The following is a 288358-nucleotide window of genomic DNA, read 5'->3' as shown; positions in this document are numbered from 1 at the left end:
CCTCCCCTATACTGGCTTCTCACCGAGTAGCGGTCTAGTGGCTGTGATCGACTCTGCCACTGTCATTGGCCGTCCCACACTTCCGGCGGATTGTGTACTTTTAGCCGACGGACGCCCACGCCGGTGCTTCGGATTCATCCACGGAGCTTCGCCGGATACGCAGGAGCGTAGCGAAGGCTCTAACAGCAACCAGACCTTCCGGCTGGACCGCACATGGGCGCCTACAGCTGCTGTTCACCGAGACTCGGGTAGAGTCTCTATCGCCTTTTCTGTTTCCTCTCCAGCGCAGGAGCGCTATCTTCCTTGCTTTCCCGCGACTCGTGCGACGGCACGGAGTCGCCCTTACTTTGCCCCTCCTTCACTAGCGCCGGCGCGCTTCCCCCTTGAGCACCACGACTTGTGTGACGGCACGGAGTCACCCTTACTTTGCCCCTCCTCACTAGCGCAGGTGCGCTGCCACGCCAGGTCATTCACGAGCTTCCCCCCATGGACCGATTCCTGGTACCCATAGCATACAGCGCAGGAGCGTATGCTTCCGCCACGCTGAGGCCCTCTCTCGCCTCCCACCTTGAAGCGCTTGCCGACTTGTCTCGTCTTTCCTGCGCAGGAGCGCCACCTTCAGGTAACACTTGCAGTGAGCGATAACCAGGGGGTTAGTGTTTACGTACCTGTGCCTCTGTTTTCATGCCCTTTCCTGGAACCGCGCTTACCCCTCTCCTCTCTGTCTAGGTGGGATTCGCGCCCGACCCAAGACCCCGGTTGTTCACGAGAGACGCCCCATCCCGACACACCACCCTCACCTGCTTCGTGGCACCCTCCCCCAGCTCCCTCTCTGTCCTGGTTAGTGCACTCGGTCCTTCCAGGAGGAAAAGGGTCCAGGAGGGGGTTGTCCTTGTCATCCCTGTGGGATTTCTCCACAACAGTAAGGTAAGAATTGTGGGGACCTGACACAAGGGTGACAACACATTCCATTCAGTGTCACACACAGGTGGTCACTGGTCGAAACATGGCTGTAATTGTAATGTATGATGTTAGGTACACATTCATAACAGTTGACGTGTGTAAATGCTCTCAACTATTCCTACTTGATGGCTTTGAAAATCATGTGTTTGATGCATCACTGTCAGATTAAGAGGTATCAAATATGCTTCATGTTGGAGTAAGTTAACAAAATGAGATGGTAAACAAGAGCAATGTAAGCTGTACAAAGTGTGCAATATGTTTAAAAGAAGTGGGGGACATTCAGACTTTGCCCATACAAATGGGGACTTGTGCAGTCTAGATAGGATTGGTACAGTGTTGACTGGACTCATGACGAATATAGGTTCAGTGACAATAGTCTCTACAGACAATGTACCCAGATGTGCCAGTGGAACGGTGTTCCACCTGAAGCATTGTGAAGCTGCAGTCATCAGACTTGGAAGTGTGTAGACCATTTTTCACATCTGAAAAAGGTGAGCTGTTTACAATGTGCACAACATTCTGATTAATCTTCATGACACTGTGCATAGATAACACAAGACAGTGTGCCACATGGCTGTCACCATAGCTATGCCTACTACCTTGGTGTCTCTGCAATAAGAGTCAAATGTGTGACCTGACAGTAAAGTACCTAAGTTACAGGACAAATGTGCACAATCACTGTTATCTGTGTGACATGACTCATGCAATGACTACGCAATGTGAATGTTTGACAAGAAAAACATTTGAGCTGTGACAAATGAGCCAATGGTTCCCAATTTGATGAGTAAGGATTGCAGAATGGATATCATGTCTCAATTCAATTCTGTGAATCCAATTCCCATTGTGATGGCTAAACTCCCTTGCAGGAGAGGAGACAGGTATGTCAGGACACAAGACCGTCAGGAGCAAGATACTATACATCCCCTGCTACATAGTGCTGTAGATGACCATGTGGTTGTGTAATTTGATGTTGATGCACCCAATGTTGCAGATAAAATCATGTGTGAGTGAGCAATGGTTTACTGGCAGACTAACAAGTGCCATGTATTTTAATGTAGCAAGAGGTAATATCACTACTCAATATGATGATTTTTTGGATCTGTGCAGATTTGTGATGTTACCTATGTGTCAAGTAGATACGGATGCCTTATGTGATTCTTTTTCATTCTTGTTCACAGCATCATCGGCAGAGGAGACAGTGCCACGGATGTGGTGGGAGCAGTACGTCAGTCTGGGTCCAGTGATGATTCGGCGGAGGAGGGACCCAGTGATGGAGAGGGTGAGGGGATCCTCACTGGGGGCAGCTCTGCAACTACATCAGCAGGCTCTGAAGCAGATCACAGCTCCAGTGAAGACTACCATGTGGTGGAGACCGTGACTCGATCCTCATCCTTAGAGTTCACTACCACCACCACTCCCATCTCTACCCTCCCAACTGCTCTCAGGCCCAGTGTCCGTGGCCACTACCATGGTAGGGGAGAATGTATCCTTCGGGCTAGGCACCTCACCCACCCCAGCCCCTGTTTCCCCTGCTGCCCTCAGTGTGGAGGCCATTGATATACTGAGTCAGATCTCTGTGGGGCAGACAGCAGTGCTGAATGTCCTCCAGGTGCATACCACTCATCTTACCCAAATGGTATCATTCCTGGAGGGCATTCACTCGGACATGTCTGCCCTACACAGATCGAATCAGGCTCTGGCCTCCACACCGATGGCAGCAATGTCCCAGCTCCAGCATTCCCTCCCCCTCCTACCTCTTCTCCATCCACACTCCCAACTACCCTCCCTGACCCAAGCACAAGCAAACACAAACATGCACACACCTCAACAGCCACACAGACACAAGGACATCCCCCACACACATACACTCAAGAGACAGACCGCACATTCACCACAAGGGACATAACATCAGATGACACACATGCATCCACAGACACTCCACAGACCTCAGAACCCTCTGCCTCAACACCCACTACCCTTTCCTCTCCTGTTCCCCTCTCATCCCAGGCACCCACCTTGTGACAATTGAATTCTTCCCTACCCAAACCTACACCCCCCATATAAGCGAAAATACCTCCCCTCTGACCCGGTATCAACATCTGCCCCCCCCCCCTTCCCCAAGAAGAGACAACATAAAAAAAACAACTTCCACTAGCAAATCCCCCCCAGTCTCAAAAGAAAAAAACTGCTCCAGCAACCCATACTTCACCAGACCTGCCCAGTACCACCGTCCCAAAAACAACCCCCACTAAAAAGACGAGTCCCATCCCTATTCCTGACAAACCTCTCAAACATTTTAAAATCCCCTAAATAGTTAAGACTTCCCCATCACCACCTCCATCTACCCCTACCACTACAGCTGCCTCCCCCTCAATTAGAGCCAAACACTGCAGTGGAGCCAGGCCCCCTCAATCAGAATCTACCACTGCAGTGGACCCAACCACCCCTCCTGATCCCATCTCTCCACAAACCCAACCCAGTCACTATTAATTTGTCCCCTTTGGTGCCTGGCATGCCCCTTAGATGCCCCTCCCAGGGGAGGTGACCCCTTGCAGTTTGAGTGCAGGCAAGAGTCAATGGGCAAGTCGTTTTGGCCCATTGGGCATAAGAACATTTATGGACTGGCCCTTGGCCTTCTATTTATTATGTTTCTGCCTTTTCATGCAGAATAAAGCCGCTTTCAACTGTTTTATTGCAGATCTCTGTGTCCCAGATTTTTTTTGTTTTGTTAACTGTAAACCATGTACAATTAGTAGTGTAAATATACGATGATGTTATTATTGCAGGGATTGCATATGGTCTATGGAGTATGTTCCCTTTGTGTCTAGGTTTTATATGTGTCACCTTTCACATCTGTTTTGGCAATGAGTGTGGCAAGAGGTCACACACCTTTACTCTTTTACAACACAATTGCACATAGGTCATGCTTACATATGTCAACATAGTGTAAGTGTCTCACAGTGCAACAGTTTTGGAGAAGCATGCTGCATATGTTTGTGATGTGCAGAAAGACACCTGTCTCATCAATACACCTGGATACTTATTGAGTTTGCCTATTTGGCAGTGACTTTGGACACATCCATATACTCAAAGTAATGGTACAATACTTGTATGTGTCTTGATAGTGGTGTATCCATGTCTGTGTCTTCTTTAGATCTGGTAGACTAGTGGCAATGTCAACCTTGCCACAGGTGGCATGCCACTGTGTGCAAAATCCCTTCATGGCTCGGTACTCATCTGATGCATTTCCTGAGCCCATGGTGAGTGTAAGGTGAACAGTATTCTCACATCCTTTCAATCCTGTTGCCTCAATAGGACTCCACTTGCTGCAGGGATTCTTGTTAGGCAAGGTGTGTGTTGGCTTAATAGTCCATTGCTTTCTCATTTATAAGTCAGTAATGCCATCCTGCTTTTGTTTGGTAACATTACATGTATGGTGTGTTTTGTCTCTCGATGCTTGGAATTCATATTTACAACTACACACATATGAATTGTGTGTAATTTGTCATTTGTGGATGACTGACAATGGGGTCAATTAAAGCTATCATTGATGCTGTTCCAGGTCACACAGAGCTGAACAATGAGTGCTGTGATGTCTGTTGGATTGCCAAGTGCTACATGTGGTAAGCCAAGTGGACAGTGAGTGCACAGAAAGGATGGGTGTCCGTCTACCGTGTAGATTCTACAGAAAAGAGAGTCCCATCCATGCTCTTAGTTGCCACACAGGGGAGGATGTGTTTGTGGGAATATGCGTCCTAGCTGCAGATGTATTATCAAGGGTTCATGTTGCATGTGCTATGCTGTGCTTGTTTAAACAACAGTAAAGGTGAGAGTGACTAGTCTTTCAAATGTTGGGTTGGAGTGGAGATTCATACGTCATGGTGGCAGGACAAATTTAGTGATTGTCAGAGAGTGTAAGGTATTATTTTGGTTCATAGACAGTTCTTGTGTAAGAGAAATTAGGTATCCACATTCACCCAGTGTTAGTGTTTAAAGATACGAGGGTGTGATTTAGAGTATGCCACTGGTTAAATTCTGTGCAAGGTGTAGTATGAATAGGTAGATGTGATAGGTGTGAGACCACTTAGACAAGGTTTTATTTTGGCAGGAGATGAGAGCTGTAGACTGTACCTCTACAGCGAGGGATGACTAACCGGGCAGTTTCAATGAGTGAAGAAAGTTGTTGATGTGCATAAGTCAATGGTGGTATGGAGCATGGAAGTCATATGTGGATGTGACAGGGCCACAGTGAGACAAGGTTAAACTTAATGACAAAGTGGATTAGTGTATGTAAAGGGTATTAATCAGTTGTGTCATTTAGGGTGCTGAACAGTGACATATGAGGTGTTGTATAGTTGATGTATGTGGTTTTCCAAAATGTGGAAGCATCTGTTTCAGAAATGACAATCTGTAGAACTTAAACAGAGTGTGGTGGGTGTCTATTCATATGTAAATGGCTGAGGACATAATCATGGAGCAATGTAAGTGTCTTGTTGTGAGATGTGGTAATGTGTTAAGTGGGCATGTCAGAGTGGGCTGTGATGCTGCACGTTATGAAAGGAGAGAAGTCTAAGACATTGCTGAGGGTGCAACTGTTTATGAGAGTGGTCCATTTGACATGTTACGTTTGACGTTTGCTGATGAGGTGATGAGTACAGTACATTGTGTACATGTCATGTATGTTAGGTGTTGTGTACATAGTGATGAAGAGTAGTTCTGTGAATGTAGGTGTTGCGGTAAGAAGGGCAGTGCAAGTGTGAGATTGGGAGAATCCGTTTTGAGTACATTGATAGAGCTTATGGGGCAGACATACTTTTCCTTCTAGATGCACCGGCGGTTGCTCATGACATGCTTGTATGTGTATGATAGTTTTAAGAGATGAGCATGTACTTTTAGGTGGATGTGAGAGGGGCCTTTGCCACACAAGTGGATCATGCAGCCCATGAGGTAATGTTTAAATGTATATATGTGTAGATAATGTGTATGTAAGTAGGCATAAACAGTAGCCAGATTAAATATGTAGAAGTGGAATGTGTTTGCTGCAGCTTGCGGTCTGCCACTGAATGTTCATGACTGATTGTTGTAAAGGCCGCCCTAAGTACACTGGCATATGCAAAACCCAGTGTCCTCACAGGACATTTTGCCTCCACCGAGCCTTGCCTTTTCTGAGTTGTGTATGGGCAGCTGTGTGGAGTTACCCTTAGAAGGTAGTTGTAGTCACTGATTGTTCATTCTTGCCCTTGCTTACTGCTTTTTGAGGAAGGTGGTTTGCTTATATTCTAATGTCATGATGCTGAAACAATGGATGACAGTCCATTGTTTAGAGGGCTATAGCCCCCTCAAGAGAGAAGTCAATGATGTGTGTTGTTGTGCTACCTGGCGTCAGACTGCTCCAGATACGCATCCCCACACTTCACAGTAGACTACAGACGCATAGTTGTGATTGACATTCTGACATTTTAAGTTCATGGTATGGGGACACCAAGTGAGATGGGCTCATTGTTATGGTAGATCTGCTGGTGCTTTGGTAAACAAATTGCACTGTATGCAAACACACATGTGACACTGGAACATTACACCCTGTTCCAATGAGCGTTTCCATTGTCAATATTTTGCAACCTCTAATCGCGTTTTGCAAGGGTAGCCCTTGTGTGTGTCCGTGGGTATTCCCATTTTGCAAATTAGATACTGCCCTAGAGCGTGATGTCAATATGTTTTTGTGGAATGTCTCCTTGACATTTTCAAAGATTTTGAGACAGTGTTTCAGTGCCAACTGGGGACATAGCAGGCTTCCTTCTGCACATATCTCATCCTCACAAGATATAGCCATATCCCCTGGCTTGTGGATGGCTCTGTTGATTGTTATTGGGAGGCACAGATTAAGTCACCAGTGCTGGGAGCTTATCTTACACAATAGGCTGTGCACTGGACCTTCTGACACTGTTGGTGGATCCTACTTCATGAGACTCATGCGTACTCCTACTACTCTGCAGGACACAATCTGCACATTCAACACTGGATTTTTTGTTGCGGCACACACCTCAGCCTGAGGAGCTTGATGCAGAATTGCTGTGAGTGACCTGTGTGCACATACAGATTGGGAGTTGTGTGCAGCGCACACAGTTGACACCTGGTGACTGTATCCCATCTTATTGGTAGCCCATGCTTCTTTCAAAACCAAGATGGATTTTGTCTATAAATGATTCAGAGGCGAATGTGACACAATCACTTCTAGGTTGTTATATTGGGAGTCACAGAAATCAGTACAGAGTGGCTGGGTCTGTGGAGTAGTATGTTGTCTTGTCCAGTATCCTCTGTGCTTTGATGTACACAGAGGCATCACAATGTCATACTTTTGTGAGTACATTGGAGTTCAGTTGCCATGCAATGTTCCAGTGTGTGTTGTGGTGGACTCATGCATTACCTTTGTGATACATATGTGTGGTTATGGCAATTGCAGTTCCACTGTCAAAAGTGTGTTTCTACTAGTATTTGGCGGGCTAAGTGTACCTACCTGATGATGACATTCCCTCATTGGAGATGCCTACCATGCTAGGGACCCACAATTGGATTGGGATCAGAGTGATGCTCTGGCACTCTGAAAGTAATTGGCACACATTCTGTGATCATCTCTTTCATTGAAGCCTCTGTGCTTTTACCTGTCAGATGAGGTTTCACAAAGGCACACTGCTTCTGATCAGGAGGGTGGTGTGTAGGTTAGACTGTCCAAATGAGACTTGCCTCCCTGCAAGGCCCCTACTTACAACACAACCTCTTTGCACCTGCCATGGTCTGCAAGTGATGGGCGGGTGGGGGAGATGACACTGCTTCTGTCAACGCAAGCAAGGCAGTGCGTAAAGGTGAGTATTCTCCAAAGGCTGTCCCCCAGCCTCAATTTACAGCACAGCGGGTGAGCAGACAACATACTTGTGCCACACTGCAGTGGTCTGGTGAAGAATTGTGAAGTAATTCAGTCTCTTGGTGTGTTTTACAGGAGTCCAAAAACCGTGGGTCACAGGTGACCCTGGTGCACCAGGGTCACAGGTGACCCTGGTGCACCAGCCCATCAACCAATGTCAAATTTCACACATAGCCACTCTAAGCCTATTCAGAACACTTTCTAATGAAGGTCAACACCCATGGGCTCTATGGGCTTCAGTCCCCCCCGTTGTGTGTGTCAGCCCAGGCGGAGACAGGTTTCCCACACACACATACAGTCCTTGAGCTGCAGTGTGTGGCTGGTCTGTCATGTTTGTGCATCAGCACCTGAGTATGTCACAGGTTTTTTAGGGGCCTTTTACTAGATGAGGAGGCTTAATTTGTTTTTCAACAGTCCCTTGAGCACCAACATCTCCACTCTGCCCATTCCTCAAAGTTGCCAGTTACTTTTGCTACCACAGTGTGTGAATGCATTTCCTGCAAAATGACCTTTGGGTTTAAAAAAAATATTTAAGCAGCAAGTACTCCACCTGTAGGTATTGAGGCACTTTGCATGCGCACCAATTGCATTGATCAGGTACACATTGTTGAGGGTATTTGCCTCCCAACACACAATTTGCCTCAAAATTGTTTCATGTCTTTGCCTCACAACTCCCAAATTGCCTCAACATTGCTGGGGGTATTTTCCCCCACAACCCCCCAATTGGCTTAACATTGCCAGGGGTATTCGAACCACAACACACAATTTCACTATACATTCCAGGGGGTATTTACCCCACAACCCCCCCAATTGCCTCAACATTGCTGGGGTATTTGCCCCACAACCCACAATTTGCCTATACATTGTTGTGGGTATTTGCCCCCCAAAATGGTTGAACATTGCTGGGGGTATTTGACCCTGACCCCCACAATGGTTAGACATTGTTGGGGGTATTTGCTCCCCCAGACTCCAAACTGGTTGAACATTGCTTGGAGTATTTGACCCCCACATTGGTTAGACATTGAAGGGGCATTTGCCTCCCAAACTCCTAACTGATTGAACATTGCTGGGGATATTTGACCCCCCACCCCCAAATTTGTTAGACATTGTTGGAGCTATTTACCACCCCAAACTGTATTTGACCTCCCACCCCACATTGGTTAAACTTTGCTGGGGGTATTTGTCCCCCAACTCTAATTTTGCCTGGATATTGCTGGGAGTATTAGCACCCCAGCCCCCCGTTTGTGTCTGAATTGCTGGAACTATTGGTGCCACCTTCCCTTGCCTCTACATTGCTGCAAGTATTCCCCCAAATGTAACTGTAGTTTCACCCCTGGCTTCTCTTATGTTGCCTTTCGCAGGGTAGTGGTGTTATTGTGTGGGGGTAGGTGTCTGACTTACCGTCTGCGATGACTGTGTCGGTTGGGGTTGTAGTATTGCTCGTAGATGTAGAGTATAGGGATGACATGCGCAATGGGATACATGGCTGCACCGTCTCGTTCGTAAGAATCGGGTTGTGGCGCAAATCGGAGGTGAAATACTCCCCTTCCGGATGCTCTGACATGTTGGTTGCGGCGACTGATTCGGCGCATAGGAAGTACGATTGTACTTGGGCATTTGGAATCGGACTGGGAAAACGCCTCTGGACTACTCCATTCTGAGTATCCGGAGCCTTCTCATTTGGAAAATGAAGCCGGAATCAGAGTGACCGAGTCATCTGGTAAATATAGGATTTTGGGCATCATACTTCGTCGTATGGTAGAACTGGATCCCAGTATAAGTCGGTTGGAAGAGCTGACTCCGGACAGCTCTAGGATGGCCTTCCTAACGACATCGAAATCGGGCCAATAGTGTTTATACTTACCTTTAAAATACTTATATTTACAAACGCAACCTTGATCACTCATATGCCTTTACCGATCAAAATTTGTTGTAAAGGCATATGTGTGGTAAAAGTTTGCGTTGTAATGGTATATGCATTGTGATACCCGCGTTGTAATAGCATGCGATGTAACGTCATACAACTAGACTAATCGGTCTTTTCCTCCCCGTTTTTTCTGCGCAGGCTGGAGCCCAGGGCAAATTGTTGTTATAGACATTCTACTTGTCAAGCATTTTGGTAGTTTCTGCTTTTACAATTTTCCCAGATATGAAAGAACATTTTCTTGAAGTTAGGTAGAATCCAACCACATGGGCTGGTGCCAGCGATGAGGACTCCTTCCTTTGTGTTATCTGAATTCAACTTGGATGGCCTTGGCTTTCGTATTTTACTTTTTATTGCGCTTTAACTTGAATGATTTGGGTCCTGTCTTCTGGGCTGGTCCCATTTCAACAGAAGATGTTACTGACAGTATGCTTTGTATGGTGTGGTTATGGAGGTCATGGGGATGTGGGACTTGATGCTTTTGTTGAGTTCCACATTTTGGGTGATGTGGGTCTTCACATTTTTGTCTTGTTCATACATTCAAGCGTTTCAGAACAGGAAAGTATGAGATTTTGGAGGGACAAAAAACAGAGGAATGTATTTTCCCTATTAACTTCTATTGAAGGAGTGGCAATTTCAGGCGAGAGACAGATAAAATAAGCTTAAAAAAATCTGGAGTCTCTCGCCTGAATTGGGAGTGTTTGCATGATTGCTAGTCGATTCTGGTCTGCCAAAGGTTGTATGACATTACCACACATCCATTACAACGAATGCCTTTACCACACGTATACCTTTATCATGCATGCCTTTACAAGAAAAGTATATACAAGGTAAGTGAAATCCCTACATAGGTTTATTATTTTTTATTGAGGAGTAACCCTCCCCCAAACCGCCCCATTTAAAAACAAAATCTATATTTTGGGAGGAACCCCACCAAAAACCCCCATTTTTTGTAACCTTACCACCCTATTCCCTTACCCGCCCCCAAACCCTAGAATCACCCTAATTGCCCCAAACCCTAAAAACACCCTTACCACCAGATTCCCTTACCCATCCCCCTAAAATAACCCCTACCCTTAAGGTTACAGAGGCGTTATAGCTAGGCTCAGATTTTACTCATACAAAACTATAGAAATTCAGCAGTTATAGTAACCTGAGCTAACTACAACTTGCACTTATTACATCACTCATGGCATCATCCAGTGAGTGTTGTAATGACTTTATGGGTGTTAAACATATATACTAACCTACTACAAAAATGGTACTAGGTGCACTACTACTTAGTGATTCTAACATACTATGTGAGTGGCTGTGTGACTGTATGTATCCTTGTGTATATGGTGCGTGAGTGAGATGCTGTGTGAGTGGTGGTATTGGCGAGTGGGTGTTTCAATGCCTGTATGGGTGAGTGGCGGTATGAGTGCCTCTATAGGCGGGTAAGTGGGTGTGTAGTGACTGTATGGTGAGTGAGTGGGTGTCTGAATGGCTGTATGAGTAAGTGACTCAGTGTGTAAGTGGCTGTATGGGTGACTGAGTGGGTGTTTGGTTAACTGAGTTGGTGTGCGAGTGCCTGCATCAATGGCTGTATGGGTCAGTGAGCAGATGTGTGAGTGCTTGAATGGATGTGTGAATAGGTATGTAAGTGGTTGTGTGGGTCTATGAGTGCTTATGTGGGTGAGTAGCTGTTAAGAGAAGCTGTATGGGTGAGTGGGTGTGTGAGTGACTATAGGTAAATGAGTGGGAGTAGCTGTATGGGTGATTGTGTGGCTAAGTGAGTGGCTGAACATGTGAGTGACTGTGTGAGTGAATGGTTGTGTGAGTGTGTGAGTGGCTGTGTGAGTGGGTGTGTGAGTGCCTCTATGGAAGAGTGGGTATGTGAGTATGAGTGGTTGTGTGGGAGTGGGCAAACAGGTTGTATGGGGGTCTGGGTGGCTCTGTGGATGATGTCATCAGTGGCATCATTTGAGATGTCATCATTGATGTCACTGACCATGTCATGAGTGATATAGTTACCTGAGCTAACGCTTATGCCCACACAATGTACTGCTTATGACCTCACATATTATAACAGGCTGAAATTTTACTCGTACAAAACCATGGAAATTCAGCAAACTATAACGTCCCTGTAACCTTTGGTTTTTTGAGTGAATGCCCAGATTTTTTAACTAGTAGTTGTGTTTGCACAGTGGTGGAGAAAGGGGGCGGGGTCTCTGACCAGCTCTCAGGAATCCTGCAGTGTCAGACTTACTGGAGGAAACAGGAGGGCTTATGGGCCCCCAAGAACCCTCATCATCCAAGAGGAATTCATTCCCCAACCAGCAGCACGCCAGGAGGTGTGTTTGCAGAGTAGTGGAGAAAAAGGGCGTGGCCTCTGAAGACCTCTCAGCATTCATTCTGTGCAAGACTTACTCGAGGTAACAGGAGGGCTTGTTGGCCCCCAAGGACCCTCAGTGTCCAAGGGGACTTCATCCCCCAACCAGTTGTGCACCAGGAGGCGCGTTTGCAGAGTGGTGGTGAAAGGGGGCGGGGCCTTCAGAAACTTGCCAGCCGTTTTTTTCTCCTTTTTTTCCTTTTTATTAGGGGAGGTTCCTTGGGCTGTTTTTGGGCCAGACGACTACATCCCCCAGGGCTCAGTCTCTACTGTGGGTGCCCTGGTCCCACCTAAGGCACCCACTCAGCACTGACGATGACCACAAGCATAGCGCGAAGACCCCCCACGGTCCTTGCCAGCTCCCCGCCTCCTGCGGCGGCTGGCATTGCTTTTACACAGAACGAGCTGCTAAACATGCAGCTCCCTCTGTGTTAAATCAATTGTGTTCCGCTTCTAGCAAGCAACAGCATTTTTTAATGCTCTCGCTTGCTAGAAGTGGAGCACAGTTTGCTATGATTTGGGATTGGTAAAGCTTCTGCCAAACCATAGCAAACAGCTATGTCCCGGATGTCCGAGAAACCCCTACAATAGAGCCCCCACTAAAACTGGTTTTTGGCACCAGGCAGGTGGTGGTCTCCGGGGCCAGGGGTGATCCAAAAGGCCCCCCCATACACTGCATAAGCCCCAGGGAGTTGGTGGTCCCTGGGGCATGGGAGGGGGTCCTCAAAGCCCTCTCAATTTGTTTCTGGTGTATGTCCCCGGGAGGTGGTGGTCCCCAGATGAGGTGGTGGTCCCCAGGGGAGGAGGGGTCCAAGAGGCCCCCCATTAATGATTAATCCAGCCCCAGGGAGGTGGTGGTCCCCAGGATAGTGTGCCCCCCCTCCTTTATTTAAAACAAAATGATCCCGGACCTGGTCCACCTGGGGGTCCATAACTCATGAAGTACGGCAGCTGGTGCTTCATTTATTTTGTCATTTTTGGCCATGTAGTGTCCCTGTGTGTCCCCCTCAAGAGGCCGGGGGGTCATGTTTCTACCCTGCCCACTTTTCTTTTTCTTTTTTCCTGGGACTCGACTCACAGAGTCCCAAAACGGTTGCTAACACTTCCTGGTTTGAAGAGTTGTCAGCCAATCAGATCTCAGCATGAGAACGGGAGGGGACGATCACAGTTCCATCCCGTCCCCAGATACAAATTCAGATTTAGGTTAATAGCCCTAAAACTACTGAACGGATTTACACCAAAATACAAAAAGCACTTCGCTGGACCAACATATACCTTCCCTCCAAATTTGGTGTAATTCCGTTCAGAAGTCCGGGCTATAGCCAGGTCTATATGTACTATGGGAATTAACATGGTAAAACCGTATTTTGAAACCCCCGCCCCCCTTTCTCTCTACCTCGCTTGACGGATCACCCCAAAACTTTTGAAGTGAGCATCGTATTAGTTTTCGTTAAACGGCACCAAAGTTATTGGAAAATGAAAAAACGCTCTTCCTATGGAAACTAGGTCCCAACAATACCTACTGGCAGCTGCCAGTACGTAATTAATAAGTATATATACACATATATATATATATATATATATACACACACACATACACACACAGACCTCATATATACACTTACCATTTCCTTATAAAGGCATTGCGTTGTAATGCCTGCGCAATAATGGGGGTTTTCCCTGCCAAAATGTCCAACATAGAATACAGTTGAACGAGATGAGCAACATGGGCTTGCTGAAACGCCTATGCAGATCAGTTGTTAATATCGCTTTACCCAGCCATTTCCGCAGTACTACACAGTTTGGTGGAAGCAGCTTCAGTTTGACCAGGGCGGCCAACAATGCTCTTTTTCGTGGGCTTGTTCTTCATTTGGGTGTTTTGTCCCATTACCCACAGTGAGTTGGTATGAAATGCTAAATGTCCCACATTTTTGCTGCTTACATGACAAGCAAGAAAAAAGCTCATTGGGATTTCACCTACCTGACGGGAGACCACAAACTGCCGGGCGGTAACCCTTTCTTGTTTCAGCCTTATAGTTGCTGTCAAGCTCTAGTCCCCAGTGTTGCTTCCTTTCCACACCCACCCACTTTTTAATAAATAAAAAATGTAAAGAAAAGCTTTCCTGCATTTTTTTCTTTTGTTAATGATCCAACTGAGATCGGAAACTAAAAAAGAAAAGGATGGGTCATTTTGTAGGAACACATATACATGGTGCAAAAAACCCCACCAAGGTGCAGCCTATGAGTGTGGTGTCCTGAATGAGGTTCCGAGTGGTACTTCAAGTTGTGTACATTGGCGCTGTGCTATGGTTTACCTGAAAGTGTCTCTGCATTCATCAGTCCCCTTAATCTCAGTTTTAAGGAAGTGTTACTACCATAATCCTAATGGCCAGTCCTCATGACCAGTCTTTGTAGAAGTTATCCTGAGAGGTATATTGTTGACAAGGGTGCGCCTTGTACATGCCCTAACCAATGGAGTAAATGGTCCTGGGGTCATCCCTACCCACTTTTGGAATTTCTTAGATGACTAAAGCCTTCGACCACACTAAACCTGGGTGCTGGGAGTGTACTATGGTAATGCCAGTATCTTCCCACATCTAACACCAAAATCCTGTTTGAGGCAGGCGCTGTACCCACAACAAACCCAGACAGAAGTCTGGCATTACAAAAACAGAGTCCTTGAGCAACCAAACAGTGGATTCACAGATCTGTCTTGGTATCCTGTTATCTTCCCTTTCAAGTGTGCCCCCAAGGGTTATGTGCAACTCAACAGAACTATCAAGCAGGATGTGACGGTAAACAACGTTTACCACAACTCTTTTTCCCCGCAGGGAATCACAACGCAGTCATTACAACGACCGCGTTGTGATTCCGCATACCATTACTCCGCAAGTCGGAACAACGACTTGCGGAGGGGGGTTGGGGGGGGGTTAGGGGGGGGGGTGAGGTGTTGGATTTAAAATCCAACACCTTCCCTATTGTCCGCACAGACTGGAGTTGGAATAGTAAATTATACTATTTCAACATCCAGCGCCCCCCCTCCGCAAGTCGTTGTTCCGACTTGTGGAGTAATGTTATGCGTAATCACGACGCGGTCGTTGTAACAACCGCGTTGTGATTCCCTGTGGGGAAAAAGACTGCGGGATAACAACATACATTCTGTCAAAAAGGTTGCCCACCTTCCTTTTTCTGTTCGCTTCAGTGGATTAATCTTGGCCTGTTAAGGTCAGGTTTGTTCCTGAGAGGCAATTCAAATGTGCTCACACCTTGTCAAGACAAATTACTGCCTGGAGAAGCTAGAGAGTCAATATAAATTAGCCTTCAGGAACTTCGGGCAGTGGAAATTTTACTTTCTAACAGTTATTTTTACTTAATATTTATTAACTATCAAATATGACTTCCCCATTCAATTTGATTTCTAATAACAACTAAAACATATCTGTCATTATTTTTGAAGCTGCTGCAATTCCTGAAATAGAGTATTAGTATTTTAATCTAAATTCAGTTGTTTTCAGTTTTTTCTAATTAGGACAACTAGGTCTGCCACTGGCTACTAGTCGCCGTAAAGACATGTTAACTTAATTTTTTACATCTTACTTCTACAATGCAAGTACCTTGTGGGGTACATAGGGGTGATCTATTCATATTTAAAATGGAGGTTTTGACCTGTCAAAAGGATTTAATTTTACAGAGTGAACTGCTGTTTTCACACTCTTGCAATGGTAAGCCTAAAGCCATGTTAGATACTGCAGTCCACTAGTTGCATTTAATTTATAGGCCTTATAGGCAAGTTAAATTAACTAATTAGTTAAATTAACTAATTAGGAGTATGCCAATTCGACCATGTTAAAAGGGGGAGCACAATCACTTTACTACTGGTTAGTAGAGGTGAAGTTCACGGAGTTCTACAGCCAGTAAAAACAGATGGGGAAAAATCTGGGGAACACCACGTAGAAAAGGCAGTGTTCCTACCTTAAGTATAACCCATTTTTCTTGGAACTAAGTGTGGATTTACTTAAAGTCTGAAGTATTATACAACAGGTGATGGTTGTGTGTGTATGCTGGTGTTCTCAACAATGAAACTGCAACACATTCAAATAATGCTATTTCTTTCTAGAGGGTTTGCATGCAGACTCAAAAAGCCTCCACAATATTCCTAAAAACCCTGCATGAAAATGGACTTTGACTTAACACATCCAATTCTCAAGTCTCCCTTCTCCTTCAAATTACTTTTTCCTCTCCATCCTCTGCATGTTTCCTCTCTCTTAGCACAGCCTACTCTACGTCAAATGCATGCCTGCCTCAATCCCTATAAGTGCATCTCTGCAAATTGCCCACATCTCATTTCAGCGATCACAACTTCTACTTTAACCCCTTCGCTGCCAGGCCTTTTCCCCTCCTGTGCCACGCCCTTTTTTGGCTATTTGGGGTAGTGCGCGCTGAGGCCCCTGTAACTTTTTGACCACATAAGGTATCCATGCCAAATCTGCATCCTTTTCTTCCAACATCATGGGGATTCTAAAGGTACTCAGGGTTTGTGGATTCTCCTAGAGGGGTCACAGAAATGAGCCAAAATACAGCAAAGTTTTGTTTTTTTTCGTAAAAATTGGAAAAACGGGCTGCAAATGAAAGCATCTGGGTTTTTCCCGGCAAATGTTATCAAAAAAGGGTTTGTGGGGTTGAAATCACCATTTTCCCAGCTTTTCGGGGATACCAGACTTTTGTCAGAAACCCAACATTTTTTACACAGTTTTGGCATTTTTCTGGGACATGGCCTAATTTTGCTATTTTTTGTGCTTTTGACCTCCTTCCAGTTAAAGGCAGAAATGGGTACAAAAGCAATAATGGATCCTGGAAAGCTATACATTTTCGAGAAGAAGACAAAATTCTGAATTCAGCAAGGGGTCATTTGTTTAGATCCATCAAGGTTTTTTTATAGAAACTAACAGTTAAATATAGGATAAATTGAAAATTAGTTGGAAAAAAAAGCCTTTCGTGTCAACGTTTTCACCTGTAACTTCTTCTAATTATGACAGCTCTTTGAAAGCAATATACCATTACATCCGCTGGACATTACTGGTTGTGGGGATATATAGGACTTGTAGGTTCACCAAGAACCCGACGAACGCAGAGCCAAAAACTGAGCAGCAACTTGCAATGGTTTTTTATTATGTACCGGGTATATAATAATTATTCTGTAAAAATGTGTACATGGAAAAATCGGTATGAAAGACACCTTTGCACATTTCTGAAATTGGGAATACTCATACTAGTATGAGAATTATCAGTCATTTTTTAGAATGACTTCTTTTTTACACAATATCTTCCATTTGGAAGGCAGAAATGCATCGAAAGTCAATAGATAACAGTTCCTTTACAAAACTGAATTACCCTAAGTCTCCCGATAAAAATGGTACCTCACTTGTGTGGGTAGGCATAGTGCCCGCGACAGGAAACGACGCAAAACGCAACGTGCTCACAACTCAATATCGCAGTGAAAATGTACCCTTTTTTGGCAAAGTGTCTAGCTCTAGTTTTTGAACCCTAGCTCTACGGGCGCCTTGGGAAACCTAGCAAACCTATACATTTTTGAAAACTAGACACCCATGGGAATCCAGGATGGGGTGACTTGACTGCCTCCCACCAGGGTCTGTTACCCAGAATCCCTTGCAAACCTAAAAAATTGACAAAAAAACCACATTTTCCCCACATTTCTGTGGTGGAAAGTTCCGGAATCTGCGTGGATCCACAAATTTCCACCCACCCCGCGTTCCCCAAAGTCTTACGAGAAAAACGGTACCTCACTTGTGTGGCTCGGCCTAGTGCCCGTGACAGGAAACGGCGCAAAACGCAACGTGGTCACACCTCAATTTCGCAGTGAAAAATGACCCTTTTTTGGCAAAATGTCTAGCTGTAGTCTTTGAACCCTAGCTCTGCAGGCACCTTGGGAAACCTAGCAAACCTATACATTTTTGAAAACTAGACACCCAGGGAAATCCAGGATGGGGTGACTTGACTGCCTCCCACCAGGGTCTGTTACCCAGAATCCCTTGCAAACCTAAAAAAATTGACAAAAAAACACATTTTCCACACATTTCTGTGGTGGAAAGTTCCGGAATCTGCGTGGATCCACAAATTTCCACCCACCCCGCGTTCCCCAAAGTCTTACGAGAAAAACGGTACCTCACTTGTGTGGGTCGGCCTAGTGCCCGCGACAGGAAACGGCGCAAAACGCAATGTGGTCACACCTCAATTTCGCAGTGAAAAATGACCTTTTTTTGGCAAAATGTCTAGCTGTAGTTTTTGAACCCTAGCTCTGCGGGCACATTGGGAAACCTAGCAAACCTATACATTTTTGAAAACTAGACACCCGTGTGCTTCCAGGGAGGCATGGCTTGCATGGATCCCCCAACATTTCCTTACCCAGAATCCCCTGCAAACCTCAATTTTAGCTGAAAAAAATCACATTTTTCACACATTTTTGTGTGGGAAAGTTGAGGCATCACCGGGCTGACACAAATTTCCTACCACCCAGCGATCCCCCGGGTCTCCCGATAAGAACGGTGCCTCACTCGTGTGGGAGGCCCAAGTACCCGCGACAGGCAAGGCCCCAAAACGTATTGAGGCGACATGAAAATTGCCTACCTCAAAACGACCTGGTTTTGCAAGGGGAGGGTCACCTGGGTTTTTGGCCCCGTGCTCGGCGGCCACCTAGGGGAACCTACCAAACCCACACATTTCTGAAAACTAGATACCCGGGGGATTCCAGGGAGGTATGGCTTGCGTGGATCCCCCAACGTTTCCTTACCCAGAATGCCTTGCAAACCTCAAATTTAGCTGAAAAAAATCACCTTTTTCACACATTTTTGTGTGGGAAAGTTGTGGCATCACCAGGCTGACACAAATTTCCTACCACCCAGCGTTCCCCTGGGTCTCCTGATAAAAACAGTGCCTCAAAAATTTTTTTTTTTAACAATTCCCTGGTGTCTAGTGGGCTTTTTGCCCCCCCCCCCGGGGGGGCATATTGGGGGCCGATGCCCCATCTGCCCCCCAGGGGGGGCAGAAAGGCTGTAATGGTGGCGGGTGGGTGGGGGCATTGGCGTGCCCATTGCGGGCAGCCCCCACCCTAAAAATAAAACTAAAAACGAATCCCTGGTGTTTAGTGGGCTTTCTGCCCCCGGGGGGGGCAGAAAGACTGTAGTAATTGGGGGGGGGGGGGCATGGGCCTGCCCGTTTTGGGAAGCCCCACCCCTATTTTTTTTTTACACAACTTCCCTGGTGTCTAGTGGGCTTTTTACCCCCCGGGGGGGGGGGGGGAGATTGGGGGCTAATGCCCCCATCTGCCCCCCAGGGGGGGCAAAAAGACTAAAATTCCCAAAAATACACAGGGGGGAGCAAAGGCCCTTGCCAGGGATCCAATGGGGAGGGGTACCATTTAGCGGGCTTTCTGCCCCCCCCCGAAGGGGCAGATTAGGGGCCAATGCCCCATCTGCCCCCCGGGGGGGGGGGGGCAGAAAGACTAATAATTGGGGGGTGTGGTGGGGTTGACTGGGGGTATGGGCCTGCCCGTTTTGGGCAGCCCCCACCCCTATTGTTTTTTTTTTTTTTTTAACAATTCCCTGGTGTCTAGTGGGCTTTTTGCCCCCCCGGGGGGGCAGATTGGTGGCCGATGCCCCATATGCCCCCCAGGGGGGGCAGAAAGGCTGTAATGGTGGCGGGTGGGTGGGGGCATTGGCGTGTCCGTTGCGGGCAGCCCCCACCCTAAAAATAAAACTAAAAACGAATCCCTGGTGTTTAGTGGGCTTACTGCCCCCCCGAAGGGGCAGATTAGGGGCCAATGCCCCAGAAAGACTGTAGTAATTGGGGGGGGGTATGGGCCTGCCCGTTTTGGGCAGCCCCCACCCCTAATTTTTTTTTTACACAACTTCCCTGGAGTCTAGTGGGCTTTTTACCCCCCCCCCGGGGGGGCAGATTGGGGGCTAATGCCCCCATCTGCCCCCCAGGGGGGGCAAAATGACTAAAATTCCCATAAATACACAGGGGGGAGCAAAGGCCCTTGCCCAAGGGGCCGCTTCCCCCTCCCTGGTGTCCAGTGGGTGGATCCCTGCTTGGGGATCGCCCTCCTGTGGCGATCCCCAAGCAGGGATCCAATGGGGAGGGGTACCATTGGAAAGGGGAGATTCTCCCCTTTCCAACGATACCTCTCCCGTCTTTCTACGTGCTCAGGGGGCCGAGATAGCCCCCTGAGCACGTACAAAGTGAAACCTGAAATGAGCCTGTTGGCTCATTTCAGTTTCACTTTCACTGTAATGACGTCGGCGCGACGTGCGCGCCGATCGTCATTACAGTGAAAGGGGGGTGGGGGCCTCGGGTGCTGGGGAAGCTCTTCCCCAGCTCCTGAGGCTATTTTTGCAGAAAGGGAATCCCTCTGGTGCACGCACCAGAGGGATTCCCTAGGGTATGCCTCATGACGAGCTGGACTCGTCATGGGCACAGCGCGACTGTGCTCCATGACGAGTCCAGCTCGTCATGGGCATACAAGGGGTTAAAAGCCATACCCCTGCATCCTAACAATACCTAATCTCCTGTAGCTCGTCTTTTAAAACTGCTATCCAATGAATTGACCCCCCCGCCCTCAATCCTACTAAGGAGCACATCTAACTCCTAATAATATAACCAACTACATAGAAACTGGAGTCAATGCATGCATGTTTTGTTTTTTTAAGAGCACAAGACTAATCTTGATAACCAACAATAACCCATCCAAAAAAACATACTAATCTTAGGCTGCGGAGCAGCATGCTGCCTGGACTAAAATGCTACAAAACGTCTTCACAGATAGTAAGTGCTATACAAATGCAATTGCAATAGAATACAATATAAAAACCCTCAAACTAATTAAATTACTCAGCGGTTGGGCAGTCGATTGTAGTTCATACAAACTATATAATAATTTCCTAATACTGCTTGACACACTCACATAAGCCAAAACTGCTATGAGTCTTGTCCATACCTCAGCACTGTACTAGACCACAGCAATAAATCACCCATCACCAACTGAACAGGCATAGAATAGCTAAAGAGATCTACCACACATGAACAGCAATAACCCTATCATCACTAACTGAACAGGCATACAATAACTGAAGATATCAACCACATGCCACTGGACAACGGAGGACATTAATTTAGTCCACCATTGTGGAACCCCAACCAACTACATGCTATGACCGCTTTGATATCTCACAATGGCAGCCAAATATGGGATGTTTAAAAAAACATATCCATCGTAGCAGATCTCTGATCCATGTCTACAACCTATACCTGCTCAGGACCATGAACTTTAAAAAAGATATCTCAGAACGGACAACCCAGAGCAGTAACAAGCTCAGTGGACTAAGAAAATAAATACCATAAGGGACGCGCAGAGCTGCTCAAAGCTGCCAGCTTACTTAAAACCATAATCTGCGCACCTGTCTCCCACACTTCTTTTATGCACACCCTGGAAACACTTTCCACACAGGATCAGAACAAAGGCAATATCCATCCAACCCATGTACGCAAACCTTTCAGTGCCCCACATAGGGGTAGTAAATGCCATATAAATGTTGCAATACTATACATTATAGAGATGAATTCTCAGAATGTCCTGCACTCCCATATATGTGGTAACCAGAATTGTGTGTGACTGAGATGCAGATGCAGCATAGACACTGCACAGCAGCACAGCAGAACAGAGCTCGCAGAATTATCAGCCTCAGCACAGCCCTCATCGGCCCGGCCAGAGTGCGAGTGCAGCAGCCGTAGTCAATCGAAGGGCGGGCCCGGATGCAGCGGAGTAGTCTTGGTCAGACTGGGTGTGGCCTGCGGTCCCCCGGTGCACGCCCACTCACGTCGGGTGTGCTTTTCATGTTGCTCCCTTGAACCGCTAGGAACAGGAGTAGGAGCCCTAGGACCCTGGGATTACTGAAATTGACGACAACCGGCGGTAACCTTCTGAAGTGCATCAAGAGTCCACGGAGGTATTGTAGCGCTGAGCTGGATGGTGGGAGCGCAGGGCAGTGGTGGTGAGGAGCAATCTGTGATTGGGGTGTGGAGCAATCTGCGATTGGGGTGTGGGGCAGTTGCTCGTCTCCCCAGAGAGTTACATCATCCAATGCCTAAACAGGACCTAGAGGCCAGCCGACTCCACACCTCGCAGTCCCACCTTAGCCAGCCACACATCCCCCACACTAACTGGCAGCGATACCCCGCGGCGCTCTGTGGCATCCAGTCCCAGGCAAAAAGTTACGGCCTCCAGGCTCAAACATGGCTTTTATCCCTCAAGCTTGCCAGTCCTCCTCGAACGTTGCCCGTGAGGCAGTTGGAGGGACCGTATCCTCGATGCCTGCTCATCCACCTAACTCCCCCCCTTAGCTACAGGGAGAGTCCAGCTCAGTGGCACACCAAGGGGTCAAACGGGGAGGAAAAAATGAAAAACACAATAAAGGGGGTGAAAGAATCAAGGAGCAAAGGAGCCGAAGATCTAAAGGGGGGAATCAACTCCCCAACAGAAAGAATAGGAAGTGACGCCTATCACACACTGGCTAATTAAGAGGCAGCAAAGAAGAGTGATAATGAAGCCAGCGAATAGTAAGCAATGGGTGGGCTCCAAGCTCTTAATTATAAACAATAGCAGTCACACACAGTGCAAGTGCTGTTATAGGTGAGACCTAAAACTAGTTTATGAGTAGACAACAGTAAAATGGCCCAAACTGTTTTATATTAGAAGACCCCATGGTAGCTAATTAATTTGGCAATGTTTTGCTAACGGCAACCAGAGATCTGTTGCTGGTTACAAAAAATCTGCAAAACAAAGGGTATAGGTTACTATTGTACATTCAAGGGTGTCTCCTCGAGCTAGAATAATGCATCCCATACTGAGGGCCGTTGATCAAATATGTATTAACACAGGTGGTAGGGATAAACTGGCCAAACGTAAGGTCTGTGGAGAACAGAATGAAATGTATTTATCACTAAATGAGTTTAGAGGGCTAAATGCCATAATATTATGTTATCCTACAACAGCTGCAAAAACAACAGTTGATGGACAGAATGCAGAACAATGTCATACATTCACCCCGGTACAGAGATCTGGGCCTAAATCCATTGTTTTTTTGCTCACCATGCCGTTCCAGTTTGAAACCAGCCATATGCAAATCAGTCTTGACCCTGTGCCTCATGGGAACAATCCAGCTCGAACTGCCAAGCCAGGTCCTCCCTGGACTGGAAACAAGCATCCTAGGACCGGTTTCAGGGTTTCACTCCTCTTCAGCCAGGATAGCTTCATTCCAGTGGCATGGCCAGGTCTAAACTGGGGTGGCACGGTGAGCAAAAGAATGATGGCTTTAACCCAGATCTCTTGACTGGGGGTGAATGTTTTGATTTGTTCTGCATTCCGTCCATCAATTGTGTGTCTTTTGCTTTCTCGCCCTAAGTGCGCCAGGTATGCTCAGACGTTGGTCCTGGGCTCACACTGCCACTGGAATCAAGCTATCCTGGCTGAAGAGGGGTGAAACCCCGAAACCGGTCCTAGGATGCTTGTTTCTGGTCCAGGGAGGACCTGGCTTGGCAGTTCGGGCTGGACTGTTCCCATGAGGCACAGGGTCAAGACTGATTTGCATATGGCCAGGTCTAAACTGGAACGGCATGGTGAGCAAAATAATGATGGATTTAACCCAGATCTCTTGACTGGGGGGTGAATGTTTTGATTTGTTCTGCATTCCGTCCATCAATTGTGTGTCTTTTGCATCCTACAACAGCTAGCATTTACCCAGCAGGCGTTTAAAAGTGACAGGGTGATATTTATGTGAAGAGTTTGGCAGAGAATTAGTTTTTGCCCCTTTTTTAGGTCCAGTCTAGAATCAGCGCGCATGCGCTGCGAGATATGCTCTAATTGCTATGTGAGTTAATGCCACAGCCACCACTTTCCATTTGTTGCTTTGTGTGCCTTTCAAAATTGGTTTCTTTTTATTGGTGAAAAGTGGTTCTTTGTCCCGCTTTTTGGTGTGTTTTCACATTTGGGGCTACTGCCCCTGTCACAAGTGCTCTTACTGGCAGGTTTATGTATCCTTTGTTCGGCGCACTCTTTTTCCTTTGGCATTCAGTGGTCCCGCACCGTTTCTCGCTTGCCCGCTGCTGCTCTGATTCCCTTTATGCATATCTACAATCTGTTCCAAGTGGGAGCGCTACCAGTTGTCCGTGTTACCTTTGCTCCCACCCCCTCCCTCGACCCTCCTCCTTTTCGTTTCCTGGGTGCATGATGAGAACAGCGCACTGTTCTCTTCAGGAAACTCAAAATGTCTTCTAGAAGCTTGGCCCATCTATTGGCGTACACCGGCCTCTACCCCCAACCCCCCCCAACTCCCCCACGGCTCTAATTACTTGCAACGTCACCTTACACGGCTCCAGATAAAAGCAGCTCTATACTGGTTTCATTTATGCACTTCTTGCGTTTGCCCATGTAAATAGTGGCTGGGTAATTAGAAATCAAGAGCGCCTAGGCAACGCATACATTTGCCGAATGGTAATTTAAGTGCGTGTAGGCAACACATGAGCTTGCAGAGTTTGATTTAATACATGCACTTCCTGAGTTTTTTTTTAGGTCTCGCCTGACTCAGCGCTTACGCTGGTCTGGCGAGACTTAAAGTAAGGGCTTCAAAAAATGCTACTGCTGGCCACAGCTTGCAGTGCCTGTGCGCGGGCGCGCGCTTGAGCAGAGGCGCCATATGGCGTGATTACTGCTGCACATGCACTGCAAGCTGTGGCCGGCGGTAGCATTTTCCCCCCGCCACGGCAGTCATTTCTCCTTTATTACTTCTATGTAGTAATGGCGGCACCCCTGCTTTAGCTTGAACATCTTAAGCCAAAGTCGGGTGCTGAGATTGATTAAAAGGTAAAGAAATAGACAATTCTTTACTTTTGAAGCAATCTCGGCACCCGACTTTAGCTTAAGATGTTTAAGCTAAAGCACGGGTGCCGCCATTACTACAGATTAGTAATAAACAGAAACAAGCATTGGCATTGCCAATAGGTCTCGCTTTTGGGACCTTATAAGTATTTAGTTATGCAACTGTTGCATGGCTAAACACTTATAAGGTCCCAAAGGTGAGACCTATTGGCTATGCCAATGCTTGTTTTTTTTAAATTGCGTGGGCAGCAGACATGGGAGGCGTGCAGGGATACTGCTCCCCAACCCTCCTAATCCCAACTCCCCCACCCCCCACCACACAATTCAGCAGCGCACCACTCCTCTGTAGAAAACCAGCATCACGCCTACACCAGGACCAGTGCATGCCCAAAGCACTGAGCAAAATATTTTTTAATTGTCACAAAATGCTGTTTGCCCCAGTACACTCCACTTTATTTTAGGAGGTAAAACACCCAAGACGTGCCTGCAAAAAGTAGCAGACAGTTGACAAAATACGGCCCTTTCCTCCCCTCCCCCACGTGTGCTCTACCACCTAGCCTAGCTGAAGAGCCAACTGCTCCACTGTATCAGGGCCCTACCTACATCCATGTGCTGTCATTTTGCATTTCAACATCACGGGACTGCATTATTGTCCCATCTGCCTGCAACTTAATGCTCATGGGTTGTGAGGCATCCATGGGGTTTTCAAAAACGCTGTAGCATACTTTAATATGCTGCTCTACTGTTTATCTGTCTTTCCTGTCTGTTTTATATTTAGCACTGTTCCTTATCTCTCAGATCTATCTCCCTTTACTGGCTCCTCACCTGCTCCCTTCACCCATCCTTTCTCTCCCTCCCACTCTCTCCTCCCACTTTTAAGAACCCATAAAATGTAGTAGTGAACTTTGTCTGGTATATATTTTCGTTCGTTATTATTTCTTAGGATCCCTGCCAATGGTTAATTGCAAACTGAAACAAAGGCACATTGTGGGTAGCTGGCTCTGTATATACTATACCAAAGTGAGGTATAGTGTGCACAGAGTCCAGTGGAACCCAAAAGGTAGGCAGAGGTAAAGTTAGATAGCACCTCACTCTCCATCTGTGGTAGTGTGGTTGAGCAGGAAGGCAGTATCAGAGGACAGTGTTAAGCATTTGTTGTACACACTCAGTCAGCAAATTCATTCACACACTCAAAGACTGAACTTCAGACCAATTGTTTTTGTATAAAAATATTCTTTTAGGTATTTTAAGCTCTAGAACCAAGCAAGCCTGGCACAGGTAAGTGATAAGTACTGTGCAGTAATAATACAGTTGTAATACAGTTTGGATTTGTAATAGTATATGCACTTTGTTGTGACTTATAGTATGGTTTCAGAGAAATGCAATACTTTGTAAATACAGTACATAGACTTGAATGGGCTTTTCAGTAAAATTACAGGTAAGTTACTTTTGAGATTACTTTTCTTTCTCGGAGTAGTATACCTGGATACTACTCTGGGACATTTCCTGCAAACAGGTAAGTAAAATCGTTTTTGTTAGTGCAATTTGAAAGAATTTCTTTAGGTTTTCAAACTCCACACTTTAGAAACTTTTCCAATAAAAACAGTCAATGTTATCCTATGGACGAAAATTGTGTTATCGGTTTTATGGTAAGTATTTGGTAGTGGGAGTTGAGGTTCTGAGGGTAGACTCAGGGGTCCCCCAGGGTCAAGGATGCACTCTTGTTACACCCTTAGCGACACTATGGCGGCCGGGTGCAGAGTGCTGAGGCCCAATGTATCCAATGGGGAAAGGGGGCCTCCAGTTGGTGGCTTCTGGCTAGCAGGCCACTTGGTTGTGGGAGCAAAGCTCCTGGACTTTAGCTCAGGGCAAATGGGGAAACAAAGTAGCACCAAAAGTGCACCCTAAGCGGCACTAGGGTGGCCGAGTGCTGTTTGACACCAGGCGTCCCGTTATTTTCAATGGGGAGCCTCCGGTTTGCAAATGCACTGCAGGCTTGGGGACGAAGGTCTTCTGGGTGTGACCACCACTTTGAGAGGTGTGTTGGGAAGTTAGGGGTTGGTTAGGCACCTTCAGTTTGGGCACACAAGGCCGTGGGGCGTCGGGTGCAGGAGTACCTTTTGGGGTCAGATCTTCTTACCAGCTCCTGGTCGCGGTTGGGAGGACCTTCTGGATTTAGGCTGCAGGTGTTGGCTGGAGGCTTGAGACAGGTCAGAGGCCACCGGATCTCGTGTCAGGATCACCGGGGGACTGCCTTGTGGTGTTTGCCCCCTCGAGCTCGGGCCGTGGACAGCGGGTGCAGACTGGGGCGGATTCGCGGCTTCCAGCCAGGACCAGAGGTTGCAGATGAAGAAATCCGGTGTTCACTGGAGACAAAGTCTTTGGGGTTGAAGGTAGGCAGATCCTCCGGGGTTTTCAAGGTTGCTGGCTGGAGGACACACCAGGATTCGAGGGGCCAAGTCAGTGGGCGTCTTCCTCTTGTTAGATTCTTGTCTGAGGAAGCAAGGTTCGGGGTGCCCCTAAATACTAGATTTAGGGGCATTACAGGTAGGTAAAAGGCAGGGACCAAAAGGTCCCTTCCCTGGGGTGGGTACACTCCCTATTATGCCACTCTCCAGTGGGTGGGCAGCATGAGCCCGTCCCTGGTTTGCTGACTCCCCCCATCTGCAAGATTGCGAGGACTGAGAGTTGTGCTTCACCTCGCCTCCCCCACATGAGGGGTGGAGTTAGCAGAGGTGGGTACACCTCTCTTCCTCACTTGTTTTTCCTGCCGGTTCTCCCGCCCAAAGTGGGGGTAGGAACCAGTGGGGACCAGTTGCTGAAAGCAGCAAGTGGCCTGGGGAAGCTCACAAAGGCGGCAAGCCTTTGATCCTTCCCCTTTGTGAAGCCTGCCAATCCTGGAAGGGGGGGGGGGGATGCTTGGCACCTAGTCCCAGGATGTGCATTGCTTCTGGCCCCAGAGAGCAGCAGGCTCTCGCCCCAGGGCTCCAGAAACATGTCTGGTGGTGGCAGCTGAAAGCAGCCACTCTGCCTGGACACTAGTAGTAGGTTAGCTTTTAAGGAGCATCTCTAAGATGCCCTCTGTGTCATTACATCCCAGACTGGCATCACTGTAGGTTTAATGTGCTGAGAAGTTTGATACTAAACTTCTCAGTTTTCAGTGTAGCCTTTATGGTGCAGTGGAGTTCATAATGACAAACTCCAAGCACCATATACTCTTAATGGCAGGACTGCACTTACAATGTCTAAGAATGGACTTAGACACTGTAGGGGTACAGGGCTCATGCAACTGTACCCTCACCACTGGTTTAGTGCACCCAGCTAGAGGGGTGAATGATCTATGCCAGGGCAGTGGGTTGGAGGCATGGCACACATGTGTGCCATGTCGACTCTTAACTTTGTTCTGCACCAAAACACGCAGCCTGCAAAGGCAGTATGTGAGTGTCAGGGTACAGGGCCTCTAAGGGTCACACAATAAGTGCTGCAGCCCTTAGAGGTCTTTTCTGGTCACAGTGCCCTGGGTACCTGTGGTACCATTTACCAGGGGCTGACCAGTGGGCAGAGATGCCAATTGGGTTAGTTTTGGGGAAGAACACAGGCCCTGGAAACCAGATTGGCAGGGACCCAGGACACATCAAGTGAAAGTGCATCAGTAGTCTGGCTAAAAAGGGGGAGGGGGTTACTGCAACAGAAACCCACTATCCTACACACATTTCATGTGTGCAGGGGAGGGTATCGCCCAAAAAAGATTCTGTGCGCCATAGTAAGTGAAACCAACAAACGGATCATTAAGCACTTGCCCAGCCCCCTCTAAACACAATACCAGTACTGCGGCTTACAAGCCATTATTATTATTCCAGCTCTGAAGGCTGCATGTCAGGAGACTCGCCTTGGCACATGTACAAGACAAACGAAAATACATGATAGTTTTATCTACTTTATTACGCTAGGTAATTATTTGTTAGGCTTCCATAACAAATAAGATAGATCATGACGGTAGACAGCTTTAAGTTCATATGATTTATTTAGGACAGTCTCCTTTGCTTTGTTTCTTTTGTCTGTGTTCTTTTTGTGTGGAGTTACTTTGCATTGATTGTATTCTACGCATAGTATAACCGTGCTTAAAATACTTTGTAAAGAACAAGTAACTTATCTTTGGTAACAATATATCTGTAAGAGACGTATATTAGTTATGGATTCCTGACCATAGAATTACACCCCCAGGCGTCAGACTGGATCCAGATAATTTTTCTTCAGCAGCACCCCTACGTGTTGGTAGGTGGCGTCGGCGACTCCGCGTACGTCGTTGGCATCGTGACCGCCAGAATGATGTCACGGTATCTACTTAGACACCGCCCCTGCATGCTGGAGTCAGTACTTTGCACGACATTCCCCACCAGAAGAGTAGAGCCATGCAAGACACTGACCACTGGTGCACAAAACTAGGGTCCTAAAGGGAAGTCCCTAACCCTAGAAGTCAGTTCGCAGAACGGGGAGGATGGGTGGGGCGGTGAGGAATCCATAAGTAATATAGGTCCCTTACAGATATATCGTTACCGAAGGGAAGTAACTTGTTCATGTGAAAGAGGCTATTAGTTATGGATTCCTCACCTTAAAATAGATACCCAGGCAATACCAACCCCGGAGGTGGGTCTGCGAACTAAGTTCACACCAGAAAGTCCTGGGGATCTGAACAGCCAAAGAAGCTGTCTCTCCGGACTTGGCTGTCCAGGCAGTAATGTTTAATGAACGTGTGCAGGGATGCCCACATGGCTGCCTGGCAGATATCATGGAGGGAGACACCACGTTCCAAAGCAGGGGTGGCTGCAGTCACCCTGGAGGAATGGGCGCGCAGCCCTACTGGAGGGCTCCTTTTTCGCCAATGAATAGCATATCTTAATGCAAAGAAAGACCCATCGAGAGATGGTTCCTTTTTGCACGGCCCGACCTTTCTTGGCGCCCACATAGCTAACAAAGAGTTGATTATTCACCCGGAATTGTCTTGTGCGATCCAGATACAAGGAAAGCGCACGTTTTGGATCCAGACGATGGAGCCTCTCCTCCTCTTTAGAAGGATGCGGGGGCAGGAAGAAGGTGAGCAAAGTGATGGTCTGTCCAATGTGGAAGGAAGAAAGGAAGGCCTAGTGCGAAGGACAACCTTGCCCAGATGAACAGCCAGGAAAGGAGGTTTCGAAGAAAGAGCCTGAAGCTCACTCACTCTGTGAGCAGAGGTGATGGCAACCAAAAAGGCAGTTTTGAGTGTCAAAAGTCTGAGAGGACAGTTATGTAGCAGCTTGAAAGGAGCGCACATAAGGTAACTCAGAACAAGATTCAAGACCCACTGGGGCATTACGAAAGGAATAGGAGGAAACAAGTGATTAATGCCCTTAAAGAAACGATTTACAATTGGGGACTTGAAAAGAGAAGGTTGATCTGAGAGACGAAGAAAGGCCAAAATATAGCCCTTGAGAGTGCCCAGAGAAGAGCCCTGCTAGGCCAATGAAAGAATGAAGAGGAGAACCTCTGAAAGAGGGGCAGAAAGGGGATCCACAGCCTTTGCTGTGCACCATGCCACAAATTTGTTCCATCTGCTGGTGTATACTGTTTTGGTGGAGGGACGCCTGGCTGCCAAGATAACGTTACAGACTTCGGGAGGAAGGTCGAAACTGTCAACTGCCGCCGCTCAATCTCCACGCAATGAGGTGGAGGTTGGACAGGTTCGGGTGGAGGACCGTCCCCTGCTGCTGCAACAGAAGATCCTCCCAAAGGGGCAGTCTGATCGGAGGATCGATGGCCAAGTTCAAGAGCTCAATATACCAGACTCTTTGTGCCCAGTCCGGAGCCACAAGAATGACTTGGGCCGGTTGCGCTTGATCTTCTTCAGCACTCTGGGCAGAAGTGGTATAGGTGGAAAGGCGTATAGAAGACCGCAACTCCATGACGAAAAACGTCTCCTAACGAGTGCTGCCTTGGAAATTCCAACACACAGAACTGCTGACATTGCGCGTTCTCTTCGGTGGCGAATAGATCTGACCAAGGCTCTCCCCACGGCCAAGTCAGTCGTTTAGATAGGGGAAGACTGGAACCCCTGATCTGCGCAGATGAGCTGCGGCCACCACCATCCCGTTCGTGAACACCAGAGGGGCGCTGGTAAGGCCAAAGGTGAGCACGGTTAACTGAAAATGCTTGTGGCCTACCTTGAACCTTAGGTAACGCCTGTGGCCCGTCAGGACGGGGATGTGGAAATAGGCATCCTGCAAGTCCAACGCTACCATCCAGTCTCCAGGGTCGAGGGCAGACAGAACCTGAGCCAATGTCAACATCTTGATCTTCTCCTTCCGGAGGAAGCAGTTGACGTCCCAGTGATCCAAGATAAGATGCAGGTCTTTGTCCTTCTTGGGCACCAGAAAGTTGTGGGAGTAGCAACTACGACCTACTCTGGCACAGGGGCGCGCTTGATGACTCCTTTGGGCAAGAGAGCCGTAACTTCCTGGCGGAGAAGTGCCAAGTGATCCTCCGACACGCAATGGAATGTAGGTGGCATGGATGGCGGGGAGGTCTCGAAGGGGAGGGAGTAGCCCCTTCGGACTATCTGCAAAAACCACCTGTATTGTATTGTATCTTAGATTTATATAGCGCATGCTGTCACCCTACAGGTATCCTGGCGCTGAGACTTACCCAGATGACATTGTGCGTGAAAGTAGCCTGTTTAGCAATATGGGTTGCTCGGTTATCTAGTTCTTAGGGAAGAGCCACGTCTTTAGGCTCTTCCTAAATAGAAGCAGAGATTTTTGATTTGTCTGATGTTCGGGGGAATGGTCATTCCAGAGTCGCGAGGCTGCTGCCCCAAAGGCTCTGCCACCTGTCCTGGTCTTCTTAAATCTAGTGGTGGTTACCAGATTTGCGCTTGATGAGCGTAGGTATTTCCCAGGGATGTACCAGGTGAATTTCTCCTGTATGGATATTGGACCTAGTCCGTGCACTGCTCTGAATACAGTACAGAGAAATTTAAAATGAATTCTCTCATTAATGGGTAACCAATGAAGGTCTTTTGGAGCTAAAGATGTTGAAGACCTACGCTGCCTGTTTAGTGCCAGTTTGGCTGCTATGGACTGGATCCTCTGTAGCTTTCGTAGTGCTGACTGCGGTGCTCCCAAGAATAGGGAGTTACAATAATCCAGCCTACTCAGTATTAGACTCCTTCACACCAGAGGTCTGGAGGTGGCGGGCAGGAGCGGGAGGATCTGGCGCAGTGCTCTTAGCAAGGAGTAACTGGTACCAACCGTTTTGTTGACTTGTGACTCCAGTTGGAGATTGTCATCCATTAGGACCCCCAGATTGCGTACTGTTCTGGTGGGAGTCAGAGGTTTCTCCGTCGGGGTGAGTCTAAACTCGGTGGGATAAGGCGGAGCAATTTTGGCCACAGAGCAGTAGACTCTCGTTTTTTTTCTCCGTTAAATTGTAAAGAGTTTTCCCTGAGCCAACTGGAGGTTCTGAGCATGCATTCCTGGAACTTCTCAAGGGATACTGCCTGACGTAATGTTCTGCCAGTGGGGGAGGTAATGGCGAATCCTGCACCCCACTGGCACTGGTGGCTCTGGAAGGTCGGACTAGGAAGGTTTGGAGGCTGCTGCAGAGGGGGCACTGGTGGACTGGACTGCCCGCTGGCCCCCTGACCCACGATGCTAGGTCCCACGTACCCGGCCGTGCAGAGGCTGAACAGTTTGTGCAGGCCTGTGGCTCTGGGCAGAACGTGGTGGGCCACCCCTTCCATAGCCACGAAGGGGGGGGAAGCGAATACGACTCGTTACAACGCGAGTCATCACAACGCGTGCCATAACAATGCGGTTGTTATAACGAACGCGCTGTTACCACGCAAAGCCATTACTACGCAAGTCATTAAATCGACTTGCAGTAGATGGCGTGCCGACATTAGAAATGTATAATTTACTATTCCAACTCCAGCCTACGTAACAGTAGGGAAGGACTTGGAATAGTAAACTATACTATTTCTAATGTTAGCACGCCACCTACTGCATGTCGATGTAATGACTTGCGTAGCAATAGCAGTGCGTGGTAGCAATGCGGTCGTTATAACGGCCGCGTTGTAAGGGCATCGCGATATGATGCCTGTGTTGTAGTGGTCCTAGACCAATTATTAATACATCAGAGCAATATGCTTCACACTTAGTTAAATGATTTACCTAATCATGAGCTCAAGAACAGAGATCTTTTAAAAAGGGGGCTCACAATATTCAATATACAATTCAATCAAACAAAGAGCAACATCCAAAAATTGAAAATCATTATACATATGTTTATTATTTTCACCAATTTGAAATATTGATAAGCCAGTACGGGGTTGCTCCAGAGGGAACGTGCATCAAACGAAAGTGATTAAAGGGTGAGTGATTGAGGCAAGGAATGGTAGATACATAGTAGTAAGAACATTCAATTGAGTTAAACAATGGGGATCGGTTATAATTCACCGTCCAAAATCCAAAACCTGGTCACATTCATCAATTGCGAAAATATATTGTTATGCTTCAAATAAGCGACCCAAAGAGTGGTCTAGCACAGAGAACTGTTGTGTCCCAGGTGGTAAAGGGAGGGCGTCGACGTTTCGACCCGTCTTGGTGGCCTTAAGGGAATTTAAGCCTTGGCCGTGCGGGTCTTCATCAGGACCAAAGGGGGCAACCTGACTGGATGGTGGTGTTAATCAAGCACCTAGAACATTAAAACAGGGAGGTATAAGGATGTTGTCCTAAATAAAACAATTTATTAAAAAACGAAAGATCAGTCTCATGGATCATGTACCTGATCAGATTCAGAGTCAATTAATTCAAAGGAGGTGTCCCAACTTCCAATAGATGGAGGACTAAGTGTCACGGGTCAAAGACTTCATGATATTCTATTAAAGCTGTTAAGAAAAAGCAATAATGAAACTAAAATCAAAGTTAGCGGGATACAACCTGCGAGTAATTAACTAAAGTAAGGGGATCACCTTGAAGGAATCGTGTCGCCGGGTACACCGTAAAAGGGTGAACGATGACACGTAGGGGTTGCTTGGTCTTAGTATTGGAACTGAGATCGTGGCGTATATTTCAATCCAGGCTGTGAGTTAGAAACAGATTACAATTAGGGAATTAAATTGGATATGAATGACATGATTCATGAAGAATATTGTAAGAGCTGAACATCTTACCGCGTCGGGCGCTAATGTACAAGTTCGCCTGCCGGTGATCCGTCTTCGTTGGATCACCCACTAATTAGATGGGTCGCCGAGACCCGTGATTCAGTCAGGGCTATAACGGGCACGGACATTGTAGAGTTAGAATGAAGTTCGGAAAACGGATCAGGGTATGCGGTTTAGGACTGAAAGGGAGGATATCTTACCGAGAGAGCCACAATTTATGTGCTTAGTTAATGGCCATCCATCTCCATTGAGTCACCAGCTCTGTGTGAGCTCAACCGCGTGTACGTACGATTACCGGGGCAACCGTCTACGTATTAATGACGGTTCCCGAAGCATGGGCAGAGTTGAAAGACTACCGTAACTGCAAGGGTCCCGAGGGACCGCAATTACGTTATCAGATTCAATCATGATTTAAATTATTTGGGACAATATCGGTTAACAATAAATTACGAGGCTCACATACTTAATCTGGACAATTCTGCCAACATAACATACTTAGTAAAAGACACAACGGGGTACATACCACAGTCAAGGAAAACAAATACATCTATTAAATGACAAATTAAATTGACAATACCGTGTTACCTTATAAAATGACACAATGCACAAACATAAAATAACATACATTAATGGACAATTCATATAAAGGTCACATTTGATAGGAACACTTGGGAGTCTATAGAAGCAATTAAGGTAATTATATCTATAGAACAACGCTCAATCCAAGTGTAAGATGACTAAAATCTAAGACATTATGTAAAAACCTATTCGAATAAGACTGAACGGCCGGTCTAATTAACAGCCTTGGCCTAGACGATCTAACTAAGGCCTACTACAGTGAGTGGGGGCTGGGAGGGCCAGTGTGAGAGATTAGCTTTATCTACAGCTCCTGATGGAAACTTGTTTGCTAATTTCCTCAAGTTCGTTCAGACCTCTCGTGACAGTGTCTAAAGAATGGATCCATCTGCACTCCCGCTTATTTAGTATATCAGTAAAATCACCTCCTCTAGGGTTAGGCTTTACCTTTTCCAGAACCCACCACCTCAGGCTATCTGCATTGTGTTCAAAACTGGTGAAATGTTCCACCAAAGGGGCCCCGGGTGTCCTGCAACGAATACGGCTGCAGTGTTGCAGTATCCGGCACTTCACTTTCTGGATAGTTTGGCCCACATATAAAAATTCACATGGGCAGGCGATCACATAAATAACCCCAGATGTATTGCAGTTGCTGTGTTCCTTAAGTGTGTAAGTCTGATTATTGTGTGTGAATTCATTGATAGTTCTAGTCAGAGCACACGCTTTACACGAACCACATTTGTGGTGTCCCATGATGGGGGTACCCCCATAAGGTGGTCTGTCCCGACGTCTGACTGGTAGCTAGTAGGGATTTGATCAAATAATCCCTAATGTTCTTACCTTTTCTAAAAGCGTGTAGTGGAGTTGGTATATTACCTAGTTCGTCAGCCACTAAGTGCCAGTGCTGGTTAATGGCCTTCTTGATGCTGTTACTCTTAGTGTTGAACGTGGTCACACATACCAACCGTTCCTCGTTGTTCTTTTCTTTTGATTTGGGGGTTAACAGGAATTCCCTGTGATTATGCCAGGCACGTTTGCGTGCTTTCTTCAGAAGTCTGATCGGGTAACCGCGATCTATTAGTCTAGCCAGTAAACCTGCTGATTCATCAAAAAAATCTTCTTTTTTTCCGAACAGTTTCTGCGAATCCGCAGAAACTGTCCGAAGGGTAAGTTGTCCCTTAGGTTCCGGGGATGGTGGCTTGAGTAACGTAATAGTGTGTTCCTTTCGCTACTCTTCCTAAACAATGTAGTATATAATTTGCCCGATTCAGAGTCTGATTTAATCGTGATGTCAAGGAAGTCAATGCTTTCTCTACTATAGTTCATAGTGAATTGTAGGTCTGTTGAGCATGTGTTCAACCATAGATGGAATTTTTTGAGATCCTCTTCTTCACCTCGCTAGACAAACACAACATCGTCGATATATCGGCGCCACAGTTCTATACACTCACTATAGGGATTCAATTGGCTGAGGACATATTGGTTTTCAAAATCACTCATGTAGATAATGGCCAGGTTTGGGGCAAAGCTGGCCCCCATCGCCACGCCTTTCGTTTGTACGAAAAATTGACCCAAAAAGGTGAAATAATTTTGAGTCATTGCAATTTTAAGTAAAGCCACAATGAATTCCGTGGGAACTAGATGTGGTGCAGGTCTAGCATTGAGTACTGATTCAATGCACTGGAGGGCTGCCAGTTGTGGAATGTTTGTATAAAGGGCAGTTATGTCCATAGTCACTAGTAGGTGAATATTAGGATCATCGGGATCTACATACTATGTATCTACCATTCCTTGCCTCAATCACTCACCCGTTAATCACTTTCGTTTGATGCACGTTCCCTCTGGAGCAACCCCGTACTGGCTTATCAATATTTCAAATTGGTGAAAATAATAAACATATGTATAATGATTTACAATTTTTGGATGTTGCCCTTTGTTTGATTGAATTGTATATTGAATATTGTGAGTCCCCTTTTTAAAAGATCTCTGTTCTTGAGCTCATGATTAGGTAAATCATTTAACTAAGTGTGAAGCATATTGCTCTGATGTATTAATAATTGGTCTAGGACCACTGTTTTTGGTATCAAGATTACACACAGGTCCTTCAACCATGGGTTACCCCATTTTTGTAATGGCCTGTGTTGTAGTGGCTGTTTCTCACGAAAAGCAGCCTGTGCGGGGCGAGAGGTGATTGCGAGGCCCAAGGATCTGGCCGTAGCCCTAAAATCCGCTCGAGCGCGTTGTCCGCTTTGTCGCCAAACAAGCAACGGCCATCAAAGGGCATGTCCAAAAGAGTCGATTGGACAATGCCTGAAAAGCCAGTGGACCTCAGCCAGGCATAGCGTCTCAGGGCTACTGACGTTGAATTTGTTCTGCCTAGCGAGTCTGGGATGTCCAGCCCACATTATATGGTGAACTTCGCTGCATCTCTACCCTCTACAACTGCATGGCCCAGGCCTCCTCTGGACACTGTGGCAGCACCTGCGCGACTGTATCCCACACAGAGAGGGTGCAACGGGCCAAGAGACATATAGTGTTTACTGACCGTAGTCCTAAGCTGGTGGAATAAAACATTATCTTCCCCAAGTGATCCAGCTTTTTGGATTCCCTATCAGGTGGAGCTGTAGGGAATGCACCCTTGGAAGCAGAGTCTGTGAGGGCCTCATTTAACGACAGCAAGGTCTCCAAAGAGGCCGCTGCCAGTTGAAGCAACTCAGTCAGGAGGTTAGCCCTGACCGCCACCATAGGAAGCTTGAGGTTTAAGTCCTCAGCCACCCTACGCAACACCACTACGTATGGTGTACCCTCCTCCGTAGCCACCTTAAGGGGAGAAACCATGCCAAGGTCTGGAGAAGTGTCCAGACCACTGGCCTCACCCAACTGCTCTCTAGTGCAGTTCCTCCAACTGGTCTGCCAGAGGGTCCACAGACCCCTCCCAGTCCTTCTCAACCTCCTCTGGTTGCCACTCAGGGCGATGGGGAACACCAGGGTAGAACAATGGCACAAAAGTACCGGCCGGCACCGGTTCTGTCGATTGACGTCAGTCCGGCTCTGTGTCCACGTCGAAGGGGAGGATGGGGTCGACATCTGTTGGGGACACAACCGGCATTGGAAGGGGTGGCGGTGTCGACAATGGATTCGACCCCGGAAGAGGTGTCATAAGGTCAACCAGTGCTGATTCGGATCCATGTCTGGATCCCTGAAGGTCCTGCGGCACCAGGGCCGAAGCCGCTGGCATTGAAGGCCTAGAACCCCCAGGCGAGTCCGCGGGGCCCGAAGGTGCGCCGGCAGAGTCTGGCTGCACAAAAATAGAGTGAACGGCTTCGTAAAAGCTACGAAGTAGGGCAGGGGTCGCTTCGGCTACCGGAAAGGGAGGGAGGCTCGGAGTTGGCCCAACAGGCACCGCGAGTGGAGCCGGATGACTACCCAGTATTCTTGTGAGGAAAAATTGTCAGCATGCCCCACGTATCTATGCCGCCTCAACATGTTCTTACCTTCTTGAACTACACAATCAATCTTTACCTCACTTCACGATCCAATAAAACAGTAACTGTGGGACTCCGGAAAGGTGCAAGGCTGTAGAAGGCTTAATTTCTGTCCACAGGTTCTGGAGAGCAAAGATGAGTCCCACAGAGCAACAGTCAGGGCGGGCTTTCGGCATGAGAGAGCTGGGTCCAGGCCCAGGGCACCAATTTTCAGAGAGGCAAAAAGGAAAATGCTACTTACCCAGTATGCATCTGTTCTTGGCATGTACAGCTGTAGATTCACATGCTTTGCATAAGTCTGCCATCTAGTGTTGGGTCCGGATGTTTTTGTTCGAAGAAGTCTTTTCCAGTCATGAGCTAGGTGACTCCTCCTTCCAGTGATAGTACGCATGGGCATCAACTCCATTGTTAGATTGTTTTCCCGCAGAGGGGGAGAATGGAGTTAGCAAGAGTAGAATGTAGATGTCCATGTGTATGTATCTAAGTAAGATAGGACTGGAACAGGTACAGGTACCCGGGGAGGTGGGTTAGCGCATGTGAATCTACAGCTCTACATCCCAAGAACAGATGCATACAGGGTAAGTAGCATTTTCCGTTGGAGGCATGTGAGCTGTAGATCACATGTTTTGCATAGACTATACAGTAGTAATATCCCAAAGCGGTGGCTAACCTGTAGCTGTTGCAGTTGTTTGAAATAGGGTACGTAGTACTGCCTGGGCAAAATTTGCTAGTTGTCTAGCTAACACATCTACAATAGTGTTTTGTAAATGTATGTGGTGTAGACCATGTTGCAGCTTCACTGATGTCATCTGTGGGAATATATCCTAAGAAAGCCATAGTAGCCCCTAGTTTGTGAGTGGAATGCACCCTCGGGGGAATTGGCAAAGTTATTTTTGCTTTTGCATAGCTAGTTTGAATGCATTTAACTATCCATCGTGCAATACCGGATTTAGAAATGGGATTGCCTTTGTGTGGTGGAGCAAAAGCGACAAAGAGTTGGTTAGTTTTACGAAGAGGTTTTGTCCTTCCTATATAATAGAGTAATGCTCTTTTAATATCCAAGGTGTGTAGAACACATTCTGCCACAGAATCTTGTTGAGGATAGAAAACGGGCAACTCAACAGATTGGTTGATGTAGAAGGCAGATATTTAGGGTTAGTGCGAAGAACCACTTTGTTTTGGTGTACTTCTAAAAATGGTTCTTCTATGGTTAATGCCTGAAGCTCACCCACTCTCCTCAGTGATGTGATAGCAATGAGGAAAGCAACTTGCCAAGTTAGAAATTGCAGTTCACATTTATGCAATGGCTCAAAGGGTGGACCGGTTAGTCTGGTAAGAACAATATTAAGATTCCACACTGGGGCAGGTGGAAGTCTTGGTGGAATAACTCTTTTGAGTCCTTCCATAAAGACTTTAATACCAGGTACTCTGAAAATAGACAGATGTTGTCTATTCTGAAGGTATGTGGCTAATGCAGCGAGATGCAAGCATCTAGATGTGTACGCTAAATTGGAGCGTTGTAAATGTAGTATATAGCAAATGATATTTTGAACGGAAGCATCAAGCGGGTTGATATAGTTATCATCACACTAAATAACAAACCACTTCCATTTTGCTGCATAGCAAGCTCTTGTAGTAAGTCTTCTAGCCTCTTTAATGATGTTCATACAGTCTGGTGGAAGATTCAGATTACCAAACTCTATGACTTCAGGTGCCAGATCGCAAGGTTGAGAGGTTTGGGATCTGGATGTCTTATCTTTCCATGGCATTGCGTGAGGAGACTGGATGTGAGATGTAATTTTTGATGAGGAACTACTGAGAGTTCCAACAGGGTAGTGGACCAGGGCTGATGGGACCAAGTAGGAGCTACCAGGATTAGAGTGAGGTATGTTTGTCTGAGCTTCTGAACCACTAGTGGAATGAGTGGGAGAGGCGGAAAAGCGTAGGCAAATATCCCTGACCAATTCATCCACTGAGCATTGTCTTTGGATAATGGGCGTGGATACCTGGAGGAAATGTTTGGGCACTTTGCATTTTGGTGTGTGGCGAACAGATCTATGTCTGGAAAGCCCCACATCTGAAAGAACAGGAGGAGAACTGGAGTGTGAAGTTCCCACTTGTGGATCTGTTGTCTCAGTCTGCTGAGCAGATATCCAATCGGATTGTTTACTCCTGAGAGGTGTTCCACTAGGAGATAAAACAAATTGATGAATGGCCCAACTCCAAATGGCTTGTGCAAGTTGTGACAGTTGGCAAGTGTCCCCCCCCCCCCCCCCGTTTCTGTATGTAATACATGGCTGTCATGTTGTCTGTGCATATTAGGACACCTTTGCCTACAATGTGAGTTTGGAAGGCTTTGAGCGATAGAAAGACTGCTAGCAGCTCTATATGATTTATGTGGAGTTGTTTTTCCTTTTGACTCCACAATCCTTGAATTGTGTGAGTTTGGAGATGAGCTCCCCAACCATTGAGTGATGCGTCTGTTAGCACTGCCTGTGGAACTGGGTCGATGAAAGGCCGCCCTTTGAAAAGGTTCTGTGGATTCCACCACTGCAGAGAGCAATGAGTGCGGCCTTCCACCAACACTAGATCTGTTAATCGACCCTGCGACTGATTACACTGATGTGCTAAACACTCCTGAAGGGGACGCATTTGAAGTCTTGCATACGGAACTATCATGATGCAAGATGCCATCATTCCTAGTAGCTACATGAATACCCGAACTGGTAATGAGTGGCTGGGTTGAAATTTGAAAATGAGAACCTGAATAATTTGGATTCTGGCTGGATTGGGACAGGCTAGAGCTTTTTGTGCATCTATGAGGCCCCCCAAGTACGTTCGTGTCTTGGATGGTTGAAGATAGGACTTCAACAGATTTACTGTGAATCCGAGGTCGTGCAGTAAGTGTAGTGTTCTTGGAGTATGCTGTATGCATTTTGTGAGAGTGCTGGCTTTGATGAGCCAGTCGTCTAGATATGGAAAGACGTGAATATGTCTTCGCAGATGTGCAGCGCCTACTGCCAGGCATTTTCTGAATACTCTGGGAGCAGTGGTGACTCCGAATAGGAGCACTTTGAATTGGTAATGTTGTCCCGCTACCACAAAACTGAGAATTTGCGATGAGCTGGATGTATTGGAATATGGAAGTACGCATCCTTTAAGTCCAGAGAGGACAAAGTCGTCTTGTTGTAAGGGGAAGCACCTGTTGAAGAGTGACCATATGGAAGTGATCTGAATGAATGAATATGTTTAATTCTCTGAGGTCTAATATAGGTCTGAGAGAACCATCCTTTTTGGGAATCAGAAAGTAAAGGGAGTATACACCTGTCCCTTGATATTGAAATGGGACGGGTTCTATAACTCCTTTTTTCCAGTGGAGATTGGACCTCGTTTGAGTAGGTGTATATGTTCTGAAGATAGTTTGTGTTTCCGTGGTGGAATGTTTGGAGGGTTGTTGGCAAGCTCCAGGCAATAACCAAACTGGATAATTTGTAAAACCCATTTGTCTGATGTGATGGTATTCCAGACAGGGAGAAATTGAGTGAGACATCACCTGACAGGTGTTGAATGATGGGGGGAGGGGAAGGGGAGGAAAGTCACTGTTTATTTGTGGCTGGGGAAGTACGGGGTGTGTTATCTCTCCTTCTTCCTTTGCCATTGTTTCCCCGAAATCCACCTCTAAAATACCCTCCGGTAGAGGGGGGTTGACTATTGCCTCTATATGAGGTAGAGGACCAGCCAGTAGGCATGATCTTTGAGCCTCCCCTGTATTAGGAGCGCCGAAAGGAACCACGGTTTGATGGTGTCTGCAGTGCTCCCAATGATTTGGCTACCTCAGTGTCTTTCTTCATTTTTTCTAATGAAGTGTCAACTGTAGGGCCATATAAATGTTCCTTGTTGAATGGTAAATTTAAAATGGAAGCTTGAACTTCCGGTATAAATCCTGATACCCTTAGCCATGCGTGACGTCTAAGTAGGACGTTGGTGTTAATAGCGTGTGAAGCAGTGTCCGCTGCGTCTTGAGCACACCTGATTGAAGTGTTGGAAATGAGCTTCCCTTCCTGGATGAGGTCATGAACTTTAGCTTTATGCTCCTCAGGCAGATGTTGGACGAGCTGCTGTAGCTCATCATAATGAGCTCTGTCAACCTTGTTTTTTTTTGTTGCAACATTTTTTATTGTTTTCCAACACATCGATACAACAATCAACTCTCAATCCCCGCCCATTCAGGAAATACCCCACATTGACCAGCATTTCCACTCAACCGTCCCACCCGGCCCCTTCCCCCCCCCCCCTCCCCCACCCTCTGTCAGTGTGCCCCCATCTGCTACCCCGGTCCCACTCTCGATGCGTCCCCTCCCCTTGGTCAATGCAATACAGGGGCCCCACCTCTCCCTACATCTACAGGACCTTCCCACTAGCCCAATCCAAAGTGTAGGCGGTCTGGGCCCGCCATTCGCCTCAACTACTCCCCACTCCCCACTACCACTTCCTCATCAGACCCACTCCCTTCCTCCCCCGACTCGGACATCAGCCCCTGGAGTTCTACCACCAACGCTTCCCATGCCCGGGCTGTCGCTAGCGCTTTTTCGTCATCTCGCCGGAGGGCCAGTTGCACCCGGAGCGTGCCCTCAGCCCCCGCCCAACGTTCCAGGGCTGATCTCCAACGCAGGAAACTGGGTCCCCCCCGGGATTTCCAGTGCAGTGTCAATTCCCTCTTGGCCATTATCAGCCCTAGATCATAAAATTTGCTTGTGACCTTCGTGCGACGGGTGTGGGGGAACCAAAGCAGCCAGCAGGACCCCATCTCCGGACCAATGGAGCGATCCGTGACCCGGTTCAAGCACTCCACCACCGCTTCCCAGTAGTCCCCCAACTGCCTACAGGCCCAAAACATGTGTCGAAAGTCTGCACCGTCCACCCCGCACCGCGGGCACTGAGAGTGCGCTCCCCCGAAATATTGTAGCACCTTAGCCGGTGTCAGGTACGCTCTGTGTAATGTAAAAAACGGGACTAGCTGGAACCTGGCATTCCTCGTCCCCTTCCATGCCCTCCGCACCAGCGTGGACCATGTAGACTCAGGGATCTCTTTCCCCAGGTCCGCCTCCCACTTTTCCCTCAAGGCGCCCAATGGGAGGAGGTTCTCCGTCGACAGCCTGCGATAAAGGCATGTGATGGCCTTGGCCGTCCCCGCCGCCATCACTACATAGTGGCAACCCGCGGCAGTCGGGGGCTCCGACAGCCCCACGTTCCAATGCCTCTGGAGGCTCGCCACCAAGGCCGCATGAAGCAGGAAGTCTCCCCGCGGAAGCCCATAAGAGTCCTGCAAGTCTTGAAAAGGCAGCAGTACTCCCTCTCGAAATAAGTCCCCTACCATCTGGACCCCCATTTCCTCCCAGACCGCCAATCCCGACCAGTCTCCTCCATGCGGGAACGCCGTACACATCCCCAGGGGGATCTCAGGGGCATAGGGGTGAACTATGGCGGCCTTTCTCTGGCATCTGTTCCAGCATAACCGGAGGGTACGTTCTTCCATGGTAAGCTGGGCGAGGTCCAGCCTCTGGTGAGGAACTATAAAGGCCAGCACGTGGCGCGGGATTAGTCTGCCCTGGGGGCCTTCCGGGCCCCTGTACTCCCTGGCCACCGCCTGCGTGAGCCACTGGAGCTGGGCCGCCAGATAGTACCATTCGAAATCCGGAGCCGCCAAGCCCCCCTCCGCCCGCGGCCGCCGCAAGGTGGTCAGCGCCACTCGACGCCTTCCTGAACCCCAAATGAAACTCGTGGTGAGTACCCGCAGCCTCGCAAAAAACGACGCTGGGATCCATATTGGAAGGGTACGAAAATAGTAAAGGAGCCGCGGCAGCGCCACCATTTTCAGCAGCGCCACCCTCCCAGCACACGAGAGCGGGAGCGTCTTCCAAAATCCCATACTACTCCTTAGGCCTCGAAGCGCTCTACCCACATTCCCTTCCAGCAAATCAGCCTGGGTATGGTAGATGTTAACCCCCAGATAACGGAGACAGCTGCCTTCCCAGCGGATATGGCCCAACGCCTGCGGAGGCTGTCCCCCTCGCGACAGCGGGAACAAACATGTTTTACGCCAATTGACCTTAAGCCCAGACAGCCGACCAAACACCTCCAAAAGGGCAACCGCTCCCTCCAGTGCACCCGCCGCGTCCTCCAAGAACATCAGTAGATCGTCCGCATAGAGGGAGATATAATGCATATCCTCCCGCAAGGACACCCCTACATACGCCCCCCCTCGTCGGGCATGAGCCGCCAATGGTTCAATGGCCAGCGCGAACAGCAAGGGGGAGAGGGAACACCCCTGTCTCGTCCCCCTCCGGACATGGTAGGAGGCCGATATTGTGACCCCCGTCTTCACCCGGGCTGTAGCCTCGCTATAAAGCAACGTGGTCCAGCGCACAAAGTCCTCCCCCAAACCGAACTCCCGCAACACTCGATACAAATAAGGCCATTCCACACTATCGAAGGCCTTTTCTATGTCGACCGACAGCGTACAGGCCTCCGGGAAGACCTCCCGGTCCAGTTCCATCACTCGCAGTAACCTTCTCACGGAAGTGGCAGTGCTGCGTCGAGGAATAAAGCCCGCCTGATCCGGGTGGACTAAGGCGGCCATATGACCCAAGAGGCGCGACGCCAGTACCTTACTGAATATCTTATAGTCCACCGTCAACATGGAGAGCGGCCGATATGCCGTGCGCGCGTCGGCCTTCCCTCCGGGCTTTAATAAGGGTATCACAATCGCCTCCCGAGCAGAGGCGGGTAAGCACCCACGTCGCCAGGCTTCGCTGTAGAGGGCCTGCAGCTGCGGGGCCAACAGATCTGGAAACGCCGCATAGAACTCGACAGGCAACCCATCCGCCCCCGGGGTTTTCCGGCGCGCCATATGTCTAATCGCCGCCCGAATTTCACCCAGCGATATGGCACCGCCAAGTTCTTTCCCAATCTCCGGGTCCAGGCGAGGTAGGCGGGCCTCCAGCAAGAAGTCCGCTAGGCCCTCAGGCTCCCCCTCCATGGTGCTATCGTATAACCCAGCGTAGTATCCGGCGAACTGCTGATTTATCCCCTTCTGGGAATACACCGGGGCACCCCCCGCGTCAGCCAGGGCAAGTATCGGTTCCCCTCGGGCCGCCGGGTTCGCCAACCAAGCCAAAAGGGATCCCACCTTATCGCGCTCCGCGTGCGCTCGCATTAGGTAGCTTTTATGGTCAAAGCAGCGGAGCCTCTCCACCTGCACCGCCACACCCTCGCGTGCCTCAACAACCGCAGCCAGCTCACCGTCTCCCGACTGATGCGCCCGTTCCGCCGCCCACAGCAGAGCCTCCGCCCCCGCCACCTCCTTCAATAGCGACTTCCTCACTCCGGCTGTGGACGAGATACAAACCCCCCGAACAACCGCCTTGAGCGCGTCCCATTCCGTCGCCCGGCTTGCCGTCGTACCCGAGTTTCGCTCGAAATATTGTGTTAAGCAGTCGCTAACCTCAGCCCGGAAGACCGGGTCCTCCAGAAGCAGAGGGTTAAGACGCCACGTGGGAATAGCTTGCCGCTGCCTGGACCACTGCAACACCCCCAGACAGTGCAACACCCCCAGACAGGGGTTATGATCCGAGAGAGTTTTCGCTAGATACTCACTATGTCGCATCAGCGAGTGGACGTCCGAAGAACACAGTATACCATCCAATCTGACATACAGCTCATGGGGGGCAGAATAGAATGAGTAATCCCTGTCCAGCGGGTGATGAGTACGCCAAGTGTCTACCAGACCCCAGGTGTCCTGCCAGCTACTTCGAGTATTGGCCACCCGACGCACCGCCGACTGTGCCAGGGGGGGGGGGTGGGACCTATCCAACTCCACATCCGTTACTGAATTAAAGTCCCCTCCCAGCACCACCGGCCCCGTCAAATACGCCGCCAACTGCCCCGACAGCCTGGAGAAAAACGCCGCCTGGTCCATATTAGGGGCATATACACTACACATGCTCAAATCCCTCCCATCCAGCCGCCCCTGCACTGCCACAAACCTGCCCTCCGGGTCTACCAATGTCATCAGGGGTTGGAAAGGGACACCCGCTCTCACCCAGATCAGAGCCCCCCGGGCAAACCTCGAAAAGGTGGTGTAGTATAATTGGCCCCGCCAGCGTCGCTGCAATGCCTTCCCCTCCTCTCTATCTAAGTGGGTCTCTTGAAGGAAGGCTACCTGAACCCCTCTCCGCACTAAGTATGCATGGATTTTATGTCTCTTCACCATAGAGGTGAGCCCTCTCACATTCCAAGTCACAATTCTCAATTCAAGGGGGGTCCCCATCCCATCGTCGAACCAACCATCCCATCCTACCCCTCCAAGGCACACTGACAACCCCCTGAAACCCTAAAACACCCCAACTCCCCGATTCCCCACCCCTCCCCAGAACAGGCTCTAAACCTCAGTCACCCATACAAATACTCCCCCAAACAGAAACCAAATACTCTGGTAGCCACCAGAGTCTCACTATGTCCGTGAGGTTGAGGTGGTGACTCTACGCCTGACGGGTTGATGGTAATCCTCCCCAAAGCATCCATGCCCAGTCTCCGTCAATGTCACTCCCCCCCCAGCGGTCCATCCCCCGCAGGCTCCCCCACCCCCACCCCCGGGGTCCCCAAGGATCTCCAGACCTTCCATCCATGGGTACCACCTGATATCCGGCCCTCCCTAAGCCCCAGCAAGCTCGAATCAGCGTCCCTCTCCACATGTACCCAGTCCTCCCTGCCCAAGTCCCTTAGTTCAGAGCCCGAGCACTCCCCAAACCTTCAAGCGTCCAACATTCCATCCGCCGTCCCCGGGGTAACATCTGGCAGCACCTCCACTTCGTCGACAGCGCCATCCGAATGGGAGTCCTCCGTGCCCATCCTAGAGCCCGAATCCTCGCTGGGCTGGGAGTCCGTGGCCCCGGAAATCACAGAGACCGCCCGCAGCGCAGCTCGCCTCTCCAGAGCCGTCTGGGACGCACCCGGAGATCGGGCCCCCGCCGTCCTCACCCTGTTGCGTCTGTTGCGACGGGCCTTCGTCGGGGCTCCCCGCGGCCCCTCTCCAGCGGTATGCGCCGCCGCTCGGGGCCTGGCCGATTCCAGCCAACTCCAGGCTGCCGCAGGGTCAGTGAAGAAGAAAGCCGCCCCATCCATCACCACTCGGAGACGGGCCGGGAACAACAAAGAGTATTGCAGCCCCTCTTCCCGCAGTGCCCTCTTCACCGCCAGGAATGAGGTACGTCTGCGCTGAACCTCCATGGGGTAATCCGGGTAAATAGAGACCCGAGCGTTCTCCACCTGGTAGGGTCCCGAAGTTCTGGCCCTCTGAAGGATAATATCCCGGTCCTTGTAATGCAGCAGACGGGCCACCACCGGTCGGGGCGGCCTGCCCGGGTCCGGGGGACGGGCCGGAACCCTATGCGCCCTCTCCAGAGTAAAGAACCGCGTGAGTCCCTCGGGCGCCACCACCTCTTGCAGCCAGGTCTCCAGGTAGGTTATCATATCTCCCCCTTCGATCTTTTCCGGCAGCCCAACTACGCGAATGTTATTGCGGCGGTTGCGCCCTTCAGCATCCTCGGCCCTCTTTTCCAGAGTCACCACCCGCCGTAGGAGATCCGCTGTCTGATCCTCCAATACCTTCTGAGCTGGCTCCACCAGGTCCATCCTGTCCTCCGCGGTCTTGACCCTGTCCACCAGCTTCCTGTGATCCGCCCGGAGCAGCCCCAGGTCCGAGGATACCTGGGCGATATCATTCTGTAGCGCCGTTTTTGTGTCCGCTATGGCCTGTAAGATCTGGTCGAGCTGTCGCTGCTGTAGGCCCGCCGCAGAATCGGCGCCAGTGCAACCCTTGCCGCCATCTGTAGGGTCCCCCGCCGACTCCACCGAATGCCCTCCCGGCTTGAGTCGTGGCTTGACCATGCTCCCGGCCAGGCGGTGCTTCCGAGAGGCCCTCCCCAAGCGGCCTCCAGGCCCGCTCACCAGACCCGCGGGCGGTGCACCCCCTCGTCGGCCCCAGGGGCCTGCTCCACCGTGCCTTCGGTCCGCCGGGGAACCAGCGCCCTCCTGCCTCTCACCGGGCTCCTCGGCGGGGGGGGCCGCCAGCCGTCCCTAGAGCTGCTGTGTCCGGGGCCTTGTCCAGCCCTCTCCACTGTCCTCCGAGAGACGTCGGGATCGTCGCACCACCCAGAAGCCAGGACTGCCCGTCCGCTGCCTGTGGTCAGTCAAGCCGCTACCTCCAAGGGGTCGCTGCACCCACCGCGCTGGCCCACTTAGCACGTGGCGTCTCGCTGCGGGCGCTCCAGTTCCAGGCCCTCCTCCACCGACACAAGCCCAGTGCCGTCCGCCGTGTCGCCGCTGCCCTGCAGCTCAGCCACCGCCGCTAGGTCACTCTACTGCTGGCATCCCAGCTCCGGGCTTCGCTCCGAGGGCGATCCTCGCCGCCACTCTCCAACCAGCAGGGCCAGGCCGGCACTTCCGGTGCCCGCGGCCGATGCAGCCTCACTTCCGGCCCGCTCCGCCAGCACTGTGGGCCGCTGCTTCCCGTCCCCTCAGAGGCCGCCCAAGATGGCCGGCGGCCGCCCGCTTCCGCCGCTTCTCCGTCGCTGCGTCCGCCCACTGCGTCGCGTTCCACCCCGTCCGACTGCTCCAGGGGTCCCGAGGTGGCAGGGGGAGCCCTCCGGGAGCGTCAAACCGCCGGGGTGACACTCGTTTCAGGATCAGTTGCTGGGCTGGATGCGGAGCTCGTCGCTCACGCGTCCATGCCCGTCGGCTGCCAAGCCACGCCCCCCCTCTGTCAACCTTGTTAACAGTGCTTGTGTATTAGCTATGTACCAATAATAGTCTGCTTGCGCTGCTACTCTTTTGCCTGACAAAGCGGTACAAAAGGGGTTTGTTGTAACTCTTTTGCCTGAGGCATCTATTCATTTAGATTCTTTATCAGGAGGCGGGGCATCTCCTGTTTGAGAATTAGCTTGTTTACGAGCATTTGATACCACTAAAAAAATCTAATGGAACCAGACCCCTGATGTAAATTGGGTCTGTAGTTTCAGCTTTATATTTTTTGTCAACTCTAGGTGTGAGGACCCTAGCTCGCACTGGATCTTTGAATACCTCATCTACATGTTTTAACATACCTTTGAGCATAGGTAGTGTATGTGTAGTCTTTTGCGATGCACTTAGAGTCTCGAATAAAAAATCTTCCTCAAGAGGCTCCTTATGGAGCTGTACGCCATGGTATTGTGCGGCTCTATTAAGCAGTTCAATGAACCCCACGATGTCATCTGGAGGAGAAGGCTTAGATGGGTATTGGTCTGGGTCGTTATTATTCGGATCAGCGTTATAGTCACCGCATGGGTCTGGAGCATTGTCTTGTCGCACATCCCCATGTGTGTCCCCATCTTGATCTCAATCATCTTCATAATCTGGAGATTGTGGCTGAGGGGAATTTGTGGGTTATGAGCAAATTAGGATCAATAGGTGGAGAAGGTGAAAGAGGTGGTGGAAAAGTGTTAGTAGCTATACTCTTTCGCTTTAAAGGGATATGATAAGTACCCCCAATTCTGGCTGTCTTTTTGCTGGCAACTTTGCATAAAGGTGTCCTGCTTTTGGATTAACAAGTTCCTTTTGTTTGGAGTCTGTGTTGGCAGGCGGAACATCCAAATAATGCTCCTTTTGGTGCAGATGATTCCAGTGCAGAGGATTTTGGATCCGAAGTGTGTTTCGGTGCCGAAGTGTTTGAGAGATCACTACTGGGTTTGTCTTTCGTTGCTGAAGTTTTGGGTTCGGTCCCCAAAGGAGGTCGACTCGGTCCCAAGCCGGAAGGCTGTGATACATGTTATGGTGTAGGGCCCGAAGGCGGGGCGTTCAAAACTTTATCTCAGTGCCAACTTGGCCCGAAGGCAGAGGAGGGTCCGGAGCCTTTTTAGAGGGTACCTTTTGAGGCAGAGTAGTATCTATACTCACGGTACGCTAACCGGGCGTGATGTCCTCAATGTCGAGTCTTCCTCGGACACGTAGATGTGTTGTTCATCCTCTGCCTCGGCTCCCTGTGCTTCGAAGATCTTTTCATCGACATCTTCTCCGTAGAGATCCAGAGCAGAGTCTCTGTGTTGCTCATATATTTCATGACGTCGAGCCAGACTGTTTCGGAGCGCCTTTTTCGATTGGAATGATCGGCCGGCTTCGCAGTTTTCTTGGTTGTGTTCTGGTGATAAACACAAATTACACACGTCGTGTAGATCAGTGCGGGGGAACTTAGAGTGGCACCCGAGGCAGAATTGGAATGGAGCCCGTTCCATTTACTGCGAACCCGGTCTACGCGGCTAGGCCCGAGGACCTTGCACGAGACTTTTTGATCGAAGTTTTAGAAATTGATACAATACGCAAAGATATATACATGATCGAGAAACAATACCGTCGAGGGTAGAGGATTGCGCACCAAGGGGGACCCGAAACTGTTGAACCAGAGCGCAGCAATTCACATCCGAACCCGTTGGCAGAAAAAAAACTATCTAACAATGGAGTCGATGCCCATGGGCACTATCACCGAAAGGAGGAGTCACCTACCTCATGACTGGAAAAGACTTCTTCGAACAAAAACAAACTGCAAACATCCGGACCCAACACTAGATGGCAGACTTATGCAAAGCATGTGATCTACAGCCCACATGCTTCGAACAAACTATTTACAGAAAGGTCCTGCAAACAGCAACACTGCCTACTTTGGCTCCAGTAATTAGATTTAAAGTGCTTTAAATAATTCTTAACATGCTGCAATGTTTTTTTGAATCCTATCAACCCGCTACCTTGCGCCCCCAGACGTCACACATCAACATCCCTCTCCCCTTCTCAACAAAACTTGGAACACGTCAGAAGGAGCTAAGTTGTGAATGATCAAGGTGAGCTGGGGGGAGGTGTGTAAATGTGTGTTCTGAGGCAAGTTACTGCTTTACTGTAGCCAGCTAAGTACTGAAGTTGCCTCAATTCATTCATCAGCAGTAGCGAGGGCAACACATTTCTTTTTGCCCAGGGTACTATTGGATCAGGGTCCGGCCCTGGTAGAAGGCACAGCAGGATGGAGTCGTCGTGGCCTCCCCCCCCCCCCCCAAAGAGCAAAGAGAGAAAATGGTTTATTCCCCTTGGCATGTCCTTAATGTACCTCCAACAGTAGGTGGAGACTAAGTCCATTTCTCTAAAAGGAGATGTAATGAGGTGTCCTTCGAGACAGAGACCCTGGCCCAATCACGCATCACAGGTTCCAGTAAACAGGAACTGGGAAACACCACTCTGCTTGGCTGACAACACAGAGAAAGCTGGAGGAATTAAATAGACTGTTTTTGCCTTGGCTTTTATGCCGTGACTGGGAGGGTCATGTTTGGGTGGGCCTGGCCCACCCGCTAGAACAGGGCCTGCATGCTAGACTTACCGATGCTGTGAATGCTGATGATATCACTGCAACTTGAATAAGCACAGTTTCGGTTAGATTTGCACAAGCACAGCTGCCTGTTAAGAGTGGAGCTCGGTCCTTACCAGTTCACATATCATCAAAGAGAAACATAGCTTATTCCTGGACTGTGCGTTGTGCATTCTCCCATAGCTGCCAAGGTTTCAGATTGCTTATGTGTGACATTTTCATAATTTCACTGTAATTTGGAGTGACAAGCCAAAGACTGAGTGACACTTTCCCCCGAACAAAATAAAGCAATGAAGATGAGGAAAACATAAGCCCTTAGGAGAGTGAGGTTGAGGCACACATAGGCCACAGCCAGGCTGTATTATTTCTGACGCTGCCCGCCCAGTCCTGCTAATGGGCACCAGATTACACCAGCTGCAGCCTGTCAAAGAGCTACACTACAGGCTCTGCTGGCTTAGTGACCTGTGTGCTCTGGTCCATGTACTATGCAGGTGAGGCCTTAGTGAAACACCCTTCGCCTGATGCACGGTACTTAGCAGGGCTGGTAACACAAGAATCTACACCTCACCACTTTCCTGTCAGTTTTTTTTTGTCTAGAAAGCAAATCAATGTTCCTTTTCTGGGAATTCCCTGAAATGCCTCCATGGACAGTGCAATAGTGACTGTGAATCAAATATAGCACGTTACAACGCGTGCTTTAACTACGTGGTATGTAACAACGCCGTCATTACAAGGACCGCGTTGTTACAACGCAATGCCATTACTATGCAAGTCATTACATCAACTTGCAGTAGATGGCGCCGTAACATTAGGAATGTATAATTTACTATTACAACTCCAGCCTACGCAACAGTAGGGAAGGTGTTAGAATAGTAAATTATACTATTCCTTATGTTAGAGCGCCATCTACTGCAAGTCGATGTAATGACTTGCGTAGTAATGGCACCGCGTTGTAAAGGCATCGCGGTCTAATGACCGCAATGTAAAGGTTGTTTCCCCTGCGAATCCCTGTGAAGACCGTAAACTGTATCCATAAGGGCAGGTAAGAGAAGACGTACTAACATGTTATACAGAATGAAAGGATATAATGGCTGGCTGTCTAGGAGGATAGCCAAAGTTACTTGCGTTTATTTGTTTATATAACACGAAAAGCGTTGCTACATTGCCTCTAAGCACTTTCAGAGAGAGATCAGGGGTGTGAGCGGGTTAAAGTTGCTCTGAATTTTGATGTTGGCTGATGGGGTTACATTTAGCCAGATATTGCATTTCACTTGTATGGTATAGGTAAAGAGCTACCATACATCATAATGACAGTGCCTAGTTTTGGTGTGCAAAGCATTTGCAGCATGTTGGCGGAAGTAACGGTGCTCATTTGGTTCCGGCATGGAGGATCCTTTGTTTGGGTATTCACTACTTGTCTGCTGGGCCTGGGGTAGCCGGCCTACAACACTATGGAGTTCCCTATGTCGAGACTTGGTTGCCTGAAAAGGCGGGTTCTTTGATTTGTCCTGAATAAGCAGGGGCCTTGTGAATGTGCTGGGGGAGATTAGGCCCATCACTGAGAAGTCAGTCTCCTCTTTACTTTTAGTGAGTTCTGAAATGTATATGTGTGTGGTATTTACATCGCGCATGATGAGCCAATGCTGAAATCCGAGAAGTAAAATACAGTCATTAATGAGTCACTGGCTACAATAAGGGAGAGTTCCTCCTTCAATGAGAGGAGCAGCCCTGCAATCCGGCCCACGATCCGAACTCGAAGAAGTTCAATATTTCCACACTAATGCACAGGCAATAGTGCCATGTGTGTACATCAGGTCGACCCACGCTGTCTTTTGAGGCTGTGCATGATATATTCTGCAGGGTAGCGCAATACTGTGCTGCATACTGTGTGGACTAAGCTGCAAACCAACTAGGGCTTAGAATGCTACCTTTTGTAGGGATAGGACAGCCTGGATTAGCCTGAGAACCTTTATCTACTGACATTACAATTGCTACTTAACCACCCTTCGAGTGTCTTTGCCGCTCACTGCACCACACTAGCAACAGGGCTATTAGATTCTGTGGTTAACAGTTTTTTCTTTCTGAAGACGGCTTAGATTTTAAGTTGACCCATTTCTGATGATTTACTTCTTCCAGTTTTGTTATTTGCAACCAACACGAGTAGGCCTTTTTTTCTTATAAAATTGTCCCAACTGGTCCCAGTGTGTTATGTGTTGTTGAAGTGTGTGGGCATGTGAGTGCGGATAATGTGCTGCATGGCTAAACACTTATAAGGTCCCAAAGGCGAGACCTATTGGCTATGCCAATGCTTGGTTTTTTTTAAGGGATGAACGGAGGCCAAAACAATTAATCCTGTCACCAGTGGCTATGAGAAAGCAACAGTATTCAGATGGCACTCCTATAATTTCAACAATGATAGATGTCAATGCTTCAGCACTTCTCATAATCAAATAGGCCAATGCTTCGCCTTTCACTAATAAAGCAAACTTTATTCTCATCCATTCAACATGGTAGAGATTTAACATACTTGCTAAAATTATTAGACAAGACAACATTCGTTTGATGAAAAAAATAGATACATTTTCTTAAAAGAGACCTCTAAAACAAAACAAAAAAAACTGTTTAAACTCGATATTAAAATTTATTTACACAAGAAGGCCAGGCATGCAAAATGAGTGTTTTTGGATTCAAGTGAAACATGTATTCATTGTGTTGTAAACAAAAGGTACACAAGAGACCAAATGGGTGGAACAGTCTTCTATGAAACAAAACGTTTTTACGTGATTCAACTCTAGGAATAAGGCCTTGTAACAACTTTCAGGCACTTGTCTTGTATGCCGTCCTGCTAGTGTGATCCAGACTCTGAAAGTGACTGGAACACTCTTAGCGTAGCCCTTTAACATACAAAAAAGTAAACTATAAAGCCCAGAAAGCTTTGGAACCGAACATAAAATAATAAAATAGAATCTTGGGCACTTCCGAGTAACCCACATGATCAGGTTATCCTTTCTGAGCTTTGTTAAAATGATGGAACCATTCAGTGAAATCACATAATTTATGGCCAGATGTACTATGAAAGTGGTTCGAAAAACTATTTTATTTTGCGAAATGACCTAAGCATCAATAGGGTGGTTCACAAAATAATGAACTGCAGTGCGTCACAAAATGACTCCCAAAGGAGAAGGATTCCAAATGCACCTCTTCCCCTTTGTGAATCAGTTGCCACCCAACTTAGGAGTCTAACTGAACCGGTTGCAAACCATGGATACACAGGTTACCGGATGGCAATCTGGAAGGAATGGCCTCAACAGGCCCCTTCCAAATTCGGATTTGGTAAAGATTCCCAAACCCACTTTGCGATTCAGAAAACTTTTATGACTCACAAAATGGGGCTAGTACATATGTAAAACTGTTTTTGTGGTCGCAAACCATCTATTTGACAGAATCTGAGGGTTTGTAATGCGAAATCCTTCTACATCTGGACCTTAATCTCACTGAACACCGGCATTGACTAAAAATACAACAAAAAAACCTCAACACTGAATGTTGATTATCAAATGGACAAAGAACAACCATGTGGTACAATGTGATAGATAGCAACCACTGAAATTGATGAAACGTTGACCTGAAGAGTTGACTGACACTACCTAAAACACTGGTATTGCTTTAATATTTTTTATGTCATTCACAAGGTCCCCTTTGTAGCATAACAACGTTTTAGGAAGGGTCCTCATCAGCCAGATCCCGCTGGTCAAAATACCTGTAAGATAAACAAAGCACAGTTTAGCCTTACGTTCAGCAAGTAAATATAGTGAAAAGGACCATCAAAATATTTAGTTTCACAAGCTCTGCCTTTATTTCTGTGAATGTATATGAACTGCATCAAGCTGCTAGGCCCGCAAATACATCCAGCCCTTATCATACAAAAGCACAATGCTTGCCTTACATTAAAATAATTGTTCACCCCTTCTATGTGTCGGATGCGCGGGAGCTGTGCGACGCACAAGTGCTCATGTGCGTTGGACGGCTCCCGCGCATCTGACGCCATGTCACAGGGAATCCCTCTGGTGCCGGCAACAGAGGGATTCTCTTTACCCCCCCCCCCCTCCCCCAACAGAGCTTTCCCAGCTCCCGAGACCCCCCCCCCCCCCCCGTTTCCCTGAAATGACGATCAGCGTGCACGTCGCGCTGACGTCATTTCAGTTAAACAGAAACTGAAATGAGCCAAAAGGCTCATTTCAATTTCCCTTTCCATGTCCTCAGGGGGCTCTCTCAGCCCCCCGAGCACGTAGAAAGACTGGAGAGGTATCATTGGAAAGAGAAGAATCCCCAAGCAGGGATCCACCCACTAGACACCAGGGAGGGGGGGGGGGAGAGCCCCCTTGGGCAAGGGCCCCTCTGTTCCCCCCCATGGAAATGCTCCCCCTCAGAGAAATGTCAGCCCCCAATCTGCCCCCCCGGAGGGGGTGGGGGGGGGGGGGCAGAAAGCCCACTAGAAACCAGGGATTTGTTTCTTTTTATTGATGTTGGGGCTGCCCAACATGGGCATGACAATGCCCCCACCCCCAGTGAAATTACAGTCTTTCTACCCCCCGGGGGGCAGTAGTCCCCAATCTCCCCCTCCCCCTCCCCCCCCCGGGCAGAAAGCCCACTGGAAACCAGGGATTTTTATTTATTGATGTAGGGGTGGGGGCTGCCCAAGCTGGGCAGGCCAATGCCCCCCCCAAAAAATAAAACAGTCTCTCTGCTACCCCCAGGGGCAGTAGACCCTGATCTACCTCCCGGGGGGTGGATGGGGGCAGTGGCAAATGTCCTACCACCCAGAGTTCCCCCAGGTCTCCCGATAAAAATGGCACCTCACTTGTGTGGGTAGGCATAGTGGCTGCAACAGGAAATGGCCCAAATCGTACTGTGGATATTTCATAATTTCCTGAGGTACCGTTTTTATTGGGAGACCTGGGGGGAACGCTGGGTGGTAGGAAATTTGTGTCTGCCCAGTGATTCTACTACTTTCCCACACAGAAATGTGCGATTTTTTTTATTTATTTATTCAGTAAAATGTTAGGTTTGCAGGGGATTCTGGGTAGGGAAACATTGGGGGATCCACACAAGCCATACCTTCCTAAACTCCCCCAGGTGTCTAGTTTTCAGAAATGTGTGGGTTTTGTAGGTTTCCCTAGATGGCCGCTGAGCCCAGGGCCAAAAACTCATGGGACCCCCCCTTGCAAAACCAGGTTGTTTTGTGATAGTTCATTTTGATGTTGCCTCAATAGGTTTTGGGCCCTTGCCTGTCGCGGGTACTTGACCCAACCACGCAAGTGAGGTACTAATTTTTATCGGGAGACCTGGGGGAATGCTGGGTGGTACGAAATTTGTGGATCCAAGCAGATTCCAGAACTTTGTACCACAGAAATGCGAGGAAAATGTGTTTTTTTCGACAACTTTTGAGGTTTGCAAGGGATTCTGGGTAACAGAACCTGGTGAGAGCCAGACAAGTCACCCCATCCTGGATTCCCCTTGATGTTTAGTTGTCAAAAATGTATAGGTTTGCTAGGTTTCCCTAGGTGCCGGCAGAGCTAGGGTTCAAAATCTACAGCTAGGCACTTTGCAAAAAAGGGGTCCGTTTTCACTGTGAAAATGTAGTGTGTCCACATTGCGTTTTGGCCAGTTTCCTGTCGTGGGCACTAGGCCTACCCACACAAGTGAAGTACCATTTTTCTCAGAAGACTTTGGGGAATGCGTAGTGGGTGAAATTTTCTGGATCCACGCAGATTCCAGTACTTTCCACCACAGAAATGTGAGGAAAATGTGTATGGGTACTCACAATTTCGGAAACGTGCAAATATCTACTGTTTCTAAACTTGATATTTTGTTCCAATATCAGAAATACATAGGTGTCTTTCATACCTATTTTTACATGTATATATTTCCCCAAATTAATTGCTATATACCCGGTACATAATAAAAGAACAAGTTACTTACCTTCGGTAACGATGTATCTGTAAGAAACATTAGTTAGTTAGATTCCTCACCTTAGAATATCCCCAGGCGTCAGACTGGATCCGGAAGATTTTTGTAGCAATACCCCTTGCGCGTCACTAGGCGTCGTCTGCCGCTCCGCGTCAGTCGTTGGCGTCGTGCGCCGGAATGACGTCGGAGTACTTAGACGCCGCCCTCGCGCGCTGACATCAGTTCTTGTACATAGCTTTCCACCCCAGGAACGCAGAGCCATGCAAGAGACAGACACTGGTGCCAAAAAATCTAGGGCCCTGAAAGGAATAGCCTTAACCCTAGATGTCAGTTCGCAGAACGGGGAGGATGGGTGGGTCGGTGAGGAATCTAACTAACTAGTGTTTCTTACAGATACATCGTTACCGAAGGTAAGTAACTTGTTCATCTGAAATAAACACGTTAGTTAGATTCCTCACCTTAAGAATAGATACCCAAGCAATACCAACCCCGGTGGTGGGTCTGCGAACCAAGATCACACCAGAAAGTCCTGGAGGACAGAACGGCCAAAGAAGCCATCCCTCCGGACTTGGCTGTCTAGGCAATAATGCCTGGCAAACGTGTGCAGCGAAGCCCACGTCGCCGCCTGACAGATGTCCTGCAAAGGGACTCCCCGTTGCAAAGCAGTAGTAGCCGCCGTGGCCCGAGTAGAATGGGCTCGCAGCCCAACAGGAGGGTCCTTTTTTGCCAAGGAATAACAGATTTTTATACACAAAACGACCCACCGGGAGATGGTCCGTTTGTGTACAGCTTTTCCCTTCTTTGCACCCACGTAGCCAACGAAAAGCTGGTCGTCCACCCGGAACTGTTTAGTGCGGTCCAAATAAAAGGAGAGCGCACGTTTTGGGTACAGACGGTGGAGCCGCTCTTCCTCTTTGGATGGATGCGGAGGCGGAAAGAAGGTGGGCAAGGTGACAGATTGCCCAAGATGAAAGGAGGTCACCACTTTCGGTAGAAAGGAAGGACGAGGCCGAAGGACAACCTTGTCCGGATGAACAGATAGAAAAGGAGGCTTTGACGATAGAGCCTGGAGCTCACTCACCCGTCTAGCCGAGGTGATGGCTACCAGGAAAGCAGTCTTAAGAGTTAGAAGACAAAGAGGACAATTGTGAAGAGGCTCAAAGGGAGCGCACATCAGGAATGTTAAGACAAGATTCAAGTCCCACTGAGGCATTACGAAAGGGACAGGAGGGAATGTGTGAGTAATGCCTTTAAGAAAGCGTGACACTACAGGGGACTTGAAAAGAGAGGGCTGATCAGGAAGCCGTAAGAAGGCAGAGATGGCAGCAAGATAACCTTTCAAGGTGCCCAGGGCAGAGCCCTGCCGGGCCAAAGAAAGAAGAAAGAGGAGAACCTCAGAAAGAGGGGCGGAAAGGGGATCCACAGCCTTTGCTGTGCACCATGCCACAAACTTGTTCCACCGGCAGGCGTATACCGTCTTTGTGGAGGGACGCCTGGCTGCCAGAATGACATCACAGACTTCAGGAGGCAAGTCAAATGGCATCAACTGCCGCCGCTCAATCTCCACGCATGGAGGTGGAGGCTGGACAGGTTCGGGTGGAGGACCGTCCCCTGCTGCTGCGACAGAAGATCCTCCCGAAGGGGCAGACGTATCGGAGGATCGGTCAACATACTGAGTAGCTCAGGATACCAGTACCTTCGTGCCCAATCCGGAGCCACCAAGATAACTTGGGCCCGGTCGCGCCTGATCTTCATTAGCACTCTGGGCAGTAGTGGTATAGGCTGAAAGGCGTACAACAGACCACAACTCCACTCGCGACGAAAAGCGTCGCCGAGCGAGTGCCGCCTTGGAAATTCCAATGCGCAGAACTGCTGACATTGCGCGTTCTCGTCGGTGGCGAATAGATCTAACCAAGGCTCTCCCCACTGCTGAAAGAGACCTTGCGCCACCTCGGAGTTCAGACGCCATTCGTGATCCATCATGCACCGGTGGCTGAGTTCGTCTGCTCTGGCGTTCAGAGAGCCCGCCAGATGTTGAACCACCAGGGTGATGCCCTGGTGTTCCAGCCATGTCCAGAGGCGCAGAGCCTCCTGACAAAGGGTCCACGACCCCACCCCGCCCTGTTTGTTGCAATACCACATGGCGGTGGTGTTGTCCGTGAACACCTGCACAACACTTCCCCGGACAGAGGGAAGGAAGGCTTTAAGTGCAAGTCGAATCGCTCTCAGCTCCAACAAGTTGATGTGGAGGCGAGACTCCGCCGGAGACCAGAGGCCTCTGTTCTCCGCCTCTCCCATATGGCCACCCCATCCCAGGAGGTACGCATCCGTCACTATGACATGCTCCGGTAGGGGTAGGGAGAGGCTCTTGCCAATGACCCAATTGCGGTCCATGAGCCACCACTGCAACTGCTGTGCAGTGCCCTCCGAGATCAAGACATGGTCGGACAGGTTGCCGTGATGCTGGGCCCACTGAAACTTCAGGTCCCACTGCAGAGCCCGCATGCGCCGCCTGGCGTGATGCACTAGTAGGATGCAGGAGGCAATCAGCCCCAGAAGCCGCAACACTAGCCTGACCGAAACCCAGGATAGAGGCCGAAAGATGGGAATCAGGGCCTGTATATCCCGGACCCTCTGTTCCGGTGGATGAACCCGGAATTGCGCCGAATCGAGAACCGCTCCGATGAAGAGGAGCTTCTGAGAGGGGCTCAGGTGTGACTTCGGCACATTGATAGAAAACCCCAGCAAATGCAGGAGATCCGCCGTAGTCTGGAGGTGGGAGACGACTGTCTGGGGTGAGCCCGCCTTCAACAACCAGTCGTCGAGATAGGGGAAGACTGGAACCCCTGATCTGCGCAGATGAGCTGCGACCACCGCCACCACTTTCGTGAACACCCAAGGGGCACTGGTAAGGCCGAAGGGGAGCACGGTGAACTGAAAATGCTCCTGACCCACCGTGAACCGTAGGTAACGCCGGTGGGCCGGCAGGACGGGGATATGGAAATATGCGTCCTGCAAGTCCAACGCTACCATCCAGTCTCCAGGGTCTAGGGCAGCTAGAACCTGAGCCAAAGTCAACATTTTGAACCGTTCTTTCCGGAGGAAGGCATTGACGTTCCTGAGGTCCAAGATAGGGCGTAGGCCCCCTTTGCCCTTCTTGGGAACCAGAAAGTAGTGGGAATAACAACCACGACCTACTTCTGGGCTCGGAACGCGCTCGACGGCCTCTTTGGCCAAGAGGGCCGAAACTTCCTCTCGCAGAAGATTCAAATGATCCTCCGAGATACGGTGGTGCTGCGGTGGCATAGCTGGAGGGGTCGTCTCGAAGGGGAGGGAGTAGCCCCTGCGGACGATTTGCAGCACCCACCTGTCCGAAGTAATGGTACGCCAGTGGAGCAGATGATGGCGAACCCGGCCTCCCACTGGCGAGGAATGGGCCTGAAAGCTCGGACTAGGAAGGCTTTGAGGCGGATGCTGCCAGGGTGGATGTGGACTGACCGCGTTGTCCTCCAGTACCGCCTCGGCGGAAACCACGTCCGCGACCGCGTGCAGGCTGGTTCTGCGGCCGGTGGCTAGGCGGACGTGAGGAGGTGCCCCTTCCTTGGCCACGAAAGGAGCGAAAAGCGGAAGTTTGTGGCCGCGGGGCCGAGAGGCCCAAGGACTTGGCCGTAGCCCGGGAGTCCTTGAAGCGAGCCAGCGCACTGTCCGCTTTCTCACCAAAAAGGCGAGTGCCATCAAAAGGCATGTCCATGAGAGTGCGCTGGACATCCCCTGAAAAGGACGTGGACCGCAGCCAGGCGTGACGTCGAAGCGCCACCGTGGTAGAAATCACCCTACTCAGCGAGTCCATAGTGTCGAGTCCACATCGGATTGCATGGCGCGCTGCATCTCTCCCATCGGCCAGAGCTGAGGAAAGCCGTGCCCGGGCCTCCTCCGGGCACAGGGGCAGCACGTCCTCCACCGTATCCCACAGAGAGTGGGAATAAAGGTCCAAGAGACAGGCGGTGTTCAAAGACCGCAGGCCCAAACTGAGCGAGGAGAACAGCTTCTTACCGAACTGTTCCAGTCTCTTGGAATCCCGGTCCGGAGGAGCGGACGGGAAGGAGGATTGGGAGGTAGAGGCCTGGATAACCAGACTCTCGGGGGTGGGGTGTTGGGACAGAAAACTGGGGTCGCCCGGAGCAGGGCGGTGGCGCCTGGCAACGTTCCTATCCACAGGAGGGACTGTGGAGGGCTTGGACCAGGTGCCCTGCAGAACGTCAATGAGGGCCTCATTGAATTGCAGCAGAGGCTCAGTGGAGCATGCGGCAGACTGAAGCACCTCAGTGAGGATGTTAGTCCTCACAGCCACGGCAGGCAGCTCAAGCCCAAGGGCCGCGGCCACAGTCGGAGGAGAGATGAATCCAGTGTCCGGTGGGGTATCCAATCCACTGGCCTCCCCCAGTTCATCTGCCCAGTCCTGAGAATGTTGCCCCTGAAGGGCCATAGGGTCCTCAGACCCCTCCCATTCGCCCCCGTCATCCGATTCCTGGTAAACAGGAGGAATGATCGGAGCCGGTCGATAGACAATGTGCGTCTCTAGCGGCGTCGGATGCGGCGTCGGGCGGCGCCGCATCGGCGTCGGGACCGGACAGGGGATCGACGTCGACCGGAGTCGGGGGTGGTACCGGTGTCGGCGCCGGCGGGGGAAGCGTGACGAGGCTCGGGCCCCTCGGGGACCTGCGGCGTCGGGGCCGGAGCCTCCAACGGCGCCGGGGCCGGAGCCGCCGGCACGCGAGGTCGCCCAGTCGAGTCCGCGGGGCCCGAAGGCGCACCAGCGGGTGTCGACAGCGGGGCCTGGCTCCTCATGGCCGAGAGGAAGGCACTGACCTCCGTCGGCGTCGCGTCAATCCCAGGGACCGGTGGGTATGGGGATTTGCGCGGCTCCTGCGGCTCCAGCGGAGCCGCGGGGGTGGAACCACCCGGACCCTCGGCCGAGTCGCGCGACCGGCGAGGGGAGTCCGAAGAGCGGTGTCGCCTCTTGGACTTCTTAGAGCGCTTCGACTTACCCGAAGACTTCGAGCCAGACGAGCGACGATGTCGAGTGCGGCTCCGCGACCGATCCTTGGACCTCCTCCTGGACCGGGATCGAGAGGGGCGCGGAGCCGAGTGGCGAAGCTCGAGAAGCTTACGGGACCGCTCCCGCCTAGCTTTCGAGGTCAGGGCCATACAGTCGGAGCACGACTCCGCGTCGTGGTCAAAGCCCAAGCAGTACAGGCACCAGCGGTGATGATCGGTCACCGACATCAGTCGGTGACAGTCGTCGCAGGCCTTGAAACCAGGCATCCTACCGGCACCAGAGTTGAAAGTGACCAAAAAGAGTCGAAAAAGTTAGTCAAAAATTGACTAAAGGGGTAGCTCTCCCGGATCGGCGCTTACTGGCGCGGAAAAAAGAAGAACTGACGTCAGCGCGCGAGGGCGGCGTCTAAGTACTCCGACGACGTCATTCCGGCGCACGACGCCAACAACGGACGCGGAGCCGCAGACGACGCCTAGCGACGCGCAAGGGGTATTGCTACAAAAATCTTCCGGATCCAGTTTGACGCCTGGGGGTATTCTAAGGTGAGGAATCTAACGAACGTGTTTCTTTCAGATAAAGCATTGCAAGATGCTGCTCAGTTATTGGCTCTGGGTTTGTCAGATTCTTGGTGAACCTACAAATCCTATATATCCCCACAACCAGAAAGGTCCAGCGGATGTAACGGTATATTGCTTTCAAACAGCTGTCATAATTAGAAGATGTTACAGGTGAAAACGCTGGCACAAATGGCTGTTTTTTTAACTCATTTTCAATTTTCCCTATATTCAACTGTTAGTTTCTATAAAGAAACCTTGAAGGATCTACACAAATGACACCTTGCTGAATTCAGAATGTTGTCTACTTTTCTAAAATGTACATCTTTCCAGGAACCATTATTGCTTTCATACCCATTTCTACCATTAACTGGAAGAAGGATGAAAGCACAAAAAATAGCAAAAATAGGCTATGTCCCTGTAAAATGCCAAAACTGAGTAAAAATCTGTCGTCTTCTGACAAAGATCTCTCCGTTTCTAACAGCTGGGAAAATGGTGAGTTCAGCCCCACAAACCCTTTGTTGATACCATTTGCAGGGGAAAAAAACAGACGCTTTTATTTGCACCACTTTTTTTCCCATTTTTCCCCCCAAAAAACCCACAAAATTTAGCTGTATTTTGGCTAATTTCTGGGTCCCCTCCAGGGGAATCCACAAATCCTGGATACCTTTAGAATGCCCATGATGTTGGAAGAAGAGGACTCAAATTTGGTGTGGATACCTTATGTGGTCAAAAAGTTACAGGAGCCTAAGCACGAACTACCCCAAATAGACACGGGTGAAAAGCATAGCGGCGAAGGGGTTAACGAGACACCGACTTTAGTATATGGTATTATTGAGAGTTATTGCTGCCATTAAGTCGGGCTGTTCTTTACTCTATATTTTCGTCGCTAGAGCTTCTTTTTTTTTATAGTGGGCTAAGATCCTCGATAAAAGGACGATTGGAGAGGATGAACAGATGGCAGAGTAGTTGGCTTTCAGGGTAAATACTTTTATGCAACTGCTCACTACATTAGGTAGTGTTTCTCCTTGTTTTTACATGTTACAACATGTAGTTTGCTAAGGCACTAGCTATATCAAGCTTTATTGCTTTCACGCATGTCGGCTAAATAGCTCAACGCCCCAAGCAGGTGGAAAGAAGTCTATGTGTTGAACATCTCTACAAAAGGTATGCTTCTGCATGCCATCTATATTTGTGGTACATAACTTTGCTGGAATTTGTGCAGTAATGGGTCTGCAGTGAGCATGGCCTTGTAAAGTCACTAGTTGGGGGTGCTTTAGCACACAATTCTGGAGTAGCTAAGGAAAAACCAGTGTACAAGTCACCCTGTTATATAATATGGGCATGGAGTTCTGGTCTATCTTTTATTGGGTGGTGGTGTCATTGTTTATGATAACTAGGTGTGTGAATTTGTGATTTGCCAATCCTAGGCATCATGGGACATGGAAGCCCCAGGCACCTTAGGGTGCTGTTTAGTTCTTCTAACCTTAAAAGACCAGCAGGCTACATTTCCCTCGTTTTTCAGACATGTTAGGCAGCAATCTGATTTACAAGTGCTGCAATGAAGTTTTGAGATTTGTTTTCTTTTTTTAAGTAGTCTTACAATTCAGAAAACCTTACCTAAGGCAGGCTTTGAACGGTGCCTCTCCTAAATGGACATGTTGAACCCTTCACATTCTCTTAAATGTTTGTATGTAATGTTCTGAGGTCCGCATACGCAGCAGGGAATTATGCTAACATTCATAACTATTAAGGAAGACCCGAAACTGTTAACCATTTCTGTAACATGCCCGGATCCCGTGATTAAATAGAATCTGGGTCTGGTGCTGTGATGTGATGTGTCTTGGTAGCAAGTGCTGTTCCAAGCAATGTGACAGTCCATTAAGGACATTGTGGTCTCTGTGTTGAATATAAATGGGATATTGTATCTAATGTGTACTGTTGAGAAGGGGCGCAGGCTGTGGGTGTATGTGCTTTTTCAAAGTGGCAAGTACTATATTTACAACTGGGTTACCCGCATAGCACAAATCAAGCTTGAAGGGCAATGCTAGGCTGTGCATGTTTACAAAAAAAAGAGCATAATCAAATTAAGTCAGGCCCATTAATTTAGACAGTGACACAAGCAAAAAGCACACAATATTTCCAAAGCAGGGATACAGCCTGGTGCAAAGGCAAATGCATATGGCTGAATGAGCAGAACCTCTGCAACCTTTTAAAGGCACCGGTGTCGCTTATTCCCCATTGACTGAGGTGGCAATTTGTGCAGGGGTTTGTGTCCCCATCTCCTCTCATGCAAGGGTCTCCTTGCCAGTTGGATAGGTCCAAATCAGGTCTGGCCAAAACCCCTAGCAAGGCTTGCACCCAGGCTTTCCACAGTAAATGGGTAGCAGACGGTTTACCCGCAATAAGACTGATCAGAACCGCCTGATATCACCCTGCTGCTCTCACCCATCCATGCAAGTCCATACCTATATCTTTATACAGTGTGACATATGGATCGACTAATGAATTTTCAGACTGAAAAGTAATAGGGCAGGCACTGATTTTGGCCAACTCCAGGAATAATGGAACTACCTCTGGGTGGAATCTGAACACAGAAATTGTGTGAAGGCATCCTAGTCACAAAATGTATCAAGGACAGCAAATTAATCGCAAACTAGAATTTGTGAAATTTTTTATAATGCTTTAAAATTTTTTTGCATCTTCATTTCAATTATCGTTAGGTCTTTATGCAGAGAACAATCCACTGCCTTACCTTTCTTCACTCTAAAAAGCCATACAAGGGCTGCTCGCCCACTTGATGTTCCTTGGCACGATCAATATAAAAGATGAATGCTCTCTTAGTGTTCACACATTGGATTTGCTCTTCCTCCTTAAAGGGATGAGGTAGAGCAAATAATGGAGGAAGTGTAATAGCCTGCCTGACATGAAAAGGAGCAACCAATTTTGGTAGAAATGAAGCTCGAGTCAACAGCAACTAATTTGGAAGAAAAGTGGTATAGGGTGGGTTTACACAGAGCCTGGAGCAGAGTCATTAGAAAGTGTTTCAGCGGAAACAAATGTTGCAAACCTTTTAAACATTTCATTACAACAGGTGACGGAAATAACGAAGGCTGATCAGTCAAAAGCGTGGATAAATAGTCCTTGTTAGACCTGCCAGCCCTTTTGCTGTTCCCTCCTTATTTTTTTTTCTTCCTTTACCCACTAATTTTTCTGTCCACTAGTTTTTTATGGTGTTGATTTAGAGGCTCTGGGTGCCCCATTATCACTAATTGATGGTGTGGTGCAAGGTGCTTCCCTAAAATGGAGGGAGGGAGAAAGCTCCTCCACAAAATGGAGGCCTAAACTGTCACCTCAGAACCTGGGCCATAGGCTGTCATGAGGGGTTCCAGAACCTTCTGGGCCACTCTGGCCAGTCAGGGCCCAGGCTATATATAGAGGTTAGGTGCATCGGCCATTTTGTAGAAGGTGTGAAGTGAGGTAGTCAGGAGTAGGGCACCTGAGTGGGGAGGTGGGAGCGCAGAAGGGGGGAAACTGACTGTTCTTAGGGCCTGCTTTTCCCCCCCTTGGTTGACACTACCCCCTACTTCGTGACCTAGCCTTGCCTTCAACCTCTGACCTGGGATCACATTAACTGGTTGTGCTTCCCGCCTAGACAGGACCCCTGAGGGGAACTGAGGGAGAGAGTGGCCATCTCCAACCTTGTCCACCGTTTCCCTGACTGTGCCTGGGTTCCCCCTGTCTTGTTCCGCCACTGGCGTGTGGCCTGCCGCCTTCCAACCAACCTGCCCTGAGCCAGGGCGTCGCTGTGAGGGGAAAAAGGAGCGCTAGGCGCCGAGCACATCGCCACCCCCGAACTGCAGGCCAGCCCTTAATTTGTATCACCATCGCCGGGGCTGCCCCCAAAGAATAGCTCACCGCTGCGGCCCGGGGCCGGAAAGGTCACCCTCATGGTCACTGGGGCCCGCGAAGAGGACCGGGGCCCCGCCGCTGCAGTCTCAGTAACGCAGCACATCTTGTGAGAGGGCCGCCGGAATTCGAAGAAGACTGCGTTAGGCTTGGAAGCCAGCCTCCCGCATCACGTGACGGGGGCGGGCTGCCTGATGCCGCCCCCGCCGACTCCTGAAGCCGTAGAGGCCGCGCCCCCGCAGGCCGCGCTGACAACGGCAGCCGCAGGCGCGCCTCCGATCCCCCACCAACTCGATGGTATCGCGGAAGGAGGAGGCCCTCGACCCGGAGATCGCCGGGAGGCCGGAGAGCCCTCGCCAGGGCCAATGTTGAGCCACAGAGTAAGGTAACCCCCAGGGGAGGAGGGCGGGAGGCCCGAAGCTCGCCCCTCCCCCGGGGGAAGCCCGTTGTCAAGTCTGCTGAGAGTCCCCTCCACCCTTCGCACTGGGATCCCCAGACCAAGTTGGCGCTGAGACGCGCTGGGGGGGAACTGTGCGGAGCCGCGCTCAGGGACCGTATGTTCAGCTCTTCTGGGACTAACCCGATAGGGCTGCCACAACTAACCACGAGTAAGGAGCTGATGTGAGGCCAGAGTTCAGGCAACAAAGTACTCCCAGCTCTGAAGCGCTAGGGCTTGAATAGATGCAGCACTATGCTCGAGGCTCCACTGAAGTGCTATATTTAGTGACCTGATTTCAAGCGCATTGTAATGGCTATGTGAAGCGCTATATTTAATGACCTGATTTCAAGCGCATTGTAATGGCTATGTGAAGCGCTATATTTAATGACCTGATTTCAAGCGCATTGTAATGGCTATGTGAAGCGCTATATTTAGTGACCTGATTTCAAGCGCATTGTAATAGCTATGTGAAGCGCTATAGTTAATGACCTGATTTAAAGTGAATTGTAATGGCTATGTGAAGCACTATATTTAATGACCTGATTTCAAGCGCATTGTAATGGCTACGTGCAGTGCTATATCTAATGACCTGATTTCAAGTGCAATGAAATTACTATGTGCAGGGCTATGTCTATGACCCTAATGAGATGTAAATGAAAACTGATTGATTTCCTCTGAAAGAAAAGAAAACCCGGATAAAAAGAAAGATAAAGCTTTTCTAACTTTTCTAACTCCTTGGTGTAGTGTCGTTTTTAGTGGTGATACGCTGGAGTGCCGAGGTGAGTGGGATGCAAGCAAGACATGTCCTCTGGAATGAGGCCTGTCCACCTGAGCCAAGCTACCATAGGTCTTTAGGTCCAACAGTCCTTAACGGTGCCCAAAGCAGGTCCTTGCTGGGCTAGGGCGAGACATTTCAGAAAACTGCTTACAATAGGTCAAATTTGAAGGCTATTGCACCTATCCACAAATTTGTCCCAATGGCTGGTGTACACAGATTTTGTGGAGGAGTGCCTCACTCCCAGGATGACATGAACAACCTCAGAAAGAGGGTGGAAGGAGGTCAACAGCCACCGCACAATCTACAAGCATGGAGATGCAAATTGTGCAGGCTTGAGTGCAGTACCCTGTTCTGCGACAGACGATCCTCCTAAAGCAGCAGCTTGATCAGAGGATAGATGCTCATACTCAGCAGATGCAGGTACCACACTATCCTGTTCCGTCCAGGTGAAACTCCGATGCACGAAAGTGTTAACATTGTGCGTTCTCAGCTGTGGCCAAAAGATTGAGCCAGAGCTCTCCCCATTGCTGAAGGCGCCTTGTCCCACCACTGGGTGCAACTGCAATTTGTGATCTGCTAAGAGTGCCTACCCTGGCATTTAAAGCCAGGTGGTTTACCACCAGAGACATTCTTTGATGCTCCAGACACTTCCGAGTTGCAGAACCTCCTGACACAGGGCCTAGGACCCCAGCCTGTTCTGCTTGTTGAAGTAACACATAGAGGTTCCGTTATTATCCGCACCTGCACTAGCCTTCCTCAGACAGTGGACAGGCAGGCCTTCAAACAACACCAAGTATATTGCCTTCAACTGAAAAACAACAATGTGCATTAGAGTTTCCACCAGATATCTCCACCTCTCTCGAATGGTCTCCTACACCCCATAATGATGCATCCATGGCCACAGTCTGATCTGGGGGTGTAAGGAGAGGCACATGCCACTGATCCAGTCGTGGTCCAGTAGCCACCACTGCAGACCTTTGGCAGTCCCCTCCGAAATGTAGTTGCAAATGGACACATTTCCCTGATGATGTGCTCACTGGGATTTTAGGTTCCCACTGCTGAGCCTACATGTGCCATCTGGTATGTTTGGACAGCAGGCCAGCAACTCCCAAAGCCTCAGTCATCCCCACTGAGATCCAGGACAGAGGCTGAAACATCCAGATTATAACCTGAATGTACTGCACCCTCCGCTCTAGGGGAACAGCATGGAACCGTACCATATCTTGAATAGCAGATGAACGGGAGCGTAACAAAGTCTGTTGTGACTTCGGCATGTTGATAGAAAACCTCTTAACATTGTTTGGGTTCACTATCAACTGGAGGTGGTTTAAGACAGCCTGGGGTGTTCACAAGGCTCGTGTATTGATATCAATTTTCGTCGCCATATTGAGACTATTGAGTCTGTGCCGAAAAGATTGTGTAAAGTCTGGGTCTTACCATGTGGAAAGGGCAAATTATCGGATTCTGAAGGGCTGCCTAAAGACAGCGTGCCAGTCGATACTTGGCACGATCTCAATAGAGGTCGATTCTGCTCGGAAAGGGATAACACTGTGGGCTGCACAGCCTGTTACGGTGTCTATGCAAAAGGGACCAGCGCAGGGGGTTGCAAAGAAACCGAAGTTGACACAGGAGTATGTGCTGAACTCGATGAGGGGCACATATGGCGCAGAGGGTGGACCCGCTGGCAGAAGTCTGACTGGAGGCCACTAAAGCTCCTTGGGGCCCAAAGGATCGTGCCAGAGGAAACAGGGAAATTGCCAAATATCCAAATCACAGTCTCTCTGAATGCTTTTACTTGCTGCAACATCACTGAAGGACCTGGGAATTCAGGGTGGGCTAGGACCAACTTCAGAATCTACTCCAACTGAGATGAGAATTATGAACAAGAGGCACGTTGATACCCTCTTTTGGACTCAGAGAGGGTCAGGTTTCTGATTGGACTATCTTGGAATTAGCCAAACACAGCGATGATTATTTGCCATGTGAACAATGTCTGTAGTGGAAACGGGACCTTAATTTTGACTTCGACCAGTCTTGACATAGAGCCTTCTTGTGTTTGGCGACCTAAAGTTTGGTCTCACAGTCTCGTATGGCCAAGGGGTCGTCAGTGCATTAGTTGCAGGCTCTGTAGTCGTGCTTTGACCGCAGACACTGCAAACAGACTTTGTGAGGGTTGGTCACAGACATCTGTTTCAACAGACCCTACACGGTTTAAACCATGAAGTAAGCTGTGACATTTTCCCTTGCACACCAGATAATTTTACGAAAAGAATTTGTCAAAAGCCCTAGGAGAAGCTCTGGATACGCGCCTGGAGGTAAGTAAGAAAGGAACTGATGTAAGCTAGCATGGGTGGCATTTATAATATATGCAGGGCCACTGGAATTACATGAATCTGTGACTGCTGAGTTTTTTAAAATAATAATTGACTTACCACATTTGCCACATAATCTGCTGCATAATCAGGAACTCTGGAAGATCCTTCGCAAAGGTTGACTGCTTACCTTTCAGTTTCTTATAGATGTATTTGGATGTTGAATTGGTACTAAGTAGGGCGAAACCAGTCCCGGATTGATTGTGTTCCATTTCGGTGAGGGCCTGGCTTGGCAGTTCGGGCTGGACTGTTCCCATTGGAACAGGGTCAAGACTGATTTGCATCTAGCTGGGTTCAAACTGAGGTGGCACAATATACAAAATAACCATGGACTGGGATGGTGCCCAGAGTAATTAGCAGTGGCTGAGATTAATTTAAGCGTTCCATCTATCACCTTTTGTATACTTTCATATGTCGCCTTAAGTGGGGCGGGCATGCCTAGACGTGGGTCCTGTGCACACTGTCACTGGGACCAAGCTATATCGGACTGATGAGCAAAACATGTTCTGGCTTGCTTGTGTCCCAGAGGGCCTGGCTTGGCATTTCAGGCTAGACTGTTCCCATCAGAGCAGGGTCAAGAATGATTTGCATATAAGTGGGTCTAAACTGAGGTGGCATGGTGTGCAAAATAACGATGGACTGGGACGCAGCCCGAGTATTTACCAGTGGCTGAGATTAATTAAGGCCTTCCATCCATCACTTTCTGTATACTTTCATATGTCGCCCTAATTGGGACAGACGTGGGTACCATGAACACTGGAACCAAGCTATACCTGGCTGTTGAGCCCATAACAAGAGCAAAACCAGTCCTGGATTGCTTGTGTTCTGGTTCAGCGGGGGCCTGGCTAGGAAGTTTGGGCAGGATTGTTCCAAGTGGAGCAGGGTCAAGACTGATTTGCATATAGCTGGGTCCAGTTGAGGTGGCATGGTGTGCAAAATAACAACGGACTGGGATGCGGCCCGAGTATTTACCACTGGCTGAGATTAATTCATCACTTTTTGTATACTTTCATATGTCGCCCTAAGTGGAATGGGTATGACCAGACGTGGGTCCCATACACACTGTGTAACTGGAACCAAGCTATATCCAGCTGATGAGCATATAACAAGGGCGGAACCGGTCCTGGATTGCTTGTGTTCCGGTTCAGGGAGGGCCTGGCTTGGCAGTGTGGGCTGGACTGTTCCCACTGGAGCATGGTCAAAACTAATTTGCATATAGCTGGGTCAAAACTAAGGTGGCATGGTGTGCAAAAAAAATAATGATGGACTGGGATGCAGCCAGAGTATTGACCAGTGTCTGAGATTAATTCAAGAATTCCACCCATAACCTTTTGTATACTTTAAAGTTACAAGATCATAAAATGTATCTTCAGTGGAGGATTTGCCTTATTCATCAAAGCAAACACTTCTTCTAAAGAAGCAGATTGGTCAGATCACTCTCAAATACACTTCTATAACACTTTTAGAATAAGATCATCACTAACTCTACAAGCAGAAACAAAACTTGGGTCAGAAATATCTGGAGCATCATTTTGCGAACATAAACAGCCAATTTATCCCCAAGCTTGAGTGGCTACATTATAATGTAACATAGGTATCTGAACATTGCGCTGCCACTATTGAGATATTTGTTGACTCAGTTATGTAATTTTAAGTTACTATTGCACACAAATTACCCCAACGGGGTATCTCGGTGCTACCGATAAACACATGTAGCAGGACCAAAAGGCAAAAGTCTTTAGCAATTTTTTGAATTTGGTGAAGTCAGTGCAGGCACGACTACAGAAGGGCAAATGATTCTAATAGATTGGGGCCTCCGCATCTTAAGCGTCGGATGAGGGAAATGGTATGTAGCCCTTTATCCATTGATAACAGACTCTTAGTAGGAAGATAGTGTTTAAGCTTCTGATGTAGGTAGCTTGGTCCTTTCCAAACTAAAGCTGTATGGGTAAGGCAACAAATCTTGAATGTAATTCTCTTTCTGACCGGTAGCCAATGTAATGTTCTTAACGGAGGGGAAGATGCAGCTCTGGATGGCAAATTACAGATAAGCCGTGCAGCAGATTTTTGCACGATCTGCAGCTTAGAGAGTAATGTTTCACTGACAGAAGCCAGAAGAGCATTACTGTAATCAAGCCAGTTAACAACAAGAGCCTGTACCACAGTTTTCCTGGCCGCAAGTGGAAGGAAAGGAAGTGCTTTCCTCAGTAAGCGCAACATGTGAAAGCAGGTACCTGTTATAGACATGACCTGCTCTTTCATTGTAAGAGCTTGATCCAACTGAACCCTGAAGTTTTTTACAACCTGACTGAGGATAGGAGCATTTCTTAATTCTGATGGCCATCAGTCAGGAGTCCATATTTGCTGGGCTTTCCCAAAGAGCTTTATCTTTGCCTTTTTACTATTCAGCTAAAGATAGTTTTCGGACATCCAGGCTGCTATCGCTTTCATCCCATAGGAGAAGTGTTCATTTACTTTATCCACGTTGTTGTCGAAGGAATTGACCAGCTGAGTGTCATCGGCATAAGACAGGATTTCAAAGCCATAGGATTTATTACGTTTGGCAAGAGGTCCCACATATATATTGAACAAGGTGGGGCTCAAATAAGATCCCTGGGGTACACCTTTATCTATCGTCATGGTTCGAGACTTAAAGTCAACCAAAGCGATGACTTGAGATCAATTCTTCAATAAGTCTTAAACAATTCCTAAGCAGTCTCATAGATCCCCATCTAATTTAGCCTATACAACAGCTTATCATACAACATTGTGTTGAAAACTGCAGACCGGTCTAAATGCACAAGCATGGAGGGAATATTAATGCCAAATGAACATCCTATGGAATCGATCCCAGCAACCAAGGCTGTCTTTGTGCTGCGCTCTGACCTGTACCCAGATTGAGAAGGCTCTGTTGCCTGAGTTGGAGGAGGGATATACGGGCTGACAGACTTTGGCATATGCACCCAGATCTGACTGATGTGACCCGTAAAGAAACGCTTTGAGAGGCATTCCAGATATATCTAGACGGTAATTGGGGATAGACCACGACGCATGCCACGGAGTGGGAGGCTCTTAAAGATGCCCTACGTTGCCACTGTATCAGAATGACCTGTGGGGTTAAAAGACAGCTCATTGCAGACATTGACAGACAGCAGCAATGGCTAAAACAGCTACATACAGAAGAAACAGGCTCTCCAGCCGTTAAAGGGGAAAGGTTACAGATCCAACGGGACCTTTAGGGAATGTGGGAGTCCTTCGACAGACATAGCCTTACCACATACCAACAGTCATCGTGCAGGGGATAAATCAGGGCGACTCTTGGCCTGGATACTGTGACGAGAACATGAAATTCCGCCCATCCTACAGATTCTGGACCCGGGTCGGAGAGGGGAGTCTGGTGTTAATTCAGCGCAGCAAGATACTGGTACTACACTTCCATGAAGTGTAGAGGGGTTCTGGGGCAGTTCCCCTTGTAGGGAGGAATGATTTCTGTGAGGGGGGGTGGGGTGTCACTGCCATGTTTGACACTGGACAACGCCTGTGACCTTGAGGAGGAACTTAATTTGGGGGAACTGAGAGCAGCACTCCGGGATGTGAATTATATCAGGCATATGCTGGTACGTTAGGGGAAAAACTGTTAACTGTCTTTATGGAGGAACGCAATCTTGGTACTTAGCCCCCAACTATGCGGGAAGGAATTCTTAGCCTTATGTTGAAACTGGGTGGGTATCCTGAGGACCCCATCTCCTATAAGGCCATCACTATGATCAACACAGATGTTAAGATTCCTGGTAAGTTACTGGCAAAACGATTACAAGGAGTCTGCAGTACCTTGGTCCATGAAGATCAGTGCGGCTTTATGCCAGCATGTAGCACAACCTTTAACTTAGGACGCTTGACCCATGTTTTACATGAGACTATGGACTTTGTCCTCGTGTCATTAGACATTGAGAAGGCATTTGATACTGTCAGGTGGAGCTATCTCATGGGGGTGCTGCATGGAATGGTTCTGGGGACGATCTTCAGGGGCTAGATACAACTGTTCTATACGAAGCTGGTAGCCCACGTTAAGAGTGGGGGGTGAGATCTCTGAGGCATGGTTGATTGAGCTGGGCATCCGACAGGGATGCCACCATGACCACTTCTATTGGCCTTAGCCATTGAGCCCATAGCCATCTGGCTCTGCCAGGAGATGGAGGAACGGGGTATATGTGTAGGTGGAAGACTCATTATCTCTTTATACGCAAATGATGCGTTGGTATATGTTCGATCCCCAACGGAGGAAATTCTGGTACTGATGCAGTGTCTGGAAGATTTCAGGCCTGCAAATAAATCTTAATAAAAGCACTGTTGTTTCCCTTAGGCCGAATGGCACTATTACCACAAGACCAATTGCCAGACTTGGGCATCCAATGAGAAATAGAGGGATTTCAATACCTGGGCAATATGGTTACTAGGACAGCTGTGGAACATTTTATTGCTCCAAGAACCCAGAGAAGGTGGTTTTCACTTTCATTTAAAAAAAAAATGCATCTAGTACCAATCCTACATTGATTCCCCATTGAAAGACAGGCAGTGAATTCTTCTGTGTTCAGATCTCCAAAATCAAAAGAAATCTCACTAAAGCCTCATCACGAATGTCTGTCGAAACGTAGTACTCTTTTGATGTTCATCTGGAAGAGTGAACTAAATCGATCAATCTTATGGGACTTATTAGGTTGGAGACCTAACTGACAACACCATAAAAGCAAACCTCCGCCTGTTTGCTCTACACTGACTCACTTTAAATGCATCCTTGCAGCAAGAACAGTATTCCACTGCAGTGTTCGAACTATACTCAACCAGGGGCGGCTCCTCCATTTAAGCGGAGAAGCGTCGCCCCACGAGCCCCAGAGTTGAAAAATAAAATGGCAATAAGTTTATTACCATTTTATTCTTCATCAACCCCTCCTGAACCAAGCGTCAGGACGGGACGGGGCCAGTGCTGCAGTAGCAGGCGGTTGTGTGCTTTAAAATGCGCACGTCTCTTTGGTAGGCTGTCTTGGGACGGCCAGCCACACGTGCACATTTTAAAGTTCTCTAATCTAGCTGTCTTGGAGGCCTGAGCTTTCTCTAACCCAGCTGTCTAAGTGCTCTTAGGAGCACTAAGAGTCTGCTCTATCAAATCCTGGAACCACTCATGCTGTGAGAGCAGTGCCAGGATTGGCTAGTGCAGTTTCCCACTTCCAGAAGACACCAGAGGGAGGACGACATTGAGTTGCAAGTTAGGTCAGTCTTGTTATTTAATTTTTACCCTCGGTACAAGCCAGCCGCCACTGTACTGAACTATTTTCAATTTCCAAATCCATGTATTCCCTTTTAAAAAGTTTTTTTTTTTTTTACAGAGTTCTATATAGCGCGAACTTGACCCAAATCGGGTATCAGAGCGCCTTACATAGCACCAGTTACGTTGCATGAGGACACACAATTCTTGTTAGGCACGGGTAGATTACGTGATTTGCCCAGAATCACAGGATGTTCAGCATCATTGCCGAGACTGGAACCCAGTTCCCCAGATTCGAGGACGACCGCCCAAGCGGTTAGGCCAACTCCTCTGCCCAAGACTAATTTTCCTATGCTTTTTGTTGCAAAATAAAACAAGGAAACAGAAATATTTTTGTTGCAATTGAAGATGCAAACCAATATCGTAAAGATACTCTTTAAGACCCATATAGGAGGTGCGTGTCAGCGTCCCTCTCTGCAAGGCGACCCCTTGACCATCCGGGGCAGATCAGTCTTGGTCTGCCCAGCTATAGGTCTCCAAGTTTAAACTGGGAAACCACCATGAAACAAAATAGGAAACCATCACATTATCATTTTATAAAGGGAGGGTTTTGAGGCTCAAGATTTAGAACTCTACTACCTATGTGCACAGGCTCACTTTGCACTTCACTGGTACCGACCCACACGCTATCTTCCAAACCTGGGAGTGAAGACAGATCACAGGTTGCCAGTTCCACCACCGTCCTTCATTGGAATCCCACTCACCACTAACCCCAGGTATTACACTACAGTAGAATGCACCATTAGAGCATGGGACAGGTTAAAGAAAAAACTGGCACAGGTGCCCTTTATTTGCCCTTGCCTCCCATTAAGCAATCACCGCTAAAACTAGCGCCATGAGATTAATGCAGTCCCAATTGAAAGAGGTGCCTGCAACACAGGGGGAATTTATATCGACAGGGCACTTTAACACTGGTAAAATTCCTGGTAGATGGTCCGGGCACCCCTCTGGCAGTTTTCACTTTCACATACCATTGCAATAAAAGCAGCGGTAAGAGCAGGAACCTGGAGTTCCTGGAGTTCCTAGATGAGCCCCTTGTATTTACCACACTGGATAGCCTACTTGACGCCACATCTACTACACAATTGATCACCACGCTCTACCGTAAAGCTCAAGAAGCGACTGAGGCCCCTGATCAGGGAGCTAGGAGGGCAAGGGAGGAGAAACTAGGCCATGTAATATCTGATGAGGTATGGAAATATGGCTGTATACAAACTAGGAAAGCGTCATCTAGCCGTAACCTTCATAATATACACTATAAATTCCTGCTGCAAGCTTATCTTACCCCCCAAGAAACTGCATAGATATGGCTTGAGAGAGTATGATCGATGCTTGCAATGTTGGGGGATGGATGCTGGTTTAATCCACCTGGCTTGTGCCTATCCTGTGGTCTATAATTACTGGGAGGATGTTTTATCAACCCTGGCCTCAATGACTGGGGGTGTGATCACTGCAAACCCGTGCATAAGCCTCTTGGGTTACGTTAAAATACTTGAAGAGTCATACAGGAAATCTGTAGCCCTGGGTCACTTAATGTCCAAACGACTAGTAAACTGCAGAGAGGGCAGGGGACGAGCCCCTAAATTCAAGCAATGGATTGCGACTTAATATATTGCAAAGAGCAACTCATATTGTATGTGGAAATGCTGCCCCCTCCTCAAGGCCTTGAGACACAGGAGAACTGTTGAGAACATACCTATTACAGCATTTCATGGACCCTGGTCGGGAGGACGCTTGAATCCACTCGTGTCCTTAGAGGAGTCCATTACTATTACTTAACAAGACAATTTCTGCTTACAGTGTTGTTATACTTTCTGTACTACCACATCTGTCCTCACCTTACAATATCCTATAAAGTCTAACTGTTGTGCATGTCAAAATGATTTGCTGACGTTTATTTTGCTCTCCTCTCTCAAGGTTTCTGTATCACTGGCTGTATTGTGTACACTGCTTTGTAATGTTAGGAACTATAATGGAAATTAAAAAATTTTATTAAAAAGAACATGTGCCATCTCTGTCTATGGAAATAGGAAGCATTTAAGAACATGACGTTGATCCGACTGCTATGTGCCTGTATTCATCATTCTCCACTGTCCTTTTAATGAGATCTTGTCCTTTTCAAAGTTGGTGGCCATTTTTTCCCCTACAGACTTTACAAGGTGGTGAATATTGATGGCTGGTGAGCCATGCATGGTCTATTGCAATATGGCCCCATAGAAATTTGAGAGGTGCCCTTACGCCCGAAAGGGACAGGGTCAGTTACAGTCAAAACAAGAAAGGGTCCCTTTCGTGTCACTTACTTTAGTTACACGTCCAATAAGGTGAATCAATGCACTCTCATTCAAACTCAAAATGTCCTTATCTACATGAATGTAGATAAGGACATTTTGAGCTTGAATGAGAGTGCATTGATTCATCTTATTGGACGTGTAACTGGAGTAAGTGACACAAAAGGGACCCTTTCTTGTTTTGATTATTGCAATATGGCCACTGTTAGTGTACGTAGTAGTTTCTCTTCTCTATTACGGGTGATTTCAATTGGTTTGATGAGCAATTGTTGTTAGATTACAATAGCTGTGATGATTGGAGGCTTCTTTCATACAACCTGGGAAACAGACAATAGCGCACTAGTTATAATACAATTACGGGCAGAAGTTTGATATTTGTGCTAACTTTGTGACAGAGTGTTTGATATAATTATGTGATTCTTATCTAGCCTTTCTCCTAGTTGAGCCAGCTATTAATAAGCATCACAAGAGTACTTCCGCCCTGCTTGCCAGGGCTTTTTTAGAACTTCCTCTTTCTTGATCATTTTGCATATGGCGAGTCAATTATGTATGTGCTGTCTCCATGTAAATATATGTGTGTGTTGTCTCCATTTGTGTAATGGGACAACACGTTATTGCTTCCGAGTAACTGTGGAGTAACTTATGTGCACCCATATCCTTAAGTTGGGGCTGTGTTCAAGGGAGCATTGTTTAACTCCATGCATTATGATTAAATAACTGTATATTATCTGGAATGTTTATCTCAATAAATTCACGAATCTGAATGTTTCTTTAAATGATTATTTCCTACATTGCCAATTCTGATTAACACGATTTGATTACATATATTTTGTTACCTTTTCTTTGATTAGACAATTTATTTATATAGGAATTGTGGGATGTGAACTGTCTTAGTCAAAGTGATTTATATCAAGAGTTTGTTCTTTGATTCTTAAAACATGTGAATGATGTATGTTCTACATGCTATTGCTATACCCGTCACAATCGCTTAGAGTCTGAAATGGATGGTAGCGTAATATAATGAATGTGTGACTCTTTCCAGCAGTGAGACTAGAACTCCTCTAGACAAAATTAAAGTTCTGATGATGATCCTAATAATTTGTCAATTGGACCGAAATGTCAAACTTTAATCATCAATTGGATGATAATTATAAATATTATACATTTATTGTAACTTCATATTGTGTATTTGTATTGTCCATTTTTGTTTTCGTGTGTGTAGCTTGTCTCAACTTCCTCAGTTGAGTTCTAAAACTAAATAAATGGAGATACATTTATTGTATTTGATTGTTCGTACAGCGGTCAGTTCTACGTTATACTGATGAAAAATGTTATGGATTTTAGTAATCCCGCAGGGGTAATTTTGTGTAACCAATCACCCTAGAGGTAGGGTAAGTAAACCATGATTCGTTGTAGAGTTGCATTATTACATGGGGAATCATGGTTCAGAAGAGTCAGCTGTGAGAAAAAGCTATGCAGATATTTATTTTCACCAGATTACCACAGGGAACTTATGTCGAACAAATGTTAAAATGAACAATACCTGCTAACCAGACAGATTATTAAATTCAGAGCAGATACTCTTTCATCATCTTTGTTTTCCTGAAAGATAAAAAACAACACGTTATACAAGTGTGATATTTAAATGGATATTGGGCCAATGGAAACAATAGTTGGCAAATCCAATAGGCCGTGTCTTTGGCTTTACCAATGATTCTTGCCATCAGAAAAGAAAACAAGCAATTGATACGTTTAGTGATGTTGGCTAAGCAGCCAGGACTAACTTAAGGTGACACATAACATGGGCTGCATTACTCCTATGAAACACCCTCCTTTACAGTCAACTACACTTTGCTGGTCATAAATTACAATCCCTTTGAAGTCTCAATAATAGTCTGTCAGCATTGAAAGTTCAACTGGTACCATAAAAAAAAAGAAAGTATATTCTATTGCATTGTCAGGAATTGATCACATTACACAAGGAAGTTTCATAAATCGAGTAGTTGAAGACAGCTTCAATAGAGCACACAAAACTTACATACTTAAATAATTAAGAATGGATCAGGCCTGCTGTAAAAGTAGTTGCTAGGATGTTGAGGTGCCAGGTGGTTTTCCACTTTGGATCTAGCCTCTGTCTACTATCAGGTCAAATTACATGTGGGTTCTATGGATTAAACTGCATTCATGTTTCTTAACAAAACATTTTAAATCAGGTGAAAGCCATTTCCTTAACTCTTTTGTGACTGAACTGCTTATTTCTATGGGAATAGTTTTCACTTTGCCAACTAATCGGTAGAACGCCTTCTTTAAGTTTGATTTTGTGTATGTACCCCTCTAAGCATCCTAATTTCCCAGTCAACATTTCTGGAAATTCTCTTCACAAATCAATTTTGTTGATGCTATCCTGATCAACAAAGTCTCGATGTATTCCTGTTCACCCTCAAAGTATCCTACTATCTTTATAGGTTCACCACCATATCCAGTTGGCCTTATGTCTGGTTTAAATATTTAAACTTGTCACATTTACACTTTCTTCCCCTGGACTAGCACTTCATTGTGAGGACCACCCCCTTTCTTTCCTTTTATTTGCAGAACTATTTCCTTATTTTCATCATCTACTTGTTCAATTTAATTTCTTTTCACTTAGTTGTCGCTACTTCTGCAACAATTACTTACACAACCTTTGTTTACATACTTGAATACAACCTTCCAATCAGGGCAATTTTTATTATTAGACGTGTCATCTGTCATACCGCACCTTTAACATCTGAAAGCAAATTGTTTTACATAAGCTTGGCTTTTTCCATTCTTGCAACTACTGACTCCATCCTTAAGTAAATAGTTAAACGCGACATCTTTTATTTAAAAAAAAAATGTCTTCTACTATACATATTGAAATACTACTGGCACTATTAGTAATTATGTCTTGATTTCCTCTACACAAGCCAAATCGTGTTCAAGTCGTTTTCCTGAATTGACAATTTTAGTTAGAGAAGGATCATCACGACTCCTCTCTAACTTTTTCATTATAACAGTAAAGCATAAACAAGGCAGCTATCTTCAAATGGAACATGTACCATTTTTTAGGTCGAGCTTTGTGATCACTTTGTGGGCTTTAAGCCTGGCCACTGCTTTCCATTTGTTTAAAAATCCTCGCTTGCTAGTGGTCTATCTTTTCTCTCTGTTCCACTTTTTTGGCTTTTGTTTCCTCCCAAGGAGCAGAGACCAAGCAATGTATCTTTACGCTTTGGTTGTTTATCTGTTATTTGGGGGACTATTTTTAGGTCGAGCCAGAGCCAGCGAGCATGCGCTGCTCTGTGAGACTTGTTGTGGTCGAGTAGCGAATAGAAGCCCTGTCCACTCTCTGCCCATATTGGTCATTGGCTTGTGTCATTGTCCGTCCTAAATGTTGGCTTCCAATTCATCAATAGGCTTGTTAGTCCCTCCTTAGTACCGCCTCCTCTTCATTTGTCACCTCCCATGGCGACTGGCCCCTTTAATTCAGTTGGTACACGTTACAAGTTATTTAGACTGTGAGCACTATTTTCTTTAATGAGGTTCTCCTACTGCAGGCACGACATACTTTGGTGCCTTATTTACTCTCCCCCCCGTTGTCGTCCATTCTTAGCCCCCTCCCTCCCGCTGTCATGCCATCTTAGCCCCCCCTCCCCCGTTGTCGTGCCTTCTCCCTGCCCGCCCTCCTGTTGTCCGTGCCTCCCCTTGCCCTACCGTTTTCCGTGCCTCCTCGCCCCCGCCCTCCCTCCCGTTGTCCATGTATTCAACCCCCCCGACTGCCCACCCTCCTTACCGTTGTCCGTGATGCCTACCATTTGAAATGCAACGGGTCTCGCGTAAAGGCGAGACCTATTGCATGACAGAGAGGAGATGAGCTCATCTAAATAGGGTTGTTGCTAGAGGCCTGCCTGTAGTGGCCTCAGAGGGTAAAATGTGGCCTTTTCGAATTTAGGGATTCTGAGAATTTTTACAGTAAAGCAAATAGAAAGTGCTACAAAAGGAGGTGTGCAAAGAGCAAGAAAGAAGACATGACTGGGTAGGGAACTCGTCAGTCATTGGTTAGTGCTCAGGTTAAAACAAGCAACTCATAACCACCACCTCCTCAGAACGTTACTGGACATGGAAAAACTGCATCTGAAGAAGGCGGCCCTGCAGAAGGAAGACAACTTCTTACTCCTGCTAGCGCTCAGGGTCTGGAACTGTGCTCAAAGTGGTTGTCTTCCTGTTTATCGTTCTAGGGGCAGACAAAGAAGAAGGATTCCAAGAAGGGCTAGCTGACCTGAGGACTGGACCCTGCAGGAGCCGTAGTTGAAAGGAGAGAACAGGACTGATCAGAAAGAACCTTCCTAGCAGTTGGCGACAAGTGGGAATTTATTTATTTGATCACTGGAGGACCAGGACATGGTGCTGAAACCTGATGGACCTTATGATAAAAATATTAGTATTTTAGGACCCATGCTTGGCTACAGATTCCTGTATTGCCCTGCTGGAGTACAATGATACCTAAAAAAACAAGCATTTGCAATGCAATAGGTCTTGCATTTGGGAGAGTTTGACCTATTGGCATTGTAAATGACAATGCCTTTTATTTGTGTGTTTGGAAAAGCAGCAAGTGGTGCATAAACATGCCCTTTGTATTTATAGTCCTTGTTTACGAAAAGGAAGGCTAGCAGTACAAGAGACGTAGTTACTGGCAGCATTGTAAGTACAAAGTGCGTGTTTACGCACCACTTGCAAGTTTTTAAAATACATAATTAAAAGGCATTCATATTTACAATGTCAATTGCTCAATCGTTCTCAAATGCGAGACGTATTGCATTGCAAATGCTTGTTTTAATTTCTTTCCTGCTCACGTTCTACTGTGGGTGGGTGTTCAACTTCGGCGACCGTATTTTATTGCATCTTCTCTCAAGCCACATCCTTCCCCTGTTGTTGCTGCCATTCTTCCCACACCTCCAGCTCTGTTACTTGTTTAACACAGTGTTAGGTTGGTATCTCCCAAAAGAAAGAAAAGAGTACGGGTTTTGGAATCCCTTCCCTGTGCTTAAAAAAGCTGGTGCGGCTAAGCAGCAACCTCGCATCTCACATCCTAAGCTCAACTTGCCATGGGACTATTTCTGTCAGTCTGAGACACTGCTCTCCGAAACGGGACGGGCTAAGAGAGAGCTCTCCGTGATGAGCCTATTCTGCATGAAGAGTCACTAGCCCCGAAGAGAGTGAATGAGCAGCTGCAGCAAGAAATTCCATGTGATACCGGTCTCCAGACTGCTTCTTTTTTACCCCAGTGTTCTTTCTTACTACCTTCCCTGCTGTTACTGTGCCTAGGTTCAGCATCTCTTTTTCCACCTGTCCCGTTCTTGCCCCTCTGGGTCTCCGTTTCTCCTCTTCCTCTATCTCCCGCAGTACTCGTTTCCAAGTAGGAGGTTGTACAGGCGGGCGCTGAATGCACTGGGCACCAGGAATTACAAGGCAAAATTAGTTCTGAATCAACGGATAAGTCCAACGGGGTTATAAACTCTAATGGTTAATAACTGCATGGGTGCGTTAGTGCCACCGATGAGCACGGGGGCTGTTTTTACCCAGCAGGTGTGAGTGCAGGTACTGGATTCCTGTTGCACACCTGCTTCTGGCTTCATATGTGTGTGGCTAACAGCAGAATTGAATTCCAGTGATGCCTTACTGTTCAAGACACCTCAGTGTGTGGTTTTATTTAATCAGGAGGTACGAGAGCTTGCAGCATATCCCTACCATGCACCTGCGCCCAACTCCGTGTGCATGACAGTTGGCACAATTGCACTAATGTGGTATTGCCATGGAAACCCAGGTAGGTGGCTCTCCTTCACCATGCTGAGTATCTCCTTCACCATGCTGAGTATTAGCAATTATGATTCCAAAACTGCAAAGAAATAAAACGCTACTCACCCCGTTCCAGCCCTTACTTAATGGTTAATAACATCTGGCGACACCACAAAAAATACCACAAAATTGTGTCATCCTTCATCATTGGCAACCTCTCCCCAGCCTGGAAGGATAGTACCTGCAGGGCAGACTCAACCTCCTGTTGAACTCTGCGCAGGAGGGAGTTCTTATATAAAAGCTACATGACAATAATAGGATCCAGGTCAGTGAATTAAAAATACCTTAATGTATCCTGGCTATTTGCCTTTATTAGTGGGCACATTGGGTAAGGTTAAAAACTGGTGGGGTAATAATGTGAGAGCAATGACTCACACCGCCACCATCAGAGTTAACCCAACACGTTTCTGCCCATATTAAAAGCCCATACGGGTCTCGAGCATTCCTCAAGGCCAGAGATTCCTAATTTCCTCTAGATGGCCTATTCAACGGCTTCCTTAGTGAGAGGGAAATTAGTAGAAAAATTAAATTAAAAAAATTACTAATGTGCTCAGGTGAGTCCTACTTGAAAACGCACAAGAAGAACGACCTATTAATAAAAGAGGAAACAACCGATACAAGGTCAATTAATACACTGTAGACCAAAGTACTTCCCTTTATTGGATAAACCAAAGCAGAAAGAACGTGGGATGAGGGTGACACTGCACAACAAAACCACAACACTAACAACGCACATAAGGGAATAAAACATGCAAAAATGTTGCGCTAGCTGCATGTGCAGCAGTGACATAAATGACACATCCAATTATGGAAAAGCTATACATTCGTTATCTTACCATAGATTATAGGGGATACCGGCTTCTTGAACAGAGAGAGGGATGGTGTCATTTATAGTCACACACTAGTCTTCTGTGACCATCCAAGTGGGACTTTTGTGTTTAAGCTAGAATACTAATTATCTATTCTACCTGCAGCTGCCATATTTTTTTGGGTGTTGCTCTCTATAGGAGGGTGTACTGCAGTCTACTTCCTCCTGTCTCTCATGTGTTATGTGTAGCTAGTACAGCACTAGGTGCTGTGAGAGGTTCCACTAGCGATAAGAATTTGTTCTCTCTAATAGAGAGAAAGGCTTCTCTAGATTTCCATTATGTTGGAGGGATTAACAGTTGATGATGAGGATGTGTCGACCATCCTGGCCGCACCTTCCCTCTTGGGCGACACTACAATGGTCCAAGCTATTGCTCAGTTAGGTGACTGGGACACACTAGTAGAGATAAAAAGATGTCAGGTCAAGACAGTACTTCACAGTGCAGTCATGAGAGAGTACTTGCGTGGTAATTTCGTCCCTAATGGCCTAATCGTTACTAATGAGCCCAGGATCTTCCTAGACGACAAGGAGTTAAGGAAGGACTGGACTCTTATTGCATGGATATGTATGTATGTATGTATGTATGTATGTATGTATGTATGTATGTGCGGTCTTATATAGCGCTCAAATTACCCTTGGGCATCTCGGCGCTTGCATTGGGAACCCGTCCTGGTTTTTCCCTGTGAGATAACCCGTACTGGGCATCGCCAAGGTGAAAGCCAGGCATCCCGCCGCGGGGGGCTGTTGTGGAGATTAAGCAAGCTTGTTGCCCAGAGCTGCATAGTGTGAACTCGTGCTTAGAGTAGGCACCGAAGCGAGAATTATTGAGTCCATGGACAATTGGGCTCCAGACCCTGCCGCGTCGGGAATCGAACCCTGGTCCCGGGTCTGACCTCTGCTTCAGGGTATGCCTCCTCTAACCAGTGAGCTACACTTCTCATGCACATGTGATTGGCTGGTTCTTATCATAAAAACAGCCAAAAGACTGGCAGATGCTTAGTTTATCAAAATGAAGACCAGTGAACATAATTTAAATACAGGCCTGATCATAATCACTTTCAAGAAGAAACCCGGGGAATCCAACAAAACCGTCTCCAAATTTAAGGATTATGTCACCCAACAGAAAATCACAAAGTTTCAAAAAGACCTCTTTTGGGGCCCGCGCGTAATCAGGGACTACATATCCCAGCATCTGAGAAACATCCCATGTGAGCACTGCCCTTTCTTCCTCACAGGCGGACATGGGCCAAGACAAAGAAACGCCTACCACTCTTTAGAAAGGGCTTCTTTCTGCCCGGATGTGTACCAGGGGTGGAGAGCGGGTGCCGAGCATGTTTAACGGCACGGTGGGCCTTTTTATGAAGTAAGTGATTATCTCTCCCCCCTTGGGGAGTCTTTCATAAGGGTGCCATGTCACAACCAGTAGTGTTTCCAGGGACTTGGTCCAGTTTATAACATGGAGGCAGTTTTTAACTAAATCGAAAAACAATTGTTTTAGATTGTGTGTGGATGTGGGACAGATTCCATACGTGAATCATTGACGTTATTTCCACTAGTATGGCACCAAACGTTTCAAATGGGGGCCTGCATAATTCATTAGCTATGGGGCTATTTGTAACCGAGCAGGCTTACTGGCACGGTGGGCCTCTTGACGAAATAAGTGCGCCCCCCTCGAGGGGGTCTGCCATATGGACGTGATGTCATAACTAGCTACGAATGTAGGGACTTGGTCCCGCTTGTAATGTGGAGGCATTTTGTACTTTTATTAAAAAAACATTTGTTACATGTAATTGAGTGTGGATGTGAGGACAGCTTCCAAACAAGAAGCATTGACGTCATTTCTACTAGAATGGCAATAGATGTTTCAAGTGTGGGGGGGGGGGGGGGGGGGGGGGGGGGGGTCTGAAAATTCCACTATCTAGGGGGCTATATGTAATCAATGTGCACATGCGCTTCTTTTATCCCTGCCTGGGGCACACTAATAAGATTATGAGCCATCTGGAGTATTAGTGCAGGGGCATGATCCCTCACAATGTATAGACACTCCAGTTTTTTCTTACTGCCTGATTTATGATTGGAGTCAGGCCAATACCATACTACCAGAACAAAGAATATACTGTATATAGTGTATACACTGATTACTTTTATTATTTTAAATCCCGATTTCACTAGTGTGTGACTATAAATGACACCGTCCCTATCTCTGTTCAAGAAGCCAGTTTCCCCTATAATCTAGGGTAAGATAATGAGTGTACAGCTTTTCCATGATGCGCATGCAGCATGTGCAATGTTTACGTATGCTTTATTCACTTATCACGTATGTTGCGAGTTTCTGTGGTTTTGCTGTGCATTGTCACCTGCATCCCACCTTCTTTCTTCTTTGGTTTACCCAATAAAGGGAAGTCCCTTGGTTTACAATGTATTAATTGACCTTATATCTGTTTTTTTCTCTTTTATGAATAGGTCATTCTCCTGCGTTTTCAGGAAGGACTCACCTGAGCACATTAGTAATAATTTCCGATTTAATTTTTCTACTAATTTCCCCCTCAATTAGAAAGCAGGCCACCTAGAGGAAGTTAGGGTTCCCTTGCCCTGAGGAATACTCCAGACCTGTATTGGCTTCTAAGATTGGCAGAAACATGTTGGCCTAACTCGGATGGCAGTGTGAGTCATTTCTCTTACATTATCGCCCCGCCAGTTTTTAACCTGGCAAATACCAGGGATACATTAAGGATTTTTTTAATTCACTGACCTGGATTTCTTTACTGTCCAGTAGCTTTTATCTAATAACTTATTTTTTGTCCAGGCAAGAATACCAATGGTCTATTCTAGCTGCAGCGACCATATTTTTTGTGGCGTCATTCTCGCTCTAGGAGGGTATACAACGGCTTACCTCCTCTCTCTCATGTGTTACGTGTAAAAAAATCTGCCACCAGGGTTCTTCAATTGTTTCATGCAATAAGAACTTAGTAATCGTTACAAATGATTAAGTCTTAACACAGAGCAGGATATAGATAAAATGTTTCCAATGTGATTAAAAACGAAAAGCAACAAATTATCATGCCTCGGACATCATTAACAGGTGCAAGAGTGCACTGGGATGCACTGCTCTGCCCTGGCAGGATGCCCCTCTGTGCAGCCTTGCACGCCATGAAGATGAGCTGTGTAAAAGTGCATTTTTTTAATCTTTCACCTCTTTCGCTTACTGTTTCAATATTTTGTGCATCTAAGGACTCATCAATCATTTACAGATACGGAATATGCTGCTTGCCCTATACCATTGTTTTAGTATTTCCCTTTAAAAACCTCAAATTTTTGCAGCGCAAGACTAACCTCTGTGATTTGCACAGAACGCACTTGGGTTGCACTTTTTCAAATTGGAGGCAATCTTTCACTGATACTTGCACGTCACGCCCCACTTCTTAGAGGTGATCGAAGTATTTCAGTAAATTGTGGACAACGGCTTATCTAAACGCACTATATATCAGGTGTTATGACCCAAGTTAGCTGAACTCCTATCTGTGCCAGAAGGATCAAGGGCCGGGATGACCCATCTGCGATTCAACCCCGGACATAAAATTTCCACAAGACACAATCGTTTTTATTTCGCCTTTTATTCTCGATATATTTTTTAAGATCCCTGACTAATAAGGATCAATCATGTGATGACTTTGCCCATCAGTTATGAAGGAATTAACAGTGTGCGTTTTCCACCCCCCAGGCCCAAAACCTGTGCCCTACCCTACTTCTTTGTTCTGTCTGACCATGGCCTAGTAGCTGATCTTCTGTTTCTACTGCTGCTAAAGCAACAAACCAGTGTCCGCTCTATACTTTTGACTATAGCAAAAGCTATTCTCAGTATGACATTGACCTTAGTAAAAGGCACAATTTCTTACCCCCCTAATTTTAGTAATAGCAGTGATACCTGCTCTTGTGTTGTGATGTCTCCGGACATGGCATAACTTGTCTATAAATGCGATTGAACTCATACTGTACCAGCTGTGATCCCAGTTAAAAAGCCAAGAGTGCACAGTGACGTACAGTCAAACTGGAGTAGCACAACAGTCACAATGAAGAATAGCTATAATGAAGGACCCAGTGGTAGCTATGATGCGTATTATCGCTTCACACCTCCGGCAACTGAAATCATTTGAAAATGGACAAGTGACCACTACGTGTAAGGAGCTGTTTTTAGGTCGAGCCTGGGCAGCGCATGCGCTGCTCTGTGAAGCACGCTGTATTTAGGTAGGGACTTGAAGCTACGCCCACTCTCCGCCCATATTTTTCATTGGCTTGTGTCACTGTCCACTGTAAACTACGGTTGTTCATTGGTCAATAGGCTTAGTAGTCCCTCCTTAGTACCGCCTTGTCTCATTTTGTAACCTCCTATGAGGACACCCCCCTGTTATGTGTGTTGTTATTCCGTAGGCTTTAATTAAAGCTTCCAAGCACTATTTTCTCAAATAGCTTTGTCCTGCCTGCAGATGTAGGCAGGACACGCTCTCTCCTAACGCTTAATTGTTTTTTTAAAGCATGGGTGCCAAACATATTTGCAATGCAATAGGTCTTTCCTATGCGAGAGTTAAGCTATTGGCATTGTAAATAACAATGCCTTTTATTTATCGGATTTAAAAACACATAAATCAAAGGCATTGTCATTTACAATGCCATTGGTGCACAAAACTAGGGCCCTGAAAGGATGTCCCTAACCCCAGAAGTCAGTTTGGGTAGGATGGGTGGGACGGTAAGGAATCTATAACTAACCTATGTTTCTTATTGATATATATTGTTACCGAAGAACAATTGTTACTTACCTGTAAACAGGTGGTTCTCCAGTATTGGTGTCTTTCATAGATTCACATGCTTGAATATTCCCCGTCGTCGGAGTGGGAGTCCCACGGTAAATAATATAGCAATATATACAGTCATAATATATATATATACATATACATAAGTAATCATATAAAACAGAGATATAAGTAAGTGATAAACATCAAGAATGTCCCTATATGAAATCTCCATAGAGATACATGGAAAGAGAAAAAAGACATTCGCAGTCTATCTCTGTCATTATGTTAGTCCAAACTACAGCCAATCAGGCGTCAGCCCCTCTCTAGAACCTTCTCCTCAGAGCTCCTCACCTCAGATTTTCGTAGCACCAAAGTGACTTTAGAGTGTATGAGGAGAAGAGAGCCTCTGAAGGGAGGAGGGAGGGTCGCATGTGAATCTATGAAAGACACCAATACTGGAGAACCACCTGTTTACAGGTAAGTAACAATTGTTCTTCTCCAGTATTGGGGTGTCTTTCATAGATTCACATGCTTGAATATAGAATAGCCAGCAGTAACAATTATTATTGTTTCCATAGTTATAACAGCACTAAACAGTTGTAATGCCAATCAATATCCTTATATATATGTGTTAGACCTGTCAGCCCTTTGGGTGGTCCCTCCTCATCATTATTTATTTTGTCCCACTTTTGCCTCAAACCCTGTTAGTATTTTTTCCTTTTTGGGAACCACCAGACTTTTTAGTATTGATGCAGATTCAGGGAGCCATTTTATCTACCCCTGGAACTTCTGTCTGAGGGCCGGAAACACAAAATGGTGGCCACCCATTGTCACCTGTGACATCACTGGAACCTACCAGCACCTTCCAGAACATTCCAGAACCCTGTGACAGTGTGAGGCAGGTTTAGAATGTTGGGAAGGCATCTCCAGGTTGGCAGTTGGAGTTGGCAGTTGGCACCTGACTGGTGAAGGGAGAGCAGCAGAAACCTGAAGGAGGAAGGAGTGAGGCAGCAGGGGTGGAAACTTGTGCCTGGAGTGGGGTCCAGAAACCCACCCTTGATACTAGTCCCTACTGACTGAGCCCAGCCTGGAGCCCTGTGTGGGAGAAAGCAAGAAAAACCATCTTAAGGACCTGGACAGCAGGAACAGGCCTTAAAAGTAAAGAACAGCAAGTTCCTGACCTGGTTACTGGTAACTTCCTGAAGTCCGACGTCGAGAAGCCTGGAGACCTGGAGCCCGAGGTGGAGAAGCGGCGCTGACTGGAAAGCAGACGTCGTACCCGGAGCCGCCAGAGGTCGAGAGAGGGCGCCGACGGAGGTCGTGGAGAGTACCAGAGGTCGAGGAGGAAGTCACCCGAGGTCGAGTGTGCGGCGTCGACGGGGGAGTGAAGTCCGCCCTCCGGAGTCGACGGAGACCGAGGTGAAGTGTGCCGGAGGTCGGGAGTGGAGATCGCACTCCGGAGTCGCCGGAACCTGAAGAGAATCGTGCCGGAGGTCGGGAGTGGAGATCGCACTCCGGAATCGCCGGAACCTGAAGAGAATCGTGCCGGAGGTCGGGAGTGGAGGTCGCACTCCGGAGTCGCCGGAACCTGAGGAAAGGAGCACCGGAGGTCGGGAGTGGAGATCGCACTCCGGAGCCGCCGGAAGTCGACATCGAGCCGAGGCCGCCGACATCGAACCGGAGCCGCCCGAAGTCGACATCAAGCCAAGACTGCCCGACGTCATCGAACCGGAGGTCGACATCGAGCCGAGGCCACCGACATCGAACCGGAACCGCCTACCGGCGTCGTCAAGAACTGTCATTGCGCCGAGGCCGCCGACATCGACCCGGAGCCGCCTCACGGCGTCGACACGACTCCAGCGGCGTCGGAACTTCATAAAAAGGGCAGTAAGTGGAATAGAGGGCGCCTAAGGCCCTGTGAAGCCCTAAGAGACCATCCTAGAGGCTAGAGAGGTGCTGGAACCAGCTTGATAGTGCCAAGGGTGAGCTGAGACTAATACAGAGGGGTTGTGTAGTGTGGGAGAGCCAGATCTCTAGATTCCCCCTTGATCTACCTCAGTTTAGGCCTCAGCCTTGTCCAAGCCAGGGAGTATACCCCTCAGGCCATCCAAATCTCTACAAGCTGGGATTGGGTCAAATCATCCCATAGTACCTCAGGAATGTGAACTGATTTTCAAGTGTCACTGTTGGCTTTTATTATTTATTGAGAGCACTGTATTTATTGTATTAATCCTATTTATTACCTCACAGTATTTATTGCCTCACAGTATTTGTTTCACAGTATTTATTGTTTCACAGTATTTATTGTCTCGCAGTATTTATTGCCTCATAATATTTAATTGCCTTTCATGTAATGCACTTATATTTATGCCTTGATTATTTATGATCTACCTTATTTATTGAATCGTTAAGATAGTATTGATTTGACTTACCCTTCCACAGGAAAAGCCTTGTGTACTGCGATTGTATTATTATTTATTTAATCAGCAACTAAGAGAAAAGAAGATAAAGAGATATATTTTCAGTATAATTTTTAAGGTGTAGTGTCGTTTTTGGAACGGATGCACGCATGGTTATTGTGTGGGTATGACGTATGCTTAGCACGGTGCCTGATCCCTGACCACTCGAGCCAAGCTACCACAGTGTATGTCTGGGAGAGCACCACCACCCTTCCGGTGTGGGAGTGGTTTTCTAACATAATTGGTGTTCAGCGGTGGGATTGAGCTGTGCCTACGTATACTCGACAATAACTGTGGGTAGTCCATAGGCCTACACCGGGAGTTTTCTCCAAGCGGCCTTCCTAATTGTGAGTTTTTGTTTTTTCCAAATTTACTCTGGTGGTGGGAGGAGGTATTATAAAAAGTACCCCCCTGCATAGCTTCTGCAAATACCTGTCCTCTGACCTGAGTGGGCAAAATGGAGTTTGTGCTAGAAGACCTGGAAACCTACACTGTGGCCCAACTCAGGGAGTTTTGTCAGCGGGAGGGGGTGTATTGTCCCCCAGGAGCAAAGAAGGGTGCACTCCAAACCAGCTTAAGGGCTTGGGGGGAGGCACGACGAGAAAGCAAGGCTGAGGAGGAGGACAGGGATAGAGAGCCCGACAGTGAGGGAGCTGGTTTGTACCAACCTGAGGTGGGGAACCTGTTAGCGGGGCCCAGGACACTTTCTAGGAAGGGCAGCAGTGCCTCTAGTGGTGGCTTGTCTGAAATGGAGTTAACAGACCGGAGGGAGAAAAGACAGCTCACATGGGACTTAGCAAGGCTGGAGAAGGAGGAACAGAGGATGGCTCATGAGCTAAGGCTGAAAGAGATAGATCTTCAGATCCTACGAGCCGGGGCACACCCTATTCCTAATGGTGGCAGCGAAGAAAGAGAGTTCACCAGGGAACCCAAACCCTATTTGCCGAAAGACATAGTGGCTAGCTATGGTGTGGGCGACGATATTGCCAAGTGGCTAGCGGCCTATGAGGTCTCATTAAGGGCCCATGGGGTTCCAGCGAAGTACTGGGGAGGGGGATTGTACAGGTACATGCCTCCAGCTGGTAGGGATGCATTATTGGCCCTAGAGCAGGATGAGCAGACCCACTACCCCACCATGAAAGTGGCGCTCATACGAAAGTTTGGACTAACACCCGAGAAATACAGACAGAAGTTCCGGGGTAGCCACAAACTGGGCACACAGAATTGGGTGGACTTCCTGGATTATGCAAAGAAGGCATTAGAGGGTTGGATTCAGGGCAGTGAAGTGAGGAACTACGAGGGGTTGTTTGATTTAGTATTGAAGGAACACCTGCTCGAAAAATGTTTCCCTGAACTGCGTCAACACCTGGTGGATAGCAAGCTGACCAATCCCCGGAAGCTTGCTGAGGAGGCGGACATTTGGGCTAGTACCCGGGTGTCCACAAGGGGGACTGGAGGGGATACTCAAAAGGCCGGACAGGGCGCCCCCCAGAAGAAAGAGGGAGGGGAAAAGAAAAAGGAGTTCTCCAAAGGCCCCCAAAATAATTTCCAAGGTAAGGGAACAGGATTCACCCCTAGGGCTAACCCACCCAGAAACCCTAATCCTGGCCAGAGTCAGCAGCCAAGGGTTGTCCATTGCTTCGAGTGCGGTGGCGTTGGACACTATAAGGGAGATGCGAAGTGCCCAAAACGACCACCCCCTCCCATTGGAGGAAAGGCCCCCGGAGTAGCTAGTGTAGTGCTCGGGGAGGAGATGCCTTTAATTAAGGGAAGGGAGTGGGCGGGTGTCACTTTAGTGTCCCTGGGAGAACGGGAGATGGTTCCTAAGATCCAGGTGCCCGCAAATACCGCAAAGTATGGGTAGTGGGTCACCATCAACGGCCAAAGAGGGGAGGCTCTGAGAGACACAGGAGCCAGTATGACTATGGTACGTAGCCAACTGGTGTCTCCAGAGCAGGTAATTCCCGATGTACTCCACCCTGCCGCGATGGCTGACGGCAGAATGGGCCACTATCCGGTGGCCGAGGTTCCCTTTGAATGGGAAGGGGTTGCAGGTTCACTTCGAGTTGCCGTAAGCCCTGCCGTGCCAGTCGATTGTCTGCTAGGGAATGACATGGAGCACAATGCTTGGAAAGAGGTGGAATACCGGACTCACACTGAGATGCTGGGTACACCTGACTGGGCCTGTGTTAGCACAAGGTCCGCGACTACCCGGAGAGGGAGTTCGTTTCGGCTGGAGCCTGGAACAAAGGCCCAGCCAGCTGCCAGTCAAGGGAAGAACCGAGGACAGGAGGAGCCTGCCTCGGCGTCCGCCCCCCGTAGGACGGATAGGCCACCGGAGGTGGTGGACCAGGAGTCTGCGGTGGGGGATGTCACCGAACTGGAGGACCTACCCATCCCGGCCGAGTGGCACGTGGAGGGAGGCCCGTCCAGGGAGGAATTCTGTTAGGGTCAGAAGGAGTGCCCTACCCTTGAGGGACTGAGGCGACAGGCCAAAGCCCAGGCAGCAGGGAACGTTGAAGAGAACTACAGTGTTTACTGAGAGGATGGCCTCCTCTACAGTGAACACAAGGCACCCCTACATGGATCGTCACGAGCCTTGGTAGTCCCTCAACGTTATCGAGCCTTCCTTCTGGAGTTGGCTCACGAGATCCCATTGGCAGGACACCTGGGGCAAGACAAGACCTTCGCCCGTCTTGTCCCACACTTTTATTGGCCTCAGATGAAAGTGTCGTCCGACACCTACTGCCGGACATGTGTGTCTTGCCAAGCCAGTGGGAAAACAGGGGTGAAGCTGAAAGCTCCCCTGGAACCACTTCCTGTCGTTAGCACCCCCTTTGAAAGGGTGGGCATCGACATTGTGGGTCCGTTAGATCCGCCTACGTCAGCTGGTCACAGGTTTATCCTGGTTCTGGTGGATCATGCCACACGGTACCCAGAGGCAATACCTCTGAGGACCATTACAGCACCTGTTGTGGCTAGGGCCCTGATGGGAATCTTTACCAGAGTGGGTTTTCCCAAGGAAGTTGTGTCCGACAGGGGGACCAACTTCATGTCAGCGTACATGCGGGCGATGTGGAAGGAGTGTGGAGTGACATACCGGTTCACCACTCCTTACCACCCCCAGACCAATGGTCTGGTGGAGAGGTTCAACAAAACCTTGAAAGGCATGATCAGAAGTCTGCCTGAAAGCCTGCGGAGGAAATGGGACGTCCTCCTACCCCGTCTACTCTTTTCTTACAGGGAAGTGCCACAGAAGGGAGTGGGCTTCAGCCCCTTCGAGCTTTTGTATGGGCACCCTGTGCGTGGACCTCTCAGCCTGGTGAGAGACGGATGGGAAAGAACTCCCAGAAAGCTTCCCCAGGAAGTGGTGAGCTACATGCTGGCCTTCCGAAGCCAAATGGCTAAGTTGTGGAAGCAAGCTTCTGACAACTTGGAGGCCAGCCAAGCAGTAATGAAGGCGTGGTATGACCACAACGCTCACCCGGTGGAGTTGGAGCCTGGCCAGAAGGTGTGGGTGATCGAACCAGGAGAGCTTAGCGCCCTCCAGGATCGCTGGTCAGGACCCTTTGAGGTATTGGAGAAGAAGGGTAAGGCTACCTACTTGGTGGATCTTAAGACCCCTCGTCAGCCCCTACGGGTGCTGCATGCCAACCGCCTCAAACCCCACCACGAGAGGCCCGAAGTCATTTTGATGATGGTGACTGACGGAGCAGAGGACGTGGAAAGCGAGCCTCTCCCCGATTTGTTTGCGTCTCAAGAGAAGGATGGGTCGGTGGAGGGAGTGATTCTCTCCCCATCTCTAACTCCTGAACAGCAGGAGGACTGCCGCCAGGTCCTGGGACAGTACTCTTCGTTGTTCTCCCTTGTTCCGGGTAGGACTCACCTGTGCGTCCATGACGTGGACACAGGAGACAGCCCACCTGTGAAGTCCAAGATCTACCGGATGTCAGACAAGGTGAAGGCCAGCATTAACAGTGAAGTCACTAAGATGCTGGAGCTAGGAGTGATCGAACCTTCTAGCAGCCCCTGGTCCAGTCCGGTGGTGTTAGTACCAAAAGCCGCACCACCGGGTGGCCAACCGGAACTGAGGTTCTGTGTGGACTACCGGGGCCTGAATTCAGTAACCAAAACTGATGCTCATCCGATCCCTAGGGCGGATGAATTGATTGACCGGCTGGGAACTGCCCAATATCTGAGTACCTTTGACCTTACTTCTGGGTACTGGCAGATCTCTTTGACTGATGGAGCAAGGGAAAGGTCAGCCTTCTCCACGCCCAATGGCCACTACCAGTTCTGTGTGATGCCCTTTGGGCTCAAGAAAGCACCTGCCACGTTTCAGCGCCTGGTAAACCAGATCCTCACCGGAATGGAGAGTTTCTCTGCTGCTTATCTGGATGACATAGCCGTCTTCAGTAACAGCTGGGAGGATCACTTGCGTCACCTGCAAGCTGTTCTCCAGGCCCTGAGACAAGCTGGATTGACGATCAAGGCCAGCAAGTGCCAGATCGGGCAGGGGTCGGTAGTGTACCTTGGACACTTGGTGGGTAGGGGAGCGGTGCAACCCCTCCAGGCGAAGATCGAGGCCATCATGGCCTGGGAACCCCCCAAGACACAGACTGAGGTCCGAGCATTTTTGGGCCTCACCGGATACTACCGCCGCTTCGTGAAGGGGTATGGTACCATTGTGGCCCCCCTCACGAAGCTCACGTCCAAGAAACAACCTCGACGGGTAGTCTGGACGGAGGCTTGTCAGCAGGCCTTCGTCAAGCTGAAGAAAGCCATGTGCGAGGCCCCGGTCTTAAGGGCCCCCGACTTTTCCAAGAAGTTCATTGTCCAGACAGATGCATCAGAACATGGCATTGGGGCAGTATTATCGCAACTCAATGAAGAGGGTCTGGATCAACCCGTGGTCTTCCTATCCCGGAGACTACTTCCCAGGGAACAGAAGTGGAGTGCAATAGAGCGTGAAGCCTTTGCAGTGGTATGGGCTCTGAAGAAGCTGCGGCCATACCTGTTTGGCACGCACTTCCTAGTTCAGACCGACCACAGACCCCTTCGTTGGCTGATGCAGATGAAGGGGGAGAATCCCAAGTTGTTGAGGTGGTCTATCTCCCTACAGGGAATGGACTTTCAGGTGGAACATCGGCCTGGAGTGGACCACGCCAATGCAGACGGTCTCTCAAGGTATTTCCGCCTTAGTGATGATAACTCCCAAGGGGTTGGGTAGCTCTCCCCACTTTCAGCTGGGGGGGACGCGTGTTAGACCCGTCAGCCCTTTGGGTGGTCCCTCCTCATCATTATTTATTTTGTCCCACTTTTGCCTCAAACCCTGTTAGTATTTTTTCCTTTTTGGGAACCACCAGACTTTTTAGTATTGATGCAGATTCAGGGAGCCATTTTATCTACCCCTGGAACTTCTGTCTGAGGGCCGGAAACACAAAATGGTGGCCACCCATTGTCACCTGTGACATCACTGGAACCTACCAGCACCTTCCAGAACATTCCAGAACCCTGTGACAGTGTGAGGCAGGTTTACAATGTTGGGAAGGCATCTCCAGGTTGGCAGTTGGCACCTGACTGGTGAAGGGAGAGCAGCAGAAACCTGAAGGAGGAAGGAGTGAGGCAGCAGGGGTGGAAACTTGTGCCTGGAGTGGGGTCCAGAAACCCACCCTTGATACTAGTCCCTACTGACTGAGCCCAGCCTGGAGCCCTGTGTGGGAGAAAGCAAGAAAAACCATCTTAAGGACCTGGACAGCAGGAACAGGCCTTAAAAGTAAAGAACAGCAAGTTCCTGACCTGGTTACTGGTAACTTCCTGAAGTCCGACGTCGAGAAGCCTGGAGACCTGGAGCCCGAGGTGGAGAAGCGGCGCTGACTGGAAAGCAGACGTCGTACCCGGAGCCGCCAGAGGTCGAGAGAGGGCGCCGACGGAGGTCGTGGAGAGTACCAGAGGTCGAGGAGGAAGTCACCCGAGGTCGAGTGTGCGGCGTCGACGGGGGAGTGAAGTCCGCCCTCCGGAGTCGCCGGAGACCGAGGTGAAGTGTGCCGGAGGTCGGGAGTGGAGATCGCACTCCGGAGTCGCCGGAACCTGAAGAGAATCGTGCCGGAGGTCGGGAGTGGAGATCGCACTCCGGAGTCGCCGGAACCTGAAGAGAATCGTGCCGGAGGTCGGGAGTGGAGGTCGCACTCCGGAGTCGCCGGAACCGGAGGAAAGGAGCACCGGAGGTCGGGAGTGGAGATCGCACTCCGGAGCCGCCGGAAGTCGACATCGAGCCGAGGCCGCCGACATCGAACCGGAGCCGCCCGAAGTCGACATCAAGCCAAGACTGCCCGACGTCATCGAACCGGAGGTCGACATCGAGCCGAGGCCACCGACATCGAACCGGAACCGCCTACCGGCGTCGTCAAGAACTGTCATTGCGCCGAGGCCGCCGACATCGACCCGGAGCCGCCTCACGGCGTCGACACGACTCCAGCGGCGTCGGAACTTCATAAAAAGGGCAGTAAGTGGAATAGAGGGCGCCTAAGGCCCTGTGAAGCCCTAAGAGACCATCCTAGAGGCTAGAGAGGTGCTGGAACCAGCTTGATAGTGCCAAGGGTGAGCTGAGACTAATACAGAGGGGTTGTGTAGTGTGGGAGAGCCAGATCTCTAGATTCCCCCTTGATCTACCTCAGTTTAGGCCTCAGCCTTGTCCAAGCCAGGGAGTATACCCCTCAGGCCATCCAAATCTCTACAAGCTGGGATTGGGTCAAATCATCCAATAGTACCTCAGGAATGTGAACTGATTTTCAAGTGTCACTGTTGGCTTTTATTATTTATTGAGAGCACTGTATTTATTGTATTAATCCTATTTATTACCTCACAGTATTTATTGCCTCACAGTATTTATTGTTTCACAGTATTTGTCGCACAGTATTTATTGTCTCGCAGTATTTATTGCCTCATAATATTTAATTGCCTTTCATGTAATGCACTTATATTTATGCCTGATTATTTATGATCTACCTTATTTATTGAATCGTTAAGATAGTATTGATTTGACTTACCCTGCCACAGGAAAAGCCTTGTGTACTGTGATTGTATTATTATTTATTTAATCAGCAACTAAGAGAAAAGAAGATAAAGAGATATATTTTCAGTATAATTTTTAAGGTGTAGTGTCGTTTTTGGAACGGATGCACGCATGGTTATTGTGTGGGTATGACGTATGCTTAGCACGGTGCCTGATCCCTGACCACTCGAGCCAAGCTACCACAGTGTATGTCTGGGAGAGCACCACCACCCTTCCGGTGTGGGAGTGGTTTTCTAACAATATGATATTACTGAATATCTTTACAAGTGTAAATGAACCATTATCTCAACAGTAAATGGAAACAATATGGAGGAGGGAAGGAAGAGGCTCACCTTATTTAAAAAGATTGCGAAGCACTGCCTGCCCAACTGCAGCATCCTCCTCGTTTAAAGTTGCCAAGCAGTAATGTCTTGTAAACGTATGTCTACTTGACCACGTAGCTGCTCTGCAGATCTGATGTAAAGGCACTCCAGCAAATAATGCGGTTGAAGAAGACATCGCTCTAGTGGAGTGAGCCCTCACTGGTGACTGCAATGGCTTGTTTGCCTTTTGATGGCAGAAGACGATGGCTGCTGAAACCCAACGTGCAATAGTTGGTTTTGTCACTGGACGTCCCTTGTGATAGCGTCCATAAGGTATGAAGAGTTGATCAGTTTTCCGTAAAGAAGCTGTTCTGCTGATGTAGAACTTTAAACATCGTTTCACATCCAGGGAATGTAATCTCTGCTCCGCAGGAGTTTGAGGATTAGCGAAGAAGGTTTTTAAAATCACTGGTTCGTTAATATGAAAGTCTGAAGGCACTTTAGGCAAAAAGGTTGGATTTGTACGCAACACTACAGAATCTGGTTTGAACTGTAGGAAAGGTGGATTTATGGTAAATGCATGAATGTCACTGACACGACGTGAAGACGTTAGTGCCAGAAGAAGAGCCACCTTCCATGTTAGATACTTCAACTCGACCTTGTGAATAGGTTCAAACGGTGGCCTCATTAGGTGTGCCAATACGATGTTTAGATGCCACAATGGAGGCGGGCGTCTAACAGGAGGAAATTTGCGAAATAACCCTTTGAAGAATTGATGGATAATCCTTGAAGAACAAAGGGACGTCGAACCATCTTGACGGAAACGGGAAATTGCCGCCAGAAAAACCCTCAAGGTTGCATGAGACAATCCGGAGTTAGCTAAATGCAAGAAGAAAGGTAGCAATTGTTGTGGCGTGGAGTGAAACGGGTGAACCCCATTAGCTGCACACCAGTGGCAGAATCTTTTCCACTTCAATTTGTACGTTTTTACCGTAGAAGGAGCCCTCGCTTGAGCCAAGATGTCTCTACAGTCCTGTGGAATGTCTAAATTTGCAAATTCACAGTGCTCAGGTTCCAAGCTGATCAGCTCAGTGAGGAGGGATTCGGATGACAAATTTGCCCCTTGCTCATTGTAAGTTGATTTGTACGAGGATGTAGAAGGATTGGTTCGCATTGAGACATTAGGAGTAACTCTGAGAACCATGCTTGCCGAGGCCAACGGGGGGCTATTAGAAGTAGATGGCAAAGTTGCCTCCGCATCTTCCACAGGACACGAGGTATGAGTGGGATTGGAGGAAAAGCGTAGGCAAACAGATTGTACCAGTTCATCAAAAGGGCATTGCCCCGTGACCCTTGATGGGGATGCCAGCTTGCATAGTCTCGGCATTTGTGGTTCTCTGGTGTGGCAAAGAGATCCAGCTGTGGACGACCCCATCGTCGAAATATCATCTCTAGAGTTGGCTGATGTAACTCCCATTCGTGGGTCGAGGAGGAGGACCTGCTCAGGGAATCCGCTAGGATATTGGATACCCCCGGTAGATGAACTGCTGCAATCGTGATGTGATGGTTGAGAGACCAATCCCAGATCGACTGGGCTAGTCGAGACAGTTTCGGAGATTTTGTTCCGCCCTGCTTGTTGATGTAGTGCATGCAGGTTGTGTTGTCTGTCTGTATTAGGACTGATTCTCCTTGGATTAAAGGGAGAAAGGATTTGAGAGCCAGAAATATAGCCATGAGCTCCAGCCTGTTGATGTGCCAGGCTTTTTGGCATATAGTCCATTTTCCTTTGATTGATAGATCCTCCAAATGAGCACCCCATCCTTCTAGAGAGGCGTCTGTTGTTATTGTCATGTCTGGTACTATTGACAGAAATGAAATGCCTTCCATTAGATTTAACGGTTGTGTCCACCACTTCAGCGCCGACTTCATCCGATCTGTGACGGTTATGAGATCGTTGTAAGAACCCGTCACCTGACGCCATTGAACATCCAGTTCTTCCTGGATGGGGCGTGTCCGTAATCTGCAATGAGGGATCAATGCAATGCATGATGACGCCATTCCCAGAAATGACTAACAGTCTTACAGAAACTGATCTTTTTGATCTGATAAGGGTTACCAGACGGAGAATCCTTTGAAGACGGTCTTGGAAGAGAAAAGCCCTTGCTGACACGGTCTCCAAAGTTGCTCCCAGAAAATCTTTGTGATTAGAAGGCTGTAGATGGGACTTCGTGGCATTTATGGAGAGCCCTAAGGTGCGAAACACCTCCTTGCAAAGACGTGTATGCTGTCGAAGTTGCACTTCCGATTGTGATTTTAGGAGGCAGTCGTCCAGATATGGGAAGATCTGGACACCCTGGAGACGTAGGAACGCTACGACAGGGGCTAGCACCTTTGTAAACACTCGCGGGGCCGAGCGTAGGCCGAATGGTAGTACCTTGAACTGTAAATCCTTCCGACCCACTCGAAAACGAAGAAATTTTCGATGTTGTCGTAGTATGGGGATATGAAAATATGCATCTTGGAGATCGATTGTTGCCATGAAATCTGCTTGTGAGAGTAATCGCAAGATCTCTACAAGCGTCAACATGCGAAAGGATTGTTTCTTCAGAAACCTGTTGAGAGCCCTCAGATCTAGAATGGGTCTCCATTCCCCGTTCTTTTTGGTGATAAGAAAAAAAATCGGAAATAAAATCCTTTTCCTTTTTGAGATCTTGGTACTACCTCTATAGCTCCCTTGTCTATTAGAAGTTGAACTTGATGTAACAGTTCCTTGATTTGAGGCGGTGGTGGTCCGGTAGGTGGTGTGGGTGGAGGGAATTCGGTGAACTCTAAGGTGTGACCCCTTTCCACAATGTCCAAAACCCAACGGTCCCTTGTTACGGAGGACCATTGAGAAGAGTACAGAGAGAGAGTCGACCTCCAATTTTCTGGGACTGATACAAGTCATTGTCTCTTAGGGGTGGAAGCCCTATAAGAGGATTTTCCTCTGTAAGTCTTGGAAGACATATGTCGAGAGGTTTGCTGTTGGGTATAGGAATATCGGTTGGAACCCTGGTTATAAGTTCGATATTGGTTGTTTCCTCTTCGAAAATTAGAGGTGCCGTGTCTGCGTGCACCCCGAAAGGGCTGTTTTCGAAACTGTAATGTGCCCAGAGAGCGAGCAGTGTCCGTATCTTTCCTTATCGACTGGAGAGCTTCATCCACATGATCTCCGAATAAAGCCTCTCCGTCATATGCCATGTCCAATATCCGTGCCTGCAGTTCCTGACGAAAGGATGTTGAGCACAACCAACCTTGCCTGCGCAATACTGCTGCTCCAGCAAGTTGACGGAACCCCGTACAGGCGATATCAACTGCACAGTCTATTATCTCTGCAGATGTACTCTCTCCCTCTTGGAGCAGCTTTACTGCTTCGCTCTTCGACGGTTCCGGTAGTTGATCAACTAGCGCGGATATATCTGACCATACTTGGCGGTCGCAACGACCTAAGATGGCTAATGCATTAGCCGCTCTCACAATGGTAGCCGCCATCGAGGAAAACTTTCGCCCTATGGCATCCAAACGACGTCCATCACGATCAGGTGGTGCAGTGATCGTAGATGCAGGGTTTTTAGCCCGACGTTGCGCTGCCTGTGTGACTACAGAATCCGGCTTCGCTTGACCAGTGAGGCACGCTGGCGCTCCTACTGGTGATTTGTACTTCTTTTCTAATCTAGGCACCTGTGCCGGAAGACTATTTGGAGTCTTCATAATCTTTTTTCCTTCCTCCCAAATGAATTCAATTATAGGGATTGTATGCGTTTGTTTATAAGGCTGATTCTTAAAATCGTACAAGAAACAATCTTCTTCCTTGTGTTCAGTTGTCAACTTGAACCTTTGTGCTGCCCTATCAATTAACTGGTGGAAACTTGCAATATCAACAGGTGGCGAGTCACCAGGTAGCACAGGAGAGGGAGATGGTGTTTGGGCATGATAGTCATCCCACTCCGCCATACCATCATCATCATCATCCGGGTTGAAGAATGCCGTAGTGGTATTGAAGGTATTACCACAGAGGGTATTGGAGCCGGCACCGGTTCCGATATAGTTGTTGGTACTACCGGAGTAGGCGGAACCACAGACTCTTGTGGTGATAAAGGAAACCTTCGATTATAGTCGTCCAACATGAGTTGAAGGTTAGTTATCAGCGACAATGGTAGTGTCGTAGTTTGTCTTTCCGTAGGAATTTCTTCCTGATAAAATTGCTCCTCATCATCACTACTTTCTTCTTGGCATTTTATTATTAAATCTGAGGGACTGTGTGCCGTCCCAAACGATTCAGTTAAACCTCCTTCTGAATCCTGAACTGAGTCAGTGGCAAACAATGGTGAAGGAAGGTGGGAATCCTCCAACGATTCAACCTGACCCGACATATCTTGTCGAGTACTCGGTGGTAATGCTAATAAAGGAACAGCGGCAAAGGACAAAGTAGGCGCTGTAGACGTGGATGAAATTTGGGTTTTCAATGACCTCTGCGCAGAAGTCGTCTTTTTAGTCCTTATTTTCACTGACGAGACAGCCGTCGACGGACTCTGAGGCAAAGAGGCTATTGAAGACATCTTCGTCGACGGAATCGTCGTCGACGGAACCATCGTCGACGGGACTAGCGTCGGCGGGACTAGCGTCGGCGGGATCGTCGTCGACAGAGTCGTCGTCGGAGTCGTCGTCGACGGGAACGCCGACGAGGTCTTCTTCTTCTTCGTCGACGGAGCACTCGTCGACGGGTCAATCGCCGACGTAATCGTCGTCTAGGCAGATTTCCCAATCTTCGTCGACGAGATTTTTCCCTTCTTCGTCGACGACGATGCAAATGGTAATATAGATGACACAGTTTTTATAGTACTTATCATTGTCGACGCCGACAATGTCGAAGGAAACCGTCGTCGACGCGCTTGATGCCGACGTCGTCAGGGTCACTGTCGACGAGCAGGAAACTGCGGATTTTGTCGACGGAAGCCTCGTCGACGATGAAGCCAGTTTTTTGCCTGAAAATTGGGAAGTTGAAGCCTCACTAGCCTGAGAACTAAGTCTCGTGGGCGACAAAGCAGTAGTCAATGTAGAAGAAGTGGCAGATGTCATAGTCAGAGACATTTTCTTCTTTTTAAGGAAAGGAGATGGTAAATCCTGTACACTACTGCGCTTTGAGGCGGTGTGGGAACGGCCAGAAGTAAAACTTTCTACCTCTGAAAGTACTTCATCTTTATCCTTCAGTCTCTGTAGCCACAATAAGAGACGGCCTTCCCTGTCTTTCATAGTTTTTGTAGAAAAAGTTCTACAAAATTTACATTTACCCACTTCATGGTCCGGGTAAAGACAGTAAATACACTTACTGTGTGGATCCTCTGAGAACAAACGTAGCTTTCCACAAGAAGAACAAGGTCTAAACAAAAACTTCTTACTTGAAGACATCTTGAAGAGAAAAAACTGAGCAGAGCTCAGGGAGACTCCCTTTCACACGACGTGCGGTAGAAAATCTGAGGTGAGGAGCTCTGAGGAGAAGGTTCTAGAGAGGGGCTGACGCCTGATTGGCCGTAGTTTGGACTAACATAATGACAGAGATCGACTGCGAATGTCTTTTTTCTCTTTCCATGTATCTCTATGGAGATTTCATATAGGGACATTCTTGATGTTTATCACTTACTTCTATCTCTGTTTTATATGATTACTTATGTATATATGTATATATATATATTATGACTGTATATATTGCTATATTATTTACCGTGGGACTCCCACTCCGACGACGGGGAATATTCAAGCATGTGAATCTATGAAAGACACCCCAATACTGGAGAAGGTAAGTAACTTGCTCATCTGAAAGAAACAGTTATAGATTCCTTACCTTAGAATAGATACCCCAGCAATACCAACCCCGGAGGTGGGTTTGCGAACCAAGTTCACACCAGAAAGTCCTGGAGAACAGAACGGCCAAAGAAGCCGTCTCTCCGGACTTGGCTGTCCAGTCAGTAGTGTTTCATAAATGTGTGCAGCAATGCCCACGTAGCTGCCTGACAGATGTCATTTAGGGGGACTCCTCTTCCCAAAGCAGTAGTAGCTGCCGTCGCCATTATGGAACGGGAGCGCAGCCCCACTGGAAGCTCCTTCTTAGCCAAAGAATAGCAGGCTTTGATGCACAGAACGACCCACCTGGAGATGGTCACGGCCCGACCTTTCTTCGCGCCCACGTAACCAACAAAGATGGTCGTCCACCCTGAATTGTTTGGTGCGATCTAAGTAGAAAGAAGGAGCACGTTTTGGATCCAGAAGGTGGAGTCTCTCTTCCTCTTTCGAAGGATGTGGAGGCGGGAAGAAGGTGGGCAAAGTGATGGTTTGGCCAATGTGGAAAGAAGTAACCACCTAGGTAAGAAAGGAAGGTCTAGTTCTAAAGACGACCTTGTCCGGATGGACAGCCAGAAAGGGAGGCTTGGAAGACAGAGCTTGCAGCTCACTCACCCGGTGTGCAGAGGTGATGGCCACCAGAAAAGCAGTTTTCTAAGTGAGAAGTCGGAGATGACAGTTATGCAGTGGCTCAAAGGGAGCGCACATAAGATATGTCAGAACTAAGTTCAAGTCATTACGGGGCATTACGGAGGGAACAGGCGGAGAAGGATGCCCTTAAGAAATCTATTTACAACAGGGGACTTGAAAAGAGAAGGCTGATCAGGGAGCCTGAGGTAGGCTGAAATGGCCGAGAGGTAGCCCTTAAGAGTGCCCAGAGCAGAGCCCTGCTGGGCCAAAGAAAGGAGGAATAAGAGAACCTCAGAAAGAGGGGCAGAAAGGAGATCCACAGGCTTTGCTGTGCACCATGCCACAAATGTATTCAATCTGCAGGCATATACAGTCTTAGTGGAGGGACACCTGGCTACCAAGATTACATCACAGACTTCAGGAGGCAGGTCAAACTAAGTCAACTGCCGCCGCTCAACCTTCACGCAAGGAGGTGGAGGCTGGACAGGTTCGAGTGGAGGACCATCCCCTGCTGCTGCGACAGAAGATCCTCCCTAAGAGGCAGTCGGATTGGAGGATCGATGGCCATGTTGAACAGCTCGGGATATCAGACTTTTTGTGCCCAATACGGATCCACAAGAATGACTTGGGCCTGGTCATGCTTGATCTTCTTCAGCACTCTGGGCAGAATTGGTATAGGCGGAAAGACATAGTAGACCGCAACTCCACTCGTGACCAAAAGAGTCGCCTAGCGAGTGCCGCCTTGGAAATTCCAACGCGCAGAATCGCTGACATTGCGTGCTGTCTTTGGTGCCGAACAGATATAACAAAGGCTCTCCCCACGGCTGAAAGAGACCTTGCACCACCTCCGAATGAAGATGCCATTTGTGATCCATCATGCACCTGCGGCTGAGTTCGTCCTCGCTGGCATTCAGTAAACCAGCCAGGTGTTGAATAACCAGGGATATGCCCTGATGTTCCAGCTATGTCCAGAGGCGGAGGGCCTCTTGACATACGGTCCACGATCCCAACCTGCCTTGTTTGTTGCAGTACTACATGGCAGTGGTGTTGTCCGTTAACACCTGCACTACTCTTCCCCGGACGGAGGGAAGGAATGCTTGGAGTGCAAGACGGATCGCCCTAAGCTCCAGAAGGTTGATGTGGAGATCGGACTCCGCCGGAGACCAGAGGCCTCTGATCTCTGCCTCTCCCATGTGGCCGCCCCATCCCAGAAGGGATGAGTCTGTCACCACTGTGTGTTCTGGTTGGGGAAGGGAGATTGATCTGCCGTTCACCCAATCCCGGCGCTTGAGCCACCACTGCAATTGTCGTGCAGTGCCTTCAGAGAGCTGGACGCTATCGGATAGATTCCCCTGATGCTGCGTCCACTGGAACTTCAGGTCCCACTGAAGAGCCCGCATATGCCACCTGGCATGCTAGACCAGCAGGATGCAGGAGGCCATGAGGCCCATCAGCCTCAGGGTCAAGTCAAACCACTTTATTCCGCTAACCAAAGCCATAAAAGTACACCACAGTGAACAGTACATAAAATACTAATAAAAAAAATTTATTTATACATTTGGAGTTCCTTAAAATATACCGCATACGAACAATAAAATAATGCCAATAAAAACAAACGACTTATAGTTCAATTAATCATGCAGTAAAAGCAATTATATCTATGTATAAAATCAATCTGCACTTTAAAATATTTAGCCCCGTTTCTTCCTATGTCTGACTGCCGCCACCAAGAAATTCGCAACATTAAAAATCTCCCATGGGTTGTCCCGACCGAAAACCGGGTTAGGGGCTGAAAGATCGGAATCATAGCCCGAATATCCCGGACTCGCTGTTCGGGAGGATACACCCGAAACTGCGCCGTGTCCAGAACCGCTCCGATGAAGACTAGCTTCTGAGAGTGGGTCAGGTGTGACTTCGGCACGTTGATGGAGAACCCCAGCGAATGCAGGAGGTCGGACGTAGTCTGGAGGTGGGAGACGACAGCCTGGGGCGAGCCCGCCTTCAACAGCCAGTCGTTGAGCTAGGTGAATACTGGAACCCCTGATCTGCGGTGGTAAGGCCAAAGGGGAGCACGGTAAACTGAAAGTGCTCGTGCCCTACCGTGAACAGCAGGTAACGAGGATGGGCTGGCAGGACGAGGATGTGGAAGTAAGCGTCCTGCAAGTCCAACGCTACCATCCAGTCTCCAGGGTCGAGGGCAGACAAGACCTGAGCAAGCGTAAACATCTTGAACTACTCCTTCTGGGGGAAGCGGTTGACGTTCCTGAGATCCAAGATAGGACGCAGGCCTTTGTCCTTCTTGGGTACCAGAAAGTAGTGGGAATAGCAACCACGACCTACTTCTAGGGCAGGAACGCGCACGATGGCACCCTTGGCCAAGAGTGCCAAAACTTCCTGTTGGAGAAGGGCAAAGTGATCCTCCGACATGCGATAGTACTGAGGTAGCATGGAGGGAGGGGTCATCTAGAAAAGGAGGGAGTAGCCCCTTCGGACTATTTGCAAAACCCACCTGTCCGACGTGTTGGTGCGCCTGTGGGGGAGGTGATGGCGGATCCTGCCACCCACTGGCATTTGATGGCCTTGAAAGGTCGGACAAGGAGGGTTTGGAGAGGGGGCTGTGGTGGACTGGTCTGGCCGCTGGCCCCCAGAACCATGCCAGTGGTTCCCACGTCCCTAGCCGTGCTGGGGCTGAACAGCTTGCGCCCTCCTGTGGCTCTGGGCAGGATGTAGCGAGGCACCCCTTCCGTAGCCACGAAAGGGGCGAAAGGCAGACTGCGCAAGGCGAGTGGTGGAGAGGCCCAAGGACCTGGCCGTAGCCCGAGAGTCCTTAAGGCGCTCTGGTCTGCCTTGTCGTCGAAAAAGCGACAGCCATCAAAGTGCATGTCCATAAGGGTGGATTGGACATTCCCGGAAAAACCAGTCGAATACAACCAGGAGTAGTGTCGAATGGATACTGATGTGGAAATCATCCTGCCAAGTGCGTGGGCGGTATCCAGCCCACAGCGGATGGTAAACTATGCTGCGTCTCTCCCCTCGGCAACTGCAAGGGAAAAAACGGCCCAGGCCTCCTCAGGGCACGGAGGCCGCACCTGCACCACTGTATCCCACACAGAGTGGGTGTAACGGCCCAACAGACATGTGGTGTTTACCGACTGCAGTCCCAAGCCAGCGGAAGAAAACATTTTCTTCCCAAGCTGGTCCAGCTTTTTGGATTCCCTATCCGGTGGTGCGGTAGGGAAGGTGCCTTTAGAAGTGAAGGCTTGCACCTCCAAGATCTCAGGGGTGGAGTGTTGGGACAGGAAAGTAGGTCGCCCGGGGCCAGGCAGTGGCGTTGGGCAATGATCCTGTCCAGAGGAGCCCCTGTGTTGGGCCTGGACCACGTGCCTAAAAGGATGTCCATGAGGGCTTCATTAAACGGCAGCAGGGGCTCCGAAGAGCTCACTGCAGTTGAGGGACCTCTGTCAGGAGGTTAGTCCTGACAGCCACCGTAGGTAGCTCGAGGTGGAGAGCCTCGGCTGCCCTATGCAACACCACTGCGTAAGACGCTCCCTCCTCCATAGCCATGGTAGGAGGAGACAACATGCCAAGGTCTGGAGAGTAATCCGGACCACTGGCTTCCCACCAGTTCCTACCGCCAGTCCTGTTCGTACACCAACTGGTCGTCCTCACCCTTCTCTGGCTGCCAATCTGGTCTCAAAGAGCCAGGGTAAAAAGGGGCACAAAAGTACCCGCCGGTGGCGCACGTGGAGTCGGCGCTGGGCGGGAGGCGTAACGAGGTCGACCGGTGCCGATCCGGATCCAGGCCTAGATCCAGGGGGGCCCTGCGGCGCCGAAGCCGGCGAAGGCCCCCAGCCGAGTCCGTGGGGCTCAAAAGCGCACCTGCGGAGTCGGGCTGCCCAAAGATGGCATGCATCGCTTCGTACTGGTAATCATCCTCGATCATACTGAATCGCTGTACAACTCTGTCACACGAACTGGGAGAGGTACATAACTAATTTCTTTTTCACAAAGTCTTTACGCGACTTTCAATTCACCTCATAATACGCTATGCGCGTAGACTACCCGCTATCACACTGCTACAAGAGCCGGGAGAGGTTCATAATGTCTTGCACTAACTTGTCTTTTCCATCTTTCAATCCTAGGTCACGGGCACATTCATGTAATGTTCCTCCTTCCCATTACAATTGACCAGACAAGCCGCGTAACGTTCTTTTTTAATGAATTCGTCGTATTTGATACACAAGTATTTTCAATTTGTGCACTTTTTGGAGAGCATACTCACCTAATACACCTGCGCATTCATTTGAAAGTTTTTTCGCATGTCCACAATTCCTATTGACAAGTAACTAGCTAACTGCATTAGCATGAATATGACACAAATTTTGTCAGCCCACTCGACTATGCTTGTTTTTCGACTCTTGTTTCTTTTCTTTTTGTTGTAGATTTGATACCCATGACGAAGGGCTAAACCAGCCCGAAATGCATTGGGTCTTGAATTAATAATTCATACGAGACAGCGTCTCATTTCTTGAGAATTCATTTATTGTTTCTTCAAACCAACTTGTAAAGTTGCAATAAAACTCAGTGAAGTTTAAGACAATATGGAGTCAAAATATTGGTTTTTAAGAAGAATACCTCATTTAATTTCATTAGTTAATTGATCAAACCTTAGTGGTGTTTTCAGCAGTGCACCAAGGGGACGTTCCCCAAGGAGGGGAGAGCATGTTCATTAATTTATCTCTTACGCCCCAAGGAACAGAGGGCAATACCCGCAGCTGCACGCAAAATTTGATTTATCAAAAGAAGATGCACACAAACAAGGAGTGCAAATATTCCACATCTATTATTTACTGAAAACTCAGAAGTTTGATATTAAACTTCTCAGCACATTAAACATAGCACCAGTGTGGGATTTAATGAAAAATGCACTGAGAGGGCATCTTAGAGATACCCCCTGAAAAACGACCTAACACTAGTGTCCAGGCTAGGTGGCTGCTTGCCAGCTGTCACCACCAAACATGTTCCTGCACCCCTGGGTCAAAAGAATTCTGTTCTCAGGGGTATGAAACAATGCACATCCTGGGACGAGGTGCTAAGCCTCCTACCCCAGGACCGGCAGGGTCCACGAAGGGGAAGCTTCAAAGGCTTGCCGCCTTTGTGAGCTTCCCCAGGCCTTTTGCTGCTTCCAGCAACTGGGCCCCACCGGTTCTGACCCCCACTTTGGGTAGGAGAATCGGTGGGAAAACCAAGTGAGGAATGGAGGTGTGTCCACCTTAGCCAATCGCACCCCTCATGTGGGGGAGGCCAGGTGAACCACAACTCCCAGACCCCCGCCATCTTGCAGATAGGGGGACCCAGCAAACCAGAGTGAGGCATATGCCCCTCCTTCCCCTGGAGGGTGGCATAATAGAGGGTGCACTCACCCCAAGAAAAGGACCCATTGGTCCCAACCTTTACCTACCTGTAATGCCCCTAAATCTCGTATTTAGAGGCAACCCTGAACCTTGCCTCCTCAGACAAGAATCAACAAGAAAAGAAAGACTGAAGAAGCTGTGCTAGAACGAAGAGGAGGATGCCCACTGACTTGTCCCCAGCCCTACCGGCCTGTCCGCACCTCAAAACTGCTCCAGCAAAATCCTGGTGTGTCCAGAAGCCTCAAGAACCCGAAGGACCTGCTTTGCATTACAAACCAAAGACTGTCTCCTGTGAGCACCGGATTTGCTCGCCAACAGACTCAGACACCAGCCAAAACCGTGGGTCTGCACCACTCTGCACCAGACGCCCACTGCCCAAGTTAGAGTGGCCCAACACCACAAGAAGGTCTCCCCAGCGATCCTGACCTGAGATCTGATATTCTCTGACCTGCCTCGACACCCTCAACGATGCCTGCAGTCTCTTTCTGGTGGACCCCCACGACCGGAGCTGGTAAGAAAACCAGACACCTAAAGACACCCCTGCACCAGACGCCCCACTGCCTTGGGTGCCCCAACCGATGGTGTCACAGCATCCCCAGGCATCCCAACTTACCTCTCCAACCGGTGGTCACCTCCAGAAGATCTTCGTCCCTGAGCCTGAAGTCTTTGTTGGAACCCGGAGAATCCCTATTGTAAACAGGGCACCCGAAGTCAGAACAGCACCCATATCCCAGTCACCCCTGCGGGTGTACTTTGGGTGCTAACTGTGATCCCCCTTTGCCCTGAGCCTAACACCAGGAGCTTTGCTCCCACAACCTTGTGGCCTGCTCGTGAGCAGCCACCAACCGGAGGCTCCCTATCCCCCCATTGAATAACATTGGGCCTCAGCACTCTGCACCCGGCTGTTCCTGGAGGCGCTGAGGGTGTTTCAAGAGTGCATCCTTGACCCTGGGAGAACCCCGGTTCTATCCCCAGAATGCACAAACAACAATTGAAGGACAGAATGCAGAACAATGTCATACACTCACCCCAGTACAGAGATCTGGGCCTAAATCCATCATTTTTTTGCTCACCATGCCATTCCAGCCTAAGGGTGGCTGCAAGGCCAACCCCACGAGGAGCAAAAATGCCCTCTGATGATGCATGACACCTTAACAGGTGTGTGAGGCCAACCACCTCCTCTATCCAACCTAAAACTTATTCTTCTATGATAAGTGATCTCTGTTCTATCTACACTATCAGGAACTGAGTAGGGTGGTATTCTTCTATAGGAACAGTTATCCCCCAGTATAGTCGATACGTATCCTTGGGAGCACTGGTACTGAAACCCTTTCCTTTTTGTTCCCTGTCCCTCCTTGGCTGATTTATACTTTCCAAAGGAGTGCCAGCCGTCTGATATGCTGATCTTGAGGGGAGAAGATGTGGGTTAAGGGCTGGAGCTACCGACCTTACCGCTACAGCTAGAGCGGTTCGAGTCTTGGTGGGATGCTTAACATCTTGTGTTTCTGGGTAAATCACTTAATTTCTCAGTGCCTGCTAATTCTCCGTGCTTGTGAATGTGTCCCTGTGTCTAATCCAACTGATGCTAGTGTAAATCAATAAATCTTTATTTATATAGCGCGGCTTATCACCCCAGGGTATATCCAGGTGCTAAGGTATGGAATTCCTTAGTCAAAAAGCCAGGTCTTGAGTCCCTTTCTGAATTCGGTGAGTGAGTGGTTCGGTTCGGAGGTCGTCCAATACTTGGCAGCGAGGTAGGAGAAAGAACAACCTCCACTGTGGCTCTGCCAGATGCAGGGGACATGTGCAAGGGCGAGGGAGGCGGATCGGAGTTGTCTGGTCGGCTGGTGGAAAGTCAGGTGGTGGTTGATGTAAGAGTCCGGCCTCCACTTCCCCCATCGCAGGCTTACCACATCCCAACTCCATTTCCACCAACCCTGCCCGCCGCAGATAGAACAAAATCACAGAGACCCAATGGACTGCCGCCCTCAACACCATCAGACACTACGCCACCAGCTCCCTTGAACTAGCCTTCCAAAACTTTTCTGAATGGATCTCCAACTGCGCGGACACTATTGCCTCATGGATACGGTCAGCACCAACAGACCCAGCAAAAGCACCAGCTGGTTCACTCTGAACCCTGAACTTCCAAACTAGTGTAAGCAACTGGAAAGAAGATGGTGCTCCAGCAGGAACCCCTCAGAACTCACCACCTCTAAATCAGCCCTCAGCAAATAACACCACTGCCTTAAGGAAGCAAAAAAGGATGCCCTAACCACCTGCATTGAGGCAAGCTACAGTCCCACAAGCTAAATCAAATGGATGGCATCCTTTCTCACGGGAGGCACCCAGAAAATTCGACTCACTCCCTTCACATTGCACGGAAAGCACATCTGCGGCGTCCCCCAAGGCTCATCCCTCAGCCCTACCTTCTTCAACGTCGACATGACACCAATCGGAGACATCGTCAGATTACACATCAACATCATCTCCTGCGCCGACAAGACGCAACTTGTCCAATCGCTCTAAAGCAGACCCCACCTCGATGAACTTCCACAACTGTATGAAGAACTTCTCAGCCTGGATGAAAGACAACTGCCTCAAGCTCAACACGGGCAAGACGGAAGTCCTTATCTTCAGCAAACACGCCGCCCTCTGGAACAACTCCTGGTGGCCCGTGGAACTTAGACCCATGCCCACGTTAAAAGACCACACCCGCAAGCTCAGCATCATTCTTGACAGTAAACTCTTCATGAAACGTCAGGCCAACACTGTCTCCTCAGCCTGCTTCCACACGCGCCGCAAATTCTTCAAGTGGCTCCCCCCGCTTCACCAGGAAGATGGTAACGCAGGCCCTCATCACCAGCAACTTGACTACAACAATGCACTCTATGCAGGCACCACCACCGAACTCATGCAAAGACTCCAGACGATCCAGAACGCAGTCGCCAGACTAATTTTCAACCTGCCCAAGAGGATCCACTACACCCAGCACCTGAAGGACTTCCACTGGCCCCCGGTCCAGAAGAGATGTCAATTCAAGCACCTGACACATGCCTACAAAGCCCTCCATGACCAATGACCAGTCTACATGAACCACCATCTGCACCACTTCCACCGACCTCCCAAGAACCTCTGCACACCTCTCCCTTGCACAGATCCCGCTCACAAGCCGAAGAACACTCCTTCTCCCATATTGCTGCCAAAGTTTGGAACACACTTTCCCTCCGCACCTTGACCTCGCTAACCGACTTCAGGAAGGGGCTCAAGACGTGGCTCTTTGACTGAGCAAGCACCTGGCTACCCTTGTGGGTGACAAGCTGCAATTTATACTAATTGATTGATTGAAAGCCTTGTTAAACTAATAAAGCACACTTGGCCAATGCTCCATGGGAGGGAGCAAGAAACGAGGAGGAACATATTGGAAAGACTGAACACCTGGAAGCAAGCCTTTGCAAATGACAGTCTATTTAACAAATCAAAAGCGATAGGTGCGCTGTAAGCCCACAGAGTGAATACAGCAGGTCTCGAAGAGACAGCACATGTGCTGCCTAGGCGAGACCTAATAAAAAACAAACAGAAAGGGGAACTGTTGAGGGTGGGAGAGCAGGTCGACGCGGAAGGGAGGGGTAGAGGGGCGACTCGGCAGGGAGGAGCAGAGGGGCAATTAGGAAGGGAGGGGCGAGACAGCGGGAGAGGGAGAGGGGCGAGACAGAGGGAGGGGGACGGGGGGGGGAGAGGGGCGAGACAGAGGGAGGGGGAGAGGGGCGAGACAGAGGGAGGGGGAGAGGGGCGAGACAGAGGGAGGGGGAGAGGGGCGAGACAGAGGGAGGGGGAGAGGGGCGAGACAGAGGGAGGGGGAGAGGGGCGAGACAGAGGGAGGGGGAGAGGGGCGAGACAGAGGGAGGGGGAGAGGGGCGAGACAGAGGGAGGGGGTGAGGGGCGAGACAGAGGGAGGGGGTGAGGGGCGAGACAGAGGGAGGGGGAGAGGGGCGAGACAGAGGGAGGGGGAGAAGGGCGAGACAGAGGGAGGGGGAGAAGGGCGAGACAGAGGGAGGGGGAGAAGGGCGAGACAGAGGGAGGGGGAGAAGGGCGAGACAGAGGGAGGGGGAGAAGGGCGAGAGAGGGAGGGGAGAAGGGCGAGAGAGGGAGGGGAGAAGGGGGAGAAGGGGGAGACAGAGGGAGGGGGAGAGGGGCGAGAGAAAGAGGGGCGAGACAAAGGGAGGGGGAGAGGGGTGAGAGGGAGGGTGAGAGGGAGGGGGAGAGGGGGAGAGGGGCGAGAGAGGGAGGGGGAGAGGGGCGAGAGAGGGAGGGGGAGAGGGGCGAGAGAGGGAGGGGGAGAGGGGCGAGAGAGGGAGGGGGGAGAGGGGCGAGAGAGGGAGGGGGGAGAGGGGCGACAGAGGGAGGGGGAGAAGGGCGAGACAGAGGGAGGGGGAGAAGGGCGAGACAGAGGGAGGGGGAGAAGGGCGAGACAGAGGGAGGGGGAGAAGGGCGAGACAGAGGGAGGGGGAGAAGGGCGAGACAGAGGGAGGGGGAGAAGGGCGAGACAGAGGGAGGGGGAGAAGGGCGAGACAGAGGGGGAGGGGGAGAAGGGCGAGACAGAGGGAGGGGGAGAGGGCCGAGACGGAGGGGGAGGGGGAGAGGGCCGAGGGGGAGGGGGAGAGGGCCGAGACAGAGGGGGAGGGGGAGAGGGCCGAGACGGAGGGGGAGGGGGAGAGGGCCGAGACGGAGGGGGAGGGGGAGAGGGGCGAGAGGGAGGGGGAGAGGGCCGAGGGGGAGGGGGAGAGGGCCGAGACAGAGGGGGAGGGGGAGAGGGCCGAGACGGAGGGGGAGGGGGAGAGGGGCGAGACAGAGGGGGAGAGGGGCGAGACAGAGGGAGGGGGAGAGGGGCGAGACAGAGGGAGGGGGAGAGGGGCGAGACAGAGGGAGGGGGAGAGGGGCGAGACAGAGGGAGGGGGAGAGGGGCGAGACAGAGGGAGGGGGAGAGGGGAGAGGGAGGGGGAGAGGGGAGAGTGGCAGGGGAGGGGGAGAGTGGCGGGGGAGGGGGGAGAGTGGCGGGGGAGGGGGGAGAGTGGCGGGGGAGGGGGGAGAGTGGCGGGGGAGGGGGGAGAGTGGCGGGGGAGGGGGGAGGGGGGAGAGTGGCGGGGGAGGGGGGAGAGTGGCGGGGGAGGGGGAGAGTGGCGGGGGAGGGGGAGAGTGGCGGGGGAGGGGGAGAGTGGCGGGGGAGGGGGAGAGTGGCGGGGGAGGGGGAGAGTGGCGGGGGAGGGGGAGAGTGGCGGGGGAGGGGGAGAGTGGCGGGGGAGGGGGAGAGTGGAGGGGGAGGGGGAGAGTGGAGGGGGAGAGTGGCGCGGGAGGGGGAGAGTGGCGAGACAAGAGGGAGGGGGAGAGTGGCGAGACAAGAGGGAGGGGGAGAGTGGCGAGACAAGAGGGAGGGGGAGAGTGGCGAGACAAGAGGGAGGGGGAGAGTGGCGAGACAAGAGGGAGGGGGAGAGTGTGTAATGATATTAAGAATGATATATTGACCATTGGCTCCATTTGGCCTAATTGACTCCATTTTCTGTGCTGACTCCATCTCGTGTAACAGACTCCATTTTCTGTGCTCACACGTAGCTGCAAAGTGGGTAGGGCATGTTTTCGCTCTTCACTGATCGGAGTGAACAGAAACATGTTGTGTGGGATGCGTGCTTGGTACCTTTGAGGTAATGTGCGGAATGTACAGCTCTGTCTCGGAGTCAAAATACAGGAGCCTGGCCAGCTTCTGTCTTGACCTTGACACAGAGCAGTACGGCCAGCTCAATTTTCGCAACAGAAGAAAGGGGGCGAGGTTTCTAGAACCATCGCCTCACGTTGAGTAAAGGTATTAAAAGCTGGAAGTCTTCGGGGGGAGGGTAGGAGCTAGTTAACAGAGTAGACGCACTGCTGTGAAACAAACGGAACTTGGGTCCCGATTGGGCTCCTTCCTGGGCTGTCGACGGTCTCCTCCAGTTTGAGTTGGAAAGGATGTTGCATGATCGATCGGAGAGGTGTTCCTTACTTTGTGTACATAATTTCTAAGATTCTTTGCTCTTTTGCTAAATTTTATTCTGGTTTTGCACTTGTGTTACTTGATATTTGGGATTCTGCATTAACTTTCTAAAATATTGAATAAATAAACATGTGTGTGTGTCACTGTAAATGCACCTGAATTTGTTTTCTTGCCTCACCTTAAGAGAGTGCTGGGTCTTGTTTTATCGCCTCATCCTTTGGGAGTGCTGTTAAACGTGTCGTGCCGTAGTGCATTTACCTCCTCTTGGGAGTGCAGGGTCAAGGTGTGTCCTATAGTGTCAAATTACAAGCACTACAGAGTAGCGACAAAGGGGGAGGGGGCGAGTGGAGACACGGGGGGCAGAGTGGCGACACGGGGGCAGAGTGGCGACACGGGGGCAGAGTGGCGACACGGGGGCAGAGTGGCGACACAGGGGGCGGGGGGAGACTGGCGACACGGGGGGCGGGGGGAGACTGGCGACACGGGGGGCGGGGGGAGACTGGCGACACGGGGGGCGGGGGGAGACTGGCGACACGGGGGGCGGGGGGGAGAGTGGCGACACGGGGGGCGGGGGGGGAGAGTGGCGACACGGGGGGCGGGGGGGAGAGTGGCGACACGGGGGGCGGGGGGGAGAGTGGCGACACGGGGGGCGGGGGGGAGAGTGGCGACACGGGGGGCAGGGGGAGGGGGGGAGAGTGGCGACACGGGGGGCGGGGGGGAGAGTGGCGACACGGGGGGCGGGGGGGGAGAGTGGCGACACGGGGGGCGAGTGGCGACACGGGGGGCGGGGGGAGAGTGGCGACACGGGGGGCGGGGGGAGAGTGGCGACACGGGGGGCGGGGGGAGAGTGGCGACACAGGGGGGAGGGGGGAGAGTGGCGACACAGGGGGGAGGGGGGAGAGTGGCGACACGGGGGGCGGGGGAGAGTGGCGACACGGGGGCGGGGGGAGAGTGGCGACACGGGGGGCGGGGGGAGAGTGGCGACACGGGGGGCGGGGGGAGAGTGGCGACACGGGGGGCGGGGGGGAGAGTGGCGACACGGGGGGCGGGGGGGAGAGTGGCGACACGGGGGGCGGGGGGGAGAGTGGCGACACGGGGGGCGGGGGGGAGAGTGGCGACACGGGGGGCGGGGGGAGAGTGGCGACACGGGGGGCGGGGGGAGAGTGGCGACACGGGGGGCGGGGGGAGAGTGGCGACACGGGGGGCGGGGGGAGAGTGGCGACACGGGGGGCGGGGGGAGAGTGGCGACACGGGGGGCGGGGGGAGAGTGGCGACACGGGGGGCGGGGGGAGAGTGGCGACACGGGGGGAGGGGGGAGAGTGGCGACACAGGGGGAGAGGGGGAGAGTGGCGACACAGGGGGAGAGGGGGAGAGTGGCGACACAGGGGGAGAGGGGGAGAGTGGCGACACAGGGGGAGAGGGACGACACAGGGGGAGGGGGGAGAGGGGCGACACAGGGGGAGGGGGGAGAGTGGCGACACGGGGGGGAGGGGGGAGAGTGGCGACACGGGGGGGAGGGGGGAGAGTGGCGACACGGGGGGCGGGGGGAGAGTGGCGACACGGGGGGCAGGGGAGAGTGGCGACACGGGGGCGGGGGGAGAGTGGCGACACGGGGGCGGGGGGAGAGTGGCGACACGGGGGGCGGGGGGGAGAGTGGCGACACGGGGGGCGGGGGGGAGAGTGGCGACACGGGGGGCGGGGGGGAGAGTGGCGACACGGGGGGCGGGGGGAGAGTGGCGACACGGGGGGCGGGGGGAGAGTGGCGACACGGGGGGCGGGGGGAGAGTGGCGACACGGGGGGCGAGTGGCGACATGGGGGGCGGGGGGAGAGTGGCGACACGGGGGGCGGGGGGAGAGTGGCGACACGGGGGGCGGGGGGAGAGTGGCGACACGGGGGGGAGGGGGGAGAGTGGCGACACAGGGGGGAGGGGGGAGAGTGGCGACACAGGGGGGAGGGGGGAGAGTGGCGACACAGGGGGCGGGGGAGAGTGGCGACACGGGGGGCGGGGGGAGAGTGGCGACACGGGGGGCGGGGGGGAGAGTGGCGACACGGGGGGCGGGGGGAGAGTGGCGACACGGGGGGCGGGGGGAGAGTGGCGACACGGGGGGAGGGGGGAGAGTGGCGACACGGGGGGAGGGGGGAGAGTGGCGACACGGGGGGAGGGGGGAGAGTGGCGACACGGGGGGAGGGGGGAGAGTGGCGACACGGGGGGAGGGGGGAGAGTGGCGACACGGGGGGGAGGGGGGAGAGTGGCGACACGGGGGGGAGGGGGGAGAGTGGCGACACGGGGGGCGGGGGGAGAGTGGCGACACGGGGGCAGGGGAGAGTGGCGACACGGGGGCGGGGGGAGAGTGGCGACACGGGGGGCGGGGGGAGAGTGGCGACACGGGGGGCGGGGGGGAGAGTGGCGACACGGGGGGAGGGGGGAGAGTGGCGACACGGGGGGAGGGGGGAGAGTGGCGACACGGGGGGAGGGGGAAGAGTGGCGACACAGAGGGAGGCGGAAGAGTGGCGACACAGGGGGAGGCGGAGAGTGGCGACACAGAGGGAGGCGGAGAGTGGCGACACAGAGGGAGGCGGAGAGTGGCGACACAGAGGGAGGCGGAGAGTGGCGACACAGAGGGAGGCGGAGAGTGGCGACACAGAGGGAGGCGGAGAGTGGCGACACAGAGGGAGGCGGAGAGTGGCGACACAGAGGGAGGCGGAGAGTGGCGACACAGAGGGAGGCGGAGAGTGGCGACACAGAGGGAGGCGGAGAGTGGCGACACAGAGGGAGGCGGAGAGTGGCGACACAGAGGGAGGCGGAGAGTGGCGACACAGAGGGAGGCGGAGAGTGGCGACACAGAGGGAGGCGGAGAGTGGCGACACAGAGGGAGGCGGAGAGTGGCGACACAGAGGGAGGCGGAGAGTGGCGACACAGAGGGAGGCGGAGAGTGGCGACACAGAGGGAGGCGGAGAGTGGCGACACAGAGGGAGGCGGAGAGTGGCGACACAGAGGGAGGCGGAGAGTGGCGACACAGAGGGAGGCGGAGAGTGGCGACACAGAGGGAGGCGGAGAGTGGCGACACAGAGGGAGGCGGAGAGTGGCGACACAGAGGGAGGCGGAGAGTGGCGACACAGAGGGAGGCGGAGAGTGGCGACACAGAGGGAGGCGGAGAGTGGCGACACAGAGGGAGGCGGAGAGTGGCGACACAGAGGGAGGCGGAGAGTGGCGACACAGAGGGAGGCGGAGAGTGGCGACACAGAGGGAGGCGGAGAGTGGCGACACAGAGGGAGGCGGAGAGTGGCGACACAGAGGGAGGCGGAGAGTGGCGACACAGAGGGAGGCGGAGAGTGGCGACACAGAGGGAGGCGGAGAGTGGCGACACAGAGGGAGGCGGAGAGTGGCGACACAGAGGGAGGCGGAGAGTGGCGACACAGAGGGAGGCGGAGAGTGGCGACACAGAGGGAGGCGGAGAGTGGCGACACAGAGGGAGGCGGAGAGTGGCGACACAGAGGGAGGCGGAGAGTGGCGACACAGAGGGAGGCGGAGAGTGGCGACACAGAGGGAGGCGGAGAGTGGCGACACAGAGGGAGGCGGAGAGTGGCGACACAGAGGGAGGCGGAGAGTGGCGACACAGAGGGAGGCGGAGAGTGGCGACACAGAGGGAGGCGGAGAGTGGCGACACAGAGGGAGGCGGAGAGTGGCGACACAGAGGGAGGCGGAGAGTGGCGACACAGAGGGAGGCGGAGAGTGGCGACACAGAGGGAGGCGGAGAGTGGCGACACAGAGGGAGGCGGAGAGTGGCGACACAGAGGGAGGCGGAGAGTGGCGACACAGAGGGAGGCGGAGAGTGGCGACACAGAGGGAGGCGGAGAGTGGCGACACAGAGGGAGGCGGAGAGTGGCGACACAGAGGGAGGCGGAGAGTGGCGACACAGAGGGAGGCGGAGAGTGGCGACACAGAGGGAGGCGGAGAGTGGCGACACAGAGGGAGGCGGAGAGTGGCGACACAGAGGGAGGCGGAGAGTGGCGACACAGAGGGAGGCGGAGAGTGGCGACACAGAGGGAGGCGGAGAGTGGCGACACAGAGGGAGGCGGTGGAAGTACAACCGAGGGCAGTGAAAGAAACAGACTGTTGGAGGAGAAGCACAGGACATGAGCGAGAGGCCCCAACATGTAGCACTGATTGAGAGATACATGCATGCGAGAGAGAAAGCGACATGGAGAAGAGAGGGGCGAATAAGGTGGAGGAGGACGCAGGCCAGAGAGACAGAAGCATGAGTGTGCGGGGAGAGCACACATGGGAGACACCTGGAAAAAACATGCACTTTTCTGGAATGGTGAAGCAAAACGAAAGAAGTAGTTCCCTAAAAGCAAGCAGTGGAAGCTCAAAAGCCTGCCAATCAAAGATATGTTAAACAAGCATTTGCAATGCATCAGTCTCACATTTGTCAGATTTAGAACTATTGGCATTGTAAATGACAATGCCTTTTACCAATGTGTTTTGCTTTGTAGAGGAGTGGATGTATGTGGTTTGGAGTGGATTTTTGTGGGTTGAACTGGAAATGTTAGCTGTGGAATTGTGTGGTGTGTAGTATATTTGTGTAGTGAAATTATGTGGTATGGTGAACAGATAGGCATGAAAGCTGAACATAATAGACAAAAAGGAAGTTAGAGAGGGATAGGTAGTTTGTGCAGGAAGTGGTGAATGAACTCCAGACCGAGGAGCAGAAGGGTGCGTGAGAATGAAGGGAGAGCAGGCCACAGTCGCATAAAGGAGCCCCAGTGTACGCAGAAGACACCCGTAAAAGAGGAGGAGAGCGTGAGATTGAGGGATGGAAATTTTTAAAAGGGCACGGAAAAGAAATTGTGCTTGAAGACCTGAAGTAAAACAATATGACAGATACCAAAATTCTGTGAATCGGGCTGTTTGCGTCCCGTAAAATGCATGATACATATGGCCCTTTGAGTCTTCACAACGATACACCTGCTGTGACCACATTGGTGATGAGCACAACTGTATTACCATCTACCCTTTTCAGTTGGGTATACTTAAATGCCACTGGACTTATGTAATCTCCAGTTTTTTCCTCATAATTACAGGTTAGCCACATTTGCCATATAATTCATCATCTACTTCATAATCTATAGATTTTAACAAAAGAAATGTGTTTCTAGTTCAAATGCATTAAAAATTACTCAGGAGGTTGCAACATGTGACTGGTCACTTTTAAATTGCTTATCAATGAGTCTGGGTGTTAATCTCGAACTAATGAGGTGAAACCTTTTCCCAGACAGTGTTAACATGCGTAAATCTGACAAAATAATGAAGTGATACTATAAGAAAAATTGCCGGATTAAGCAGCATAACTTGCGTTTTTTTTCCTGCATAATTTAGTGTACCCTGCCTCATAATTTGGTCCTCTCCTGCCGCATAATTCCTGTGGATTCAGTTGTACCTTTCTCTAGGTACTGGATGTTCACAGAGCTCTTCAAATTGGTATCAATTTTATTATAGGAAAAAACACTATCCAAAAGACCGATATTGAAAACAAAACTCATATTTTGTGAAAGTTTAAAAAAACATGCATAACAGCAAAAAAAAAAAAAAAAAAAATATTTAAAATTAAAACGCGTGTATTTTTGTAGTAAAATGTGTAAGTAGGTCAAAAGGGGTGAGGGCGGTAAAAAGTTGCATTGTGGCGTTAGGGCAAAACCAAATCAGTAAAGAGGCAACGGAAAGTTACTGTTAATTTGAAAGCCTAAAAGGAGGGGGCTAGAATTGAATAAATCCCTCAATGAAACAATATAAAAAAGGTAGGACGGTTTAAAGACAACACTTTCCAGACCCACCCACAAAACAAATTAATATTATGATTTATTTAGATTTTTTGAGACGTAGGGTATTTTGAGAAATTACTTAGATCCTTCAAAATTGCCCTTTTCCTACCCCAAAGTACTATGGGACTTAACGCAACATTGTATTGTATTGTAATTGCATTTATATAGCGCTCACTACCCCGGACGAGGCGTTGAAGCGCTTTTTCGTCGAGTAGCACGCTCAAGAAGAAGGATTAGTGTTGAATTAGTGTAGTGGAACATTAAAGTAATTTGAGTGGTGGATAGGTTATGTTATTTATTTTTTTTTAACATGTTTTTATTGACATTTTGTATTTACTGTGACATTTTGCAACATGCGACAGGGTACCCATCAACATATCCTGAACTTCAGAATAAATGCATTGTTCGTCGTGCAGTTATTAGTCCAATGCTTTGCCTGCGTGGATGTGATCCTGTGTAAAATGTTCGAACGGAACTGGGGTGGATTCGAACTGGGGAGGGACAGGGGGTGGATAGGTTATGTTATGGGGTATTTATAAAGCGCACAGCTACTCCATGGAGTGTCCCGGCGCTAACAAGTTCCCCTTGACAGAGAAACAGTGTGCAACCTCATCCTCCAAAGTCCCCATTACTGATGGAACAGCCAGGTCTTTAGTTGGCGCCTAAAACTAAGGAGCTCTTGTTCTTGTCTGAGAGAAAGAGGCAGACCATTCCATAGTTTTCCAACTACCACCTGGAATGAGCATTCCCCCTTCCTAGTCCGCATGAATTTAGGCACCACCAGCAAATGTTGGGTCGAAGACCTCAAAGTCCTGGCTGAAGTATAGGGTATAAATTTATTTCTGATGTACTGAGCCCCGCTGTTATGGAGCGCCCTAAAGGCCAACACAAGGGACTTAAATTAACCCTATTTTTCAATGAGAGCCAATGCAGGGATTTTAAATGAGTGGTCATGCGAGTCCTGGGCCCGACCATGGATATGGCTCTTGCGGCCGCTTTTTGAACTACCTGCGGGGGGGCTCAAAAAATAATTTGGTATGCCCAGGTATAGCACATTTGCATAATCCAGACTTGACGTAATCAAGGCTTGGACCACTGTTTTCCTGTGGGATATGGGGAGCAGCGGAAGAAAGTTTCTTATTTTTAAAAGCCTAAAACATGTGCCGGCCACTGATTGGACCTGCGACTTCATTGACAGATCAGAATCAAGTAAGACTCCAAGATTTTTCACAGTGGTAACTGGACTATAAGGTGGAGACTGATCTTGAGGCCACCATTTACGCCATTCGTCCCCCAGAGTGTGTCCAAAGAAGATTATTTCAGTTTTGGCGGTGTTGCATGACAAATGGTTTTATCGGAACCAGGCAAACACTTTAGTCAGGCATAAGTTGATTGTGTTATCACTAAACAGCTCGTCCTTCTCACATGTGAACAACAGTTGGGTGTCGTCAGCATAAGTTATAACTTTTGCCCCATGATGTTCAGCTAGGGGTGCCAGTGGGGCCATACAAATATTAAATAAAGTTGGACTCAGGACTGAGCCTTGAGGCACTCCAACATTCAGTGGTGGAATATCTGCTGAGAAGGGGGAGACCAGACAGATTGCTGTCGACCTTCCAGAAAGGAAGAAAACCACCTGAGAATCGTGCCCCCGATACCACATTCACAGAGTCTCTGTAAGAGTCGTCCGTGGGGCACGGTATCAAAAGCCACCGAGAGGTCCAGCAGTATCAATACTGCCTTACCTCCTCTATCTAGGGTAGCTTTGATAGTTTGTGACTTCCAATAAGGCCGTTACTGTACTATAGTTCGCTCTAAACCCAGATTGACTGGGATAAAGAGCGTTAGTAGCCTCAATGAAATCTGTAATAACCACATTCACATACTTCTCCAACACCTTGGAGAAGAAAGGAAGCAGTGATATTGGCCTATAATTGCTTACCACAGCTGGGTCAGCTGAGGGTTTCACCATGTTTCCACCTTGCCGGAACCCTTCCTTCTGACAAGGACAGATTCAGGACCTGATTGACGGCTGGATTCAGTACCTCGGCCACAGAAGCCACTATTTTCGCAGGGCAGGGTCTGAAGGCGAACCAGATTTAAGCGCTTTCATGATGTTAAGTGATGTATCCAGAGAGAGAGAAGGGAAATCCAAAAGTGTTTCAACAGGAGAGTGACCTATAAGTTCCTGCACACCGTCCTGACTAACTACGGTCAGATTGTCAAATGAGTCCTGGATGGACTTAATTTTGTCAAAGAAAAATTCTGCAACCTGGTTCGTCCATTCAAGGGTGGGAATGAAAGGGCTCTGTGTGACGTTAAGGGATGCAAAGTCTGACAATATTAAACAATTCTCTACTACTATTCCTCGCTTGTTCAATTTTAGTGGCCAAAAAGCTCTTTTTCTCCTCCCGCACTTTTGCATAGTGCACTTTAAGTGCCTGTTAATAGATGTTTTTACTTAATAGATCCCAAAAAAAATAATCCCCATAAACGCTCACGGCATTTACACGCACTTTTACTTTTTCTTAAGGCCTCAGTGAACCAAGGAGCCGAGGCTTGTCCCTGTACGACAGTATGCATCTTGGGCGGGGCTAAATACAATGTCCATTTCTGAAGCCAGCCTTCCAGAGCGTGTGCCGCATCCTCTAAGGAGCCTTTCACAGGAATAGGATTGTGGTTCAATATTTCTGCCAAAGATGCAAACGTAATCAGCTTAAAAGATCTATATTCTTTAGCTCGCTGAGTACAGTGGAACTGTACCCTTCCCAGGTCCTTTTTTAACCTAAATGCGATCAGAAAATGGTCGGACCATGCACTAGGAAAGTGATTGGCCAAATCGATATTACATGTCGAAAAGATCTGGACCAAAATGTGACCCTTTTCATGCATGGGGGACACCACATAAGGGGTCAGGCTAAAAATACTCAAAGATTCGCACAGGTTAGTCATTTGGATTCAGAAGGATAGTGGAGGGATAGAAGAGGGAAAAAGGTTTGCATTTATATAGCGGTTGTTACCCCAGTGGGGTGTTAAAGTGCTTTTTTGGCGAGTAGCACGCTACTCCGGAACCCATTAAAGGATTAGTGGTGAATTAGTACAGTGAAATATGAAAGTAATTTGAGTGGTGGATCATATGTTATTCGGGTATTTGGATTGAGATGGGTAGCAGAGGGATAGAAGAGTGAAAGAGGTTTGTATATACATATAGAAGTAACTGGATGTGGGCCATTCGTGCCAATAAGATGAGATTGCACTAACTTGCTTTTTAAAGTAGACACCTGGTCTTTTTATATAGTCACTCATATACATGTGGCACCTATTGTAAATAGGCATGGGGGTTTTATTGAGTATAGATAGTATTTTTGGCTGGAACTACTAGTTGATGTATTTTCCTATTGTCTCAGTTTTATATTACTTGTCGTAATGGTATGTTTTAATATTTTAAATGTAAATGTCTTTTATGATGTTAAATCGAAATAAGGATTATCGAATCGAAATGGGGTTTGGGATAAATGAGTGGGTGTAGAGGATATATTGACAGATGTATAGGGTGAGAAATAGGGTAGAGCATTGGAAATAGTAGAAAGAAGTTTGAGATGAGTCATAAAGTTGGGTTAGAAGATGTATTGAGAGAAGTATAGGGTGAGAAATAGGGTAGTGAATTGGATATGCTGAATTAGCTATTCTGTGGAGAAGTGTGGCTCAATGATTAGAGCGGCAGACCCTGATGCAGAGGTCTAGCCCGGGACCAGGGTTCAATTCCCCGCCTCGGCGGGTCTTGGGCTAAAAAATTGCGCGGACCTGATAATTCTCGCCTCGGTGCCTATTCCAATCATGGGGTTCCACTCTGCAACTCTGGGCAATAGCTTGCTTAATCTCCACAACGGCCCCAAAACCTCTAAGGATGCCTGGCCTCCACCTTGGGGGTGCCCAGGAGTGGACGCCTCACAGGGAAAGCCAGGATGGGTTCCACAGCGGTATTCGTACAAGCGCCTTGAGACCCTTGCGGGTGAGTAGTGCGCTATACAAGTATCAAATTGACAAATTTTTTTTACATTTCTTCTATTTATGGCAGCTCCTCCCCATAGTTTACAAATGGGGGCGTAGTTTTGTGCTATGCCTTGTTATGGGATGCTCTTCCAACATCTTACCGGAGCTTCGGACTGTCCCTCCATGAGCCATCTCACTCGGCACCCAAGGAATTTGTTCCTCATAAGCACTGTACAGTTCCCATCCTCGACTAAACATTGTCATGTGCACTTCCTGCAAGTTTACCTCTTACTGCAAGTTTACCTCTGGTGTCGCACACAGTGAACAGGATAGAAAGCCGGCTGGACTTGGCCCACATATACACCAACTCAGTGTGTACGGTGCCTTGTCAGATCTTGGTCCTGCCTGTCTCCACCCAAAGGCAGGGTCATGCCAGTTCGCAGGAGGCCAAGCTCTGACAATCACCCAGTGCAAGAGTATCTGCCAGATCTTTGATCCAGATACACAGCCTGCTTGAGCTATATAAAAAAACGCAAAGAGGGCGTTTTAAGCAAACTAAAATACCAAAAATGAACGGGAACATCTATAATGCTATTCTGCAGTCAAATTCATAGACAGAAGTGCAGAAAAACAGTTATATCCAGGCTGATAATTCGCTGAAAACCGGGTTTCTCCTGCTCGTCTTTTTGCTCCTTCACATCTTTAGTGGCAAGACCACTATGCTTGCCACACTCTACAGACATGCGCCTGGGAATTTCTTGTACAAAAGAACACACTCTGCACAAATGGGTAGTTGGACTGACCGAAGGGCCTATCCGGTCAATTTAATCCAGTCTGTCGATGCTATGTAAAACGTGCGATCTGTGTATTTCCCACAGAATAAGGGTCTGACATCTCTCCAATCTGATCATATCAATTTGCATAGCACTGCACAGGACTACCAGGCATCTCGTGTTTACATATATCTCTGATCACCACTACACACCCTTCCTAGTCTGCAACGGACACTTTGCGCCCAGAGTAGCATCACTTTTCTAAGCCCCTGTCAGTCTTTTTAAGTGTTCATATCCCCATGACAACCGCACTTGCAGCGTTCAAAGTGCTCACATGATTTATGTGGATAACTACACCACCAAGTCCCGACCGTTTAGTTTGATGCTCCTGAGATGCCTCCTATGATTAGTCACAACTGTAAGCGCAAATGAATCCGTCAAGCGCTCTATTGCAATAAAAAACCTTGTACAAAATGTGCTACGTTAAAGTCACTTGCACAGTACAAGAGACTGTGAAAGATTAAAATGGGAGGATTTCGTATGGTCAAAGGAAGGTTTCATCAGCCTAACTAGCATGCTCTTAAGAACCTTCTGAAAGCCGTTAAACTAGACGCCAATACTGAAATTGAGGGGAAAGGTATTCAAACGTTTCCTACCTTTAAAACTACAGTCAACATCCTGTTTCTACAGGAGACACACCTCCTGGGCTCACAATGCAACTTCCTCGCCCGATACGGGTTTGACAGGGTCTAGCACTCTGGTTTTACACGGGGTTCCCGGGGGGTAGCCATACTACCTAGGTGAGGGCTTCAATTTACCCTGGCCAGAGCCAAGACGGACACACAAGGCCTCTACGTGGCCATGACAGGTACGATCGAAGGTCACCCTCTTAGTCTCCTGTGTACATACATCCCCCCGCCACCATGGCCTCTGCCCTTCGCCGCCTCACGCCTGTGCTTTCCTCCTTCCCACAGGGCCTGATGGTTGTTGGGGGCGACTTCAACACAGTCCTGCAACCTTGCGCGACACGACCGGCACTCCGTCAGCGCCTTGCCTCTGCAAAATGCCTATCTGATTGGTCCTCTGCCCTAGGTCTCTGCAATGCCTGGAGGGTGAGGAACCCCCGCAAGGAACAATACATCCACACTTCGGCGGCCCACCACACCCACTCCCGTATCGACCTGTTCCTGCTGCCCGCTACGGACTGTCAATTGATGTCCGGTGCCTCTATATTGCCCAGGGGTATCTCAGACCATTCCCCTGTCTCCCTCCGTCTCGGGACCTCCCCTACTGGCACCCGTGCAACATGGCGGATGAATGCTTGGTTCCTGCAAGATGCCACATTTGTTGAGTCCCTCGGGCAGGAACTGAGGCTTTATTTCTCAACCAATTTGTGTTGGGTTTCCTCGCCGGGAATGCTGTGGGAGGCCGGCAAGGCCGTAGTACGGGGTGTGGCCAGAAGCTTGGTCCACGCGAAACGCATGGAGCAGTCCGCTCAACTCGTGCAGCTGGAAGCCCAGGCGGCGCAGCTAGAAGGAGCCCAAACTACCGATGACAGCGATGACTACACTCGGCAGCATACACTGGTCCGCGAAGAGATTCTCTGGAGTCTGCTAAAATGCTTTGGCATCTTTGGTGGAACGAGTCTATGGTTGGGGCGATAAAAATGGCAAATTACTTCATAATTTATTGTCCCATCTCAAAGCTAACCGGATTATTCCCGAGATTCGGGTTGAGACCGGGATTCACCAAGTCACGTCCCACGCCATTGCCCAAACTTTCGCTAGATATTACGCAGCCCTCTATGCAGCCCGCCCTCCTCGGACCTCCCTGGCGGATTTGTTGGCTGAGACCGGAACGCAGCTGCCCTGCCTTCCCCAGACGGTCTCAGAGACTCTGGACCTTCCTTTCACCCCAGAAGAGATACATGGGGCTATTTCACTGTAGCACTCCGGCAAGACGCCCGGGCCCGACGGTTACCCCCAAGAATATTACGCGGCCTACTGAGATTAATTCGTCCCCCACTTAACGGAGCTGTTTAAGCACGTAGTGGGCGAAGGGTCCTTCCCACCCGAAACTGATGTGGCCACTATTGTGGTCATCCCAAAGACACAGCCTTGACTGTGCGGACTACCACCCTATCTCTCTTATCAATACAGAGGTCAAAATCTTCGCCACTGCGGTGGCCCAACAGCTACGTCCCCATCTACAAGACTTGGTCCATCCAGGCCAATGGGGCACCAGACATTGCATACGCCGCCTCCACCTTGCCCTTACCCACAGCCATCACCTCACCCCATACCTGGCTCTGCATTTCATAGATTTTGGAAAAGCATTTGATACGGTGGATTGAAGCTATCTCGAGGACGTGTTGGAGAGGATGGGCATCGGCCCCCCGTTCGACGCCTTATTCGGGTCCTTTACTCTAATCCCAAGGCACGTGTCCTCATTAATGGCGAGCTATCTGAGAAGTTCTCCATCCAGAGGGGCTGCCCGCTCTCGCCGCTTCTATTAGCATTGGCGATGGAACCCCTGGCCCCCCCTCATCTGTCAAGACCCCCTCATCCGTGGTTGGGCCTGGGATCGGACGATGATTGACAAGATAGCCCTTAACGCAGATGATGTCCTCCTTTTCTTGCCGGACCCAGAGAGCTCCGGTCCCAGATCCTTGGACGCCCTTTCTGCCTTTGAACGGACCTCCGGCCTCAGACTCAACCCGGCGAAATCCACCCTGGTCCCCCTACATCCATCCTGGGCGTGCTTTGACTGGCAAACGACTATTCCTCTACGCAGGCAATCATTCAAGTACTTGGGTGTGTGGGTCGCCCTCCGAGTGGGCTCTGAACATTACGCCCTTGGTCGCTTGGGCAAAGGAGAACCTCAGGAAATGGCAATCCCTCCCTCTCAACCCCCTGGGCAGGAGTGCCCTCTTTAAAATGATGGTCCTCCCCCGCTTCCTATGCATCCTACAAAATACCACCACTCATATCCCCCCCAGGCAGCTGGTTTCGGGAATTAGATGGGATCTTCACCTGGTTTTTATGGGGAAGCGGGAGGCTGCGACTGTCTCACATTGCCGCATTACCCCCTTTGACGGGGGTATGGGGGAGACTAATCTTCACCTCTACTCTCTGGCCACGAGGCTCATCGTGATCCACGACTGGTTCGCGGGCGGCTGGTCTGACGCGGCACACCGGGTGGAACTCAGGTTAATGGACTTTGCGCAGATCCAAGCATACTTGTACGAGAGCCCCGTGCCACAGGCTCTTCCCCCCCCCCGTCACCAGGACGGTGCTTATGGCCTGGCGCACAGCCCTCCGCCATGTAAAGTGGGACCGGAAACTCACCAGACAGTCGCCCCTGTGGAGCGGAGCCTGGCTGGGGGAGGTCTCCTCTCTCCAAGACTTCTGTCGTTGGGATCTTGTCAGGATATCGGTACTAGGAGATGTCTGGGTGGGGGACCATATCAGATCTTTTGCAGACCTACAACAAACGCCACTCCCTCCTTCCCCCCCTAATTTTACAAGTACCTGCAACTCAGGCATGCCCTCCACCACACATTCCGTCTCCCACCTCTTTCCCGGAATTTAGCCCCTTGGAGGCCCAGGTGATGATGGGGAACCTAGGCAGAGGGGGGGGGGGGGGGGGGGGGGGGGGGTGTCATGGATTTACCCTTCCCTGGTGAACAATGGCCCCGCGTTCCTAGATCGGCTCCGTGCCCGCTGAGAGGGGTGTCAGGGTCCCCTGGAGGAGGCGGATTGGAGAGACGCCCTTATGGCCCCCAAAACCTTGACAACCTCCTCCAAGTTGCGTCTCGTCCAACTCTACTACCTCCATACGGCATACCTCACCCCAGCACGCCTGTACATCGCCCATATGCGACCCTCCCCGGCCTGCACACGCTGCAGCCACGCTCCAGCAGATTACTACCACGTGGTTTGGCAGTGTCCCGTTCTGGCGCCGTTCTGGAGAGGGGTGAAACTTGAGCTTACACGAGCCCTTGGGTGGGAGGTTCCCCACGACCCAATACGCATGCTCTTGGGGGTGTTTGATGGCCTCGATGGATCCCGGGCCGATAAACGCTTCCTGGGAACGGCGGTGGCGAAGCGGGATATAGCAACACTCTGGTCCTAAGCCAAATCACCTACCGTGAGGCAATGGAGGCGGGGAGTGGACTGGTGTGGAGCCCAGGAGGAGCCCCTCTTCGAGGCCCGGGGTTGCCCCGAACTTATTGGCAAAGTGTGGGGCAAATGGTTCAACTTATTACCTGCTTGAGGGGTTCGATTGTGTAGAGTACATGTATATCTGTAAGCAAATGTCGTACTCATTCCACCCGTGCCTAATGAGTTTGTCTTCTTCTCTCGAATGTAATTCATCTCAATAATGTGCTTGATTTGCTACAGATGTATTTTTGTTCTGAAAAACCAATACATTTGATTATCAAAAAAAAAAAAAACTACAGCCAACGAGAACCCAACCCACAGGGGGTATAAACATGTGCAACACTTTACACCCCTTTGAATTCTTTAAACAACGGTTTTTAAATCCTATGTCAGCACAAAGTACATACCTTTGATTACTCATAGCAGCACAGTCGGTCTGATAACACAGATCATATTGGGACATAACAACATACAAACCAACATAACATTTCACACTGACCCTGGAACCATGGCACCTATAGTGGATTAACTAACTATATACATTTGTTTTGCAGTTTTATATAGCGCTAACTTGACCCGAAGGGTTTGGAGTGCTTTACTTGAGCACCAGGTGCATTACATAAGGGCACATTCATATGCATTCTGATCATCATCACGTTCACTTCCACGTTAAAAATATTATTTTGTCCCCAATGTTTTCCAAGCAGTCATGCGTTTGTGTGACTGAACGGAAGTTACTTACCGGACCAAGGGCATAGCTGTCACTCTGTAAGTGTCGAAGGCCGCATTTGTGGTCCTTACTCATTAGCTGAGGGGCGACCTGCTTTAAGCCGCAACTGGCATTTCCCTTTATCGATTCCACGGTTCGCGCAGCATCTAAAAGCTTGAAGTGAGAGGCAGCGCCGCGAACACCGACTGGGATAGCGCTTTCCTTCCTGGGGCCTGCCGAGGGGTCTATTTACTGGGCCAGCTCGCTGCCTCCCACAGGTGCTGTACAATAGCACGAGTGAGCCTGCCAATGTTTTTTATTTCTCTAAATTTTCCCAAAAAAACATTGTTTTTCTTAAAATGTAAGTTCATTAGAATGCCATTACAGTACTTTTAAGAAATTTAAAACTCCTCCTTTCTGAACAGCTGGACTCTCAAGTCTCTACTGAAGACACTCCTTACAGACTTAAAATGTCGTGTGCTGGGAAAGTCAGATTGCTATTCTCTTCACACTGTAAGTGCACATAACCAGTAGGCATGTCTACAGAAAATCACTCCTTTCAAAACAAACAATGATGTACAGAAAGCAGCCTGGGTGTTTGTGTTCCTGCTTGGGGGGTGACTGACGTGAACATAATCCATGAGTCTGAATCATAGCAACAACTCCGCTGACCCCTCTACAACAAATACACAAACAGGGACGGCTGACATTTTATGTATTTAATTTTTCTATGTAGGAGCAAGGCTGCATTGTATTATGTAACATCTCATTTTGAGGTAGCCGGACATCGTGTTCTTTAAACGGCAATAATTTTACAAATGGAGTTTTGCATTTAGAGAGTGTTATCTTAGACCCGGAGCGTTCTGCGTGGGCAGTCAGGCTGACTTACAGAGGCTTGGTGCTGCCTGACCAATAAAGCCAAGAGAAATGGGTTTTGATAATCAAGCCGCCATATTAATATAACATGAACCACATAAGCTTTCCCGCCCCTGTTCGGTTATGCTACCAAGCCTCATTGGAATATAAAAGCAAAATTGTATTTATTTTTCCCTGCCTTGTTTGTGTTGCCAAATACATACAGGGCGCTTAAAAGCATTTCCATAGATTTGCTTCTGTAAAGGCAATCTGCAGATGGAATAAATGCACTGCAGTTTCGATGATTAATGAATTTATCTTCAAGGAACCCTGTTCTGGGGTTTGGAGCTCAAGGCCAAGTACTTCTTTTTCTTAAAAACACCAACCGGCCCTACTCACCGGGCTGTGTTGCGGAGGGAACTGGGGGCAGGTGGCGATCAGCAGCATGGAGCCCGCGAGGCTCTGGTCCTTTTTCTGGAAGCCTGTGAGACTCCGATCCCCCTCTCCGGCGTCAGAGCAATTGGGGAAGCTCTGTCTTTCTCTGGCTGGTGTGCGGGGCTCTCCTCGGTGCACGGGAGCCCCGCACACACACTGTGGACTTCCGGTGTTTGCGCTTCCTTTTCGCGAGGTGGGCGTGCTTGTGACTGTGCACTATTTTCAAACAAGCATTTGCAATGCAAAACGACTCGCATTTACGCGAGATGTATTGCATTACAAATGGGAGCTTCCGCATTTAAGAAGGCACGAACAGGAGTGGGGGGAGTGAGGAGAGGGGAGAAAATCCACGAACTGCGGGAGGTGGCAGGGGGACACAGGGCAGCAAATAGTGTTCGAGTAAAGGGGCTGATAGCCTCGGAAGGAGAAAGATGATGACATAGCCGTCAGGAGGCGGGACTAACAAGCCAAACACCAATCACAATGCAGAATTTATGATTGAAGCCAATCAAAAATATGGGCGGAAAGTGGGCGGAGCTTCGCCCCACTATAGTGTATACTGCATGCCTCGCAAAGCGAGCAGCTCGTTGCACTGCAACGCTATGTGAGACCTAAAAGGCTATGCTCCATGGGAGGGACAAACAACAAAACTGACAAACTGGGAGATGAAAAGGCATTAAATAATAAGCAGGCAAATGAGAGTGACAGTGAAGCCAACCAATGGTAAGCAATGGGGGGGGGGCTGCAAGCCCCTGTATGTTCTTGGGAAGGCTCTACCTAAACAAGACGTAGACAACCTGTTACAAAATTATCATACCTGCACTATGCCACATCTGCTTAATGAGAGTGTCTGAGAAAGGTTTATTTCACGGCCTTTCCATTCCTGGTTTCATTAAATATTTTCAATTTCAAAATTGAAGTTAACCTGAATTTTAAGGTAATACAATAACACATGTACAATGCTGCGTGCCATCAGTTAAATAGACGTGCAAAGCCCCAATTAGACTTGGCCACACCATGCTGCACTGGGCAAGACGCATGGGCTATAAAGCCACATAATTTGAGCTAACAGCAGGGCATCACACCGAAAAACAAGGCGGCAAATTGCAGGAGTTAAGAGACATTTAAATATATATATATATCAGAACTGCTAAACGTTAGCAACAATAGATGGAAAGCAAGTGTTTTAAAATGTTATATCTAGCTTTGAAATTGCCCTTATTTCCAGGACGAGAATATACAAAACATATTTGAGGGAGTTTAAGTTTGAGAATGGGGATTTCTAATCGGAGTACATGGATCATCTATTATCTCAGCCCTTGAATCCAATATGAGTTGCAACTTACCACAGTGGCTCTCACTTCAGAGCACCTTCTAGCTAGTTGTCGAATTAGAGAGTGAGCCTCTGGCAGCAAAGGTTTTTCCAGACATGCCAGCAAAGCATAAAACCACCTACCCTGAAACCATCAAACACAAAGAGTTAGTCAACAATAATTTTTTGTGAATGGTGAACTCGAACTGTGCAGATAAACTGTGAACTTAAAAATTGCGGGTCTACAAAAAATACCTGCAAACAACAATAATAGAGACAAAAGTAATTTTGAAAGATAAATGAAGAAGAGATTGATGTGCTGAAAGATGAGGGAAGAATGATAGCATTACCACTAGGAAGAAAGACTGGAATTGATCAACAAGACAGGATCCACACAATAACAGGAAAGGAGACTAGGACAGGCCTTTTAAAGGTGGTAACAAAAGAAATGCAAATATATGGCATTTATGCTGTATGCTGGTAAAACTAGCTTACCACAATAGTATTATATACACCTAATGGACTATTAAATGGACAATGCTTGGTACAAACTGCCACGACTAACATTCTGGGGACACCTACAGAAGCAAACAATGCCACACGCTTTCACTATAGGAGACATTCTTATGACCGATATCCATCCTTAGAAAATCATGCTTACTAATTACAGTCACATAATTTCTTCGGCATCAGATTTCTACAAAGTAAGAGATGAAATCCAACATTTTATATTTATGTGATTTGTGAAAGAACTCCAAAATGAGTGAACCAACAAAAGTACACCCATAGAAAACAACTTAAAAGAACAAAAAAGCTGACAATGTGGCTACTGCTCAAAGTTTCTACAACAAACCATTCAGAGGCAGAACTCTACTGCATTAGGTTTCAGAGAATCAGCCTATTTGTTAATACTGTATTGTCATCTCATTGTTCTGGAAAGATTCATTGAATTTTGTTTAATTATCGATAAATTACAAAATTCTTCTTAACAATTATTACAGTGAAGTGTATCCACTGTGAATGCAACTATGTAATCCAAATGTTTAATTTCTATTGACCCATTTGTTGTCTAACATTCAGTATTATTATGCATTCAAGTTAACCAACTCCTGAATGATAGAAATATTACAACTTAAAGATAGCGAAAAAGGTTAAGTCTCCTGGTGGAACGCCTCATCTGTTACATTCGTGGCTATAAAACACCATTTTCTGCTTGAGGGCTATGTTGCTTAAGGCTCTCTAGGACAGGACGTATCAGGAATTATCCATCTATTCACTAGTTAGTTTTATGGACCATAGAAGTTATATTTTAAAAAAAACACAAAAAGTTTTTTTATTGAGTTCTATTAACATGGTACATCGTGTTACTCGGATCCACAGGAGCACTGCCACATTAATGGCATTTTTCTTGCTGACTTAGTAGGCATTAACAGTAACTCAGGAGACGTGAAATGTACTAAATAGGAATTGCGCTGACTTCACATTGTTTTTTACCACCATATATTGTGTTGTTGGTTAAGGCGCAAGCCGATCAGGAGTTGCGTTGGCACTTTTAATGGTATCTCCCCAGATTTCGTGATGTGGAAGAGTTAGGTGTAGGAGGGGAATAGGGTGGATAGGTGAGGAAGAAGTTTTAAAAAAAAAAAAAAAGGGGAGGGTGCTGCTGAGGTGCCTTTTTTTCTACAACATGCTGTATGGTGAGAGGGAATCTACCAATAATCATGCAAGTTCAGGGGGATTATTGCCATAGATTTCCAACTAAGTTTAGGAGAATCGTGCCTCAACTAGTTACATGTAGGGGATTTCTTTTTGGTTGTCTAGATATTGTCAAGCCCTCCACTTTTGCTCATTTATCTAATTATGCTAGATTTGGTGGCACCCCCGATTACACCCCCCGAATAATGGTCTTTTAACCAAGAGCTAGATCCAACAACCTATATTCATATTTTCTTTTCTTTGTTCAGGTTCTTGGACCCAAAAGGCAAACTTTGGATTACTTTCTATTTTAATATTTGCCACTTGTTCAGTAGGATGTATGAATGGTTGCCAGAACTGACCTAATGCTCTGCCACACCAGTCACCTTAATGGCTGTCTCCACTATGGGAACCAGCATGTACTGTTCTGAAACAGCCAAAAATTCTTGGGCAAGGCGTTCCAGGTTACACTACATATACTTTAGGAGCCAACTGCAAATGAGTACACACACATGAAAATAATAGCACAAGGAGAAAAATCATCTTTTATATCAAAAAATAGGAAACCATTCTGTGCTCACTTTAATTCTATTTAGTTGTATCTGCTCAGTTAAATTTTAAAATCAGTAACTCAATGACCAGTTATCCTGCTCTCAACGTAGCCTCTTGACCCTTTTTTGCCCCCCGACGATCAACTCACTCTTTTGCTTGGGGGAGGAGCCCAGACAGCAATGGCGATGAGACGCTTTGTGTTGAGCTCTGTAGCCGCGGGCACTGCAGGCACAGAAATCCTGAGGCGCCCCATACCTGACTGTACTCTGCTGAATCCTTGAAACACCAGTAGGCCACGACTACCCCCCCCCCCCCCCTAAATTGAATTGATTCAGAGAAGGCACCGGAGGGAGGCAGAGCAGACCAGAGTCATCACGGCCTACAAAATGGCATTGCCTTGCCTCCGATGGTAATATGCAGTAGGGTGACCAACCGTCCGTAAATTTCACGGACCGGCCGTAATTTGGACCTCACGTCCGTTGTCCGTGAGGATCCCCTTTAAGGACGCCTTTTGTCCGTAATTCTGGCATTCCAGATAACAGCACTGTTCCCCTGCATGAAGCCACAACTCCCTGATGGGGCCGCCTAACACTCCTCCTGGGAGCACAAGAGCATCCCCATCCTGCACTTTGTCATTCTGTAATCTGCTGATTGCCACATACAGAATGACAATGGCCCAGTCTGGGCTGTTAAAGAGTGTAGTGGGCCTCCCCAGTCCCTGTCTAGGGCAGGGCAGTCTGTCAGATGGAAGAAATGTGCAAAAAGGCCAATGCTGCTAGGTGAGAATCCAGTTCAAGAAAAGAAGCCGGTGAAAGAAGTTAAAAAGAAGGGGCTAGAGTTCTTTCACAGTCTCGTCATTTTAGAACTGATGCATTTTCAATATTATATTCAAGGAAGCCATGATTGCTGCTTTTTTATTTCATGCAACTAACAACCATTGACAAAGCCAATATTTCTGGCTTGTTGCAGGTGTAACGTTACTTGTTGTATCATATATCTGGATACAATGACAGAAGAGGCAAAATACCAGTCGAGCGGTACGCCATACTAAGCACAGAGTTTTAGCTAAGGTGTTTTAAGCCACGCCCTAATTACATCGAACAACCCCTTTGGAGAGACCCCCTAGTTTTATTATCCCACATAAAGCCCTGGAAACAACACCATATTACACTAATGGCCTGTGCATCATGCAGGACTTCCACTTTTCAGATTGCCTATGTGCAGGGGCATAGTGAACTCTACCCCCACCCCTTGATTTAGGAATACAGCAAGGGTGAAATTCTTGATGGGCGTCTTCTGTCTGCAACTCTGCCGACAAAGGCTCAGCTCATAATTAATATGAAAAGGTGGGCGAGTGGTAAGAAAAGGGATGGGTGGGTGGCTGGATAGATAAAAAGGGTGAATGGATGAAAGGGTGAATGGATGGATAATGAGAGAAAGGGTGGGTGGCTGGATGAGTGAGTGGAAGGATGGATGAGAGAAAAGGTAAATAGATGGCTATATGGGTGGCTGGATGAGTGAAAGAATGGATGGATGAGTAAGTAAATGGGTGGATAGAGGAGTGAAATGATGGATGGATTGATGAATTGATAAGTGAAAGGGTGAATGGATGGACAGAAGAGTGAAAGGGGGGGTGTAAAGATGGGTGAGTGAAAGGGAGGAAAGGGGGGGGTGTAAAGATGGGTGAGTGAAAGGGAGGGTAGATGGACAAAAGGATGGATAGAGGAGTGAAGGGTGGATGGCTGAGAGAAAGGATGGATGAGTGATAGGATCAATGGATGATTCATGAGTGGATGAGTAGATGGATGGGTGGAAGGATGGCTAAGTGAAAGGGTCGATTGAGAGAGAAAGGGAGGATGGATGGACGACTGAAAGGGTGGATGGATGAGTAAGTGAACGGATGGCTGGATGGGTGAAAGGCTAAAAGGCTGGATGGATGAGTGAATGAGTAAATGGATGGATAGGGTGAAAGGGTGGATGGATGGATGGATGGATAGATACATGATGGATAGGTTTGCAAATGGTTGAATATGTTTGGATATGGATGGGCTTAATTATATACTATTGCGTGACCTCCTCTGATGTGTCTGTAAAACGTACCTTTTGTCTCGAAGTTTTGAGCTCCTGTCCTGAATTTTAACCCTTTGTCCTGAATTTTAACACTCACCGTCCTGAATTTGCACCCATGCCAGTTGGTCACCCTAATATGCCGCCCCCAGCGCCTTGACCACCTCGGGCAATTGTTCGCGCTTTACATATACTGGACATATGCCGGAGGGGTCAGCAAGGGCATTGGATGCCACAATACAGCAGAACATGCCTCAGGCCCCAGGGGTGTGAGACACCAAGGCCGGGGTGAGCCTGTGGACCCCAACACAAAAAGGGCATAACACCCACTGCTCACCGGCACAGATGGCGAGACAGGGCTCAGACGATTGGGTCGGCGAAGGTGCAGTGCTTGCCCTAGGATCTGGCAGTGGAGAATGTAAGCACAGTTCATAGGAGAACGGGGGCAACCAGCAGTGGCACCCCAGTGGGCCCCCCCATTATCAGAGCCAAATGGGGTTGTTCCCAAATAGCAGAGAGGTCCCGGTGAACTGGCTGGGATCACAGCCCAAAAGGAGAAGAAGCCCATCGGGCAGAGAATGGAGAGGCGATCAGAGCAACATGGGCCCTAGGACAAGATGACTGGGGTCTCATGGCCACCAACACAACACCCATGGCATAGGCCCCCAGCAAAGAGTTGGAGGAGTGCAGAGAACTGAGCCTCAGTGCAGACTGAGCGCAGACTAGAGATTTGGAGGAACACCAGGGTCCGGGTCCTGGCTATTGTGGTCAGAAGGGGACTCGCACGAGGCTCCCTTGTGGTCTATTCCACATCCCACTTGTCCCCTAATTCATAAACAGGGGAACCACTAGAGCTCTGCTCGTCATATGGACTAATATCCCTTCTAAATATCGAAACAAAAATACTAGCAAAGGTGTTAGAAAATTGCCTGAATGATTCATAGCCCCAGATCAATCAGGCTTCATGATTTACAGGTCTACCAGGCGACCAATCGGATGTTTGCCAATCGGATGTTTGGTGCGGCAGAAGGGATTCTGGAGCCTGCAGTGCTTCTAGCTTTGGATGCAGAAAAGGCATTTGACTTTCTGAAAAAGCCACATATGATGACACTGCTGAAGCAAACACAATCCCCCCCCCCCCCCCCCCCCCCCCATTTGTGGTGGCAATGAAGCCTGTGGCCACCTGGATCCACAGAGATGCCCTCATTCGTTGGTCCATTGGTATTACGAAAGGGAGGATGTCATCTCACTCTATGCAGAAGAGGTCCTGTTATACCTTGGGGAATCTGAAAAGTCAACTGCCAGAATACTGGGGGTCTTTGCAACGTATTCTCTATCAATTGGAATAAATCTGGTCTATACCAACTCAGGGGGTGACAGCCTAGTGTGGATTGGCAGTGTCTAATAGCCAGGGAACAGAGGGGTGTCAGATGCCTGGAAATTTATGCAACCAGAGATCAGCAGTTTTTTTGCGATAGGAACCTAAGCAGGCTGCTTGACAACTACAGAGATGTGGGCCACTGTCCTTAATTGGCCGAGCGGACTTACACAAAAAGATATACTTACCTTAGCTCCTATATGCCCTCCAGAACTCCCCCTTCCGAACCTAGACCCAGTTTCTGAGATGGGGGAAGCCGAAATTAGGTATTGCTGTGAGACAGCGGTGTGCCACGAATAGCAACATTGACACAGACGTGAAAACCCTTTGAAAGGGACACAGCACTACCAAACCTATGCCTCTACTACTGGGAGTGCTGAATGACTGGTCGTTGATGGTGGACTAAAGAGTTATGGACGCATTGGACTATGTTTGGCAGATCTGTGGGAGGGGAGGGTGGACTATGCTATGGTCCCCCACTGCAATGGTAATCAATGTGTGGCGAGGGGCAGTTATTGGATGGTAGGGCACATTAACTCCGGAGACATCGTTATGGCATGCAGTGGCCTTGGAGCCCTTACAGGGGGGTAGAAGGACACATGAAATGGGATATGCAGGGCATTTCTAAGCTCGGGGACCTTTGGACTGATACAGGCATGATGACCTTTGTAGACCTTCAGACACAATAAGAGCGGACTGGAAGTCAGTACCCGTGGTGCTTGCAGGTCAGACACATCCAACGGTGCTGTATAGACACGAAGGAGGATACACTGGACGAGAGCCAGGTGGAGCACAGAGTGCTTAGGGGTCCCACTACACTGCCTTGCCAGCTATGTGATATACGTCACTCTACTTGCCAAAAGTATCCTCTCACTGAGGGTGCTGTGCAACAAATGAGAGTAAGATCTCAGCAGATTCGAAGATAATGATCGGGGTGCAGTATGCCGATACCCTGGGGGGTGGGTATTAAATCTGGATTTAGGCTCATTCAGTTAAAAAGCTTTCATAGGGTGTACTGTACCAGAACCAGACTGTTTTCAATGGATGGACAGTGTTGAGGGGGTGTACACAGGGGGGCACACTCCTAAACACACTATGAGAGTGCCCTAGGGTTCGTCCACTCTGATCAGGGGTCCAACACAGGGTGTCTCAGGCACTGGGGAAGCTACTGGAACTAAGTCGCCGGGTGGTCATACTTGGAATCTGGGGTGAATAAACACTAGACACGTACGCGCTAATTTTTTAGGTCTTACCTAGGCAGCGCATGCACGGTCTTTTCAAGAGACACTGATTTCAGAATATGGGGTTGGAGAACTGCTCTCCTTTTTAATTGGTTCCTGTGTCGTCCTTTGGAAATGCCGGCTTTTGTTTAATGGATATGCTTAGTAGTCCCTCCTTTTGAAATACTGGATTTTTTTTTTTTTTGCAGAGTTTTATATACTGCGAACTTGACCCGAATCAAATCAGGTATCAGAGCGCTTTACATAGCACCAGTTACGTTACATTAGGACACACATTCATTCTTTTGTTAGGCATGGGGAGATTAAGTAATTTGCCCAGAATCACAGGCTGTTCGGCGTCATTACGGAGACTCGAACCCAGTTCCCCAGGTCGAGCGCCCTAGCCATTAGGCCAACTCCTCTCCTCTAATGAGAACTGCTCATTACATGTGCTCTGACTTGTCAGGTTGTGTAGACAGCTTGGAGAGCACTTTTTTTTGTTGGCCTGTCTCTGTTCGTCAAGTGTTCCGTTTACTTAGCTTCAGCAGCTTCATTTGCACTGCTGTCACTTAATCTCCCTGTGCTGTCCCCCACTCCCCACTCCCTCACCGCTCCCACAACACTGCTTACCCGCCCTCACCAGCCATCTCACAACACTGCTTGCCTGCCCGTACCATCGATCCAAGATCCCTGCTTTTTAAAACATTTAAATGAGTACATCTATATAGCGCTGGCATGGGGGAGAATATGTGAATTGTTCAAATTTATAGGATGTTGAGCTGAGGCTCGAGCACTGATCCCCAGCTCCCAAGTCGGCAGCTCTGCCCGCTGCGCTACATCCTCTCACTCTGGGGATCTATGTTGGAGTTTCCCTTTGTTGACACAGAAGTGCCAGCAAATCACCTCAAAGGTGCTGCTCTTATGTCAGGGGACTTGTGCAACCATGCACGTTTTATTAGCACGGCGTACGCTGCTTAGAGCGGCATTGTGCTTGTTTATTTTTTGTCTTGTTTTGTTTTCACGAAGAATGGTGTTTCACTTCCAGAAAGTGCAGTCAATTAAAATACTCACTCTTCGTGCCATCTTGCTTTCTTCTTTTGCAAAATGCTTCCATATATTTCTCTGAAGCTACTAGTCGCTGCTAACAAATTACTCAATTGTGCAAAATAGTTCTCACTGTGATCCAATCATGCCTTCAACAGGATATAGACGAACCCTACCTTCAAAAAGCTGCTTCAAAATCAATCCGCACACCCCTCACTTGTTCCACACGGTGTTAAATAGTGCCATAATTAATTGCGATTCTACCAATTAAACCATACTTATTTAAAAAATACTTAAGTAAAACATAAGTAAAGAACACTGTCATTTACGCCAATAGCTCTAACTTTAACAAATGCGAGACCAATTGCATTGCAAATGCTTGCTGTAATGCGGCGCAGATGTGAAATCATAAAGAGATGGGGAAGTTCACCAACCAGACAGTGGACAGAATGGAAATAAACATGGAATGGTGCATGCAAGTGGAAGAACAGATTTATATAGCCCAAGCATGTCCTGCAAATTTACTAAAGTGTTGGTCCCCATGGAATGGCCTTGTGGGCGAACTATCAGAGGGCCACTCCTGGACTAGCCGCATATGCCACAGAATGCTAGGAGAGGAGGGAAGTGATGAATCTGGGGTAATAAAGATTGCAATATTTCTTTTGGAACAACTGGGCAGACTACTAGGAGATGTGACATACGAAGATGTTGAAAATCAGTCAGCATAAGACTGTCGGACATGTAATGCCGTGGTTGGTGGGGGTTGTTTGTGGAGTATCATTGAATGTGAAACTTACATTTACAGATTTAATTTTAAAAAAACACCTTTGCCCCTCCCACTCTCTCACACACCACCTTATAAACGGACTTTCAAATCCACTCACACTCCTCACTCAGCCCATTAACCCACCCAACCAGACAACTCTTGCACCCTTTAGTCAAAATCACACACATTCTATGGTTGCACTTGCTCTAATTTTCAAAGCCATCGACAATCTCAGTACCTGGAAAATAACAGAAATAGGACATTGATATTTCCCTCAAATTAAACAAAGATTTGTCTTTAGGAATCATATAATCAACAGAATGTACTGCCTGCAAGTGAAGGCAAAAACACTTAATTAGAACACTGGAATGTTGAGGGTTGCACTGAAGACAATAGAGTAACTCATGATCAATAATGCCGCAAATAGACCTTTTGCTCCAAGATTCCATTGTTTGTCTTTCTGTTTGCCCCTTTTTAATTTAGAAGAGTTTCATCTTAGTTGGTGAAATGTTCTAACAGCCTTATGGCCCTTCTTCCTTAGGTTATACCGGTTGTTAAGAGCTCTCACCCTCCTTATAGCTGCTTTTTTTCTGGTGGGACAGTGAGGGGAAGTGCTCCATACTTGACAAAGGGTAAAGCACGAATAAATAAAAAAGACAGGGCAAAGGGTGTGTGTGTCCTAAAATGATGATTGCAAGCCTTCATTCAGCTACTATGACCTCTGGGTGATTTCGTATTGTCACATGGGTACACTAGGCCTGGTTAACTAATGCCATTTTACATGCTCACATTCTTAATTTGCCTTCTCTCCCTAAACACAATGACAATTCACACACATTTGTTTGCGTGCACATACAAGATAATATTCTTCAAACTCAGTTTTGCTTACACTACTACTTCGTCGGCACTATCAGAACACCTTGAACATTCTGCATAAGTGCTAGGTTCATCACGTAAGACGTTGCTATTTGTTTTGGGCACTCAGCGACAGAGCCATCATGATACACTAAAGAATAGTAGCCTGGCTGGTGCTTCCTCATGGCAATATGAGGGATGCTATTATATATCACATCAGGCCTTTGTTTAGACAGGGGAGAATTTCTGTGGCAATGAGAGGTCGAGCCATGCCGGAATTCCAGCTCAGCTAATTCCCGTTTACCTCATGCGAGGGATGCTGTCCAGCTCTACACCAAAACAGGCAGCTAGATGAGACTAATACACAGTAAACGAGGAGTTATATCACCCTACAGAGATTTGGCAGTTTCACACACCCTAGACATGATAGGTTAGGATGCACTAGGTATGAGTGCAATATATTACAGTACTTGAATGAGAGCATATAGTCTCTGTAATAAGCAAAACGAATGAACTGTTCATCTTTTTCATCACTCTTGTAATGCTAATCACATTATTCTGTATCCTTCTATTGATCATTGCAGCACAATTATTTTACTCAAGAATTACAATGCTTCAATATTGAAATGCTTTGTGTATTACATGAGTATCTCTTTGGGTATGCATAAGTAACTAAGTGAAAGGATTCTAGATCTGTTACCACAATTTCCTTGGGGAGTCAGGATTATCATGTTCCGAGGTGCCACATCTATTTGTTATCATGTAAGGTTAGGGGTACAGATTGTGCAAAGTGAGCTAGCAGGATTCCGGCCAACATATTTGGACAGTGTGTGTGGAGTCAGTCTCGCAGAGTTCTGATGGTTATGTTGTCCAACAAATGCACAGTTTTACTCAGGAAAGTATAAGCCGTACAACATTATAAAACACAATGTTCTGGTACCTTAGTTACTTACAACTATTTAAATAAATACTTGGTCCAGGGCACAGGTTAAGGGGACCCGCGAGTAAGCCTCATCCACCCACTATTTTCACAGGGTGGACACAGTCTGCCCACTAAGAATATGGGCCCCACTGAGATACACTAAACTAGACCTGGGGTAATTTTAAGACACATGTATACATTCAGCAGCACCTGCATGTTGTCTGCTTTAGTTTCGAGCAGCAATGTGCAGGTGGTGAGGGGGGTTTATTATATGAAATTCCAGCAACAAAAAAAAAGTGAAATTAAGGGACCATCCGGCGTACTTTTGTCCACTGTATCCGGGCTGGGCGCGGTCTGGGGCCCATCCTTAGATGCAAATTCACTGGGGGGGGGAAACAAAGGCGCGGCAGCATGTTATCACTTCACAAATACTTGAGAGGCAGTTTTAACTTTGATCAGTTCCTGTATACAAGAGATGTGCTTGCAAGAATGTCAAATGTTTTGGCATACATAAGACTGAGGTTTACGAGTCACATGTCCATCACAGCTCATTGTGCTGAATTAGAAAGATTACAATTTATGAAATCAAATAAAAATCTGTCATCTACATGTTACAGGATGTGCTTTGCAGAAGACACATTAACCCGCTATGCTACTTTGATTCAGAACGGGGATAGGCAAAACACAGCTTTCTCCAGCAAACGCGTTAACCTCCAGAATTATCTTACCATTATTATTATTCCCTCAGAATTAACTGGGCACCGCTGCACAAGCTACAGAAGGAGGTGTAAGATGGTGGATTGGCAGTTCCTGACATTCGGCTATACTATTGGGCCTCACAGCTCCAGGTCATCAATGACTGGATATACGCAGACATGGACGAACCAGCTTATAGATCAGATAGAGCCGTTCTGCCAGGACGCAACTGTGAGCTTCTTCTATACCCCCAAAAGACATAAGCAGAGTGGCCGGAGCACACTAAAGTGGTGATACAGTGTTGGAGAGGGGTCAATAAACTACTAGGTTGGGCGGGGAAGCTGACTGGTAAAAACCCGTTGTGGGTGGGTGATCCCCTGAGGAAGGTAGATAGGGGTTGAATACCTGGGTGACATGAGGAAGGGAGACTCCCCCCTTACTTTTGTGAAACTCCAACAGGAATATAACTTGCACCAAACTCAAAGATATCAACACCCGAGGCTAGTACACGCCCTACGTGCCCACATTCACAGTGACACCTCTATTCCAGAATACTCCCCACTCGAGGATAGGTTGCTACTGGACCCAATCAAAGAGAAGCCAACCTCTACGGTCTATCGCAAGCTGATAAATAATGTGCCTGATCCCTTGAGGGTTTTCCGAGACACATGGGTAAAAGACCTGGGACCCATAGATGACGAGGAGTGGCAGGAAGCAATTCAGAGCCCAAGAGAAATAGCAGTCCGCTCCAGATTTAGTCTAGTGCAACTTAAGGTACTACATCGCACCTACTACCAGAGGACCCACCTATGCATATGGGGCAGGACCCCTACAGCGCTGTGTGCGCGGGGATGCCAGGGTGAAGAACCTTCATGCACATTTTGTGGGAATGCCCAGAGATTGCTAGATACTGGCAAAAAGTCACGGACACTATGTCCAGGGTTATGTGTGGGGGGGGGGGCGAAGTGGTTCCACTGGATCCGAAATGGTTTCTTCTGATGATAAAAGGTGACTTGGACTGGTCCAGACACAAGGGAATATGGTTGGCTTTGGTTGCAGGAATAGCGAGGAGAAACATTGCCAGGGGATGGGGAGCGCCGCTGCCTCCAACGCTGGAGGACTGGAGACAGGACCTTGATTGGTGCCAGCACACTGAAGAAACGGTCTACAAAAGTAGGGGTGTGTGTTAAGAAGTGGGAAAAGATATGGGCACCCTGGCGAAAGTACAGAGGAATGAGCTTGGGCGACTGACCAGTATTGGCGGCCTCCACTGCCTGAAAGCACCCTGTAAACATACTGTTGATGAAGTACTGTGCCTGCCTTCCTGTGCACTGTTGGAAATGCGTATTGTAATGTATGGTCTATTAAGCTATGTTAATAAAAAGAGTTAAAAAAAAAAAAAGAACTGGGCACACAAAGATCTTTGCAGAAAGTGCTTTAACCCCATAAGATATTTTAAAATGCAGACTTCGCAACAAATGCAGCAGAACTGTAGCGAGAGGTGTGTAGCGAGAGGTGTGTAGAGAGGAAGAGGTAGAGAGGAAGAGGTAGAGAGGAAGAGGTAGAGAGGTAGAGAGGTAGAGGTAGAGAGGTAGAGGTAGAGGTAGAGAGAGAGGTAGAGAGAGAGGTAGAGAGAGAGGTAGAGAGAGAGGTAGAGAGAGAGGTAGAGAGAGAGGTAGAGAGAGAGGTAGAGAGAGAGGTAGAGAGAGAGGTAGAGAGAGAGGTAGAGAGAGAGGTAGAGAGAGAGGTAGAGAGAGGTAGAGAGAGGTAGAGAGAGGTAGAGAGAGGTAGAGAGAGACAGGCAATGCTATCAGGCTCTGGCTACCATTTAGAGGTGTGTAGAGAGGGGTGTCGAGAGAGAGGGGTGTCGAGAGAGAGAGGGGTGTCGAGAGAGAGGGGTGGAGAGAGAGAGATAGAGGGGTGGAGAGAGAGAGAGAGAGGGGTGGAGAGAGAGAGAGAGAGGGGTGGAGAGAGAGAGAGGGGTGGAGAGAGAGAGAGGGGTGGAGAGAGAGAGAGGGGTGGAGAGAGAGAGAGGGGTGGAGAGAGAGAGAGGGGTGGAGAGAGAGAGAGGGGTGGAGAGAGAGAGAGGGGTAGAGAGAGAGAGAGAGGGGTAGAGAGAGAGAGAGAGGGGTGGAGAGAGAGAGAGGGGTGGAGAGAGAGAGAGAGGGGTGTAGATAGAGGTAGAGGTAGAGAGAGAGGGAGAAAGAGAAAGAGAGGTAGAGAGAGGGTTAAAAGGTGGTAATTGTGCATTTGTCGGAACACTAGTGGCAGTAATATAACTTGCACCAAACTCAAAGATATCAACACCCGAGGCTAGTACACGCCCTACGTGCCCACATTCACAGTGACACCTCTATTCCAGAATACTCCCCAGTCGAGGATAGGTTGCTACTGGACCCAATCAAAGAGAAGCCGACCTCTACGGTCTATCGCAAGCTAATAAATAATGTGCCTGATCCCTTGAGGGCATTGCGAGACACATGGGTAAAAGACCTGGGACCCATAGATGACGAGGAGTGGCAGGAAGCAATTCAGAGCCCAAGAGAAATAGCAGTCCACTCCAGATTTAGACTAGTGCAACTTAAGGTACTACATCGCACCTACTACCGGAGGACCCACCTATGCACATGGGGCAGGACCCCTACAGCGCTGTGTGCGTGGGGATGCCAGGGTGAAGAACCTTCATGCACATTTTGTGGGAATGCCCAGCGATTGCTAGATACTGGCAAAAAGTCACGGACACGATGTCTAGGGTTATGTGTGTGGGGGCGGGGGGGGGGGGACGGAGTGGTTCCACTGGATCCGAAATGGTTGCTTCTGATGAAAAAAGGTGACTTGGACTGGTCCAGACACAAGGGAATATGGTTGGCTTTGGTTGCAGGAATAGCGACGAGAAACATTGCCAGGGGATGGAGAGCGCGGCTGTCTCCAACGCTGGAGGACTGGAGACAGGACCTTGATTGGTGCCAGCGCACTGAAGAAACGGTCTACAAAAGTAGGGGGGGGGGGGGGGTGTTAAGAAGTGGGAAAAGATATGGGCACCCAGGCGAAAGTACAGAGGAATGAGCTTGGGCGACTGAGCAGTATTGGGGGTCTCCACTGCCTGAAAGCACCCTGTAAACGTACTGTTGATGAAGTACTGTGCCTGCCTTCCTGTCCACTGTTGGAAATGCTTATTGTAATGTATGGTCTATTAAGCTATGTTAATAAAAAGAGTTTTATAAAAAAAAATAAGAATTAACTGGGCACACAAAGATCTTTGCAGAAGGTGCTTTAACCCCATAAGATATTTTAAAATGCATACTTTGCAACACATGCAGCAGAACTGATCTTCTGCCTTTGTGGGAGAGTTTTTCAAAAATAAATGTAGGAGTTGAGCCACAGATTTTATCTGGGTGCATCATTTCTTTTTTTTGCATAAACCCAAAGCAAAATCTCATATGTAAAATCTTGTAATGCGTTCAAATTTACTCATGACAGACCTGCTAAATATGTGTGTGAGGTCTAAGATCTGATATCACTTCTTGCGATGTCACTTTCTGTGAGGTCATTGAATGTGATGTTACTTCCTGTGATGCCAAGTGCAATGTCATGCACTTTGATGTCACATGCCACGCCACTTGCATACAGCCCAACTTGGTAAGTCCTCCCACTTATTTTTTTTTTTTTTACAACTAGTTTTCTGGCCTATTTATATGACCACCGAAATCACTGTCAGAATGCTTTACGACACATTTCTCAGCCTACAGGAAAGCTGTAAAACGGTCACACTAAGCCATTAAACCGAAAATAATTTGTTTTGCCATCTCACCCTGGCCCTGCTGCACATGTCTGTCTAGATCATAGACGCTCTGCGCAGATCTTGGCTGTGGACGGCCTCAGGCCCGAGAGCACAAGGAACAAGCATTTCCAATGCAAAAGGTCTTGCATTTGCGAAATTTTAAGCTATTGGCATTGTGAATAACAATGCCTTTTATTTATCTGTTTTTAAAATTAACAAATAGATAAAAGCTTTGTCATTTACAATGCCAGTAGCTTAAAGTTTCGCAAATGCGAGACCTATTGCATTGCAAATGCTTGTTATATTCTCCTTGCTGAACTCGCAGTTGGAGTTCCTGAAGACCTTCTACTGGATACTGTAAACCAGCAAATAACAAGGCTGCTTTACTCATAAAGATGCATGTGATGTCTCACTTATCGAATAGGATTATCAATACATTTTTTTTTAGTATCGAGTAGCTGTGAAAAGACCAGGATGTAGTTTGACAAACCAGTAGCCCACGTTTGAGATGCTAGCCGGCCACGTTGAATCGGCAGCTTAAAGTTTCTGACGAGAAATAATTTTGGTAGGCCGCTTGGAAGGAAACATTTTATCGCGCTAGTGAGTAGTATGGCTGACAATTTGCGAAAGGTACAAAGGGCACTGACAGCACTGGAAAGAACAAAGACGTGGTCAATAACTCCCACAGCGCACTTCTAATATGTGGAAGGCTAATTAGGGAAGCCATGTGTAGGAAGGTGGATATCTGACTATGGTTACCCCCAACTTTTTGCCTAGTGTCTAGCTGGTTTTTCGACTTAGTTGGCCTGAGATCCTGCCATTCAGGGTCTCAGGCTGTCTGCTCTCTTTAAAATGGACTCCATGTACCCTAGGTACATAATCAATTGGTAAGGATCACCTTATTGGACCCTGTACAGTGTACCCTAGGTACCCAGGGCATAGGTGTACCCTAGGCCTCCCAGGGGCTGCAGCATGTATTATGCCACCCCTGGTCTGGCCTTCCAATCAGACACAACTGGCTGATCACTCAGCTGGGGCAAGGTCGTGTAATCACCCCTTGCTTAGATATAGTATGCCTATATCTACCCTTATATATAGACACATGTGTACCTATCAGTCACTCCTATGGCAGGCCTTAACAATCCTGGAGGCAGAGTGCTTGGTAACATGTGAGATGGTGCTCTAGCATGAGCTGAGCCTGTCTGCAGCTTTCGGAACCATGTCCTTATAGCTGTTCTATGATATAGCCTACCATATACTCTTAAAGTGCCTTATAATCTTAAACGGTTATGGTAACTATGGTTTGGCTTTATCAAAACATGTTGTGTAAGGTGTCTAACACTTTGGAATAATACCCCCATACCATTTCTGGTGATGAGGATATTATTCCTCCCTTCTAGAGGTAGAGACATGTTAAAATCCTACTTTGCTGTTTAACTCTAACCAAAGCCTCAGCATCACAAAATGGATGCTGCTGCCACGACACAAGTCTGACCTCCTGCAGCTGGGAGTGATCCCAGCCAGGGAGGCCTGGACAATAGGTTTCCTGCTTGGGGAGGTGCTAGCACCTCCCCAGACAGCCTTTAGTGTATTGGGGCAGGGTGGGCTGAAAGGAATGAGACATGCCTGGGGCACACAAGGTGTTCCTTGCATAGTCCAGTTCAAACCGGCGCTGGGGCACTCCAGCCCCAGCTCTGGCGCGAAACTGGACAAAGGGAAGTGGGTGTAACCACCCCCTCCCAGGTCCCACCCATAAGGCGTGACCTAGCAGGTATCCCAGCCCCCCAGATTAGTATAAGAGTGGGAGTTGGGCCTCAAGACTTTAGATTATCCTGAACCTGCAAAACTGAACAGAAACTCTGGACCTTCGACATTCGACGAAAGAAGAAGACTGAAGAATCTCCCTTGTAGCCAAGGAGTGGCTACCCTGTGCAAACAGGCACCATCAAGAGACTACCCTTTGCTTTGCCCACGTTCTACGAGGAACCGACTGCAGAGCCTGACCAGAGCCTTGACTTCCAGACTTCTCCGACCCTGATCCACATCGACAGCAAAGCTGAGATCCGTGGAGGCGACGAGGGACCGGCTACCTGGAAAAAGTGGCTAGTAACTTAAAGCGCAGCTTCTGAGGTACCCTCGAAGTTGTGCACCGGGGATTGAGAAGCCCCAACCCCAAGCACCATCTGCACCGAAGATCAGCCCCCCACACTCCACGAGTCCTGCGTGGGGCCCTTCTGCATTTTCCTGCTTGCCGCGTCTGTCCGGTTGCTTGCCCGCTGGCTAGTGGCCTTTGTGACGACGCACCCTGAAATCTTCTGCGCTGGTTTGGCTCCTCCAGACTGGCTCCCGCTTCTCTGCAAAGAAGAAGCACCCCAGACCTTCCTGGTCTGAACCAGAAGCAAGTCCTCCGTTCTTCGTGGGTTCCGCTTGCCAAGGCTTGGTGAGTCCTAGTCCAACTTCGACGCCGCCGACAGCAAGAGCCTTCGTGGGACAGCACGCCTCCTGGTCCTGGTCGTCCTCGACGCTTCCTGGTCCTCCTGGCTGCAGCGACAAGCTTCACCTTCACCTGCAATCTTCACGACATCGCCTGGTTCCTTCCTGGTTCCACGTGGTCACTGGCTAGTGACCCTGACTCTGTCCCTTCTGCTTGCAGGTTTCCTTTCTTCTTGATCCCAGCCTTGGGATCCACCGGACACTCTTCACTGACTGCCTGTCAGCATCTTTCTTCAGGCATCCATAGGAGTCGACGACGAAAACGACGCATCTTCACCCCTATGCACCCGCAGCCTGTGGGCTAGGTAACTTGGGTACTCCGGTGCTCATCAGGATAGTGACTATCCTAGTGTCTAGTTTTCAAGTCTCAACTTCCTAGCTACTCCGGAAGTGTCCTAAATCTACCGTTTTCTAAACTGTACTATTGCTATTGACTTTTACGCATTACGCGTGAGTGTTTCCACTCTGCACACGAATCCCGTGGGCCTCCCACTTCCTAACTAACGCTAGTGTAGTGTAGCCCCAGCGATTCCCTAGGCCTAGGCCTATTCTATTTCCGTGACAGTGGTTCTTATACCACTTACTTAGTATATGGTTTGCGTGGCCCCTAGGGCCTAACTGTATTACTTACCTGTGTGACTTAATGTATGCTTAAATAAGACTGTGTTGTACTTACCTCTAATCTCATAAAGAGTGCTGAGGGTTTGACTAGAATAAATACACTATTTTATATATATATCTGTTGTGGTGTCCTTTCATTTGGTATTCAAAGGATTATATAGGTATTACAGCGGCCTTCACATGCCATTCAGAGTTTAGCCTAAGACTGCTCTGTCCATGCTACCACTAGGATAGCTGGTCTATAAGGTTGACTTTACAACCAATCACCATAAGGGTATTTGGACTGATATAAGGTGGACACTAGAACTAGTGACATCATACATCAGGCCAACTTCTCACACCATGGCTTCAAACAATTGGGTTACATATATACGAAAGGCGCTCCGTGCGCGAGGAGGTGACAGAACGCGCGCTCGGCACCCAGCAGGCCTACTGATGAAAGGATGCTACTAAAGTGCAAATTCTTACCATGTGAAGCGGTTTCTAAAAAGGACCTTTTGAAAACAACGCAGCTCCCCGCAGATAGTAAAATTCTGAGAAACACGAGGCACTTGCCATTTTCCCTATTTATTGATTTATACTTGGCCAGTTCTCGCAAAATGAACCTTCTGTAGTTCAAAGAACAACGATTGCAACCCGAGTGAGCCAAACATGTAGTGTCGTCTTTCTGATGAAAGAGAGCTTCATTTTTATTTTTCTCCTAATGAACACCATGAAACGCCATTTCTGTGCCAAAGCATGATATGGTAAATATGGGCTGTGGCGAGCGTACTAGAACTGCTGGATTTGCGGTTGGGTAAGCTGCTAACATAATGTACTGGAAATGGAGTGTTGTCTCTTCAGTTGAATTCTTTCTACAGCATTTGCTAATCTTTTATTTGGTGCTGTTCTAAAGGAAACCTAGCCTTCACCCAAGTTACGTGTTACACTGTCTGACTCAACAAGTTTCTCCAGTTTTTCTCACATTGCATTATAACCATTCATTGCGATGCACCCACTGCGTCAGGAATTACATGTAAATATTGGAAAAGGCACCTTTCAGAGGAGCACAGCAAAGGTTACTTATGATACGCTTTTTTTGTTCGGAATGCTAAAACACCCCCCCGCCCAAAAAAAAACCCACTTGTATCAACAAACAAACTATAACAAGCTGTCGCCACGCAATGGAGTTACAAAGTGAAAGCGCGTTGTGCCTGCCTCCTTTTGGGACGACCCATCCGAACTGGATCACGGCTTGTTTATGTAACACGCCTCGTGAAGATAAAGTGCTTCACGACAGCCGTAAACCAAGCCATCCAGTCTGGAGGGGCCATCCCAAAAGGCGAAAGGGCGGCAACCAAAAAAGCTAATTTCCAATGGCATATCACCGTTTAGCATAAACGGTGACGCCAGCCAATGGAAATGAGGGGCGGGGCCTAAAGCCCCCTTCTGAAAGTCCTCATTCACAATATATCTCCCCGGTGAGCAGCGCATGCGCACTGCAACTCCAGGCGAGACCTAAAAACCGCGTGTGACTTCGGTGCGCATTTTACACTGAAATCTATTTCTACCAGCCTTCCGCATTGCTGGGAAGAATTTTCTAACCTTACATTTGTATTACAAACTGGGAGAAAAAACACATTAAGTAACGGTGCTGTCTGGAAATCTATCCTTGTGTATTAAAAACCATTTCTTGTTAGAGGGATTGACGGGAAGTGCTCAGATACCTGCTAGTCTGCTCTGAAGAGAGCCGGTCCCACCAACTGCTGTTATTTTCTGATTATGAATCAGTGTTCGGCAGGCAGCCCGTAAGCAACGCCGTAATCCAAGAAGCTGTGAGGAATGGCAGCCACGGGGGAGGCAGCAACACAGAGAAGTGGTGGGTGGGTGTTGAAAGAAGCAACACGGGCAAAAGGGTAATAAAAATTCATTCAAACCTCAATCACAGCGCGAGAAGCAAATAGACTACGGGGCAGTAACATGCAAAAGTGGTGGGTGGGAGAAGAAAGAAGGAACAGGACCAACAAATCAAAAAACAAGCATTGGCATAGCCAATAGGTCTCGCTTTTGGGACCTTATAAATATTTAGTTATGCAGCACAAAATCCTTGGTGCAACAACAGTAACGGTTGCATGGTTAAACACATATAAGGCCCCAAAAGGCAAGACCTATGGGCTATGCCAATGCTTTTTTTTTTTTTTAAGGACAAGCAGTGCTATCAGGCTCCGGCTGCCATTTAGAGGTAGCGAGAGAGAGGTGTGTAGCGAGAGAGAGAGAGGTGTGTAGCGAGAGAGAGAGAGAGAGAGAGAGGTGTGTAGCGAGAGAGAGAGAGAGAGAGAGGTGTGTAGCGAGAGAGAGAGGTGTGTAGCGAGAGAGAGAGAAAGAGGTGTGTAGCGAGAGAGAGAGGTGTGTAGCCAGAGAGAGAGAGAGAGAGGTGTGTAGCCAGAGAGAGAGGTGTGTAGCGAGAGAGAGAGAGAGAGAGGTGTGTAGCGAGAGGTAGAGAGGAAGAGGTAGAGAGGAAGAGGTAGAGAGGGAGAGGTAGAGAGGGAGAGGTAGAGAGGGAGAGGTAGAGAGGGAGAGGTAGAGAGGGAGAGACAGGCAATGCTATCAGGCTCTGGCTACCATTTAGAGGTAGAGAGAGGTGTGTAGCGAGAGGTGTGTAGCGAGAGAGAGGTGTGTAGCGAGAGAGAGGTGTGTAGCGAGAGAGAGGTGTGTAGCGAGAGAGAGGTGTGTAGCGAGAGAGAGGTGTGTAGCGAGAGAGAGGTGTGTAGCGAGAGAGAGGTGTGTAGCGAGAGAGAGGTGTGTAGCGAGAGAGAGGTGTGTAGCGAGAGAGAGGTGTGTAGCGAGAGAGAGGTGTGTAGCGAGAGAGAGGTGTGTAGCGAGAGAGAGGTGTGTAGCGAGAGAGAGGTGTGTAGCGAGAGAGAGGTGTGTAGTCTCACACGTACCATGCGTGGATCCTCATTGCAGATATGTTGTTTATCTTCAGTCCTTCGCTTGCAATTCTAGAGAGAATCTGAACGTGGCAGTGCCAGAATGCAACAATAAACTGGCCTGGATAAACCACTCACAAGTGACCTGCGCAGATTAAGTCAGGGTTTTGCACTTTCCCAAAAGTTCCTTCCAGCGCTTGCAAGCCGTGCTTTTTTAAATTTAAACCATTAGTCAGTGATTGGTAGAGTTGCCGGATTTCTCCCCACCCACTTACTGAAGTTGCCAGCCACGAGTCATTATCTGGGAGGGGTAATGGGGGTGTGTGAAGAAAGGAGGAACTCGACTCTCTTACGACTTTTTCTCCCATAGAGTCAAAGATCAGGGAAAACTCGCTGCGCGTTGGATGCGAGCAGTCTGTGGAGTCGGCGGGGCGTCGGGCTCTCGTGATGCGGAGTCGACCTGTGAGCGCGAGCCATGGCAAACAGGAGTACAGCTGCTGCGAAAACACGACCCAGAGTATGAACTCGATAGCTTCCTTTTCATTTGCGTTACTAAGCAATCATGGGCGGAGCCAACTGTTAAATTAAATGAATCAGGTTATTTGTGCGGAAACAATGTCGTCACTGCAGGTCTGAGGTGAAAGTCGTAGACCGCACACACAAAAAAGCAGGGAGGTGACTGCTGAAGGGAGACTTATATGGGCACAGAGAGGCGGAGCGAGGCGCGCGCACTGGGGAGAGCGAGAGGAAAGCCAGATGGCGCCTCTGCTCGTGCCTATGTGCGTAACCGCATGCTCTATGCCACCCAAAAAGCTGCGGTCTGCTTTTTAAAGCCCACTCACTAAATGTCTCGCCAGTGTAGCGCATGCGCTGGCTCAGGCGAGACCTAATAAGTACCTGAATCACAGCACAAGCAGCAGAGAGACTAATTAATAAGAATCTATCTGTGCTTGGTCAATGCATCAGAGATGAAACCGGAAGGGACGTCTAGCCTGTGCTGTCCAATTAGGAGGAAGTAAAGAAGAGTGACGCAGAAGCGAAGGAATGGTAAATAATGGTAAGGCTCCAAGACCCTTTTTGTAAACAATAGTGTCTTACAAGCAAGAGAGCATGGCTCATGCAGGCTCGACCCTAAAAAGGGTAAGGCAAGCCATCGAATAAAAAGCAAGCAAATGAATGGCATTAAGCCAACCACTGGTAAGCAATGGACAGGCTGTAAGCTCAGAATCAGTTTTTCGCAACCAGACAGCTTGCACGGTCTGGTAGGCTAAACCTAAAAAGAGGCAGGCTTGGCGTCCTACTTCAAGCTATTCCTCTGGCACGATAAAAGAGGGGAGGAAGGCCTCATCTGTTAGTCCTGCAACAACACCTGCAACGAGGCGGTACTAGGCAAGCGCCCAAACATGTTAGCGCATACAAATGTAGAAAAATAGAGACATCTTCTGCATGCTCCATGGCTATACTGAACAAATGCATGTGGTCCTGTGCAGAGCCAACAACCAGGCAGCACAATGTAATGTTTATGTTGGTTTCTTTGGAAGCAGTAGCCCTTCAGAAGACACGGATTGGACACTCTATTTTGGTCTGGCCATGGAATTTTATTGCATTTCACAAAGAAATTGAAGGGTGCAACCTCCATAAACCTCCCCCAACCCGCTGGAGACATACTCATATGAGCGGCACTCTAGATTTTCGGTCCAGTCCTGATGCAGTCCTCAGTTATATGATGTCTTGTATGAAATCCAGGGTCCAGTGTCGAGAAGTTTACCTCTGTAGAGTGACATTGCCAGAGCTCCAAAGAGTACATCCAAACCAAAGGAAACAAGCGTTGGCATAGCCAATAGGTCTCGCCTTTGGGACCTTGTAAGTAAAAAAAACCTGAATTATAAGACTTCACGTTTACATTTACTTCGTATTCAGGATGCAGTAAACATAAAATTTTACACTTCAGTTTTTTTTTTTTTTTTTTACTTACAAGGCCCCAAAGGCGAGACTTATTGGCTATGCCAATGCTTGTTCCTTTTGGCAGCCTGCCCCCGGGAAACTATGTCGCTATTGTGGATTAGTGGATTGTCTCCTTGTGGCAAGATAAATGGAGGGACACCAGCATCTACAAACACTTCCACGTCTGGACAGGGCTTCACATGATAGCATCTGCTTCGCCGATAACGTGATCGAGTGCGCATGATAAATGAATATCGATTGGAAATTATTACCCATCCAAACACAAATGCAACACACGGTAGAGTACAGCGCATGAAAACATTTACAGCTGGGAGGACAGCACAGAGGAAAATGATGATTAATTAGAGGGCAGAAGAAAAAGCATTCTCGTGGAGGGGGAGGTGTTTCATTGTTCATTACTCAGGGTACGCTGCTGGCACTTTGCAGTTTACTCACACTGGAAAGCACTTAAATGATTCATCATGAATATTTATCAGAAATATGTTTTTAAAAAACAACCTATTAGCGAGCCTATGTAAGACCAAACTTTCATTCCATTCCCACATTCTTAAATAAATGAGCCAGCCTTTGTGGAGTTCATTACACCCTAGCGGTCATGTTCCTGTGCCGGGGGGAGGAGGGCGGATGGCGGCAGCTTCCCAGCTCAGGGAGCAGAGCGGGAGGGGGACGGCCAGCACGTGCAGGAGCAGCCCTCGGCCATCTCCTGGGACCGGAGAGGAGGGAGCGAGGAGTGGAGCAGTGCTGGGAGGGCGAGAGTACGGGAAGGATGCTATGAGCAGGGAGAGGGAACGAGCATGTAGGGGAGTGGAGTGACCTGCCGGCAGAAGCAGCGGAAAGTACCTGCTCAGGAGAGAAGGGTTGGCGATAATTGGAAACAGATGGTGCTGCCGTTCGCTCCCGAGCTCCCTAGGCCAGGGGAGAGAGAAGGCGGGACATGCACCCGCCTTTGGCCAATTGCATGCTGTCTTTCTTAGAAAGACACATGCAAAGGCCAATAGCGGGGTCATGGGAACAAAAGCACACTCACGAGAGTGTGTTCAGAGTTGAAAGTCCTTACTAAATGCCTCGCAGAGCAGCGCATGCGTGCTGGCTCAGGCGAGACCTAAAAAACAAGCAAACAAAAAAATCCCGCATGAGTATATATATTGGTGCACTGAGAGTATTGGGAAGTGATCAAGAGTCCCCTCCAAAGTGAAACCTCTACATCAGAGAAAAAGCTTGCAACATCTTGCACCCAACAATAGTTGGCAAGACAGTGTTAACCCCTTCGATGCTCATGACGGAATGGTTCCGTCATGAGCATCGGTGCCCCTGTGCTCATGACGGAACCATTCCGTCATGAGAGCAGGGGCACGAAATCCCTCTGCTGCAGACAGCAGAGGGATTTCCATTTCTCCACTGTGACCTCGGGAGCTGGGGAAGGGCTTCCCCAGCTCCCGAGGCACCCCCCGCTGTTTCTGTGAATTGACGATCAGCACGCACGTCGCGCTGACTTCATTTCACAGAAACCGAAACTGAAATGAGCCTTTTAGTTTCACTTCCTACGTGCTCAGGGGGCTATCGCAGCCCCCTGAGCACGTGGAAAGATGGGAAAGGTATCATTGGAAAGGAGAGAATCTCCCCTTTCCAATGGTACCCCTCCCCAGTGGATCCCTGCTTGGGGATCGCCCCAGGAGGGCGATCCTCAAGCAGGGATCCACTCACTAGACACCTTGGGCAAGGGCCTTCGCTCCCCCATAAAGTAATGGGCACAATTCAGTCTTTCTGCCCCCCCCCCCGGGGGCAGAAAGCCCACTGAACACCAGAGATTTTTTGGGTGCATTTTTTTAGGGTGGGGGCTGCCCAAAACGGGCACGCCAGTGCCCCCGCCACCATTACAGCCTTTATGCCCCCCTGGGGGGCAGAAAGCCCACTTGACGCCAGGGATTTTTTTTTGCGCATTTGTTTTTAGGGTGGGGGCTGCCCAAAACGAGCACGCCAATGCCCCTGCCACCATTACAGCCTTTCTGCCCAACATGGGCATGGCAATACCCCCACCCCACCCCCAGAGAAATTCCAGACTTTCTGCCCCCCGGGAGGGAAGATGGGGCAGTGGCCCCTGATCTACCCCCTGGGGGGAGCACAAAGCCCACTAGGCGCCAGCGAATACGCAGGCTTTTTTTATGCGCGGGGGCTGCCCAAAATGGTCATACCAATGCCCCCCCCCACAAAAAATAGCCACAGTCTTTCTGCCCCCCTTGGGGGCATATCGGGGCGAACCCCCCTCCCCGATTCCCTACCAGGGTGGCAGAAAGCCCACTAGGCTCTGACTTTTTTTTAGCAATGTGCCTACCTGTGGATTTTGGGCCCTAGTGCAGCTGGCACGTAGGGAAACCTACCAAACCTGTACAGTTTTTACAGCTACCCAGAATTCCTTGAAAACCTCAAACTTTGTAAACATTAAACACATTTTCCTCACAATGGACCCACAAATTTCCTTCTACACAGCATTCACCCAGGTCTCCCGATAAAAATGGTACCTCACTCGTGTGGGTCAAGTACCCGCGACAGGCAAGGGCCCAAGACCTAGTGAGGGTACATCAAAATTACCTATCACAAACCAACCTGGTTTTCAAGGGGGGGTTCCATGAGTTTTTGGCCCCGGGCTCAGCGGCCATCTAGGGAAACCTACTAAACCCACACATTTCTGAAAACTAGACACCCGGGGGATTCCAGGGAGGTATGGCTTGCGCGGATCCCCCAACCTTTTCTTATCCAGAATCCCCTGCACACCTCAAATTTAGCTGAAAAAGAAAAAAAAAAAAAAACACTTTTTCCACACATCTTTGTGTGGGAAAGTTGTGGCATCACCGGGCTCACACAAATTTACCACCACCAAGCGTTCCCCCAGGTCTCCCGATAAAAATGGTGCCTCACTCGTGTGGGAGGCCCAAGTACCCGCGACAGGCAAGGGCCCAAAACGTATTGAGGCAACATCAAAATTGCCTATCACAAAATGTTTTGGGCCCTTGCCTGTCGCAGGTACTTGGGCCTCCCACACGAGTGAGGCACCATTTTTAATCAGGAGACCCAGGGAACGCTGGTTGGTAGTAAATTTGTGTCAGCCTGGTGATGCCACAACTTTCCCACATAAATGTGCGGAAAACGTGATTTTTTCAGCTAAATTTGAGGTTTGCAGGGGATTCTGGGTAAGGAAACGTTGAGGGATCCACGCAAGTCATACCTCCCTGGAATCCCCCGGGTGTCTAGTTTTCAGAAATGTGTGGGTTTGGTAGGTTTCCCTAGATGGCCGCTGAGTACGGGGCCAAAAACCCGGGTGACCCCTCCCTTGCAAAACCAGGTCGTTTTGTGATGTTGCCTCAATACGCGGGTACTTGGCCCTCCCAAAGGAGTGAGGCACCATTTTTTTTTTTTTTTTTTTTGCAAATCTGTTTTTATTGAGTTTGAATTTTAGTACAGGAATACATTGTACGGCATCATGCTTTACATACAGTAAGACAAACTTATACAGGCTGGTAAGTCATGCCGACTGTCAAGGGGAGACAACCTGATGTGTTTGTGCGCCCAAGAGTGAGGCACCATTTTTATCGGGAGACCCGGGGGAACGCTGGGTGGTAAAAAAAATGGTGTCAGCGCTGTGATGCCTTAATCCCACATAAAAATGTGCGGAAAAAGTGATTTTTCTCAGCTAAATTTGAGGTTTGCAGGGGATTCTGGGTAAGGAAACGTTGGGGGATCCATGTAAGCCATACCTCCCTGGAATCCCCCCGGGTGTCTAGTTTTAAAAAATGTATACGTTTGCTGGGTTTCCCTAGGTGCCGTAGAGCTAGGGTTCAAAAACTACAGCTAGACACTTTGCCAAAAAAGGGTCATTTTTCACTGTGAAACTGTGGTGTGTCCACGTTGGGTTTTGCGCTGTTTCCTGTCGCAGGCACTAGGCCTACCCACGCAAGTGAGGTACCATCTTTATTTGGAGACTTAGGGTAATTCAGATTTGTAAAGCAACTATTACCTATTGACTTTCAATGCATTTCTGCCTTCAAAATAAAAGACAATGTGCAAAAAAAGTAAACGATCGATAATTCTCATGCTAGTAGGAGTATTACCAATTTCGGAAATGTGCAAATATCTACCGTTTCTAACCTCTATATTTTGTTCCCATTTCAGAAATATATAGGTGTCTTTCATACCAATTTTTCCATGTATACAATTTCCCAGAATATTTGCTATATAAGCCGGTACATAATAAAAAACCATTGCAAGTCGCTGCTCAGTTTTTGGCTCTGGGTTTGTCGGGTTCTTGGTGAACCTACAAGTCCTATATATCCCCACAACCAGTAAGGTCTAGCAGATGTAACGGTATATTGCTTTCAAAGAGCTGTCATAATTAGAAGAAGTTACAGGTGAAAATGATGACACAAAAGGCTGTTTTTTTCAACTAATTTTAAATTTTTCCTATATTTAACTGTTTCTTTCTATAAAGAAACCTTGAAGGATCTACACAAATGACCCCTTGCTGAATTCAGAATCTTGTCTACTTTTCAAAATTGTATAGCTTTCCAGGATCCATTATTGATTTCATACCCATGTCTACCATTAACTGGAAGGAGGTTGAAAGCACAAAAAATAGCAACAATAGGATGTCCCAGAAAAATGACAAAACTGTATAAACAATTTTGGTTTTCTGACAAAAGTCTGTCATTCCCAAAAAGCTGGGAAAAATTGTGATTTCAGCCCCACAAACCCTTTTTTGATACCATTTGTAGGGAAAACCCCAGACGCTTTCATTTGCAGCACTTTTTTCCCCATTTTTCCACAAAAAACCCCAAAGTTTAGCTGTATTTTGGCTAATTTCTGGGTCCTATCCAGGGGAATCCACACACCCTGGGTACCTTTAGAATCCCCAGGATGTTGGAAGAAAAGAACTCAAATTTGGCGTGGATACCTTATGTGGTCAAAAGGTTACAGGGGCCTAAGCGCGAACTCCCCCAAATAGCCAAAAAAAGGTTTAGCACAGGGGGGGGGGGGGGGGGGGGACGGGGAGGCCTAGCAGCGAAGGGGTTAAGCATGTTCGCTACAACATCACATGCTGCAAACGTGGTGTTATCACAAGGAAAGTGACATCATGTAGGACTTGAACCAAATACAAGTGATTACTGACCTGTAGTTTTTTTTTTTTTTTTTTTTAAAAACCTTTATTTCGATAGATGCACAATACACAGCGTCTGCCTACAACCCCCTCGGGGCCGGCCGCTATGACATTGGAGAACATAGAACAATAATGTCAGGATAAGAAAAGGTTTAATTTTATGGTTTTGTCGAGTACAACGTAGTGTACTTCGAACAGAGTCGAAGCTAATCACTGACCAGGAGAGACATCACCGTTCACGGAGCACCCAGAAGGAAGCGTTATATAGGAAGGCATTGGTAAGGAGACAGGTGGCCACCATCCAGGGACGAAGAGCATACACTATACCACAGAATGATAAAACACAATAAGCTCCTTACTAACACTGAACCCCGACCCCGAAGAAACAAAGAAACATAAAAGAAAAGGAAACCAAAGAGGAAGGGAGAAAGAAAGAGAGAGAGGGCCATAGAGACGAAGAAGACATAGAACACATCCCATCCCCCCACCCTGCATACCAGCGGAAGGCCATGGCCCACCCCCCCCCAATAGGCATGCCTGTCGCCCCAAATGAACCCCAAGTAGGAAAGAGAGTCCGGAGAGTGGGAAATAACCTCCCAGTCTCCGACTCCCAGAGAAGGCAGGAGGAGGAAATGTTACATACTCCCGGTCACCACAGCCCATTAAGCATCCCCCACCCTGAAAATCATCAGCACAACTGAAGAAGCAAGCAAAGCGGCAGGTGGGGAGACTCCATTTCAAATGTGCGAGCAAAGCAGATAATTAGCAGCCTCATCCTAGTCCCCGCCCGCCAATACGTACAGCAAACTAAAGAAAATCGCCCAGCCCCGGCCCGATCCTGAGCGGCCCCACAGATCCACCCCCGCGGTAAACAGTAGCAATTTACACACATGCGGCACAACCGATACATAAGCAAATATTCTAGTCCGGGTCATGCCAGGCGGTCAAGCAGGATCATCAAGGGAGGCAACATCAACCCTGGCCTGAACGCGGAGACCCCACCAAACATGGCCGCCGCTGGGAGTGTACCTCAGGCAGAACAAAGGAGCAAGATGGCCGCTCACGGCAAAGAAGACGCAGAGGGAGAAGAAGCGAGAGTTCCCAGTCATAGACCATCACCACATCGATAGTGACAAACACAGTTTTCCCCACCGAACGGCACACACTCCGGCGATGTTGAGGCAGACACGGCAACACCCGCAGAGGCAGAGTCTCAGCTTGTAAAGTGGAAGGGAGCTTTGTATCTGCAACTTGATCATTAGACAAACCCTCGACACTGTAACCAGGGAGAGGACGATCCATAGTACCCCCCTGTCGCCAATTTGTATCCGCCTCAAAGGGAATGAGAGGCATTGGGGGGTCAGACAACTGCAGTAGTTCCCTGGATGGCATAGCAGCATCGATCTTCCACTCCAGTTCTCGAGTGCGTTGGCACCATGTCGCCCGCAAGTCCCCCAGGGCTAGAAGGATATCACCATAGGTCAGGTCTGCTCCCTGCTGCAGCATGCCGACTGTATGTAAAGGCGCCACCGGGACACCCTCCAGCTCGACAGCAGGCAGTGAAGCCTGCGTCAGGGACATGGCGGCCTCCGCCTCTCCGGCGAAGCAGACCGGCGCCGACACCATTTCCGCCGCCAGCCCACCTCGGAGGGGTGAGGGCGACTCCATAGGACGGAGGAACAATAGTGAGGGCAAGAGGAGTTGCTGCTCGCTATACGGGGCTCACACGATGGGAGAGCCCTCGGCTGTGTTGCAATGCGGGTGGTGGGCGCTCTCAAACGGTCACCGCTCTGACCGCTGGTAGGAGGACAAAGGAAGATTCGCCAGCCCGGACCCAATCGTACAGGAATTCTCTCCGTCGCGAAGAAGGCTCCGCCAGGCCGCCCACTCCACGTCCGGTCACATTTCCCCCGGCGCCGGTCCAGCCCCAGGTCGTCTCACCGTACGTGATAAGCGGTGTCCGGCGGTGGTGGTCGGGCCAGAATGCGTGGGCAAAGTCCAAAGTCGGCAAACTCTATGAATCCTCGACCAAAAAAGCCGGCGGGAACATCGGAGGAATGCGGGAAGTATCAGCGCATTCGTGGTTACATTTGCTCGCGCCGTAGGCAGGATTAAAGATCAGGATGTCATGTAAACAGCAGACGGGCTGCGGAGCCGGGAGCTCAGACGTCCTGTCCGTCCGCCATCTTGGCTCCTCCCCCTCTGTAGTTTTTTTTTTAAATATTTTTTTTTTATTGAGCAGAGCAGAGCAACGTCATAGCATCCATATACAGAATACAATTTATGATGACAAGATGTGATAAATACAAAAATACAATAATTGAAACCTCTAAAAAGTGTTATATAGCCTTCCCAACTAAGTTCCTTCCTTTATGTTACTAAAAGTAATAATCAGAGATCTCATCCATATTAAGGAAGTGACATAATATACTAAACAGCAAACAATAAAGTGCTATAGGGAGAGATATAAAATCCGTAATTCGTGAGCAGCAATTGTATATAGAAAAGTGCTAGTGCTTCTCAAGTATAGTCATTTGGAGACAAAAAAGTGCGAGTGCGTCCATTTATAATATATAGGATAGCCTTCCCAAGCAAGTTCCTTCATTCCTTCCCTTGTATTACTAAAAAATAATGATCAAAAATCTCGACCATGTTTGGGAGGGAACTCACTATACCATACAACAGCAGTAAAGTGCTATAGGAAAAGACGTGATATCTATCATTGTAGCAGCAATTGCATAAAGGAAAGTGCTAGTGCTTTTCAAGTATAGATTGTTAAAGAGGAGCTAGTGCAGCAATCTACAGGGACTGCTATACTTTATAACAAAATAAAATTCAATTTCCTAAGCTTTGCCCCTAAAAAAAACCAAAAAAAAGAACACAGAAATATTAATAGATTCGATTGAGGAAGTGCAAAAATCGCAAAGAAAAACATTTGATTGTAGAAACTGCTACAATTATTACCAACATGACCCAGACATTATTCAGTTTCCTTTATCTTTTTCCAGATCACTAAAATACTTCCAGTTTTTCTCAAATTTCTTAATGGCACCACCCGGCTAGCATATGCTCTTTCAAAATTACAGGTTCTTCTCATTTTCATCCACCATTTCAAGTGAGAGGGAGCATCGGTGGACTTCCAATTCTGTAGAATTTAGGAACGGGCAACCATGCAAGAAATAAATATAAAGGTCTCCTCAGCCCTACTAGTTATCGTTCTATTTTTAACGATGCCGAACAAAGCCAATTCGGCCTCTGGCTGAATACTTATCCCGATTGCCCTTCCAAGATCCACAAAAATTGCATTCCAAAATACTTCTAATTTCGGGCAAGAGAAGAAAATATGGTGCCAGCCACCCTGACCATTAGCAAGACATCTAAAACACTTATTTTCGACTTCCGGGTATCTTTTCCCCAAGGCCTCCGGTGTCAAATAGGCTAACCAACGTGATAGAAAGGCCATCCTTTTAAAGTTAGCCGCTCTTAATGCTTTATTGCCTAAACGACAGATCGTCTCCCAGTCCTTACATTGAAGACTGCATTGTGTCATGTGGTCTATTTTTCTTAGGTGGCTTTCAACTAGTGGCGTTTGATTCTGTTGAAGTAGCAGCCTATACCAATTCCCTATACCCATTATTTTGGCCCCGTATAGGGCTACCGCTAGTTCGGATGGAGAATTAATAATGCCATGTATTTTCCTTATAAAATATACAATCTGTATATATTCGGAAAAAATAGGTCTATTCGGGCTGTTAGCTCTAGACATCCCCTCTTGCCACAAAATCATTCGATTGAGGATGAAAAAGTGTCTTAATTCTTTTAGCCCACACTTTTCCCATTTAATTAAATGATTTTTATTCAATTGGAGCCAGAGATCTAAACATTCCCTCAGACTCAAGAATTGCATGCCGGAGGAGTCTATTTTTTTTTAAAAACACTGAAGTCTAAAATAATATTCCCTTAAGGTCTTATATCGGGTTTTTTTGGGATATTTGGAAGTTTTTAGGAACACTTGTAAGTTGGAGCTATTTTCCTGTAGCATTTTATCCAAAAAGAAGCTATCTCGCTTGGATGTCGATCCCATCAGTCCCGCCACTATATCTAAAAAGGCGGCCTCATAATATGTTTTCACAACTGGTAGGGCTAGACCGCCCTGTGAGGTAGATAATTGTACTATTGGCAATTTGACCCTAGAAATTTTTTTCCCCCATACGAAACTTCTGAACATTGTCTCTATTTCTTTAAAAAAGGAGAACTTGATTTTTATAGGGATATTGCTAAATAAAAATATAAGCAACTGAAGTATTGACATTTTGATAAGAGATACCCTACCCACAATTGAGAGTGGTAATAAAAGCCACTGGTCAAAAAGCTTCTTGATTTTATCTTTCATCCGGATGTAATTTAATTCATAGAGCTGGTGGTAATAAGAGTTAATATAAATTCCTAAATACCTAATCGGATCTTTATTGGCTGCTTGTGTTCTTAAGTCCGATGGAAGATAATTAAGATCAGTATTTAAAGCTAGTATTTCCGTTTTATTGGAATTTATTTTATAACCACCAATTAGTTCAAATTCTCTAAATCCTGTTAGCACACTGTCAATATTTTCTTTATCGGGCCTCAGATATAAAATAATGTCGTCGGCAAATAATTTGATTTTGGGGATTCGGAAAACCGGAGATCGAATAGCCGTATTATTTCTAATCTTAATTGCTAAGGGTTCAATGAAAAAGATAAATAGCAACGGTGAAAGAGGGCATCCCTGCCTGGTCCCTCTATTAATTTTTATCGAGCCGGCTGTTTTCATGTTGAAAAAAATCTGGGCCGAGGCGTCTTCATAAATGTTACGTAACATATTAACAATCTGGGCTGGAAATCCAAATTGTCTTAGGGTAAAAATCAGGGTGCTCCAATTGACTAAGTCGAAAGCTTTTTCCACGTCGACCATGACGATACATGCCTGAGTCAAGTTGGTATTAAAATAGTCTGAAGCTTGAATTAAGAATTCGGTGTTGGCTGCCATGGATCTACCGGCTATAAATCCGGTCTGGTCACTACTAATCACCTCTTGAGCCGCAAATGTAAAACGTTTGGCCCATATTTTCATTAAAATTTTATAGTCCGAATTTAAAAGACTTATGGGCCGGTAGGAATTAATATTTTCTGGATTTTTGTCTTTCTTCACGAATGACACAATTGTCACCTCCTTAAAAGTTGCCGGTATGCGACCTCCCTCTTTAATGTTACTAAATAGTTGTTTCAGAGGGGTCAGCAATTCTTTTAAGAATAGTTTATAAAATTCGATGGGAAATCCATCTGGCCCACATGCTTTTCCCCCGGCGGTTTCTTTTACAGAGGTGGATATTTCTGCTGTTTCGATCTCTGATTCTAGTTGGGAAACCCGACTCTCAGAAAGTTTAGGAATTGCGACTTTGGAAAAATAATTAAAAATCATATCGTCGCCTGTTGAATATTCCGTTGAGTAAATACTATGGTAGTGTTTAACAAAGATCTGTGAGATCCTTTCCCTGTCGACTTCATCTCCCCCGGTCTGAGGGTCTTGTATCATTAAAATGAATGCTGACTCCTGTTTTTTCCTTGTTGCATTTGCTAGCAATTTACCTATTAACTGATTTTCTTCATAGACCTTTTGCTGGTACATTTTGGAACTACAGATCTCTTCTAAAATGAAAAAATCCCGCAAGATGGTTTTTGCCTGTTCGAATTTGTTGGGACATTTCCGATCCCGAAGAATATGTTCTTTCTCGACTGTAGCCTGAAGTTGAGCTATTTTGAGGGATCTTGCTTTGGCCTGGGCTGCCGTAAAGGCAATAATCTGACCGCGGGCAGCAGCTTTAAACCCACCCCAGACCGAAAACACATCAGCGGTGTTGGAATTTAAGTTAAAAAAATCCAAAATCCATTCCCTGAAATCCTTTACCCAGTCCTAGTTTTGGAGGAGAGTACGGTCGAGCTGCCACCTCGGCCGCTCCCCTTTCCCACCATCTATTACAATCGTAAGTTCGATTCTGGCGTGGTCAGAAAAAGGATTGCACCCGCTATCGATTTTTAAAATTGGAAGAGATCTTGATACAAGATAAAAATCGATTCGCGATGCAGTGGCAAAGCGGTATGAATAACAAGTGAATTTTGTGTCTTCCGGATTCCTAATTCACCAAGGATCTACCAGTTGATATTCTTTTTTGAGGGCCTCCACCACTCTTAAAAGTATTTGGTTTTAATTGTTTTTTATTTTTATTTGATGTATCTTTCCTCAAGTTTTGTATAAAATTAAAATCACCTCCTAGTATGTTCTGTCCTGGGATTCCCCTCAAAGACTCATGGATTTTAATCAGACTTTCAGTCTCGTCAGTAACAGGACCGTAGTAATTAACAAGATTGAAAAAATGTCCCTGTAATTTAACCATTACCCATATCCATCTCCCCTGTGTGTCTCTCTGAACTTGTAGAATTTCCCAGGGTATTTTTCTAGAATGATAAATTGCAACTCCCCTCTGAGCCAAACCAGCTGATGCGAAGAAAGCGTGGGAGAAAAATCTGGGTAAAAAAAGTTTGAGAATTTGATTTTAGGTGAGTCTCTTGAAAATATACTATTTGGGGGTCAAATGAAATTAACCATTTTATGAGAGCGCCGTATTTTTGCTTATTTAACATTCCATTGGCGTTGACTGATAAGATTTTGCAATTGCTAAAATTCATTTAGATTTCTTGTTACAGATAAACTTAAATTTCTAATCATATAATTCCTATGTCGTTTACTCCTGGCTCCTGCTCCTTTTCTTTTTTGCTCTGATTTCTCCCCTCCCTTCCTCCCCTTAGAATGTGGATACCCCAACCACATTTCACCCTTCCCTCCTTTGTTCATGGGTGTCATGGTATTACACCCGGGTGACCCTTCTACCCCTGTGACCCCCCCACCAGAACATCAAAACCAAAAAAAAAAAAAAAAAAAAAAAAAAAAAAAAGAAGAAAAAGAAAAAAAGGAGAACAAACAAAGAAAACAGAATTAAGCAGAGCCATCATGCCGCTCTTTTAACCCCCTCTTCTTGACACCCCCTGCCTATTTCAACCTCTACCCTTCTTTCCTTTATAGCGAAATGTACTTCTTCAAATTATTAACCCTGCGAGATCTCCTTCAATAACGCCTGCGCCTCCTCCAGATCTGAAAAAATAAAGAATTTGCCCTTTACTAGCACTCTAAGTTTGGATTGCTGAGCTATTGAGGCTTGGGCTCCATGAGATTTAAATAACTGGAGGAGTTTTACAAATTCCTTCCTTCTTCGTGCTGCTAAAGCAGTCATGTCTGCAAATATACGACATTTTGAGGTTGCGTTGATAGAAAACTGTCTCTGCTGAATAGCTTTCATCAAAATTTTCTCCTTGATTCGATAATCAGCAAAATTTAGCAGGATTGTTCGCGGCATAGTAGAGTTCGGAAAAGGATGTGCAGGGACCCGATGAGCCCTGGTGATTGTGAGGTCCCCTTCAAATTCAGGAAGCACAGTCTGCTTAATGAATGTATTGACCCATTGTAGCGTCTGTGCATTTTCAATGCCTTCCGGAACCCCCACTATTCTTAGGTTTGATCTTCGTGAATGGCCCTCAATTTCCTCCAGTCTATTTTCCAAGTGTTTCCTCTTTTTTGTCGCTTCCTTCACCTCACACAAGACCGTACTGACTTGGTCCTCCTGCACTGAGATCCGAGCCTCAGCCTCCTGGAGTTTGACAGGGAATCCAGACATTACCTCCTCGATCTTTCCCAGACGTGCATGTAAAGCCGCAATTTCCAGTTTCTGGGTTCTTTTAATTTCGCGAACTTCGTCTAATATTAAATTTAGCATGTCCCTGACATCCAATTGATGGGTACTAGTTGTATCGATAGACTGATCCGTCTGATCGGGATAGCTCTGCCTTTCGCTGTGGTAATGGTTGTCCCCCCGGTTATAGCTTCTTGCGGGGAGTTAGGCAGGGTTGCATTCTGTAATACTGACTCCTGCTCTAGAAGATCAGCTACTGCCGGTAGGATATTAGATTCATGATTTTGATAGCTAGCCTGGCTATGATCTTCATCCTTTGTGCCTTCTGGGATAACTCGATGGACAGTATCCTTATTGATTCGAGTTTTTTCTGCGTTCGGGGAACCTACGGCAGCTGGGAGAGGTACTGGTTCAACTGGCCCAGTTTTAGATAGATCTAGGATTGACTATCAAGGGCGATGGAGGGATAATTTTTTTGAAAAACAGTGGAAACTGTTTGGCCCCACTCGAGCTAGCCCTTGGGCTATCTGGAACCACATTATCTGCATCGATCCCTGTCACCTCGGTTTCCTGGGGTATGACAGGGGATTGTTCTTCTTCAGAGCTTTCCAAAGTGCTGTCAAGCCCTTGAGTGTTGATATTAATTTTTCGGATTCCCTTGGTGGCTAGTCGTGTACTTTCTTTAGCCAAGGCTCGCCGAGTTTTGGTTTTAGACCGTGCTGCTGTGTCGAGTTTTATGGCCGTGCCTCCTTGTTTCAGTGGTTTGCCCATATCTTAAGCTCCCCTCTTTTATCTTTATGGTTAATTACCTCAGAACTTCTCAGTCCACAGTTCTTCTTTAACCTTTTCCTCTCCCTTTCAGAAAAAGAAGAAAAAAGATTCCTCTGCTGCTCTTCCCCCTTTATTCCTTTTTCCCTCCTTCTCCTCCTCCTTCTCTAGGCGCTGGACTCCTCCATGCCGGGCCGTTACGTTCTTTCCTCCTTCTCTGAACACCAATCGCCGCTATCCTCCCAGACCACAGCGCCAACAAAGGCAGTGAAATTTCCGTCCACCCCACCTTCTGGAAACCCTCAAAGCAGGTGTTCACATCAATTTGAATTAAATCTGGAACGGTCTCACCCCCAGTACACCTACGTTACTTCAGTATGGCATAGCGTCGAGGGGGGGCTTTTTACAGGTAATACGGGGTGGGGAAAGTCAAGACGGGGATAAACTTGCACAGTGTCCTTCCCCTTGCATGATTCGCAGGAAAGAGTGAGCACGGTGCCTCCCCGGCTTGTTCACCCGCTTACCGAGACACCGGATACTGGATACTGGATACTGGATTCCTCTTCGCCTCCACAATATCCGCGGCGAAAATGCGGAAGCTGAAACACCTGAGAGGCTCGATGTCTACAGCATCTCCGAGTCAGTCTCATAATTCAGTCATCAGCATGCCGGCTCGCTCACCGGACCCCTCTGCACCGCACCGTTCCATTCATTGCTCCTTCCGACCCTCGGCAACCTCGGCACAGGCACAGGCAGCAGGTAAGGCGGCGGGATTTTTACGACTTCTCCTCCTCTCTTCCTCCTCATTAGGAGCAACAGCGCAAACAGCAGAAACGCAGCAGAAACACGGACAGCAGAAATGCCGATTCCACCACTCCGGTGGGCGGGTTGACGGAGCAGCGGTCACCTGGCTACACAGAGGCGTGGCCCTCCATCCAGCCCCACCTTTACTGACCTGTAGTTGACAGAACTGGAGCATGCAGGAATTGATCGAATAGAAAGACTCAGGAGCAAAGAGCTGGGAGGCTGGTTTCCATTCTTTTGCAGAGGCATGTCTTTACTGATTGAGTGCATGCACCATTTTATTTTGTTTCTATGTATAAGTAGGACCCTATTTGACATTTGTTTTGCTCGTTATCATCAGAACACATCACTCCATCAAACACAGTAGCTTTAGGCACAGTAGTTGTGTGAGATCGCAATATGCGTGGAGCAGTAACACTGCTAATGCACAGCAATATCCAAACAATGGAGGGCCAAGCAATGTAAAAGGCTGTCAGCCGACAATAAGGTAACGATCCTTCAGTCATTTGTTTAAAACGTTCTTGTTTCAGTACAAACTTCAGTGCAGGATGGTGCCATCACACATGCACACTAAAACATAGTCCAAGTCGATAACTCAGTGGTTCAGAAGGTGCAGGCACAATTTCCCTTTCAAATGTTTCAACCATGAGAATAATAATAATAATAATATTAAAAGAAGGGTACACGATTACAAGCTTACCAACTCCGGGGTAAAATTCCTGTCTCCAAACCAGGTCATCAGATACTCTAACACACTTGTTACCGTGGCCTTTAAATGAGAAAGAAACAAAAAACGTAAGCATGGCATGGAATAAAGACCAATTGTTAGACTTTCCAATGATCAAATAAAGCATTAACACGTGGATATGGAAAGCTGAGCACTTCTAGGTCTGGGATGCCCCAACACCATTTAGAGCGATCACCCCCCCCTCCAGGTACTTAGGCACCATTCCAGTCCTGGGCTTCTGTGTGACAGCCTAATGCATTCTGGGAATTGTAGTCTTGTTTTGTTTTCATTGAATTATTTAGATTATCACACATGAAATATGAAAACCTGGTGAAAAGATTAGGACTATAGACAATATCTGTAATGATCTGGAATAAAGGGGTCACCCTAAACCCATTAATATAGTTTCCATAATTGATGTTTGCTCATGGTCATCATAATACTACTTCAGAACTACACTGGATGCCTTCAAAGTCTTGTAACAGGACAAAACATTTTATACTCCTCACTGGTTAGCCGAGATATGCGGATTCAGGTGAGTGCCTCAGAGTTAAACACATCCTTCTCTACAAACATATCTAGACCATTGAAATGCCCAAATCATTTATCATTGAAATCTATTATTTTGGTAATACATTTACCCACTTCAGCCTGAAGTGAGAGTAGAAAGAGTCATTGTGAGGGTGTTACTGTGTGTGTTGGAGTCCAGGGGAGATAAATGAGGTGTTATGGAGAACCTTAAAGCAGGTTCAACAGTTTAGATCATGAGCTTTGTGAACCATGACCGAAATCTCTCCATGGAGAGGAAGCCTAGTTAGGCTGCAGAATGGGGCCAAGGAACGCTCCTCTACCAACACTTTTGGCCTGATGCCCCACACTGAAGGAAGCATTTACTCGGATAAAAGTAAAAACAGATGGGGTCTCTGGGAACAGAGGTGAGAGTTGCCCCACATGTACTAGAATGCTCTAACCCACTGTATGCCCAGAAGAGTGTTGGGAAGTGCACATGAAACTAGAAAAAAAAATGTTTGTAAATTGGGGGAGAAAGGCAGGATTTTCAGAAAGTATCTTTAAGACTACACTTTCCCTACTATTTAAATCTGTAAACGCATTTCCAAACTTATGGATGAACATTAACACACCTGAGTATTTGTACTGACTAAATCTAACAAGGCACATTTTCTTTCCCCAAGTAATCGTTGGATAAAGTATGAACCAATTCTATACAATCTTACTGGAAATGCTTGCATACCGTAAGTAATTACAAAAGCACACAAATACACAGTTTCCAGAAGAAGGATGCTTTTTAAATGTTGTTTTTGTTCGTACCAGTTATTGTTTTATGGTGTACAGCCAGGCCGGTCGCACATTTAGCACGTGTTTTGTGACCGTGATGGGAGCAAGCCTCGCTTCAACTTACTTCTACGGCAGTCATAGTGCCCATTTTCGAAAAGGATGATAAAGACAACCTGCAGTGCCATATGCCTATATCGCGTATCAATTTTGTCATAAAGAACCTGGGATATGCGTTATTGGACAGACCTTCTTGTTGGGTGGAAGAGAATATTATTTCAGATGCTCAATAAGATTTTAGGACAGGCAAATCTACCATTGAACAATGTTTGAATCTTTACCTGGTTATTAATAAAGATACTATTGCCTACACTGAATCAATCCATTTTGCCTTTAAGGACCATACAATGGCCTTTGACAGTGTTAAATAGATAAAACTGTGGAGTATCTTTCTGGGAGTAGGGCTGAACCCTAACGCGTTTATTTTTTTATGGGATCTCCATGCAATTAAGTTTCCATCAGTTAGAACCTCGAAATACTCCATATGCCCTAATACTTTTAAAACAATTAGAGGGTTTTCGCTAAGGGTACAATCTTGCCACTTCTATTTTCCCTTTATATAAATGGGCTTGAATAGCCCCTAGTAGCTGTTAAGGCAGACTGCCAATGCTTCGGTTACTAATCACTCCTAGGTACTTTTATACGCGGATGACGCAGTACTGATGGCTAGGACAGCCAAGGGTTTGCAAAGCCTCCTGGGTTTCTTTGAAACATTTATGGGCAAGTTAGATCTGTCCGTTAACTTTACTAAATCTTTTATCATGGTGGTGGGTCCCTATTCGACAAGATCCAAATCATGCAGCATGAGTAATCATGCTTTGGCAAAGTTTAAGCTTTCCCTTATCTGGGCAAATTATTTGACACGGACATGAGTTGGAAACCTCTAGCTAGGGCAAAGAATGAATATGCTACTTACCAGTATGCATCTGTTCTTGGCATGTAGGGCTGCTGACATTCATATCTGTGCATAGATCGCCGCCTAGTGTTGGGTCCGGATGATTGCACATTGTTGTCCTGGAAGAGTCTTCGAAGTATCACGAGATAGGTGGCTCCTCCCCTGGACTACAGTGCGCATGGGCATCCTCTCCATCCTTAGATTGTTTTTCGCCATTGTGGCAGTGATGGAGTAGATACAGTAAGTGATGACCATGCTATACAGTAATTCTGAGTGCTGCAGCCGCTACAGGCGCCGGGGAGGAGGGTGGGCGATATGAATGTCAGCAGCCCTACATGCCAAGAACAGATGCATACTGGTAAGTAGCATATTCAGTTCGAGGCATGTGGGCTGCTGAATTCATATCTGTGCATAGAATACATAGCAGTACCTCCTATTAGCGGCGGCTACCAGTGCCAGCTGCAGCAGTCTGAAAAAGAGTTTTGAGAACAGCCTGTCCTACAGCTGCCTGCTGTTTGGAGTGTACATCTACACAGTAGTGTTTGGTAAATGTATGTATAGTGGACCATGTGGCCGCTCTACATATTTCCTGTAAAGGAATGTTTCCCAGGAAAGCCATGGACGCCCCTAACTTTCGTGTTGAGTGGGCTCGTGGGGGAATTGTTAATGAGCGTTTAGCTTTTTGATAACAAATTTGGATACATTTAACGATCCATCTGGCTATACCTGCTTTGGAAATGGCGTTGCCCTTGTGTTGTGGAGAGAAGGCAACGAAGAGTTGTTTTGTCTTCCTAAAGTTTTTAGTTCTGTCAATATAGTACATGAGGGCCCTCTTTACATCTAGTGTGTGGAGCATTCTCTCAGCGACATTTTGTGGGTTTTGAAAGAAAACAGGCAGTTCAATGGTTTGGTTCATGTGGAACTGCGATATTACTTTAGGCATGAATTTGGGGTTGGTACGTAGTACGACCCGGTTTGCGTGAACCTGTATGAATGGCTCCTGAATGGTTAGTGCCTGGAGTTCACTAACTCTCCTTAAGGAAGTGATGGCAACCAGGAAAGCCACTTTCCAGGTGAGGAATTGAATCTCACATGAATGGAGAGGTTCAAAGGGCGGACCCATTAGTCTGGTGAGGACCAAGTTGAGGTTCCACACCGGTGCTGGGGGGTGCCTTGGGGGAATCACTCGTTTAAGTCCTTCCAAGAAGGTTTTGATGGCAGGCACTCTGAATAAAGAGAGGTGCTGCCTGTTTTGGAGATAGGCTGCTATTGCGGTTAAATGGATACGTATTGAGGTGTATGCCAGATTGCATCGGTATAGGTGTAATAGATAGCAGATTATGTTCTGAATAGATGCGTCTAGCGGGTTAATGTGATTGTTGTTGCAATAAATGACAAACCTCTTCCATTTAGCTGCATAGCAAACTCTGGTAGTGGGTCTCCTGGCCTCCTTGATGATCTCCATACAGTCAGGTGGCAGGTTTAGGTAGCCAAACTCTAGGACTTCAGGAGCCAGATTGCCAGGTTCAGCTGTTGCGTATCTGGGTGCTGAATTTCTCCATGGTTCTGCGTCAAAAGCGCGGGTTTGATCCGCAGCCTTTGATGCGGCACCACGGAAAGTTCCAGAAAGGTGGTTACCATGGCTGGCGCGCCCACGTTGGAGCAACTAGGATGAGTGTAAGTGAGTGCTGTCGCAGTTTGCGTGTCACCAGCGGTATCAACGGCGCTGGGGGAAAAGCGTACGCAAATCTGCCGGACCAGTTCATTCATATCGCATTGCCCTGCGACTGTGGATGTGGGAACCTGGCGGCAAAGCTTTGGCATTTTACGTTTTCGTTTGTGGCGAATAGGTCTCTCTCTGGATGACCCCACTGCTGGAAGTACGGTTGGAGTACTGATGGGTGTAGCTCCCACTCGTGCATCTGGTGGCTGTGTCTGCTGAGCAGATCCGCCATCTGGTTGTCCTTGCCGGGGAGGTGTTCCGCCATGAGGAATATGTTCCTTTGAATGGCCCACTTCCACATGCTCTGAGCCAGATGAGACAACTGTGGAGAGTGTGTTCCTCCCTGCTTCTGTATGTAGTACATGGCAGTCATGTTGTCCGTCCGGATCAACACGACCCTGTTGCACAGGTGTACTTTGAATGCCTTCATGGCTAGGAAGATTGCCATCAGTTCCAGAAGGTTGATGTGCATCTTCTTTTGTTGTGTAGTCCATAGTCCCTGCACTGTGTAATTGAGTACATGAGCTCCCCATCCTTGGAGAGACGCGTCCACTGTCAGTGTGATTTGTGGAACAGGCTCTTGGAACGGTCGGCCCTTGCAAAGGTTTTGTGGATTCCACCAATGCAGAGAGTTGTATGCCCGACCGCTCACCAACACTAGGTCTTTTAGTTGCCCGTGAGCCTGATTCCATTGACGTGCTAAGCACTCCTGAAGCGGTCGCATATGTAGTCTCACGTGTGGGACTATGAAAATGCAGGAGGCCATCATGCCTATCAACTGTATGAACACTCGCGCCGGAAGGGAGTGTTGAGGTTTGAATTTCGAGATCAGCAGTTGCATGCTGTTGATTCTCACTAAAGTTGGCTGAGCTGTGGCAGCCAGAGTGTTGATTGTCGCGCCCAAGTACTGTTGTACGTGCGCAGGTTGGAGACTTGATTTTGGGTAATTTAGTGAGAATCCCAGATCGTGAAGAAGGTGAATGGTGTGGGACATGTGGGTGGCACATTGTTGTGCTGACTTGGCCTGAACTAGCCAGTCGTCCAGATAAGGGAAGACGTGAATGTTTTGTCTTCGCAGATGCGCGGCCACTGTTGCCAGGCACTTGGTAAAGACCCTGGGTGCTGTTGTTACTCCGAAGGGGAGAACTTTGAACTGATAGTGATTCCCTTGAATAGTGAATCTGAGGTATTTCCTGTGTGAAGGGTGTATTGGTATGTGGAAGTATGCATCCTTCAGGTCTAGCGTAGCTAGGAAATCCCCCTGACTGAGTAGTGGGAGAACCTGCTGGAGGGTGAGCATATGGAAATGCTCCGATAGTATATATAGGTTTAGGGGTCGCAGGTCTAGGATAGGTCTGAGCGAGCCGTCCTTTTTTGGGATTAAGAAGTACAGAGAGTACACCCCTGTGCCCTGCTGGGCGATGGGCACTACTTCTATGGCCCCTTTTGCGAGCATAGCAAGCACTTCTTGCTGGAGTAAATCCAAGTGTTCGTCTGACATAGGACGGTGCTTTGGTGGTATGTTGGGTGGAGTGGAAGTTAGTTCTAGACAGTACCCATGTTGGATGATGTCCCTGACCCACCTGTCCGTGGTGATGTTCTTCCATGCGGACAGGAACAGCTGGAGTCGTCCCCCGACAGGTGTTAAGTGGTCGGGGGCAAGGAGAGGGCGTCACTGTTTGTTCTTTGGGGAGGACCTGGTGTTGCCATAGCCACGTCCCCGGCCCTTGGTGCTGGATCCACGATATCCACCCCTGTTGTTTTTGTCGTAGGTGCTTTGTGTGCCACCTTTAGTATACTGTTGTTGTGACCCCTGACCCCTTGACGTTCCCCTATTTCCGGTGCGACGAAAGGAGCCACTACGAAATTGTTGCGTTTGTAGAGCCCCCATAGATTTCGCAGTGTCTGTGTCTTTCTTTATTTTCTCTAGGGTAGTGTCAACGTCTGGGCCAAATAAGAATTCTGTGTTAACCGGTAAGTTCAGGATATTGTTTTGGATCTCGGGTTTGAAGCCTGAGATGCGTAACCAGGCATGGCGACGCAGCATGACACTTGTGTTTATTGCCCTGGCCGCTGTGTCAGCTGCGTCTAGGGCGCATTTTATGGATGCATTAGTGAGGAGTTGTCCTACTCTAATGAGGAGTTCCGCTGACTCTTTATACTCCTCTGGTAGATGTTGGAGCAGTGACTCTAGAGTGTCATAATATGACCTGTCATAACGTGCCAGGAGTGCCTGTGTATTGGCAATGCGCAGGATATTCGCTGCTTGCGCTGCAATGCGTTTGCCCGATGTTTCAAGTACTTTTGACTCTTTGTCTGGGGGAGGAGCATCACCAGTTGTCTGTGAGTGGGCTCTTTTGCGAGCGTTGGCAACCACCATAGAGTCTAATGGCAACTGGCCCCTAATGTATTTAGGGTCACCGGGTGCAGGCTTATATTTCTTTTCAATCCTGGGGTTTAACACCCGGGCTCTTGTGGTGTCCTTGAAAATGTCTTTGGCAGGTTTCAGAACCCCTTTTAGCATGGGCAGAGTTTTGACAGTCCTTTCTGAAGATGCGAAAGTGTCAAGCAGGAAGTCCTCCTCAATGGCGTCAGAATGTAGCTCCACCCCAAGATGAGCAGCAGCCCGTTCGATGAGGGCATTAAATGCGGCCGTGTCCTCTGTAGGAGATGTTTTAATGTTGTAGAGTTGCGCATCCTGAGTATGTGGCGCGATACTGTGGTCTGTGGGGTCATCCCACGCCTGATCAGGGTCTTGTAGTGGTTCATCGGGATCTACGTCCCCGGGGTAGATGGTATCCTCCCCGCCATATTCCTGCATAGGGTCCGATTCGGAAGGGGTAGGAGAAAAGGACTGCGGATCTAAGTGTAGGGGATGGAAGTGTTCTTGTAGCACTGGTTCCTGTTCCGCCGGCAGCTTGCGTTTAAGAGGAATTTTGTATGGCACCTCTTCCCTGCCTGGCGTTATTTTGCGCTTGTGGAGCATTAACCTGCCAGTGTCGGCGTCGATAAATTGTGGCCCCGAAGAATCTTGTTCTGTTAGGCCAGTGGTGGTGGTGGACTGTGTGTGGAGGACACGTGTCCGAATTTGAAATAGTTTCGGTGCCGAGGCAGCCCAAATGTAATGTTGGTGGGCTCCGAGTGCACTCTACAGGGTGAGGTAGTGTTGGGACCCGAGGTAGAGTGGAGGGCTACCCGGTCACGGATGCGTTGGAGAGATGCAGAGACCTGCTGCACAGCAAACTGAGATGGTGGGCACCTTGGCAGTAGACGTCGAGGCCGACCCCGACTTTTTTGTCGGAAGGGGGTCACTGGTCTGAAGGGATGCATCGACAGTCGACGTAGTCGAGGACTTATTCGGCATTGGTGCTTTAGGCGTCGACGTACCCGAGGCGGCCATCTTGACTGCGGAGGTTACGGCCTTCGGTGTCGGCACCGAAGGTCTTGGTGCCTTGTGGTGCCCGAGGGCGCGCTTCTTCTGTGCGTCGACCGCGTCTGCTGCGGTGAGCTCGGCGCCGAAGTCTCTCTGTACGCGGTCGGAGCCGACAACTTTTTTCGGCGCCGGGGCAGTGGATTGTTTCGACGCCGTTGATCCGACCACCACCAGTTTCACTTTCGATTTTGAAGGGACTGGAGCGATGGATGTGTTTGGGTTTAACAACCCGGTCGTCTTTGGTAATAGTGGCTCTTGCATAGTGTTCGGGGCCGGGCCGGAAGGCGGGGCCGAGGAACCATGTATTAGGTCTTGGGTAAGGCCCGAAGGCGATCCCTCAACCGGAGCCTGATGACGATGTACAGTTTTGGCCTCCGTTTCGACGGATTGGCCTAGCTCTTCGGGAGAGCTGTCTTCTTCGGCCCCATAGGCTTCGTCGAAGTCCCCTACCTCGTCGACGGCTTCTTCATGTCGAAAGATCACTTCGTCATCGTTGTCCGATTGGGAACCATGTTCTGAAGCGCGGCTAGAGACTATTTCTTCCACGCTCTCGGCGTCCTCGGTGCCGAATATATTGGTGGGTGCGGGCGCTGCCTGCTGCGCCTCGAGCCTCGCTGCCCGTCGGTTCCGCAGAGTCTTCTTGGATCGGAACCGTGCACAGGCCATGCATTTCGATTCGTCGTGATCCGGCGAGAGACATTTATTACAGACTGGGTGGACGTCGATATGAGGGTACTTGGCGTGGCACAACGGACACCTCTTGAACTGAGTCCTCGATTCCATCGTCGATCGAGCGTCGAAGTTTGGATCAATTCGGTACGAAAGTTGGAAGAGGGTGTGGAGCACTAGAGCTAGTAGTCGACACCGAACGGTAACTGTACCGACGAAAACTATAGGCCTTTTGGCCTAAAACTAAGTATTCCGAAGTTGAGCTAAGATAGTTGCATCCGAACCCAATGGCGGAAAAAAACAATCTAAGGATGGAGAGGATGCCCATGCGCACTGTAGTCCAGGGGAGGAGCCACCTATCTCGTGAAACTTCGAAGACTCTTCCAGGACAACAATGTGCAATCATCCGGACCCAACACTAGGCGGCGATCTATGCACAGATATGAATTCAGCAGCCCACATGCCTCGAACATAGGTATTTACTAGAACCAATGGAGCCATATTTACCTTTGCCACAAGGCTAGGGAGTAGACCTCTCAAGAAACTAGTTAAGATCTATCAGGCCAAGTGCATCTCAAAGGTATCCTACTGGTGCGACATCTAGGGTAATGTGGCCACAAATGAATTACAAATTGTAAAAAACTATTCTTCAGATACCTGTTGTGTGTCCCCAAGAGCACTTCTAGTTATTGTGCACAGAAAGATCTGGGAGTCTAGTATCTTAGTGATCGCATAGCCCTCTGTCACCTGTTGAGCTGGATAAGGGCATGGACCAAGGAAGAACCTAGCCTGAACCGCTTAATATTTAGGGACTGTTTGTTACTTGGTCATGCTTTAAAAATTCCCTGGCTCAAGTATATCAGGGGCTCATTTTAAAGGATGGGATTAGTGAAGTTATTCTCTAACCCTGAGGGTATAAAGTGGCTTATAGATGTGAGAAGGAGCACTTTCTAGAATGGAACAAATTCTTAAGAAAGAAGGTTGAAGAAAAATAAAAACTCAGTTTTATAGTATGCGATACTAACTACGACCCAGGGTACGGAGACTTATTTAGCACTGATGAAAAACAAAGGTTGTTGCTTGTAAGATTTAGATTTAAGTTACAGCATCTGTCTCCAGAGGTTGCTTTGATCTTAAATCCCTGCCCCCCTGCGACTGCAACAATAGGTCTCCACATTATTAAGTTTTGTAAATTTTATACTGTGCCCAGTAGAATTTTCGTTGTTCCATTACTAAAAGATAAAGGCTTTTTACAAGTTCGTCCAGCCCTTCTGTTTTTACAGATGTTACCTGATGTGATCACACTTTCAAATGTTGTAGGCTTTTTACGAGCTAAAGCTACCCTCAGCAGTTCACAGGGAGATTAATTATGCTGCTAACTTGCTATGAATTTCTTAATGGACGCATTGTTTTTATGCACTGTTCTCATGTTTCAGATGTAGGCTTTTATGGTTTTAAGTGCAACTGAATAAAATGTTATTCATCGATTAGACATTATATTCCCAACTAGCTTGCATAATGGACAACATCACATAAAAAAACTCCTAAAAATACCTGGGAGACTTCCAACCAACAATTTAACTAGAACTGAACAAGCACTGGCAATACCAATTGGTCTGGTTTCAAACGAATGTTGTATGGTAATGTGAAGAATTACAGAAGTGACAGCATGGTAATATCAAGGAGAGGAGTTGGCCTAACTGCTAGGGCGGTCAACCTCAAATCTGGGGAACCGGGTTAAAGTCTCGGCAAGGACGTGCAACATCCTGTGATTCTACGCAAATCATTTGATCTCCCTGTGCCTAATAAAACTCAGTAAAAAAAAAATGTGTTTATTTGTGTGGAAGCAAAGATCTGCAGAATAATATTGGTGTAGATTAGGGTAGGTTAAAAGGTAAGGTGTCAGTTGAACTGTCAAGCCAGACCTAAATAAACATGTAGGTTAATGACTGCCCTCCTCTCATCTGTGCTGTGGCCAGAGAAAAACACCTGGCATTATTTTAGTTATCAAAGCCAGATTACTAACATTACAATATCATGTGTGTCCCCTCGAAAGTTCAAGCTCAGGCAGCTAGATGAATAAACAAAATGATCACAGCTGTCTGGCGGGCACACATACTTTTGTGGAAGCACATAACATCTGCCCAATCAATATATATACTCCTGGTTCTCAACATGTGGACAGAGACCCTCTCCTTGTGATTATGGTCTTGCTTGACAGAGTAGCGATCACCAGACATTTATGTGACTAACAGTACCTTCGTCATTTACATCTTCCTCTGCCCTGAAACAAAATGTGTGTTGATAGCACAATACGACCTTTAAAAATGAGAATACAAGAACATTCCAGTTCAGCCATAAATCAGACCTAAGACTGCTCGTAATAGAGCACTTCATGTACAACCATGAACACAATCTGACATTCACCTTCTTTGGATTGCGACATATCAGTAAAATTCCTTGAGGTGTCAAAGAGGAACATGAGAGAGAACTAATTCTCACACTAGAGCCACTCACTCTAGAGCCACCAAACAAGGGCTCAATAAGGATGCAAAAATGAACAAATGGCCTCCGTAATCCTCTCCGTATCACCGAACAATCTACTAAATCTAGACTCTGAATACTGGTAGTACTACAATATTCCACAAATACCATCCCCAGTCCTCCTGGGAATAGATCGCAGCAAATAAAAATGCATACAGCATACAATGCTGACATATTGAGGTCTAGCACACCTCAATATATATTAAAAGTTATATTGGAATCTCAGAACTAACAGTGGTTCCCATTCTCTGCCTGCATATATGTACAGATATTACAGTATCTACATATGGGACAATACATCTGCATAAATTTACTTATGTGATACAAAAGAGACTCAGAACTGGTATTTCATTTAGTCAGAATTGTTTATTGCAACCATAAACTATGTATTGTCTTGAGCTCTGATCTTGCCATATGTAAATACTCACAAAATGGTTGAGTAGGACTTTGTTTTTTGTTCCTATTTTCATATAATCAATGTACCTTCATACCATCAATTTTGCAAAGGTACGACTCCATTATGTGTAACACATTTGACATAGCATGGTGGAACACCAATATCTATAGGTTGTCTGAACAAATCTAAAGGTGTCCTCTAGCTTCAACTAAAACTACAATTAACACAACCCTAAAGCATTATTATTATACTCCCATGAATGGCAATGAACCAATATCCGCCGCCGCCAAGATACACAGATTGAAAGAACACCCTTCCATATAACTTGTGACATACTTCACTCTTCCAAGACGGCAGCTCAGTCACACCTTAACATGATTACCACACAAATATGATGACATAATATTGTGAGCCCCTCAGACCGGTCATTGTAGGAAGCTGGCTTTGCATATACTATACCAAAGTGAGGTATAGTGTGCACTAAGTCCAGTGGATCCGAAAAGGTAGGCAGAGGTAAAGTAGATAGCACCTCACTCTCTATTTGTGGTGGTGTGGTCGAACAGTAAGGCCTTGTGAGAGGACAGTGTTAAGCATTTGTTGTACACACTCAGCAAATTAATTCACACACTCGAAGAATGAACTTGTGTATGGTCTGTTCACGGATTTTACCCCCTTCTTCCTTAACAGGATCCCTCCCTGTCAAGTTTGATATAGGGATGAAAATCTGCACCCCAAAGGGCAAAGGCCAACAAGGGGCCACAGCTGACGTGAGTCACTACAACGATGTTCCAGTCGTCAAATAGAACCAGATGGTGTTCAAGAGGACTGAGATCGAAAACAATACTGACGAGAATTAGGTATAGGTTGAGAAAACTATGCAGTGTTGAACCGGAGCAGAGAAGCAGACGTCCAAACCAGACCGTGGAAGAATGAAATGTAACAATGGAGTTGATGACATGCGCAATACCAGGAAGAGGAGGAATCACTTCCTCATGACTCAAAAGACTTCTTCGAAGAAAAACAACTTGAGCACATCCGAGCCCAACACTAAATGCTAAGCATGTGTGGCTAAAGCCACACATGCCTAAAAAATTTATATACATCTCCCCCTTATAGAGCTTTTTCTTTGCTCTCTACCAGGTAAGCCCTGATATTCTGGCACCTGCTTGTGCTTTGACATTAGACCACAGGATTCAGGCACTTCACGTCAAAGAAACCTGGTCTACCTTGCCAAATTCTGTTGACTTACTCTATCGGATCATTCTATAATTTCTCCAGGTATGCAATATGTATTCTTTTTAAAATCCAAAATATAGCTCCCATTAAAGGCCTATCCCAAGTCAGTTTTCTTTTCTTTATTCACTCACCCCATGCAGGTTGATACGCTCACACCTATTCACCTTAATCCATACCTTCAATAAAGATACATACATAACTAAACTGCTGTAATGTCAGCAACTGGACATACACTGAAGCCCAAACCACAATACTAGCAGCCGCTTAATCTTTCTAACAGTTATCTACACTCATTCTGGTACCTTCTCACAATTGACAAGGGTATCTCAACGCATGACCCATTGGAATGCGGTTTCTTTATTTACCGTTTTAGACCAGACCAGGCTTTGAGCAAATGATAAGAACTGGGACCATATCATAACTCCCTTTCTGTCTTGCGTCATCTCAATCCACAGCATTACCCTTGTTGAGTTCTCTCTGTGCTAATCATATACATAGCACCACTACTCACCTGAACTTTGGATGTATAAACAAAGTCAATACACCCAGGGCCTTATCTTGTCAGACCATTATTAATTTCACAAGCTTTCCCACTATTCATCTTTTTTGCCCTGAATGTTCGGAGTGCCTCACAGAGTGGACATCTCTAGTGTGTACACGTGTTCTAGGTCTAAGAAAAAATAAACTGAAAAATAACAAAGTCAATATAAGTACCACTTAGAGGTGTAAAAGTCACATGTTATTTACAGAGAAACAACAGCTGCATGACTCCAAACAATCTCTCATCATAAAGAAGGCCCTTAGGCTCCAGATGCCTTTACTGAGCCCGGTGCTCTGGAGCATAACCCTGTCCCTCCGAGCACTGATCACCACAGGAGAGGCACTGTTGGAAGGGGGCAAACGGGTGGGTAGAAAGCCCACAGATGCTAGATTTTAAAAAGCCATGGGGTTAGACCATCCTGGTATTAAGCCACACCCTCCACCCACACAAGTATGGTACCATTTTATTGGGAAAATTGTAGGAACACATTAGTAGAAAATCCAAATTCAGAGCTGTACAAATATTCAAGAACAGAATATCTTGGCCACATTTAAAAAAATGCATAGGTTTCCTTCGTAACCTTTTTCAGTCATTAGATTTTACCATAAGAATAGATTTCTGTTCTGTACGCAATGACAAAATACAAGCTGCAGCTCAGTGGATTACTTTGAGTATTACAATTTTTGAACAACCAACAAACACTACATATTCTTATAATCACAAGAGGCTGACTGACATAATGGTAGATCACTTTGGTTAATAGGCCACTGGGGCAAGAAATTACAGATGAATACATTGTCACCCATTTTAATTTTTCCTTACTTTCATCAGATTTTGAATTTTAGGATTAGTTTCTTTGGGAAAACCATGAACGAACAACCCAAACTACCCCTCGTTGAATTCAGACTTTTGTCTACCTTTCAGAAGTGTACAGCTTTCTGGGTTCACCCATGGGTTTCATACCAGTTTCCACCTTCATCTTGATGTCACAAGTATCATGTGCTGCTTTTTTGTGTTAAGCACTTACACTTTTTGTAAATATATTTGATTGATTTTTCATGTATGTGCGTCAAACTGGTATAAAATCAGCAAGTAATTGTGACTTAGGACCGTCCCTCAGCATGGGACTCTTAACCAACAGATTGGTAGAAAACCTTGGACTATGTTCCCCATGAATGCCAGCAATAGTTACTACTGTATAGTAGTGCATGTCAGTGGCCACTTGTTTAAACTAAAATTCGTTTAACTTTCAACAATCCCATCCAAACATTGTAGAGATTATGTTTGGCACTCACACTTGTCACCAAAATTCCCAGTTTATCTCCAGGCAGAGACCCCCTAAATCCTAGTTAAATGTGATTGGAACAGGATTGTAAGGTTTGGGAGATAGAGATGAGCCAAGCTGGGCCTCTGACTTATATCATGTGGTTTCCATATATACACATATCCACGAGCTACCTGACCTCTCAGAGACTTTGGATTCTATAGGGGCGATGGGGAAGTGGACATGTCCAAGCTCTATGAGCAAGTGTAATGTGGAATGGGTGCAGGGGCTTGTCCCGCGGAGGATGTCAATGGGGAGGTAGGTCCTATGAACTGCTGTCAAAACCAGTATGGAGTTGAACCAGGTCTATGCTGTTTCAGTGGGGTGCATCACTGTAGAGATATGGGCCCTCCAATCCTCAGCCACTGTGGGCCCATCGTCTGGGGTTGCGTCAGACCTCGATTGCACAGGGCTGTTTACTGCCCTTGCTATGTATTGATGCACAAGGGTTCGTGATGTATGTGGTGGAGAAGGTAAACAACGTTTACCACAAAACTTTTTCCCCGCAGGGAATTACAACGCGGTCGTTACAACGACCGGGTTTTAATTCCGCATACCATTACTCCGCAAGTCAGAACTACGACTTGTGGAGGGGGAGAAGGTGTTGGATTTAAAATCCAACACCTTCCCTAATGTCCGCACAGATTGGAGTTGGAATAATAAATTAGACTATTCCAACATCCAGCACCCCGGAATGCGGAATTACAACGCGGTCGTTGTAACGAAAGCGTTGCAATTCCCTGCGGAGAAAAATAATGCAGGATAACGAGGCAAATTCGGTGGAGAAACAGTGTGTACTCTATAAGGCCTTGTGTAGTGGTTTGCTTGGGATTGAGCTTTCCTAATCTTTTAGTTATGGGATCAGCTATATTGTCTGTCTCATTTAGGAACTTAAATCCTTCCTGGGCATCTACATTTATTCATGCTGCACGTTTGTTACTGTAATATCTATGTAAGCATTTCTTTATCTCCCAGTTTTGGGGAACCTGAACCAAATTCACACAATTGAAAAAATCTCAAGAAAATAAGAGATGGAAGAACATTTCATAATGAAATACGAACACATTAAATGCACGGCACACATTTTAGTTTTGGAAGGAAGTGATATTTCCATCATCAGACTGAAGAACAATTATCGTTCTCATGACAACAAAGGTACACAAAAAATAAAGAACCTAGGGCCGAATTTAGCGTTTGGCAGAAGAAGTAGTGTCCTTTGACATGGTGGAGGATGTTACCTCCACAATCTCAACAGTACTCTGCTCGCTAACTTTAGAGATGACCGCCGACCCATGTGTCATTTTTGTACATTGAAGGCAACTGCTCTCACAGCAGTTCCTTTCAATGTACTAAAAGTGGGGTGGAAGGGCGCTGTCTGTTTTGAGGGTAGTCAACCAAACTCTTGACATCTTTCTATGTTTTTACAAAAACAAATTCTCAAAGCAGGAATTTGTTTCTCAAACATAAAAAAACTATGAGAACTGGACAGAGTTTTCTCCCGTAGTGTGAGGGTCATTGTTCTTTTCCTGTCCCTCATCACCATGTGCATCCTGGCAGTGACAAAACGGGGATTTTTTTTTTTTTAACCTAATCTCCAAATCAGGCTCCTAGTTACAAAACGTACAACACAATTGGGCTGGCGGCTTTACAAGAAAAATGCTTATAAAAAAAAGGGAACCATTTAAATTATTTTTATAAATAAATAGATCGATTACCTGACTCATTCTGCTAACAATGCTCAGCAAAGGAGGAAAGCCAACCTAGGAAACGAAATGTTGCATTAGAAAAAACACAGAATAACACAAAAACGTGTTTTTAACAAGTACTGTTGCCTAAGCTTAAATATCTGAAGGAAGTTTTGGATAGGAGGTGAGCAAGAAGTAAAACAAATAAAGAAAAAAAAAAATTGTAATATTTCAGGACTACTGCGACATTCACAAACTATTTTCTATTTACGAGTAACAGTGGTACACACAATTCTGTCAATTTTAAACTTCTACACATGTTGCATATTTATCTCCAATTTAGTGTGTCTATAATAGGAGGAGGGGTTCCTTTGTTATCTTTTTAAGTTTTCTATACTGTGCTAGGAAAGGTTTACCTCAAGCTCTCTCCAGGGTGTTGTCCAGGTTTTCATAAGGACGTAAATCTAATTCGCTCCACACCTAAAGCCTAGGTTACCATTTTCAAATAGTATTTTTTTTTAAATAGTTAAGTAAAACATTTTAAAAAATGTACATATCCAAGATACCATCTTTTGAGATAGATTTAAAAGTTCAACATGAATTTTCAGTGACCTTGTAAAGCTGTGAATGTGAACTCATCTGCAACACTAGATGGATCAGAGGACTAAGATGGTTTTCTGAACCGTGCTATGTCAGCACGAGAAAAGTCACAAAAGAAAGTACTTCTTGGTGCATGACGGCACCCAGTAGCTCTGACAGATCCATTTTCAAGCGATTTAGAACTTCCAGAGACTCAAAAGCAAAGTTACAGTGAGGGGTTTTCATTTTCAATAATTGAGCTTTACAAAAAGATGGACGTTACTATTCTACTAAAACCATTACCAACCCCCCACACCCCTCCTCTTACCTGCTTAGACCTCCATCTTTTCTTGCATTACCATTCACCCCCAGTAATCACTCCCAAATTCTTCTTCTATCGCTTTGTCCGGCGCTCGTATTGCTCCGTTTCCACAGGCTGTCAGCTACACAAAAGGGCACTCGAGAATGTTCAGTATATGGAGATACTGGGACACGCAAAGCCCCTGAAATCCATGGCTAGGATTGCAATAACTAGACTGGACTGCCTCGTATATTCTTTTTCCCCTCCCCTGTGCCATCAGGCTTACTTTCTCCACATCTAAAATTCACCATACATTTTCCAGCTACACGCCTTAGTGGCAAATGTCACCCTGCACCAATCCGTCTAAATGACTTCTTTTGCCAATACGACACGAGTGATATGATAAAGCCAAACTGTTCATGCAGGACATACGATGCCTGCTAAGGATTATTTACGAGAACCTCCACTTGCACAGCACACGTTCCCCAGCAGTGTTTTCATCTATTGTTCGAGTTCCCTTTTGCGAGAACTTTATCATCTTAGGACAGGACTATAGTATGCAAGTGACCATGTTCCCTCAAATCCCCTCCAGCAGGTGTTCTCTCGAAAGAGGTCTATAATGTGTAGTATCATTCATACAGAGTGGCAGGCAAGGTTGTTTGCTCTTACAAATATATTAATGCCATATGTGCTAGTCTAATTGTTTTCCTATCCCTCTCAATCATTCCGAGAAGCTGGTTTCGATGCCCCTCTTGTTAATATCTCAGCCAAAAAATACTGCATAAATACCACACCCTACATTTTAAATTAGTAAGCTTTCTTGTGGCCCTGCATTCACCAAAGTATTCTGGAATTGTTCCTCTTGCACACCAAATCCACTTTCATTTGATTGAACATTTTGACCAATTCCCAGACTAGCTCTCCCACACTTTTAGGTAACGGTTTCCCATTACGAAGATCACTGTGACTTCTGGATTTTCATAAGTGGAGTAAAGGGAAATGAGAACGATAGCAGAGCTATGCACGATCCAGCTTGGTCCACAGCTCAAGTATCGCTCCTGTCACTGGGTGAGTTAAGCTTGGGCGGTCTAGGATTCTTGTGGAGTCGCAGCACCTCTCATGCAGGAAACCTCACCAGTTTCTTTTCTCATCCAATCTATGAGGAAGTGTAGTTGTGCCTCCTGATAGTACCTTAAGAGTATGGGTATCCCATACCTTCCTTGACATTAAGATGCGCTGTACATTCCGTTATCCTCGCTCTCCATCTTTGCCAGATGCAGTCCAAACATCTATTTAAGTTTCCACACCGCTGGCCCTGGTCTGGATACTTGCCTGCTGAAGCTAATGTTTAATGTTAATACCCTTTTTATTTTGCTCCTGTTGCTTGCCATTTCAGTTTACATTACTTGACCTCCCTAGGGCATAATTGTGCACAATGGCAACTCTTTTTGCACTGGAGAGGTAGGTGGTAGTCTTCTCCAGGCCATGTATGTTGGGATTTCTGCTCTCCTTACTCAGTCTTACTGGGACTGTGTTGGTGTCGGCCAATATACTCTATGGGTGAATCAAGCCAAATCTCTTTGGAAGACGCAGAGGTTACAGGGCAAACTCATGCTTTATATGCATCCACTCCCAGTCTGGATCTGGAAGTGCGGCAAACCAGCTCAGCTGTGAAACAATGAGAGGCAGTTAGCACCGGCCCTTAGTATCAGCTTCACCTGTAAGTTGTACTTGTTGTGTGACTAAGTGGGAGCCCTGCTCTCTGATGTCCTGCTACTGCCTTGTTCTTCCCCTCCCTCCGCCGGTAGATTGTAAAGCTTGTGCCGACATCTTAATGCAAATGCGTTTGTCAGTGGGCTTCTCCCACTATCTGTTGCTGCTGTCCACTTGCTTTCCCTACTTGACAACTACCAATTACTCAAGGCTGGGTCATTCTGCAAGCCCTCTGTTTACCATGGGCTAGTGCCACTGGTAAACAGTTGCAAGTGTGTAATATCTCCACACACCCTCTAAGCTTCAAGAGCTGTGGGTAAGCACTCCATGTCAGTTGAAAATAGCCTACCCTCTGGTGCACACACTTCGCCGGTATCCCCAGGGTGCTTAAGTGCACCCCCTTTAACCTCCCAGCCACTTTCCTGAGACTGAGGTGAGAATATGAGCCAGACAGCAACAGAAAAACAAAAAAACACAAAGTGGGACTTTGACCATTTTCTCTTACTTTTCTGTTGACATTTGAGTTTGTTTCTCAGTGAGGCATGGACAGGAAGACAACGGGCTCCTTATTTTGTGTAGGTGCTCACCTTATTTTCCATACTTGTTGACCAGTAACAGCTAAATACCCCTTTAATTAGGGGCTCTCAGCTCAGACTAATGATTGCAAGGGAAGGGAATCAACACCAGTTAATGGCTGCAGCAGCAATCATTAATGTTTAATTAATGTCTGAAAGAGGGAAGCAGAACCATGTTATGAACAATGGTTTGTATATGAGAGAGCAATAGATGAAGAATACTAGAAAGACCGTAAAACGTGAATAAAATGGACAATGAATTACTTTATTACACAACGTTTCAATGAGAACTGTGACAGTGTGTTAAACATTAGATGGTTTGTATTTTCTCAATCTTGGGAATATACATGTATGCACCAGTGCCCAATCTAAACTTTACTTCTTGGCATCTCAAGAAGCCACCCTCCACTACATATTTTCAATTAGGAAGCAAGCACTATTTTGCACTAACTATTGAATGCAGTCTGGACCCACATTCAGTAATGGAAATGAGATAGGTGGTCTCAGGTCAGCTAGCCAATAGACAGGATCACATCAGATCCTACGCCACACCATCCAACCCAAAGGTTTAGAATGTTGGGAAGCCAGCTCAGAGTTGGCAGTTGGAGTAGGCAGTTGGCACCTGACTGGAGAGGAGAGAGGACAGAGAAACAGAAGGAGGAAGGAGTAAGGCAGCAGGGGTGGAAACTTGTGCCTGGAGTGGGGTCCAGAAACCCACCCTTGATACTAGTCCCTACTGACCAAGCCCAGCCTAAAGCCCTGTGTGGGATAAAGACCAGAAAATCATCTTAAGGACCTGAACAGCCGGAACAGGCCTTAAAGGAGAAGAACAGCAAGTTCCTGACCTGTTTGGTGGAATCCTCCTGGAGACCCGACGTCGAGAAGCCTGGAGACCTGGAGCCCGAGGTGGAGAAGCGGCGCTGACAGAAGGCAGACGTCGTACCCGGAGCCGCTAGAGGTCGAGTGAGGGCGCCGACGGAGGTCGTGGAGAGACACCGGAGGTCGAGTAGAAGTCACCTGAGGTCGAGGTGAGGCGTCAACGGGGGAGTGAAGTCCGCCCTCCGGAGTCGCCGGAAGCTGAAGTAAAGCGCGCCGGAGGTCGGGAGTGGAGGTCGCACTCCGGAGTCGCCTGAGGTCGAGGCGAAGCGCGCAGGAGGTCGGGAGTGGAGATCGCACTCCGGAGTCGCCGGAACCCGAAGTGGAGCCGACGGAGGTCGGGAGTGGAGGTCGCACTCCGGAGTCGCCCGGAAGCGGGGGAACCGTGACCCTGTGACGCCGGAACACGACAACGAGCCGAGGCCGCCCAGCGACATCCATCCGGAGCCGCCTCGCGGCATCGACCCGGCGTCAGGTAAAGCAGATCGACGCAACAACGAACCGAGGCCGGCCAGCGACATCGAATCGGAGCCGCCTCACGGCATCGACACGGCGTCAAGTGGAACAGATCGACGCGACATCGAACCGGAGCCGCCCAGCGACGTCGACCCGGCGCCGAGCGGAGCCGAACTTCGTGAAAAGGGCAGTAAGTGGTAGAAAGGGCATCTGAGGCCCTGTGGAGCCCTAAAAGACCATTCTTAGGGCTAGAGGGGTGTTAGGATCAACCTGAGAGTGCTAGGGGGTGAACTGAGACTGGTGCAGGGACCTGTGTGAGGGACTGTGTAGTTGGAAGAATCAGAACCTTAGGTTTCCCTCATTCTACCTCAGCTTAGGCCCCAGCCTTGACCACTCTAGGTGGGACATCCCCAGGCCACCCCAGTGACCATAAGCTGTACTTGGGCATGGTATAATCAATCTACCTCATAAATGTGATCTGATTTGCAATTGTTTGATTGCTTATATTATTTATTGAAGGTGTTTTATTTATTGTCTGACCGTATTTATTCCTGCCTTGTATTTATTGTCTGACAGTATTTATTTGCCCTATGTATTTATCGCACCTCTATTTATTCCTTGTGTATTTATGACCTAATCCTATTTATTGCACCTGCAAAGTGTTATTTAATTGACCTGCTATTTCTGAAGAAAATCCTTTTGTATTGTATGTGTGTCATAACCCTGCAACTAAGAGAAAAATTAAGATAAACACAAAGATTCTTTCATAAATTTTTACGGTGTAGAGTCGTTTTTGGAACGGATGAACGCATGGTTATTGTGAGGGTGTGACGTACGCTTAACACGGTGCCTGACCCCCGACCGCTCGAGCCAAGCTACCCCTTGTGTTGGGAAAAACCGGGTGACTGCTAACCCGGTTGCCCGGGGTTTTCTAACAATCAGAATAAACAGAATAATCATGTAGCACAGTTCATAGGGCAGGTTTACCACAATATAAAATAGGAATACAAAGGACACCTCGGCATAAACATTAGGCCTGTGTATGCAAAGTTGCAGTCTCTTCATTTACCAGGTTCAGGGCATAGTGTTTCATCCAGCATCCCCAGATCTTAAAGAGCTTGCGTGGGCACCCTCTGCTCTTGTAAGTTACCTTCTCTACAACCATATGGAGATCCATCCCAAGCCCTCCACTCCTGCAGTGACAGAATCTCAGGGGCACCCCAGGGCCACATCCCTCATCTCCACCACCAGATCCAAATTACAAAAAAGAAGTTTGGCCCGTGGGACATCCACATCCGGTGGTATACACAGGAAAATATAGTTAGGCTCCAGCTTCTCCGTCATTGATTGGCCATCTGTTTCATTTTTATTTCCAACCCCAAGCAAGAGCCTACACTTGAAGGAGGATAACCCCAACTCCTTGGAATCTTCACCCCCAAGCATTCCAACTTCTGTACCTTACCAATGCTGGTGGGATCCTCCTCTTATTGACACTTTATCACTGCTTCAATGTTCTCTTTCAACTGAATGTCTGTAAGCATCAAGTTAATGAAGTAGAGAAAAATTATTTCTCACCTCTGGAGTTTTTCCTTGTCACAAGAATCAGCCTGCTGCTTCGCTCCATTGTTTGAAATGGAGCCTGTGGATTTCAGCAATTTCACATTCTCATTCCTTTTGGCATCCATGATGCCAGTTCTTCAGAACATTCAGGCTAAGTATTGGGGAAAACAGGGCTCAAGCTGTTTCACTCCAACACTTGTGAAGTCCAACACATCTAGAATAATCACATTTCAGTTGCAAGGTGCGTGGCCTAAGCTCCATGCACAAGGACCTGCCCAAGAGATTGCAATGGTGTAACGCATGGCAACCAAGCTCTGCTGATGAGAGGGAAACCGACGCAATGACAGGAGGATGCCCCAGCACCTTGTCTAGCACTCACCATCAACTGACAGCTCTCCTGGTGGAATTTGCAATCTGAATGCGGCCCCTAGGAACAGAGTTAACTCAGTGGAACCCCTCTGTCTTCCAGGGTCTTCATTATGTAGCTAGTGTCCATTCAGCTCCCCCCAGACTTCAGTATGAGCCAGTGATTTAGGTGGGAGAGGGAGCATTGTGTATTATTCTGGCGACTATTCCCAGTCCATCATAGTCATCGGGTGTCCCAATCGTGCGTCCGTCAGTATTGCTTGTGAAATCCAGATGCCATCTGTGATACCTCAGCAAGCTGCTCAGCCAATTCAAACAGAGTAGGAGCTTTCTAGGGAAAAACTGGCAAGGGAGTGAATTCACTGGCACCAGCAGGTCACCCCATGCCATTCCCCCAGCCCCCACCTAGTTGCTGGCCTAAACTAGTCGGATGTCATGTTAACATGAACACATGTAGGGTGGCAGGTGCTTCTTGAATGCAACACCAGTTTTCCAGAAGCTAAGCTTCTACTGGAAATGAAAGCATTCACCAGCTGAGCCTTTGTCGATTGCCTAGGAAAACATTACTGGAACTATCAACAACGCAACTGACAAGTAGAGTGGCGAAACAACTTCTTGAACATGTGCCTTTGTTAAGAGGGTATGTTATCAGAGACTTCCACAGGGATTCCCTTGCTAGGCCTGTATACAAAAATCCATATCTGTGGCATCCACTTTGCAATGTAATGAGGTCAATGTGCTGCAAGCCAGCTGAAGATGTAGTGCCAATGGTTTAAAACCAGTGACCACTGTGAATGGGTGCCTATAGATGTACAAATAAAAATGCCAACATCTCCAAGAAAACACAATTACCTTGCACACTGAAAGTAGATGGTTTGTTCAGGTGGGGCACAAAGTGGCTAGGCAATATTGTGATTTTGCCCCTCCCCAGAAAGTGAGGCAAAATGGTCCCAGATCCAAGTGGACTGGCATATACGATAAATTGGTGGTTTTTATTCGGGTAAAAATATACTACTATTGCATTACATGTTAGAAGATCATTCATGTCCTGAAAAGCCATTTGTTGTTCTGCTTCCGACTGAATATCAAATGCCACTTGGAGGGCAATTTCAGAAGTAAGCAGAGTGGCTCGATCAGGAATGCAAGTTCTTGGTCGAAGGACCTAAAAAATACTGCCACAATAAAAACAGTTGCTTAGAGAAACTGGTGCGATCCACTTAATTCCCAACGTATTTCGCAGTACTAGGGTCAGCCTCGATTGCCCTCTGAAATAAACATATGACCAAGAAAACTAATCAGCCCAATTATTTGGGTGATAGTATACTCTAAGAAGGTATAGATCAAGTTGATAATTTCCTGCAGGTCAGACAGGACTGCCCTTCATTTTAAAATATCTGCCCTGCTGGCTAAGCAGCAAAAGCCCAAATGCCTGTAAATATGATCAGTTTCTTCCATGATCGGTCTCTGCTGTATTGTATTCAATAAAGGTAGCTTAGTGGGCCTCAGCCAATAGGTACCTGGTTCAAAATGAAACTAACCAATTCCCTCCGATGTTCCCGCCGGCTTTTTTGGTCGGGGATTCATAGAGTTTGCCGACTTTGGACTTTGCCCACGCATTCTGGCCCGACCACCACCGCCGGACACCGCTTATCACGTACGGTGAGACGACCTGGGGCTGGACCGGCGCCGGGGGAAATGTGACCGGACGTGGAGTGGGCGGCCTGGCGGAGCCTTCTTCGCGACGGAGAGAATTCCTGTACGATTGGGTCCGGGCTGGCGAATCTTCCTTTGTCCTCCTACCAGCGGTCAGAGCGGTGACCGTTTGAGAGCGCCCACCACCCGCATTGCAACACAGCCGAGGGCTCTCCCATCGTGTGAGCCCCGTATAGCGAGCAGCAACTCCTCTTGCCCTCACTATTGTTCCTCCGTCCTATGGAGTCGCCCTCACCCCTCCGAGGTGGGCTGGCGGCGGAAATGGTGTCGGCGCCGGTCTGCCTCGCCGGAGAGGCGGAGGCCGCCATGTCCCTGACGCAGGCTTCACTGCCTGCTGTCGAGCTGGAGGGTGTCCCGGTGGCGCCTTTACATACAGTCGGCATGCTGCAGCAGGGAGCAGACCTGACCTATGGTGATATCCTTCTAGCCCTGGGGGACTTGCGGGCGACATGGTGCCAACGCACTCGAGAACTGGAGTGGAAGATCGATGCTGCTATGCCATCCAGGGAACTACTGCAGTTGTCTGACCCCCCAATGCCTCTCATTCCCTTTGAGGCGGATACAAATTGGCGACAGGGGGGTACTATGGATCGTCCTCTCCCTGGTTACAGTGTCGAGGGTTTGTCTAATGATCAAGTTGCAGATACAAAGCTCCCTTCCACTTTACAAGCTGAGACTCTGCCTCTGCGGGTGTTGCCGTGTCTGCCTCAACATCGCCGGAGTGTGTGCCGTTCGGTGGGGAAAACTGTGTTTGTCACTATCGATGTGGTGATGGTCTATGACTGGGAACTCTCGCTTCTTCTCCCTCTGCGTCTTCTTTGCCGTGAGCGGCCATCTTGCTCCTTTGTTCTGCCTGAGGTACACTCCCAGCGGCGGCCATGTTTGGTGGGGTCTCCGCGTTCAGGCCAGGGTTGATGTTGCCTCCCTTGATGATCCTGCTTGACCGCCTGGCATGACCCGGACTAGAATATTTGCTTATGTATCGGTTGTGCCGCATGTGTGTAAATTGCTACTGTTTACCGCGGGGGTGGATCTGTGGGGCCGCTCAGGATCGGGCCGGGGCTGGGCGATTTTCTTTAGTTTGCTGTACGTATTGGCGGGCGGGGAATAGGATGAGGCTGCTAATTATCTGCTTTGCTCGCACATTTGAAATGGAGTCTCCCCACCTGCCGCTTTGCTTGCTTCTTCAGTTGTGCTGATGATTTTCAGGGTGGGGGATGCTTAATGGGCTGTGGTGACCGGGAGTATGTAACATTTCCTCCTCCTGCCTTCTCTGGGAGTCGGAGACTGGGAGGTTATTTCCCACTCTCCGGACTCTCTTTCCTACTTGGGGTTCATTTGGGGCGACAGGCATGCCTATTGGGGGGGGGTGGGCCATGGCCTTCCGCTGGTATGCAGGGTGGGGGGATGGGATGTGTTCTATGTCTTCTTCGTCTCTATGGCCCTCTCTCTCTTTCTTTCTCCCTTCCTCTTTGGTTTCCTTTTCTTTTATGTTTCTTCGGGGTCGGGGTTCAGTGTTAGTAAGGAGCTTATTGTGTTTTATCATTCTGTGGTATAGTGTATGCTCTTCGTCCCTGGATGGTGGCCACCTGTCTCCTTACCAATGCCTTCCTATATAACGCTTCCTTCTGGGTGCTCCGTGAACGGTGATGTCTCTCCTGGTCAGTGATTAGCTTCGACTCTGTTCGAAGTACACTACGTTGTACTCGACAAAACCATAAAATTAAACCTTTTCTTATCCTGACATTATTGTTCTATGTTCTCCAATGTCATAGCGGCCGGCCCCGAGGGGGTTGTAGGCAGACGCTGTGTATTGTGCATCTATCGAAATAAAGGTTTTTAAAAAAAAAAAAAAAAAAAAAAGAAACTAACCAATTCAATCAAACATGACACAGAATACAAACCCAACTGGAAAAGGGGAGTGATTACTGGATGGCACCATAAACTAGAAAGCATTTTCAGTATCTGGGAAGTCAGGTATAGCGGGAGCCAGCCGCGCAAGGTGATTAGGGAAGAATACCAATTTTATTTCTTGATGTCAGTCCCACCACTGTGAGGAGGATGGAGCTGCAGGAACTAACCCAGAAGCCCGGTCAATCATATTACACCTATCACGTTTGACTGTGATTGTAGGAGAATGTGTTTCTGTTACCATTTTTGGTCAGCGTGGAGGCAGTCACTATATAAACTGGTAACACTTTTACGCTGCTCTTTTAAGAGACCATAATTCTTGGATGCAAAGTTAATCTTTACTTTGGATTGCCAGTGGAAGTTTGAGATGATGCAGTCAAGTTTTTCGCATTTTGCTTTCTTCCAGCATGACCTCTACTCACCCAAAGGAGCTCTTTGTTTGGTTCAAAGATTCTAGCACTCTCACAGTCCATACTTATGTTGGTTTTAGCATTTTTGCATGCTTCTTCTTGATCTTGTCAGCTTGCTCCGTCATGTGACAGTTTGGGAAGAACAACACCCACGACTTCCAACATGGCCATGCTATCAATTGTAGTTTCCCAAACCATAATGGCTGCAGCATTTGCAATGTAAGAATTACTGCTCCAGTTCTTCTCTAATTAAAGAGCCTGAAATTGTCATTCCATGCATTGTACATGCTCAGATGACTGTGGCATTGGGTTTCTTGCACCTTGTTAGGTGCTCCTGTTTTCCTGTGTGTTTTTTTCTTTTTAACTGTCCTTTGCATGCTGGTATTTCAGGGAATTCTCTTGGAATCCTGCCTCACTTCCTGAAGTTCTGCTTCATCCCCTGGAAACCTGCTCCAGCTAAATCCGGTCCCCATGTACTTTAATCTGGGGATTTTGAGTACCAGATTCCTCTACTACTTCTCCACTGCCTGAGTGGAGGTTTTTTATGCTGCTAGGCTTTTTTCCTTCATTTTTGCAGCCCTTCATAGAAACACCTGTTGCTTTCATGTGATTTTCAGAAGTGTTAACGAACACAGGGGCTACAGGAAGGCGTTGTCCGTACGTCTGGCAGCCTACATGAGAGAACAAGGCGAGACGATCGTATTCAGTAATTGACAGACCCAATGTTTGGCCAGACTTAGAAAGCCACAACTGATCTAGAGCCTTTCAAGTCAAAACGGAATACTACCAGCTAAAAAGGTCATCAGTGTTGGGCTATTTCTGTCTTTTTTGCTTTTCATAGTTTTCCCATGCGGCTGTACCAACGGGAGTGGCTGACACTGCATCAGAAAGATTGTGAGGAAAGATGTTTAAGTATTGGTCCTTTACAAAAAGAGAGGCTAAGTGGCACCAATGTGGTATTTGATTGCTTTCCTTACAAGTCTACTGTTCCCATCCCTTCCCTGGTGCAGTTAGAATAATCCAATGGCCCAACTAATGTATTGTCCTTGGTTTGCACATGGATAAGGTCCCCAGTGTAATGGAATTTCTTTTCAACTGCTGTTCACAACTCACTTTCGGTTGGTATGAAGTTGCTGTGATATCTATGGCTGCTTTTTTCCTTTTAGGTATATGTATTACAGTTTCAACAAAGCACCCTTATGTATTTTCAAAACAATTGCCATTATCCTACTGGCAGACTACCATGGATCTCATTCGGATTAGTTAACTCGAAAGGAATACGAATAACTGAATCCATTCTTAGGTTGTATGTGTGATTATTGCTCGCGCTTAGATTTTTAAAAGAAGGATTTTGATAGGGTATGAGAGGCATCTAAAATTATTTCTCTGTAACTAATTTGAGACTTCTGAGTGAGGTGTAAACAATTGGGTAACACTGCCTGCTTCACCGGATCATAATGGAGTAATTAAGTTCAAGATGGTCTCTCAAAATACCTCGGGAAATTCGGCTCAGTAAAGTCGAAAAAAGCCAGTAAACCAAATGGAGCAAACCTAGTTAAGATCGTTTGAAGCCTTTAAGGCTTTCAAACCTGAAGGATGCGATCAAGCATTCTGTAAAAGTAATCACGTTTCTTGGAATTCTAATAGGCACCTACAGCAGCAAAGCAACACTTGCATGCAAGATTCAGCCAGCTAGGAGACAAAAGATAAAATATTGTGTAATTTTCAGGAAAGAGGGACGATAGTCTTTGCCAGAGTTTAGTAAGCAAACCAAAAGCATACAGATTTACAGTGCCACTTACATCACTTCTTACTTATCTAATCTCCCAGTTAGCTTTGGACAATATACATTGTCAGTAAGTTAAGAACCCAGCAGCTTTGTTCAGATCTAGAGAGGAGGGGTGAAGACGTAGAACCTCGCCTGCGCAAAGAGGCTGCTAGGATCATTAGAATGCAAACTTCCTCAGATCTATACTCTGAAAAGAGAAATATATTTGGTCCACAGGTGGTCATGAAGATCGTGGCACACTCAAAGGATAGTCTGGACATTAGTCTGGACATTAAAGTGAAAGGTAACGAAGGGAAGGGTAGAAAGGCAGAGTTGCAGGACCTCCTAATCAAAAATGAAGGCGTTCCCCAAGGAAGCTACAGTTTGCCTATTCAAGAGGACATAGGAATCTCTGTCTAGAGGCAAACTAGCTCATATCGGGAGGGCACTACAAGTGGAAGAGGAGGCATCACACTGTTGAGTTGCCGCTCATGAGTGGCATGGATCATCCTACTAAATCTGGGTGTGGTAGAACCCTCTATGGTTCACAGCTGAAGAACAAGTTACTTACCTTCGGTAACGCTTTTTCTGGTGGATACAGGATCTGCCTGTGGATTCCTCACCTTGTGAATATCCCCTGCGCCAGCAACATTCAGAAACTTTTGTAGCAGTCCACGCCGATGAGGTCGAAGACGACGTCACAGAGGCACGGCTCCGCTCGCGACTCCGCTGACGTCACCGGCTCCATAAGAAGACCTAGTCGGCGTGATGATGTCAGTTCTGCCCCTTTTTTCCGTGCCTTCGAGGCACACGGACGGACTGACAGCAATATATACACAGTACATGATATGCAAAGCAATACACACAGTGTGGAGAATAAATAGCAAGGCACAAGAAATAACATAATGCCTTTGACAGTAACAAAACACATTTGAAATACCATCAATAGAATTACAGGTATAGAAGGGTGGACAACAGGGAGGCGGGTGGGTCAGTGAGGAATCCACAGGCAGATACTGTATCCACCAGAAAAAGCGTTACCGAAGGTAAGTAACTTGTTCTTCTGATGGATACATCTGCCAGTGGATTCCTCACCTTGTGAATAGATTCCACAGCAGTCCCCACTCCCGGAGGAGGGTGTCCACCCTTCTATACCAGAAAGTCCTGAGGGACGGATCGCGCAAAGTGTCCGTCCCTCCTCACCTCGGTGTCTAAGCAATAATGTTTTGCGAAGGTGTGGAGGGAGGCCCACGTTGCCGCCCTACAAATGTCCTCCACAGGAACACCCCTAGACAAAGCAGACGTGGAAGACTTTGCTCTAGTGGAATGAGCTCTCAAACCCTCCGGAGGTTCCTTACCAGCCAGGGAGTAGCAAATCTTGATGCACAAGACAATCCACCTGGAAAGGGTGCGCTTGTGCACCGCTCGACCTTTCCTGCAGACAGCAAAGCCCACGAAGAGCTGGTCATCAACCCTGAAGTCCTTTGTCCTGTCCAGGTAGAAGCTCACCGCCCTCTTAGGGTCCAAGCGGTGAAGCCGCTCCTCCTCCTTGGAAGGGTGAGGGGGAGGATAGAAGGAAGGAAGGGTAATGGACTGCCCCAAATGGAAGGGAGTTACCACCTTAGGCAAAAACGCAGCCCTGGTCCCGAGTACCATTCGTTCAGCATGAATGGTCAAGAATGGGGGTTTTGAACTTAGAGCTTGAAGCTCACTTACCCTCCTTGCCGAGGTGATTGCAATGAGGAATACGGTCTTAAAGGACAACAGCCTCAAGGGACACTTGTAAAAGGGCTCGAAGGGAGAACCCATAAGATAAGTTAATACAAGGTTTAAGTCCCATTGAGGCCTAATAAAGGGAGTTGGAGGAAACTTGTTTGTAAGGCCCTTTATAAAACGAAGAACAATAGGTGATTTGAATAACGACGGCTGATCCGGCAAACAAAGGAAAGCCGACAAAGCCGATAAATATCCTTTCACAGTAGCCACAGCAAAGCCTTGCTGAGCAAGAGAAAGAGCAAACTGTAGAATGTTAGATAGACGAGCCTTCAAGGGATCAATGGACCTCTCTCCGCAACAAAGCACAAATTTAGACCACCTATATGAATATATAGATTTGGTGGCGTGTCGCCTGGCTGATAAAATAACATCCACCACATCTGGTGGGAGAGAGAAAGAATTCAGGTTGCCCCGTTCAATCTCCAAGCATAAAGGTGTAAGCTCTGGAGGTGGGGGTGTAGAAACTGCCCCTCCGATTGCGAGAAGAGGTCTGCCCTCAGAGGGAGACGGAGCGGAGGGCACGAGGAGAGGTGAAGAATATCTGTATACCACACCCTTCTTGGCCAATCCGGGGCGATAAATATGACTTGGGCCCGGTCTTGGCGAATCTTCCTCAGAACCCGAGGAATCAAGGATATGGGAGGGAACGTGTAAAGGAGTCGAGATCTCCAACTCAACTGAAACGCGTCCCCCAACGCTCCCTGCCTCGGATACTGGAGACTGCAGAATGACGGGCAGTGAGCATTCTCGTGAGTGGCAAACAGGTCCACCCGAGGAGTCCCCCACATCCGAAAGACGTGACGAACTACCTCCGGATGAAGCCTCCACTCGTGATCGGCGGAGAACTGCCGACTGAGACTGCCCGCACGTACGTTCAGCACCCCGGCCAGATGATTTGCCATTAGACAAATCTGATGGTCCTGAGCCCAGGACCACAGACGCAGGGCCTCTCTGCAGGGACAAAGAGACCCCACTCCTCCCTGTTTGTTTATATACCACATCGCAGTAGTGTTGTCCGTCAGGACTTGAACAGACTGACCGCGAAGGGAAGGGAGGAAGGCCTTGAGCGCCAAACGAATCGGCCGCAATTCCAGAAGGTTGATGTGAAGCAACCTTTCCTCTGGAGACCAAAGACCCTTGATCTCCAGATCCCCCAGATGAGCACCCCACCCTAAGGTGGATGCATCCGTTATCACTGTTGTCACCGATGGAGGTAGATGGAAGGGCTTTCCTTGGGACAGATTGCCTTCCACGCTCCACCAAGATAGATCCACTGCAGCTTCTCTGGAGATCCTCACAGACTCCCCGAGATCTCCCTTATGCGGATACCACTGCTTGCGGAGACACCACTGGAGCGCCCTCATGTGCCAGCGTGCATGGTTGACCAACAGGATGCAGGAGGCGAACAGATCGAGCAGGCGAAGGACCTTCAGAACTGGAACGACCGCTCCGTTGTAAAATAAAGGAATAATTTCCTGTATGTCGAGAATCCTTTGAGGAGGAGGGAATGCTCGACAAACAGTAGTGTCCAGTACCGCACCTATGAACAGGTTGCGCTGAGAGGGCACCAGGTGAGACTTGGGCACGTTTATCGAAAAACCCAATTTGTACAACAGCTGAGTTGTATCCTGCAGATGACGCAGCACCTTCTACGGCGACTGCGCCTTGATCAGCCAGTCGTCCAAATAAGGGAAAACCGAGACCCCCGACCTTCTGAGATGGGCTGCCACCACTGCCATCACCTTCGTGAAGACTCGAGGTGCCGAAGTAAGACCAAACGGAAGGACCACAAACTGATAATGTTGCGACCCTACCGTATACCGGAGATACTTCCTGTGCGACTTCAGGATGGGGATGTGAAAATACACATCCTGCAAGTCGAGCGACACCATCCAGTCCTCCTGATTCAGCGCTTGAAGAACCTGCGCAAGGGTGAGCATCTTGAACTTCTCCTGTTTCAGGTAAAAGTTCAAGATTCTGAGGTCCAGTATCGGACGCAATTTGCCGTCCTTTTTGGGAATCAGAAAATACCGGGAGTAGCATCCCCGACCCCTCTCCTGCTCTGGAACCACCTCTATCGCACCTTTTTGAAACAGCTTCAGGACTTCCTTCTGTAGGAGAAGACAGTGGTCCTCTGAGCAAGCACCTTGACAAGGAGGGTAATTTGGAGGGAACTCCCGAAAGGGAAGGGCGTACCCATTTTCTACAAGATCCAGAACCCAGAGATCTGTAGTTACAGACTCCCAATCTTGCAGAAAATGGGTAAGCCGGCCCCCCACAGGACCAGCATGATCCGGAATGGCGGATCTAGGGCTGCTTTGCGGTGGTGGGAGGGGCTGAGGAGGAGGAAGAGGAGGAGGAGAGCTGACGGCCACGTGAGCGACCCCTGATTCTTCCTCTGTAACCTCTAGACGAGGAACCTTGCTGCTGGGTCTGCCTATAGGTTCGAAAAGATGTCCTTCCGAAACCTCTATATCTTTTAAAAGACCCCCTCGATTGAGACTGCAGGGCCAGAGATTTAGCTGTCGTCTTGCTGTCTTTGAATCGCTCCAGAGCAGCATCTGCCTTTTTGCCAAACAGGCCAGAACCATCAAACGGCAGGTCCAAAAGAGTAGATCGCACATCCTGTGAAAACTCCGAAGATCTTAACCATGCACTCCTTCTGGTGGCGACAGAAGATCCCATTGACTCTCGCCAACGAATCCGCCGTGTCCAATCCACTCTGGATCACCTGGCGTGCAGCCGCCTGGGCATCCGACAAGATCTCATTGAATCCAGCCCTATCCTCCTCAGACAGTTTCGGCGCCAGTTTCTTAGCCGAATCCATAAGCGCATGCACATATCGTTCCAAGAGGCAAGTCGCATTTGTCGATTTAAGTGCCATGCTGGCCGATGAAAAGACCTTCCTGGCCGACTGATCTAATTTCTTAGCCTCTCTGTCACCAGGCACCTGAGAAAAAGCACCCCTGGACTTCCCCGAACAAGCTGCCTGAATCACCAGGCTCGCAGGCGAAGGGTGTGATGTTAAAAACTCAGGGTCCCCTGGGGCTGCTCTGTATCTCCTAGCAACAGTCTTGGAAACCGCAGGAGCAGAAAAAGGCTTACGCCAGACCTCTAAAACAGGGTCAACAATAGCCTCATTGAAGGGAAGCAATGGCTCGGACACTGCCGTAGGAGAATGCAATACCTCAGTTAATATATTTGACTTAAACTCCGTAGTTGGCAAGTGGAGATCAAGCAGCTCTGCAGCCTTCCTAATAACCGCATGATACGGCGCTGCATCCTTTGAGGGCTCATCTGATGGAGGAGTGATCTCTCACTCCGGAGACAAATCCAAACCACTTGCGTCCTTTAGCTCCTCATACACCTCATCTGACTCAACCAACTCTCCCTCTTCAGGTTCAGCTTCCTCCAAAAGATACCTCCTTTCATCCACCACTCTCTGTGCCTTCCTTCTGGATCGAATCCGCACCAGCGGCGTCGGCGGCGCCGTGTTCGAATCCGACGGCGCCGGCAGCGGCGTCGAACGTGGATCCACAGGAGCAGCCGGCGTCGAACGAGGTCGAGCCGGTGCCGGTGAAGAGGGAAGCGGAGTCGACGTCCTCGGCGCCGGCAGATGCCAAGACGACGTCGCTTGAAAGAACGGCATGAATGGAGCTTGAGGATAGACCTGCGGCACTCCCAAGTTAAAAGCCATTGGACCAATCGGACCCACAGGTGCACCAGTGGTATACATGGCCCTTGAAAACACCCCATACATCGCATTCAGATAATGCGAGGGGTCCTGACCTGGTCCAGGGAAGGCAGGGTACTGGTCAGGCATCACCGGACTCGGGCCTACCGGCACCGACGGTGGAACAAGCGGCGTCGCAGGCTCACCCGGGAGTGGAAGATCCTCAACCGGGGCCGGAGACGGAGCCGGAGATGAATCTGGAGCCGGAGATGAAGCCGGCGCCGGGGATATCACCGGAACCGGAGATGAAGCCGGAGGCAGCGAAGCCACCGGAGAAGAAGGAACCAGAGGTGAGGCCGGGACTGGAGAAGGAGACAAGGATTCCCTCCGACGCCGAGCCGGCGACTTCGGAGCCGAACTCTTATCGGAGTATGCCGTGAAGAATGTCTCCTCTTCTTCTTATGCTTCTTGCCTCTCGAAGCATGTCCCGAAGTCGATTTGGACGCCGACCTCGACCTCGACTTGGACTTTCTCCTTCCTCTCTTTTCTTTCTTCATCCTGGCGATGAAAAGCTTCGCCTCCCTTTCTTTAAGAGCCTTAGAACTCATCTTCCGGCAACAAGAACAACCATCCACATCATGGTCGGACGAGAGACACCAAACACAGTCTTCTTTCTGCATTTGCTAGGGGGCTATGGTGTTGGTCAGGACATGCGTCCCCTTTGAGTAGCTGCAAGTTATTAACAGACAACGATGACGATATGTGTTGGTGGAAGGGAGGCTAGATGCCAAACCACTGACCATCTGATCACTAAGTGCCCCAAATCAGGACCATATGGCATTCCTCTTTGGATTGTCTTTGCAACTGAGCTTGATCGCTGACGAGGAGGTGCTCCTTGGGAGGCGACTTTAACTGTGTGGCTGATACGGACTTAGACCGCCTTTGCCGGGGGCACCGACCTAGAGGCTGGCGAAGGGACTCCAGGACTGGATAGGGAGCTGGGAACCAGAGGTTGTCTGGAGGGCACAACACAGTTTAGTGAGGAAACACTCCCATTACTTTAGCCTGTATGCACTACAAGTCCGTCTGCATACATTTCTTTGCTAAGGGCGACTATCAATTTGTCCAGCACACTGAACACCTCATTTGCACTATCTCTGATCACAGCCTACTGTTGATGTACATCCACCTGGGGGAGCAACTTCTGGCAATCCCCATGTGGCGTCTGTGCCCCAGGGCTTTGGAGGAACCTACTTGCCAGGTGGGCTCCAGGAGGCCATTCTGAGTTATTTTTAGGATAATCAGGGTGTGGCATCGGTTTGCTTTGTGGAATGCGAGGCTTTCAAGGAAGTGGCACATGGATACTGCTTGGCTGTGTCAGTGGATATCAGGAGAGACCTGGAGCGGGATCTGACCAGGCTGGATGGGGATACCCGTCACCTGGACGATAGACTGCACCTTCATGATGAGGCGGGGTGAGACTGGCATCGGCCAGAGAGCACTTTAGTGTTATTTTGGTGAAAGTCCGGTTTCACAGCTTTTGGGAATATATTGCCAGAGTCTGCAGGGTAGGGTGGTGCAGATGTTGAGAGTGGCTGGCGAGGACTGAGGGTAGGGTGTCTCTGATCACTCAGCTGCCACTACTGGGCAGGGGGCTGGTGTTTTCACAGGTGTGTATTAACATCGCCTTCTGAGACGATTATACAACCCTTTATGACACGCAGCCTATGGGTCCCGAAGAGGTTACATAGACCTTTCTGACTTGCTCGCGTTTACATAGAGTTGACGCAGAGACTCTGAAGGGCCCCATCACACCACAAGAAATTAAAAGTGTCATAAAAGATAGGGCATAAGGGAAGTCGCCTTAGCCAGATGGCCTGCAGATGGAATTTTACTCTGCCTTTGCTGGGCTACTGATGCCTAAACTGACTGCAGTCTATGACACGGCTCTGGAAAAAAATGAAAACTCCCAGCCTACACCAGGGATGTAATGGTTGTCCTGCTTCCCAGGATCTAAACACGGTGGCACCTGTCACAGCATACAGACCATTGTCCAAGCTGAAAATGGACATCAAGACTGTGTGCAAAATTCTAGCGATGTGGCTACTCCCGCTTATGCAAACATTGGTACACCCCGATCAGTGCGGATTTATACCGCAACGCAATACCACCCTTAATCTGCACCATCTGTATATGGTCCTGCACTCTCCATCTTTGCAGTGGGGGGCGGGGGGAGGGGGAGTGAGGGGTGGTCAGGCAGGGATAGTGTTGATCTACTTGGAAAAGGGGTTGGACATGGTTAGTTGGTCCTACTTGGAGATGATCATGCTTAAAATGGGACTGGGAATCGCCTCAGTGAAACTACTGTACACAGGCCCTACGGCTAGGGTACTGGTGAGGCATAAAGTTTCCAGTTCATATGAGGTTCACCGGGAAACCAGACAGGGGTGCACGTAGTCTGTACTAAGGTTTGTGCTCACCATTGAGCCACTTGCAGAGTTATGCAGAGAACGAGGTGGGGAGGGGAAGAAGCATGGTGTTAGATAGGACTGAACATCCCATTTCTTCATATGCGGACAACCGGTCATTGTACATGTCCAGTATGGAGATTATCATCCCCTTTTAATTTCTGTCACTGCTGGAAACTTGTTTTTAATACTGTTCAAATACTAATTCGCCCACTTACCCGCACTATAAAACATTGGCTTATCACCTCGCTACTTTAGCGGGATAACGAGAGACTCATCCAGTAAAGCGCCACCCACCGAGCGCCATCTTGGTCAGCGCTCTAGTGGCTGGCCTGAGCACTAAGCATCCCTATTTAGGTGGGGGAATGTAAGCGCGCAGTGTGCGTGCGCAGCGGGCGCACCGATGGCGCGCCGGAGGCGAGCCAGAGGCAAGCCCGTCTGCACCAGTCTGCGCACCGGTCGCGCCCAGTGCCAGCAATGCTGCCCGGCCGTGCACTGGCAGGATCTGCTACACCAGGGAGACACTATTTAGTATTGGTAAAGAGGATCAGGGGGTACCAAACGGTTTTAACGTGTGGCCTGATTAACAGCAGGTCCTTGATAAAACATCACCAAGAGGTCTCCAATTTGCTGGAAGATCTGGATCTGGATTTATTATTTATCACAGAGACTTGGACTAACTCGGACGCCTCTGTGGAGATTGGCTTTGCGTGTCCAGCAGGCTATAAAATCTTCCACAAACCAAGGCCCACAGGGAGGGGAGGGGGGGTTGGGATAATTTTTAAAGAGAGATGGAGCTGTGCACCGCTACAGATAAAGGAGATTGCAGGATATGAGCTCTTGGGCTTTATATTGCAAGAGCCAAAGGGAAGACTGTTGACAGGCCTGGTGTGCTACAGACCCCCAGGCCTAGATTCTCAACACCAGGCATTACTTGACATCATTGCTGACGCACTCTAGACTGTTACTCCTAGGTGACTAACCTTTGGGACACCGGGAGCTTAGGGAACCACCTGCAAGCTCTGAGCCAAACTTGCGAGAATCTTGGTTTACACCAGCTAATACAAGAGCCAACTCACCAGGGAGGTCATGTGCTCGATCTTGTGTTTGCCAACCAGTCCGAGACAGAAGTGCTTAACATATCGCCTCTAAGTTAGACCGACCACTTCCTTATACATTTTAGGATTACCATACCCAAGGCCACAACGAATAGGAAAGATCAAATTACCTATCGGTGGGGGAGAGACTGGGCGAAACTGCCAAAAGACAGCCCAGTTCCTCTTTTCCCAAAACAGACCCTTTTTAACCCAGGCGAATCAGTAGATAAGAATTACAATAGATATAGTAATTTTATTACCAATATCCTTGACGGATGTGTCTCTATGAAAAAGATTAAGAATAGGAGAAAACCTTCGGCCCCTTGGTTCAGCGAGGAGCTGAAATCGTTACGGTCTGCTCGCCGATAGGCCGAGAGGAGGTGGCGTAGATCATATTCAGTAATAGACAAGAAAGCACCGAAATTAGTACAGGCGCAATATAAACAGGCCATCCTTGGGGCCAAATCACAATTTTATGCCAGCTCTATTTTACAGGCACACAATGGTACAAAGTTTCTCTTTAACATCGTGAGGGACCTTTCCAACCCCGGGTGCCTGGCTATTAAAGTGCAGGCATCGCAAAAACTTTGTGATGAAGTCGCCACTTTCTTTGACGACAAGGTCGCCAAAATTGTGTGTGGGGGGGGGGGGGGGGGTCATTTGACCAGGGTATCACTAGCACCCTGTTATTTGATGAGGAAGTCCGGACTGATATATCTTTCGAGCACTTCCAACCCCTTACTGAAGAACTTTTTTGCAACATCGCCCAGGAGGTATCCTCTGGATCACCCCTTGATCCCCCCCTTCCCTTCCTCACAAGATCTGGAAGGAGTATGGTCCTGACCTATTCCCATGGTTGCGACAAATATGCTGCCAATCCCTGAGCGAAGGAGTAGTCCCCGAGGGTTGGAAGCAGGCATTGGTAACCCCCCCTGCTGAAGAAGCCATCTCTGGATCCAACAATACCAGCCAACTTTCGACCCATATCCCTCCTGCCGTTTCCTATTAAGATCCTGGAAAAGATGCTCAGTAAGTCCCTGTCATGTTATCTTGAAGAAAAACATCTATTGGACAGGGACCAGTTTGGATTTCGGCCTGGTCATGGAACGGAGGCTGCTTTGACAACTGTGCTGGATACGTTACGAATGTGAGCCGACAACAGTGACTCCTCTGTATTGGTGTTACTGGATATGTCGACCGCATTCGACACAGTTAGCCACGCGGTACAGATAGCGAGGCTGGAGAGACTGGGGGTGAAGGGCTGTGCCCTGAAATGGTTGCAATCCTATTTGTTAAATAGACAACAGGCGGTAACCATGACGCCATTTGCCGTCCCCGGTCCGCTATGGAGTGCCTCAGGGCTCGGCAATCAGTCCGATCCTCTTTAATGTCCATCTACGCCCTCTGATCCCTATTATAAAATCTCATGGGATCAACCTGGTCAACTACGCCGATGACACTCAACTGGTGTTTTCCCTGGAAGGAAAGCACGCAGTGCCTATGAACATCTTTCAGGAGTGTATCGGCCAGGTCTCGGATTGGCTGAAAGCTAACTCCTTGGAGTTTGTATTTGTATTTTGTAGTTGAATTTGTAGGGCGCACAGCTACCCACAAGGGGTCTCCCGGCGCCGATAGAGTTAGTGATTACCCATCGCAGTTGTTAATGAGAGAAAAGCCAGGTTAAGGTATTCGCGAAATTTCAGTAGGGATGGTTCAAGTTTCAGCGTAGCCGGGAGAGAGTTCCACAGTCTAGGGGCAACGCAAGAGAAGGAGCAACCGCCCATTCTCGTCAATTTGAAGCGGGGAATCAAAAAGTTGCCCTGAGCTGATGATCTGAGGGGACGGGATGGAAAGTATGGTTGAACCAGGGCCTTAAGATAACCTGGAGCAGACCCTTGCTTGCTTTTATGCAGAAAACAAAGGGCCTTGAATTTAACCCGGTTTGTAATACGGAGCTTATGAAGGTCTCGAAGAAAAGGAGAAATTGGAGATCTCCACGGGACCTTACAGAGGAGGCACGCGGCTGAATTCTGTACAAGCTGAAGTCTCCTCTGAAGCTCCTGTGTAGCACCTAGGTAGAGCACATTGCCGTAGTCCAGGCGAGAGGTGACTAAAGCCTGGACCACCTGGCGTCTTGTCCATACCGGGAGCATCCACAAAATTTTGCGGAGCCACCCCAGGATGGAAAAACAAGTGGCTGCTACCTTAGCCACTTGATGTCGCATGGAGAGCGATTCATCCATGACAAAGCCAAGATTGCGAACCTGGGTCACTGGAAGGGGTAGTGGGCCCATTTCTGCCGGCAATGTGCAGGGCCCCAGAGGTGCTTTTGCTTGCCCAGAATGAACTTATCTCCGTTCAGTTTCAGGAGGTTCGCCTGCATCCACTCTGCCACTCGGCTAAGTCCAAGTTTAAGAGCGGATGGAGTATTAGCTGCGGCCAATGAAAGGGAGAAGAGAATCTGAGTGTCATCGGCGTATGAGTAGAGGGAAAGACCGGAGTCTTCCACGATGGTAGCTAGGGGTCTCACGTAGATATTAAAGAGCATAGGGCTCAGTGAATACCCCTGCGGAACACCATACGCCGATGAGCGAACAGAAGAAGAAGAACCGGAAGAGACAACCTGAAAGGTGCGATGATCTAGAAAAGAGGCCAGCCAAGCAAGAGCAGGGCCAGTCACTCCAGCCGTTCTCAAGGCTCTCAGAAGAATAGAGTGTGAGACCGTATCGAATGCGGCGCTTAAATCTAAAAGAATAAGCGCCGCTGTCTCGCCATGATCGAGACGGGTGCGTAGGTTCTCAGTGACCCCCAAAAGGGTTGTTTCAGTAGAGAAATGGGGGGGGAAGACAGAGCTGCTGTATTATTCTGCAGCGAGATTGTCTAAACCCCTATTGTGCGAGTTGAGGCTTAGGCCGGAGGATGATCCCATAGTGGCAACAAAAACGGTTCGAACCTGGATGTTATGGTGGATGAGGACCTTCAGATGCAATCTCAGGCCAACAAAACAATCAGCATCTATTTTGTCTTGTTAAGAGCTCTTCGGCAGATTCTCCCTCTTCTACCCAGTGGGGCTAGACCCCTGGTGGTTAGAAGTATAATTCTGAGAAGACTGGACTATTGCAACTCCCTGTATTTGGGTGCCCCTCAATACATCTTGCAGGAGCTGCAAAGAGTCCAGTCTATGGCAGCCAAATTGGCTCTTAATAGATAGCGTAGTTCCTCTGCTACCCAGGCTCTGAGGGACCTTCATTGGCTCCCCCATCAGAGACAGAATCAGTTTCAAGTCTCTATGCATGGTACATAGGGCACTACGTAACAGGCCCGATAGCCCTGCGAGAGAGATTCTCCTGGTACGAGCCCAAAAGACTCCTTCGATCTACTAGTCAAAGCCTGGTTTCTATCGCTAGAGTCAAGCTGGCCAGGATGGGAGGCAGGGCCTTTGGTACAGCAGCAGCATGTCTCTGGAACGAGCTACCCCAAAACATCGCACAAGCTGACTCCCTGATGGGCTTCAGGAAGAACCTGAAGACCTGGCTATTTGCCAGGAATAGGAAGTAATACACCTGATTAATAGTTCAGCCGGTTCTCGCTGTCTCAATCCATCATGGTCTCTAAGCGCCAGGATAACCGTCGGGTGGCAGCTGCGCTATATAAGAATTTTATACAATACAATACAAGTCCAGTTGCTCCTGGAATTTAGTATGATTTCGGGACTACAGATGAACTTATCGAAGTCCTGCGTTTTCCCCCTACAACCGGGGCTGGATAGTCTTCACACTTTAGTACCATTTCGATATTTGGGGATACAAATTTACCACAGACTGGATGACAAAAGGAAGGGCAATCTGGGTCCTGCCCTGCACTCCTTGAGGGGCCTACTGGTAGACACTGAAGCTTTCCCTCATGGCGCGGATCGTGCTTACCTATATGATTATGCTACCCCAGTTGCTTTATTATTTCATCAACCTTCCTGTGTGGATCCTCTGTAGTTCAAAAACTGGACTCACTTCTTTGGGAGCTTATACCGGAAAGGGGGTCACCATCGAGGGGCTTTGGATACTCCCAGGCGGCCTATTCCGGTGAGGGGTCTGGGGTATTGGACTTTGAGGCATATTTTCTAAGCAGCCCAGTTGCAGGGGATCACTAAGTGGCTGGATGGTGCGAATTTGGGAGAGCTGGGGCTTACAGTGAGTGAGCCTAATCAAAGGACATTACTGGCAAGACTTTTGCAACATGCACTTATGGGGAGAGGGGAGGGCTTGCTACTCTCCACGTCCCTCAGATGTTGGTGGCATGTGTTCGACATACACTGCACTGTCCGTTGCATGCCCTGGCCCTATCCCTGGTGGGATGGCCACACGGTTATCCCCCAATTTGTTTCTCAGAGGCCCAAATGGCAGCCTGGACAGAGGTGGAGAGGATTACCATGGGTCACTATTATGAGACTTCTATGCTGTTACCTCCGACGACGTTGACTGATTTCCATGGCCTGTCCCTGGGACAGCTCCTTCATTATGCAGCTCTTGTTAATACCTGTATCTCTCTTTGGGACAAGGGGATGAATGAACCACAGTCGCATGCCGTATTTCAATTGTTATTGTCCATGGGTGCTGGGAGGAACCTGGTGAAGTGGTTTTATACTGCCCTTAATGGGTTGGTTAGGAAACCGTTGTTGGCCTTGTGAATGAAATAGAGGGGGTCTTAGGTAGGGCCATATACCAGATCGAGAATGGATGAGAATGTTAGCATACCTGCAGAAGGTCTCTCATAACACACGCCTCCAATATATTCAAATCAACTACTTCCACCAGACATACCCAACACCCAAGAAACATACTGCTATCTATGGGGGGCTGAGGGGTCAGGTGGATTTCTATTTTATGACTTGGTCATGTGCATACACCCAGGAGTTCTAGGTAACAATGGTCCGGAAACTAGACAGGACGCTTCAACGCAATATACATTGCAACTTAGAACTCTTCCATCGCTAGACCCAAACCTAAGAATGTAGGTAACTGATTCATCGATTTGGCACAGATATTGGCAAATATTCCGATTGCCATGACCTGGATGATGGTAGGGGCCCCAGTGCTGTCCACATGGGAGGCTGCCGTTAAGGAATGGGCTAAGGCAGACGAGCTAGTGCTTCGGAAAGAGGTGGTGGGTGAGGAGACGACTCATAGCGCCTCTTAGGACGGATGTGCTGAATGCCTTTGAGAAATGGCCAGCCGGACCGGGTACTCTCCCAGTGCCTCAGAAACCGAAGGGATGGGTGAGGTGGGGGGGGGGAATACTGCTGTCTGGTAGTCTACTAGCTACCATTGTAAATGTCTTGGCCTCCTTGTTACGATGTGGAGCCTTTATGATGGATGCACCGCAGGCTGGCAGGTGCCTGGCATTGTTATCCCTGGTGGCTCTCACTCTGTACTACCTCCTTGATGGTGGGGTGGGGGGGGGGGGGGGGGGGGGGGGGAGAAGAGAGGAGGATGGTTGGGGGGGGGGGGGCCTTGTTGGCCCAGCCTCCCAGACCTGTGCATGTCAAATGGATACACAATAGTTGGCCTGGACCGAATTCTTTGAACTGCTTTGTTATGGCTAATATTTTCGGGTCTATTCTGCATGTTAACAGCAATGAATATTGGACACAACTGTTTTGTTTCCACATCAGATGGAAGGAAACTTGTCCTCCTATATTATTGGATATATACTGAGTTGCAATGTGGCAAGTGTGGAGGTGTAGGCTGTATGTTGCTGAGATAATCCTGGGCACCCCATAAGTATAGTGCAAGTAAAATTGGATTTATGAAACCTCTAATAAAACATAAAAAATACACTGTATACAGCTGAAGCCATTAATAGATTGGATCCACCTCTGGACTGAGCTAAATGGAATAGTGTTCAGATACCTCATGTCCCAAGACATGAAGCTATTACTACATATATACGCAGATGGTGAATGATCTGAAATTAGCCCCCCCCCAACATCTTGAGGTGATGTAAGTAGCAGGGGGTTTTATGATGAGGAGCATGTTACAAGCAAATCAGGACCAACTGTATGATGTTCATGACAGCACTAATCCTTTAGAGTATGTATGTGAGAAGCTTAGGGTCGGAAAGCTAATATTTTGAATTGTGATAACAGTTTAACATAATGTGAAAGATAGCAATATACATTTCAGTCGTTATCATCATTACTCATGCTAACAAAAATAACAGAAATGCGGCAAAGAGAAAATCTTCCACCCAGATGTTTAGGAAGCTATGTGTAGTGAGCAACATTGCAAGGTCATCTGGCCAAGCACAAAGCTAAGGTGGAAGGAAGCCTTTGAGGCACTGTTCACAGTGACGCACATGCGGCGCACCCTCATTTCTCCAGGGAGAATCATTGGGGAGAAAGGTACAAAGGGACCTAGGAATTTGGGAGGGGTGGACACAGACTGATTGTTTATGAAGAACGCTGGTGAACCAATATCCGATGGTTGGCCTAAAAGCTTCTTAGAGGCATGCGGGAGAATGCATGGTGTGATATAAAGTAGTGAAGAAAGGTGTTGATAATTCAGCCGATACCATAATTAGAAGGCTAATAATAATAATGAAGATATAAACATTCGGCAGAGGTTAGATTAATTATTTAGTAGCCATAACAACTGAGATTAAAAAAAACATAGAACAATTTTCCCTCTTCCACATTCCCATGATTAAAGCATTCATGGAGGGTCTTGAAAGGGCAAATCATCCCAGGATTGCCAGCCCCTTCCCCACCACAGCATGGAATCTGAACATAGTCCTTATCAGACTTATGGGTTCCCTTTGGAGCCCCAACAATCTTGCACGCTCAAGTATCTCTGATGGAAAGTGGCCTTCCTCGTCGCAATAACTTTTCTTAGTAACAACAGCAACCCATTATTCAGTTTCACAAAGACAGGGTAGTGCTCAGAGCGAAGATCCTCCCTAAGGTGGTTTCTCCTTTTCACCTTAACCAAAGGATAGAGCTCATAGACTTCTTTTTCCAACCAACTTAGTAGAAGTGAGAGCTCTCCTACTCTAGATGTTATACGATCTCTCATAAATTATATTATCAGAACTAAGTCTTTCTGTAAGCAGAGCAGCTATATTCAATCGCATTTGCAAAATGTCACAAGGGCCTCCATATATCTAAAGCAGTCATTGCTAGATGGATTGTCCAGTGTATCCAAACTTGCCATCATAAAGCCTAGGGAACTCTCCCTGTCACACTCAGGGCACACTACGTGGAAAAAGGTTACTACTATGGTTTTTCTGGGAAATACTCCCCTGGCTGACGTGTAAAGCAGCTACATGGTCAATCCCACACACTTTCACTAAACACTATAGTGTGGCTATCCTATACAGACAACAGAAAACGGTTGACCAGACAATCCTAAGGACCTTATTTCAGACATCTGCATTATCAACACGATAGGCAGCGCTTATTGAAGAGAACGAATTTACAGGGTCTGCAGAGCAAGTATAGCTACACCAACAGATGCTACAAACGGATAGAGGTAGTACAGCCAAGTGTTTGATTCAGGAGAGGACGGTTCATACAGATCAGCATTGCGTACAGTAGAAATTGTCAGAATGAGAACCAGCAAGCCAGCCGCCACAGTATTTACGGACCCTGTATAAATAGAAGACAGGCAGACACCTTATCTAAACCATGATGACTACACCGGGAATCAAGCTCAATGGAAAAGGCATTTGTTGCTCTTACTGCACTTTTACAGCGGAAGCTCACAATGGGATGTTTAAGCAGGCATGCCTGCATTCTAATGTACAAAACTAATCATTATTTCATAAGGGGTTGAGACTATAAGCAAAAAGATCACCATCGTGACCAAATCACTAGGGACTAAAAAGCTAAAAGGTGGATATTCATATTCCCATTCATTTTGTCCACCACAAAGAATAAATAGTAAAAGCACCAATTTACTGGCCTTTAAAACGGTTTGTGTGGCTTCAAACACACACAACTTATTCAGCTCTACTAGCATCTCCTGAGAGACTCTATAAGGTTGATATGAGGGAGAAGCAGCCAGAACTTCGAACCCGCCATCAATGGTCTGAAAGTGTGATGCTTCAAAAGCTCAAGTTAATGACCTACGGCAGGGAGAATTAAAGTATTTGGAGGCAACTTGGGGTTTCCTTCATTACACCCTGGTACAAGGTCAGGTCAATTGTAGCAGTCTAAAAATTCACAAATGTCCCAGAGGAGTTACATCAAAAAGGAGGCAGAGAGGTCCAAAAAATGAACTGGTGAAAGGTTTAGTACAAACAAGAAGTTGGCTTCTCGAATGCCTCACCTGCATTTTGCAAGATTTTTCATCTATACTTGCAACACAGATTTCTTTCTGATCAAAGGGTGGAAAACCCTCAAAAAATATATATCAGCCTAACTATTCTTAGATAGACATGCCCACCAGTATTCACAGTATTGGCGGTCGTGTTATCTTTTCAAAGCTGCAGGAGTATTGATACTTACCTAAACGGATAGCCTAGAATTCACACTGCTCCTGTCACAGCTTCTCTTAAGAGAACAATAAGTAAGTTCAACAGGTTTTTCAGAGAACATTAAGGAAGTTCAACTCGTCCAGGTTTCACAATTGCACCTTTCCGGGGCAGAATAATTAGGCAGTCATGAGCGAATATATTATTTTTTCTCAACAGTTTTGAGAGAGAGCCTGGTTGCAAAGACGCACTGAAAATTCCAAAGCAGGATCACTATCTGTTCACGGTTGAGGTCACTCTGAGGTAGGCTAAATAATGCAAAACAAAAATAAAGTATTCAGAGAAAGTCCTCAAAATTTAGGTCACTTCGATATGTAATTCCGCAGGTGATAACCGACCATCCGGCTGTTCGGTATGGCAGAACAAGGCTCAGGGTCATATTATTCTTGATGGAGTGGGTTGCTATAGGAGGGGTTCAATTCCTTAAGATTCAGCCATACCATGGCATAATTATTTGTGTAATATTACCCACAGTCACAGAATTGTTGCACTATGAACTGGAGAAGGCCTGTGTGAAATCCTCCTTTTTTGCTGATTGTTTATCTCTTGCTGGACCCTATATTTTTTCAAGGTGCTTTAAAACTCTGTGCACTTTACCTCACTTTAGCGTGCTGCCTCTTAAAACATGGTAGAATTGGCCTATTTCTAATTTGCGCAGTTAACTTACTTAGAAGTCCCTAGTGTACGGTACAAGATGTACATGGGTCCTGGAAGTTAAATGCCACTAGTGGACTGCAGAACCTATTGAGGCATCCATTACAGTGGCAGAGCAAACCTAGGTTCAGGCCTCTGAGTAGCCTGTCTGGGGCAGTTTAAACACTGCAATTCGACTAGTCAAAATAAACTCTAATGGCGTATCAAAGCCTCGGTTTTAAATTGTAAAAAGTCACCCCAGTGTAGGCCTTTTAGCCCACAAAAGTAGGACACAAAGGAATTTAGTATTAAAATGTCCTTACGGTTGGAATTCATACCATGGAAGACTTCTTTCAGGAGGGCGTAATGGGGCTCAGGTTTGTGACACAAGTAATGCACCCACCACTTTGATGCAATTTCACTATTACAGAACAAGACAGACTATGAGTGGCATCTTGGAAGACGATTTGCAGGAACCATTAGAACTGCAGGTCATGTCCACACTTTTGCAGTCGCCCACCCATCGACGGCCAAGACATATGCATATTCATAAGAGTCGGGTAGACAGGGCTTGACCAAAGCAAGACTAGACGGGCAAAATGATTTAGGTGTTAACATCACAGATGAGCCATGGCAACATTCCTTAAGGAGGCTGGCTTAATATATGGTGCACACTTATTTAAGTGAAGCACCTTGCACTAATCCAGACAACCTTAATGGTGATTTGATTGGTCTTAGACAACCATAGAAAGCTCTGTAAGTGGTAGCTGTGGAGAGCAGCCTTCAGGCTTATCTTGAAGGAGTGTCAAGCAGCTTGCTTTACCAGATCTAATCATGTAGTGCAGATTAAATGAAAAAGAACCACCCAATGTATATATAAAAATAGTTCCATTTATTACACAAAACTCACTAACAAGTTGGTATATCTCCTACCCGGAGATACCAACACAATTACACAAGAACACTTTAATTGCAATAGGTAAACACAAAATGCATGGGTCTCCAAGGGCAAACCAAACCATAAATTAAGAAACTGGAATGCGAACAGCAACAGAGGTCGGGACTTGGACCAGGAGACTCAGAGGAGCTGGGGACACAAGGAACCACCCAAGCTAAGTACCCAAGAACCCCACGGAGGCTGTGTGCACAGCCGTGTGCCCAATGACAGAAAAAGGACCCTTTCTAGCGGACTCTGAAGAAACCACTTGGAAGACAGACGGCTGGAGAGTCACCTCACCAGCGGATACCCCAGGAACCAGGATACCTACACCGGGGAAGCCGGGTGCATTGGTGAGAAGCGACGTCAAGGAACCACCTTAGACCACAATGGAGAACTACAGGAAAGATGCTGCTGGAGAAGATTGTGCAACAGTCAGGTGGAATCAAATGCCCACCGATGACAGAGGGTTCAAGGGAGTTGACGGTGACCTTGTTGCTGCTGCTGTGAGGACCAGGCGACGCTGAGGAAGACCAGGAGCCGTGCACAAGCTGTCCCATGTCAGAAGTCAAGAACCATGGGGGTCAGTGTCCAGCGGGAGCACCAAAAGGCCTTAGCAGCTGTAACAGGCATGGAAAGCGAAGAAGGAGCAATGTTGGGACCAGCATGGTCCAAGGGTCTCACCACAAGCAGGAAAATCAGAGCAGGCCCCAAGCAACCAGGGGAGCCCAGTGAAGCAGAAGACGCTCAAGAAGACCCACAGGTCCAAGGCACAGGAGTCGCAAGAGGACCTCAAGCAGCTTACCAAGAAGGAAGACCCAGGGTGCAGGGAATGTAGTAAAGACGCTGTACTTGGCAGGAAGGGATTCTCTGGCGTGCAGAGCCAACAAGCCTTGGCAACGGCAAGTCGACGCAGTGCATAGGAATTTGGTCCCAGCAGTTCCGAAGAGGGATACTGGTCTCCTAGTCTTGTTTGGGAAGGTGGTAACACCTTCCTGCGACTGGAAACCTATTGTTTTACCTTCCGCTGCTCGAGCTTGGCTCAGCAGCAGGAGGGCAGAATCGTCTCTGTGGTTGGCAGTAGCACTAGCTTGCTGTCAGACCCTGAAAGGCTGCAACCGGGAGTACAGGGGGTTACCCAAAACAAGCCCTCCAGTACATCATACTCCTAACACTGGAATCGGTATTTCGGTATCATTCCAACATGTTTGATACCAAACATGACCGGGTTCAGTACAGCCAGTACATAGTTAGCCATTGCATAATTTCGCATGTCCACTGTATGTATTAAAATGGCTGACCACACTTACAAAGCCTGGAGAATCAACTCCGGGGTTTGTAGGGGTGTTCTGCTCATTCAGGGACACCCTCATAGTTATAACCAAACACCCTGCCTTCAGGACTGAAATGCCTGCTAGAGGGGTGACTTATACGTTTTAAATGCAGTGACCGCAGATATAAGAAAACTTCCATCTGTCGTGAGGGGTGCTAGCACCTACCCACACAGGCTGCAATGGCAGGCCTGTAGTCACGGTTTGAGTGGTCTCTCGTGGCACAATAAAAGCTGCAGCCCATGGAAGACCCCTGGTGTACCTATGCACTGGGTACCCAAGTACCATATACTAGGGACTTACAAGGGTACACCAGTAGCCAATTATGGGGGTACAGAAGTACTTACCATGGTTAATATAGGAAGGAAGCACAGTGACTGGGGTCCTGATTAGCAGGATCCCAGTCAGACTAGACAAAAAAACATACTGACACCAGCAAAAAGTGGGGGAAAGCAGATCCTACTTTCCTACAATTGCTTTTTGGTTACAAAATTAGTTTAATTAAATAGCAGACACAGACTTATTCACTTTAAATATATAAACAGATTGTATTACACTCCGGTCAGACGAGCTAGGCATGGACTATGTGATAATGCACGGTGTGTGCGTTGTGGTGAGGATGAAGCTGGGTTTGCACATTTGGCATGGTATTGTGCCAGGATTCAAAAGTACTGGGGAGAGTTCTGAGCACTGGGGACCATTACAACGAGCTCCCTAGCTAAAGAACCATTATTGGCCCTACTGGGTTATGACAAGAATGTCAGAAGAACAGACAATAGGTTTGTGGCAATAGGTTGGTTAATAGCATGCTGTACAAAAGCAAGGCATTGGGCACATGGCGCAATGCCCTCGATTAAAGAATAGCAACAAGATATGACATACTGTAGCACCCAATCAGATGTTTATAAAGAGTTGCTTCCAATATGTAGCCACCCAAAGGATGTATGGGGGCCATATCAGACTTACCTGCATCATATCAGTGGTGAAGTGTGAAGGGGAGGGACGGGCGAACCACTCTGCGGTGCAATGTATGGTTGGGGAACAACAACAGCGTGTGGAATTGATATGCTATACATGATAAAATACTGATTTTTACAATGGAATTATTGCTGGCGCAATCTGAAATTTGCATTATACTGGACAATTTTCCTGCAGGATGTAAGCTTGTAAAGACTAAATATTCTGTTAACAGTTTACAATGCACTTCTCTCATAATATCAATGTATTGCCCGCCTGGTTACTGCTTTTGTCTATCTACACTGCATACAATACGTTCATACTCTCAACCACGTCAGGTGCTCAACTACTGCTGTATGTAATTGGAAAATTTAAATAAAAGCTATAAAAAAAAAAAAAACCTTACGGTGAAAGAGATAGTTCCTTACTTTTGGTAACGCCTCATTTGCTACAGACAGGACCTAGCCAAGATTCCTCATCTTTGAATTCTCCTCAGGTACTAGACTGGACCTGGAAAATTTTATACAGCAATACCTCTGTGCGTAGGTAGAGGGCATTAAACTCTGTCGTCTGATGTCGTCCAACGGATGGGACATCGGCGGAGTCCATATAAGCCCTCCTCTGACATGCTGCCGAATTTTGTTTCTTGGCTGTTTTCTGTGTCAAAAACGGGGAGCAACTTATAGAAACTGCCTATGGAAACAGTGTGCCTTAAGAGTCATCTTTATTTCTAAACAATTATGAAGAAGTCCCAATAAAAGGCATTAGAATACCTAGAAGGGATCTTGAAGACAAAAGGAACACCGGTTTGCAGAATGGGGAGAATCAGTAAGGATCTGTGGCTAGATCCTGTCTCTACCAAAGGTAAGTAACTTATTCATCTGATAGACATCTAGCCTCACATTCCTTACCTTTGAATTAGATACCCAAGCAATGCCATCCCTGGAGGAAGGTCTGCGAACTGGTTCCACTAAAGATCCTTGAATAGGACTAGCCGGTCTGTAATAAGATACGAGTGACCGGGCTATCTCGGAATGAAGGTGAGGAAAGGAGACATCCCACCAGAAGGACTGTAGAAAATCTGTAGGGAACTGAAATCCGTAAATCATGAAAAAGCATAGCGAAACGACACCCATGGAAGTGGAATAAAGTAGTGTTGGAAAAGAACACTTCATAGAAGAATACTACTTCATAGCTCCCCCAATGGTATCCGGACCATTAGTGGGAGGGGCTTTAAGGCCAAGGACAGCAGCCAAAGCCCTGAGCCAGAGCTGCTTGCCGTAGAAACAAGCATCCAAGTTAAACCGGTCACGAGAAACGCAGGAAAAAGGGGAGAGATCTCAGAACACATCCACAAAGTAAAGAGCACCAATAAATGCTTCAATAGAGCATTGCGGAACACTACCAAGTATTGGCATAGACCACTCGTGGCCAGAGAAAACACTTCTAGAGAGAAGGAAGCCCTCTGGGACTATATAACATAGTAGCCACCGAGGAGGAATGGTAAGCAAATGCATATGCAACGACCAAGTGACGGTCCCACTAAGACACAAGTAAAGGCGCAGCGAAGTAAGCATAAACGTACACCCTCTTAAGAAAGGTCGGTCAGCAGAGAATGACTTGCAATATATACACACATATATAAATAGATGTATAAAGTACACACACACGTAATTGGCGCCAAACAGATTGATAAAGGCTTCTAGCAAGCCGAAACGCGTCTCTTCCATGCCTTCTTCTGTGGAGGGGGGGGGGGGGGGGTGAGGGGGGTGAGGGGGGGAGAGTAGGTATACGTATAACAGATATAAGTAAAGATAGGTATATTTAATTATAAACAAACAATTGGTTATGGACTGAAGATATAACTGAGGAAAAATAACAGATATATTAGGAACAGGGTGGCAAACAGCAACAATGTACTGTAAAAAAAGATAGTGGAAGATATCACACACCCCAGAAAAATAATAGCAATCAAACATAAAACAACACTACTGACTGAATAGCTACAATCAGGCGGCTGAGGGATAACTGAAAAAGAAAACAGCAGGTGTGAAAACACCTCACTAGAGTAGAGAAATGAAGACCACTATCTGGGACTGTAAAAGATGAAGTTGAACAAAGGCCAACACATGGAAGGCCTATACAAATAACCAATCGCCATCCCAATAAAAAGAATAGAAAACAGAAAAGGGACCTAGCTGAAGCATTGAATAAATTAAATAGTTGTGTAAAGACCAAGCGCCACCAAGTGAAGGTCTGAGAACAAAAGATCAATATGAAAAATTGAAGTAACAGATGGAGTTGTAGTGCATAAAAGCATAACAAGTGTGAAAGCCAGGAAGAAGTAGCTTTACAGGAGACAGGACCCCTAAAATGACCGGAAAGTATCATCTAAGCACAGCAAAACACCTTTATTATACCACCACTATGGAGGAGAAAAGACTCCACATCTTTCAAAGGAATAGAAGGGAAAGAGGACAAATCCACAATCAAAAGAAAACTCCAATTAGGGAATAAGTGGTATAACGAACTCCGAAGGGTTGGAATCTCATCACAGCCTGTGAGGATTGAGAGAAACTCTTAAGAAAATATTCTGAATGGATCACCAAACCTCCTTACGAACCAAACCCATGAGAGATGGTGGTCAAGGAACACATGTTCGAGAAGAAAACGTACGGTGAAAAACAGCCATTAACCCCAAAAAAGGTGTGGAAGGTGACATCTGAGGAACAACCAGTTCGATAACAGTGTTGCGGTTGGTACCTGAACTGTCAGAAGTGTTTGCTGTAGAAATAAAGGTAAAACGCATTGCCGAAAATCAAATAGCTTCACGCAGGGTAGAAGCAGATTAAAGACAGCAAAGGCGGCACACAAAACCCATAGCTAAGATACGGTAAGATACTCAAACAAGGAACCTTGAGAGAAAGAGAAGTGGCAGGAGCCTTTCTTGCCAATGCATAGTGAGAGCTAGCAAAACGAGAATTGCCAACACCCTGAAAAATAACATAAGAGGGAACACTGCCTAGGTCAGGAGCAGACAATATGCCGTAGGCCAAGTACATTACCCCCGACCTCCTTGGATCCGCTAGGGAAAGAAAGACGCCAGATAAAGAGTTAAAAAAAATCCATGGTGAGGAGCAATACACTCGAAAAAACAGGGAAGGGGGCGGCAGGTACAAATCAGAAACCCCCTGCACTATCTCACCAAAAGCACAAGTCCTCTATAAAAGGTACTAAAAAACGTGTCAGAAAGATATGTAGACATGCCTATAAGGCATACAGACGATGTTCCCTGTAGGATGGGAAACAAGGCAACAGAACATCCGCACAATGCAAGCAAAATACCCTACATAGTAATCAGAACTTTGGTAGAAAAAAACATCTTCAGAAAATAACACCTTGCATCAACAGGTGTTAAAGCTCAATAGGACCATGAAGTAATATACGTCCCACATAATGGGGACCATAACCTGTTCCATAGCCACCCATAGGCAAAGATTGAAGAGAAAAAAAGCCAATGGGCGCTGCCCTAGAAAGGCTCACATGTGAAAGAAATCAAAATACCATCTCCCGTACAAGCCTAATACAGGAGGAATAAGAGTCAGTCTTTTCTTCTATAACAAGATAAGATTCTGTTCCACTCAGACTGTCCCGAAAACGCTGTAAAGCGGAATCGGTGTAAGCACCAAACAGATGTACACCATCAAAAGGCATGTCCACCAAGGTGGATTGAGCAGCCTCCGAAACACCAGAGCTGCGTAGCCAGGCACGACGGGCGATTGCCACTGAAAGAGCCATGGCTCGCCCAACAGAACCAGTAGAATCCATGCTTGTTGGCCATCTTGGAGTATCTGAGTAAGACTGTTCTGGGTCTCATCGGAAATGATGGGAGAAGGCACGAGACCGAATGCCACAACGCAAGAGAAAAAAAAGTCTCAGAACACAGGCGGTATTAAGTGACTGCAAGGCTGAACTAGTGACAGAAAAAATATGCAGACCAAAGTATCTAGACTCCTGGACTCCCTCCTCAGAGGGACATTAGGAAGGGTGCTGATGTCAGGGGAAGCTGTAGCAGCTTGTATCACAAAGCTGCGTGGAATCGGCTGTCGGAGTAGGGTAGTCGGGTCCCTGGGGGCATGATAATGTCCATGTGCTATAGACTGGTCCACTAGGGTCCCCGTAGTGGACTGATCCCAAGATCCCAATCAAATATCATGTATGGCTTCACTGCAGGGGAGCACAGGCTCAACCCAGTTTGGCCCGGATGAAGTACCCCAATTAAGGGGTCAATGGCCACATCACACAGACGGGAGCTGCAGCTCCAGAACTATAGCAACCCTCTTCAGAAGCTCAGCAAAGGCCGGGCTTACCTCTGTAGCGAGGCTGGGAGAAGAAAAAGGTGGGTGATAGGAAGGAGTTATGGCCACTAGCCTCACCCAGCTCAGTTAGCCAACTAACCTCCAGAGGAGGATGGACAGTGGATAAACCCAATTTCTTCTCCACCAAAAACCGGTTCTCACAGAGGAAAAACAGTAGGGGTTCCTCATAAGGAGGAGGAGGAGGAGGAGAAGGAAAAAAAGGTGTGAGGTGAACTGCACCACCCGCACTGCCACCCTACGCCGTCTGGGGTCGATGTGGTGACGCCTCGGCATTGGAAAGGATAGGAGACATAGCCTCGGAAGTAGACTTCGACAACGGATCCGTCTGATAAGACACTGGCATCACAAGTGGGAACCCCGAAGGGCGGTGCACTAGTGCGGACACGGATCAGACTATGGATCCAGAGGGTCTAACAGAAGCTGAAGGAGACCCCGCTGGTGTGGATTCAGTCAAGGCTCTTCTGACCTCCTTGGGGCTGGAAATCGCACTAGAGGAAGATGGAGAGCCATAGATGGCATGAAGAGAGGAACAGTATTTCCGCATCTGGTCCAGAGTCGCCCCAGCTCCAGGAAATACTGGGAGGCATGGGGTAGACTCTCACCCAGACTCCTAAATTGGAGGACGGGAAGGGGTGTCGGACGCTGCGAAGTTTGGCATTGCCGTGACTTTGACTGGTTACATCGCAACTTACCTTTGGATGTCGAGGTTGAAAGACGTCTACGGGAAGCACTTTTGTAGCATGCTCTCAGGCATTCCCTGGAGTGAGAATGAGACCATGAACGTCCGACAACCACACTGCCAAGAGCTTCATGAGGCGTTCCCGCAACATCTCCGGACTAAGTTGGTGACAGGAGTTGCATTCCTCGAAGTCATGTTGCTCGCCGAGGTACCACATACAAATAATATGAGGGTCTGTAGCCAACATACGACGTCCACCGGACCCACAGGGTTTGAACCCCGAGGGCATTCGTAAAAAGGCACAATATTACGTCAACAAAACATCGAAATAGGCCAAAAAACGGCCCGAGGAAATGCTCTCCAGATCTAAGTTGGTAGCACAGAAAAGAAGAATCTGACGTCACTTTGTCAGGGAAGGGCTTATATGGACTTTGTCGCAGTCACACAAAGTTGAAGCAGTCACTATGGAGTTGCTCAACGCCCCCTACAGACGTGCAGGGGTAATGCTGTAAAACATTTTCCGGATCCAGTCTGGCGCCTGGGGAGAATTCAAAGGCACGGAATCTGCGGCTAGATGCCTCTATCAGATGCTATTTTCACTGTTGTAGGCCTAGCTGTCCTATGTAAAAAACAAGAGTATAGATTAAAATACTAATACTGTATCTCTAATATCCAATACTGTTTCTCGGGAATGGGACTAAATAGAAACAAGCACTGGCAAAGCCAATAGGTCTAGCCTTTTGGCTTTGCCAATGCTTTTCGCTAACTGTTCAGCATATAAACAAACAGTGGCATGCCGCGGGGGCAGGGTAATGTACCTCACGGACCTCCGCAAGTGACGGGGAGTGGGTGAGAGCAGCAGACTCAGTGCCTCCTCCGAGCAGGTCGCGGCACAGTGGAGCACCCACTTGCGACCGGCCCGCCGTAGTTTATAATACAACTCAGGGGACAAAAGGAAGGCAGACGACTGCATGGTGAAACACGGACAACGGAAGCGGGGCGGACACCAAGAGAATGCGGACAACAGGAGAGGGGTGGGAGCATGGTGAACACAACAGGAATAAGCGGAGGCAAAAAAAAAAAAGTCATTCGGGTACCAAAACATGTGGTCCGTATCGAAAGGATCCATGCAGCAGGGGCAAACGCCATGGTGGAAACAAAACAGCCACAAGGCAGGACACATTTACTCTAGCCACAAACCAAAACCCTGACATTTACAAAGGCGGACTAAGTAACCAATCACAAGTGGTGGGCGTCTTCTAACTTTACAGAGACATTACAGCAGGTCTCGCAGAGCAGCGCTTGCGCGCTGCCTCTAGGTTCGACCTAAAAAGGTAAAATCTAATTTTTAATACATATTTTTTAAAAAGCAACTTCTACAAAGTTACCTTTTCCCCCTACCTGAAGTTCCTGGAGGCTAATTTGCATTACTCTCAAACATCGCCCAGCCAGGGATTAGCATTTGAATAGGTGTGAAATGCTTCCTAGCTGCAAACAAAAGGCTGACATGACGGAGCAGAGATGACTCCTCTGAACCTACAAAATATGCAGGGTGGGGGATGTGAGGGTCCTTTTTGACATTACAGTGTCAAATTATGTTTGACAGATCTGCTGGGTTTACTTTTAACACTTTGGGGCACATTAGTCTGGCTACTGAAGGACCTGCTTTGTCCCCCCACCAGACTTCTGTCTCTGGGTTTAACATATAAGACTGTGGCCACACTTGAAGGGAAACAGGGTGCCAAACAATTAGCTATACACTGTTCAGTTGCTGGAAAACCCTACTTTTGTTCTATTAGACATCTGTTTTAGGGTTCTTTGTGTAATTATAGTGCGCCACATTAGGATTATCAGGAATGAAATATATAAACGCACCCACACACCCCCCCCACCCCCTCCGCCGCCACCCAGGTTTTATGTGTCTGAAAACTTCCGAAGTGTTGAAAATGTTGAAACTGTTGGGGAGTGCTCAGGAGTCACTCCCACCCACCAACTTGTGTCAGGCATAATGTGGCATTGCTAGGCACCCACTTCAGAACACTCCTGGACCTGAGGAAGAACATAAGAGGACTAGACTTCTTAACAGTAGCTCGGAAGGACGGAACTGCTTCCTCTTGTAACCAGGACAAGGAAGAGGTTCGCCAAGGCTCGTAAGAGCGACCTGCTGTTCAATCTACCGGATTCAAGAAGCTACAAGAGGCCTTACTACAACTGCCAAGCTGATCAGTGGCAACTGGACCTAGACTGGATCCTGCTACTGGGCTCTGCCCGACACCCTGTAAATCTCCAAGTACCTCCCCTGAGACGTGGGTACATCCCAGTGATGAATTGGGACTTAAAGGTAATACGGTAAGAACTTTGACCAGGACGCGCCTGGTTGGTATATATGACCCGCACTCCATCACTGCCGGTGTCAAATTGAGCCTAGGTTCTGGTCTAACATCACGTTATTGAAATAATTGGAACTTTATTCCTTTTAAAACCTCAAACATTTGTATCTCCGGCTTTTTTTTTTTGGATTCTTATTTTGTTTACTACATTTTACTCTATTTTGTTTTTTTAAGTAGATTGGGATTTTGATTGTTTACATTTCAACTTTATTACTGGTTTTGTACTGCATTAATACTTTACACATTGCCGGTCTGTCTTCTCTGTGCCATAGCTACTGGGGGGGTGGAGGTCAGGTTAATTTACTGACTTTAGGGTTCACCCTAAAGGATTGGGATTATTCCTTAGGTGCGTAGTCAGCCCCCCACCCCCCTTAGCCTTATAAAGGCCCTCAAAAGGTCAGACAGAAAAAGTCAGCAGTGTGGCCAGAGTAGCCGCTCGCCAACGCACCACCACTGAGGGAGCCCAGCAGCAAGCCAAACTAGTAGCAACCAGAGTTGGGGACAAGATGGTGATTAGGACATCTTCCAAGGGGGTGAATAGTACATCTTCCAAGTATTTACTCATTGCATTAGTCGCCACAATTTGGCAAAGGTATCCACAAATTTGGCCACTAACACTTATGATGTTAGCTGGAATAGCCATGTCGAAACTGTGAGCTAGTGTCCACAAATTCAGGGTTCAGGCAATACTGGGCCCAATGAAGAGAGTTATCCGCAGTAAAGGCGCGCAGAAAAAATAAAGATGTTCAGGAATTCTGAAGGAGGCAAAACTTAGTCATCTTCAGAAGTTTTTTCAACTGTTCAGAGTACACGGTTCCATACTTGGATCATGGCACACTGCGAGGTATCAAGACACCCTTGGTCTATCCCAAAGGCAGAAACATTCATTCTGGTGGTGGCTACTTGTATCTAGGAGTACACTGTCTTGACTTTTTTCGTGCTACTCCAGTTCATGGGGATAATTAAACAATGGGGCTTCCAACCAAGAGCTACAGAGAAACCTGAGGTCAGGAATTTTGGATCCAAGACACTGGGTCTGAGTTTATGTCAATGTGAGTGCTGTTCCAGTTTGAAGCCTGACTTTGCCAACTTGGTCAATCTTCGTGGATTGAGCATCAGACTTCAGATAGGGCGAGATTATATACCTCCATTTGTGTCCCAAGAGGAAACGACGACAACAAAACAAAAACAAAAAAAATTTGAATCTTCATCTGAGGTCTTGAGAAAGCTACTGCCTACTCCCTGTAGCAATTGAAAATTGGGGAACTGTAGTGCAGTTCTCCAAGAGATTAGTTCCTGTGGGGATATCAGGAAAGCCCCAGAAGGTTTAGAGTAGTGGGTCAACTTTGAGAACGTTTCATGCACTTGAGACCATGAAACATTCATAGGACAATGGTTGGCTTACGCCTAGAAGGCACCTCCAAGCAGGTGTTGTGCGATTAAGCCCAATAGCATAGTAAAGGAAGCTTGGTATTTAAGTTGCTCGGGAATCCACCAATTTCCAGATTAAGGAGGTTACCCAGAGTGTCGGGGTGAATAATCAGGGGAAAAATGGGATCACCTACGGTGTTAAAAGTCCCACCTATAGGTTGAAGCAGCCTCCTCAGCTTTTATGCCTCCGAATTCTGCAGCATCAGCAAATCAGTCAAATAAAAATATAGGCCAACAACAAAGAAGCCACTTATTTAATCACTGAAAAAGGTGAGCTTCAGAGTGCGCAGTCAGGTGAGAGAGTAACATGGGCAGTGTTGTTTCAAGCCAGTCATATACAGCAGACTATTGGCTATACAAATGATAACAATAGTGTGCCAAAGAACATGGAAGCTAGTGGTTGGACAAACCTATCAAAAAGGGTAACCCTCCTTCATCCATAAGTCTTCGGCCATGGGCCCAGTAAACAGAAAACTACAGAAGCTCAGTGCCATTACAGTAGTCAGCTGATAAAAAAAAAATAAGGCAACATTTGCCAGGTATCTTTCACTTAAAATCAATGATAGCACTTGAACAACCTATGCGGGAATATCTGACTAACAACAAACATTACTAATAAATTCTAAGAACTATCAAAAAATGTTTTTTTGTTTTAATGTTTTACTTACGTTGGAAGAGGGTTCTACACACCTTTATATAATCAATGCCTGGGTTTTCATTCTCAGTGTTCAACAACGACGAAGCAAGATCAGAATTAATTTTTTCACCCAGGCAAAACATTTTCCACCTTTCTTCATCTTGTGGCTGTGGCTAAATGTAGGAAATATTTGGAGTCATAAAATCACCATACTGCATCCATCAATATTTATAGAAGTGACCATACGCATACACAACTTATTATAATTAAAAAAAAATTAAAAGGCTTTACACAGTGTTACATAGAGATACAGTAGATGCAAAATGAACTGACCCAAATGTGTTTTATAGTACAGACCCGAATTTCAAAACACTTTTTTTCACTGTGGTTTTACAAAGCACCAACACAGGAATAGGTTTAAAAAATATATATATTAAAACTCATGGATCACAGATCCATCTTGCATTGCCTGCATTCCTTACTCAGGATATTCTCGCATCAGTCAGATCACTAAGATGAGCAACAAACTTATCATAAAAGTCGTATTGAAAAAAGAATTGCAAAGGACACACATTTCTGTTTCAAAGTTCAAAATGCAAGCTTTACAGTTTCAGGGTGTATATCTTTTAGTCATCATCATCATCTTTCCCTAATTTCGGTTCAATAGAGCCATAAAAGGGTCAATGTAAAACATTTAGAATCAAGATGTAATAAAAACACACAAATTCATTTAAAAATAATTTCTACTGTAATACAAAATCGTGTGGGAAATTACATATCAACAATACAAGTCTCATAATATTTTGAAATCCATAATAAAAAATGAACATTTGTAGAAAATATTTTAAAAAGCATCCCAAAGCCAAAAAGGTTTGCAAATAAAAGGTCTATTCAATTCCTACAAAACAAATGTAGGTAAGATTTTAATAAAAAAGAATTAGAAACCAATCATAAATACATTTGGGACCAGATTTAGGTGTGCAAATATATGCTTTCTGCTTTAAAGAGCATTCAACCTAATGTGCCATATTGCAGAGAGGTATTTCCGATTGAATACACCACAGAGTCTCTCGTGTTGGGTTTTATACTCTAAGGGCTGTATGGCTTGTGGTTCAAGTAGACCAACTAGATAAATACCACCTAAGGAGCTCGAGTCTGTGACCAAAAAAGACTCCCGATAAGTAGGCTGAAAAGATGTCCTTTGATCTGTTCAGCCATGTACCAAACGTTTATCCACACAGGGACTCCAAAGATTTAAAACAGGAAATCGCTTCATCAGTTGTTCTGAACCCGACCTCAATTGCTTTTGTACCTCGCAGACTGACATTTTGGAAAATGGCCCTCAATATCTCCAAACTTACCAGACTAAAGTGCACAAGAGAATGGAGGAAATTATAACTTTGGACTTTGTCTTTTTGAGGACAAATCTAACTTTTTAAACTGATCTCTCTTGTTGAATCTTTTGGCCCAAGTAGACCAACTTAAGATGGTAAGGAGTAGTGACCTGGAATTGGTGGAACTATTAGACACACAATTAGAAAAGAAAACAATTGTTATTTAAGTCGGCAGTTATTGTGAATCTGATTTTGAACAACTGAGTTTTTTTTGTCACAAGGAATTGATATTATAACCTCTCCTTTTTTTAAAAAAAAAAAAAAAAGGTCTTGCCAGTAGATGGAAACAATTATTTGGCAATTTACTGTTCCATTGAGGAAATGTTCCGTTTTACAGGAAGTAATGGCCACTAATGCAAAATTAACATTAGTTTACTGGAAAGCCGGCTCTAGGGTGGTTTGATGCAATGATTACAAATCTGGCTTGAGGATGTGTCTCAATGGGCTTGGCTAGCTGGTTGGTTAAATAGTGAAAAAAGGCCGCCCCAAATGTGTTGAAATGAGGCATTTAGTAATGCGGACCATTCCACTAGAACTGCGGCACAGAATATAGCTGGTTGTTGGAATAACATGGGGAAAAGAAAAAAAAGGAATTTGGATGTATTCAGTCCTGTGTTAATCGGTTTAAAAGAAACGTGGGCAACTGCCGCTTTTGAGGTTTAAAATTATGTGATTAGCTGTCCTGCTATTAAGTCAAAGAGAAGCCATGCAAGTAGTGGTATAGCCACACAACTGTCCACATACTTTACTTGGACATATCAGGTGTTTTGACCTCAATCAAATTTCTTACAGTGTATTGTATTTCCAGAACAGTATTCGGATCACTGCTCCGTTTTTACTTTCATTTTGGGCAATCTTTATATTTTACGAGGTCAAGAAAATAACTATTTGTTAAGTGAGTTCTTCCATTATAAAAACATGATCATGCGTAAGTAGGTATCTCTAAGGTCCTAACTATGGGAGAACTTAATGCTACTGTCTCAAATCATTCACTCGCTCTATTTGCGGACAAAGAACAGGAAGAGGCTGTTACTTTACCGCCCACCATTTTCCCTCCCTGCTCCAGGACAAATAAAAGAGGAACCTTGGTCCTGGAGGCATGCAGGGAACATGATATAATTGTCCTCAAGGGCAGATTACAGAGTGAAATTCCAGCTTGTCCCACTCATGTTACAGCCATATGAACTATGATAATGGACTATGTTATTAGTTCGTACATGGTTTTTCCCCTATTTATAGGATCTAAAGGTGATCAATAATATTTGGAGTGACCACAATGTTCTCCTTCTTTCCATCAATCGGAAACCTGATGATTTTTATTCATGGCAGATTCCCAATAGTGATGACTTGTTTAGTGGTGTGAAAGGGAAGATATTATGGACTAAGAAAGATAAGCAGTCGCTATCAGTAGAATTAAGGAAAATTACTGAAATTCTTCCCCCATTAGGCTGGCTACCTGTAGACATATTTGAGGAGCATATGGAAAGATTTAGGAGGGTAACCCCGAATTTGTTAGGTAGCCTATGTAAAAAATCCATAAGGTAGTCTATTAATTGTAATAAATTGTTTTTAACAAGCTTATTAATCACTTGCAAAGAAGGCAATTCATCTTTTACTCCAAGGAATGTAATTAGTGGATCTCCTCATTTGAAAAGAAGAACTAGGTGGATAAGAATCCAAAAAAGACAACTCTGATAACATCTGGGCAAAAATAACAGAAGCAGTGAAATTTGCAAAATCAAAAAGCTTTTTGGAAAATTATAGGGGAGAAGAGAGTCATTTTCTAAACCCAAGATAATAATATTACTAGCATCGAATTTCAAGAATACATAACTTCTCTCTATGCTTTGAATATACAGATGGATAGCAATGGTACTACTGAGTCTCTAGATGAGGCATTAGTCGAGAGATGTTCTCCCCTTTTCTCTCATTCTAGACAGGTGGTGTTGCATTATCTTAAGGCTGCTAGGAATACCAGTGAAAGAGGTCCAGACCAATTACCTAACACTATCATAAAATTGGTTCTGGATCTATGGGCCTTCTACCCAGTGGAGCTTTTCCGTTACTGTTATTATACTGGGGTGGTCCTTAGTAATGGAGGGGTAGTGTTATCTTGCGGTACATTAAAAAGGCCCCTTAAACATAGCTAGCAATTATAGACAGATTACCCTGTTGGACGCCACAGGAAAGGTTTTTCTAAATTAGTTTCATCTAATCTACTAGATTGGGTGGAGGAAAAATATATTCAACCACTGGGGCAGACGCTACTCAACTCTGGATAATATAACTGTATTACATTGAATATTGGAATAATATGTGAAATGGAGGGGGGTGCCTGTGTAGGCGACCTATATTGATTACTCAAATGCTTTTGATCGCATAGACAGGCAGACATTTTGGAGGAGGTTGAGTGCCATGGGAATGCCGGGGGGGGCTCCTAAAACTCACCATTGCTAGTCACCCCGCTATCTGGTGTCATGTTATGGTATGTTAGGAGGTAGGCGGAGTATGACTTTGAAATTCTCTATCAGAAATGGCTTGAAACAGGGATGCCTGTTGGGGCCCTTCCTATTTTCACTATATATGGCAGCTCTGCGCGATGTGTTGAGTAAGGTAGCTGGTGATGCCCCAAAATTAGGCTCTTATGCTTTAGGTACATTCCTTTATGCGGACAATATTGCCCTGCTAGACCATGCTTCTAAAGGTCTTCAGAGATGCCTTGATACCTAGTCACCTTATCCAGATGCTCAGTTCCCGAAGGGAAATAGAAATAAAACTAAAGGTCATGAGATTTTGTCCAAAGGGGTGTCAGATTAATACAAACTGTAAGTGGTCATATAATAATTCTATAATTCCCGTAAGACATCCTGGGTATCTTGCAAATAAGTTGGCATTTCCTTGACCAGTGGGCGAAGGAAAAAGTCTACAAAAGTAGAGAGAGGTTCGAACCTCTCTCTACTTTTGTAGACTTTTTCCTTCGCCCACTGGTCAAGGAAATGCCAACTTATTTGCAAGATACCCAGGATGTCTTACGGTTGTTACCAGATATAAACTATGATGTGTCAACAGATCTCCTAGTTAGTTTCGACGTGGAATCTCTATATACCTCTATTCCACAAATAGAAACTTTACAAGCAATTGAGAGTCTATTGGACACAAGAGATTTGGACTCTATAACACCAGTACACTTCATCATGGACTTGGCCAGGCTAGCTATGATGGAAAACTTTTTCAAATTCGAGGAGACAATATACCTTCAAGTCTCGGGTACATCCATGGGGAGCATTTTTGCTCCCAGCCTGGCCAATCTATACGTCCATCTCTTTGAGCAGAACAACATCCTCATTCAGACTAATCCTTTCCGGGATCGGATCAAAGTCTGGAAGAGGTATATTGATGATATTCTGGTGGTCTGGCAAGGATCTTTGTCATCACTCCTTGATTTTCATGCCTGGTTAAACTCAAGGAATGACTACTTGCGGTTCACAGTGACTTCTGACAAAAATCGTTTGCCTTTTTTAGACATAGTGATTTTTCCGAACGAAGGCGCACTTGGCAGTGAACTTTACAGAAAACCGCTCTCAAAAAACTCACTTTTGAGCTTTAACAGCCATCATCCTAGATCACTGCGGGAAAATCTACCAGTTGGACAGTTTCTGCGAATTCGCAGGAATTGTTCTGAGACCAGCACCTTCAATCAGCATGCAGAAGATCTCTCAAGTCAATTGAGAGATAGACACTATCCGAAACGCCTAGTGAAAAGGGCTTGGAAAAGAGCCTCGAACAATAACCGAGGAGCCCTTATCGAACCACCCGTGCCTAAGCCTCCGTTGTCTAGAATGACGTTTGTCACCACCTTTAGTACCTGGTCTACCCAGGTGCAGAAGACGGTGCGCAAACACTGGCGGGTCCTAAATACAGGCGGTGAGAGTTTGCCTTATCCTCTTTTTTCATTTAAAAGAGGCGCTAATTTCAGAGACAGTCTTGTTCATACTAGACCAAAAATTAAAGTTTCAACCAACGTCAACACCTTATGGGATCTGCCCCCAGTTCAGGGACATTTCCCATGTGGCCAATGTGCGGCATGTCCACAGACACAAGCCACTAAGACGATTGACATAGGCACTGGCATCCCCTGGGTTCTCAAAAAACATACTAACTGCAACACAGACAAGGTCATATATCTAATAACTTGTCCCTGCTCCTTGCGTTATGTGGGTATGACCACACGCAGGGTGAAGACACGCATAAATGAGCACAAAAGTACGATCAGACGTAGTAAACAGGCCACAAAACTTACCAACCATTTTCTGTCACTAAAACATAAGCCAGAAGATTTGAGATGGGTGGTTTTAGAACATCCGTTCATTCCAGCCCATGTCACAGACTTTACCAAATTCCTGTTCCAAAAAGAACAGAAGTGGGTTTTTAAACTCAAAAGTGACACCTGCGGCTTGAATGACGAAATCCCGTGGTCGTCACTTTAGTGAGAAGAGACATTGGAGTTTCCATCTGTTACTATGCCTCACATTCATTTATGCCAGATCATAATTAGCATTTTACTTGAATGCGACCGTATTGTGTACATGTAGTACAGTAGGATCATTGTCTACTATGCATATAACTCTTGTGGTCAACTGGCGCATAATTTCTTGTATGGGCACTTTGCAACCATCCACTATGGCAGCTTGTGACTCCTAATACTCATGCGGAGTGTCCTTTAATGCTTGAATTATGTTCAAACTACACGAATCTGTATTTGGCTGTTTAGAACTACAATTCCCGGTCATTTCCGGTACTATGCTGGTGTGCCCGAATCACGTGTGAGCACACTGACCCGGAAGTGCTTGGTACTTTTGCAACCCGATACGTTATTACGGCGCAAGTCCCGTCCGTCGAGTGCCTCCCCTTCAAGCTCAGAAGACAGAGCGGGGTACCGACGGACAGGTGAGTGCTGCGCTCGTTCATTTTTCTGAATTACCATGTAATTATCAGATCGGCAAGCCGCGTATGAGCGTGTCAACTTCAGGATTTCTGCTCTGAATACTCCTTTAGTATTCTAAATCTAGCGACCACGAGGCTTGAGGGAGCTTTATCATATTTACGTCTTTCTAACATTGTAAATCTAGTGACCACAGATCCAGTGGAGCCCTGTCATATTTACGACTTACATAGTGTGACAAAACATACCACAAATGCATCTCATTCTGTGTTTCAATATCAGCGGACTCTGCACGCTTTATTTTAACAACTGAATCTAGGAGCTTGGCTTAATATATCGCTGAGTCGTATAATGTATGAGGGTCCGGTTTGCTCTAATATGCATAGCAGTGTTCAATCATAAATATACAGATACACACTGTTGTTTTTGACATCAATGTGCGGTCATTGTTTTTCACTGTCTGCCCTGGAAGAAAGAGTCATTGAGAGAAGTGTTTTACCAACTCTGTTTCAAGACCAATCCTCTGCCGTGTTTTTACTCTTGTCTAGCATAATGCTCATAAGATTATTTCTGGTAGTTCCGGTGACTTGAACATATCTTGTCTACTGGGATTAATTCTAAATTAGTTTACCTGAAATTACCTTTTGTAGAGCGGTGCCTCAATATCCTGAGCAGATGCCAGGCGAGGTGAGGTGCATACCCATAACTATCCGGGTAAGTGCACAGTTCAAGTATCATTTTACTTCAAGTCATGTCAATACTTAGATTATGACAAATGAGAATACACAATATGTTTTCATATGTACGTTCTTTATTGCCACTAACACCCAGCTTCAACCTCCTTTTATCTAATTTATGTCTAGGTTTCTTACCTGTAACAGTTCCATTGGGACATACAGAACAAACCAGGTTGTATGGTATACTTTACTGGTGGAAATCTTAAATTTTTGTGTTTATATTGTTTATCACATATTGCAGTAGCGTATTTGGGTCCTGATGAGAGCTTGGACACACAGTCCAGATTGCCGAAACATGTAGACCATCGATCTAACAGTTATTTGTTAATACTGTTTACGCACAGGTTTTAATAATGGCATCACGATAGCGCTAGAATAAAGTTTATAGCATCTAGATAGCCATTTTTAATAGCACTTTTTGTTTAATTTTTGCACTGCAACCGTCACCCGACCATTTGTTTCACTACTGGGACAACTGAGTGACCACCATTACCATCAGAGTGGTTGGTCCTCTCAGCTCAGTCCTGAATTCCCAGATGATGACAAGCCACCTATGGTGGGTGATGGGAATTATAGTTTTCTTCTGTCACTCATGGTAGTCAATTTGGAGGTTCAATTTATCTAGGGTGTTAGAGCTGTGTATATTTGGATCGTTAGACCCTCAGTATTTGTTGTAAAACGTATATGGATAAGGGGATTTGTACTGTAGCAGGTCTTTAAATTCGTCCCTCGGACCCTCCTCCACCTTCACATTTTGTGAGAAATTTTTGTATTCCATATAATAATTCTGCCATTGAAGAAGTAAAATCTTACCCTTATCTTGGAAGAATTAGGTCAGCAAACTTGGCTGACAGCGAACATATTGCAAGAATAACAAATAAGGCGTTTGCCCATGGAAATGCACTAAAGGCACTTTACGGAGCAACCAGTCACAGGCACTTTAATCCTCTCTTATCAGTTTAAACAGTATGAAGATTCCACCGACTTTTATCTGCTTTAGAGACAATAAATATTAATCAATGGTGATCTATGCATCAGGTGGAGGGGAAGATTATTCACACTATTTGCACTTTAAATTCTATAGAAGCCCTAAGGTTAGAATTGGGATTGGTGAGCACTTTTATGAGAGGACTAGCTGCTATTTTACGATGGTACTATTGTATACTACATGCTAAACAAAAGTGTTTAAGGAGTCTTTTGGCTTCTGAAGGTTTCGTTTTTATACAGAAGCTGATCATTTTTAACTAATATTTTAACTTAACTTCAGCATTTTTCTTTGACTAGATTAGATACCCAGTGTATGAGCTATATTCACCTTAAAAATCATCTAAAACATACCATGAGCAATTGTTAGATATATGTAGAACAAAATCTAGTTTCCACTGTATTATTGAATCATGTCAGGCAGCAGTCTCTCAACTGTATTTTAATTGTAACCTGGAACATAGGCTGCGAAAGATCCATAATACTATGTAGGCTGAATGGTTTATCATTAAAAACTGTGACAGGTGCATGGCAGAATGTAGTTTGGGAGGAGGGAAAATGCCTCTTATGTTATAATGATGTACAGATCATTGAACAGGTTATATTTGTTAGTCCTACTTTATGTTCCACTTCATCTCCTAATTAAGCATAATTTTTGCCATGAATTGGACGAATCTGCTGCTTTCTGGGAGATGGAGTATCGAAATTAGCCCCCCGAGGGGCTTAATTCAGCATTTCATTTCAGCGCGCATCCATTAGAGGGCTAATTTCGATACTCCATATCCCAGAAAGCAGCAGATTCGTCCAATTCATGGCAAAAATTATGCTTAATTAGGAGATGAAGTGGAACATGCGCGTGGTGACTGCAGTGCCCCGGGAAGAAGAGGTAAACTCGAAACGCGTTGGGACTGTGGCCAAATGCTTTTAAGAGACTGGAAAGCACGATTGCCTGTACCTTTAATAAAGTTTGTTTGGGGATAAAAGCTCACCTGTGTCAGAGTGCGATTCTATAGTTCAAGTTAAGTCTGACTGTTTTTGTGCCAAGCAACCGGAGGGTTAACCACAGGTTAATTAGTGGGATACTTTTGTTCCACCCAACAATAATTGTGGTTGCTGCTCGAGTAGGGTCTTACACTCCTCAATCAGTTACCCAATTTCCCTACACATAGGAGTAGGTTCCTAGAATGTGGACCCCTATACTCCACAGAAAAATGAGACTTTGATAGAGAAGTAACTAAGGTGGAGGTCGTAAGGTGAGCAATTCAATGGAAAAAAAAGTGGGAAATTCAAACTGGACCACATGAACATAGTAATGGGTGAAATACTGGCCACCACATGGGTCTGGAGAACTCTAAATACAAATTGGATGCTGTAGTAAGCTGGCTCTTTATAGGATATATCAAAATGAGATATTGTGCAAAGAGTCCAGGGGTTCTCTTATGTGTGGACATGGGCTTGCTTTAGCAATCCCAAGGTGATCTTCTTTCTAGGGGGTAGTGTGGTCGAGAAGCCTTAGGCTTATCAAAGACATCTACAAATACACAAAATAGTCAATAAATAATACACAGGACTCAAAAAGAAGATCCACACCAATTTATAAACTTAACAGGTATCTACATATGTTTAGGCACTAGAATCAATTACCTCAGGTAAATTTGTTAATTCAAGAGAAATCCTTTTGAGTTCAAAAAGTCAACAGTGACATTTTTAGAATCTGCAATGTTATCTTATTGGAAGAAAAGCAACCTCCAGGAGTTAAGGAGAGTGATGGGCAAGGTCCAAGGCAGCACCAGCAGAACACCACCAGCAGCACTAGGGGAGCTGGGTGCAAAACAGCGTTGGGTGACCAATGTTACTCTATGGGGACTGGTCTTTGTGAAAAGGAGCTTCAGGTTTTGACTGAGGGGGACAGTCGGGCTGAACCAATAGTGAAGTTCAGGGATAACCATGCTCGAGGACGTAGGGATATTGTTGGTCCTAATTTCCGCGGCCCAGGGGAGACGGGTGCAGGGTGTCCTTAGGGGCTGGGTTTTCTTACCAGGAGCAGCCGCAGTAAAGGGAGCAGAACCACGGTGAAATGGGGGGACCACAATGACACAGTTGGCACACTTCAACTTGGGCTTGGAGCGAAGGGTGCAGTGGTGTCTTTAGGCATCGGGTTTCTGTGGCCACAAAGTTCTCTTAGGAATCTTTGGCTGCCTGCAGGTCTGCTACTACGCGGGAGGTCTTGATTTCTGGGTGACGTGCTGGCAGGTCTTCCGGGCTTTGGGGACTCAGCATCTGCAGGACAACTCTTCTTTTGGTGCAATTGTCAGTAGTCAGGCCAGCAGGGTTGGCACAAAGTCACTTGCTGGGTCTTCGGTTCTTGTAGTTGCTACACTTTACGTCAGTCTTCTTCTTTAAGGTCGGCAGGATTTGATTTTCTGGTACAAGGGGCTCACCTAAATACCCAAATTAGGGGCATTAGGGACATGTGCGGTAGTAGCCAATGGGCTACTGACCATTGCAGTCACTCCGTCCCCACATATGACGGAGAATTCCTGAGTTGGCAATCACTAAGATGGCCACTTCTGAAAAGTAATGTCCACCTCAGACTAGGCTACCTTAGGGGTGGTACAAGCCAGGGAGTGGCACACCTACCTCACTAGCTAATTTTCCCACCCGTCCAGGTGCCAAAGGGCTCTGGACAAAGGGGGTTGGCTTCCTCTCCTGTGAGGGGAGCAAGAGTCACATTTCAAAGGCAGCAGCTTCTTTGAAGCTCCCCTGCCTTGGAATGCTAATCAGCAAGTCATTTTGAGGAAGGGGGTGTAAACACCCTTTCCCGAGCAGGCTTGGTTTCAGACCTCTTGAGAGCAAAGGCTCTCATCCGTGGGGGGGGGTCAGACACTTTTCTCAGGTGACAGAAACCAGTCAACAAACACACCAGGGGCTGGTAGGTTTTCAGGGGGCACCACTAAGGTCCCCTCTGAAGGCATGTATTAATAAAACCAACACTGGAATCAGTATGGGTTTATTAATGAGAGGTTTGATACCAAACATCCCCATCTTCAGTGAAGCCATCATGGAGCTGGGGAACTCGTTTTCACTAGAGACCATCACATGGTTTAAAATTGCTTTCTTGATCACTTGCACTGGTAGAAATGGCACCTTCTTGCACAGGGACATATCTGCTTATGCAGGTATGCCCTCACGTGTAAAAGTAGGCACCCTGCCTTAGGGCTGTAAGGCCTTCTGTAGGAGTGGCTAACAAATATCACATGCAGTGTTAGGGAACATGGCACATAGGGATGTGTCATGTCATGTTTTCACTTTTGTCTGCACCAAGACATGCAGTCTGCAATGTCAGCGTTGCATGCATTTGGTGAGGGGTCCCTTAGGGTGGCACATTCCGTGCTGCAGCCCTTTAGTACCATTTGCTAGGGACTTACAGTGTGCTTAAGGTATTGCCAACTGGGGATACAAATTTACAGTTTTTGGGAAAGAGCATCGATTCAGTCAACAGCATACCCAGAGACAGAAGTCAGTTTCAGAAGAATGATAAGTCACATAAACGGACACTATCTGGATGTCAAACAAGAGTACAATAAGAGACTTAGACTAATCATTGGACAAGGAACTAAAAATATTGCTTGTAATGTGCCCAGGGAGGATGAGTGGTACGAGAAACAGTACAGATCCGAGAAGGAGGGGCTACAATACAGTCATTGAAATTTCTCCATTTGAACAAGCATTCACCCCCCCAGTTCAGGACATTTAAATGGAAAGTGACAAAGCGGAACACCGGGATCATAGTCTCCCTACCTGTATGGGTCACCGGGTGGGATGGAGGACAACAAGTGCTACAATACTTGCAGCACTCGCAGGGAGTGACACCTAGCCATTGGGATGCAGTCCTTCTAAGATTAGTGCCCCACTTATTAATTTGTTGTTATTAATAAGGAGATCAGGGCTTGGGGATCAAGGCTGCCGACAATGGGGCACCCCCTTGAACCTTCATCTGCAGTGCATGATATAGGTGTGAAATGAGTAGGCTGAAAAGTAGTAATTAAGTATCCTTCAAGCAGAGATGTCCATCTAGCTCTTCAGTGCCTGAACTTATAGTAGATCAGATACATAGGTGGTGACTGGACTGGTCTAAAGTTGTCAACTGATATCAAATAGGAGTTGTACATGCAAATAAGTCAAGTATTGTTCATAGAACATTTGACAGGCAAGTGTGTCAGATGATTTTATAGCAAAAGAATAGTTTCTGAAGGCTGTGAATTTAAGCATTTGTCAAGAACAATGAGTGCTGTATTAAGCATCTTTAATTATACACAATGGAGAAGTGCCAAGTAAATGTAGTCCAAACTTAGAAGGTCTTAAAGCAAATACATGGACTCACAACATGTTTAAAGATTATACATACCATTGCCACATTGCTATCCAGAGGTTGTGACGTCCAATGACTTCTGTGTTTGTGCAAACTCTGTTATGTAAAGACAAAACAGATTCACATTGGTCAATTCTATAAAGGCTGTTTTTATTGCTTCTACCCCCTACAAACATTTGCACTCTAGCTGCCTTCTTGTTTTACTTGCAGTGGTTATTACAAATGCATTTTAGATCTACTGAAACAGGTGTTCAAATTGCTAGTAGTTGAACTTTTAACCGAACAATCTATGTAAAAGTGTACCATAGAAACATAGTGGCTCATATTTGCATTTCTACACAGCAAAGCTAACATCAAAAGTGTATGCTACCCTAAAATTAGCAGTCTGTTAAGGAAAAACAGGAAATCTTTAATCGCTATTCTAAACTCACACTCATACAGTGGTGGAAAATCTTCATCGGAAGACCAGTCTTCCATATACAGGCTTAACCTGAAGAAGATCTGTTATGAGCAGACGGTGGATCAAACCATGCAAGCACTTCTAGCATTACCAGGGTATCAATGCATTCCCATGTATTTGATGACATATGCATGTCAAAAGGACAGTAATGTGGAAAAGTAACATTTAAAACAATTCAGCCTGCGGGCAAGCAGCAGACTGAACACCTTGCAGTTTTGTCAGGCCAAAGACAAGAATGACATCCTCGGGTTTGGACTGACCAGAGCTGGTGTACTGGTCAGAACGGCAATCCAATACACCAGCTGTTGGCAAGATCTAGCGTAAAAAATTATATAATTCAACAAGCCAATGACTACCTCCCTATATTCAAGAGAATTAAGGGAATCAAGTTAAATTGCAGTGATAATAAAGTGCACCAAACAATTGCTATGATTGCAGCATTGAAACCAAGATGATCACATGAGATATACTATGCTTGAACAGTAAAAAAACACATTTTTTAAATGAATGGACTATTAGTAGTAGCAGCGTTACTTTCAATTATTTAGAACCATATAAAACAGAATAAAATCACAAAATAAATGTCTATACGAAATGCATCAAAAGAAAAACGAAAGATAAATGTCGTAATCCTAAAGCGTAGTGGCTAGTGTCAGTCAATTTATCATTGATTTTTATTTGCATTAATTAGGATGAGCATACAAATATTAAGGGGCTAGACAATAGGTATAAAAACAGGAAAGCTGATCCACATCTAGTAAAAACAATCTTTAAAACTGAGTTACTAAATACTTGTATCTAGGCTGTTTATATAACTTGTCTTACAGAACTATGTACAATGCATCCAAGTTTGCAAGGATTATCGATGACAAAGGCAAAAAATTCACAGATTCTTCAGTAAGCCATCACTATGAGAAATCCGGCATGTTGTGCACACCGCTCAGTTTAAATGCATTTACCAGAGTCCTCTACTAGATCTTAGAAACAAATTGCAGATAACATTGGTTTAAATAAAACATAAGAATTTTACAGACAGTGTGCCTATCTCCAAATTATATCGAATAGTTGTTCTTAATTTATAAAAAGATCTTCTTAGCCCATATTTTGTATTTTGCTTCTAGGAGCCATGATTTAGTTAACAGTTCTGATCTCCCTAGGGCAACACAAGGATCTTTGATATATTTATCTCAGAGAATTACCTTACAGGCCTCCTATTTCATACAATCCCTTACAAAGTCACTGTTTAATATTGTAGCTGGGTTCATCCACATAGCAATCCATAATAAAAATGGCAACAGTTTTATTGCATTTTCAAATAACTTATACCAAGTACTTTGAGGCAAGAGTAATGAGAGTTACTTTGAGGCAGCCATAAAAGTTGTCTGCAAAACTTCTTAATCGTTCTGAAGGCAAGCAATGTCAGATTGGCTCCAGATTCTCACTAAATAACAGATATATGTAGAAACAAATGTCTCGTACGTCTAACATATGAACAAGGGATTTATTACCCATATCAGCTGAAACAACAATTAAAAATACACACAACCCCACTTCTGCATGGATACATTTTGTGCTTTTCAAGAGAATTAAGTTACAACAGTGGCCAGTATTTTTAAAAAGCAATGGTCAAGTAAGAGAATGTGAAGACTCTTGCCAGAAAATGATGCAACACAAACGACTGATTTAACTGATTAAGGACCCATTGTCATTATAAAGGTTTTAGCAAAATTAGTGGCTAAATCCAAGTCATCAATATGGCACACACAGCTCTTTAACCCATTAGGAGTGTGGGCCATAGAACGGCACAATCTGCATACAAAACAGGACTGCCTTGCTACCAGCCATCCTTCTGCCCACCAAAGTAGTGACCTTTAATTACAGCACAGTAACAGTGTTAAACGGTTCCTAAGAATTTAGTAGGACTGTGTATTAGGTCAACAAAACTTCACAATATTGAGACTATGTCATCGGTAAATGTTGATTCGGCTAGCTCATAGTCCCACATCTGAACTCCTAAACCTCTAGAGTTGTAGATGCTTGTTGGTAACCTCAAACATGATCACTGTGATTCTCAATAAATTCCTGGAAATAGATCTAACCCTTTCGTTTGTCACTTTTGCATGCCTAAAGTATTAGAGAGAAAAGAGGCAATAATACATTTTCAAATGTTTATTGAAAAGGTCGAATCCTTGTAAATAAAATGTGAACTGAGATTATTAGACATGAAACTTTGTTATAAGCATTATTATAATGGTGAAGAACACAAACAACTCAACCATGTCAATTGCTCCTAATGTTACTCCTATCTATCAATAGTACTTCTACTCTAACAAGAGCATAAAGGAAGAATCCTTCTGCCAGACACAGTAGGAATGATCTAACCCCATACCTTGGTATAATGTTTCACGAACGTCAGCCTCAGTGCATTAACAAATGAAGGTTGTCTGTGTGTGCAAGCTTCCACACATCTCTGCTTACGCAGCTATCTTCCTTCTTACGATGACTGTTGGGGCATGCAGGATTGAATCTCATTCAACGCTCTCTGCAGCATTCATCATAACTCCAGCGCGAGGTGCCTCTCACAGAGTTAAACATGGGCAGGGTTTAAATAATAAAACACGGTCTTCTCACATTCTGCTAGAGATGCAGAATGATAATGTTACTTAGTCTGGGGGATATGAACACATAATAAAGAAGGACTGTGTTCGGATGTGTGTGTCCCTAGAACTAAGAGCAGAGTTTGGAACAACAATTTCTACTAAATATAAGTGGGTATATGGCACATTCTTGTGTTAGTAAAGAGATGGTAAGTTAAAAAGGAAAACTAAAATGGCGACAACATACAACCCATATGACAGGACCTTTTCTAACCTTGGTGGACAGAGTATTCACTGCCGCCAACTGTCAGAATTCCCTACCGTCGCTTTGTATAGTACCCACCTCCATTTCCTGACAGGCTTGCTCCTTCTCCATTATTTTGTTAGTGCAACTTCATTTCTTATACTCTGTACCTTATGTACTCTCTCAAGTCTATAGAAAAACAGAAGGCTAAATACCACCACAGTTTTTTTCTCAACTGCATTTGCAATAGCCTTGGATCTGGTTAACCCACCTTGGGTGGGGAGGCAATAGAGGTGGCAGTTTACCCCCACCAGTTTCTACCGTGAAATTGTAAAAATGTTTATCTTTACCTGCCGAACAGCTGAAAATTGAGCCACTTGCTGCTGCTGCCATTTCAAACTTGGGCAAAATCCTTCAGGGGCCGGTTGGCATCCAGAGAGCTACAAAACAGAGGTTACAAATGGTTTGTCAAGAGAGTCCGAGCAGTCCTAGTGATGTTTTCTTTTTTTTTTTTTTTAATCAGAAAAAAAAGATTATATAATACCTATAGACTACAGAAATCAGTTTAAGTGAAAGCTACATAATATTTGGACATGCATCATACTTTCTCCCACCACCCAAAGTGTTTATGAGATCCACATGCCACTCTAAGCACCAGGAGAGAGACTGACGTGAAACATTGCGTTTGGCTTGGTGTGCACCACCCCTCTAAAAGTACTGAAGCCAAACTTCAAAAAGTAGGCAGAGTAGTGGAGTAATTTAAGAGAGCAAGATGAAGCTTGTATTTAAAACTAGATATAAGAAATGGATCCATGCTGAGAGTCTTGCTGTTTTCCTGCTCTGCTGCATTAGTAGGCCAAAGAAGGGCACCTATTGTCTAATTAAGGGATGGCGTCTCCCAATTGTACTCTGTCAGAAGCAGAGATGGCAAGGGAACTGTTTTTATGCAGCAGCTAACCTGTGTTTTACTTTCTGTATGAAGCTTTCAGTAGTTAAGCAGTAAGTCTACTCTTTTCATTTCAGTTGTTTGCCTGTATATTTATGTGAAAGCCGAGCCTACCTACACCAGTGCACTGGAGAAATACTTTAAAAGAAATTGAGCCAAGATAACAGTGAGATAATGGAAGGAAAGAGCTGGAAAATTGGGGCTTAAAAAAAAAATAAAAAAGGGGGGGGGGGGGGGGTAAGCATTGGCAAAGCCAAGAGGTCTCGCCTACACAAGAGCTATTGGCTTCGGCTATGTGGTTTTACCATGTTATACACCAGTGTGGCTGCTGTTCAGCATGGCTAAATGTTAGGGGTGTGGAGTGGGGAGGAGTAGTGTTGTAGACTGGATCTGTTGGAGTAGAGTGTCGTAGAGTTCACTGGGTTCAGTGGCAGAGAGTGTCATTTGAGCGTAGTGTCCGAGTGTTGGTAACCTCAAACATGATCACTGTGATTCTCAATAAATTCCTGGAAATAGATCTAACCCTTTCGTTTGTCACTTTTGCATGCCTAAAGTATTAGAGAGAAAAGAGGCAATAATACATTTTCAAATGTTTATTGAAAAGGTCGAATCCTTGTAAATAAAATGTGAACTGAGATTATTAGACATGAAACTTTGTTATAAGCATTATTATAATGGTGAAGAACACAAACAACTCAACCATGTCAATTGCTCCTAATGTTATGATGGATTAGATTGGTTTGGAGTGGATTAGGGTGGGGTGGATTGATTAGGGTAGGATGGTTTGGAGTGGGGTGAATTAGAGTAGAGGGAGGTGGATTGGACTGCACTGGAGGGGGTTGGATTGGATAGAACTGGAGTGGGGAGTGTTAGAAATGGGTGTCTCTAGTTGGCAATGGCTGGCCAGTGTCCAAGTAAGGACCCTTCTTCATAAGTCAGAGTAAGCGGGCTACACCCTTTGATAACCCCTGCTCAACCCTGTGGTAACATAGCACGAGCAGCTAGGCTTATCTCAGAGGCAGTGTGTCAAGCATTTATGACCATACACAGTAACATAGTGAGGAACACTACAAAGGGACACCACACAAGTAGTTAAAATAAATCAGTATCTTTATATTTAGACTGAACACAAGACTAATAACAGTAAAAATCCACAATACTAGAAAATAGGGTTACCCTTGAAAGGCTGCAAAAATAGTTCTAAATGTGCAAAGAGGAGTTCAGTTCAAGGCAGTGGTCTCTGCGACCCTTTTACTCACAAGATACCTGGATTCTGTAGCAAAGCAACCAAAATGTCGCTAAGGAGTTGTAGGAGTTTTCCTTACGCTAACCAGCAATGCGTTAAATCCTTTCCGCGAAGGGAGGATGATGCGCCGAGCCTGTTGCGTGTGCGATCTGGTTGCTATTAAAAGAAATGGCGCTCCGCGAGGGAGCGACGATCCTAATGCGATGAAAATGGCGAACGCTCGGCATCCGCTCTGCGATGTCGTGAAGCGATGAACTCGATGCGATGACCTTTGGTTAGCGAGCGCTTTGAGGCCCGCAAACATACAATGCGATAATCTTCGGGTTAGCGAGCATTTGGCAGCCCGCAAACAGGTGATGCGATGATCTCCGGTAGCGAGCACTCCGCGTCAGCAGCGCGATGATTTTCATTACGCTCTTCAGCTGCGGCGGCTCGCTAACGGGTGTTAGCGACTATTTTCAGCACTCTCTTCTCCACAGTAGAACTAGAGGCCCTGGAATTCACAGGAGCCTCACCTTCAGATAGAAATCCTCGCTGGGAGGAAACAGGAGGCTGGTGGTGGAGTCTGAGGTGCCTGAGACTCCTGCAGGAGGCTAGCTCTCTTCTAGCCCTTGGGTGATTGCTGTAGCACAAATAAAAGTTCCTTCAAAGTCCTTTTCCTCTTCTTCCAAGTCCAGTAGCAACCACTGCAGGCCAGTCCAAGAAACAGCACACAAGCACAAGGACAGTCCTCTCCTGCAGATTCCTTCAGTTACACGGACATAGGTTCTTCTTGTTGTCCAGGAGCAATACAAATTGTAGGGGTTTCAGCACAGATATTTATACCCCAAAAGTCTTTGTTCTCAGAAGCTACAAGTCACTGAACCCAGCCAGAACCAGTTCTGCAGCCCTTTGTTTACCAGGCTGCATCCTTCATTTCAGAAAGAAGGGGTCTGCCATCAGACGCACAGTGGGAGGTGGAGCCAGCATTCACCTTGCCAGGCACAGCCTTATTCAGGTCCAGGAGCTACCCCTTCCCATACTCCAATGCAGATCTCTCTATTCAACCCAGGTCTGACTCAGCCTGCCCTGTCCCTCCAAAACCAGACAGCCAATACACATAACAGCAGAGCACACTGGAAGGCTTAGGCAAGAAAATACCTACTTTCTAAAAGTGGTATTTTCAAACACAGAATATAAAAATAAACTTCACTAAAAGATGTATTTTAATATTCTGAGCTCAGGCATACTAAATTCGTTTTTCTACCATGTTCTGTGGGTCAGTTAGGACTATAGAATGTAATAGCCAAACCTCCCATTCTGGCCTATGGATAACAGGTAGCCTTACAATAGTGAAAAACGAAATAGGGTGTAATTCACTACCAGGACATGCTACACACATCAGAGCATGTCCTACCTTACACATACAATGCACCCTACCATCGTGGTGGCTTACATGATGCCAAGGGAAGGTTCAGGGGCTGGGAAGTGGGTGCACTTCACAGCCAAGATGGCAGTTCTAGACTGCACACAGACACTGCAGTGGCAGGTCTGAGACACACTTTTCAAGCTGCTTCTGGGGGTGGCGCAAACCAGCGCTGCAGGCCCACCAGTAGCATTTGGTTTACCAACCCTGGGCACACACAGGCCACGCTACTAGAGACTAACAGGTAAACCAAATAAGCCAATCATGGATATACCAATTCACATGTCATCTTTACACAGGGAGCATTCGCGCTGTTGCAATGGCAGTGGCACAGCGCCCAGGGCATCTATTAGCAGCAAAAACTGAGGAGACAACAGCGGAAAAATGGAAGGGAGACCCACACAAATGGTGCCAGGTCTAACAGGGAGGTTTTGACTGGAGTGGCATAGACTGAATTGGGGTGGTGTAGACTGAACAGGGGTGGTGTAGACTGAACAGGGATAGAGTGGAGTGGGATGGACTGGTGTCTAGATTGGGAGGATTAGACTGGTGTGGGGTGGATTGAAATAGGGTGGGGTGGACTGAAGTGGGGTGTGTTGAATTGGATTGCGGTGGGGTTAGGTGGACTGCAGCGGGCGGACTGCAACGGGATGGATTGTTTTAGATTGGGGTGGATTGTGGTGGACTGAAATAGGGTGGACTGGACTGAGGTGGACTGGAGTAAGGTGGACTGGAGTAAGGTGGACTCGACTGAGGTGGACTGGAGTAAGGTGGACTGGAGTAAGGTGGATTAGAGCAGATCAGGTGGGGCAGATGGTTTCAAACTGGAGCAGATCGGAGTGGGGCAGAATGTTTCAGATTGGAGTTTGTGGATTGGATTAGGATGAGGTGGATTGGGATGGAGCGGGCCAGACCGCTCCGGACTCAAGCGGGCCAGACCGCTCCGGACTCAAGCGGGCCAGACCGCTCCGGACTCAAGCGGGCCAGACCGCTCCGGACTCAAGCGGGCCAGACCGCTCCGGACTCAAGCGGGCCAGACCGCTCCGGACTCAAGCGGGCCAGACCGCTCCGGACTCGAACGGGGCGGGTTGGGAGGATTAGAGTGGGTTTGGATTGGTCTGGGGTGGATTGGATTGGTCTGGGGTGGATTGGATTGGTCTGGGGTGGATTGGATTGGGGTGGGGTGGGGTGGATTGGCGTGTACTGCACGATGTGTAAAGCATCCTTTCAGAAATTTCACATAAAGAAACAATGTTGCTTTGCAATAACATAATCCTCATTTTTTTTAGAACAGCGCATACAATCAAAAAGAAAACAGGAGTACAAAGTGAGAAAAGAAGACATGCCGAAATACAATAAAAGTAAAACTACAGAAATTAAATCTTTGCAATTTTATTTGTTGTGCTGGGCACATTTTTTCTCATTGCTTGCCTTCTGTTTGCAGGGCACTAAAAGTTAAAAAGAATAAAATAGAACCCCAATTATGTCGGAAGCAGCGGCCGGGCACGGATTAAGTTGAATCAATCAGTGCTTAGTTCCTGCTCCACTGGGAGGAACAGGAAAGATGTTAGGCGTGCCTTGACAAGTTAAGAGGCTGTAAAGAACAGTGCCAGGCAAGCCAACAAATGGAGAGCAACGCGCCTGCTCCAAGCCTTTCTCTATAAAAGAGTGTCACAAGCGAGACGCATGCCCTAGCGCATACTCTCCTGGCTCGACCCTGGAAAGGCTGTGGAGAGGAAAAAACAAGATAACGGTCAAGGAAAGGGAAAGAAAGATGGTGACACAGGGATAGGATGATACATAAAAAAAGATGAGAGGATGAAAATAATTTAGAGAAGTGGGGTGAAGGAAAAGAAGGGAAAATGGTTGAGGCCCGAGAAAAACAAAGTCTGGCAAAGAGGAAAACCAGGGAGAGGAGGTATGACTGGAAATGGAGACGGATGAGAACAGGACAAAAAAGGGACAACAGCTAAGTGAAGGACAAGAATAAGGACCATTGTCAGTCTGCTAGCCTCTCTCAACAGGGTAAAGTCCTATTCAGAATTATCTGGAGTATTCCATTATTTCAGACTAAAGTCTGTTATTATTCCTACAACAAATGTCTTTTAATCTTCAATTATGAAGGACAGCAGCCAACGATTGTCAAGTCGTGAACCATACATGTGCATCTGGAACAACATTTAGATCATGTACTTCACAGGCTTCTGTCAGGAAATGGATTCAAGTGACATCAAAGATCTCGTCTGTGGTGCCACTTCAGCCCATGCCGAAGGCAGTTAGAACACACCATTGGCCTGTGCTATTCAAAAGCGTTGCTGGTGAGCAATATACTCTCTATGGTGGGCCCAAGTCGGACTGAACAAACCCCCCCCCCCCCCCGCCCACAGCCAGCACCATGTGTTACATGATTCACACAAGGTGAGAGAGAGTGAGAAATAAACACTCCGTTTCCACTTTCTTGGTCCAAAGATTATCACACTTTTCCCTATCTCCCCATGCCATATCTTGAGGCTACAACAAATGACTATCTTGGTGGGATCCTGCCACCAGTGGCATGGTGGGTGAGGGTAGAGGGGCAGTTGACCCAGGCGTAAAACTTTTAGGGGTGCAAAATTTAAAAGAAAAGTGAAAGGATACTTGCCTGCCCTGGGCGCTGGCCACCCACACTACGCCGCTGCCTGCCACGGTTAAGTTTCAAACCTCCAACCCTCAAAAATCTAAAGAGGTCTGTGATCAGGGACTCCTTTTTCCTGATTAATGTTAACCGCCCCTCCAGTCATTCCTTGTATGACAGCATCTGATCTTTGGTCAATGCTACTCTAGTTGTGTGAGAAGGATGTCAGATCTGGTCATCGGATGTTTATTGTTTTTGGGAGATAATTATGTAGGCACACCTCCTTCTCCACACCTTACCTGGCTGGCAGGAGTAAGAAGGAACCCAATTTAACTCACTGCAGGTAGTCTACAACAAGCAGCTACAATGAGTAGACCGGTTTGGTAAACAGAATAAGTTTGCCAAAACAGATATATCTTCATTAATTAGTACAATGTCACAAGAATGGTGTTTCCAAGCAGTGCCTGGACAACGGTATAACATAAGGTGGCGTTTGAAATTCATCAAGCTTACTCGGAAAACATGCAAGCTGTACATGTTACACGTCTGAGTCTCAGCATAATACCGCAGGCCTTTGGCACTTCAAGGTACTTGTACAGTGGACTTATTTGCTGCCAGAACGACTACTTAACTGTGAAAACAGCTAATTTGATACTGCGGTCTGGCTCAGAGTTTCGGAACACTAGGTTCGGAGGCAGATTGTAAACTTTTTGCACCCAATACAATTTTTATTAATAGCTTAAACAATTGTTTGAGTTTTGTGTTGCAAACTACACAAAAATTCAAAGTCAGTTATATGAGGTAAGATTCCGACATAAATGGCTCTCTATATTTCAACTTGTAGTTAACCACCACGTTCTTGCAAACTTAAGTTAATTTATTGACTATTTAGGACGCCTTTTTAGGTCTCGCTGAGCCAGCGCATGCATGCGCTGCTCTGCGAGACATTTAGTAGGTGAGTTTTCAAAGTGCTACCTCACACTTTGGCTGGCCTAGCGCTTGCGTTCAAGCGAGCGTGCACGCGCGCAGCCGCCATCTGTCTTTCACGGGTCATTAAGTGCACCACTCGGACGCACGTCTTGTGCCTCCTGCCATGTCTGCTTTTGACCCTCGGCGCGCACCACTCGGCCGCACGTCTTGTTTAAACAACAGCGGCAAGGGCAGGCTGCTTTCCTGACTCCCTTTTGGTTATAGATCTTTATATCACGGAATGGGGTCAAATAAAGCAAACTGTATTGTTTTCCATCTCACTCTTGGGGCGAGGGTCCCTGACCCTCCTCTTTCACGGTCTCGTGTGCTTTCCTTTGTTTTTCTTCACATATGGCGCTCAAAGGCCCGTTTACATTTCCAAAGTAGATAGTCTAGGTCCCCTGCAAGGCAGAGACATGCAAATCAGTTTCTCGATCTGCTGCTTCCAAATAATTACTAGCTATTAGGGCATGGTTCTCCTTTCTTGGAGGGCAACCCTGCAACACAGCGCCGCCTTTTAGTCATTTGTTTTTAATTAAACGCTACCTGGACCTCTCTGGCCGTGCTTCCTGTCTCCCCTCTAACATGTGAAAGAATGCACCTAAACGTGACGAATACTAAATTTACCCCACAGCGGGCCTCTTGAAAAAACTGTTTTGATGGCGTGCACATCTGGAAAGTTGATACAGTTTTTTATGGCAGAAGACCACATTGAGCCAAACTGAATAAGTGCACGTGTGTTTCACTGGCAAATTCAGTAAATGTACTTTGACTAGTTGATATTTAAAAAAAAATTTTTTAAGTAAGTCAGTCGCTTCAAAACTCTGTTTGAATAGGTTTGTCTGCATCTTAAAATGCTTAAACTGTGTCGCCAAACATCCACGCATGGTATTTTAGAACAGTAGAACACATAAGCAAATAAGATGCTATCGGCTTAGTTTTTCAGTATTTAAACCACGTTCTGTTAAAATCTCGCCTTCCACCTCTACATAGTCTTTGGTATGATCAAATGTTTAAACTTTAATAAAAAAATCCTCACAAAATACAAAACATTTATTAGACAGATTTGTTGTTTTTGAGGGACGATACGCACGGTAAAGAAATTGTATTTATGTATTTTAATATTTTGCATAGTTTTCAAGCCTGAAAAGAGTTTCCTGTCCTTGGTGCTATTGCCTGCTCTATGCTTCTTTTTAATTTTTCTACGGAGAGTCCATGTGTTTATGAAAGCTTGATTGAGCGTTTGTTTTCGACTGGTGGGCTTGGGGAGCATGGGATCAGTTCACCTGAAAAGAAGACCCCGCTGCCTGGTTTAAAGGAGAAGTGGGTCTGTCTTTACGAAGCATTTCCAGAATTAAACGTCCATTTGATGTGCCAAGTGCAGTAAAGTGATAACAAAACGTGACCAGGTGCTTTATGGTGAAAGTGAATAAAAGTAAGCTGGTCTTAACAGGAAATATTATTTTCCAATCCGCAGGTATTAGGATACCACAAGAAGCGGCGATATGTCAAAATAAGACGTACATACAAATTGACCTGGACTGTACATTCTGGAAGTAGTGGGGATAGCTAGTAGGTGCCAGTTTGTTAAACTTTGCCTGTCCTGCAAGGGCAAACCGGTCTAGGCCGCTTTGGTTTCTAAGAATAAGTCTTAAAATTGTAAATTAGTTGAGGGATAGCCTCTGTAGAGGGTGGGGAGTGAGGATAGATGCCAGGGGGCGGGCATTCTCTATGAAAGCATGAAGTGTGGGGCCAATAAATTGATCAGATGTGTCTGATGGGGGCATGTCACTGCAGGCAGTCCTTACTGTGCCTTATTCACATTTACCCTAGCAAGGATAGTTTTTTCAGACACCCCCAGCCGTTTCTATAAAGAGAAGCTAGAAAGAGTCGTCAAAGCATCTCCACTTAAAACTCCCCAAGGCCTCTTATTCACACTCTCTTAAAAGTGGTTTGATGTGGACCGGCCACCAAGAGCATAAAAAAAGATGGTAAATATGTGCGCACGTTCAAACTCATCGTTTTGAGCTGCGAAGTGGTATTTTGCACATTCTGTGGGCAACGTGACAATAATATGACTAGAACCTTAAAGTGAGGACTGTCATATTGTTATTTATAAAAGAAGACATGTTCCCTGACATGTAGCCAAGTTAAAACAGCTCGCTGTGAATGTCCCTCCTTTTAGAACCTCTGACCTCCGAGGATTAACTCCATTCTCTGCAGGAGGCACATTACCCACAAGAGTTGTCTTACTGACTAGTGTGCACGCTAAATGTCTGCTGAGATAGTAACTTGATCTGTAACATTTGGTTAAGTTATATGTGACATATGTTAACATATTATTCAGAGCCAACGTATTGGAAAATATTAGTTCACCAAACTACTATAGCAGTGCAGTGGTCAATTTGCATGTTATTGCCATAGCAACACCAAAAGCCAATCCAATGGCAGGCACTTGACTTTACAAATGACACTTAACATTAATTCCTATCCTATGCACATGCTCAAGTCTTCAATGAGAGTTCATCATATAACTGGAGCACGAAAACAAAAGTTAATAATGTCTTTTTTTTGTCATTTCTTTGTCCTTTATTCAACAATCGCCCAGCCAAAACGTGTTTATTTTTTTTTTTTTTTAACATGTTTTTTATTGCAACATTTTCAGCAACATAACCATCGGGGCAACCGGCACCCCCTACAATCTCCGGTCATATTCCTCGGTTTAGCAACGCACACAGCCATTCAGCCCACATCCCGGAGGCCGGGCGGCATAGATGGATAGTTAAGCAATGGAACACAACTATCGCCTCACAGCGGTGCCTGGTGCATGCCCCATGGGAGCCTCTGCTTTTCTGTCCCACCAGCTACATTCTTCACCCAACTCAGTGTAGCATTACCCTCCCACCGCAGGAACTCCCCCCCCTCCCATCCCGCCCCCCCCAACTGCTGCTGCTGCGGGCCCCTCCAGTGGTCCCTAACTCTAGTTCGTGCCAGCTATCTGGGGTACATCTATTGTCCTCAGCCTCAAGGAACTCCGTTCTCCTCACGCTCCCGTTCCGCTCGCTCGAGCCGGCAATCCTGCAGGGCCTGCTTGATCTGCTCCCATGCCCTTATCCACTCCAGCCCCGCTTCATTGTCCGTCCTAATCGCTTGGCGCCTTCTGACTTCACTCTCACATCCTGACCATTTTAGTAACTCGGAGAGCCACCGCCCGATCGATGGGCCCTCCCGGGACTTCCAGTGCCACGTAATCTCTCTCTGGGCCAACATAAGCCCCAAGTCTATAAATTTACTCGTCACTTTTGTCTTTGTTGTGTGAGGGAACCAGAGCAGCAGGCACGCCCCCATATCAAACTCGACCTCCCTATCCGTCGCAGTATTCAAGATCTCTCCCACCTCAGCCCAATACGACCCGAGCTTCGGGCACCCCCACAGCATATGCTCTAGTTCAGCTCCCAGTGTGAAGCAGCGCGGGCAAGCAGCCTCCTGCACCTTAAAGTGCCGGCTAATCTTTCCCGGGGTCAAATACGCCCTGTGAACGATGAAGAAGTGCACCTGCTGAAAGCGGGCATTCCCGCTACCCTTCCACGTCCTCCGCATGACGTGGCTCCAGACCGTGTCCGGAATGGGTTTACCTATGCTTTCCTCCCACCGCTCCTTTAGTGCCGCAAGCGGCTCCAACCCCTCCTGCAGCAGTCTAGCCTGTAGGCATGTCACCGCCTTGATCGTGCCCGCCGCCATTGCCACGTACTGGCACAGCCAAAACGTGTTTAGTCGTATGGGGGTTACCCCTCAACTTCTTCTGTATGTTTTATTTTCAGTCACCTCTCTGCTAGCTATAATTCCGACCTGGCTGGTCAATTAATCCTCTATCCAATATATCCAGTGATTATATTACACACATGAAGGAATAATGTACCGGAAGCGCTTCCAGGTCAGATCACATACCCGACGCCGAGATCCCAATCCTAGCATACTCGCTTCAGATTGAAAGCAAATTGGGACCTGCTGTTGGAGTCTGCGGTTTTCCAACGGTCGGTCAGACTTCATTCAGCATTCATCATAATTTGGCGGTCGGTCCGACTTCCTCTGAAGTGACATTGGCAGTCCAACCTACACCGCAGACGTAGGTCCTACCGGCATCTTAATGAGTCCTTTAGTACTGAAAGCATCAAAGCATGCTTATCAATCAGTGATAGACAATTAAATCTACCAACGCTGCAGGTAGGTTTTGTAAAGTCTGTTTTGTTTACAAAAGCCTGAAAATGAGACTAGTTATAGGAGATTAAAAAAAATTGAAGTAAATGAAAGAAGGAATTTGAGGCATTTGTGCATTTTTCAAAAAGATCTTACCCAGTCAGGTGCCACAAATAACAGCTGTTCAATTTAAAAAAATGCTGCAACTGAAGGATTTCTGCATTTTGCTTTTCTATCATTCTACAGTTTACAGAAAAAATGTCTCAGTTGAGGATTGATATGAGAATGCTTTGTAGCCTGAAGCTTGGAATCCTGGTTATCCAGCAATGAAATTCTTGGTAGTATCGTGTAAACCAGAACTGTGAAAATTTGGCCAGTTGAGGCAATCTATTACATCTTTTTATCAATCAATCAATCAATGCATTTGTAAAGCGCCCTACTCACCCGGAAGGGTCTCAAGGTGCTGGGGGGAAGGGGTCCGCTACTGCTCGAATAGCCAGGTCTTGAGTTGCTTTCTGAAGGAGAGATGGTCCTGGGTCGTTCGAAGGTGGATGGGGAGGGAGTTCCACGTCTTGGCGGCCAGGTAGAACAAGGATCTTCCTCCGGCGGTGGCTCTGTGAATGCGTGGTACGGTGGCGAGGGCAAGGCTGGACGAACGAAGCTGGCAGGTGGGTGTGTAGAAAGTCAGGCGGTTGTTGAGGTACTTGGGGCCCAAGTCGTGGAGGGACTTGAGTGCGTGGGTGAGGAGTCTGAACGTGATCCTCTTGCTGACGGGGAGCCAGTGTAGGTCTCGCAGGTGGCCGGAGATGTGGTTGTGTCGGGGGTTGTCCAGGATGAGTCGTGCGGAGACGTTCTGTATTCGCTGGAGTCTTTTCTGTAGTTTGGCTGTGGTTCCAGCGTAGAGGGTGTTTCCGTAGTCCAGGCGGCTGGTGACGAGTGCCTGGGTGACCGTTTTCCTGGTTTATAGTCTGGTTTGGCAGCACAGATGAGGCTGGACAATTATGTGAGAACAACCAGAAGTGCTTTGGCTCCGCCAACATGTTGGCAGCCAGGTGCACATGTTTTACATGGGCAGAAGTTGTGTGCTTCCATAAACAAGCATTGGCATAGCCAATAGGTCTCGCCTTTGGGACCTTATAAGTGTTTAGCCATGCAACACTTGATCTTGTTGCACCAAGGATATTGTGCTGGATAACTAAACACTTATATGGTCCCAAAGGCGAGACCTATTGGCTATGCCAATGCTTGTTACTATCTGAATACCACTAGGTTTGCTTAGGAGTCAGTTTGACCCAGGCAATTTGGAGTGTCATACATTTGCAAGGCAGAATATTATGAGAAATGCAGGAATGCCTAGTGAGGAAATGAATAGCTGAATAAAAGATATCTGGTAGTAGTTTATCAAACAAATAAATATTTTGCAAGTAAATTAGAACTTCACTAGCACACAGACCACTCAATTTCAATTTTGCACGACTAGAATTTAAAGTTCCAAGTAAAAAATTTTAAAAAATCTTAAAAACAAACAAAAAACATTACCGAAATGTTCACAGTTTGCTTCTTTCTCAGTTTCTTTGGGTCAATCTGTGCCACAACCACATCTGGGCATCGGGCTGCTTCAATCCTACAAATTAAGCAAATATTCAATTAATGTCATGCATGTCTGCAGCATCCTTGGGACAAATAGTTTCTAAACTCGTAATAAAGAAAGAATATTTAAAAGATTGGCACTACAGCTATGCAGAATGGTATTCCAGAAAACACACCATCAGAAAAGAGGCTTTTTTTAGGCCCTTATTTTCATTTCTACTGCTAACGGGTCCATGCAAAATACCAAACAGCAACTATAACACAGTCTAAACCACGCATGCGAATCACAACCTGAAAAATACAAGTATTAAGGTAAGCGTATTATATATTTGAACTTATAAAAATGTTAGGGAAAGGACATGTTTGGGGGTGTGTGGTTTTTTGTTGTAAAGGGAATTTTATGAGATTTTGGGTGGCAAGGGAAATTATATATACACACACACCCCCCACACACTTTATATATATATTTTTTTTTTTGTTAACGCATGCACCCTTACAACCCATTCATTTACAATGAAAAGGTAAGCATTTTGCAGATAACTATAAAGCATAATTATATATATATATATATATACACATACATACACTTACCTCCTAAATACTTACTTTTTTGATGTAAAGACATGACTGGTAAAGACACGGTCGTTGTTGACCGCGTTAAGGCATGCATTGTAATGGCATGGGTGGTTCTGTTATACAACCATGAACAAGTCCTGTGCTGGAAAATCATTTTACAAATCTTCGGTTCACAAACTTTTCACATGGACCTAGATCACACATTTAATTTATTAATTGTTATTCATAGCTATTTTCATTCTAAATCACTTCATTTAATTCTGGTATATTTTATACCATAGTTATGGCAAAGAAGAAAGCAACTTTCTTCTGGTGAACCATCTTCACACACATATTGGATTTCTGTTCAATCGCTAGTCAACAATATAACTTTCAGAAACCTTCATACTAGCCAATCCTGCCATCCATCATACATTGCAGGGTTTTCAAATGAGTTATTATGGATAGGACTGTTATAACAGTTTGATGCACCCGATAAACCACTGTACAACAATAGCGGATGCGACACTTCTAGAACACATGCCAAACAGGTATGCAAAAAGCACAACCTGTACTCCAGAACAGCTACTGTATAAAAAGGGAATTTCTCGATGAATTGCTAATAAAGAATGGATTATCAAGACATGTACGCCCACCACTCCACCTCCTCTAACACTCTACCTTCTTGCCTAAAGTTTTACCTCTCTAGATAAACAATCTCATTTTTATCTGTCATCGTACATCTCCTAAAATTCAATTCGGATGTTACACTGTACACTAAACTTCCATCTGATGTTTCTTTTACATTTTTAGGGCAGGTGTTGTCGAACTTTCGATTTTACTAGAAATGTATATATATTATGCAATATACTTAATTATAGGATCTTTGTGCCATTGATCTACTGTTGAGTCATGCACATTTTTCTTCTGCCATTGTAGCATACAGCATGGGGCACTGGGTCCGCTAACTTCACTGTGAGTGACGGTATTCTGAGGAGCACACCAATACACAAAATAGTTCCCTGCAGTATCAGGTACCAGTATGGCAACGTATGTTTGAGACCGAAAAAATATTTTTGCGTATAGCCTCTTTAACAAAAGCCCAAGAGTCATCCCCACCCCCCCCCCCCCCCCAACAATAAAGTTTTACAAGAAACACAACAAGCGAACGAAACAATTGACAAAGCCAAAAGGCTGAAAGTCAACGTCGAAATTATTGCCATTCCTAGTGGTTAGGCAGACAATAGGTAGCAAACATCTAATGTAGATTGCTAGTTGCTAGCTAATCAATAGGTAGAAAACATCGGATACATAGTATGCAATTCAAATGATAGCAGGCACTGCACTCCGCCACTCGCTGAGTTTTTTTGTAACTTCGCAGAGTTACACGTAGCAAAACTCCGCGAACGGAGCCCAGGCCTGACCCACACACGAGCTGATGAACTCTCTGAATACTTTGGGCACAGGGTGCAAACTCTCCACTTGGCTCGATAAAGGCTTGATTACTCACACAAGCTTCTCTGCAAATCACACAAGACACCTAGGAGAATGAACCTGGCAGGCCCTTCATGATAGTGAATGGGCTATGGTGCTCGAATACCGCAGAAAGACTGCTGTAATGCTCAGTTGAGGCTTATACAGTTTTACATACTAGATAGGTTTTACCTTTCCCCCCGCACTTATCTGCAGAATTTTCTCTGGGGCCTGCGACTCATGCTCTAGATGCACCACTCCTGCATCTGACCTTCAACACATACTCTGGGATTGCCCTTCTCTGCGCATTTATTGAGATGAGGTGAAAATCACCTCGGGACAAATACCAAGCAACCAGAACTAAAGAATCTAGTAAGATGGTTGTGCAAGGTATTTATCGGTTTTCAAGAAAAAAAACACAAGGTAGTTGCCTGTTTCCTTAGCTTGGCGCTTGCAAAAACAAAAAAAATTATTACCCTACAGTGAAAATGCGCTCGCCCTCTCAGTACCTTATGGTGCCCATCCCTCAAAGTATAAAGGAAGGCAGACAGCATGGCCCTCTACAGGGAGGAGTCTAGAGGCCTATGCCGGTAGAAACTGACTGGGATGCCCTGGTGTCCATGTCGACTGATGCACCAGACTATGACAGCTCATCCTCCTGAACACCTTTACTCTACTCCTGAGATGGCATGAACCTTCCCCCCCCCCCCCCCCCCCGCCTCCTCGCCCCATGAGACTAGCCATTCATTTCTTGATTACTGAGACACAATGTCTCTCGACAAGCAGCCCAACACTCCTCTCATTGGTCACTCACCTTGCCGTATACTAGGACTGAGACTCTCCTCCTTCTAAGACTTACACTACAGCTCATCTTCTGTTGGTTTTCACATGGTTTCCTCTTTATTGCTTTATCAGTTAGCTTAATACAGCAATCACAAATGTTGTGGGAGTCGTATTTTATATATAACATTGAGACCTTAACCTCCAAATACCAAACTAGTCATCCCACTTGCGGGACCATCCTTCTGTCCGATTGCTTTACTGACCTTTAATTAATCTACAAAGGCACATGTGCCAGTTTAAGGAGGTTTGGCACCTTACAAAACCCTTTTATGGACTTTTCTTAAGATCTGGAGTGTGCTCCCGAGGTTTGAAACTACAATGGCATTCGGCAGAATTCAATATACAAATGTATCCTTTTGGGCTCATTGCAGGAATCATCGCCAAGCCATACGTTTGTAATACTGGGACTCATTAGCTGTAATTATCATCCCAGCTGTACAGCTCTTGCTATAATTGCGAGACAGACGCCCGAGGTACCAAACAACATTTGAGCACTGGTTTTAAATGATTATCCCCATATCAAAGAGAGACAATTATTGGAATTGCTGTAGAAGCAGGACACAAGGAAAATGCTTTTGCAGATTGTAAAATAATAAGTCCCGAGATTCAAAGTTCTGAAGCCCACTGACAGTATTTTAAGGGTTGGCCAGTGTTCCTAATACCATGGCTGTGTAGTTTTGAATCCACCCCATGACTCTTTGATCCACCACAAGACACTCCCTGCCTATTCAGCTCACATTTGCAGATTCTTTTTCTATCTTCGCTTTCTCCTTTTGTCATTGTTTTTCTGCCTTTCTCCTCCTTTTCCTTTTTTGTGCTTTTCTCTCTCTCTTGGTCTGGATCAAAGACTGTTGAGGAAAAATAAGGGCAGGACCCAAACAAATGGAGTGCCAGTGGGTTTCATCTGCAATCACTGGCTTAAATTAGGCACAGATGCAGCTGGACCCTGACAACACCCTACCTGGCCGATGACAAACTCGGAATAGTGCACAGAGGGTTTGGGGGATAAAGGCATAGCGCAATTGACAAACAAATCTTTTCGGGCCTGTTCAAGTTTCTCCTTGCTCTAGGTGGATTGCTTACTTAACTAGAGAGCTTATGGAATTGGTGCAAAGGAGGACGACTTGACCTGCATAGTGGCCAGTGCTTCATTTTGTGGCATATAGGAGAGGAAGATGTACGAGGGTGGAAAAAGTATGCTTCTTACAGGACACAAGACATCTGTCCAACAAGTCAGGTCTTAAAAAAAAAGTGTATTTGCCAGAACCAATGTACTAATAATTTTCCTAATAACTGTTCTCCATATAGAATGGTATTAAATGAAGAATTGTAGCTACAAAACAACATGCATGTGAGAGGGCATTGACTTTCAGGGGCTATATACAAATACTCTGATGGCAGGTCAGTTGCTTGTCTCCATACAGACAAGTGATACAGACCATGGAGGGTCCCCGAGACACCAGTTCGTTCTCTCCACTCTTTCTGCTATTTGGCTTCAATCGATACTGTTGCCAAGCAAGATATACCAAGGTGCCCAAAATCTGACACGATCATAATAGCACATATTGTCACTAAACCCCAACTCTTGTATGATCCCAACAAATCCTGTTTAACAACTTTGGTCAAGAAGCCATCCTTAAGTCCTCGGGTTAAAATGTTACGCACCAACTTCTAAGGTCTCATTGGCAATCCAATTCATAGAAAATGTTGCAACAGAACTTCGGCACATAGGAAATCACACTCTTGGATCCGGCAGTCAGGCTTTTAACATAACTGTGGTACAGACAACGCATTTTTTCTTTTGAAAGAAGAAAGAAGTAAAAGCTTGAGAAGCCTAATCTACTTCTTGGCAAGTGAAATAGGAGGATACCACATGGCGTCTGTCTGTCACCTATTCTCTTCAGGATTTACATAAAAACACATCTCGATCCGTTACAACAATCTGAGCTCCTCTTTTATAATGATGAGCATGACACAGACGGTCTTCCCCCGTCTAAAAACCTTCCTGTAGATTCAACTCCAATTAGTTAATATCAGAATAAATAATAATAATAAAAAAAGGTGTGTGTACTTAATAAGCCTCAACACAGCAAACGCCGAGTTATCACCTGGTGAGGACTGACCTATTTCTTAACACGAAAAACAACAATGTTCAAATTCATAACAAGATCAAAACCCTTTCCACAGACGCTTGGCTGCACAGACCCTTGGCTAGCTCCAGTCTTGCCATGGTGAGCTTCAAGGTCAATCACCGAAGACCAATCACTTTCCTTACACTCAACAGCCATGTGTCACTTGCAAGGTAACCCTCCTTCAAAGTTGACATCACGTCCACTCCCCAGTGGCCCTGGGAGAAAGCCTGGTTGCTGGTGTGACCAGCCCCGCAAAGAGAGCAATGTCTGAAGTGGTTGCTCTGCCAAACTTCTCACGGCAGGTAATTAGCTACACCAGCCTTTCTTTAATTCTTCTAGTCTCATTGACAACTATCAGAGCCTGCACAAAGGCTCAAGAAGGGAGGTGGAGTTTTATGTGACTAGTGAAGCGCCAGCCTGACCTAGTAGTGCCATATCTTTCACTCTCTTACTATCCACAAAGGAACCAGCCTACGATATGCCCCCCTCCCCCAATCTCAATTCAAAGCAAGATTACAGTAGGGTGCTACTCCTAAAACTAAGGCACACCTGCTTCTGAACAAATATCTATCCACCCAAGAATGCCTCTTCCCACTAAAACTATTCAAATCGACGCAGCTGGAAACCACATACAGATGTACAGGCCTTTTACTTTTAGCTTCTGGGTACATCATTCCACATCCTTCAGCAGGAGATTCTTAATCCTCTGGGAATGGGCCTATTGTCTACTGAGACCTGTGACTTGTATTGGAGTATTCTAATTAAGTGCTAGTTGATGCTCTTTCATAACCACATCAAGGAATCTAGTTATAGCAAAAAATTATACTGGGTCTGATCCCGAAATGGTTTTCAATGGATTGGTTTCTGAAACCTTTTTCTGCAAAATATACTTGGGTAAGATGAAATACATTATTGCCCGTGGGCTCACACTTCACAGAGGAAGGGTGCCTTAGCCTCTTGAAACAAGTCCTGTTTGCTGGCGACTACGGTGATATTGTAAACAGACCTTTTTCCACTCTACAACAGATGGAAGAAAATGGATTTTTACTTTTCAAAGGGGGGGGGGGGGGGGACATAAAGTTCATGTCCTCCACACTAATGGGAATGCCTCGTGCTTTCACTAGTGGAATTCCCTTTTGGAACATCCACCTCAGGTTGCCGAGGGAGAGCCGCCCCAGCAGCCTGTGGCTTTTTTTGTGAATGGCAATCAGCGTGCATATGTCATCACTATAGAAACTAAAAGTGATTTAAAAAAAATAAGGGGGGGTGGTGTCCCTTTTAGTGTCACTTTGTCTGCGGCACAGCTTACACTGGTCACAAAGGGAGAGGTGGTCACTGGAAAGGTGGAATTCAGCAGTAGTAGGGCAATACCCGAGCTGGGATCCAACTAGACCATCATGGGTTTGAAAGGTGGGTAGAGAGCAATTGTGGCAATCAACCACCAAGAGCAACAAGTTTTTCTGTCCACCCAGGGAGTAGACTGGGGGTGGGTTTACCCCAATCTGCATCCCAAAGGGCAGAAAGCCAACACGGTTTGAAGAGGAAGAATAGTAGTAGGAGTATTAGTAGTAAGGACCAGCCCCTAGACTTTTCAAACTCCATGTATGGTCGGGAGAAAGAGTTCAAATTTTGGGTTTTTGCCATGCTTTCCTCTCTTTGGGGGTTAGAAAGTCCACTAGACACCAGGGATAGATGTATTTTTAATAAAAATGAGGTGGGGGACAGTTAGTCCTGGCACAGACTGCAACCACACCCCTAAAACCCCAGTGCCGGCTAGATTGCCAGATTAAGCCCCATTTAATGCCCCTCCTGAGCAGAATGGCGAAAGAGAGAAGAAAAAACCGAACCCTCGAAGATGGACCAATAACCCTTTAATTTTGGTGCCCCTCTATATAAAATTCTATCACAAGCATACAAAAACAAAGCCTCAGTGTGCGATAAGATTGTGAAAATGTAAAGATGTTACATAAATAGAACGCTGATCCGATTAGAAAGGTGACAATCAAATCGTTGCTGTAACCCAATTCCGGACTCGTGGAGACGTTCTTATAGGTGTGTGCTTACTATTAGACACATTGTATGATAACGCCTTCCCTAGACGCACGCTGGAGAGACACGGTCAGAAGCATCCAATGAATAACTGCCAATTGACCCGATTCAGGCTCCCGATTTTTGAAGCCATCATTGGCTTTATTACAGCTGTCTCCCACCTAAAATTGCCTCTGCTTTCATATAAATCAATGGGGGAAAGTAATTACCCCCGTTTTAGTTTTAAAATCTCCCTCTTTTTAGTGTTAAAATGTTGCACGTGTGCCAATGGGACATGGCCTTCCTGTGCCATGCACTGTCTTATCCAAAGGCTTTTTTTCACACACCGCAAAAGTGGGGGGAAGAATTCCGTGACTCACTGTCAGGTATCTATGAAACGTAGCCTTGTTCTGTCACACTTGGTCCTATACATTAGAAAAAGTTACCATCTATAAAAAATATTCTAATAGAATTTCGATATAAACGTGAAAATACTAGAGTCTGCAAGGCCAATGTCAATTGAACTGTATGGTATATCATGGCAAATATATAAGGTCATGACGCCAACGACGATAAAAATATCAAACAGCATGGACTATTACTGGAAAAGCCAGAGCATGTGTCAACAACCACACAAGTTGAAAGAACTACAGTTTATGGACGGCCCCACAACATACGGGGCTTTTAACCTGATCACTCACTGGACACGCTTCAGATACTCTTGCGGTGTCCTAGGTGGGACAGATGGGTCGTAGTCCTCAGCGATGTCACAGTACTCCACAGGAAGCAACCGTGGCATCATATCCTCGGCGTCGGACTCCATTGCTGCACCGGCGCCTCTACCGCCACGGGTGCGAGCACAGGGCATAGCCATTTCACGAGAACAAGAATCAGCAATCTCAGTCTAAGTTTCATTAAGGACCCGGTCTCAGAGGTACAGCGCTTTCCACAAGTAAGCAGCCATATTGTGTCTGGGTCCTTGTAAAACCGCTGGAGACTGGTCCCACAGAGTCGCTTCTAATTGGCCGAGATGTATAGCCAATCAATGCATTCTCTATTCTGATTGGTCTTCCTGATTTTACCTCGAATTGGCAAACTGCGGTGGGAGGTGTAGTTTAAGAAAGCATGAGATTTGCGTGGCACTTCTTTATACAGGGTCACAGGGAGAATCTGTCAATCTGGTAGATGAAGAGTAGATGGATAACAGAGTGAAGTAACGGACAGGTACAAGTCCGGTTGCAAATACATCCTTTATTTTATGAGGAGCGCTGGTGGACATTGTCATTACCATCTCCAAGTCCACCCAGTAACGTTCTGCCTAAAACATACTATGGAATCAGAACATACAATCAAATACAAACATTCTCTACAATACACGAGAATGCCAAGATGCAACCTAGTTGCCAAGCAACACAACACTTTCCCCTCTTTACACTAACAAAAAAATAAATTAAAAAAACAAATATAAGAAAAGGAAACTTTCTAAAAAGAGAGGGAAGAGAACAATAAGAAAATTACATATTATTTACTACAAAATCTTTAAGCCAAGTAGGGGCTCTTTGTTGAATTCCAAAGAAAACATGCAGAATCCAAGGCAGGTAAGGTAGGAACTCTTTATTCTGATCATCCACTCTCCTGTCTCACAGAAACTATTCTCAACATTCTATCTTGAACTCTAGAGGAGGTTACCAAGGAATCACAAGGAAGAGGGGGAAACGGAATGTACCAATGGGGGCACACATATTATAATGAGATTACAACACATCTCCCTATGAAGGGGAAAATAAAGAAAGCGTAAGCATTTCTAGGAAATGTCCACAAGTCTATCATTACTCCATGTCTGTCCATTTTCCAGGCGAACTACGTTCTTGCCTGCCTTGTCCACTCGTAGGGGGGCATAATACTTGCTCGACCCCGGTTGCACGTGAATAGGTTTCTTGACAACCACAGGAGTATCTGCTTTGAAATATGTGTTCCCCCATTGGTACATTCCGTTTCAACAAAAATACAAGACATGGTATGATAATAAACATGGGGTCAAAAATCTTGATTATACCGAGATTACAACACATCTCCCTATGAAGGGGAAAATAAAGAAAGCGTAAGCATTTCTAGGAAATGTCCACAAGTCTATCATTACTCCATGTCTGTCCATTTTCCAGGCGAACTACGTTCTTGCCTGCCTTGTCCACTCGTAGGGGGGCATAATACTTGCTCGGCCCTGGTTGCACGTGAATAGGTTTCTTGACAACCACAGGAGTATCTGCTTTGAAATCCAGATTTTTGACCCCATGTTTATTATCATACCATGTCTTGTATTTTTGTTGATGTAGATGGACTTTCTCTTTGCTCTGGTCTAGATCAGGTAATACACTTTTCCCACCCTCCAACCACCTGGGGTTCATTTTGGTACTAGGTTCCCTTCCTCTCAGGGACACAAAAGGGGACACTCCAGTAACACAGTTGGGAGTGGTGTGGTATGCCCAAATACACTCTCTGAGGGAATCTTCAACATTGAATCCATTGGTGATAGCTAATTGAATGTGTTCTTTCACCATGCGATTCACCCTCTCTACCAGACCATTAGCTTTCGGACAGTAGAGTGCGGTCTTCTCGTGCCTTATATTTAGCTCTTCCAAGAATTCCCTCATTGTCTCAGAAATAAATTGCACTCCATTGTCTGTTACGAGGGTGGTTGGAATACCTTCATAGACAAAAATGTTCTTTAAGAAAGAGATGAGTTTGCTCGTCGTGGTGGATGGCGTAAATTTGAAATTGACCCAATGGGAGGTGTAATCGACGAGAACAAACATAAACCTTCTCTGAGGACCCAGGGCCTCCATAGGACCAATTATATCCAAGGCCAGTTTGGTCCATGGAACCATCGGTACATCGACAGGAGATAAAGGGGCTTTATGAAGAACTTTGCTTTTGTCGCTTTTAGCACAGCTTGTGCATTCTTTAACTTTGAGTTCGATCATGGAATCCATTTTTGGAAACCAAAAGCAACTCCTAACTTTGTTTTTAGTGAGGCTCCTGCCTAAATGCCCCTCATGGGCTAGGTCGATTATTTTGTTCCTCAAATCCATGGGTGGAATGATTTTGCCACCCCGATGTATCTGACCAGACATGAGAGATAACTCAAGCCTCACCTCCCAAAAACTTTGACTACATCAGGGACTTCAGACAGATTTTTAGGCCATCCCTTAATGATGAAGTCTTTGAGTACCTTCATGGCTTTGTCTTCCTTCATACTCTTGTCCCATTCATCAATAGTAAGAGAAGGGAGATGCATAGAAAAAATGGGGATGTCTAAAGGTTCCTCACTATGGTTGCCCATGAGGGGAGACCTAGATAAATAGTCAGCAATCACATTCTCCGGGCCTGGTAGGTACTCCACTTTAAAGCAAAAGTTCTCTAGAACCAAAACCCATTTGTTTATACGTGGAGACATGCTTTGGGTATGTTTGGATGAAAACATGAAAGTTAAAGGCTTGTGGTCAGTATGTATAACAAATTTTATACCCCACAAGAAAAATTTAAAATGGTGCACTGCTCAAAAGCATGCCAACGCCTCCCTTTCAATAACTGAGTAGTTCCGTTCTGAGGAGCTAAGGGACCTGGATGCAAATACTATGACAGTTTCCTCACCATCTCCTTTCTGAGAGAGCATGGCACCTAACCCTTTACTCGATGCATCTGTAGTTAATCCATTGTGCTTTGCATGCGTGGGTTCATCCCATCTTCGTTGCCAGTGTTGAATTCCAAAGAAAACATGCAGAATCCAAGGCAGGTAAGGTAGGAACTCTTTATTCTGATCATCCACTCTCCTGTCTCACAGAAACTATTCTCAACATTCTATCTTGAACTCTAGAGGAAGCTACCAAGGAATCACAAGGAAGAGGGGGAAACGGAATGTACCAATGGGGGAACACATATTATAATGAGATTACAACACTCTTCTTTCACGGGAAGGCTTCTGATTAAGGGAAGAAGAACCGGAGCTCTCACACAGATTTGGACCAACTGTGAAACCAGAGCTGTCACCCAAAGCTGGATCAGCCAAAGTTGGATCATCCGGAACCACCCCACCCCCCTCCTCAACAACAAAAGGTTCAAAATCAAAAGTAGTATCCTTTGTGAGGTTAGGAGCAACAGACGAGTGGGAATAGGATGCACCATCCATATCATCCTCCAACCATTCGGAATTATAAGGATTACTTCTGGTACTCTTAGATTGGAAAGGACGATCCATGGCAACACTTTTTAGGTTCCAGACTTCACCATTTTTAAGTTTCACAGCATTTTGAAAAACTTCAACCACTTCTTCAGCATCAAAGAAAGCACTCTCACCCTTGCACACAAACCCAGGTTTTTTAACCCTAACCCAATCACCAACTTCAATGATGACCGGTTTGGTGGAATGCTTAACATTGAAGTAATCTCTGTTTTTTTTAATGAATACTTTGCATTCTGTTCCACACCTCATCCCTAGACCAATTGACAGTGCCAGAAGGACATAACCAACCCGGATTAAATTTGGATCTGGGTTTGCGACCACGCATAATAATAAAAGGAGGCAAATCAGTGGCAGTCACACGATATGCCCAAACAGTCCTACCAATCTGTGTAATCCAGTCTTGAGAACCACTAGTAGCGATTTGAATTATACCTTTTAACACTCGGTTAAACCTTTCAACCATACCATTCCCGCTAGGGTTATAAAGAGAACTAGGTCTATCATTGATTCCAAGTTTGGCAAAACAATTCTTAGCCTTAGTAGACACAAACTGGACTCATTGTCACTAATCAATGATGCAGGAATACCTTCAGAAGAGAAAATTTCATTCAAAAACTTAAGAACAGCAACAGTATCAGCTTTATCAACAATCTTCACCGCTGGCCAACGTGAGCACAATAATATACTTTTGAGAATCATTACATTTGTCTCTTATAGGCCCCAAAATGTCAATGGCAATGGTATCCCATGGTACTTTTGAAACTAGAGTGTCACACATAGGTGGCCTGAGAGACTTTAAAGACTTATCGGAATTGGCACAAGCTGTACAGTTCCTGACAATCCTCTCAGTTTCAATATCCAATCCCGGCCACCAGAACAATTTCTTAAGCACAGATTTGGTTCTCGTGATGCCAGAATGACCCTCATGACATAATTCGATAATGAAAGAACGGAGATTCATTGGGGGTATAATTCTCTCTCCTCTCAACAAAATTCCATCACAAAAAGAGAGTTCAGATCTAGCCTCCCAAAAAGGTTTTACCATATCAGGTAGACTGTACTTACGGGGCCAACCGTTCAACACAAAAGACACAAATTTAGCCAGCGTTTCGTCACTACGAAATTCAGTTTCCCATTCAGTCTTGTTAATTGCAGAACAACCCTGATCATGAACTAATGCCACTTGAAAATCATTCCATTTGTCATCTTCACACTTCTCCAACATAACAGGCATTCTATAAAGAAAATCAACAACAAAATTGTCTTTGCCAGGAGTATAGACAATTCTGTAAGTAAAATTCTGCATGTGCATCGAGATCCTAGCAAGCCTGGAAGAAATGTTAGAAGAACCTTCAGTAGTCAAAATTTCAACTAAAGGCTTGTGGTCACATCTTAAGGTCCAAATTTTTCCCCATGTGAATGATTTAAAATGATCGAGACCCGGAAGGCATGGCTACGAGCATCAAGATGGCGGTTGCACCTTACGTGTGCTCCGGACCCCTCCGTCATCCGCTCGGCCATCCGTGAACATCGGGACTCCCCGATAACTGGCATCATGAGCATTGCTGCTGGGGGGCCGCCGGAGCTCCGCTTGGGAAGTTGGTGGCGTCCTGGAGTGGTGTGAGGGGCCCCGGTCTCCCTGGCCCGCTGTGCGGCATCTCATAAATAGCGGCCTCCGCCGCGTAGGTCCTGAGCTCGCAGCGACCCGCAACCCTGGACTGGCTGTGTTCATCTGCATGGTGGGACCCCTGATGTAGCTGGCAGCACCTCCGTTTTTGCGGTCTTTGGCTGGTCTCCCCCCCGTGGGACCGGGGCACATTGAGAGCTGGTATCCACCTGTCGTGAGAGGGCGGTGAAATTGGGCGTCAGTCGGGTGGCAAAATCTACATACCTACGGCGCCTGGCGGTCCGTGGCGCTCCTGCCTGGGGCTGGCCGCTACTCCGTTGTGGACCCGGCTCCGCCTGCTGTGGCTCGGCTCGACGGGGGCCCTTGCGCCTGCCATCGGGGTCCTGGGGGGGCCTGCGTGATGTGCCTGGGGACGCCGGTGCTCTCCTTGTTGCTCCTATAGCCGGGGCCTGGCTTGGTGGCTGCTGGGTGCTGCCACTTGCGGTGCACCCCTCTGGGGGTGAGGATCGCTGTTGCCGCCCTGTGGGCTGGACTGGTGCCCGGCGCTGAGGGCCTCTGCCGAAGGTTTGCTTGTGTGGCAGCAGTGGGCCCCGCTGTCCCGGACTGAGGGTATTGGTGGCGCGGAGCCACAGCTGCTGGACTTGCCGGTGTATCGTGATTGAACCCCCGGGGCCTGGACTGCAGGCCTGGACGCCGTGGGCCCCCATTGCATCACAGCGGTGGACTTGTTGGGCTGGTGCCTGCCGGGGCTTGGACTGATCATAATTGACGCCACGGGCCCCATTGTGTCATGAGGTAGCTTGAGTCGGGCGGTGCTGATTCCTAGCGGAGCGACGCTGTGTGATCTGCTGACGAGGTGCTAATTCGCTGCCCCCCCTCCTGGGCCTGGGCCGACTTCTCCGGCATCGCAGGCCTCCGCCTGCGGTGGGATCTTTTGGGGTTGTGGTCCTTCACGGAGGGTCATCACTGGTGCCCCTGGGCGGCCTGCTGGGAGCGGGGCTTCCCTCACTCGCCATTCCCTGGACCCAAGCCACACTCCTGGAGGTGGAGAGCCCGCGGAGGCCGTATGGGGGAGACCTGCACGCTTCCTGACTGCCCCTGTTGTGCCTGAGGCCTGTGCTGCTGCACTGGGCTCTGCTGGCGGTGGGTGGGAGGTCAGCGGCAAGCAGCGAGCTCTTGCGCCTTGGACTGGAGGTAAGGAGTGGGGGTGCCGTGGCATCTGGGTGGAGGATTCGGCCGTCGGGCGGGCGGCAGGCGGGTGTCTGGGGCTCTGGTTAGCACGGCTTCCCTCCCTCCACCGCGTCTCCTCCCCCTCTCCCCCACTCCAGGCGCAGCCCCCTGCGACCTGTGTCTGAGGTGAACTGACTCGGCTGGGCCTCTCCTCCCCAGGCTCGGCGCTGCCCATTATTGTGCTTTCGTGGTCACCTGCCACATCAGTCACGGAGCTGCTGCTATTCCTGCGGATACAGTGTGTGGTCCAGAGTGGGATCCGGCCGGGGAGTCCTTGAGATCCCGTTCCTCCTCGGGGACCAGAAATGGGTAGGTCGGACAGGTCAACGAAGGTCCCCACCACCCAGACCAAAATGGATCGCTTCACCACCCCGGAGGGGGGGCTACTGGAGGAGTGGCTGGGCAGGAGGCTCCTCCGTCCGCTGAACTGGCCACCATCCTTCAGGCCATCCACCCATCCCAGACCTCAGTGGAGGGCAAAATCGCAGAAGTAAGAGTGGATGTGACTCTTATCAGGCAGGACCTTCGCAACCCGAACACCCGGATTAATGAAACTGAGTCCAGGATCTCCTCTGTGGAAGATAATGTGCAGCAACTTAAGGGGTGGGTGGCCCGCCTTCAGTCCCATACTCAGGAGTTGCACCGCCGGGCGGAGGACGCGGAAAACAGGTCCAGACGCAACAACCTCCGCCTGGTGGGCTTTCTGGAGGAAGCAGAACAGGGTTGTACAGTGGAGTTCCTGGAGAGGTGGCTGAGGTCGTGGGTTCCTGAGGGATCCCTATCCCCTTGGTTTGCGATCGAGCGGTCCCACCGGTCCCTGGCCTCCAAGCCAATGCCAGGAGCTCCTGCCCGCCCGCCTGCCTGCCTGCCCATAATGCGGGTTCTTAACTTCAAGGACCGAGACATCATCCTGTCTGAAGCCCGCAAGCAACAACGGCTCCTTCATGAAAACATGTCAGGCGTCGACATGTAGCCAAGACAGCGACGCTCCGTGCGGCGCCGGGGAGTCGAGGGGTATGAAACTACAATGCCCATCGGCCCCAGCGCACGCGCGTGCGCACTTCCGGAGGCAGTACTAAAGCCTCGTACGCGGAAGGCCGGGGGCTTGACAATCAAGTTCCGCCTGGCGTTTGGCGAGGTACGAACCTCGCGGGTTCCTATCGCCAGAGTTTCCCTGCTTCCCTAGCACGGACCTGCCCTTATCCTGTTGATCCCAAGCACGATGCCCTGAGCGCTCGAGAACGCTCTACCTGAACCGTGCTTCTGGCATCACAGAAGCTCGCTGCACCTGAGTATCCCGCCGTGTCCAGAGACCTGACTGGAGTCTCTCTCTCTTCCAGCCACGATGCCCGGAGCGCTCTAAACGCTCTACCTGAACCGCGCTTCATCTCTGGCTTCACGGAAGCGCGCAGCATCTGAGGACCCCGCCGTGACCAGAGACCTGTCCGAAGTCTCTCTCTACCTCAGAGCGTCCTATCTTCCCCAAGACCCTTAACCCTCCTCCGCTTGGAGCCGTTTGAAAGGCTCGGAGAGCGCCCGGACCACGCTACATCCATCAGCTCCTTCCGCGTGTTGTTACTACGCTTGGAGCCGTTTGAAAGGCTCGGAGAGCGGCCCCTCCTCCCTTCCCTTGGTGACTACGACCAGAACGGACTCCATTCCCTCCTCGCCAATACCTGCTGAGCCGAGTGGGTGCCCTGAGAGCAAGTTCCGTGTAGTCGCCGCTGCCCTTCCCCTGTTATCCTTCCTCCTTCCCTTCTCCCCTGGGGTGGTGTTGCTTATCGAGGGTTACTAAGAGTCCTCATCGGTAGCACCGTTCTTGGGGAGAGTGGACTCTAGCGTCGTGGATCGCTCCTGCATCGCTCCTGCTGTATCCGGCTTATAAGGTTAGTGAGCATCCGGGGTGCCCGCTGACAGATTGTCAAGCCCACGGATCAATACAGCCTGAGTGATGGATACTGCTACCGTCCTGGCCTCTATGCTGGAGACCTTGGACGCACTTAGAGTAGATGTAGACGCCGTTAGGGGGGAGAATCTAGAGCTTAAGAATGAGATGGGCACCATGAGAAGAGAGGTAGCCTGCCTGTCCCGTCAACCACCAGCTGGGTCCAAAGGGGGTTCTTATATTAGAGACTGGACTCTGCCTCCGCCCAGGAGAACTCAACCACTGGTAGCGGATGGGGGTGCCCAGGCGTCAGGCGGGGGATTACCAACCCCTGGGGTCTTCCCGCATAGCGCATCCTTTGCACCTCTCCCCTCCGGTTCTCCCCCGGTTCATATCATTCAGCCCATACAACTGCCCCTTGCCCCACCTGAACGATTCTTTGGGGACCCGAAGAAGTACGGCATCTTTATGGGCCAATGTAGGCTCCATTTCTTGTGCAAACCGACTGTCTTTCCGAGTGACCAGGCAAAAACTGCCTTTGTCCTGTCCTACTTAGGAGGCAACACTGCAAGCTGGTCCTTCCCTTTGATCGAACGGGACGATCCTGTACTGTACAACTTCCCCGCCTTCTGTGTGGATATGCGACGGCTGTTTTACCGCAAGGCACATCAAATGACGTTGGATAAAGAACTCCTTACCCTGAAACAAGGGTTGCAGGACCTTCTGACTTACATCACCTCCTTCAATCGGCTCTTGGTAGAAACGGACTGGCCGATGGAAAAGAGAATTACCTTATTCTACCAAGGGTTGAGAAGCGAACTCAAGGACGTTTTGGCCCAAGTGGTACAACTACCGACCTCTTGTGATGAATTGATTGATTTAACCGTCCAGTTAGATCACCGGCTTCAAGAGAGAAAAGGGGACAAGAATCGCAGCGATACCAGGTTTATACCCATCCGGCCTCGCACTGTTCCTGAGGACAGACCATCCCAAGGGGACGGAATTGAGCCCATGCAGATCGGCGGGATCCGCGGACCCCTGAGTCCAGCAGAAAGAGAGAAGAGGAGAACTCAGAAACTCTGCTTGTATTGCGGTAAGCCTGGCCACTTCATCAAAGACTGCCGAAGTCGATCCAAGAACGCAACTGCAGGAAGCCCGGGGCTTAAGACCGTGTCCGTATTGGATTACACGTCCGAGGACCTGGGAAACTGACGAGCCCAAATAAGATGAGGACCGCTTGTTTGGGGCCTAGAAGTGATGAGGTCTTCCCGGCTGCCGCGAACACGATTCAACCCTCAGTCGCCCACATGAATGTGTGCGTCGTGCTGAACTTGCCTCAGGACATATCTGTGGTTGTCCACGCCTTATTGGATTCTGGCGCCACCGGCAATTTTGTAGATCAGCAATACGCTAAGGACTTACATATACCCTGCGATCAAAAGGATACCCCTGAGACGGTGAAGGCAGTGGACGGATCGGCCCTGACCTCAGGTCCCGTGTGTTTTCACACGAAGCCCCTTTTGATGCAAATAGGGTTGAACCATTTCGAATGGATACGATTCGACCTAATAGACGCACCCCATTTCAAGCTCATACTAGGAATGCCGTGGCTGACTCTCCATGATCCTTTGGTGAGGTGGACTGCACGCACCGTGACTCTGAATTCTTCGTTTTGCCAAGAACACTGCACCGCAGAGCAAGTCAGGACCTCGCCTCATGGTGGCAGTTCCGCGAGGTTCCTGGCCAGCACAGGCAATCAGCAAGGGGTAAGTCCAATCACCAAGCTACCAAGCGAATATGACCAATATAAGTCAGTCTTCAACACGCAAGAGGCAAAGAGATTACCCCCGCACAGAGAGTATGATTGTGTCATCGAGCTAGAGGCTGGAGCCAGCATACCCTGCAGCAGAATATACGCCCTAACCGAAGCAGAAACCTCGTATCTCCGGAGTTATCTAGATGACATGCTTTCCTCTGGGTTCATACGCCCATCTTCCTCACCTGCCTCCTCTCCGATCTTCTTCATTCCGAAGAAAGAAGGCGGGTTACGGGCCTGCATTGACTACAGGGCCATCAACAAGATCACTATAAAGAACCGATATCCCTTGCCGCTGATCCCTGTTCTGCTCAACCAACTGAAAACCGCGACCATATTCACCAAACTGGACCTCCGGGGAGCCTACCATTTGGTGCGAGTAAAACGCGGCTATGAGTGGAAGACCGCCTTCCGGACCAAATTCGGCTTGTTCGAATATACGGTGATGCCCTTTGGCCTATGCAACGCCCCCGCCGCGTTCCAGTACTTCATGGATGAAGTACTGAGGGGCCTCTTGGACGTATCATGCATCGTGTACATCGATGACATCTTGGTGTACTCTGCCTCCAGAGAAGAACATGTGAAGCACGTGGCGGCAGTACTGGAGCGCCTACAAAAGTATGCGCTATACGCCAAACTGGAGAAGTGTTTGTTCCACGTTTCTGAAGTGGAATTCTTGGGATATGTCATCGGTCCCGACGGATTGTGTATGGACGATAAGAAAACGCGAGCTATTACCCAGTGGGAATCACCTACCAACGTGAAATCCCTACAAAGTTTCTTGGGCTTCGCGAATTTTTATCGCCGCTTTATAAAGAACTTTTCAGGCATTATACAGCCGTTAACCCTTCTCCTACGGAAAGGTGCCTCCTTCCAGTGGACCACGGCAGCGGAACAAGCCTTTCAGACTCTGAAGATCTGCTTCACCACCGCACCGGTACTCCGACATCCAGACGCCACACGTCCCTTTATGGTCGAAACCGACGCCTCCCAGTATGCAATAGGAGGCATTCTATCCCAGAGACATCCGGAAACCGGACAGTTGCACCCCGTTGCGTTCTTTTCCAAGAAACTATCTCCCTGTGAGGTAAACTATAGCATAATGGATAAAGAGCTTCTGGCCATCAAAAGAGGATGTGAAGAGTGGCGTCATCATTTGCTCGGCGCAAGACACACCGTAGAAATCTATACGGACCATCGGAATCTCCTATTCTTAAAAACCGCCAGAGCCTTGACACCCAGACAACTACGCTGGTCGTTGTTTTTCTCTGATTACGACTTCGTAATCAAATATCGTCCTGGGCCACAGAATGGAAAGGCTGACGCACTGTCCCGACCCCGCCAACCTTTCGTTACGAATCCCGCGTCCGCCACAGACAACCCTCTGATCTTCAAGCCAACATCAGTCCCTGATGTGCAGACGGTGGCCGCCACTACACCCAACTTCGTGGACGAAGTGCAAAACCAAACCGCTGGAACCGATGAAGCAGGATGGATAGCCGAAGATCCGTTACGCCGGTCCTCCAAACAGCGTCTATTATATCACGACAAACGCTTATATCTGCCAACTCCTTCCCTACAGCAACAAGCCTTGCAATGGGTTCACGACTCCACCTTAGGAGGTTATCTGGGAGTACTGAAGACCACAATGGCAATGAAGCGCCATTTTTGGTGGCCTACATTATCTACGGACACTGCGACCTACATAGCGGAATGCGCTATATGCACACAAGGAAAGTCTCAACACCAACGACCGAGCGGATTGCTCCGACCTATTCCGATCCCCCCAGCTCCGTGGCACACTCTGTCTATGGATTTTATAGTGGACATGCCCCCTAGTAGAGGAATGACTACCATCCTGGTTGTCATAGACCACTTGACAAAAATGGGCCATTTCCTGGCCATGGAGAAACTCCCTTCAGCGGCGGAACTAGCCCAGCAGTTCTTACAACATATCGTGCGGAGCCATGGAATCCCCGCGGTTCTCATTACTGACAGGGGAACGCAGTTCACGTCGCGATTCTGGAAGGCCTTGTGTCAAGTTATGAAGGTGGACGCCCGTCTCTCCACTAGCTACCACCCTCAAACGGACGGCAAGACGGAGAGGCTGAACCAGACGTTAGAGCAATACCTCCGCTGCTTTACGTTACTCCATGAAGAAGAATGGAGTACCCTCCTATGGATGGCGGAATTCGCCTACAATAACGCCGAGCACTCATCACTGGGATGCTCCCCCTTCTTCTGTTTAACAGGATACCATCCAAACATGTTGCCCTTTGAATGGCCGGCACCAACTAAACACCCGTCAATCCAAGAACACCACTCGCACCTGAAAAAGGTATTACAGACAGCAAAGACACAACTGGCAACCGCGCAAGAACGAGATAAGCACTACGCGAACAAAAGAAGAACCCCTGAGCCGGCCTATGCTGTAGGAGACAAGGTGTGGTTAGATACAAAACACCTCCGAATCAAGGGGAACGCCCGCCTGAAACCAAAGTACGTGGGCCCGTACCCCTTAACAAAGGTAGTGAACCCTGTGGCCATGAAATTGACACTCCCACCTACATGGCACATACACCCCGTGTTCCACGTTTCTCTACTCAAACCCTGCCTCCCTCACACCAGACTACCCCCTAAACCACTGCCCCTACTCTTAGATGGAGGGGAAGAGTACGAAGTTAAAGGGGTGTTAGATTCCAGGTACATCAGAGGTAGGCTACACTACTTGATCGATTGGAAGGGTTATGGACCCGAGGAGAGGTCCTGGGAGCCTCTGGTCAATCTGCGGTGCCCTGTGCTGCTACGCCGCTTCCACGCGGCTCATCCTACGAAACCCGGAGGCCCGTCGAGACGCCGGCCCTTGCCGGGGGGTTCTGTCAGGCGTCGACATGTAGCCAAGACAGCGACGCTCCGCGCGGCGCCGGGGAGTCGAGGGGTATGAAACTACAATGCCCATCGGCCCCAGCGCACGCGCGTGCGCACTTCCGGAGGCAGTACTAAAGCCTCGTACGCGGAAGGCCGGGGGCTTGACAATCAAGTTCCGCCTGGCGTTTGGCGAGGTACGAACCTCGCGGTTTCCTATCGCCAGAGTTTCCCTGCTTCCCTAGCACGGACCTGCCCTTATCCCGTTGATCCCGACCACGATGCCCTGAGCGCTCGAGAACGCTCTACCTGAACCGCGCTTCTGGCATCACAGAAGCGCGCTGCACCTGAGTATCCCGCCGTGTCCAGAGACCTGACTGGAGTCTCTCTCTCTTCCGGCCACGATGCCCGGAGCGCTCTAAACGCTCTACCTGAACCGCGCTTCATCTCTGGCTTCACGGAAGCGCGCAGCATCTGAGGACCCCGCCGTGACCAGAGACCTGTCCGAAGTCTCTCTCTACCTCAGAGCGTCCTATCTTCCCCAAGACCCTTAACCCTCCTCCGCTTGGAGCCGTTTGAAAGGCTCGGAGAGCGCCCGGACCACGCTACATCCATCAGCTCCTTCCGCGTGTTGTTACTACGCTTGGAGCCGTTTGAAAGGCTCAGAGAGCGGCCCCTCCTCCCTTCCCTTGGTGACTACGACCAGAACGGACTCCATTCCCTCCTCGCCAATACCTGCTGAGCCGAGTGGGTGCCCTGAGAGCAAGTTCCGTGTAGTCGCCGCTGCCCTTCCCCTGTTATCCTTCCTCCTTCCCTTCTCCCCTGGGGTGGTGTTGCTTATCGAGGGTTACAAAGAGTCCTCATCGGTAGCACTGTTCTTGGGGAGAGTGGACTCTAGCGTTGTGGATCGCTCCTGCATCGCTCCTGCTGTATCCGGCTTATAAGGTTAGTGAGCATCCGGGGTGCCCGCTGACAAAACACCACCATTATGATCTTCCCAGATTACACCTGTGAGGTCCAAGGCCAACGTCGCTCCTTTGGAGAGGTCAAGTAGAAGTTGAGGGCACTTAACATTCAGTACCGGCTCCTCTTTCCGGCTCGCCTGCGGGTGCTATTTGAGAACAAGACACTTTTTCGACAGCCCGACGGAGGCGTGGACCTGGGCGACGGAGGAGCGCCCTCTGCGGGCTGTGGGTTGTGTCCCGGGTGGGGGTGATGTGGGGGGCGGGCTCGGCCGCTCCGCTCCCTCCGCTCCTCAGCCTACATGTAATCGCTCCCGTGGGCGCCGTGACGAGATGGCGGGCCCGCTCGGACTCCCTGCCGGGTCACACTCAACAGCCACCCCGGGTCGAGGAGGGAGCGCAAACAGGGAGGCGCTCTGGTTCATCTGGCCAACAGGACGCGGTGGGGCTCTTCCCCGGCCCTCAGCGATTGACCTTCCGGATACGGACCTCTCCTGTAGCCCGATGCTGTTGAGGGACCCTGCTTGAGCCGGTCTCTGCCCGCCGGGCCTTGCTCCGCGGCTGGAGACGGCGCTCTGTCTCAGATCTGTTTCTAACTTCCCGATGGTCTTTGTAAACATGTATCCGCTCACGAGGAGGGGTCCTCCACGCTTCCCTGTTCTCAGGCGTTTTAGTTTGGTTGTTCGCTCTTTGCATTGGGTGTTGTTTATTGGGGGGTCGATAGATGCTTCTGTTCCTGAAGTGTAGGGTGGGGGGGGGGGGTTTGGGAGAGTTTTTCCCTGTATGTTGCCCTGTTGTTTGTAGGTTTATGTTTCAGCCACCACTGAATGAGACATGTTGCCAGTGGGAGGGATGGGTGTCCCCCCATAATCCATGATCGCACACACCTCCGCCGGCTCCCAAGTGCGTTTGTAAACCCAAAGCCACGCGCTCCGCGTTGCCCTATAAATGCCTACCATGACAGATAACGCTTCCCCTATGGCATCTCTCCACGTGTTGTCGTGGAATGTCAATGACCTGCTGGACCGGCACAGATGCACAGCGGTTTTACGGTACGCGCAGCGTCTCCACATAGATATCCTGATGCTTCAAGAAACGCACCTCTTAGGTAACTGCTGCCCCTTCTTAGCTCGCTATGGCTATGATAGGATATGGTACTCCGGTTCTCCAGGGGCTCACGAGGGGTTGCCATCCTCCTAAGGCGTACCCTGCCCTTTGTCCTCTCCCAAGTGGTACATGACCCTCAAGGCTCATCGGTGACAGTTTGCGGATCATTGGCTGGTCCCCCCCTCACTCTCACGTCGGTGTATGCACCCCCTCCATGCTCGCGCCCACACTTGCGCACACCGCTGCCCTGCTACACAACGTTCCCACAGGCAACATGGTCATTGCAGGAGACTTTAATGCGATCTTAGCCCCGGCCCTTGACACAACGGGGCCTCCATCTGCCGCCCGGGCGGCGAGTGCGAAACAAATGCAAAACTGGTCTGAGTCCCTGGGGCTTTGCGATGCTTTGCGCATTTGGCACCCACGCAGCATCCAATTCACGCATACCTCCGAGGCTCACCGCACCTAGGCACGCATAGAGGCGATCTTTGTCCCCGCGACCGACTGTTCTCTGATTCTTGACATCCGCATCCTCCCTAGAGGCATTTACGATCCCCCCGATACTCTTGAGCTGAGGGGCCCCCCTCTCACGGCCCGCCAAACATGGACGATGAACACCTGGTTTCTCCAGGATAAAGATTTCAGGCAGCAGGTGGGGAAGGAACTTATACGATACTTTGCCACCAACAAGGGCTCGGTAGCCTCTCCGGGTACCCTATGGGAAGCAGGAAAGGCAACTATACAGGGTTTCGTAAAATGGCAGCTTAAGATACAGAGGCAATCGCAGCTGCAGGAGATTTCCTCCAAAGAAGCGCAGACGCTTCGCTTGGAACAGCTACTATCCACGACGGAGGACGCCGACCAGACCCGACACTTAGCCCTCATCCGGGATGAGATTAAACAACTATCCATGGATGAGGCCAAGCTCCTCTGGAGGTCTTCGGTAGCAGGAGTCTTCGGTTGGGGGGACAAGAATGGTGCGATCTTGCACCGGTCGGCCACATATCCCAGGGCGAATCGTATCATCCCAGAGGTGGTGGATGCAACGGGAGCGGTGCAGCGTGCTCCCGTGGCGATGGCAAACACCTTTGCGGCATATTACCGGAGGCTGTATACAGCACACAACCCTGAGCTGACCATTGCAGCCCTCCTTGACCGGGGTGGGGTGCGGCTCCCTAAGCTGGAACCAGCTGCTCAGAAGGATCTGGAGCGTCCCATCTCCTTGAAAGAAATTGAGGAGCCGATCACCCTGGTCTCCCCGGGTAAAACCCCGGGTCCGGATGGCCTCCCGCAGGAGTATTATGCGGCATACCGAGGCACCCTAGCACCCCACCTAGCCAGCTTGTTTAAAGAAACCGTGGAGAGACGTTCCTTTCCGCCGGAAACGGACATTGCCACCATTGTGGTTCTCCCAAAATCCCAGCCTCCCTCCCGACTATGTGCAGAGTACCGCCCCATTTCCCTCCTCAACACCGAAATTAAACTTTACGCTACCATTTTGGCCCAACGGCTGAAACCCTATTTGGCCTTATTGGTACACCCGGATCAATGCGGGTTCATGCCTGTGAGGAGGATCTGGAGCATAGGGGTGAACAACCCGATGTTATTACGCCCAGCTGGATTCCTTACCGTCCTTATGATGAGGGCGATGAAGCCGATAGAACTGAGTGCCCGATAACGAAGAATCTTTTCCCCGCCCCACAGTATGCCGAACATGACCCGGAAGTCGTTTCTCCTGGAAGCGGCGGGACTCAGCAGCCTAACCAATGGGAGACCAGCCAAAAAGGTCGAGAGCAGCAGAAAAAGCCGGAAATTGGTTCAACTCGCGCGCTAGCTGAAAGGAAGTCGGAGACAGGAGCAGACACTGAGGAGAATCCAGCCGAAGACCAGGAGGGTCCCGATACCTGGAGCGAGGAGTGGTGGAGCCCGGAGGACACGTACGAGCCGCCACAACTCAGGAGAGTTGTGGCAGAAAGCGGTACGTACCGGGAGCCGCGGGAATAACAGGGGTGGGTGGGGGTTGGGTAATTCGGGGGAAATAGAGCAAAGCCTTTTCTCTCACCTTTTCGCTCACCTTCCCGCAATTGTCCCAGAAATTAGCCTAAAGACCTCCAGCCTGGATAGAGCTATCGTAGGCGGTAAAATTCAAGGAGACCCGCGTTTACTATCAGATAAATAGCTCCTACTCTTGATTCTTTTTTAGCGCCCACAGATTTAAAAAAAACCACACGTATTTTATTTAACTTCACCTGTGATATCTCAATCTCGCACACGGTGTGGTGATGGACTTGCTAAAAGTGTGTAGACAGGATATGGTCAGTGACCGCTGTTTTTCTTTCTTTGTTTGAGTGTACTCCGGGGAACCCGTACCAAAAGAAGTATCAAGAGTTACATCGACCACCTGATGACCTACATGAAAGAGAACCCCTGGAAGACAGCTCCAGTGAATTTTCCGTAATATCTCAGCCAGAACATTTGTGTTATAGATTTTGTTCAATCTGGTTAAAACCACATCCTTACTATCACTGCGGGTTATTACTTCCAATCAATAAAAGCCCTGCAATATTCATCCTATACGGCCTCCTCGCTAGTGTTTCCGACCCTCACTCCGACATTTGGTGTCAGAAGTGGGATCGGAGGAAATGGGGGCCCTAGTTAAAAAGATGGCTGAGGGACAGGACCGACTTGAGAAAATCATGGCCAGGTTCCTAGAAATGGCTGAAAGTGCGAAAGAAGCAGTACACAAAACCTTTGCAGGACAAAGTCAAACCCAGGAATCCACCATAGGCAAACTGGCAGAAGCTCTGGGACAACCCAGAGGTAATACCGCCCCTCCCTCGGTAGTAGTACAGAAATACGTTACAGGAGAAGACCCCGATTTTTTTCTATCAAACTTTGAGAGACTCGCTCATGCCGCTCTTTGGCCTGAAGATAGGTGAGGTCAATACTTGGGTCCCCTTCTTTCTGGTGATCTCCAAGCTGCCTATCAGGCGTCCAACCCCCTGGGGAATACTCCTTATCCGGATATAAAAAGATGTGTACTGGAACGTATGGGCATCGACGATGAGACCTATCGAATGCGGCTCTGACAAATACGAGAAGGACTGCAAGAAAATCCTAGAGCCCTGTGTTATCATATAAAAGACACTGACGACCGATGATTAAAACCATTAACGTCAACTAAGGAGGTCATACTAGAAAAAATCTACCTTGAACAATTTCTCAGTTCCTTCCATCCACCCATTCAAAGATGGGTGCATCAGCATACAGACTTAACTCTAGAGAAAGCGGTAGAGGGAGCAGCCGCTTATTTTTGGGCCCAAGAGTTGCAAAAGGGAAAGGAAGAAAGTACATGGAAACAACCAGTTAGTCATTCAATAAGGAATCTCAAGCCAACCCGTCCCCCTCGAAAACCAGAGACAGTAACAGTAATCCCCAGCCCTGTACCACATGTACCTTGTCCTCCCCCTCCTTTGGGACCTCAGTGTTACCACTGTGGCGCCTTTGGACACATAGCTCGTATGTGCCCACAAAAAGAAGAACCTATGGAGATTGGGTATGTGAGAACACTGTATTGTCAGACAGAAGTTGACTCATCTCCATTTCAAAGAGAACTAGCCATCAATGGAAAACCCAGGAAGGCCCTAATTGATACAGGGAGTCGACAAACCCTAGTGAGACCCCAAGCTATACCGGGAGGGACCCCACTCACCAGAGGGGTTGTGAATATACAATGTATACATGGAGATTGCAAAGCCTATCCCATGACTAACATAGAAGTACAACATATCCCAACCAGAAGTCTGGTGAATATGAAAGTAAGACTTCTCCCACATCTACCAGAACCAGTACTCCTGGGCACAGACTATCCT

The 288358-nt window shown here is 47.6% G+C and overlaps 1 protein-coding gene across 1 annotated transcript; it reads right to left on the bottom strand.

Moving 5' to 3' along the window:
• Positions 1-54445: 54445 nt before the first annotated feature.
• On the bottom strand, positions 54446-269759 carry GEMIN2 (gem nuclear organelle associated protein 2). The gene is made up of 10 exons (XM_085626925.1): positions 269456-269759; positions 261673-261757; positions 249107-249196; positions 245492-245551; positions 233080-233199; positions 189915-189959; positions 174058-174126; positions 135926-136036; positions 80060-80118; positions 54446-55584 (listed from the first exon to the last, which is right to left on the bottom strand). The coding sequence occupies exons 1-10, from the start codon at positions 269626-269628 to the stop codon at positions 55542-55544; spliced, it is 855 nt and encodes a 284-aa protein (XP_085483051.1). The 5' UTR covers positions 269629-269759; the 3' UTR covers positions 54446-55541.
• Between the last annotated feature and the right edge of the window lie 18599 nt (positions 269760-288358).

Source organism: Triturus cristatus, chromosome 9 (assembly GCF_964204655.1).
Source record: "Triturus cristatus chromosome 9, aTriCri1.1, whole genome shotgun sequence".
NCBI lineage: Eukaryota > Metazoa > Chordata > Amphibia > Caudata > Salamandridae > Triturus > Triturus cristatus.
Note: the sequence above shows the minus strand (reverse complement) of the source record. Positions and strands in the feature narration are given on the sequence as shown.

Coding starts and splice junctions, on each gene's coding strand:
- GEMIN2 (XM_085626925.1), bottom strand. CDS start 269,628: ATGGCTATGCCCTGTGCTCGCACCCGTGGCGGTAGAGGCGCCGGTGCA. Junction 261,758..269,455: donor GAGTATCTGAAGCGTGTCCA/GTGAGTGATCAG, acceptor CTTAATTTGTAG/GATTGAAGCAGCCCGATGCC. Junction 80,119..135,925: donor CTGAAGTGAGAGCCACTGTG/GTAAGTTGCAAC, acceptor TTTATCTTTCAG/GAAAACAAAGATGATGAAAG.